We start from the raw sequence: 288358 nt of genomic DNA on the forward strand, positions 1-288358 counted from the left end.
GAAGGGTGGTAAAGACAAGCCAGGGAACTATAGATGAGTGAGCCTGACCTCAGCGGTGGGCAAGTTGTTGGAGGGAATCCTGAGGGATAGGACGTACATGTATTTGGAAAGGCGAGGACTAATTATGGATAGTCAACATGGATTTGTGCGTGGGAAATCATGTCTCACAAACTTGATTGAGATTTTTGAAGAAGTAACAAAGCGGATTGATGAGGGCAGAGCAGTAGATGTGATCTATATGGACTTTAGTAAGGCGTTCGACAAGGTTCGAGGAGAAAGTGAGGTCTGCAGATGCTGGAGATCAAAGTTGAAACTTTATTGCTGGAACAGCACAGCAGGTCAGGCAGCATCCAGGGAACAGGAGATTCGACGTTTCGGGCACAGGCCCTTCTTCAGGAATCATTCCTGAAGAAGGGCCTGTGCCCGAAACGTCAAATCTCCTGTTCCCTGGATGCTGCCTGACCTGCTGTGCTATTCCAGCAATAAAGTTTCAACGTTCGACAAGGTTCCCCATGGGAAACTGGTTAGCAAGGTTAGATCTCACGGAATACAGGGAGAACTAGCCATTTGGATACAGAACTGGCTCAAAGGTAGAAGACAGAGGGTGATGCTGGAGGGTTGTTTTTCAGACTGGAGGCCTGTGACCAATAGAGTGCCACAAGGATCGGTGCTGGGTCCTCTACTTTTCATCATTTACATAAAGATTTGGATGCGAGCATAAGAGGTACAGTTAGTAAGTTTGCAGATGACACCAAAATTGGAGGTGTAGTGGACAGTGAAGAGGGTTACCTCAGATTACAACAGGATCTTGACCAGATGGGCCAATGGGCTGAGAAGTGGCAGATGGAGTTTAATTCAGATAAATGCGAGGTGCTGCATTTTGGGAAAGTAAATCTTAGCAGGACTTATACACTTAACGGTAAGTTCCGAGGGAGTGTTGCTGAACAAAGAGACCTTGGAGTGCAGGTTCATATCTCCTTGAAAGTAGAGTCGCAGGTAGATAGGATAGTGAAGAAGGCATTTGGTATGCTTTCCTTTATTGGTCAGAGTATTGAGTACAAGAGTTGGGAGGTCATGTTGCGGCTGTACAGGACATTGGTAAGGCCACTGTTGGAATATTGCATGGAGTTCTGGTCTCCTTCCTATCGGAAAGCTGTTGTGAAACTTGAAAGTGTTCAGAAAAGATTTACAAGAATGTTGCCAGGGTTGGAAGATCTGAGTTATAGGGAGAGGCTGAACAGGCTGTGGCTGTTTTCCCTGGAGCATTGGAGGCTGAGGGGTGACCTTATAGAGGTTTACAAAATTATGAGGGGCATTGATAGGGTAAATAGGCAAAGTTTTTTCCTGGGGTTGGGAAGTCCAGAACTACAGGGCATAGATTTAAGGTGAGAGGGGAAAGATATAAAAAAGTCCTAAGGGGCAACTTTTTCACACAGAGGGTGGTACAGGTATGGATGAACTGCCAGAGGTAGTGGTGGAGGCTGGTATAATTGCAACATTTAAGAGGCATTTGGATGGGTATATGAATAGGAAGGATTTGGAGGGATATGGGCCAGATGCTGGCAGGTGGGACTAGATTGGGTTGGGATGTCTGTTCGGTATGGACGTGTTGAACCGAAGGGTCTGTTTCCATGTTGTACATCTCTACGACTCTATGTCTATGACCTCTACTCTCATTGCTGAGTGTAAATTCCAAACATCAAGCTTCGAAAAAGAAAGGAATCTGTGGCAACGTAGGCATCTCATTCCCCAACCATAGTCAGCACCATTTGTTACAGTTGAAACTTTATTGCTGGAACAGCACAGCAGGTCAGGCAGCATCCAGGGAACAGGAGATTCGACGTTTCGGGCACAGGCCCTTCTTCAGGAATGAGCAGAGAGTGTTCAGCAGGAGAAGATAAAAGGTAGGGAGGAGGGACTTGGAGGAGGGGCGTTGGAAATGTGATAGGTGGAAAGAGGTCAAGGTGAGGGTGATAGGTCGGAGTAGGATGGAGGCGGAGAGGTCAAGAAGAAGACTGCAGGTCAGGAAGGCGGTGCCGGGCTGGAGGGATCCGGCTGAGACAAGGTGGGGGGAGGGGGGATGAAGAAACTGGTGAAGTCCAAGTTCATCCCCTGCGGTTGGAGGGTTCCCAGTCGGAAGATAAGACGCTCCTCCTCCGACCGTCGGGTTGTTGTGGTTTGGCGGTGGATGAGTCCAATGACCTGCATATCCTCGGTGGAGTGGGAGGGGGAGTTGAAATGCTGTGCTACAGGTTGGTTGGGTTGGTTCGTCCAGGTGGCCCAGAGGTGCTCTCTGAATCGCTCCGCTAGTAGGCGGCCTGTCTCCCCAATATAGAGGAGGCCACACCGGCTGCAGCGGATGCAGTAGATGATGTGGGTGGAGGTGCAGGTGAATCTGTGGCGGATATGGAAGTTTCCTTTGGGGCCTTGGAGAGAAGTGAGGGGGGAGGTGTGGGCGCAAGTGTTGCACCTCCTGCGGTTGCAAGGGAAGGTGCCGGGAGTGGAGGTTGGGTCAGTGGGGGGTGTGGATCTGACAAGGGAGTCGCGGAGGGAGTGGTCTCTACGGAAAGCTGATAGGGGAGGGGAGGGAAATATATCCTTGGTGCTGGGGTCTGTTTGGAGGTGGCGGAAGTGACGGCGGATGATGCGCTGTACATGGAGATTGGTGGGGTGGTAGGTGAGGACCAGTGGGGTTCTGTCCTGGTGGCGGTTGGAGGGGCGGGGCTCAAGGGCGGAGGAGCGGGAAGTGGAGGAAATGCGGTGGAGGGCACCGTCGACCACGTCGGGGGGGAAATTGCGGTCCTTGAAGAAGGAGGCCATCTGTGTTGTACGTATTTTGAACTGGTCCTCCTGGGAGCAGATGCGGCGGAGACGAAGGAATTGGGAGAATGGGATGGCGTTTTTACAGGGGGCAGGATGGGAGGAGGTGTAGTCCAGGTAGCTGTGGGAGTCGGTTGGTTTGTAATAGATGTCCGTGTTGATTCAGTCGCCTGAGATAGAAACAGAAAGGTTTAGGAAGGGAAGGGAGGAGTCCGAGACTGTCCAGGTGAATTTGAGGTCGGGGTGGAAGGTGTTAGTGTAGTGGATGAACTGTTCAACCTCCTCGTGGGAGCACGAGGTAGCGCCGATACAGTCATCAATGTAGCGAAGGAAAAGATGGGGGGTGGGGCCAGTGTATTTGCGGAAGATGGATTGTTCCACATACCCTACGAAGAGGCAGGCATAGCTGGGGCCCATGCGGGTGCCCATGGCTACTCCTTTTGTTTGGAGAAAGTGGGAGGATTGGAAAGAAAAGTTGTTCAGGGTGAGGACCAGTTCGGTCAGTCGAAGGAGGGTGTCGGTGGAAGGGTACTGGGTGGTACGGCGGGAAAGGAAGAAGTGGAGTGCTTTGAGTCCTTCGTGATGGGGGACTTTGATCTCCAGCATCTGCAGACCTCACTTTCTCCTCGACCATTTGTTACAGAAACAGTGTCCTGAATCACACCAGAAATTGGCAAAGAATAACTTTGCATGAGTTTCCTGGAGGTTTTCTCTCCACAAGGCCCAGCAAGTTTTTTCACAGTATCTTTCCAAATTTTCCTTATTACATATGTGTGTGGCTAATGGCCATGAAACGTGCTCTGAGATGTTAGTGCCCTGTGTCCGACATGATAGTTTTTGGCAGCAAATGGCAAGCTCAAGACACCAGATGCTCACTCTGACTTCCATGTTGAGAATTCTCGACAACCAACCTGATTGGTATGTTTGGTCAAATAGGAAGTGACGTATTAATGAAGTGAGTTGTGGTGTGAACAAGGCATTTAGATTAGATTAGATTAGATTCCCTACAGTGTGGAAACAGGCCCTTCGGCCCAACCAGTCCACACCGACTCCTCAAAAAGCAACCGCCCTCCCCCACCCCTGACTAACGCACCTAACACTATGGGTAATTTACATGGCCAATTCACCTGACCTGCACATCTTTGGACTGTGAAAGGTAACCAGAGCGCTCAGAGGAAACTCACGCAGACACGGGGAGAATATACAAACTCCACAAGCTATATTCCTTCTTAACTGATAACTCATCACTGCCTTACGAGAAACTCACTTTGCTGCTTGCATAGTTGTTGCAAATATTGGGAACAGCATAGAAGACGCAATGATTTGCTCCCAATGCCAAGATAGCCCTCACTGGTTGTCTCATATGATTCTGCCACAAATCGTAGCATTGCCTACGTTGCTCAGGCACTTATAAGATTCCTACATATGTAACATTTTTGGTCCTCACTCTGCTGATTTCTCAATTCCACAACCTGATTGATTCAGAATGTGGCCTGATATTTTCCTTGTTCTCTTGTAATGAAGCTGCTCCTTTAACAAGGTTATGTTGTCCTTGTTTTTTTCAGGAGTTCACAAAAAATGCAGACACAGAAAAGTGTACATTGAAGGGTTTTATGTCCAGTTTGGTTATATCGAACAGATACAGTGTCATGAAAAAGACCCAAGAGTTTAATAACAAACACTTGTACAATGAAAGGGGAGTGGCCAGTTCTCCCAGCTCAGCTTTCCTCCAGTTTGGTTTGGTCTGGCTATTCACTAAAAGTAGTCAGGCATGTGAAGCTGCTGGACCCAACAGTCTTCACTTTTGCCAAAAGGAGAAGGTCCATGCAGACCCTATCTCTCTCTGACATCTCTCCTGTAAAAATATGTGCTTGATTTTATCTTTTTGCCAAGGGTTGTTTATGGGGATTGTTGCAAATATTGGGAACAGCATCATTAAGTTGATATAATTTTGTTGGATTTTTGGATAGGTTAAGTTATTCGATATTCTGTTCTCTTCAGTTTGTGTTTCATTCAGTAATCTTGTAAATAAATTATGTTTTGTTTAAAACTAAGTGATTTGACCAATTGCATCACACCTGAAATATCCATGTTACATCTGCTTAAAACAACCAGCAAAGTTATGGTCTGGGCTACTTCTTTGAAATGTTTTGAGAGGGTCTGGCCTGATCCATACCACTCTATTTTCCAAGATGTTGTGTTTCCCTCATTGCATTTTTACCAGCTTGGAGTTAAAACCTAAAATGTGCACAGGATGGTCAAATTAATGGGAATTGCCCTGCTAGAGAAAGCTATGCCTTTGGAAATGCAGTAGATCAGTCAAAGCAAATCTGAAGTTTCATAGTCATACATGTTTTAACAGAAGTCAGCATTTTTGTACCTGGTTTTGTTTTCTGCATAAAGTATGTACAAAATTCACAATTAATTCAATTTGCTCATTCACTCGTGCCTGATTGCATTAACCTTATAAATAATGTTCACTTTATATATTCAATGCTACTGCTGTTCCTGTCAATTTTCTAACCAAATGCGGCACACAGCATAAAGATTAAAGTTCAAAAATCCATATGAATCAGAAATTGTCTGATTAAAATACCGATGTGGCTTGTTTATTGTTGTAAAGAAAAGATAAGGTGTTGGAAATGCACACAGGACAGGCAGCATGAGTGTGTTGCTTTATTTGTGCTCCATAAAACAAAATAATAATAATATTTGATTTACGAATGAAAGAATTTTATTTTATATTTTAAATTTTTTTTATTAAATGCCTGCGTTATACCAGAATTCTTCTTGAACATTTATTATGTTTTGTTTTTCATTCTTGAATCCTGCATTTGGACTATTTCCATGGGATATGTGATGGCTTTTAAAGTGTCAACAACTGTTAGGTTTATGGATTTGGTTTTCATTGATTTCAAATCTTAATGTAAATTCTCTGACCATAGAGTGCATATGTTAAATGTTTAGATTTGATCAGGTTAACTTTCTTAATTGAATTAGACCCATTTTGAATAGAAATAAGTGGTTCTCTTTTGTAAAAGAATTCATAGATTTAATATAAATTCCTAGCTCATGAAAGGTTCATTAACTTATCAAAATTCATATTCCTGCATTGCAGAGATAAATTGCAATTTTTCAGAAAATGAGAAATTGCAATTTGATAAAAGTATAGTGGGCTAAAAAGAAAATTAACTGCATGTTGTCTCGACTGATAAAGATAATGAAGACTTGCTATTTTTACAGTGGTTTAATAAGATGAGAAATAAAAGATACAGAGAACACCACAGAGAGTATATATTGCCATCCAGCTGTGAAGCATGGCTTGCCCCTTTGTTATAATAATGGACAACAAAGACCGAAATTATCCATTATAATTTGTACTGAAATTAATCTCATATGTTCAGCTAACCTAAATCATTTTGTCTGCATAGTTATGCAGCAAACCCACAGCATAATGATTAGCCACTCAACATCCCAAGCTAGTTCATATATCACATAGAACTGTGGGACCAACTGTATAACAATGATTAATATTAATTTAAATTTAGAATCTGCAGATGTCACTTATCTTACTTTTTTTTATTTTGAGGGGTGTTGGTTAATTTTCAGGTTGTAAAAAAAGTAATTTGCCATCCATCTCTGTGTTAGCAGTAAATGATAGGGGAACAATTGATTTAGATCAGAAAGTAAACTATGACATCTGCCAATCATCTCAAAAAAATGGAAAGTGGGCTGTTACTTGAGGATTGTTTGACAGTTTTCCAGGTAATGGCATCCTTGAGAGAAAACAAAATTTGATGAGATGAAATTTCATAATCACCCAGCAATGCATCTTGTTATATATATGGCAATGCAGAAAAACAACTCATTAAAACTGATCTCCCTCACTTGTGAGTACCCGTTCAGGACATGTGTTTATCAAGTAGACATCAGATCCAAAAGGAATCATACACAATAGAACTCTAAAACTCGCATCATAGAATATTAGCAACTTAGAAAAATATGATTCTTTTGTCTATTCAACTGCTCTTTCAAAGCAAGATAACCTTCATTAAAGTCCAGTCTCCAACATCAGTGGGTCAGTAACGTGTTGGTGAAAAGAAAGTTCTCATGGGTTTCCTCATGGGAATCCCTCAGTGGAAGAGAAAAATGTTCATAAGATTAATCTGTGTCCAGTGGTAACAGTAACTAGACAGAGGTAAATGAAGAGTGCAAGTTAGATGCAGACACAATGGCAAAATCTAATTATGTTTGGACAGTTCTTCAGATAGAACACCTTACTGCCTGCTGTGCGCTCTGTGACACTACATGAACGAAAGCCTTCCAGAGAGATTAACCAAAAAGTTTGACTGGATTACTGTTGGCAAGTTGCCTACCATATCTGCAGGACCTTGTAAAAATACTTAGTAATGACTTAGCTAGTAACATTTTTAAGAGATCTAATTTTAATGTAGAGTCAGTTGTCATACAGTGCTAACTACAATATGGAAGTCACAGTTTTCATATAGAATCAGCCATCTTGCAGTCTGTGACAAACAACAATGATCTTCAACACACTGTCCATAGCAATTTCATGGATGTGTGGCATTTATTTCCATCATTCGAATGCCAATTTAATTTTGACACCATCTCTTTTGATATCCGGGACTGCGAAAGCATCAAACAGACTGAACAGTCAATCAGATGGCAGCATGCTCATCGAGAGCAAATCAGGATTTTATTTTGGAAAAAGTTATTATTCACTTCTTAATTATTTTACTTCAACAAATAAAATAAATCAGATGTAGGTCTGAGATGTATGTCTACAAAAGGCAGAATCCAAATTAGAAAACATGCTTTTTATATAACATCATATTTTAAAAATTAAATAGAACTTTCCTTATTGAGTGGATGAAACTTTAGACTTCTAAGATTGAATTTTCAGAGCTAGAAGGGCTTTTCAAAAGTAGTTCTGACTCAGTATACTGTTAAAAACTTGCACCTCATTCAAGAAAATGCATCATTTTCACTGGATTTTATAGAGAGAGTAATAGATCACTGAAGAATATAACAATTGCATTCCATGATATCAAGTTCTGGGCTTCCATTATTTTTTCAACTGCAGATGCATCAATATCAGAGTTTGCTGTTATGATTACACAGTAACAACAGCAAGTACTCACAGTAATGCTGTTGTTACAATCAGAAATTTTCAGCTATTAATTGATGACAATATCAGTTATTGTTTGAAATTTGGCTCCGTTTCCTCTTAAACATACTACAATCAGCATGGTGGCTCAGTGGTTAGTACTGCTGCCTTACAGCACCAGGGTCCCAAGTTCGATTCTAGCCTCAGGTGACCGTCTGTGTGGAGTTTGCACATTCTCCCTGTGTCTGTGTGGGTTTCCTCTAGGTGCACTGGTTTCCTCCCACAGTCCAAAGATGTGCAGGTCAGGTGAACTGGCCATGCTAAATTGCCCATTGTGTTAGGTGCATTAGTAAATGGGTCTGGGTGGGTTACTCTTTGGAGGGTCAGTGTGGTCTGGTTGGGCCAAAAGGCCTATTTCTACACTGTAGGTAATCTAATCTATGAATGTATTGCCTTGGAAAAACAGAAAGCAATCCTCTTTAAACTTTGACCTCTGGCAACCGTTACCATCATTTCTGGCCAGTACAGCTGACAAAATATTTTTCTGATCAATCTAGTCAGAGCTGGTATTTCAAACAATGACTGCGAGCAGTGGAGCTTGTAAACTCAATCACATTCTGGTTTAACATGTCATACAGGTGACTGACTCCCCTTTCTCCAGGTCCCAGTTAGAGGTACAATCCTCATGTATAAGATGGAATTTCTGGATAAGCTGTTTTTGATACTTGCACAAGGCCACAACTTTGGAGAGAGGCAGCTCTGTCAACAAGATTTTCTGCCATCAATTTAGAATGGGTTGCTGCTCAGGAATACTTGATTTACTTCCCAAATTCCAACTTCTTGCATTAATGCTCCCATCTCTCAAAAATATGTGAGTCCTTAATGTATGTAAACTGTAGGTAATAGTCAAGAATTTAAGATTTTCTTTTGGAGTCCTACACTTTTTCCATTTTAGTCCATCTTAGGACAATGGTAAGGAAGAATTATATTGAATTTTTGCCATACATTTGTCATGAAACTTTGCCTGCTGAATGAACAACGTGGAAAATTTGGGCAAATTTTTATGAGCTTGCAAATATTTGATAAAACTATACAAGGTGCTAGCCAGATCTCAGATGGAACAGTTTTGGGCCCCTTACCTAAGGAAAGATGTACTGGCACTTGTGACAGTCTAGAGAAGGTTGAACATCGACTCTCCTACTCCTTGGATGTTGCCTGACCTGCTGTGCTTTTCCAGCATCATACTTTTCGACTCTGGTTTCAGGTATGGAGGAACTATCTAATGAGGAGAGGTTGAGCAGGTGGAGCTGCCTTGGAATATACAAGACTGAGAGGCAACCTTATTGAAACATATAGGTTCTTTGGAGAACTTGACAGAGGAGATGGAGAGAGGTTGTTTCCCCTTGTTGGAGAGTCCAGGACTAGAGGACATAACCTCAGAATAAAGGATCACTCATTTAGTACATCTACATACTGGAAGAGGGTTTCCTATACCAAAACAAATAGCTTCCAGCGCTCATCCTGGATTGAAATTACATCTCAAATCTGTGGGATATTATAAATAATAAAGAATATAAATAGCAACAGTATAGTGGTATCGACACAAGAGCAATACTCTGGAAACTTAGGTTTGCACTGCAGACCGGGGTTCAAATCCCACCATGTCAGATGTGATAAAATAAAAGTTTGAAATTAAGAATCTAGTTACAACCATGTAACCTTGTCATTAGACATCACCAAATGTCCTTTAGAGATGGAAGTCTGGCCTACATGTACTACAGATCCAAAGCAAGCCATGCAGCTGTATCAATAACTAAACTGCATCAAAAAGAAATGAAACTGGACACACCACCTGGCATCGACTAAGATATTGTAAATGACAACAGCACATTCATCTTGTCAACCCAGACAATATCTGGGGACGAGTGCAAATAGAAGTTGCACCTGTCTCACAGACTAGTCAAGCCACAGCCAGGTGTGGTCACATGTATGGAGTTGTACTTTGAACACAATATTTCGGACAACACCATCGCAGTTATCGGATATGTTCTACAGAAAGGACAGCACATTGGTGGAAGGGAGGTATCCTGGGAGTTCTTAGCTTTGACTCTGTGTCACATGAACTCTCATGGTATCAGGCGAGGAAACCTCCTGCTGATTATTACATGCAACCGTCCAACCATTTTGGCTGATCAATCAGTACTCCTCCACGTTGAACGCCATTTGGAGAAAGAATGGAAGGCGGTGATAGTACAGAATGTAGACTGATGGCAGGGACTTTGATCTCCATCACCAATAATGGCTCAACAGTGCCATTGCTGACTGAGCTACTCGAGTCCTGAAGAACAAAGTCTGTGACACTGGTCAAGAAACCAAAGAGAGGAAAGATCATTATTTGATTAATCATTAATCTGTCTGCTGCAGATACCATGATAGTAAGATTACATGCATGTGACCACACTAGGCTGCGGCTAGTCTATGACCACACCAGGGTGTGGCTAGTCAGTGACCACACCAGGCTGTGGCTAATCTTTGACCATACCAGGCTGTGGCTAGTCTGTGACCACAACAGGCTGTGGCTAATCTGTGATCACACCAGGCTGTGGCTAATCTGTGACCATACCAGGTTGTGGCTAGTCTGTGACCACACCAGGCTGTGGCTAATCTGTGATCACACCAGGCTGTGGCTAGACTGTGACCACACCAGGTTGTGGCTAATCTGTGACCACACCAGGCTGTGGCTAATCTGTGACCATACCAGGTTGTGGCTAGTCTGTGACCACACCAGGCTGTGGCTAATCTGTGATCACACCAGGCTGTGGCTAGACTGTGACCACACCAGGCTGTGGCTAATCTGTGACCACACCAGGCTGTGGCTAGACTGTGACCACACCAGGTTGTGGCTAATCTGTGACCACACCAGGCTGTGGCTAATCTGTGACCATACCAGGTTGTGGCTAGTCTGTGACCACACCAGGCTGTGGCTAATCTGTGATCACACCAGGCTGTGGCTAGACTGTGACCACACCAGGCTGTGGCTAATCTGTGACCACACCAGGCTGTGGCTATTCTGTGACCACACCAGGCTGTGGCTAATCTGTGACCACACCAGGCTGTGGCTAGTCTGTGACCACAACAGGCTGTGGCTAATCTGTGACCATACCAGGCTGTGGCTAATCTGTGACCACACCAGGCTGTGGCTATTCTATAGAAAAAGTCCCACCTTCATTGAGGATACCCTCCACTGTGTTGTGTGTGTCTGCCACTGTGCTAAATAGGACAGATCTTGAATTGACCTAGCAACTCAAAACTAGACATCCATGAGGTGCTGTAGATCATCATCAGCTGTATCAGAATGATATTTAAACACAACCAACCACATCGTGACCCTGCATATCTTCCACTCTATTATTTGCATGAACTCATTTGGTTCAAATTTTGTTTTTCTGGAGAGCATGCCAGGAGCAGGCACACCTAAAAGGTGAGGTGCCATCCTGTTGAAACAACAGTATCAAACTACTCACAGAGTAAGCAGCAAGTAACAAACAGAGGTGGACAATCCCATAACAAACCGATTGGATCTAAAGTTTACAGGCTTGCCACATCCAGTTATGAACTATGGTAGACTTTTGTGATGGTGCAACCTAAGAAGACTAGGTGTATCTCTTTTTAAGTAACTCACTGAAAGGATGGTTCCAGAATTACGTCCACTGTCAATGGTGATTGGTGGGGACTGAAAGATTTGCAGTAACATTTCAGCCAGAGTGGATAGTTCATCCTGGTCTCCACCATAGGTGCCCAGAATCACAGTTGGTAATCTTTGGCCAATTTGATTCACTTACCATGATATTAAGATATGGCTGAACGCACTGGATACGGCCAAGTCTATGGGAACTGTCCATAGTACTGAAGACTTGTGCTCCAGAAGCTGCACAGCCAAAACCAGATAGTGTTTAAGAGTCAATCACTTTGCTGTAGCTCTAGAGTCACATAAGGATGGTAGTTTCCTTCACTAAAGAATGTTACAGAACCAAATGATTTTTCCCAACAATCAGGAACAGTTTCAGTGTCAGATTTTTAAAAATAGAATTCAACTTCCATCTAGGGTTTGAACCTGGGTCCCCAAACATTACCTTGGTCTCTAGATTAATAGCCTAGTGATAACACCACTAAGCCATTACCTTCCCATGTCTGCAGCTCCAGCAACACCCAAGAAGTGTAACATCCTCCAGAATAAAACAACCCATTTGATTTGCATCAGGTACTCAAATATTCCCTACATCCTTCTCCAATACACAGTAGCAGCAGTGTGCCAGACAAAAGAGATACACCTAGTCTTCTTAGGTTGCACCTTCCAAACTCACAAACACTACCATCTAAAAGAACAAAGGTCATTGATACAAGGGAACACCATTACCTCCTCCAAACCTCTCACCAGCCTGACTTTGGAAATAGATAATTATTCCTTCTGAGTCATTCGACTCAAATCCTGTAAATCCCTCTGCAATGGCATTGTGGGTCTACCTGCATCAAATGGTATGCAACAGTTAAAGAAGGCATTTCACCATACCTTCTCAAAGGCAACTAGGGATGGGCAATAAATGCTGGCCCAGCCAGTGATGCCACATTTCATGAGTGAATTTTTTAAAAAAGTTCATTTAATTGCCTACTGTTGCTCCTTGTTTATAGGTTTGTGACTGTATTAGCCTGCATTTTTTTATTGTAAAAAATATTTATGTTAAAACTTGTATGCACCAGTTCATTACAAAGTGAAGCGTGATGCTTTGATCCTCTGCAGTGTCTCAGACTGCAGTAAACTACTGTGCCTTTCAAGGCATTGATCTTATATCAAGGTTGAAAAAGCAACTGATACCAACAAAGGAGCTTTGAGATCAATGGAAACCATGACTGAGCTGAGATGAAAAGCATGTAATTAAACACTTCACTATCCTTTTGATTTCTTTCTTTTTGCTGCTGAGATGTTTACCATCAGGTGTGAAATGTACATTGATGTCAAAGAAAACCATTGCTAACTCAATACTAATGAAAGGGGATATAAATATTATTCCTTGACTGCTCGAGAATAAAGTATTAACAATATTTATGATGAAATTAGAAGAATTTTGGTTTTATTTTGTAGAATATAAAGTTTACTGTTTGTAAATATTTATATTCCCAGTTATTGCTGCCAATTTCATACGTGAAAGAGTGGAAATTTTGAGAAAATTAAATAAAAACATGAAGTGTATCATGTGAAAAAAATGTTAAAAATTCAGAGTGAAATTATTTTTATACCATTGAATAATTAAAATGTTTGATAATGCTCTTAGTTCTGAATCAGAAGTTTGTAGTTTCAAGTCCCATTCTGTGTTTTAGAAGGTGCTATCTTTTGGATGAGCTTAAAATTGCATCTGTTCTCTCATTTAGGTAAAGAGCTCAGGATGATATTTTGGAGAACAGGAGATAATTTTCAGTGCTGTGGCTGAGGTTCATCCCTCATTCCTGACTCACGTCCTGACTCCCCAAAGCCTGTCCACCATCTGCAATGCACAAGTATGAATGTGATGGAATACTCCCACTTACATAGTTGAGTGCAGCTCAACCATCCAGGACAAAGCAGCCCATGTGATTAACATGACATGACATCCAGAAACATCCATTCCTCCATCACAGATGGTCAGTAGCAGCAGTGTGTACTATCTACAAGAGGCACTGTAGAAATTCAGCAAAGATCCTTAGACAGCGCCTTCCAAACCCATGACTACTTCCATTTTGAAGGACAAAAAGGCAGTGGATATATGGGAACACCTTCAAGTTCCCTTCCAAGCCTCATCATCCTGAGTTGGAACAATGTCATAGTTTCTTCACTGTAGTTGGGTTGAAAATCCTGGAATTGCCTTCCTAATCACATTTTGGGTCTACAGCTGGCACATTGATTTCCATGGTTCAGGAAAGTAACTCACTATCACCTTTTTAAGGTCAACTAGAAATAGGTAATAAATGCAGGTCAGCCAGCGCTGCCCATGTTTGAGAGAATTTTAAAAAATCAACATCGCTAAAAAATTTAATTCTGGTTATTACTATATTTACTGTGGAAACTTACAGTCATTATAATTCAAAACCACATTCTCGGTTACAAAGCATTTTAGGTAAATCCTGATGCATGATATGACAGACTCTATATTAATGCAAGTCTTACTATTCCATAAATTAGCCTTCTGTTTCCATTTTCTTGAACGGTTGCAGACAGACAGGTGTGGCAGAAAAACTTGACTCCTGTTCCGACATCTCTTGGTTCTTTACAATAAGATGCATATTTTATTGAGAGTTTGCATTTAAACTGCTTTAACTTTTAATAATAGGCACTATTCAAGACTTTGTGATAAGATTAGATTAGATTACATACAGCGTGGAAACAGGCCCTTTGGCCCAACAAGTCCACACCCACCCTCTGAACAGCAACCCACCCAGAACCATTCCCCCACATTTACCCCTGACTAATGCACTTAACACTACAGGCAACCTGGCATGGCCAATTCACCGACCTGCACATCTTTGGACTGTGGGACAAAATTGGAGCACCTGGAGAAAACCCACGCAGACATGAGAGAATGTGCAAACTCCACACAGATGGTTGCCTGAGGCTGGAATTGAATCCGGGTCCCTGTGAGGCAGCAGTGCTAACCACTGAGCCACTGTGCCGCCCTAAGTTTATATAGAAGAAAACATACTGGTTTATTCTGATCACATTCAGAATGTAAATGCAATGTAAGTCTCAATTCTTCAAATATGCAGACATGTACACACAGCAAGCGATGAGTTTTACAGATAATGCCAACACCGAGATCATTACCAGAATGTCAAGAAGCAAATCATGTGCTTGAATTGTTGTATTATGGCACAGATACAAGACCAGGCAGACTTGTACTTTCAAGACAGTTACGTCATATCACACTGTTCTGTTGTAAAAGTATCCATCTGATTTCTGGTCATTCTTTCCATCTAATGGAGTCAGTTTGTAGTCCATCAACTATATGTGCATGTGATGTACAATAACATTGGTAAATACAGGAAGCAAATTGTGCATGTAAGTCTGTGATATAAAAGAAATTGTGATAATTAGTTTTGAATGTAAAACTTCAGATATTTTGACTTAAGAAGAACTCAACTATTAGTAGTATGTTAAATGAGATTAAACTATTAAAAACCTCAAAATGGCATAATGAGAGTAATGAGACAGACAGGTTGTGGCAGAAAAACTTGACTCCTGTTCCTACATCTCTTGGTTCTTTACAATAAGATGCATATTTTATCGAGAGTTTGCATTTAAACTGCTTTAACTTCTAATAATAGGCACTATTCAAGACTTTGTGATAAGATTAGATTAGATTAAATGAACTTTTAAAGTAGCAATTCAAAGAGTACAATGTCATAAATAAAAAAATGGACATTGAACAACTAACCATGCATTGACATTCTCTCAGACCCTCACTTATTCAAAAGAAGAATCAATTCTTTACATGTTCGTGGATTACTGACAACGATTTACACACAGTGAAACTTCTCACTTTGCATACTGATAGGTTAAGCAAATTCAGAATATTCCATCTACCTGAACAAATTGTGCCTGGTAATAGTGTGCAGTACACTAATGCAACCTTCTAAATATGTGTAGGAAATGGGATGTTCTCCCAATTACCCTCAGTCAAATGGTCTTGCAGAATGCTGTGAACATACCGTGAAATCTCTTTGCCATTTTGAATGGCAGTGACCACATCTGCAGCAAGTGTTGGTTGCTGGAAGAACTCCGGATCAGAGTTGATGATCTGGAATCTGAGCTTCAAACACTGCGGTGCATCCGGGAGGGGGAGAGTTACCTGGACACTTTGTTTTAGGAGGCAGTCACACCTAGGAGATTAAGTAATTCACATCCAGTTAGTGACCAGGGACATCAGAGTGTGACTGTAAGTGAGGCACGTAGGGGGAACCTGAGTTCAGGAGTGCAGGAGCCTCAGCCTTTGACCTTGTCCAACAGGTATGAAATTCTTGCTCCCTGTACGGATGAGGAAAAGGGCTCTAGACAGGATGAGCCAGCTGACCACGGCACCATGGTGCAGAAGGCCATTAAAGAGGGGGGAGCAAAAAGACAAGTAATTGTTATAGGGGATTCTATAATTATGGGGACAGATAGTATCCTTTGCAAGCCAGATTGGGAGTCTCGCATGGTGTGTTGCCTGCCCGGTGCCAGGGTTCGGGACATCTCTGACCGGCTTGAAAGGATATTGGAGCGGGAGGGGGAGGATCCAGTTGTTGTGGTCCACGTTGGGACTAACAACATAGGCAAAGCTTGGGTGGAGGACCTGTTTGGGGATTATCGAGCACTAGGAAAGAAATTGAAGTACAGGTCCTCAAGGGTCATAATCTCCGGATTACTGCCCGAGCCATGTGCCAATTGGCATAGGGATAAGAAAATTAGGGAAGTAAACACGTGGTTAAGGGATTAGTGTGGGAAAGAGGGATTCCACTTCATGGGGCATTGGCATCAGTTTTGGAACCGGGGGGATCTGTACCGTTGGGACGGTCTCCACCTGAACCGATCAGGTAAAAAATGTTCTAGAGAAGAGGATAAATAGGGTGGTCAGTAGGACTTTAAACTTCTGAGTTGGGGGGAAGGGAAAGTGAAAGCGACAGAGAGTATGGAGTTAAATGGAAAGATAAGTGGCAGGATAGCATATGTGCAGGCAGATTTAAACTTGAGACAGACTGGGAATGCAGCAAAAAGGAAGGATAACTTAGTACATCTTATGATTTCCAATATCTCTAATGATAATAAAGTTAGCATTAAGGCACTTTACCTGAATGCTCGTAGCATTCATAACAAAGCAGATGAACTAATGGCACAGATCATCGTGAATGATTATGATGTGGTAGGCATCACAGAGACGTGGTTACAGGGGGGTCAGGACTGGCAGTTAAACATCCAAGGGTTTTCAACTTATCGAAAAGACAGGGAGGTGGGCAGAGGGGGCGGGGTTGCCTTGTTAGTTAAGAACAAAATTAAATCTATGGTGCTGAATGACATAGCGTCGGATGATGTGGAGTCTGTGTGGGTGGAATTGAGGAACCACAAAGGCAAAAAAACCATAGTGGGAGTTATGTACAGACCTCCTAACAGTGGTCAGGACCAGGGGCGCAACATGTACCGGGAAATAGAGAAGGCATGTCAGAAAGGCAAGGTCACAGTGATCATGGGAGACTTCAATATGCAGGTGGACTGGGTAAATAATGTTGCCAGTGGATCCAAAGAAAGGGAATTCTTGGAATGCTCACAGGATGGCTTTTTGGAACAGCTTGTCATGGAGCCCACAAGGGTGCAGGCTATTCTGGATCTAGTGCTATGTAATGAACCAGACTTTATAAAAAATCTTAAAGTAAGGGAACACTTAGGAAGCAGTGATCATAATATGGTAGAGTTCAGTCTGCAGTTTGAAAGAGAGAAGGCAAAATCGGATGTAATGGTGTTACAGTTAAATAAAGGTAATTATGAGGGCATGAGAGAGGAACTGACGAAAATAGACTGGAAGCAGAGCCTAGCAGGGAAGACAGTAGAGCAAAAATGGCAGGAGTTTGTGGGTAAAATTGAGGACACTGTACAGAGGTTCATCCTCAAGAAGAGAAAGATTATCTGGGGAGCGATTAGACAGCCATGGCTGACAAAGGAAGTCAGGAAATCTATCAAAGAAAAAGAGAGAGCCTATAAAGTGGCCAAGAGCACTGGGAAATCAGAAGATTGGGAAGGCTACAAAAACACACAGAGGATAACAAAGAGAGAAATAAGGAAGGAGAGGATCAAATATGAAGGTAGGCTAGCCAGTAATATTAGAAATGATAGTAAAAGTTTCTTTCAATACATAAGAAACAAACGACAGGCAAGAGTAGACATTGGGCCACTTCAAACTGATGCCAGAAGCCTAGTGATGGGAGATAAGGAAATAGCAGGAGAACTTAATAAGTACTTTGCGTCAGTCTTCACAGTGGAAGACATGAGTAATATCCCAACAATTAAAGGGAGTCAGGGGTCTGAGTTGAGTATGGTTGCCATTACAAAAGAGAAAGTGCTAGAAAAGCTAAAAGGTCTTAAAATTGATAAATCTCCTGGCCCTGATGGGTTAAATCCTAGAGTTCTGAGGGAGGTAGCTGAGGAAATAGCGGAGGCGTTGGTTGAGATCTTTCAAAAGTATCTAGAGTCAGGGAAAGTCCCGGATGATTGGAAGATCGCTGTTGTAACCCCCTTGTTCAAGAAAGGATCAAGGCAAAAGATGGAAAATTATAGGCCAATTAGCCTAACCTCGGTTGTTGGTAAAATTCTAGAATCCATCATTAAGGATGAGGTTTCTAAATTCTTGGAAGAGCAGGGTCGGATTAGAACAAGTCAACATGGATTTTGTAAGGGGAGATCGTGCCTGACAAACCTGTTGGAGTTCTTTGAAGAGATGACAAGTAGGTTAGACCGGGGAAACCCAGTGGATGTGGTCTACCTAGACTTCCAAAACGCCTTTGATAAGGTGCTACACGGAAGGCTGCTGAGCAAGGTGAGGGCCCATAGTGTTCGAGGTGAGCTACTGGTATGGATTGAGGATTGGCTGTCTGACAGAAGGCAGAGAGTTGGGATAAAAGGTTCTTTTTCGGAATGGCAGCCGGTGACAAGCGGTGTCCCAAAGGGTTCAGTGTTGGGGCCGCAGCTGTTCACATTATATACTAATGATCTGGATGAAGGGACTGGGGGCATTCTCGCGAAGTTTGCCGATGATACGAAGTTAGGTGGACAGGCAGGTAGTACTGAGGAAGTGGGGAGGCTGCAAAAGGATCTAGACAGTTTGGAGGAGTTGTCCAGGAAATGGTTGATGGAATTCAATGTGAGCAAATGTGAGGTCTTGCACTTTGGAAAAAAGAATAGAAGCATGAACTACTTTCTAAACGGTGAAAAAAATCGTAAAACCAAAGTACAGAGGGATCTGGGAGTGCTAGTTCAGGATTCTCTAAAGGTAAACATGCAGGTTGAGTCCGTGATTAAGAAAGCGAATGCAATGTTGTCAATTATCTCAAGAGGGTTGGAATATAAAAGCACTGTTGTGCTACTGAGACTTTATAAAGCTCTGGTTAGGCCCCATTTGGAGTACTGTGTCCAGTTTTGGTCCCCACACCTCAGGAAGGACATACTGGCACTGGAGCGTGTCCAGCGGAGATTCACACGGATGATCCCTGGAATGGTAGGTCTAACATATGAGGAATGGCTGAGGATCCTGGGATTGTATTCATTGGAGTTTAGAAGATTAAGGGGAGATCTAATAGAAACTTACAAGATAATACATGGCTTGGAGAGGGTGGACGCTAGGAAATTGTTTCCGTTAGGCGAGGAGACTAGGACCCGTGGACACAGCCTTAGAATTAGAGGGGGTAAATTCAGAACAGAAATGCGGAGACATTTCTTCAGCCAGAGAGTGGTGGGCCTGTGGAATTCATTGCCACAGAGTGCAGTGGAGGCTGGGACGCTAAATGTCTTCAAGGCAGAAATTGATAAATTCTTGATGACACAAGGAATTAAGAGCTATGGGGAGAATGCGGGTAAGTGGAGTTGAAATGCCCATCAGCCATGATTGAATGGCGGAGTGGACTCGATGGGCCGAATGGCCTTACTTCCACTCCTATGTCTTATGGTCTTATGGAAATCCATGGTCTTTAAATGTAAAACAACTTGTTAAGATTTTATGTAGCTCTGTTATATTTACGTGCTACTTCTCCAGTCACTGGTTTATCCTTACTAGCAGTCTCATGTTTGGGAGACAGATCCACACACGTTTTTTTCCCCAATCGCACTCTCTACCACCCAACAACATGTGCATGATGCATTGTTGGAAATAAGGGAGGAAATGGTACAACAGCATGATCAACAAGCATGCAGACAGTTATCCCAACTTGAACTAGACAGAAGTATACAAGTTCAAGATTTTCATATGGACAAATGCATTGATGAAAAGGTACTACATTGTGGTGTCCAGCCTAGGTCATATTTCATGGTGAATTAGAATGGGCAAAGAAATAGACAACAGATCAGAACTGTTTATTACAATCACCCACTACTTTGGATGACAATTTGGATACCAAAGAGATCATGCCAGGCAGCAACCATACATCTATGAAAGGTGGTATGAGCCCATTCATAGTGGAACCAGGAGTAAACAGTGTGATGTCAATCACTATGCTTAGAACATTACAGCCACACTGCTTCAAGGGAATATTGATGGTGATATAACTCCAGGTGAAAATGATGTGAGACTTGGATGAGTAATTACAGATGGTCATGTCTCCATTTACAGCCTACCCTTGTTCTTTTATAAGGCATAGGTCATGGGTTTGTGTTATTATAGGCAATAGAACATATTTGAAGGTGAAAGTTAACCAGAACATTTCGTGCAAGTGGACCTAATATAAAACAATTGTAGCTATTAGATTTATACATCACATCCAACCATTCCATGTGAAACTCAATCCCAAACTAAACCATTCCCACTTGCCCGCTCCCAGCCCATATCCCTCCAAATCTCTCCTATTCATGTATCTATCCAAATGTTTTTTAAACCTTGTACCTTACTTTAAACCACATTCACTACTTTCTCAGCAAGTTCACCCCATACGCAAGCCCACCCTCTGTATTAAAAAATGCCTCTTATGTCTTTTTTTAAATCTCTCTCCTCTCAGCTTAAAATTAAGTGGCACAGTTACATTTAGAATACAATTTTCTTAACTCTTTCATGAAAAACAGGAAAATTAAATGAAGTAATACATAAATTCCAACTGAGCAAAGAAACTGGAAACAGCCAAAATGGATAATATAATTTCTTCATAACTGTGCATTTCATAGAAACTACCATATCTAATATTTACCTTAATTTGGTGATGTCATTTGAACCCAACACCATAAATTTTACATTTTAAATTCACATTTCTAATAATTCAGTCAATTTCTCATTGCCTAATATGTTTCTGAAATTCTTTAGGTTAAAATTCTGTTCAGGATTCCGCAAAGCTGAAACTGTGGAATTCTTCTGACTGGTGTTCTGGTTTGGTCACCAAAACAAAGAAATACTCAAGTCATGGAGGTAAATGAATAATATAATCATGCAGTTGACCACTGGAGTTCAATGAATTATATTAAAAGAAACTTTGGAGTTTCAAACTTTGAATATGAATTGATCAAATGGGGCCATGAGGCTGCATAGAAGGTATTAAGAAATATTGCAATTTTAAATCTAGAGACATGAAGCGTTTAACATTGCTATTGTCTGGTCTTCAATCTGACACATTAATATTATTTGTCTCCCAAAGAGTCGTCTGATCTGCTTAACATTCCCAATGCTATCACTTTCTATTTCCGTTTTGTTTTTGGAAAATAGATAAACTAAATAACTATAATGCTGCAACATCTTTAAAGAGCGAAGAAAAACTTACTGCAATATAAATGTGAAACTGAACATCTTTCTGTATAGTGCAATTCCACTTTAATATTTTAGTTTGCACTCATATCATATGGCTGATGTGCAGTTTCCTTTCTGGCCCCCGAGTAGTAAGCAAATTTAAAAATGATTAAAGTTTGAATTATGCCTATATCTGAACCTTGAAATAATATAAACATTTTATGGTATAATTGTAAGATGGAAGAGTGTATGGTTGTGAATATTTTGTTTGTTTTAACTGTCGCCTATACAATGCAGTATAATATCATGCTTTGTATATATTCATATTGGTAGCTTTGGCCTTGAAATTTAAACACAAATGAGGCTCATAGTCAAACTCTTGAAATTAGAAGGTAGATTGTATGCCTTAAAAATGCTCTTAGAAAATGCTGCTATTTTCAATAAAAAATAAAATTATTCTCCAAATATTTCACCTTGTCTTGCAAAATGAAGTCATAGTTCCTTAAGGGATGACAATGCCAGGGGTAAATAATAAATTTGGCTAGGGAAGCAGCACAAAATTTCAGAATAGAGTCATAGACCAGAAAAGACAGTAGAAGATTTGGGCATTGGGACTGGCTTTCAATTGCAAGGAAACACTGAGAATGCCTGCAGACAGGACTCAAATTGGATCACGTTATGGATTGCACCTATAGACTGAACTGTTGACAACAGTGTGTACTGGTAATGGCCAGAGGGAATAGTCAGGGAGTGGGTCAAACCACAGGTATTACTCACAAACTGAAGTGATAATGGGTGTCAGTAATAGATTGAACAGTTATGGGAGTCAGGAACGTAGAAAGGCCATAAGAAAGAAATATAAGCCTAGACTGGAACTAATCATTGTTGGAAGCTGGGCAGTTGAAGATAACTAAGATACACAACAGTAAGTACGACAGTGTCATGGGTAGTTCGACAATTGTTCTTTGAGCACTTAATGTGACTTTGATTATTAGCATTGTGTGTTAACGAACAGTGGTAGAAATAATAATAAACACTTCCAGATTTCAGCTACCAAACTAGGTGGCTCGAGTCAGAAAATTTCTCAACACTTCAAATCCATCTTGGTAAAAATGTGGCCAGCCCACACCAACTTTGCTTCAGGGACTGGGTGTGGAGTGGAGTTGGACCTGCTGACCTCTGAAGTAGAGCTTCAGTTGATATTGGTTGGGCAAGGCTGTGTGGAAGGCCAGCCTGGGTTCTTCAAGAGTCTGTCCCAGTTTCATTGGAAGAATTTAAGCATTTTATTCTTCATCTCTCACACATCCTCATCCTCTAATATGCCAACCCTTCTCCAAGGTTCCTTATAACATTCATTGCAACAATTGTGATATGTCTCATGATCAGTATGGCAATAAATACAAATACATAAGTTATGCTCATAATGTCATCACTATATTCTAAGTGCGATGTGAGAGTATAAAGATCTTATTTTCCATCTTCCTCTCCAGAAGCACAACTTGCCCTCCAGAGGCATATTCCTCTATTGAAAAGTAATAGCTTAATACTAGCCTTGATACATACGTGCCGAATCAAATCTATAGTTGCTACATAGGAGTTAATTGTAATAAATGTTGTTTGGATTATTCTATAACATAACATTCACATGTGATGGGAAACATGCTGTTGGAGACAAACTCACACCATAATAGCAGCTGTGGCTATCTGTAAATAATTTCGGTGTCTTGGTGACAGATTATGTGGAAGGCAAATTGAAGAGGAATTGGAAAACAGCTTTGGACAATAGAGAATTTAGACAAAGGGAAGCTCTTCTATGGTAAGATGATAGCTTAATACTAGTCCAGGTAAGTATCTGTCTGAGGAATGTAATGTTTGTGTATAGTACCTCGTTATGATAAATACCTTTTGGATTCTTCAATGCCACAATACATAGGCTCAGTTTCTTATATTTTAGAAGATAACATAAGTCTGATGATATTAGCTAAAACACCCTGCTGGGAGTAAACTTACACCAAAGTCTCAATGTCAACTCTCGCTCCCCAGCAAACTCGCATCATTCCTCAATCTGCTCATAACCCCTCATACTCATCTGTACCCATTCATCCAGTTTCTTAAAACAAGAATTGTTGCAGTGTAGATGGAGGACCATTTGGTCGATTGTGCCTGCACCAGCTTTCCAAATGAGCCATTTCCTTAGAGGCTTTCTCCCATAACCTTACAAAGCTCCTTTCCAGAAAACAGTTTAATTGCCTTGTGAATGGTTTGGTTGAGCTTGCCTGTACCATACTCTCAGGCAACACGTTCCAGGTCTTAATCACTGACTGCATGAAAAATATTTTCTCACATTGCTTTTGCTTCTTTACCCAATTAATTCCAATCTATGCCAATCTTATTTTATCTATCTTAATGATCTTACTTTTGGTTATTTCATGACAGGGAACCATCTCTCTATATCTACTCTGTGAGAATTACAATACCCCAATAAAATCAGCTCTCAGTTTTCTCTTCTACAAGGAAAATAGTCACAACTTCTGCAATTTATCTTCATAACTGATACCAAAATGAATCACTTTATATTTCTCAAATTTGAACTTAGCTGTCAGCTATGCAGAATGTACATAACCTTGAAACACACAATAAGAATGTCAAGTGTCAGTTGTCAAATGTGAAGTTTTTGATCATTTAAAATATTAATAACGGAGACTTCAAACACTTCGCACTTCTAACTTGACCATTGAGACATTTCATTAAACTTAATAATTGAGACATTTACAGATCACAAAAGAGGTCAGAGAAGGACAACTCATTATTGCCACTTAACAATTTTGATCTAACAAAGTCAACAATTAACTTCAGTTGGCAAATCAGTAAACCTTTCTAAGTTAATTCTTTTATTGGTTTGCACTCAGAGCGCAGAGTTTCCTTCTCGAATTTTAGACTTTATGAATAAAGAGATAAACAGCTGGTCTCATTGTTCACTGAGTTTCCAGATGTGTTGTTGTTCTTATATTTTCAGTATTCACAGGGGAAATCATTTGAACTGAAAGATAAGCAGAAGCACCAAAAAAAGGCAAGTTGTGAGAAACATCCCTTGTCTAGAAAGCTCTGGGTCAATAATTATTTTCTGATTACTTTACTAAAAGAGTGCTAGTCAATCTATTTAGTTACAGTATTCAATGTATTTAGATGCAAATAACCAATCTGAAATCTTTATAATGTAGTGGTCAAAACAACACTCACAGAAAATTAAATTTTCACTTTTGGTAACCACATTCATCCCTGTTGAAATTGCAGTGTTATTCAGCTTTAGGCAATTTGCCTCACAGGCATGTATTGTAACTAGATGTCATCTTACATTACACTCCAAAATATAAACCCACGTTATCAGATGTTACATGCATTGCATGTTTACATATGATTTAATAGTCCCATTTGTCAGAATTGTGCCAAGTATCAGTTCCACGTTTAGAACAAATGATACATATTTTTGAAATAGGAAGCTAAATTGAACTGGAAGTTCTCTGCTATTATTGAAGTTGAACAATACTGCGTATATTGCAAGGAGCATTTGAAATCTATCACCAGAATTTTAGATTGTTGAAACAAGTCATTTATACCACAAATAAAAATAGAAATTGCTGAGAAACTCAGAAGGTCTGGCAGCGACTGCAGGAGAGAAACATTTAATGTTTCAAAGAGTCATGTTGGATTCAAAATATTAACTCCCTATTTTTCATCCAATAGACATCACCAGAGTGGTTGGGTTTCTCGAGACTTTCTGTTTTTTTTTGATTTTCGATCTCCAGCATTCACATTATTTTGCTTTTGTCTTTAATCATATTATGATATTACCTAATACAAAATAGTTTTGGAAAAAATAAAAAGAGTTTAATACAACACAAACTGCAATGATAATTTAATGAGGACTGTATTTATGTGGAAATGGGTGAGCCTGCTATCTGTTTTGGATTCTTTTTCTGCTCTTTGTTTGATAGGTATCTGAGAACATTATTTTCTCAGTGCAGTCAAGAGCATCTACACTGTTTCATGTCTGGACACATTTTGACAGTATATACACTATAAACAGAGAACCTTCTAGATGATATACTGTGTTGCACCTGCCTCACAGTGTGTTTTAGCTCTTATATCTAGCAAAGAAACTGCATGTCGAATCTTCATAGGAATAAATAATAATATTTATTTATTTAACACAATTAATATTATAATAACAAAATATACTACAAGCTAACAATTTACAGTATAAATCTAATCAACTACCTTGTGCTTTAACTTAACTCTGGATGATCATATACCAACACACTACATCTTGGCCTTGATCCACATGGCAATGATCATCTGGTCTTCTTCTCCCTGTGGTCCCAGGGTGTCTTCTCTTCACGGAGGTTGGTCTTGAGTTACTGTCCCTGACGGTGGTGTTGTGGTGATTATTACACTTAGAAGTTTTTGTGCCCTTTTGGGAGGGTCTTTGATGTCCACCAACAGATTTATCAGGGATCAATCGATTGGAACCAACCAGGCATTGACATGTCAATGGCAGGGTGGCCCTTGGGCATCTGTTCCTGGAGGTGTCGGGAGCACGTAGGTCAGGTATCCCTTTCTAAATTAGGGTGAGAGGCTCCTCTTCATCTGGTAAATAGCTCAATGTTTCCAATTGTCCTGGCAATGGCATTCAGGTCAATTCCATTCAATTCAAATTCAAGTGTATATTGTATTGTCTGCAGCTGCTGAGTTGATTGTATACTGCCTGCCTGTGGCTGCAACCTGTCTGGATTCTACAGCATGTTTATTTCAGAGTCTTTGAGCACAGTTCCTTTTGGCCAACACTTGCCTCAATTTCCCAGCGTGCCTCATTTATTGATCCTTTCTCATAAGTCCATCATTTTGAGCAGACCATCCAGCCATGACGAGATCTATCTTTACCATTATAGAATGCGCATTGAGTAATATACGTTTACTTTGCTTAGTTGTTGGATTTTGCCATCCTTGATAATTAAGCCCAGAGCAATTAAGTCTATAAATAAATAATTGTAATTACTGATCTGCCTCCTGACCAAATTGCTTGCCTGCATCCAAATTGTTTAAATTAAACCAAAAATAGACACATTAATGTCAGATCAATGAAAGGTTTCCCATTTTTAAAAAAATGCAAACTTACCCTGTGCATCCTGGTAAGGGGGCAGGGTATTAACAATTTCCTGCTCTTTCAACAGTATGAGAGAGAAACAGGTAAGTGTAATAAATCATTTTATGAAAACAAAGTATCCTTTCACACTATATAACTTTAGGTTAGCTAATTAGATCTGCCTTGAGTTAGTTGGTCATTGAGTTACACAGTGTTACTTATTTCATCATGTGTTGATATTGAATGGGTGCATTACATGCACCGGCACTGAGTTACTTGCTATAGGATTCCTTGCCTCTGACCTCCTCTTGTTGTCCCTATGTTATATATGCCTAGTCTACAGCTCGCACAAGTCTCAAGTGTGATGGAATATTCTCTTGTTGCCTGGATTATTGCAGGTCCAACAGCATTCAACAAACTCAACAGCTTCTAGGACCTAAGGCCTCAACTAGTATCAGGGCAGGAAGGTCAACTATGGGCCTTCCCACTCAAGATTTTTTCTGATGAGAATGGAAAGATGGCAGGGTTTGGTATACCATTGTCGTCCCTATGTAAATACTGTTCCCACCTTCAAGTTTGCTACCTCTAGAAGCAGAAGATTCCATCCGCAACATGATATTATTTTCTTTTCCTGAAATTTCCATAACTACAATCAATTTCCACTCAAACCACATATAAAGTAGATTGTCCAGATTGATTAGCACAGCGTACTGTCAAATCTAAGAGCTGGACTCAAAACTCACAGTTGAGAGTGTGTGGTGCTGGAAAAGCACAGCAGGTCATGCAGCATCCAAGGAGCAGGAGAATCAATGTTTCAGGCAGGAGTCCTTCATCAAAAATGTTGAAATGTTGATTCTCCTGCTCCTCGGATGCTGCATGACCTGCTGTGTTTTTCCAGCACCACGCACTCTCGCCTCTGATTTCCAGCATCTGCAGCCCTCACTTTCTCCTAGTTGATTTCAAAACTCACAGCTGTCAGCTGGGATGGGAATTTTTTGTCTAGTAAAGGGCTCAGTATGACTCATCCATACCAACGTTCAGTCCGAGAGTTACGCATTTGGATTCAATGACAAAACTGTCCACAATTGAGAACAAATTGGTATAAATTGACAATCTCACTCAAAAAATCCATAGGGAGGTGTATATGGGAAATGGAAAATTTCACACTGGCTTGGCAAGATTGAGGTCAAACTCTGATTCATTGAACTTAACAATTGAACAGTCACATATAGAAAGCGATATCGCAGTCTGCAGATAATACTGAGTGGTTCTCACTTCAGAGCAGTCACGACCTTTGCCATCATGTCATACCTGATGAGGTTGCAAACAGATTTCAGACAGTGGCGAATAAGTCTAAGTAGCAGAAGAATCTTCTTCCTGACAATATGCAGCCAGTTACCAGACCTGAAGCTTTTCATTTACATATCGTGAAAATGATATATTTTTGCACTTTATTAATTTTTATGTATTTGTCATACTAAAAAAGAGCTTAAACCAGATGAATGTGCAAATAAACTGACCTCTGCTGGTCTATCTTTTCATAGAACTGGAGGAAAGTTTCAGGTTGAATACAAAAGTTGTCACACCATTTAATATAGGGATACTTAATATACTCTCCACAAGCTAAATTTTCAAACCCCTGATCTAGATTGGACCTCCCATATTCTTCTACCCATTCTCTGTCTTCTAAACTGCAATTCATTCAAAATTCCCCCACATTTATTTTATTTCACAAAAAGTTATATTTGCTTATCATACCATGTTCTCACTGAATCCACTCCCAACCCCATTTTTAACCGTGGTATTTTATGCATCACCCTTTCAACCAAAGGTACATTGCTAGAAATTTCCTCCCTAAATCTCTTCAGCTCTCTCCCTTCCTATTAAAGATACAGGTTTTTTAATATATGTTTTTGGTCAATTTGCCTGATTTTTCATTATTTTGCTCAGCACAGTTTATTTGAAAATTACGCTTGTGAAGTGCCTGAATTGGGACATTTTCTAATTTAAATGCATTTTTTAAATGCAAGCATTATTCAGTAGCCAGCACGGCAACCAATAAGTTGAATTTAAAATGTTCCACAGGGCTATTTAATTTTCAAATTCATCGCAAAAAAATATTTTGGGTGCATGATACAGGATAGATGTTTTCTTTTAAAAAACAAAAGAAGTCAATATTTTACTTCTTTGAATGAAAAAAGACATTTCATTTACAACTTGAGTTCAGATATCATTCATGTTAGATCAAATGATGTTGGATTAAATGATTTATTCTGAATCATAGCTGACTACATTGACTTCCTGAAGAGAAGTTTTGCTTTCTAAATTAACTAAACAGCAGTGGGAATGACAACGTTTTGATTTAAATGAAAAGGTCAAGTAGCATTTTCTAGAAATTACTGAGTAGTGCTACCACAATGATACTATGAGGCACATGACATTCCTTTCTAAGTAACTGAACCATATTGTTGAAGTGGATTAATACCACTTAAAAGAGCAGTGTTGAACTTAATCGGAATGCTTTGTGTGCTTAGACTGAAAGTGCTCATTAACCTCCAGGTTTCTGAACTTTTTAATTAAATACTTTAAAAATCTAAAATCCCAGATCAAAATAACATGATATGAGCTGAGACCATTATTCAATAATCAAGAACTACATCTAACAGTTGCTTGTGCTATTTGTTGTACCTTATCGTTCTATCTCAAAGGTCTCTGTAGAAAACGTAATCCCAGAAATATCAACAAATTATACTCGTGGCATAACTTAGAATCATCTAAGTCTTCTTAATGATGAGGATAATTTTACTGTGTTCTGTTTGTATAATGCTTTTCTTAAATTAAGAGAATAATTAGGCCCAATTTTTAAATTTATTAATGAGGGATCTAGATACAGTTATTCTACAGAGCTGGCATGATGCAGCTGAATGATGGAGTAGGATTGAAAGGGTGAGTGATCTGTGCCTGCTCCCATGTGAGATCATAGTTCTTCAGTCCTGTTTATATTCAATGATGGAAGTGGGCTATTGAACAAGGTGAAGTTTTCACAAATACATCCAACCTCAATGATCAGGGAGCTCAGCGTGTCTGTGTATAAGACAAAGCTAAAGCATTTACAACCATCTTCAGATAGAAATAACAAATGGATCATCCATCTTGGCCTCCCCCTCAGGTTCATGGCATCACATGTGCCAGTCTTCTGCCAATTCACAGTTGAAAGGGTCTGAAGGCTGCAAAAGCTTTAGTCACTGACAATATTTGTACAGAAGATTTATGTTCTGGTCAAAACTATCTGCCAGGTTGTCCCACTATAGATGCAACACTAGCATCTACCTGACAATGTCAAAATAAATCTCAGTTAGACACGGTCCACAAAAAGCAGGACAAAACCAATCCAGCCACTTATGACCCTATTAGTTTACTCTAATCACCAGCAAAATCATGGAAGGGGTCAACAATAGTTCTATCAGCCTGTGATAGCTGTGCTCTGCTCATTGATGCTCTGTTTGGATGAAGCCCACTTGGCTCATGGTCTTATTGCAACCTTGGCGTCTTCATGGTCAATAGAGCTGACCTCAGGAGGGGAGGTGTAAGTAACTTCATTTGACTAAGAGTGGCTACAAAGAGTCCAAGCAAAATTTTTGGTGAGAGTTAGGGGAAAGACTCTCCATTCCTTGGAGTCATACCTAGCAGAAAGGAAGATTGTTGTGCTTGCTTGAGAACAATCAGCTCAGTCCTAGAATATGTTCCGTCATGTCTTGAGCTCAAACATCTTCAGTTGCTTCATTAATGACCTTTACTCTATCAGAAGGTCAGAAGTGAGGATGTTCACTGATCAATGCATAAAGTTCATTCTGATTCACAATTCCTTGTTAAAGTAAAATCATCTGTGTCTATATGTAGCAAGAGCTGGGGAACATTTAGGTTTGGTCTCATGTGTGGAAAACAAAATTAATGCCACACAATGACCATCTCCAACAAAAGAGAATCAAATCATCTCCCTTTGACATTCAAAGGTAATAACATTGCTGAATCCTTCACTGTCAACATCCTGGTGGCAGAGGTAACATTGAACAGAAAATAACTTGGCTAGCCATATAAACATTGTAGCTACAGGAGCAGGACAAAGTCTAGGCATTTTACATCAAGTAATTTACTTCTTGACTTCCCAAAGTTTCTCTGTCATCTGCAAGCACAAGTAAAGGTTGTGATAAAATACTGTATTTGGTTGAATGGGTGTGGTTGCAACAACGTACTACTAGATTAATACCATCCAAGACAGAGCAAACCCATTTACTTGGCACCTAACTCATCAAAATAAATATTCACTCCCTCTACCACCTTCACACAATACCATCAATGTACAAGATGCACAGCAGAAATTCATCAAGGCTTCTTTGACACCACCTTCCAAACCCTACTGCTTATCAAAACAAGAGCAGTAAATACATTGGAACATTACCAAATAAGTTCCCTCTAAGCCTTATACCATCCTCAATCATCTCTCAGGATTCTCTGGACTCTAGAAGATCTCGTATGGATTGGAGGGTAACTAATGTAACCATGCTACTTAAAAAAGGAAGTAGAGAGAAAATAGGAAATTATAGACCAGTAGGTTGACATGAGTAGTGGAGAAAATGCTAGAGTCCATATAGGGGTTTTGGGTACAGTTACAATGTTTAAAAGACATTTGGATAAGTACATGAATAAGAAATGTTTGGAAGGATATGGGCCAAGCAAGTGAGATTAGTTTAGTTTGGCATTACAGTTGGGGGCAGGGAATAGTTGGACCAAAGAGACCGTGCTGTATGGCTCTTAAAGATTTAATAAAAGGACAGTCACAGGATCAGAGAGAGTCAGACACAAAAGTGGAAGTTGCTGGATAAGCTCAGCAGATCTGGCAGCATCTGTGAAAAGAAATCAAAGTTAGCATTTTGGGTTGGTGACTTTCCTCAGACAGAGTCAGCATGGATATACCAAAGGGAAATAATGCTTGACAAATTCACTGTGGCCTTTTTTATTGCCCAAGAATTTACTAGTAGAGTCAAGAAGGAGGACCCAGTGAATGTGGTTAACTTGGACTTAGAGAAGACTTTCAATACAGTCCAACATAAAAGATTAGCATGTATTAAATCACATTGGATTGGGGTTAGTTTACTAACATGATTAGAGAATTGGTTGGTAGACAGGAAACAAAGAAAAGGGTCTTCTTCTGCTTGGAAAGCAATGTCTAGTGAAGGATCACAGGGATCAGTCCTTCAACCCCAGCTATTCACAATATATATTAATGATTTAGATGAGGGAACTAAATGTAATACCTTGAAGTTTGTAGATGACACAAATCAGGGCAGTAAAGGATCAGATACAATAATACCTGGGTGTCCTTGTACACCAGTCACTGACAGTAAACATGCAGGTGGTCACAAAGGCACATAGTATGGTGGCCTTCAGAGCCAGAGGATTTGCATACCAGAACAGGGATGTCTTGCTGCAACTGTATAGGGCCTTGGTAGGATCACACAGGGTACTGTGTACAGTTTGGTCTCCTTACCTGAGCAAGGATGTTCTGGCTATGGAGGAAGTGCCATAAAAGTTTACCAGGCTGATTCTTGGGATGGCAGGACTAATGAAGAGAAACTGGGTTGATTAGGACTATATTAATTGTAGTTTAGAGAAATGAAGGGGGAATCTCAGGAACATTTTAATCATAACTGGACTAAACAGAGGACGAACGTTCCTGATGACGAGGGAGTCCAGAATCAGGGGCCATTGTTAAGAATCAGGATCAGCTGTTTAGGATTGAGATTAGGAGAAATTTCTTCACCCAGAGAATGGTGAACCTGTGTAAACAAAAATATCAAGTCCTGCATAAAACTTTAAAATCACATAAAATGGAACGTCATTTGAATCACCTTGCAATCGTTCTCAGGCCCCTGCTTTTTTCAATGAAAACTTGCAATTCTTCAAACTATTTCAAACAATTTTTTTTGCAAATTATTATTAAATCTGCTTCCACTTTTGCATTCAAACTCACAGCAACTTGCTACACAATAATCATTCTAATCTCTCCATTAATTCTTTTGCTAATTGCCTCATATCAATACCATCACCAATCTTGATCACCTCCACTAAGTTTTCCCTTAACTTTTACTGCTTTTAGAAAACAACATTAGGTGAGTCTCTCCACATATTCTGAGTCCCCCAGTCCTGTACCATTTAAGTAACTCTTCCCTGAACTCTCTCCAAAACCTTACCTTCCTTCCTAAAATATGGTGTCCATAACTTGACACAAAACTTAGCTTATCCAAGAAATTTTAAAGATTTAATGTACATTCCTTGTTTTTGGTCATTACAAAATCCTACGTGCTTTAAAAAGAAGATTCATATATCTGAACATATGACCAATCACTGAAATTTCTGTTTTAACAATTAATGGTGGCTTATAATTAAGGAATTAAGGACTACGGGGAGAATGCGGGTAAGTGGAGTTGAAATGCTCATCAGCCATGATTGAATAGTGGAGTGGACTCGATGGGCCGAATGGCCTTACTTCCGCTTCTATGTCTTATGGTCTTATAGACTGACATAAACCTAGTACAATTGTTTCAAAACAACAGACATTTAATGAATGACTTCAAAGCCCAACATAGTAACTTATTAAAATGTTATGGCATTTATGCTCTTTACTTAGACATTCTCAGAACACAGTCGTAACAAATAAGCAGACTGGTTGTTAATGCGAGGGTCATACCCAAACTGCTTAACTTTCTGATGTTAGAGCCCAAGAGGTTTCAGCAACAGTAACATTTTCATCTAAACTCACATCTTTTATGTAGTGTGCTTCTTCATTTTCTTCAAATGAAAACCAAGAAATTGTTAAACTGCCTAATTTTAGACCGAATGTACATTTTTAAACACAGGCTCACTATTTCAAATCAGTGTGACTTATCTTCATAGCAACACAAGTAACATTCAATACTTCCTAGCATCAGCAGAAGAACTTACTTGTCTTAAGCAAGTTAACTTTACCTATTCTCCAACCTTCTAAACTTGCAAGCCTGATGAAAGATTGCAGTTTTCTATTTTTAAACCTTGACCTACTTTATAGTCTTTGTTGGATCTGACTTTCCATGTCTTCTTCTCTATTTTTATCTACAACTATTTGCATCTAGAAAGAAAGACCTATCAGACCACCGCTGACTATTACCAAAGACTTCCAACATATCAGACATAAAGTTTATCAATTAGTGAGATGAGCTGTGAAATTGTTTACAGTCTGAGAAAATTAGAATCTTGAATACTTTTCGTATCCATTTTATGTTTTTCTCAAATAATGATTAACATTACAGTTCAAAATGATTTTTTTTTAAAAAAGGGCAAATTTCCAAATTTTTTCAGTCAATCAATGGTCAAAAATATAATCCTTACTGTAAGAGGTTATTAGCCATTGTGTAGCTCAGCATCTCATCTACAATTCTTGTTCGGTTCTCACACTTGCTGTAGTTAAATAGTGAAGAGCTAAAGGCATAGATTATATTCATGAGGAATATATAATATATAAATGCACACAGCCAACTTTCTCCCACATTGACATTACTGTTATCAGAATGATTCCAAATGGCTAATGCAAATGCCTCGTAACGTGAAACATTGCAATGTTTACGGTTTCTGGAAGAATAGAAGAACTTAGCAGAAATACATTTTAGAATATTTTTAAGGAAATAGATTTTCTAATTTTAGAAAAAGTCCGACTTTTGCCTTTCAGTATTGGCATTGTTCATGCTTTTCATATCTTTCCAAGTGATAAGAGTCGAGACTCTTGTGCAGAGATTTCTCTTTCAATTGAAAAGATTTTAAAAGAGTGGATTTGCATTTCTGAGGCCTTGAATTTACTGCCTGCCAGATGAGCATTTCCTCAGATGTGAGAGAACCAAGACTATACACAGAGTAACAGGTGTGACTTTACTGAAGTCCAATACCACTATAGCAGAATATTTACATTCTTACATGCCAGTGTTCTTACAAGAAAGGCCAATGTGACACTTGCTTTCCCGATTACTCCCTACATCTGCACGCTAACTTTCTATGTTTCATCTGTGAGCATACACAAGACTCCTGCCTATCAACATTTTAAATTTTCCATCTTATAAAAAATAGTTAGTTTTTATTTATCATTATGCTTTTTATTTCTGGTTAAAATAGTTTGTAGTATCCTTATTCTATATGACAATTTCTCCTGCCTCTGTTGCTTCAGGACCAATACTTACTTTAACGACTCTCCTCTGTTTAGTGCACATATTAAAGGGTTATAATTCAGTTTTATATTCTTAACTAGTTTATGCTCATATCCTTTTTGTCATCACTTTTTAAGTCTTTTATTCTTTTAAAATTTTCCTAATTATTTGGATTTACAATTTTTCCTTATAACATTATACACAGCTTGTTCCTATTCTTTACAGTTTTACAGGCCTCATTAAGCCAATATTCCATTAGTATTTGTAGAATTTGGCTGGATATAAAACTAACTGCCATGTTTCCCTGTAACACAACAATAACTACAACAGTACTTTAATAAAGTATTTATTGCGAAAGCATGAAAAATGCCTGATACATTGTATTACTTCATTCTATTAAATATAAAGAATGTAAAACTGAATCCTGAATGTAAACAGATATGTAGAAGTTAACACGGAGGTTTCCAAATATCCCAAATAATGAAAATAATTACAATGCTTCAGAACGCATGTTTCAGAAGTAATTTAAATTCATGAGAAGAAGTTGCTTGTATCATGGAAACAATAAAGTTGACTTTCTGTCTACTAACAATTTGGTAGCAATTTATCACAATTCAGAAAATAATTGCATCATCAACAAGAAGGTCACTTTCTTATTTTTGGTTATTTTAACTGGTAGAGGAATAAAACAAATACACTAACTATTGATTGTGCTAATCATCTATATGTTTCTTGTTGTTTTGGAAATTAATGTTCCACCAAAACAATGTGAATAAATATTCATTGGAAAGGTGGTTGGAAAAATGTTATTTGTTAAACCTTTACAGTGATTGTTAATGATGCAGCATTCTGTTTCTGACAATCAGACAATTGATGTTTTGATTCTTGGTCAAGCTTACAGTAATGTGTTAATAAGGAAGACTATTCTTAAGTATTTATCTATTAATGTTATTAGTTGAATTCATTAAGGATTTACTATTTGAGAGTTTGGTATAATGTTGAGGAAGATCGATGGTAACCACATCACAACTATACAGGATGATTAGAGTATGAGTGCACAAATGATTTAAAGACATATACTTGTAATAGGTACCACTCCAGGGAGAATATACACCACAAGAGTCAAATCAGTGTGCGTTCTGACAGATTAGATATAAGAGATTGTGAATCAGGGCTGAAATTTGATTGAAGAGGAAATGTAAAATCTCAGTGAGTTATTGAGTGGTACGACAGAGAATAGCCATTTTGATTTTATTTTGATTCCTGATTTTTTTTATTACTCAAAGAAAGAACTATGAACTGTTCAGCTAAGTTAAAATTATATAATTTAAATCCAATTGGGAAGAGGTTTTGTGGTGAAATGAGCAGCATCCCTTCTTCTTGAGTCTAAAGCTCCAGGTTTTAATCCTACCTCAAGACATCATGCCCAATGGAGATAGGCTCATTATGTGGCCGGGCAAGTTGAGCATCAATCTGTAAACCCTTCAATACAGGTCAATGTCAAGTCATATGTGTGGGAGAGATTGCTAGTTAGCCTTGTGATAGGAAGAAAATTCGAACATGTATCATCACTATCCACAATTACAGACTACAACGCATGTAAAAGAGTAAGTTGCTACAGCAACTCAGACTCCTCAAGTGAACTGTAGTACACCAGAACTGCAAACAAAGTGGGATAAATGGAAGTGGCAAACCAAATAGCTCCTGTGGACAAATCTAACATTAATTTTGTCAGATGTTTACATTGCTACTCAATTAATTTTATGTCAGTTTGGTTTGAGATTGTTTTATGAAGCAGAATTCTGTAACTTACAGCCAGTAAGCTAATACTTTTACCTGGAGACTGTTGAATAAACTCGTAGGAGAGTTAACCAGAAGAAAAGGAAAGCTCAGGTTCAAGTAATAAAGAGAGGTGACAAAATCCAGCTTTGTCTAATTGAATGAGGTAAACTGATTTTTTGGTTTTAAGTTTCACACTGGGTACTTTATCATCAGTAATTTCTTTTATTTAACAAGCCTGTATGAGATGAATGGATAAAAACATCAGAGAGGCCTTTCCAAATGAGAAATATTAATTTTGATTAATTTCTCAGATTGAAAAATGTAATGCTGGAAAAGTGCAGCAGGTCAGGCAGCATCCAAGGAGCAGGGGAATCGACGTTTCGGTCATAAGCCCTTCTTCAGGATTCTCCTGCTCCTTGGATGCTGCCTGACCTGCTGTGCTTTTCCGGCAACACATTTTTCAGCTCTGATCTCCGGCATCTGCAGTCCTCACTTTCTCCTTATTTCTCAGATTGTCAATGATTGTGAGATATTATTGATATCTATTTTGTAAATGTTAGGCACAACTACTTATGTAGCTTTATTCAGAGTTAAGGATGTGTGAAAATATTTAAGACCTGAGCATTGTAAGACCTGAGATGAAATGCAGCTACTTGCTTGCAGTTTCTCAAGAAAATAAGGGCAAAATCTTAACAATGTTTTTGGCTCAGTGTTAATTTCAGTGAGATTCTTGGAGTATTGCTCTCTGCAATACCCACTGAGATTTTTCTTCCTTCTAATAAGCTCACCTCACTTGCGACCTACCCTGTCCCCGTGGCTCCCCTTTTTTCCAATGCTAGTCCAATTCTACCAGCTGTAATATTCAGAATGGTTCAGCATTCACCAAATATCTTGGCATAAACAAACATCCTTGGCATCCACATCATATTTGAAAAGGCATTGTGCACCCAGACAAACACTGGCATCCTGAATCTGCCATGCTGTAGAAACCGCCAGATTCAGAAGAATGCCAAATAAGACTAAATTAGTACAGTAATTGTCAGTCAGGGACTTGGAGCTTTCACGAGATGGAGTCATACAGAGGAGGGTCATGCTCCTGGACAACTGACAGAGGAGACCACAACACCAGAACCTGCCAGTTGTGCCGAGGTCTGGAACTGCACTTTATTGATTTTCTTTCCTTTCCGTCCCACTACAATGTCAGTCGATGTTTCAATGTAAATTGCACATTAATTTAAACATGCTTACAATGCTACTAACTCTGTTTCTTCATGCATGTGTACAGCCACTATTGTAAATGTCACAATGTGAGGTCAGGCATCACTTTACATGCAAGATATTGCCTGGAGCAATGTCTGACTTGAGAAGCCGCTGAACTTGTTGTGGGTTGGTGAACATCACATTCAGAAAAGATTCTGGCAACTTGGCAAAATTGCTCCAGGTGTACAGACATTAGTATGACATCACTGCTTCCTCAGTGGCAAAGGTTTCAGTCTTGTATTAAATGGGTCTGGGAGGCAAGTAGCATATTTTGAAGCAATGCATTTGTGTCTGAAATTTGGAGTGTGCAACCCTCAGTCTCCCATAACTAGTTTCCTGAATCTCCTTCCCACTGCATAGACCCCAAACCCCTTGCCTTTATTGACACACTCATTGAATTGAACCTGATCCACCACTTTGAGCAACCTAACTGGACAGCCCTGTTATGAATTTTGCCCATATCACTGACTGTGTTACTGCTAGCCTCAGCACTGGGTGCTTTGGAGCACAGGGCTGACCGTTACCATCTGGCTCAAATGTGGAATTGACATAGCAATGTGCCATATGGAAATATGCATTCCCCTTGACTGAGCACTGCTGACCAGCAAGACATACTGTCTGCTCTCTACCTGCGCTGAGATGTAAGGCAAGGATGCATTGATCAAGAAGTACGAGAGAAGTTTGGAATGGTCACACACCATGACTGTTTTGCCCAAAATCAAGAAACTATCAAATTTTGTCACCATTATTTCACATAATTCTTATCTGTGGTTTAAAATGCTGCTTATTTCAATTAACATGTAGTTATCTTTGTAAAAGGTTAAAGTAAGTTACACCATTCAGTAACTCAATTTTGGAAGTAGGAATAAATCAATTCTATTAGATGTTTCAAATTTGATATATCTAGTCATTTGAATTTTTCGATTAGATTAGATTAGATTACTTACAGTGTGGAAACAGGCCCTTCGGCCCAACAAGTCCACACCGACCCGCCGAAGCGTAACCCATCCAGACCCATTCTCCTACATTTACCCCTTCACCTAACACTACGGGCAATTTAGCATGGCCAATTCACCTAACTTGCACATTTTTGGATTGTGGGAGGAAACCGGAGCACCCGGAGGAAACCCACGCAGACACGGGGAGAACGTGCAAACTCCACACAGTCAGTCGCCTGAGGCGGGAATTGAACCCGGGTCTCTGGCGCTGTGAGGCAGCAGTGCTAACCACTGTGCCACCGTGCCACCCACAAAGATTACATTACATTAGAGTGTAGAAACAGGCCCTTCGGCCCAATAAGTCCACACCGACCCGCCGAAGCGCAACCCACCCACGCCCCTACATTTACCCCTTACCTAACAAGAATGAAACATCTTAAACTGAACAAGAGCTGAATGTAAATTATAACAATATTAGTAATTAACATGAGCATGTTCACAGAATCACTGAATTGTTACAGTATGGAACGAGGCCATTGAGCCCATTGATTCTGCTGCATCTCTCGTTATGAATATTTCACATAGTGCCATTATTCCACCTTCTCCTCCTGACTCTGTATACTGTTTCTTCTGAGTAACAGTCTAATTCCTTTCTATCCATTTACTATTTTGCAAGTGAATATGAGCTATTCGATTTAAGACAGTTGAGGTACAGTATTTTGAAAGTGATGGCACAACCTTATTAGAATATTCGTTTCCATTCTCCATTAACAACCAGCAAGAAGGAGAGCCTCCTTAATGGGATAGTCCATGAGGAAAGTTACATCTATTGAGCAGAGAGGAAGGGTAGAGATGCTGAAGAGATCTGGCATTGCAGAGTGCAGACTATCGGTTAGGAAAGCCTCATATTGCAAGTGTGGAGTGTGTTAGAAAATTGCTGTGAAGGAAGCTTCTTCTGTCCGTGGTGCCAGGGAATATATTCCTATTCCTCTTGACCCAAAAGCAATTCTGGAAAGATATTTGACTGCTGGATCCAGTCCTTCTAGCCTCTCTGAAACTGTTAGGTTTCCTGATCCCTGGGAAATTTAGCTGACAGCTGTTAAATCTAAAATTTTAAAATCTGAGGCACAGCCTTATTAAAGCATATTTAAATAAGTAGCTTATTTCCCAAAACTAGTTTATTCCCCCCCCGTCCCTTAACCTGATTTCATTAAAATTGGAACTGGACATTTTTAAGTTGGGTTGGGTTAAAGTTTAAGATTTTTGAAATCCTAACCTATATCTCACCTCTCCTCCACTTAAACCCAGTAGACTAGATACGGAAGTTATCCCATTGTTTATTTCTCAAAATTTAAGATAATGCAGATTAATTCAATGAAGCCAAACTAACATTCAATTTGGAAGCAATCGTGAATTCCATCTTTAAAGTCAAAGTTAGTTCTGACTTAAAAGAATAGCAAGCTCGCTAATAGAAGTCTTATTGCAAATTTATAAAATCTATAATTTACATGATTGGGAGATGTCGTCTTGTAAAATTGAAATATATACATAATTTATGTTCTTATGAGCTAAAACTGAATAAATAATGAAAGCAATTTCTGAATCTGACCCAGTGTATATTATAGCCACATTTTGCAATTAACAGTTGGTTTATAATCCTAGCTCAGCTATAATTATGTTTGTCAAGGTGAATAGATAGAAATAATCTATGTTCTAGAATTGACATTTAGAATATTAACACATATTCTACCTTCTGTGATTTTCTCATTGAATTCTGTTTAATTTCTGTTTCCCCAATGTGCCCTATGAAGCCTGAACATTGTCCGTTTCTTTAAATTTACACTGCCAACGTTGGCCCAGCTCATTGAATACAGTTAAAACCAGTACTGAAGCGACTTTTATATCAATACATGCATTAAAGAAATTCTTAAACATACATCCTTCAATATAGGACGAACCTTTATCATTAATTGTCTCTTTGCGATACTGTTACCCACAACTTATATTTTTTAATGTTTAATTTGCATCACTTTTACTTGACCCGATTACTTCAGGAGTTCCATCTGCATAAGTCATGAATAATTACTTAGTTATTCATGGATTCTAAGGTTCAGGCAAAGTTTAGAGCATCTCTGCCAAACTACATAATTATAATTCATTGAAACTGCCTATGAGTAATATAATTGAACGTTGATAAGGCTGGGATGTTTTCTAGAATCCTTAGTGTCTGGAAACTGGGTATTTTGACCTAACAAGTCCACTTTGACACAATCGCATCCTCCTGTCCTGTTCCTGTATTTCCAATGGCTAACCTACACATCCATGGAACTATAAGTAATTTAATATGGCCAATCCACCAAACATGCACATATTTGGACTGTGGGAGGAAACTGGTGTACCCATTGGAAACCCACACAGACACAGGGAGAACATGCACACTCCACACAGACAGTCACCCAAGGTTGGAATTGAACCCAAGTCCCTGGAGCCGCGAGGCAGCAGTGCTCACCACTGAGCTACTGTGCCATGTTGTAAAATCTTTAGTATTGATTAAAGGTGAATATTACTGTCAAGGAAAATACTTTCAAAACAAAATACTGCATCACTTTATATTGAAAACAGTTTTGATTCCAGCATTGGTTCTGTAGTTGGGTGCATTCATTATTATAACTATACACTTGTCCAATGTTGAGTTAACTATAATATTTTACCACACACAAACAGAAAGGAAACAGTTTTCGATAGTTTTGATGGAGGCAAACGCTAAGTACCAGCTATAATAATTCTCTTAACAGAAAATTCTCATCGATGTACTTTACCCACTAATAACATATGCAGAAATGTAGTCATTTTTCTTTCACATTTTTTTCATAATATTTATCCTGTTGTAATCCAACTAATGTTCCAATTGAACATATTGGATCTTAGAATGAAATCTGGCTTGATCGATCTTGATCTTTTCTCTTAATTTAATGTGGCAGTATTTCACTGAAATGTGAATGCAGCAGACTGCAAATTCTAATAATACAACAGAAGCTTATTACTCAAAAGGATGAAAAATAAAACAAACCAATCTATCTACATATGACATTGTTTAGAAGATTTCAAAGTCTCAGCAAAACACAATCCCAACTACCACCTAACACTATCACTTCATATTACCCAAACTTTACAGCAGTTTCCTTTGCTTCAAATCTACAAGTTGACTTAAATGCTTCCTGTGATTCTGCAAAGTTTTTTCTCTCTTACTCTTACACAAGAGATCTTTGACTTTCTCAACTATGAATAACCAATGCAGACTTCTAAGCAAACACTCCTAATTTTGGAAAATTTCACAAACTGAAACTCTTCCACTGAAGTAATTTATTCCCTTAGCTGTTGTGAATGACACACACACACACACACAATCCGACCATAATACAGAGGTGCACATGAAAGCACAACAGGAGATCTAATTAGACTTTAGCTGTGTTCTAATTAAAAGAAAGAAAAAAAGGCAAGTACAGACCAGATCTGTACTTGAACAGAATAGGAGATGATAACTATTACATTAGTTGATTGCATTTATTTTACATACAATTAGTTTTTGTTCATATGACTGTTCATTGAAAATAACTGGCTTGGTAAAGTCACCATACACAGTCACCATAGTCCCATAGGACTGTTATCTTATCAGAGAGAGACCATTGGTGGTGGTTGAACCTGAGGGCAAGAGGTGAGTTTGAGAAGGACAGTCCTTTTTGATAACTTCAGCCAGTCCATTAGCCTATTTCCACCTCATGCCCAATGCTCATGTTGCCATCATTTAGGGTCATATAGTTGCTAGTGGCAGTACTAATACTGCCATGTTTTTTCTGACCATCAAAAATGAATACTCTACACAATATTCAAAACAGAATTGAGAAACCTGGTGGATAAATAAAGAAATGGAAGTGGGACCATAAATAAAATAAATGAAAAATAAGGGGGAAGTTGACAAATTAAAATTATTGAAGAATCTTTAAGATAATATCTGAAAGTAGAACTGAAAACTTGCAGTAAGAGAGTAAAAGAAAGACATAATTTTCTCATCAGTTTTAATTAAAAGTCTAAAACAGATAGTTAGTGCTAAATTAATAGACCGTGCATTGAGACAATTGACCTATGATCTCTGGTGATTGATGTTCTCAATGTTATGATTTATTATAATCTGAATTATAATTAATCTGAAAAGGCTTCTATCTGACTATAATATTTAATAATACTGAATGGGTTCTTAATTATCATAATTATCTCAATGTTTGCACAAGAGACAAGAAGGAAATATTGAGTTTTGAATAAAGAAGTTAAAATTCCTGACTACATTAAGTCTCTGATATATAAAATTTAGGCTATCATGTCAGAAATGAAATTATATTTTAACAGATTATTATTTACTTGATACAAATTCTAGGAATTAGTCCATATGGAAATGAGTGTCAATGCTCTTCATGCACCTTAATCTAAATTAAACATATAAGAATTAAAGAGAAAGTTGGCCTTTAGCAGGAATGTATTGAATGGAAATAAAATTGTTATTCCATTTGTCTTTGTTCACAGTTTATTACTATGCACGAGTCAACATTTGGTTCTTGATTTTTATCAGTTTTTACTGTGCACTGTCCTTTGTTTTGTTTGGCCTGAATAGAGACTTGCCATAACTTTTGATTATACCCAACATGATAATCTATCTCTTCAGTTTTCAATTAATGACCTCAAAATGGAGTTGCCATGGAGTTGATGCAAAACTAAACTTTTGCCACGAGCTGTAATACTGTTGTTACAGATTGACAGCACCGTAACTGGCTTTAATTTCCACTGATTTCATTGACATGGAGGAGAGGCAGAAATCATTTTGAGGCCTGGATTTTATTTACGTGTAATTGCAGATGCTTGTAGTCAGCTCTCTGTCTGGGAGAATGAAAATACAGTATCTCTGACTCATATTTAAAGCAATCTCTTAAAGAGAAAGTCCAATTTCAGTGGGGGCTATTCTATGAGAATGATGGTGCTCTATTTTCCTCTTAGTGCTGAAAAAGGAGTGAAAGCCAAAGCAGAATGAAAGACTTCTGTCACCTTGAGGGCAAACAAAGCACTTAGTATTCTGTAACTGGGGAAAATAAATTTCAAAGGGACATAGACTAAGTGAATGAGCCAAAGTTTGGCAGATAGAGTTAAAATGGTGAAAAGTGTCTTCAGATCTGAGGAAGTACAATCATAATATTTCCTTAATATTGAGAGAAATTAAGAATTTTAGATGTCCATCTTCACAAGTCACTAAAAGCCCGTGTACAGATACAAAAAGTAATCAAACCGATTCATAGAATATTGACTTTTTTCTCAATGAGTTTGGACTGCAAAAGTGAGGGGGTGAAGCAAAACTTATGCAGAGACTGCACCAGACCTTGGCTAGGTTACTGTATTTAGATTTAAATGGATACACTGACTTATGTTATGGCTCAGATTCATTAGAGTTTAATGGGCTGCATTGACAGTAGAGTTATATATTGACAGGTCAAAATGGTTTATCTGTAGTTAAAAACTATTTATTTCAAATAAATAGTCACTCTTGTTAAGTACATAAACCTGGACCATGCTTTCTGACAACCTGGGCTTGCTGCTTAATTTAAAAAAAAACTTTTGTGATGATTCCAAACAATAGCAGGACTTGATTTCCAGCATGTTACCCATAGAGTGTGCAACACTGCCCCTTCTGAGTGTAGTCACTCCATTGACTTGCCATTCTGCACTTTTGATTTCCACATGATGGAAAACATCAGTGAATGTTCCTCCTTCAGCAATCGAGCCTCAGCCTGACCATATTATTGAGACTCCAAATGTCTCCATCCGTTTCTTAGAAGTCCATTTTGTCAACTCTATCAGATTCACACTCCCACAAGTGTCTGCCCAACTCCTCTATGTTCACCTGTAATTATCCACTTTTCCAACTTAGACCTGGACATATCAGATGAATATCACTGGCATCAACTTAAGTCCCTCTTCCCTTGAAATCAGGTTGGTAGTGACCATGGATGACCTCCCCTAACCGCCATCCCACGTCATTACACCCTTCCCAGCCATGCTTTCTCATCCGACACCCAATGAAATCCTGATGCCTCCCTTCACAATTATACTGCACTCTACCCAGGGCCTGCAACCCCTAGTCGTGAAGTGCCATAGCTCAATGCCATGATGTGACTGTTATTTCGCAGTGCACAAGGTATGCTAGCTGCTGTCTTACAATACAAGTTGCTGGTGTGCTTCCAGATTGTGCTGCTAGTGAATAGAAATGCCAGGATTGACTGGCAAGTGCTGAGATGGACTGACAGATATCAGATGCTAGTGTCCACTGAGAAGCAGTGAGTATGACTGGTGCTAGTGAGTCTTGAGCTGTGTTTTCATCTTATGAAGATGGCTTGGTGTATATGGTGAACTGACTATGACAAGTACGTGTTCTGGTTTCCTTATCAAGCTTTCCTGATGTTGGGCTTGTTTGGTGAGATTGGTATCCTTGAATATGAATGCTAATGAAGTGATTTGTGGCATGAATAAAACAGTTAGCAATCAATAATGTGCACCAATTGGCATCTCACCACAGTTTATGTTGCCATACACCTAATGAAAAGTATAAATGTAGAGTGAGATGATCTTGGCATTGAGAAGGGCTTTGCGGCACTTGTCATTTAGTTCTGCCACACATTGCCCAGATCTCCATTTCCAATTCCTTCGTGATTATGTTTCCACATTGCTCCTGCCTCTTCATTTCATGATCCATCACTTTTCTCACAAGTGTAATGGATGGCCTTTTGGAAGTCCATGTACATCACATCTACAGCCTTACATCATCAACCCTCTGTGTTACCTCTTCAAAATCTCTGGCAAATTATTTAAACATGATTGTGCCTGAACAAATCCATGCTGAACTTTTCAAATCAATCCACATTTTTTCACTTTAGTATTACTTCTATCTGTATGATTGTTTCTGAAGGTTTCGAACTTAAACTGGTTGGTCTGTAAATCCTGGGCTGATATGTCCAAACGTTTTGAACAAGGCTGTAAAGTTTGCAATTCTCCAATTCTCCACCAGTACTCCTGAATCCAGGGAAGATCGAAAGATAACTTCCACTGCAATTTGTCCTCTCGATTCCATCAATATTATTAGATTCATCTTCTCTAGTTCCAGTGCTTTATCAAAGTTAAGTCTTGACATCTAAGCCAATACATCCTCTTTATTGATTTAAAACCCTCTAGTGATTACATTTTCTCCTGTGTGACCGTAGCCTGGGCAATATCAGCGTCACAAGTCAAGTCAAATGCAACATCTTAATCGAACACCTCAGACATGCTCCTTGTCTACAAGTGAGAATTGCATTTTTAGTCACTTATCGCCTATACTCCGCCTTTTACTACCTTTTTACTATTGACGTCCTTATAAAAGTCATTGGCATTTCTACCCATGTTAATGCCAGTCGTTTTTCATAACCCCTCTTTGCTTCTCGCTTTCTCACCTCCCTTCTGAACCTTTTGCATTCAGCTTGGTTCTCAACTGTATGTACTATCCGACACCTATTATACACAAATTTTCTTCCTTAACTTAAGTTCTGCCTCCTTTGTTTTTCAGGGATCTTGGATTTGTCTATCCTATCTTTCCCTTTTGAGGGAATAAACCTCGACTGTGCCACCATGTCTTCTTTGAAGGTAGACAATTATTTAGCTACCATTTCTCTAACTAACCTGTGGATCAGTCTATCCATGTGGATCAGTCTAACCTGTGGATCAGTCTTGCCCACTGAAATTCACTCTCTGTCAGTTAATTATTCTTACTCTGAATTAATCTATGGAATTGCCTATCATCATCTGATACCTATGCAATGATCACTGAACCCTAAATGTTCTCCCACCATCACTGAATCTGCTTGACCTATCATATATCTAAGAAACAGATAGAGCAGTGCTTCTTTCTTGATCAATTGGACACATGTTGTTGTAGGAAGTACTCCTATAAACAATCCATGAATTCTTAACCCTCACTTCCTCTTATATGATCACTTTCTTAGTCGATATGCAGATAATTAAAATATTCAATTATACCTACTCTACGGTGATTACAATGCTTTGTAATTGCCTTGAAGATTTGTTCCTTTATATCCTTCCCACTGTCAGATAGTCTATGTATTACACTGAGCTATGTATCTGCCCCTATCTCATTCCTCAGCTTGTGCCAAATCAATTCCGTTCCTGAACCCTCTGAAACATATTCTTTCTCCAGTACTATAATGTTCTTGCTATCCAAAGATGGCACCCTTCATCCTTTATTCCCTTTCCTATCTTTTTTGAACACCTTTTAACCAGAAATATTTAACACCCGAATCTGTCCTTCCTGAATCCAAATCTCTGTTATCAGCACCACATTGTAACTCCACAAGGCAATCTGTGCTGTAACTCCCCAAACTTATTACTTACACCTGATGCACTCAAATACATGCAGTGTAACCCTGATTAAGAGTTTAATATGTTCTTCCTTATTCCAACTTCACTTTGAACTTACTATTTATATTTTCATGCTAACTACCACACCCAGCATTTTGTGTACCATGGCATTACTTTCCAATTTTCTCTCCTGTTTCACATCTCTGTTGAGGTAGTGTAATCTGTCCCCAACAGCTTCCGCAAAACTCTACAAGGAACTCAGACCTGACTCTGTTCAAATGCAGGCTGTCTGCATCTCCCACCATCCCAGGAATCTAAAGTCTTCCCTACAGCACCATCCTTCCAGCCACTCTTTCATCTCTGTTATCCTTTTATTGAATTGTCACTTGAATGAGGGTCTGGGAGTCATCCTGAGATTGCAACTTTTGAAGTCCTGCTTGCTAATTTTCTACCAAGCTTCCTGTATTGAGACTTCAACATCACATCCCCCTTCCTGTCAATGCCACTGATGCCAATGTAAATCTAATCTCCGGCTGTTCACCTCCCTCTCCTGCTGAAACCACCCCGAGACATCCTCGACCCTGGCTTCAGGAGATAACATACTAAACTGGAGTCCCATGAATGGCCAGAGACAGGCCTGTTTCCCTAACTAATAAATCCTGCATCACTTCTGCTCTTCCACTCATCTTTTTTTCCTCTTGTACAGCTGCACCATGTTCAAAATAAATGGTTTATCTAATGCATGAGGTTGAATGGCCTCTTCATACCCCTATGAGTACCAAGGAAAATGATGAAGAGAAGCTACAGAGCATGCCAACACTGACAATATTACAGCCAGGATCTAGCAGCAGTGTAGTAAAATGTTCAATGATCTTATGTCAAGATACCAAAGTAGGGATTTTATTTTAATTTTTCCCTTAACAAGAGGCAATAGTCCAGTGGTACTATTACTGGATTGTTAATCCCAAAGACCCAGGTAATGTTCTGGGGACCTGGGTTCAAATCCCACCATGGCAGATTTGGAAATTTGAAAGTGTGAAATTTGAATTCAACAAAAATCTGGAATTAAGACTCTAATGATGGCCACAAAACCATTGCTGATTATCAAGAAAAGACCATGTAGTTCTCTAATGTACTTGAAGGAAGGAAATTGTCCAAATGTTACTCCAAACCCAGAGTAACGTGGTTGACTGTTAACTGCCCCCAGGTAATCAGTGATGAGCAATAAATGCTGGCCTATCTAGAGATGCCCTCATCCCATGAATGAATAAAAAAGTTACTTTGCTCATCTGGCTCTAACAGCACTCTTAATCACTGCCTACTTGTTCACACACATGCTTCTCCCTAACAAAGTGCAACATACACATTATTTTTTTGACCAATGAAGTCTATAGAATGTTTCAATGTCATTCGACTGGAAAATGTCTCATTATTCTGATAAATGCTTTCACGCTTCATATTGGATATACCTTCTTCATACAATAGTCCCTCTGCTTGATTGTTTTTCAATTTTCTAAACATCTGCCTAATAATCTAATAATAAATTCCATTACTTTCCCAATCACAGATCTTCGTCGAATTGCTCTATGGTTTCTTACATCTGGTTTTCCTCTTTCTTGAAGAGGGATAACCCATGTGCAATTATGTAACCCCTGGAATATTTTCAGAATTTACGAATTGTTCAAAGATTATCAATGCATCTAGCATCTTGTAGCCACTTCTTTTAAGATTGCTAGAATGTGGGCTATCAGGTAAAAGGAATTTGTTTTCACTATACATGTACCTTTTCCACAAGTGGTAGTGATTATATTAAGTTCCTCCCTTCCTTTTGTCTGTTTATTTTTTAATTCTATTGGGACACTCCTTGTCTTCTACAATGAAGACAGATATAACATATCTTACTTTAGCAGCCTCATACTCTAAGACTGACCTTTACTTTAACATGCTTCCTTTTTATGTACTTGTAGAAACTTATGATATTTGTTTTGTTTTACATTCCTGGTCACCTCATTCTCATATGATAACTTCTCCAACTTTACTTTCGCTTAGCACATCCCTTCTTGATTTCTATAATTTTCCTGGCACTAATTTTTGCACTATTGTATTCCTTTCCTTTTAATTTGATACCGTCCTTCACTTCCTTGGTTAGCAATAGATAGTTCATCCTTCTCATAGAGTTTTCTTTTTCAAGCGATTGTTTTAATAGGGAATTCTAAAATATCTATAAATGTCTGCCACTAAGATAATGTCGTCATAGTCCTACTGGACTACAGAGCTGTTCACTTACTAGAGGGAGGTGACTGGTGCTGGTTTAACCTGAGGGTCACCATGCCTTAGGCAAGGGAAGAGGTTGAGAAGGAAAGACCTTCATGGTAACATCAGTCAGTGCAGGAATTGAACCCACACTGTTGACATTATTTTGCGTTGCAAACCATCCTCTAAAGCAACTCAGGTAACCAACCCCCACATTGACTAATGTCACAAATTGGTGAAAGCTTTCTGTATGCATGTTAACATCCTTACCAAAATGGTATTAAGCCGAGCTCCTATCAGAGGTGTGTGTAAGTTCCATTGATGCCATTTTGGAAATAAACATTAATAATAGAAAAAACTGGGCACCAATGAGCCAATTTCATAGCCAACATGTGATAAACTGTGTCAAGTGTCTGGAAGAGATAAATCATTAAAGATTTCAAGGAGTGATTTAGCAAATGTGAACTTGTAAAAAATAACAAAAGCATTTTAGTATATGTTTGGATTTCAGATATGTATTTCAAAACATGCCCTTTTATGTTGTAAACTTTTAAATAACTTCACATTTCCACACCACACGTTTTTACTGTTCCATTTTCAATTAGGTCTGTGGCACTTGCAAATTTACAGAGGCTTCAAGTATAATTTGCCAGTAATAACATTTTTCGTTCTTTAACTTATAATGGCACATTGTATGGTCAGGTTTGCTTTTCATTGTAACTGGATTATTGAAGTTAAATGTTCCCAGAATTTACATTGCATTTGAGGAGATTTTTCCAATAATGAAGGTGAAATCTTAATATCAGGAATCTCTTTGATGATTTGGTAGAAGCAAATTATATGTAAGTATAAGTAAGCATTTCACGTTTGAAATGCTGCATTGGGGGTTTCTCCTATTGTTGCCAATTATGAAGGCAGAATGCTGCTTACTAATCCTCCCTAACCTCAAAATGCAGGGTCAGTTCATTCACCCATCTATTGACTTTGTCTATTCCCATTCAACACAGGAATACTGCTTTGGCTTAAAAATGGGAATTGGCAACTGCATCTTTCAAAGTGAGAACTGAAAGAACTGCAGATGTTAGAAATCAGAAACAAAAACAGAAATTGCTGGAAAAGCTCAGCAGGTCTGTCAGCATCTGTGCAGAGAAATCAGAGTTAACATTAACAAGCTTTTGTTGCATGTTCCAAAACACCTGCAATGGCTGAAGATTACAGCAGTAGGTTGGTTTGATAAACTGAATAATCCATTAAGGAATTCCATTGTTTTATTTACCTAAGATATTGTGACATTTTAGAGAATGTTTCAGAACTATGTAAACAGTGATCAGGAGTGAGAGAATTACACCAAGTAGTTTAGCTGAAAGGTTTAAAATGATTAATTGAGGAGTGATAATTCAGACACAAGATAATCTGATTAGACAACCCGTGATAGGCGAGTAGGTTTTCTAGTATTGAATTACATGGACTAAAAGGAAGTGGGGTCTTCTTTTGCAGTTGTAGTATCCCTATCCCTGAAGCGGGAGACTTTGGTTTAAGTCCCAACTGCTCCAAAGGCGTGCAATATCAACTCTGAACAGGTTGATTAAAAATACTTTACATAGACTAAAAGGAGCTCTTCTGACACAGTGGTAGAGTCCCTACCTCTGAGGCAGGATGCCTGTGTTCAAGCCCCATCTGCTTCAGAGGTATACAATAACATCTCTGAGTAGGTTGACTAGAAAACAAAATGCATGGACTAAAATGCCTGATCATTGCTGCCCAATGTAATGATATATTGCACATCATTACTTTGATCAAATATGGTTAGTCACCGTAACGAATGTCCTCCATTTATCTGCACTTTTCAGTTCTCAGCTGCTCATCTCAACACTGTATTTCTATGGGAGTAGCAGATGTCAATCATTCATTCAATCACATCTTCTCATGCAAGTGTCTAGTTATCAAGAGACAGATATCCAAGGTATATCTATCCTTTAACAGATTCCTCTTACCACTCCCCTAAGGTAATCATTTTGCTCCTCTCATGTACAAACATATTGTTCATTTAGTGGGCAAATGGCTTCATCTTATCTGGCCCAAGAAAATCTGTGCCCAACGGAGCTATGTGACCTAGATAATGTCCTTCTGGAGAACAATGGATAATCAGCTGTGCTGTGTCTTTGTTATCTCCCATCGGGGGCTGAAGAATTTCTTGAACTTTGGGGAATGAGAGAAATAGAAATGTATTGTTAAGAAACCGCAGCCTCAACATTTATTCTACACTATTATTTTTAGCAATTCTCTGATATTCTTGGAACTACTCTTTCTTATAGTTTTTGTGCTAGCATTTAAAAGAAATGGTAGAGGAATTGACAATGACTCGAATGAAAGGAGCAAGGCACCCATTAGATAAAGACACAAGAAGAAAAAAACAGATTTTAATTAGTTTAACCTCAATGCACTTCTGGGGGGAGCTGAATGAACAGGAAGAAATTCTGCATACAGAATTAAAGAATACATCAGAAATATGTTTCATATGCTAAAGAGAGGGAGGTGACAGAATCTTCTTTTCACCCACAAGCTTATAGGTCAGTGCCAAGAAAAGAAAATGATTTGATGAAGATTTGTTCCTTTCACTCCTTAGATATTGTGAACACTCTCACATATTCATATTCTGAAATTAACATTACCAAAGTTCACTCTTACACTGAACTGTGATTTAAAGGATTCTTTCCTTCTGTTTTCTTCAAGATTTATATCCATCTCCACAGGAAGTATTGATTGTTTAAGGTATAAAATACTTCTCCCACTTTCACATGGCAATACCAACTGACTAGCTCTACCAGTTGTCTTCTGCCTCTTGGGAATTTATTAATCTATCTTTCATCTCTGAAAGAACAAAAATTGTTCAATTTAACAATATAAAACACAAAAACAGACATTTATCCCAACTACTCTGTGCTGGCGTTTATGCTCTATGTAAAATTTATCTCATTCTACCTATCCAAACTTACTGATTCAGCATGTTTTAGAACGTTTCCCTCTTGCACTCATCTATTTTCCTTTTGAAAGCATTTAAGTTTCTTTTCTGAACAACTTCCTGTAGCATTACATTTCACATTTTCTGAATAACTACATTTCTCCTTACTTCTGTGTTGGATTTATTACTAACCTTTTTGTATTTGTAGCCCTTCGATCCTTCAACAAGTGATAACATCCTCTCCACATCTAGCCTTTCAAGCAGGCCACCTCTAAGCATGTGTTTTTAAGAAATTCAGTCTCATTATGGGACAAGCATGTATCCAGTATTCACGAATGACTGGACAGCAGAGAGTCTTTGCTCAACTTAAAAGATCTTATCCTTTCAGAATCAAGCTATACAGCTAGATGGAATTCTTATGATAAAGTGGCAGAAGGTGATACTGGTGGACAGTAGACACTGTAGGATAAATTGCAGGGTAACAGTAGTATCACAGTGCAGGACAAATTTCATTTTTCTTTGAACCCTCAGGTGATGATACTTAGTACTTACAATCTCAATCAACTCTGGCACAGCACTTGATGAGTTTAAACAGTGGAATTTCAATTCTTTAGATGGTAAGTTAGCATCATAGAGTCATAGGAATATACAGCACGGAAACAGACCCTCCGGTCCAACTTGTCCATGCTGACCAGATATCCCAACCCAATTTAGTCCCACCTGCCAGCACCTGCCCCATATCCCTCCAAACCCTTCCTATTCATATACCCATCCAAATGCTTTTTAAATGTTGCAATTGTACCAGCCTCCACCACTTTGTCTGGTAGCTCATTCCATACACGTACCACCCTCTGTATGAAAAGTTGATCCTTTAGGTCTCTTTTATATCTTTCCCCTCTCACCCTAAACCAATGCCCTCTAGTTCTGGACTCCCTGACCCCAGGGAAGATACTTTATCTATTTATCTTGTCCATGCTTCTCATGAATTTATAAACCTCTACAACCTGAAGTCACCCCTCAGCCTCCGACATTCCAGGGAAAACAGCCCCAGCCTATTCAATCTAGAGCTCAAAACCTCCAACCTTGGCAACATCTTTGTAAATCTTTTCTGAACCATTTCAAGTTTCACAACATCGTTCCAATAGGAAGGAGACTAGAACTACACGCAATATTCCAAAAGTGGCCGAACCAATGTACTGTACAGCCGTAACATGCCCTCCCATCTCCTGACCAATACTCTGTCCAATAAAGGAAAGCATACCAAATACCTTCTTCACTATCCTATCTACCTGCAACTCCATTTCCAAGGAACTATGAACCTGCACTTAAAGGTCTCTTTGTTCAGCAACATTCCCTAGGACCTTACCATTAAGTGTAGAAGTCCTGCTAAGATTTGATTTCCCAAAATGCAGCACCTCACATTTATCTGAATTAAACTCCATCTGCCACACCTCAGTCCATTGGCCCATCTGATCAAAATCCCTTTGTAATCTGAGGAAACCTTCTTCGCTGCCCACTCCAGCTCCAATTTTTTTTTAAAGATTAGGTTAGATAAGATTCTCTACAGTGTGGAAACAGGCCCTTCGGCCAAACAAGTCCATGCCGCCCCTCTGAAGAGAAACCCACCCAAACCCATTCCCCTATCCCATATTTACCCCTAACTAATGCACCTAACACTGTGGGCAATTTAGCATGGCCAATTCACCTCACCTGCACATCTTTGGATTGCGGGAGGAAATTGGAGCACCTGGAGAAAACCCACGTAGACACAGGGAGAATGTGCAAACTCCACACAGACAGGCGGAAATCGAACCCAGGACCCTGGTGCGGTGAGGCAGCAGTGGTAACTACTGTGCCACCCAAGAAAATTTAGCATGGCCAATTCACCATAACCTGTACATCTTTTTTGACAGTGGGAGGAAACCCATGCAGACGCAGGGAAGATGTGCAAACTCCACGCAGACAGTTGCCCAAGGCTTGAATCAAACCCAGGCAGTGTGAGGCAGTGGCACTAACCACTGAGCCACTGTGCCATGCATTTTGGTATCATCTGCAAACTTACTAACTATACCCTCTTATGCTCACATCAAAATCATTTATATAAATTATGAAAAGAAGTGGACCCAGCACCAATCCTTGTGGCACTCCACTGGTCACAGGCCTACAGTCAGAAAAACACCCCATCCACCACCAGCTTCTGTCTTCTACCTTTGAGCCAGTTCTGTATCCAAATGGCTTGTTCTCCCTGTATTCTGCGAGATCTAACCTTGCCAACCAATCTCCCATGGGAAACCTTGTTGAACGCCTTACTGAAGTCCATATAGATCACATCAAGTGCTCTGCCCTCATCAATCCTCTGTTATGTCTTCAAAAATCTCAATCAAGTTTGTGAGTCATGATTTCCCACGCACAAAGCCACATTGACTTCCTCATTCCTGATAAAGGGCTCCTGCCCGAAACATCAATTTTCCTGCTCCTTGGTTGCTGCCTGATCTGCTGTGCTTTTCCAGCACCACTCTAATCTTATCCCTAATCAGTCCTTGCCTTTCCAAATGCATGTACATCCTGGATGGTGACTTTTTAAAAAGTCAATTTTTCTCTTTGTTTAATCTTTTCCTTACTTTTCCTTTTTGTCTTCTGTGTTCTCTTTGTTTACTTTTTGCAAATTTTAATTCCCTCATTAAATTTTCTTTTCATGCCTGCTTTTATGCACCCATTCTAATTCACCTTTGTTCCTCTCTTTCTTTCCCAGTCCCTTACTCTCATTGCTTCAGCAAATGTGGTGGTGGTCCCATCATTCTGAGATCCTAGATGTTCTGTTGTCACACTGCCTTAAGACCATAAGATGTAGGAGTAGAAATTAGGCCGGTCAGTCTGCTCCATTATTCAATCATGGCTGATATGTTTCTCAACTCCATTCTCCTGCTTTTTCCCCAGAACCTTGATTCCCTTATGGTCAAGAACATGTCTATCTCAGTCTTAAATATACTCAATGACCTGGCCATCATAACCTTCTATGGCAATGAATTCCATAGATTCACCACTCCCTGGCTGAAGAGGTTTCTCCTTATCTCTGTTCTAAGGTACCTTCCCTTTACTCTAAGGCATTTGGTCCTAGTTTCTCCTACCAATGGGAACATCTTCCCAACATCCACTCTGTCCATGCCATTCAGTATTCTGTACGTTTCAATTAGATAACTCCTCATCCTTCTGAACTTCATCGGGTATAAACCCAGGGTCTCCAATCTGTGCACAATGCTCCAGTGCCCTATAGAGCCCCAGAAGTTTATTTCTGGTTTTACATTCATGTCCTCTTGAAATAAATGCCATCATTGCATTTGCCTTCCTCACTAATGACTCAACCTGCAAATTTACCTTGAGAGAATACTGGGCTAGAACTTCCAAGTCTCTTTACACTTCAGACTTCTGAATTTTCTTCCCATTTTGAAAACCTATTTATTAACTTACCAGCTTACACTTGTTGCAAGTTAAGAATAGTGCAAGTAGACATGTGTCCGACAGGCTGTGTCACGAGATGTCTCACTCCAGCAAATTCTGACTAAAATATCTTTACATTGGATAGGTGGAGGGCATGCCTATGACAAAACCTGCACAATTTCACTCCATCCATCTATATTTATGTCTCTGCTCGATATTTGAGATAGCACTAAGTTAATATTGATCTTCCTGAAAGAATTTTAGGAGATGTTCACAGTCTTGGCATCATGTTGGACCAAAACAGTACTTAATTCCCCACATTTTATTCACCAGCAAATTCACTTATTGCCCACTCTGCAATATGGCCTACTTTTCCCCTCTTTGGACTTCTGCCATTGAAATACATAGCTGTGTGTATCTCTGCTTCCAAACTTGAATATTTCAGTAATGTCCCTGCCTGTGTGAACATAGTGCAACTTCTACAAACTCCAACTTCTCCAAAATGTAATTACTTTACATCTTATCTCACTCATCCTCCTTGGCTTACATTGTTCCCTCTGGGACAAATTTAAAATCCATTCATGAATCACCACCTCACCCTTTAATTTTGCTATTCTGAACTCTTAGGTCTTCTACAGGCCATTTGATTTTCTACAAATCTTCCTAATGTATAACAATACACCACACTCGCCTCTTCTGATACAACTTACAGACACCTCCATTCTCTGCAACCCTCCACAAACTTATTGCTTTTCTGAAGCCTTTAAAAAATTTCATAAACCCTAATTTTTTTACTTAGCCAAAGGAAACTGCTCCAAAATTGCCTACTTTGCTGGCCATCTATCCCTTTTGCAATTTGTTTGTAAAACACCTTGGAATATCAAAAAATGAGAGTTTTCGATTATAAGTAATTCAAATGCCAAATTGAATCATAACTATAGCCAACAACAGAACACTTCACTGAGTCATAAAATTGAAAAACCCTTAAAAACTTCCAAGTTTTCCTATCCATTAGCCATTAAATAAAAGAAAGTAACAGTCAAGTAGAGCAAGTTAAATAATGGATTGAGTGTGGAAAGGGGGTCAAGCTTTAAAACAAGTTGAAAGGTTGAGAATGCAATTTGAAATTGAATGGATAACATTCAAGCAATATTTCTACATCTTTTAGAACTTTTTCTCAGCTGACGGTAAAGTTAACTGTATTGGAAAAAGGAAGTGGCAAAGTAGGGACCAAAAAGCTCTTAATAGTATTGAAGGAAAAGGAACACCAATTTAGTAGAAACCTTTCTTCTTTAGACTAGAGAAGGAAGACTAGGTAACAGAGGCAGAATATTTTGCAGTTAAGTTGGATGCAATGGAGAACAAAGCCCGAAGGAATAAAAATTCAATTGATGGGTCTATTAGAGGGTGTCAAAGGCTGGAATGCAATCTTATTTTTATAAAATCTAATTTCAAAACTTTTTAACCTCTTGAAAACACTTTATTAACGTAACTGTAACAGAAGCTATCACAATCTCTCACGCCTGACTCTCTCACAGAAAGTGCTATCCCATTTTCATTAACAAGTGCACAAAGAATGCTCAGGTCACAAGGAATACAGGGCATGGTTGAATGAAACAAAGTCAGACTATTCAGACACTAAAAAGCACATTTTTCAGCTTTTGGATTATTCTACACTTGATTTGGCAAGTAAGTACAGCAGCACATGCAAGAATATAAACCACAGGAGCAGGAGTAAGCTAGTCAGGACCTTGAGTCTGTTCGAGTGCCATTCAAAGAGATCAAGGTAGATCTTCAATTTTAACTAGATATCTAAACATGTTTTGGTAAATTTTACTGTGCGCACAACTTGTTTTAGATATAAAAAGAAGAGATCATTAGTTTATATATTAATTTCATAATTTATGGCATCCTGAAGCACTTAAGATATATAGGAGGAGAATTAGGCCAATTGACCCATTGAGTCTGCATCTCTATTCATAAAAACATATAAAATTGGAGCAGGAGGAGGCCATTCGGCCCATTGAGCCTGCTTCACCATTCATCACAATTGTGGCTGATTGTCCAACTCAATTACCTGATCCTTAGATAACACTAAGTTAATATTGACCTTCCTGAAAGAATTTTAGGAGATGTTCACAGTCTTGGCATCATGTTGGACCAAAACAGTACTTAATTCCCCACATTTTATTCACCAACAAATTTACTTATTACCCACTCTGCAATATTGCCTACTTTTCCCCTCTTTTGACTTCTTCTGCCATTGAAATACATAGCTGTCTCTGCTTCCAAACTTGAATATTTCAGTAATGTCCCTGCCTTCTCCTCATAATCTTTGGTCCCATTCACCCCAAGTGCTGTATCTATCCACCTCTTGAATACTTTCGAGATTTTGACATCAACTACTTCCTGTGGTAATGAATTCCACAGGCTCACCACTCTTTGGGTGAAGAAATGGCTCCTCATCTCCGTTCTAAATGGTCCACCCCCAATCCTCAGACTGTGACCCCTGGTTCTGGACACACCCATCATCGGGAACATCCTCCCTGCATCTACCATGTCTAGTCCTATTAGAATTTTATAAGTCTCTATGAGATACCCCCTCATTTGTGTGAACTCCAGCGAAATCCTAACCTAATCAATCCCTCCTCATATGTCAGTCCCGCCATCCCTGGAATCAGTCTGGTAAACCTTCATTGCACTCCCTCAAGAGCAAGAGCATTCCTCCTCAGAAAAGGAGACCAAAGCTGCGCACAATATTCTAGGTGTGGCCTCACCAGGACCCTGTACAAATGCAACAACACATCCCTGCTCCTATACTGAAAGTCTCTCGCAATGAAAGCCAACAGACCGTTTGCCTTCTTTACCACTTGCTGCACCTGCATGCTTACCTTCAACGACTGTTGCACAAGAACATTTAATCATGGCTGATATATTTCCCAACCCCACTCTCCTGCTTTTCCCCTATAACTCTTGATCTGCTGACCAATCAAGAACCTATTTATCTCTGCTTTAGATACAGGTCATTCTGCTACAATACGCATTTCCTCAACGCGAATTTATTCTAACGCGATTGTGAAGCATGAACTTCTAAAATATGCATTGGCTGAAACGTGATTACATTGTCAACACTTAAAGCGCTGTTTCTAAACAATGATTTTTCAGCAACACAAGGTTGCAAAGGGCACAACTATCGTCTTATGGAAGAACAGATTATACACTCAATATCTGGACCTCTATAGTCCTCTGTGACAACAGGTTTTACAGATTGATCACCTCTGGTGAAGAAATTACTCCTCATTTTTTTTTCCATGCTACATTAGCAGCTTATCAATCAATGGAAAGAAGGAGTGGGTGGCCTTTTGTGTCCCTCTGTGAGTGAGAGTTGCAGATTACATTATAATAATTTTATATAGCTGGGATTTAAATCACTTTAGATCATGGCAGTTAGGGTTTCCAAGTAGTGATTTCTGCAACTTTAAATCAATAACTACATTTTTTCCAAAGAGTCGCTTAACACATGCCAACATTTCCACTAGTTAATCAATGCAATAACCCTGATATTTGCTGGACAAGATCCTACATACAATAGCTGCAGTAAAAACACATCCACCTTATAATACATCAAACAATTGAAATTGAAGGTACACTTCTTTGTTTTACAAAGCCTGTCAAGTGAAGAGTTTCAATAGCAGGTGACTTTTTTTTCCACTTGTTCCCCATTTGGGACTGTGGCTCACCCATGGTTCTTGACCCTTCAAAGATATTGAGAGCCAAATACACTTAGAGAAGGCACTGGAGCCCACAAACATGATTGAGGGAGGATGGTGTTGGGCTGCAAAGTATCTGAAAAATGTGACAGAACAGCATTCAGGTGGGCTATCTGCACACTCATCCAATGTTTGCAAAACTAGACAAAAGTGAGAATTGGGACAGTAGTCTCAGAAACAATCATTTTTGGCATTTTGTAAAAGCTTCTGAGCCAGCCCCAGACAGCAAACATCCAGACCTATATTGTAAACTTAAAGTGAAAGCTTATTAGCTTTATTATGGAACCAATTCTGTTGACTTCTTCGAGAGGGGAGGGAGCAAGTTAAGTCAATAATGTTATTGGGTAATAATGCCAACATTACTGTGGAGCTTCTTACCTGACAAACGTGTGAAGGGAAGTGATTTTATGTGAAGTGAATCAGGAATTCTCTTTTGGCTTTGAAGTACTAGTTGCTGGTACAGATTGTACATGCAAACGTTGTTTTGAGAGATCAAATTATTTGATATGTAAGTTGCATACAAAAATTAAATATAAAACCCAGAGCTATCAGACTGCAATTGACTTTCCAAACTGAACAGGAATGCTGAATCTGTAACAAATTACCTGTCAAATGGCATTGAACACATTTTGTAACACATTATCAGCCCTAGAGATCCAGAAAAATAACATTGCAAGTGTCTTCCCTTGCTTCAATTCTTTATTTAGATATTGCAACCATCAGACAGAACTACATCAGGCAAAGTTAATTCCACATGCTGAATCTTATGGGATGCTACGATTAAAATGTCAACCCGGAGCCTATTCACAAGAAAAGAAAATCGCCATTCCATGCCACTTCATACTTGCAGACATGCTACTCCACTCAGGGTGAGACTACTGCCCCATCTAGGCATTCTGCTTGAATGATTTGCTGGCCGATCTGATTAACAGCCAATTATGGAAGCCAGATTGAAGATAAATTCACAGGGCTTGACTGCCAAGGACGCTCCTTTCTCCCAAAATGAAGTTTGCCCTTCTTTTTTTCTGAGCGACAGCTTACACAGGCAGCTTGCGTAGCCTGAGCTGTCCCCCTCCCACCTCACCCCCACCACCCACACACACGCGCACACACACACACACACACACACACGCGCACACACATACACGCACACACATACACAAACACACACAGCTATGGGGAAAATAGCAATGGAAGCAGGTTGCAGTGTACAAGTGTCCATTAGAGCTTAAGTATAAGTACCCTACCTAAAGTCCTACTTGGGGGCAAGGATAAACAGACTACCTGATATTTTCACAATGTCCTGAGAAATGGGAGGTAGGTTGGATAGGCAAGAGGGTGGCAGATGGCCACACTTCAAATTTTACTTGAACCTGCCCCCAAATAATTATACAAAAATTCAGCCCTGTAGGACAATTAATAGGGGCTTGGTTAATAATTCTGGAAAAGAAATCAAGATTTTGTCATACTGTAGGTTTTTTTCAGACAATTTGAAGTTAAGGCCTCCGGTTTGGGCATTTTACTGATTATTTTGTTCAATTAATGCGTTACTGAAGAAATTAAATTTTAATATTGGTTTTCGCCAACAAGTATGGCCTGGTAGCATTTGCGAAGGCATTCTGTCAGCACAGTAAACTATTAATGGCATGTAGAGGGGAACAATTTTATTTGGTATTAAAGGCTAAGTGCATTTAATGAAACTGTACTTTGCTGTATTGTCAAAAGGAGAGTTGTCAAAGTGACTTGTAACACCAAGCACCAAAACAATCTGACTGTTAAGCTATTTGCCAAATCAGAACACAAGATTGAGACAGTCACATGAAGCTATACATACTCTTGTCAGATAGCTTTTAGACACAAAGGAAGCAGTCAAACTCTGGAAACAGTTTGGAAGTAAGCTTTAAGGTTAAACATTTAACCTGGGACTGGGACTGTGTTAGCAGATTGGTTTAGTGAAACTCAGACTCTTTAAATGTGGAAGAGGAAGATAAGAAAGTACTTCATGAGTATGAATAAATGTGGTACTAAGGAAATTAATTTCCATAGGAGTGCTCATGTGATCTATCATAAAATTAGTGAAAAACTGAAAATCTAAGGAAGCATCATAAGTAAAGGTTTACATGGCTCTTCTGCTGAAGTCAGGATGGAATAATGCAGAGATTCTTGCATGACTTCTCCCCACTAGAAAGGAAAATGACAATCACAAGCATGATTTCAAGTTAAAGCTTGATGGCAAAACAAACAGATAGTGTTGGAAGCTAATGATAATTTCAGGATTGGTATCAGAAGTATTACTTCATATGAAACGCCATTAATATTTGTTGGAATCTACAACAGAATAATTTTGGCTATGTTAGAAAATGTATCGGGAAAAAATTAACGATTCCGGTCAAAGGAGATATTGGAGGGAAGAACAAATGTAGTAAAAGAGGCGACAAATGGTACATTCTATACAAAATTCAAAGAGTCAAGAATCTATTTATTATGAGGCTTCATATTTAATAATTTTTGGAGGACTTGAGTTTTACTTAGACTTATGCAGCGATACTTGTTATTTGATCAATAAAAACACATTTGGGGTTTTTTTTTAACAATGCATATCCAGGAGACCATGTGGTCTTCTTTGTTAGAATTTACTTCAAGGAAAATATCTGGCTATTTTTACATCTGGGGAGTCACTCCTGCTTGGAGATTATTCAAGGTTTCATCTGGAGAGAAGACTGCTGATAGGGAAAAGCTGCTCGGCTTGGCTCACTTGTTTCTGGAAAAGAACATCTGATAGGCTCAGTGTGATACATGCAGTTTTGTTCCATCTGTTACCACTTGAGAAGATTCTGAAGGAGCTTGTAGATATTCGCTGAATGATTGCATCAACAAAAGGTTCCCAGAAGTAACATATGTTTAACAACATTCATCTTTCTGTACCAGAATATCATATGAACAGCCATCTGAATATCTCAAACATAATCAATTTTGCTTACTGGCCAAAAGTGTGTTATTTTTTACAGTGCATCTCTGCAGAGATAAATTTACATATTTAATCATCTTTATGTAAATATGTGTGTATGTGCATTTTAGTATTTCTAGAAGGGAATATATTTATGATTTCATGCTACAAATAATGTGGTTGAATCATTGTTGAATATGGTTTGATTTTTAAAAAAAATCACTTTGTGTTTATTGATGAAGCCTTTTTAATAAGTATAGAGAAATTAAATGACTGGCCATAGCAGGAACCAGGTGAAATAATTCAGTTTATGTTGTGTCCCATGAAGTAGTGGACCTAGTGAAAGATAGTGCCCACCTCTCATCTTGGTCAAAGTATAACACTAGGGCTCTACCAAGGTTATGTAATACTAATAATGCTTAACTGGAAGTGGAGTGATAACAATTGGAAAAGTGTAAAAAGAACGATACCAGGTTTCTTATACTCTATAAAACCAAAATGCCTTTGACTGTTGCCAAAGATATTCTGGAGTTGAAAGATTTATCCCTGAGTGATTTACAAAAAAAAATTCAGGCTAGCTTGTTTGGTGACAAGATGAAGATAGAATTGAAGGCAAGGGCTGGGATTGCAAAGATAATTTGACTTCCTTCAAACTTTAGGAAGCAGTCAAACTCTTCTTTACCAGAGAGAAAGACATACTGTCTTCCCCGACAGCAATCCAAAAACTTTTGCCAGAATCACTCACACTCATTAGCTCTTCAGTTACCCAGCTGCCAATCAGATTGTTGTCAGGCTGTTGGCCTTTGGTATTCTTAATATAGGTCACAACTCCACAAACCAATTAATGACCTGTCACTGACTGAATCTCACTTTGTACTCACCCCCGATGCTAGCCCATTTACCGCCATTCCCACTGCTTGAACAAAGCAACAGTGTAAAAAGAGTTAGAATGGGTTTCAGTAACTTGTCTTTTAAAAATGCAACAACTCCTTCCACAATTCTTGGGATAAAAACAGTTTTAGTTCTCATTTCAGTGAATTATGACAAATACAGAAAAAAATACAGTCTTTACAGCTGAAACATCCAGCCCGTGAAGGAGAAGAAAAATCTCTCTCTCCTTGCCTCTGTTTTATGAGTGGAGAATTTTTTAAAAATCCAAGCAGATATCTGCTACCACAGTCTCAGCAATTCCTTTCCTGAAGGGTCAGAAGGGTAAAAAAACCCATCAGAAACATTGAAATGTCAAATTCTCTACTGGTGAACGAAAGCTCAAGCGTCATGTGTCCACAACCTCTTGTTGTTCTAAAATTGTCAAAAAAACCAGAAGGCAACTGAAGGAAAATGTTTTATTTTTCTTGTAATCTGGACTGAAGCCTGAACTGTGCTTCTGTTCCTTGCTCATCTGTAATATTTGTGTCTTGTCTTATGGTCTGCCTGTTTTTATGTACATGGGAATCTTTTGAAATGAGGCAGAGTTTAAGTTACAGAGACTACTATGTTAGTAAGTTATGTTTATTCTCTACCTGTGGTTAAAAACAATCTGTTTGCAATAATGGACTGTTTTCTGGTTAAGTATGCAAATTTGATTAGTGTTTTCTTTCAATTTGTTAGTCAGGTAAATTGAGAACACTGGATAGTTTGCTTAAATCCGTGCACATTTGTGAAGACTCTGGGAATGTTGGGACTTGATATATCCACTGCACTGCTCAGTGAGGCGTATCAACCTATTCTTCACATTTAACTCCTCCTTGGGCTCTGCAGAACACAGTTGTAGCATTATGCATTCAGTCGTGTAATATTTGTGGATAGAAAGATGCAGCCACCATTCTTCTTCCTTGACCGGATCTAAGGGCCTATCTGCTGTGCAGTAGTAGAGGAATAACCACAAGTGAGTGACACGAGGTTCTTGTTTGAACAAGATATAGTGTTTTGCGTGATAGCTAAGTACACCTTGTTACTGAGACTATAGGGAGACAGAGGCAACAGATCTCTCCCCTGCAACATTCAGAGTTATTTTCCCTATTTCCTCACCCATGGATGTTTGACATCAGACTGAGTGGACCTGAATGTAGTTTCCAATGTTGGCCATTTCAGCACCATACCTGATACAACAAATGACACAAAAATGCATGAGGCAAGTGACTGATGGCTTGCTTATCAAACTTTATCAATTATGTTAACTTTCACATCAATGATGCTAGTCAGAGTGTATGCGTTTTGGTGCTTGTGGCTGTGGCTATTTTCCAATGGTTGAAGACATCATGGGCTAGCCAGATCTCACAATTAAGGCACTGCCAAATCATTGATGAGTATTAAACAGTCATAAAGTCTTCCACTCCACCAATATGCAGTTGGTGTATAATCACAGAAGTATGTTTATATCGGTTTGTGCAAGTTTCCTAGGCAATTGCACTGATCCATCCTACCTGTGACAGCCCCTGATGTCTTTGCACATTCAAACAGGCTTGCCAGCTTGCTGCCCAGTGTTTTATCCTCCATGCTTGTCAATTCAAACATGAATGGAAGGTGAGTTCTTATTCTCTCTCCTTCTTCCTTATATTTGGTGTTTTCTTCAGCAAGAAGGGGAAAGAAAAAAAGAGGTGGAAGTAATGGCACATGTTGACCACATGGACAAAGAGTTTATGATGAATATGAGGAAGTGTAAAGGCACAGCATAAAGACAATGGTGAATGGGCACATGGGGATGTGAGGGCACCTGATGAGACAGAGATGTATGTACCTACAAAGTTAGTTGTTTGAAAGTGATGTGCAAAACAAGAGAAGCCTGAATGTAAGATGTGGTGCGAACGGACATTAATCAGATGCAAGTGACACTGTACCCTCTCCTGTCATTAAAAGACCTGCCTTTTGAATTCACATTCCTTCTAATTTCTTTCATTTATTCATGGACATCACTGCCCAAGCCAAAATTTATTCCTAATTGTCCATTCCTAATTGTCCCCAGGGCAGGTAATAACATTGTTGCAGGTTTGGAGTCACATCCAAACCAGACTAGATAAGAATATCAGATCTCTGTTCCTAAAAACATTTAGTGTAACAGTTGCGTTTTTACAACAAATGACGATGGTTATATGGCCATTGTTAAGGCCATTTTTTAAAATTCTAGATTTTTGTTGAATTCAATTTTCACTGTTAGCTTGGGGTTCTGGATTACTGGACCAGTGACGTTACAGTACCACCCTCCACCCATCTCCTTCGATAACTCCAGCCATAGCTTCTGACAGCCATTCTGATATCAAGAACAAATCTGATCCCTGATAACCTGCCTGACTCTCTGACTGTCCCTGACACCCTGAACATCCCACACAGCAGACTACCATCTTATGTAACTACTGAGCCAAATATCCATTCACCATCTCACTCACCTGTCAACATACACAACCACCACCTCACCCACTTACTATCTCCACTTCCCACCTTATCCTCCTGTCACTGGCATTGGCAGTCTTTACCTCCCATGGCCTCTAGAATCATATCAAGGAGACATCACTAAAATATAAATCAGCCTTGGAATGCATTCTTCTCTTACATCGTTGTGTTCTTTAATCTTCTCTAGAAATCAGCAAATATCACGATTGCTGTGTCTTTTTAAATAATGAAGTTGAAGTTGACTTATGTGGGTCTTTTTCATGTTTACTCAACACAATTAGTCTCATAACCTATAAATAGTAGTTCAAAATGTACAAGGAACAGCAATTATGACTGGATTATCATTCTACTTAAACTATCCACCAAATCAATACTGCTCTGCATTTCTTGAAGGGCCTTCCAGCTTTACCAGAAATATAGACCAGATCATCCAATAGAGAAATCCAAAGTACAGCAGAGCCATGTCCCCTTTTGGAAGCTCAGACTACTGTATGGTTAAGTTTGAATGTTCAACTTGAAAGCCAATGGATGTGCGAGTGGACAAATGAGAGTGAATGGGTGGGTGGTAGGGTCATTGACTGGCAAGTGAGGTGGCAGCTGGGGATGGGTGAGGTAGTAGTTGGGAAGGGTGACAGCTGGGTGAGATTGCAGGTAGATGAGGTGTCAGGAGGATAAGGTGGGAAGTGGAGATAGTAAGTGGGTGAGGTGGTGGTTGTGTATGTTGACAGGTGAGTGAGGTGGTGAATGGATATTTGGATTAGTAGTTACGTAAGGTGGCAGTCTACTCTGGGGATGTTCAGGGTGTCAGGGACAGTCAGAGAGTCAGGCTGGTTATCAGGGATCAGATTGGTTCTTGATGTCAGAATGGTAATCAGGAATCAATGTATAATCTGTGGGGGGTGGGGGGATGTGAAGGGAGAACTTACGGGATGAGGGGTTTTTTGGGGGGGTGTCAGTTTGAGTGATTTCTGGGTAACTATCGCATATTTCATGCTGGAATATCCAGAAATTGGAGGAACCAATATATTAATGTATTGACTGGGTTAAGAAGCCACTGACGGATAACTGCACTAAATTCCAAGTTTTTCACACACTACTGGCACCTCGCTCCCTATTCATTAGTAATTAATAATCCTAACCATCAGGTCACACAGTCTGGGTTTAGAATTAGTATGGTAATAATACAAATCAAAACATCAACTTCTCTCTGCATACAGCATGTTCAGGTAATTGTGTATTTGGCCTTATTATCCTTTTCTAGAAATGTTTAAAGTTTATCTTATACTCATCATTACCAATCTGGATTTCTTCCTGTTGAATTTGTACCTCAAAAATTTGTTAATCTCAACTAATGGAAACTAGTTGATCAGCTCTTTCCTGCACCAATACATATTTTTATATTTATCAGGCAGTTAGTGTACTGGTCTATTTCCAGTGCTTGGTCTGTAGTTCAAGCCAAGCAGTTCAGAATGTACAAACAATGTTTGTGGATAAGAGTAAAAATTCTTACTTTGAACTCTTACTTTGAATTTAGCAGCATGCAAGGAAGCAAATTCAGAAGTAGACAGGAATCCATCAAACAAATTCAGGCCCAGGAGCTAGTGAGGTTATGAAATGCTAAAATTAGTGCAAAATTATAGAATATTACTTCGAATATAGTCAAACAATTTTTTCATTCTCATTCATCTGTTCATGTATCATATCTTTTGATTATACCCTTTTTTTAAAAAAAGAAATGAGTTCCTTTTAAATATAATCAATGGATTTTGCTTTGACAATGGCTTATGGTAGAGAATAATTTTTTTATGTCTTCCTCTCAAAAGATTCTTAATCCTCTTAATTATTTTTGTGATGTCCTTAAGTTTACTCCTTTTCTTTAATGTTGTCTCTAAAAAGCCAGGAGAGTGTGGAGTAGAGAATACCACAGGTGATACATTGCCTAAATTCTAGAAGTGGGCATTGAGATTGCAGTATGGGATTGACCCTTGCCCATGTATTGTATTACAAACCATATGGTAAGTATATGCTGCCTGCTCTTTTAGATAAGTGCTGCATGCAGCCATATCCATGCTATTTCTTGTTTGCATGGTTTGGCAAGTGGCCTGCTATCAAGGTCAGGGAAGGAAGGAGATCCTGTGATATAATTTGTCAACATGAGCACGGCTTTAATTAACATCTGCACTTTTTGTCCCATCCACTGCTCAATTTAATAAGCCTGACTAACAATCTTTACGAATTAATACTCAACACTTCAATCCTTATGCTTTATCTCCCCCTCACACACTTAGCAATGTTGTAAATGTTGTACTTACATCACATAGCTTGTGCACATCTACCAGCCATTCAAACATGACAGCCATATAACTGTATTATAGAATGGTCACTGACCATTATATTATATATTATAATTATATTATAGAATGGTCACTGACATGCTTCACATTTTCTTACTGGAGATGGTGGTACAAAACAGAAGGTTAGCAGATCCAACCTGTGTGAACTTCTTCCCATCTTTTCTCATTATAATCTACCACTATAACCATTTATGTTCATTCCCTCATGCTTTTCCAGCTTTCCCTGAAATACTAATTGCTTTAATCATTCTTTGTGAAAACAAATACATATTATTATAAGCTCTGTGGGTGAAGAAGTTTCATCTGAATTCACTGTTGGTGCTTATCTTAAATAGATAGCCTCTAGTTATGCTCTTCTCCACAAGAGCAAGCTTTGTCTCAGTATTCAGCCTATCAAATAATTTCTAAGGACTGGAAATTGCTATATAAAAAAGTGCAGAGAATGTCTGTGTGTATATGTAATTGTCATGACTTAACAGAGAATAGTGCACCAATAACTATGCCCAACTTTTCCACAAGTCATCCCAAAATGTATAAAATCAGAATTAGATAACAAAATGATCAATTGTTTGACTGAATGGACAAAAGCAATTCACATTAGATTTTGTCAGCAACAGTAAAATAACTCAATTGAGTTTAACACATTTAACTTTAATAAAAGACAGAAAAAACAGAAGATTTTTAATGCATTACTATACAACTTAAACTGTTCAAATCCCTCCCTCATAAACACACATTCGATAATGATTAAAACAGAGAAAAGATATACAGTTCAATACATATAATGTGGGTGACAAAAAATCATAGAAAGGGTGAAAAAAATCCCAAAGATAGAAGGCCACAGACCACAAGGTTAAAGGTTATTATCTCCCAACCCTTTTGATTTTTAACAATGATGGCATAATGTTGTCTGTAGGGAGATAGGCATTCTTCACTTTGTCGGTTGATCAGATAGACATAGGTGTGTTTTTGTTTTAAAATTGTTTCTTTTATGTTTTCTTGGTTTTTCTCATGTGGGTAGAGGCAGAGAGAAATGTGAGTGCTTTTGGTTTGCAGGTTCTGAATATTTCTCCTTTGCTGCTGCACTGGCATTTCCCACTTTTAAATTCACGGCAACTCAAAAGATTCTTGGTGTTGCTTACTTTTGAAATCCTCCTTTCAGCACAAAACACAACTCAAAAAATTCAACAGATTTGATTTTTAAGTTGCAAAGTATTTCGCCTATAATAGTCCACCTTCAGCTATAACCACCTTCCATTACAGTTCATAGTCCTGATAAAGAAAATCATGTGTTCTCTCACTTAACAAATGACTTGCATCAATCATTTTTGCTGACTACAATGTCTGGGCTGTTGCTTCATTCATTCTTACTGAAAAGATTTCCATTGTTGTAGTTTATCATGTGATTTTCATGTTGAAGAGCATCCATTACTCAACTGATGCAAGTAGTAATGAAGACACTTAGTCCCTTTGAGCAATGATTGCTAATGAACATTGGCAAGTGTGCAGTGAATGGACACACCTGTCAAAGTGGGAGTTGATGCTCACTTGCTGTCAGGATTCAAACTGTTCTTACCTCTTTACCGATCAATGGAGTGATTAACATTCTTGGTTCCTCCAGTATCTGCAGTCCTCTCAACTCTGATCTCCAGCATCTGCAGTCCTCACTTTCCCATCCTCAATGGTGCCATACAAAGAATGAGATTTAAGCATGGTGAAGTCAGTTACGAATTGCAACTGTATTATTCATTCCTAGGAAGTGCTGTTGCTAGTGGGCAGCATGGTGGCACAGTGGTTAGCACTGCTGCCTCACAGCGCCTGAGACCTGGGTTCAATTCCTGCCTCAGGCGACTGACTGTGTGGAGTTTGCACGTTCTCCCCGTGTCTGCGTGGGTTTCCTCCGGGTGCTCCGGTTTCCTCCCACAGTCCAAAGATGTGCAGGGTCAGGTGAATTGGCCATACTAAATTGCCCGTAGTGTTAGGTAAGGGTTAAATGTAGGGGTATGGGTGGGTTTCGCTTCGGCGGGTCGGTGTGGACTTGTTGGGCCGAAGGGCCTGTTTCCATACTGTAATCTAATCTAATCTAATCTAATCTATTTATACCAACATTTACTGGTATCCCTAATTGCCCTTGCAAAGGTGGTGATGAGTTGCCATTTCAAACTGCTGCAGTCCATGTGGTGTATGTATACCAAATGTGCAGTTAGAGAAAGAATTCTAATATGTTAGCCCAGTGACTGTGCAAGAATAGTAGCATAGTTCCATATCAGGATGGGGTGTGGCTTAGACAGGAAGATGTTGTGGTGATCTTCACATATATCTACTGCCCTTGATCTTCTAGGCGGTAGAGGTCACATGTTTAGAAGTAATGGTCTCAGGAGCCTTGGTTATAGCATCTTGTGTATAGTATACACTGAATGTTAAAAATGTTAGATGGAGTGCCAATCGAGGGCTGATCTTTGTCCTGGATGGCTTTGAGTTCTTGACTGCTGTTGGAGTTGTAGTCACACAGACAAATGCAAAGCATTCCAACACACTTCTGACCTGTTCCTTCAGATAGTGCAAAGGCTTTGAAGAGTCAGGAGGTAAGTTGCTCATTGAAAAATCCTAGACTCTGACCATCTCTCAAAGCCACAGTACTTTTTACATGCCTAGTCCAGTTCAGTTTCTAGTCAATTGTAACTCTGAAGATATTGGTAGCGGATGATTCAGCAAGGATAATGTCATTGAATGTCAAAGGGGCTGAGTTGGATGGTGTCTTGTTGCAGATATTCGTTACCAGGCACTTGTATGGTTTGAATGATATTTGTCCAAGGTTGAATATTTTATAGCTCTTACTATCAATCTTGCCCAGTATGCACATGGACTGCTTCAATATCTGAGAGCTGTGAATGCTGCTTATCATTACAGAATCATTGAGCATCACCACCTCTGATTTGATAATGGGGAGATCATTGCTGAAACATTATTGAGGATGGGAATACTTATGTAACTTCCTCTTCCAATGAGTCATTTAATTGTTCACCACAGGTGTTGCCTGTGTGTGGCAGGACTGTGAAGCTTGGATTCAAAGAGCTGGTCTGTCTATCTCATGCTGCTTCTGCTGTTTACCATGCAGATAATGCTTGTTGTAGCTTCAACAGGCTGATAACTCTTTTTTTGCATATGTCTGGTACTGGTCTTAGCATGCTCTACTGCGCCCTTCGTCAAAGCGAGGTTGATCCCCTGCCTTAATAGTAATGAAAAAGTTGGTATTATGCCAAGTTACAGGCTGTAATGGAATACAATTCTGATGCTGCTGATGGTCCACAGAACCTCATGGATGTCAAGTCTAAAGTTACTCGATCTATTCAAAATCAATTCCATTTTGCACAACGGTAATATCTCACAACACAATGGAACTTCAACTTCACAAGTACTATGTCATGCTCACTCCTATAGATATTGACATGGGCAGAAGCAAGTAGATTGATGAGGATAAGGCCAACTACATTTTTTATCCCCTCATAAATGTTCATTCTTCTCTATTTACAAATAACTGTCTGAAAGCAGTTGGGGAGATTGGGAAAAGGCTGATCAGTTTTCCAGTACAAAGCCATTCAGCTTGTATGCTGAATCCCAGTACCCACATTCTGTACATTGCGCCTGACTTGCTGAGGGAATAAACATCCACTTTCTGATGAATGGATCTTATGCTACACAGTGAGATCCGTCCCATATGATGTCAGAAGAACCAACATTTACTTACACTACACTGCAACAACACCTCCTACTTTAACTCATTGAGTGTTGGTTAACATAATGGAATCTATTTTCAAAAAGCTGGCTTTTTTTGTTCTATTGGTGGTGAGTGCACACATTTTGAATCAATCTGTTTGGACATTACCACCATTGTTAGGACTTGGATTTAGACCTTCTCACCCAAAGGTAGAATCACCATACTACCAGTGTCCTTTTTTTGGTAGTGATTATATGCCACTGGGTTACAAAACAGTCATGCAACATTGTCAATAGTGGGATTTTATAATTGGTCCTACAGTAGTACAAATGTGACTGATATTTGGAAAATAGGGCTTTAGAGCTATTTGGTAAGAGATAAAAAAAAAGCAAATTTACCGAAAGAACTCCATAGTTTCATGCCATCTGTTTACATACAGCCAGATTTCTGTTGCAGTCATGTTTACAACTACGTAAAGCTAGAGGGTGTGAAGTTACCTGGTTTCACCAAAGGTAGCAGGTGTGAGCTTATAATTATCTATATACATATATAGAATCAGAAAAATCCTTGAGCTGAAGAGACAGTATTAAAGGTTATGGCCTGTAACAAGCTCCCTGGCCATTCTGTTTGAAGAAATATGAGAGACATTTTCGCATTGATCTGTCAGTCAATCTTGAGACACATACACCAGTGACATCTGTCTCCTGAGAGTTCTTCTCAATGCTCCAGGCAAAGTTATTCAGTATGGCTATTTTTTACATTGAATCGTGTGTTATTGTACAGGAAAATGCAAAACAGAACCAGGACTATTGTCTGTACAAAGAAGGAGAGCTCTGTTGAGGAGATTAACAACATTTTTACGTACATTGATTTACAATTTGGTGGCACAGCATCTTCTGATGTATAGCAGAAATGTACTTTTGAATTATTGGAATTCCAGGAACTACAGGGAATAAAGGGAAAACTGCAATTACCGATTGCTTGAATCTGCTAGGAAATTCTTCCCTATTTTTTCCTATCTTTAAACCACACATTTTCAAATCTGCAATGTTACTTCTGTGCTAGACAATTGCTAAAATGTGAGGACTCTAATGTTAATTTACAATATTACAACTATACATTGAAAAGTATGAATTATGTTTAAAGTATTAAATTGCAGTATATATCCAGTTGAGCCAGGGGCATTAGATTGGAGATATAGAGAAGAGTAGTTGACAACAATATGCAATACATACATGATGAAAAAGAACCAAGTTAGCTGGAATGTGTGTAGGAGAACTCAGCACAAGAGAAAATGTGGAAGTGAATTAGTTCAAGTGATGTTGTAGCCCTTCATTACTTCACATGAATTTTCTTGACCTTTGCTATTCCTGTGTGAAAAATATTACATCTGAACCCATGTTGTTTTGCCTAAAAAGAAATTGTTGTTTTCAAATAATATTTTTCAGAACCAGTATTACTATTATGATATATGTTTTGATATAATCTTGATATTTATTTATTTATTCATTTGTGGGATGTGGGTACTGCTGGCTGGCCAGCATTGATTGCCTGTCCCTAGTTACCCTTGAGAAGGGGGTGGTGAGCTACCTTCTTGAACTGCTGTTGTCCACCTGCTGTATGTTGACCAACAATGCTATTAGGGAGGGAATTCCAGGATTTTGACTCAATGACAGTGAAGGAACATTGATATATTTCCAAGTCAGGACGGTGAGTGCTTGGAGGGGAACTTATATTGGTGTTCCCACATATCTGCTGTCCTTGTCTTTTGTAGATGGAAGAGGTTGTGGATTTGGAAGATGCTGTCTGAGGATCTTTGGTTGCAAGTATCCGTGAACTAAAAATAAAATTCCTTTTTAATGGTTTTTCATAATTAAAAATGTTTTGACCATAATTGAAGTCAATTGACAATCACATTAAGAGAGCCTGGAAAGTGCAAAATGATAGAATGTATATCACTTTTTCCTGACTTAATACTATATATACTAATTCCATATATAACATATATACTCAGATATGTTAATAAAACAATTCACCCATATTCCACTCAACATCTCCCACGGACCAAAAATAAGCTTTGTCTCAAATGAAATTCAATAGAAACATCAAACAAATATTTTCAGACACACATCCACAAAATCGTTTTTCTCTATTTGTTATCACCTTAACAGGAGCATTTTTAACAGCTGACTATCAACATGAATCAGGAAATGCTTTAATTTTTAAATGGATCTAGCCTATCTGATCTAAATTCTAATTCCAGAGGTTCCTGTTTCCCACACGTGAAATGCAAATTTGCTGCCGTACTTTCTACATTGAAACAATAACTACATTCCAAAAGCATCTCATCATTTAAGCGCTTTGGGATATCTGCTGATTGCGCAAGGCATTATATACATACGAGTCTTTTTTCAATCTGCATTAATCCCATTGCTCTGAATTTGATTAGAAATGAGCAAGCTAATTCCTAAAGTCAGGAAAGTGCATTCCCACTTAAATGGCATATTTTGATGTTTCCCTGTGCCCTAACATTTATCAGGACAGAACCAACATAGGTGGGAAATGTTGACCCCGTGATTTGGGTCATCTTAATTCCTGATCTGTGCTCTCCCCAGCAGATTATTCTTACCCTGTCAAGCCTTCCAGCTATTGATGATTTCACCAACTGGAAGGCACCATTTGCCCATTACATTGGAAGACTGGGTGCTAAAAAGTGAAAGGAATGCTTTCCCTGTTTGGCCTTAAATATAATCCTACACTTTGTCTCCACAGGTATTGACTATCCTGCTGTAGGTTTTCCACTTTTTCTGTTTTTATTTCAGATCTCCACCCAATCAGAACAAGGATTGAAGCCCACGCTGTCCACAATGGTCCAGCCAAGCAAGCCACCACAGTGTCTGTGTTGCTATGACAAATTCCAGCCTGGAGCACTGGCAGTGCCTCCAATTTCTTTCCATTACCTGGATTTGAAATAATCTCCCATCATCAGTATGACTAGCAATCTCTCTTACTCTTAATGACTGCCATGTCAGGAGGACTTACATGTTGCAGCTCAACCTGTATGACGTATACTGAACATACCTTCCCTGGCCATCAACAACTGAATTGGGAATTGAACCTGGAGCTTCTCCTCAAGAGGCAGGATGCTACTCACTGTGCCACAAGACCTCCCATTTCTAAAGTATGGTCATCTAATTGGTTGCAGTCCAAGAAATCTATCTGCGCCCTTGCAATTGTATTCCAACGAGCGCCTTAATTTGCCCCCATTGGAAAGAACAGTTGGTTGCTATGCAAACAAAGAAAGTGGATGGGCAGAATTAATAATTAAATTTACACAGTTGGATGACAAGCCACGATCTTGGGAATTGAAGTTATTGAGATAGATTTTGCAAATTAGTACTCATTCTGAAGGTAGGACCTCAAATGACAGAAGCATTATCAGGGACCTGGGCAGAGATGGCAACAAACTGTATGTTTACCTCTGGATTAAAATAACTGAATATTTATTTGAGTGATGTATACTGAATTCCCAATTGTCCTCTTATGACACAATACTCTGTTCTAGAAATGCCTATGATTCTCTAGACTGAGAGGTGAAAAAGGACAGTTGAGATTAATGCATTCTGTTCATCCAGCACAAGGTTAGTTTAATTGCAATTTTCTCTCCTCATGCCAGTCCAGTTTCATCCTGTGAATGTAAAGACTCTGATCCCTGTGTGTCTTGTTGAACCAGCTGATCATAATTTTTTTTAAAAAATGGGAAACACTCAGCCGGCCAGGCAACATCTGTAGAGCGTGAAACAGAGCCGATGAGCTGGGTTTTAGCCTTTGTTACCAATGGATTTGTAGGCGAAGGAGGCACATAAAATCCAGCATGTGGCCTTCCTAAACCTAAGCCCACATATCACTGAACAATCCCAGGCCATTTCTGAAGCCCAACAGTGCGGATCAGTGTGGGTCCTGAATTATATTAGATTAGATTACATTAGATTACATTACAGTGTGGAAACAGGCCCTTCAGCCCAACAAGTCCACACCAACCCGCAGAAGCGCAACCCACCCATACCCACCCCTACATTTGCCCCTTACCTAACACTACGGGCAATTTAGCATGGCCAATTCACCTGACCTGCACATCTTTGGACAGTGGGAGGAAACCGGAGCACCCGGAGGAAACCCACACAGACACGAGGAGAACGTGCAAACTCCACACAGTCAGTCGCCTGAGGTGGGAACTGAACCCGGGTCTCAGGCGCTGTGAGGCAGCAGTGCTAACCACTGTGCCACCGCGCCGCCCACTGCATGGATTGGGCACACTCAATCCTCAAGGTCATGCACACCCCTATCCATTTATTACTACTCAGCAGTCTCTTGAAATCCAAATTCCCACCTTCTTTGCACCCTTAGTGAGACCCCCAACCTCAGATATATCTAGTTTTACCCGTGGTGCAACTGAAGTATGCAGTCCCAGCGATAGCTTTCATTCCCAGTTGGCTGGCCAACAGCTCTTGAAAGAGTGTCTTCTTTATACAATTAAAGCAAAAAGCTATTAAGAGAGCTCCTGGTGTTAAATTGCTTGGGGGAGACCTGAGGGTCCTCAGACCATGGAGGGAAGGGTGGGTTGGGATTTGAACTGCTGTGCTCCATTAAAAATCTAGCTCTATTCAATGACCATTCAGATGAAAGGTCATCAATGCTGAATCATTTATACAGTCTTTTCCCTGGGATGGGGGATCTCAAGACAAGGGGGCACATTTTTAAGGTGAGAGGAGAAAGATTTAAAAAAGACATGGGGTCAATTTTTTTACACAAAGGGTGCTTCACGTGTGGAATGATCCTCCTGAGGAGGATGTGGGTACAATTACAATGTTTAAAAAACACTTGGATAAACACATGAATAGGAAAGGTTTGGAGAGATATGAGCCAGGACCAGGCAGGTGGAACTAGTTTAGTTTGGGATTATGTTCAAAGGTGAAAGTGAGGACTGCAGATGCTGGAGTTTAGAGTCGAGAGTGTGGTGCTGGAAAAGCATAACAGATCAGGCAGCATCCAAGGAGCAGGAAAATTGACGTTTCAGGCAAAAGCCCTTCATCAGGAATAGGGCTGGGAGCCTCGGGGGTAGAGAGATAAATGGAAGGGAGGGTGGGTTTGTGGCTGGGGGAAGGTAGCTGACAGCATGATCGGTAGATGAAGGTAGGGGTGGAGGGAGGTACCTGTCCATCTCTTTTCCCACCTATCCGCTCCATCCTCCTCTCTGACCTATCGCCTTTACCCCTACCTCCATCCACCTATCGCAATCTCAGCTACCTTCCCCCAGCCCCGCCCCCTCCCATTTATCTCTCCACCCCCGACACTCCCAGCCTCATCCCTAATGAAGGGCTTTTGCCCAAAATGATGCTGCCTGTCTTGCTGTGCTTTTCCAGCACCACACTCTCGATTCTTATGTTCAAAGGGTCTGGTTGGACCAAGGAGTCTGTGTCCATGCTATATGACTCTGTGTAATATTTTTTTTCCTTCTCTTTCTATGTCTGTCTACATATGAATGTGAAGGAGTGTATAAGGGGAGTTTGGGGGGGGCGGTGGTGTGGTGGTTAAGAATCTTAATAAATAGAGTAATATGCTGACAGTTCATAATTGTTTGCCTGTAGCTATAGTCTTCTTATTTTTAATAAATATTAATTATTTTAACTACTGGTTAAACTTGGTCTGTGTTTTTTTGTCAACCCGAGTCTGAACGTCAGGTACATTGGGGAATTCTTCATACTTTTAAAAGGAATCTTTAACTTTTGTGATGACTCCAGAAATAATGGGACTTGATTTCCAATGCACTACCCCAGTGAGGTGTAATAGTATATACCTAGATGTGGCAGTTCTTGAAGCGGTTTGCAAGGAAAGGAACTCTCTATCTCTTTCTCTCTCTCTCGCTCTCTTGCTCTCTCTCTCTCTCACTCTGTCTCTCCATCAATAAAGTTTTTATAAATCCTGAAAGTTTCAAGTTTCAGCATTCTAATTGCTCCACAGCTGAACCTGAAATCTGATTTGGACTGAAGACCTTCCATTTCTCTGTGACTGACACCAATCAGATCCTATCAAAAGAAAATCAAAGGGACTGGTAGAAGTCAATTAATTCTATCTCTACTTTCAAAATCTTAACCAACAAGGTTGTTATTTCTTTTTAGTCTATTTGCTCCACAAATAATATTTCTGCAGATTTGTGTCATCTTGCTGTGTGTGTGTGTGTGTTTGTTTCATAAGGATATAATTTAATCTGCACAGTAGCTTTGTTGGTACCTTGTTCTGCCAGTTGTTGCAAGAATGCATTTTACCTCTAATAAACACATTGAGGAGTTTATTGAAGAAAAGATGGTGAAAGCCTGTTTTATTCTAGAAAGTAGATATGGAGAAACAATTTGACTATTGGCACTTTCTTTTTCTAATCAACCTTGTTCAGAGGTGTTATTACTTACCCCATGAATCTATGTCTCCCAGTTCGGAGGTTGGTACAGCTTATGGAGTTGTGGGGTGATTTCTCATGCATTCCAGAGTCAGAATTGTAATAATCCTTAGTTGGTCATTTAAGAACCTCAACTGTTAGTGGAATTGGAAGATTGATCATGCACCTTCTTGCACTTAATTCTGGCAGAAGCTGAAAGAGTTTGGTTATGCATCCTTCAAACTCACCATTTCTGGAAGCAGAATATTCCACCTTAAAGTAGGATAGCTCTAATAGCAGGTCTATAGCTGGGAATTTCATGGTGAATAACTCAAAGCCTTTTCACCATCCACATGGCACAAGTCAGAAGTATCATTAATACTTTACAGTTGCCTGTTTAACAGCAGTTCCAACAGTGCTCATGAAGCTCACTCCTCACCACAAATGCAAGGTAGGAGCGGTGCATACAATCTAGAAATTGCAAGCAACAACTCACTAAGACTTGTTCAAAGCACCTTCCAAACCCATGACTTCTTTCACAAATAAGCACAACGGCAACAAATGCATTTCGGCGTCACCACCTGCAAATTCCCTTCCAAGCCACACATCTTCGTGACTTGCATTTGTATTGTTATTCCTTCAATGTTACTGAGTCAAATTCTAGAACTCCCGGCCTAACAACATCCCATTCTATCTACAGCACATGAACTGCAATGGTTCAAGAAGGCAGCTCACCACTGTCCTCTCAAGGGCAAGTAGGGAAGGCAATAAATGCAAGCCCAGCCAATAGTATACATGCCATGAAAAAAATTAAAATAATGCAGCTGTAATTCCATGCAATAATATACTTGTGAACATCTTGTAAAATTATATTTTGTTATTTATGTATGGATTTTTGGAATAACAACATGTTAAAATTGTGTGGCTAAAATAATCAGTTTTAGATTGCAGATAGCTGCGATGACTTTTTTGGTACTTAAAGGTTCTGAGAAAAAATATTTTTTCCTCTAAACATTATATGTGCTTTTTTATTTATCAATAAAATATGATTTACTATAGAATAAGGGGTGTATAAAGTATAATCATGCAGCTGTGGCTGTGAATCAGAGAAGGATAGTGTTAATTTACTTTGATTTATGTAAATTTCCTGCTGGAAATTTAAATAACAATAAGATTAATTTTCAAAACTCAGTTAATAATATGAAGCTATGAAATCTAAAGTCAGGTGAAGCATTTGAACTGGGTCAATTCAATGTGAATCAATAATTGACTTCAATACTTATAAATTATGAAATTGTAAGAAACCAAGATTTACAGGATAGACACTGATCTTGCGTAAACTTCAAAATTCTTTGTACTCCGATGTGTTACATATTTTAAAGTGTGTTTGTTTGAGTCCTTTAATTTATATTGTAAGAAAATTAGTGCACACTTGTTTGTCAAGAAATGAGAGATTGTCTTTGAAGAATTGATTTTGTGTTGGTGTGTACAACAGAACATGTTTGCTGCCTTGACTTTTGAAATAGATAGTAATATTTGTAATTCTTCTGTAAATGCTGTTTATACTAAACGGTTTTCATTTACCAAGTCCATAAGAATGATATTTACCTAACTTCAATTTGAGAGAGTGGATATTCATCTGCCTGCCAAAGACTAGGATATCAGACAATGGCACATGGTATGTTTCAGCTGTTCACTGATTTTACTGCTCCTTGGATGCTGCCTGAACTGCTGTGCTTTTCCAGCACCACTCAAATCTAGACTCTGATTTCCAGCATCTGCAGTCATTGTTTTTACCCTGTTCAATTTTAGTGTTGGGTCACATTATTCAGATGCTGAACAGATAAAGATAGATTTTCATTTATAAAGGTGTGGTAGACATTAAACTGAAGAAGTATGTCAATCATAACTGACAAATAAATATATAGTAAAGGACTGTGACAAAAAGTATAATTAAAGAGGAGATTTCTGCTAAGGCCTTTTCAAGGTCAGAAATATGAGGGAGCATTGATATTGCTTGATCCATATCTGGCTCTAGATTAGCAAACACTCATGTACCATATACCACATAACAGTGTAGTTCAAAGATTCGAGGTTGCAAAGTTGTCATTAGATGAAGAAACAGCAGAGTCTTGAGACTGAAGGTGGATAAAAGATACAATGGATAAAGCTAATACTAATGAAAATGATAAATATAGGGAGTTGCTTAGAGCAAATAAGCAAACACATGGTCTTTATTGTGAAAGTCAAATAATATCAATGTGTTTATATTCACTATAGGTTAAGAAAAGAGAACTCAATTTCCAAAGAATGACCATATAAAATGCAAACTGATAATGATACCCTTGCTCTCAAGTTGGCAAATCCAGGAAGGCCTTATTTATCTTTGCAGCTTTCACAAAAAATAATTAGTCTCCACAATAAATGAGAGAGGTCACATATAAGAGCAGGAGGATATAAATTTATACCAACCTCCTGGCACAGCAGTTATCCCAGAGGAAAGCATGTGACAGAGACGCTGACTGCTTTAAGCTGTGGAGTGTGGTACCTGGCCATTTATCATACAATCTTAAGTAAGAAAGGACTGTGCAAGTATTTGCATCCAATATAAAGAACTTTTGAGGGAAAATTCACTTTTATGATGTCGATATCCCATGTGGATAATGAAAACAAATCTATCATATATGAGTTAGGAGACCTGTTAGGACAGCAAAATTAAAAGGAAAGGGGAAAATTGGAAAAGCAAATAGTTGCTCTGAAAGTTACAGAGAATTATGAAGAAATAACAACACAGAAACTGTCTGTTCTGTCAACAACTTCAAGCTAATACTTATTTTTCATAGAATCAGCAATCCTAATCCCATGCATTTAAATTGTATTGTATTGGAAACGTTAATAATAGCAGCACATAAGCAGAATTCCAGACAAACTAAAGCTAAAGCAGGAGAAAGTAAACTAAACTGGAGAAAACAGACCATTGGGAATATCAGCAGGTGAATGCTGGATCGATCTGTGATATCTTTTTCTGTCACTTTAGCAGTGGCATTCATTAATGTATTAAAGAAGCAAAATACTGGAATGAGGAATATAATGCAAATGGGTTAAAACTTTTCCCAGTAAGTGTGGTAGCAGTTACTTCTACCTTCACATAATTATTACAGAATCAATGTTAGTTGTGTTGCTATGTTGCAATATTGTTATGGTGTTGCAATAACATAAACTTCTGATATGAACAGCTAAAAGAAAGAAAAATAGAGAAAAATAAGAGAGATGCTTTGGAAGAGTGAAGTAAAATGTAGTCTCTGGACCTCATTAGACAAGAAGCAGAGAGGACAGTTGGATAGAGATCAGTTGCCTGCACCAGTTCTCTGACCCAACTTAACAGTGATTAAGACTATAGAAACCTAAGGATTGGTGAGCCCTTTTTTATCTTCTGTGAATGCACTGAGAATGACAACACATAAATTTCAGCATGCTCTATGAGAATGGGAATGCCTGAGTGAGATGAGCAGAAAGCAGACAGTTGAAAATGCTTGCTACATTGGTACTGAGAAACTGATATTAATGAAAATAAAGATGGTTGAGCAAACAGAGAAATTTGAGAAGGTTAAATTACTATTTCATAAATTCCTTGTTGTCTCACCATTTCAGATTTTGCTGATAACTGGGCCTTATTGTGAATATATTTTACTTTCATCATGTCATCATAAGACCATAAGACCATAAGTAATACAAGTAGAAATTAGGCCATTCAGCCCATCGAGTCTGCTGTGCCATTCAATCATGGCTGATAGGTTTGTCAACCTCAAACTCCCACTTTATCCCTGTAACTCTTGATCCCTTGATACTCAAGAACCTATCTATCTCAGTCTTAAGTATATTCAATGACCTGTCCTCCACAGCCTTCTGTAACAATGAATTTCATAGATTCACCACCCTCTGGCTGAAGAAGTTTCTCCTTAGCTCTATTCTAAAAGGTCTTCCCTTTACTCTAAGGGTGTGCTCTCGGGTCCTAGTCTCTCCTACTAATGAAAACATCTTCCCAGTATCTACTCTGCTCAGGCCATTCAGTATTCTATATGTTTCAATTAGATCCATCCTCACCCTTCTAAACTCCATTGAGTATAGACCCAGAATCCTCAAACATTCCTCATATATTAAGCTTGTCATTCCTGGGACCATTGACATGAACACTCTCCAGGGCCAGTACATCCTTCCTGAGATATGGGGCCCAAAATTGCACACAATACTCCAACTGTAGTCTGACAAGAGTCTTTTAGAGCCTCAGAAGGATATCTCTGCTTCTATATTCAAGTCCTCTTGAAATAAATGCCATGATTGCATTTGCCTTCCTAACTACTGATTCAACCTGTTGGTTTACCTTGAGAGAATCCTGGACTAGAACTTCCAAGTCTCTGCACTTCAGACTTAAATTTTTCCCCCATTTAGAAAATAGTCCATGCCTGTATTCTTTCTAGCAAAATGCATGACCTCATACATCCTCACATATTCCATCTGCCAATTCTTTGTCCACTCTCCTAATCTGTCCAAATCCTTCTGCAGCCTCCCCACCTCCTTAATGCAACTTGTCTTTCTACTTATTTTTGTATCATCTGCAGACTTTGCCAGGTTCTTCATCTAGAGCATTAATGTATAAAGTGAGTTGTGGTCCCAATACTGAGCCTTGTGGAACAACACATGTCACCAGCTGCCATCCTGAGAAAGACCCTTGTATCCTCATTCTCTGCTTTTTGCCAGACAGCCAATCTTCTATCTATACTAGCACCTTGCCTCTAACACTATGGGTCCTTATCTTACTTTGGTAGCCTCCTGCGGAGCACCTTGTCAAAGGCCTTGTACAGGGTAGACCATTTAGGACAGAGATGAGGAGAAACTTCTTCACCCAGAGAGTGGTGGCTGTGTGGAATGCTCTGCCCCAGAGGGCAGTGGAGGCCCAGTCTCTGGATTCATTTAAGAAAGAGTTGGATAGAGCTCTCAAGGATAGTGGAATCAAGGGTTATGGAGATAAGGCAGGAACAGGATACTGATTAAGGTTGATCAGCCATTACCATATTGAATGGTGGTGCAGGCTCGAAGGGCAGAATGGCCTACTCCTGCACCTATTGTCTATTGTCTATTGTCCAGGTAGACAACATTCATTGGATCTTTATGGTCCAACCTGCTCGTTACTTAATCAAAGAATTCAAGCAAATTTTGGTTGTAGGTTTGCTCGCTGAGTTCATTTTCAGACATTTTGTCACCATACTAGGTAACATTTTCTGTGAGCCTCTGGACGAAGCACTGGTAGTGTAGCCCACTTTCTATTTACAGAGGAACTTTGATTAACCGAATGAGATGGGTGGGCACTATTTTGTTCAGATAATTGATAATTTGGTTAATTGATTTCCTCTGGGGCTCGGAGTTTTCTGTTAAGTCTGCTCCCCCCGTTCAGGAGGTGAGACAGCAGCACTGTGCCTGAGCCCTCACTCCCCATCTGCCTCCCCCTGTCCAACATCACCCCCCTGCCCACGCCCCAACAACGTCCAACACTGCCCCCCACCTGCCACCCAATCCCATCCATCACTGTCCCAGGTCCACAATCCCACCTGCCCCCCCCCATCCACACACCCCACCCCACAACAGCAGCTAATGAACTTGAAAAAGCCCATACAGACATCAAACAAAACTAATGTCATTTTCAAAATACCATGCAAGAACTGTAACAAACACGACATTGGGCAACCCAGCAGAAAACTAGCCACCAGGATATATGAACCTCAACTAGCCACAAAAAGACATGACCCACTGTCACTAGTATCCTTATATACAGATGAAGAAGGACACCACTTTGACTTGGACAAGCTAAGCAGAGACACGCACGAGAATACCTAGAAGCATGGCATTCCAACTGGAACTCTATCAACAAACACATCGAGTTAGACCCTGTTTACCACCCTCTGAGATAAAGAACAGGAAATTACATCACCATATGAAATGATGTCACCAAAAGAAATGACATCACCAACCCAAGGAAACCCAAACATATAAATCCAAAGTGGGCTACACTATCAGTGCTTCATCCAGAGGCTCACTGATGATGTTACCTAGTTATGGTGATGAAATGTCTGAAAACGAACCTTCTAGCTCAGCAAGCAAACCTATATCCACCTACATGCAGAACCTCAACCAGAGCTACAAATCTTCTCAAAGCTCTCCAGCAGATTTGTCAGGCATGACCTCCCTTTGATGAAACTATGCTGAATCTGCCCTATTTTACCATACACTTCCAAGTGTTCAGAAATCTCATCCTTCCAATGAATTCCAGAATCTTAGCCACGACCAAGATTAGACTAATCAGTCTGTAATTTGCTATCTTTTGCCTCACTCCCTTTTTAAACAGGGGAGTCACTTTAATGATCTTCCAGTCCTCTGGGATCCTCCCTGACTCTAGTGATTCCAGAAAGATCACCACTAATGCCTCCATTATCTCTTTAGTTATCTCGCTTAGAACTCTGGGGTGTAGTCCATCTAATCCAGGTGATTTATCCATCTTCAGGCTATTCAATTTTTCTAGCACCTTCTTCTTGGTGATGGCCACCATACTCAGCTCCACCCCTTCACTCCCTTGAATTTTTGGGATATTACTTGTGTCTTCCACCATGAAGACTGACACGAAGTATCTCTCCTGTGTCATTTTCCAGTGGCCCAATGTCTATTTTTGCCTCTCCTTTGCCCTTTATATATCTAAGGATTCAACATTAAGGTCCCCATTTACCAAATGGCTGGAACCTTTTCTGAGAATGTAGCAGCTGCCCAACACATACCATTATTTCAGGGAATTTCAATGCCATTTGCAGTGGTGCTGGAAAGGACAGAATGGAAAGAGGGAATGGAAAGCAAGCAAAGGTAGAAAGAAGGCACGAGAAAAATAAAGGAAAAATACAACACCCTAAATTAATCTCCAATGACAATTGTGCAATGCAGACTGATATTGTAAGAAAGAGATTAGTTTTAGATAGTGCAGCCTTAGTGGGAAAATGGATTGAGTTTCTGTATATTTTTAAAAATTTACCCAAAACACTAGTGACATAAATCTGTTGGTGTTTCTAGGAGAGCAAGTAGAGCCTTACAACGTGAAACATGGTATAAGGCAACTAGAGCAGATGCATTTAGGGGAAAGTGAGATTAATATATTCAGAAAAAAGCAAGAGAAGGAATTGTTCATAGAACTAGATGAAGAAGGGTGAAGTAATGCTAAAACCATGAATAAACACCAGCAAGAACCAATTGGGTTGAATGACCTGTAACTGTGTTGCAAATCAACATAATACTATTTGAATAGTTGTCTCAGATGATTAGATATTCTTTACGATCATATTGGTAACATGATATTCTAGATGGTTGGTGCAGCAGATTCATATTATGACCTCTTCATTGTACATCACTGGCTTCATCCACACACAAAATTGTCAGGCCTGGAGCAATCTCAATGTCATAAATGTATGACTATCTCTTCAAGGAATTGTTCAAAACAGTCTCGCAATCTTACACAGTACCATAACTGATGTTCCAAAGTATTTCAATCATGTGAAATACCATCATAATAACACAACAGGTATGCTGTTAGCAATCTGTCTGTGCTTAACAGCTGGGATATTAAGCAGCCAGTAATTTCCACACAAGCATTTTAAGGTTACATTTAATCTCCCCAATTAGGGTGGTGTATGAAGCTGATGATTTTAAATACATGTCTGACACTTAACTGGCCAGCAGCAGGCTTGCCCCAGAATTTAGGACCCCAGCCAGAGAAACTATGCTTGCTGAGATTGGCTAGCCAATCAGAGATCAGCAACTGTCCAATATCAGCCATGCCAACACTGCCCTTTTAATAAAAAAGTAAACCGGAGATTCAGCACTGCCCTTTGATGAAAAAAAAAGAAAAAAAAGAAAAAAAGATCAGCCATGCCATTGCAAGCTTCAGGAAGCTGGTGAAACTCCAATGAGTTCAGGAGAAGCCCTGACACTCCAACAAATCCCGATGGGCTCAGGAGTAATGATCTTCAAATAGCTTATTAACAAGCCTAAGTAGCTGGTGGGTGGGTTCCCTGCATTGGTCCATTCCCACATTGACTTATCAGTTTTCCCACCAATGGGAATGAGATACATAACCCCTCCTACAACTGTAATCCACCTCGCATCTATCCTGAGGCCTCTTTTAAATCTCAGCTGGTTCCCTTCCAATTCCATTTTTAATTATCCCCCTTGCCTCTCCCTCGTCTTTGACAGCTTGTATTTCCCTTAATGAGCTTCAGACATAAATTATTCAATTGGAAACTGGTAATTTATTGGTGGTGGTTAGTGAAAGAAAACTTTACCATGGGTGGTTTCATGATGGGGAAAATAAAGTTCAGTTGTGTGTACAATCACTTCTTGGTTTAATTAAAAATAAGAAAAAGAAAGAAATAAAAGAATTCCCAGCTGGTCCCCTCCCTCTCTGTCCACCTTATTTTCCTAACTTTGCACGCAAATTTAATCAACTGGAAAATATAGGTGATGCAATGTTGGTAGTCAATAGATGAAAATTGCCACAGGTGGTTTAGTGGTGGAAAAAGCCATATGCAGTTATCAGTGATATATATAATAAAAGTCCCATCTGTAATTTCCATTGTTTCTGTGCTACCTACAAACTTGCTTCCAAGTACAGATATAAGCTGACACATAAACCAGCAATGTTACCTTAGAGGCCTTTACATACGTGTGTATAGAGAGAAAAATACTCAATGTTTTCCCATTGCAAGTCAGCAGCTCAAAATTCCAGGATTGCAATAACACAAAAATTATGTTGACTAACAGCAAAAAATTACAAATGTGCTGTGGCCATTATCCATTTATCTCACAGTTATAGTCATAAGACCTAAAAGTTTAGTAGCACTGTACAATCATCTAATGGGTTAAATGGATAGCTCCATTAATCTCCAATATGGTAAGCAGGAAACACATGCTTAATACAAAGCAACACTATTCCAGGCAAAAGACAAAACAAAAAAGTGTCAGCACTTGGACCTGAAACAGGTTTTAAGTCTTTTACATCAATAAATAAAAGGCCTAACACCTCTTTGAGATTTTCTCTGTAATTTTGTTTGCTCTGGAACAACCACCTCTGATGAAACTATATTCACGAAGACCAGATCAACAATGTGGCCTAACCGGCTCTCTTTAAAGTGACCACAGACATGTGAGGTTGTTCAAAATGCATACCTAAATGTGAAGTTGGATGGTGCCAATGCTAAAATGGCTGCTCTAAATTCTTAGAATTTCTTTGATTTCAGACTTTGAAAATTGCTGGCACTGGACAATGGTCTGTGAGGTGGGCAAATCTGTGTTGAAATGTTTCTGTTAAATAATCCCATTTCTGTTTGGGAGGGGAGTTTCCTAGTTGTGGGATCAGTTGTGGGCAGCCTAATTCAGACCCAGTTAAGATCAATTTTCCCAAGCTGCTGGAATCTTGCTGGTAATGGTTGGCCATTATGGAGACCACAGGGGTATGGAGGTGACCTTCATGGAAATAATATCATGAAGCGTCATGGCCAAAGGAAGGTGGTTAACAGAAACTAAAGCCATTCATGTGTCCTTGATGCTGTGGGATGAGGGGGTATCCACTCAAACAACTGCTTGATCAAAAAGTTGAATTATCCTCAGGCCTCTGAAGATACCTGCATTTGAGATGCTGTTCTCCTGGCTTCTTCAGAAGTAGACTCCTTGCAGGTTGGCAAGAGTTGCCAGAGCTGCTGCCTCACTGATTACGCCAATATGGTGGAAAGCCTGGCCATCATCTTTAATTATCCACCTTCCCTGTATGTCAACTCTCAGCAATATCATGGGTCAGTTCCTGCTTTGCAACTACACAAACCTCCAAACATGTTAAAAAATCTCCCTGACAGTATTTGCATTCGTACCCTCTACCTGGGTTCACCTATCCCTATCTCACCACCCTGTCCCTCTCCTACCCAAACCTTTCCCCACCACTGCCTCCCCCCCACTTTATTTGCAGTCCTCTTTCACCCACCCCTAGTTACAAGTGAAATGTTGACTTCTCCATCTCCTGATGCTGCCTGGCCTGCTGTGTTCTTCCAGCCTCCTGTTTGGTTTCCAGCATCTGCAGTTTTTTTTGTCTCTAATTTTTTGTAAGAAGCAAGTTTTTGGCCCCAGTTCATTTCCTAGCCTGATCTGTTTACTTAGACTAAAATAATACGACAACATTGTCTGCTTTCAGTTCAAATCTCCGTGAAATTTGCAAGGTCAAACTAATTGGTATATGAACAAACTTCATACAGGCTAGGGAAATAAGAGACTAAGATAAGTAACAGCGCTTTTTTAAAAAAAAAATCTAGTTGCAAATTGCCTGCTGAGACTGGTATTAATCCAGTGAACTGCTGTAAGGAAATTCTCATAGTGACACTTTCAGATTCCAATTGTTTTTTTCAGCATTTTTTAATTTGTTCATGTCTTGTGGGCATCACTAGCTACAACAGCATTTATTATCCATTCATAATTGCATTGGAAATGCTGGTCATGAGTTACCTCCTTAAACTGCTACATTCCTTGGGATGTAGGGAATTATCTTTAGGTGGCTGCAACTAATTTGTGTGTGCATTGTTCAATGTTTCACTTGTTCTGTGTTTGATTATGTGAATTGTTTACTAATCATACTCACTGTACTTCATTGGTTAAACCCAGATGCTGATTCAGAGAAAAGTGAACAAACTATAGAAATACAGTTCAGATATTTTATGATTGCATGTACTTTTGTTGAAAACACTTGTAAATCAATTGCCTAATCGTAACTAGGACTATGTCATCCATGAACTAATCTGAATTCTAAGATATATTGCAGTGCAAAAAGGCTTTTCACAAAATCAAACAACTGTCTCATTTGGTTATATATCAGACACTACCAGTCTATAATAAAACAATCTCCTCTAAAAGTTAAATAGTAGTAAAATAAACCAGATTGAAGGACTTAGGACAGAGTGTGATGGGAAAAGTTGATTTGGAATGAGACATTGAGGACCAGAAAAGGAAGGAATGTCATTATTTTACTTTTAAAAATTATTCATGGGATGTAGGCATCATTGACTGGGTCAGCATTTATGGCCATTCCTAACTGGCCTTGAGAAAATGTTACTAAGCAATCTTTTTGTACAAGTACAGTTCATGAGGTGTAGGTCACCCATTGTTTTGATAAGGAGTGAACTCCAAGATTTTAAAGTGTTACATGTAAGCTTTTGAAAGCAAAGATAATAACTGGAGCTTAAAAATAGGGAATATTGCTTGATAAATATTTTATCAAGTCAAAGACCATTGAGCGTTGGAGGGATTTTTGAGCGAGGTTTCAAAAAGGTCAATGTTAGGCTTATTGAGGACATATGTCTGATGAACAGGGGTTAGAGGGAGATTTAAAAAAAAACCCAATAACAGAGGACAATAAAACATGATGCAAAAGATAAATGAGAAACATTGAGAAGAGGTTTGAGTAAGGATGATATTAGGAATTTAGGAGCAATGAACGGGTTTGGTAGATAGTTATACATTAAAATTTAACAGCAGTAGAAGGACAACTCATTTTGAGATGAGAGCGTACCGTCAACATAATAGGTTAAATTGGAATTGTAGCCATTTGCAAAGAAGTCATGCTTAACGTGACAATGTACGCCTTCTGTCCAAAGCAAATAAATGTGAGCCAACTTGGGAGGTGATGTCAGAGTGGGGGGTAATGTTTCTTAACTAGTAACCCAGAACAAATTAATGTCTGGGTTGAGCCATACCATGGAAGATAATGAAATTGTGTTCAATATATATCAAAAGCTAGTTAAAAGGTGATCATGTGACCATTCTTGTTTTAAAAAAATCTCATGTCCTCCAGGGTAGAAATCTGCTGTCCAATCCCTGGTCTTCCTTAAATGTTACTCCAGACTCACAGCAATGTGGTCAACTCTCAAATGCCCTCAGAAATGGCCCTAGCAAGCCATTCAGTCCAGATGGCAATTATGGATGTGCAATTTATGAACATATATGGTCAATTAGAAACAAATTAACCTGTTCTGCATCTCAATTCTTTTTTCTAATAATGTCAACGACTTAATGAAAATTAATATTCTAGACAGTAGCATTCTGGAATAAATTTGTTTGCAAAAATGAGTGATATTCATTTTTCCATGATCACGTTCTCAGCGTTCCTGTGTTCTCTATGTGTATCTAAAAAGAGAAAGACAAATGGTTAAGAATGTGGTTCAGTGATTGGCGGAAAATGAAGAAATGAACACGTATCATCTGCAACCACTAAATCAGAAGAGGTTCAAAGTCTGGGTGAGGTGTGAGCATTAGAATGAAGTTTCTGACTTTGTAATACAATGAGAAATGGATATGTTAATGATGAGAACATGACTGACATTAGCAGAATAGAATAGAATGAAGAGACTTGTACTGGAGTTTTGGAGAGGAAAACTGCACTAGAGAGCTGTAAACAGTATGATGTATATCATAGTTTAAGTAAAGAGTTTACAACATTACTTTAAGTTTTGAAAAGCTAAGGATGCAAGTGACTGAAAGCAGGAGCAATCTGGCCAGACAGGACAGCCTCTAAGAGTACAACATAGACATTTAATTCCCTGGTGGCAGAAAAATCCTTAAAGGCAGCTTGAATCAATGGAATGAACAAAATTTATAGACATAGCTGCAATAGTCCATATCAGGATCAGCATAGAGTACTCGTAAAACAGCCATCTTCAATTGCTGTAGCCCAAATTGGCACCCCAAAAACAACCAGCACCATCTACTTTATAGGAGTTAGGATATGCAGATGTGACTGCCCCTACTGATTAACTCCTGCTGCTGCAAATTATGCTTCCACTTGTCCCACAGGCGAGAAAAATATCCCACCGACTACAATGCAATCTATTTGGTTAATGTAGCTATCTTATCTGAATAATTGGAATAAGATATAAATTGTGGGGTATGGGGATGATGTTTGCAAATGATGCCAAATGTGCGAAGATGAGGTGAACATTGACTCTTAACTGGCCTCTGAAATTGCCCCAGCAAGCTATTCCGTTCAAGAGGCAATTATAGATTGACAATAAGTGCTGGCCCAGCCATTGATGGCCAAAGCCAATAAACTGTTTAAAAAAATACAAATAGCTCAATGTACATATATAGTTAATTAAAAACTTAAATTAACTTCCTCTGCATCTCATTTTTTATTTCTAATGATGTGAACAACCCATCCATGAATTGATATTTTATGAGAGTAACGTTCTGAAATGAATTTGATTGTGAAATCAAGTGATGATAATTTTTCATTATTATTCTCTTCTTGGTATCCCTATACTACCTGGGTGGTTTGTATCTCTGGAGTATCTGAAAAGAGAAAGGCTGAATGTGTATGGTAGTTTTGAGCACTGATTTCTTAGGGATCATTGGTTAATAATTAATAGAGGTGCAGCAGCCAAAGCTAGTGGCACAGTGGACATGTGCAATTACTTTCATTGATCTTGGCCACTCTTGTGAGGTTATTGAATATTTCACAGCTCCTTAGGATTTGCCTACCAGTAATGAACTTCACACCTGTCTGCTTTCACTGCCTTTTGAATTGTGCCTGGCAGACCTTCTAGACTTCTGCGACTACATCATATCTCTCCCACTTTCCACCACCTCCAGCAAGGTTATCTTTGTAATATTAAAAACTTTAGAACCCACCCCTCTTCCCCACCCTCTACCCCTCCCACTGTCCATCATTTGTGTTATTTCCTGGATCAGATTCTCTTCAACTGCAATTGCCAACACCTAATACAGTCACAATGCACCTTTCATTTCAGAGATGAAAATTTGAGTTAATTGATGCTATCAATTTCTGATTTTGGTTCCTCAGTTGATGGATAAAGCCAAAGAAACGTTTTGGAGGCAGAGACTACAAGCAGGAGTCATTGAAATGCACAGCTATCAGGAGGTTGATGTGCCTCCTGTCTTTTATTGAACAAATTCAAGTTAGTTGTGCATTCCAATCCTCATGCCATTTTTTTTACAGGGTACACAATTTAGCCCCCATAATGTTTGAATATAATTCAGTTCTAGAATCCTCATCTTCATTTTTTTAATGTATCCAGAACATCTGAAGGACAGCTGGTAACTTTTTCTATCATCCTCCTCATTCAAGTAATTTTAACTAGATGTTACCTGTATACACTTTAAGTGATCTGTTCCTTATTATAAATACTATAAAGGTAACAATACTGTCTTGAGCAATTGGAATAAAATGTTGTTTAATTATAAGACTAGTATTAGTTTTTAGGTGATTTAGCAATTCTTACTTCACAAAAGAAATTTAAATGTGTAAATCAGACATAACATCATTCAAGCTAACATTTGTGTTATTTCCTGAATCAGATTCTCTTCAACCGTAAAGACATAATGGCAATTCCAGAGAACTGGAATATAATACATCTATTTTCACCTTATTTTAATAAAGTCAGTTCCCCCTGCACCCAGTCTCCATGCGTTTGCTATAATCTTGATAATTTCAGATTGTGACTGAGATAGTTACCTAAAAATAACTGTGGTCACTAAAGTCTCATAACTTTAATCATTATGGGCTATATTTTCTGCGGCTCTTTCTCAATCCCAATAAAATCATTGGTCTTTCTGGGTTCATCTTTGGTTTATCCATTGAAAGCCTTGAATTTTATGAAGTCCATGTCTTTTTATTTCCTTTAGTTTGAAACTAAAATGGAAGATACTGCTTTAAACCAAGGAAACTGTAAGGAGCTAGCTACAGTTTCAAAAATCATGTTATATTTTTTTTCTGGAATAGGGGGAGCAAAAGCAGACACCACGGAAGTGAAGGAGTCCGAAATAAAGGGAAAATTGTTTGACAATAATATTCTGATTGGTTCCTGACAAGGTGAACACCACCTGTCCCACAAAGAGAAATCATCAAAAAATCTTTGCCTCTCTCTCTCTCCCTCATTGTGGGAGTACTGGAGTACTGGCTATCTAGAGTATTGGCTAACTGTCCTCAACTCATTTGTCTCTGCAAAGTTTCCACTAAAGGAGCAATAAAATACTTATAAAGACTGTGCAAAAGTGAATTCACAACTAGTGAATGAAAGTGCACATTGATACAAAAACAACCTTCTGTCAACTGCCAAGAACTAACATGGAATTGAAAGGAGAAGAAAGAAAGCAATTCATCAAAACCGTTGGTCCAGACTGTTGCTATCAAATGGTGTTTTCCTGACTGTTAAAAAAACTATCACTGATTCTGATAACTATAGTAAAAGTGGTAAGAGGAGGAGTGAGGCTAAATAAACACCAAAAGGAGATTTTGACATAGGTTTGAGGGTACAGTTGGATATATTAAATGAGTGCTGTGCCAAAGACAAAAATGTCTTTGAAAGGGAAAGGAATGGAGTTGCTAGAAGGGGTTAGAATGAATAAGGAAGAGGTATTGGAGAAGATGTCTGCATTTAAAATTGACAAGGCATTGGGACTGGATAAAGAGGGAACTGAGAATGGAGATTGCACAGGCACTGACAATAATTTTCCAGTCCTCCTTAGACTTAGGGGTGATGTCCGTGGACAAGGAAATTATTAATATTCTTTTCAAAAAGGTATATTGTATAAGGTGAGCAACTGCTGGCCAATTAGTTTTACTTTGGTATTTGGGAAGCATTTAGAAACAATAATTTGGTACAACATTAACCACCACACCAGAAAATGGAGAATAAGTAAGAACAGCCTCCATGAATGTCTTATGAGAAAACCAGGTTAAACTAAAATATTGCTTTTCCTTTGATAAGTTAACAGAGAGGGTCAATTTAGACAATACTAGTGAAGTGATGGATTTAACTGGACTTCCAGAAGACATTTGATGCACTGTTACACTGCAGACTTGTGACGTCATCAAACATGACAGGATAGGTTAAGAGAGCAATTAAAAAGCTTACGGTGTCCCACACTTTACTAACAGGGATATAGAGTAGAAAAACACAGAGTTTATGTTGAACTTACTTATAACATTAATTTGGCCTGTGTTGAAATATAATTTTCGGTTCAAGACACCACATGTTTAGAAGGATGTGTCCGGCATTGGAGGCAATTCAGAAGAGGTTTATAAAAATGATTCCAGGCATGAGGAATTCCAGTTTTGAAGACAGCCTGAAGGAGCTCAGCCATTCTCCTTGGATAAAATCAGGCTGAGAGGAGATGTGATTGAGATTTTAAAAACATGCGCTGTATGAACAGAGTAATTAGTGAGAAATTCTCCATTGAGAAAAGGATCAAAAATGAGAAGGCACAGATTTAAAGTAATTAGTGAAAGAAGGAAAGGTAATATAATGGGAAAAAAAATACAGTGAGTACTGGTTAGAGTCTGGGATGCCCCACAGCCTGAGGTTGAGGTGGCCATACGTTCAATCAAGAGAATTAAAAGGGAATTATTTGAAAAGGAACAGTGTGCAAGGTTATGGCCAAAAGGCAGGAGAATGGTAATCATAAGCAACATTCTCACTAATCCTTTTTCCTCTTTTGTGCGAACCTCAGGAACTAGAAATTATTGCTGTGAATAGCCTCAACACAACAGTCACCATGCACCGATCCTGTGGTGCAGCCATGCAGTATAGAGGGAACAGTTCTCATTTGGAGAGCTGGCACACACACAACATCAGATTGGCCTCCTTCTGGCCTGTAACAATTCTATGAACCATAATTCCTCAATTTAAATTCTTGCACTTAGATTTATAAAATTTATCTTGTCTGGACAAGGTGAATGCAGACTTATAATAGGATCTGATATTAACTTAAATGAACAGGATACCGTGGGATCAATGCTGAAAGAGTGCAATGCTCTCTGTCCTATTTTGCTATTTGCCATGCAAAGAGGGAAATCTGACTTGATGATTAAACCTGTGTATGCTAATATCCTTAACAAAAAACATTAGGGAAAAACATAGAACTCAAATAAAATTGTACACCACACAAATAGATTCAATTATTACTTTGGAATAAAGTTTTCAAATTTTGATAGATATTCAATAGAATGCTTATCTAAAGAATATATAGCATTACATACATGAAAATAAAACAAAAATTTAAACTTCTGGTCTTCTTAAATGCTATAGTTATTGAAAAAAAGAATGTATAAGTAATTTGAAAGACAAAGAGGCTAATTTCTAACCTACATCTGCCACAGTCTTAGTTCAAGAGATAATTACAAGTATTTCCCAGCTTTGAGTTTTGTCTGTGTGCTATGTTAAACCACAATGATTGTAAGATGATTTTTTTTATTCAAATGAATTAGGACATAAAGGCTACATTTAGTTACACTGACTCATTTACATTTTACAGCAAGAATAAATGCCGTGGAATACCTTAGTGTGCTATTATACAGTACATTGAAACATTCTCTTGTATATATTAAATTACAAACTTCAGAAGGGCACTCTTGTTATGAGCTATTAATGGAAGAAAACAAATTTAAGTGGCCAAATCAATCTTTACTGTTGTGAATTAGTGTGGTTCAGTAGCAGCATTAGCAGTGATATATGACCAAGTTTGTCTTCCCTCAGGTAAAGAAACGCTGTGTACAGCAAAAATGTAAACTAAGGAGAAGAAGAATAAGCTTCCTAAATAAATGCAATTTAAATTGGCATAAGTACAATGCTTTTATATGCAGTACACAAGATTAAATCAAGAACAAACTGCTTGTAAGAAAGTTTTCTTTCAGTTCTTTGCAGTAAGTGAGACATCTAAGTAGTTTTACATAGTCAATTCTGTCTGCTGGTCTGCAAGTTGAACCTCAAATCCATGTGGCTTCATATTGTACCTGAACTCTGAACCGAATCCATTCTTCATGAAAAGCAATCTGTACATTCAGAAACATGGCTTAAAATTGGATATAGCCTCTGCAGAAGACTATTACAGCTGATGAAACCATGATGATGGTGTGTAATTGCATGATTACGGCAGGCACCCAAAACTGATTCATGTAAAGTTAGCACCAATTAAAACTAACCCATCGTCCTTAGAACAAGCCTGCATATCTTAAAGTGGAGGTCCATTCTAGTTGTAGCAGGTGCTGACAGAGTTCGTAAAAGTGTTCCTCAGTTGAAAGAAAGAATGGAGCAGCATATTCTCCATTGCACTCCTGGGGATATTAATGAGAGAAGCTGTATAAAGAGGAGGGAAGAGAGGAAATTACAAAATAAAAAGGAAGGTAGCTTTTATCTTTCATTAATTTATTTGAAGTTATTACAATTATTTTAGAGTTCTTTTTGACCCACAATACCTTTACTGTAACATGTACTAGAAATTATTCTTGCAAGTAAAATATGTAAAATTGTAGATATGCTATAGAGGTTATAGATAAGACACTGCTCACAATTTCCCTAAATGAAGCAAATTGACCTTTGCTCAAATTGTACCTCTTTAAGATATTTTTCTACTTCTAATACCAGATAATACATTTATGATGAGATCAAGTATAAAGTTCCCTATAGTTCCCTATTTCTCAGTTTTGATTTCTGATACAGGATCCATCCCAACAGACACAATGCAGCAAACCAAGCAAATGGTATTGGAATAATTATTATAACACCATCCCTTTTTTGTGGCAATAGCTGTTGTGTTATGGTAAGCAAACATAATTTAAAGGCCCCAAAACCAAATTATAGAGCACAGATAAGTGTGGAAGGTAACTTGATGAGAAAGTAAGTGTCAGGTGGGTAAAGAAGTAGGGCAGGACGTTTTGTGAGTGGGCAAGATGGCAAAAGTGCAGATGAGGGGGTGTGATGCTGGGTGGGTAAGAGGTCATGGTAGCAAGTGTGCGAATGACTAAGATGACAGGTGGGTAATGTAGCTGCTGGGTGAGGGGGTTTAGGGAGTAGTAAGTGAAGAAGTAGGATGGTAAGTATGTTTAGGGACATGTTGACAGATAACTGGGTGCGGGAGGGTAGGATCAAAAAGGGTGTGAGGCAGGCTGGGTGGTAGATGGAAGTAGGGTATGAGGTGGCTGAGGAGTTAGGTTAGCAAGTAAGCAAGGGAGAGGATAGGGTGAGTCATGAAATTGAAGGCATTAGCCAGGTTGTAAAATGGGCAAGGTTGTGTTGAGGGTGGAGTTCAGGTGTCCAGGGTGGGACAGCAGGGTGGACTGTGGTGGGAGGTTCAAGTTAGGGGGTATCCAATATCTGAGAGTGGGGAGGAAGGGGCTTTGGGGAGAGTCTATTTATGGAATTCAGTATAAATGATTAGGGAGTTGGTGTTAGTGATGGGGGGGAGGCGGGGGGGAGGTGTCAGTGTATCAGTACACAGGCATGACAACAGGTTTTAACCGCTTTAACCTAATCATCCTGCTAAAGGTTCAAAATGTTCTGAAATTGCTGATGCTAATGTAGGGTTAGAGATTTTGTTGGAAGGTTCTGGACATGAGATAATTGTCAATTGGAAGTTTAAAAAAATTTGGGAAGTTTCCCAGCTGTTAATTTGCTGGGATGTCTGAGGAATCGTGAAATGCATCTTTCAGGGTATTTCGGGTTTTTGACTGCCTGCAAACAAGAAGATCTGAACCATAGAATCGGCAAAGGACATTCCGGTTCTGAGGATCCTATGCCCTGCAAACCTAGTTGGCCCTTTGTGGATTTGATTATTTAAAATTTGGAATATCTGTAATCTTCTCATTTTTAAAAAAAAATTCTCTCTGTGTAAAATGTAAACAATGTTTTCGACAAATGATATTTCTGCAGTTCAAGCAACACTTTCTACTTTATGAATCTTTGGAACTCATTGCTGCAGAGGATGGAAGCTGTTCAGTGTTTGAGTACATTCAAGGTCAATTTTGAGAGATGTTTGAACTGGTTCTGGCAGAATTTATTTGTTTGAAATATAGTTTACAATGGATAACCTGATCAGCTGTTCCACTTGGATGTGTGCAGCTAGATCATCAAAACCACTGAAGGGATCATATAGGTTCAGTGGAATATTACATTAAACAATAAAATCCTCTCTGTCTTTTTAGGTTTCTTTGACATATACTGATTTGAAATGAATTGTCACTCCTTTGCGGATTTAGAAATATGCTTAGAGCATCATCACCACCTGGATTCCAATTTGTAAGTTTCACTAACTTTTCCACTTAACAATGGTCCCTTCCTTTCTCCCCAACAGAGAAGTTAGCTTCCTTCTGCACAGCTGTTTGTCTTAATCTTAAACTGAAAATTCTCAGAAGTATAGTAGTGAAGCATACATTTCACTGGTTTCTGGATGAACACTTTCCCCTGCGAAATAGAGCATACTATTTTAAACAAAGTTAGAACGCAGGATAGTTTATCAAATATTACTTGCGACTAAGTAAGTTACCTATGCAGCTTTATTCTTCCTTATGCTGTCATTCTTTTTTTGAGGAAAGTGAAAAAAAAATGCATTTCTGCTGAATAGCTTTAAAATGCAAGAGCATCCACAAAACTAATTGTCTCAGTGGCATTTCCACCTGATTGGTTCAGCCTGTTGACCTTGCATAAGGACATTGTTAATAATAATGCAATTTGCTGATGTACAATCTTTCCTGTGAAAACTCCCCTAGTGTAAAATTTAGTTTCTTGCTTAGAGAATCAAATCCATTGTGTTCAATTTTGTTTCAGCCAAGGATTACTAATACAATATTTCACTTGCATCAATGAAAGTTTGATGTTCCCGTGATGCCATCCTTTCAATTAATCTTGAAATACAGTGTTTTCATTATCCAGAAATAGAATGATTTAAAAGTGAGTGGCCTATTTTTTGCTGAATTTCAGCAATGACCATTTACCATGAGCTTCTTAGCTGTACTATGATTATCATTGCTACTGCATGTGTATGGAAAAAAAAATCAACTGACCTAAGGCACAAATAGCCTTGTTTCATTTTGACATAACTTGCTTGATTCTGGTGCCCACTTTTTAGCCTTTGATTTACTTTATGCAATTTTTGATATGGACAATACTTAGAAAAATGGACACCAATTATGTTTTACTTTTTCTGTCAATTTTTGTTAGAACTTAGTATGAACATTTTGGACTCAAGACTCACAGCAATTTCAGCATATCCAACTATTAATTTGGTATTATGCGACTAAGGTTAAAAAGGTCCAATTTATTCTCTTTAAAGATTGTTGGTGCTTCAACAAATTCTGCTCAACATTCTGTCAATCTGCAGAAGTTAAATAGATCCTCAATCTCACAGGACAATGAATGTAATGCCCACTATGACTCCCCAACAGGTACTTCCCAGGTTTTGAGAATAATTACCTATTCACACTGCTCCCCCAGCACATCTACAGCCTATGGCTCAGAACTTGCCAAAGGTCGGATAGGAAGTTGTGTGCAAAAATGAAAAAGATTGGATGGAAACTCTTGTAGATTTCATGAGCTACATGCAATAATTTCCAACATCCAATATTGTGGCAAAACTCATGTTGCGAGTACAGCTTATTTTTAGAAGAAAAGATCAAGAAATGTTGACAAAAAAACGACAAAGATTAATGTACCTGTACTAAAACTGAACAATACAGCAAGAGTAAGTTTGAAACAGCTTTAACACATTGATAGTTCCAACACTTGAGGAACTTTCTTTGGGTGCAAACCAAGTTAGTAAAGGGAAAGCCAAGCTTATTCCTGGCTTAAGTAGCTGCTGATGCTAAACTTGAATTAAATATGTTCTAATATTTAAATATGACAATGGAATACAGACCTTCAATGGATGTTGGTTTTCTTCCTGGTGGTGGAATATGAATAAAGGTTTTTGCACTCATTGTTCTTCACTGTGTCCTACACCTGTGTGCACATGACATGGGTGCTGGGGAAAAATAAGCACTGCTGCTATTTGGCTGCAGTGTTGGGGTTTGGAAAAAAAATATAGTCCTTCAATGGAGCTAATGACAAGATAGATTGCAGATCATCTTTGTATGGACTAGGTTTGATAGCTTGAATATTCTTTTCCTATATTCCATGACTTTTATATTCTAACATAATTTGATTCAAACTAAAATCACTAAGTGCCTGATCAAAAGCTTTCAATTATTAAAAACTGAGGACTAGATCCACTTGGAAAAGGTCATTGTGGTCCTTCTGGCTGAATTTAACTTCAGAAATCACTGCTTTATACTTTTACAGTTTCTATTATTGCACTGCCATTTTCAATGCTCCCAGATCCGATGCCAAATAAATGGATTTTCTATTCAACAGTGCGTCCAAATGATGCATTGCTCCATCACTGTACATGACATTACTGGATTGCAATTGCATCAGCTTTTGATGTAAAAGATGTCTTGTTCTGTAAAATTTGCGTGGTCTTCACAGGTACCAGCTGGACAGGCTGGAGCACACTTACTGTAAACTGCTTGTCCTTTTGGATGTTTCATGGTTTTTGCTGCATAACTAAGATCAGAAGCACTTCTTTATCAGATTGATGAGGAAAGCATTGGGTGAGAAATTCAACTCATAAGCTTCCTCTTGCCATTACAAATATCTACCTCTTCTGATCTGCTGCACCAGAGCTTTGTTTTTTTGTCAGCATTTGTTGCCTGTCTCTAGTTGCCCTTGAGAAAGTGGTGATGAGCTACCTTTTTGAACCATTGCAATCCACGTGCTGTAGGTTGATCCCTGAGGGAGGGAACTCCAGGATTTTTACCTAGCAACAATTAAGGAACAGTGATATAACTCCAAGTCAAGATGGCGAGTGACTTGGAGGGGAACTTGCACTTGATGGTTTTCCCATATATCTGCTTACTTTGTCCTTCCGGATGGAAATGGCTGTGGGTTTGAAAGGTACTGTCGAAGGATCTTTTGTGAATTTTAGTAGTGAATGTTGTAGTTTGTTCGCAATTTTCTTCTATGCATCATTGGTGGAGAGAGTGAAAGTTTGTGGACACATTGCCAGTCAAATGGGCTCCTTTATCCTCGATGGTGTCACATTTATTTGAGTGTTGCAGGAGTGGCGCCCATCCAGACAAGTGGGGAGTATTCTATCAAACTCCTGACTTGTGCCTTGTAGATTGTAGACAAGTTTTGGGGAGTCCGAGGTGAATTACTTACGGCCGTATTCCTAGCCTCTGACCTGCTACTATAGCCACTGTATTTACACGGCAAGTCCAATTGAGTTTCTGGTCAATGGTAACCCCCTAGGATGTTGATAATGAGGGATTCAGTGATGGTAACAGCATTGAATGTTAAGGGGCAGTGGTTAGAATGTCTCTTATTGAACATTACTTGCCACTTGTTAGCCCAAGCCAGGATATTGTCCGGATCTTGTGCAATCATCAGTGTACATCCTTATTTCTGACCTTATGATGAAGGGAAGGTCACTGATGATTCAGCTGAAAATGGTTAGGCCTTCCTCTACCCAGTACCCTGAGGAACCCCTGCAGACGTACCCTGTAGCTGAGATAACTGACTTTCAACAACAATAGCCTTCATCTTGTGTACCCAGTATGACTCCAACTAATGGAGATTCTGCCCCTGTTACCCATAGATTCCAGCTTTGCTCAAGTTTCTTGATGCTACACCCTGTCGAACGCAGCCTTGATGTCAAGGGCTGACATTGTCCCCTCCCCCCTGGAATTCAGTGCTTTTGTCCATGTTTGAACCAAGGCTGTAATGAGGTCAGGAGCTAAGTGGCCCTGATGGAACCCAAACTGGGCATCACTGAGCAGGTTAGTGCTAAGCAGGTGGTGCTCAAAAACACTGTTAATGATACCTTCCATCATTTCATTGATGATCGAGAGTAACTGATGGGGCGGTAATTGACTGTGTTGGATTTGTCCTGCTTTTTGTATGCAGGACATACCTGGGCAATTTTCCACGTTGCCGGGCAGTGTTGCAACTGCATTAGAACAGCAGCTAATTCTGGAGCAGAAGTTGTTAGTACTATTGCTAGAATGTTGTCAGGGCTCATAGTAAGTATCCAGTGCCTTCAACTGTTTCTTGATGTCACGTGGAATGAATTGAATTGGCTGGTGACTGATAACTGTAATAAGTTCATAAGACCATAAAACATAGGAGTGGAAGTAAGGCTATTTGGCCCATTCAGTCCACTCCACCATTTAATTATGGCTGATGGGCATTTCAATTCCATTTACCCGCACTCTCACCGTAGCCCTTAATTCCTTTCAAGATCAAGAATTTATCAATCTCTGCCTTGAAGGCATTTAACGTGCCGGCCTCCACTGCACTCTGTGGCAATGAATTCCCCAGGCCTACCAGTCTCTGGCTGAAGAAATGTCTCCTCATTTCCATTCTAAATTGACCCCCTCTAATTTTAAGGCTATGCCCACGGGCCCCAGTTTTCCCACCTAATGGAAACAATTTCCCAGCATCCACCCTTTCTAAGCCATGCATTATCTTGTAAGTTTCTGTTAGATCTCCCCTCAACCTTCTAAACTGTAATGGATACAATCCCAGGATCCTCAGCGGTTCATCATATGTTAGGCCTACCATTCCAGGGATCATCCGTGTGAATCTCCGCTGGTCACGCTCCAGTGCAAGGATGTCCTTCCTGTGGTGTGGGGCCCAAAATTGGACACAGTATTCTAAATAGGGCCTAACTAAACCTTTATAAAGTCTCAGAAGCATGTCGCTGCTTTTATATTCTAACCCTCTTGAGATAAATGACAACATTACATTTGCTTCACTGACTCAACCTGCAAATCAACTTTTAGAGAATCCTGGACTAACACTTCTAGATCCCTTTGTACTTTGGCTTTATGAATTTTCTCACCGTTTACAAAATAGTCTATGTCTGTATTCTTTTTTCCAAAGTGCAAGACCTCGCACTTGCTCACGTTGAATTTCATCAGCCATTTCCTAGACCACTCACCTTAACTGTCTAAATCTTTCTGCAGCCTCCCCACCTCCTCAGTACTACCTGCCTGTCCACTTAATGTCGTATCATTGGCAAGCTTCGCCAGAATGCCCCTAGTCCCTTTATCCAGATCATTAATATATAAAGTTGAACAGTTGCGGTCCCAACACTGAACCCTGCAGGACCCCACTTGTCACGAGCTGCCATTCCGAAAAAGAACCTTTTATCCCAACTCTCTGCCTTCTGTCAGACAGTCAATCCCCAATCCATGCCAGTAGCTCACCTCAAACACTATGGGCCCTCACCTTACTCAGCAGCCTCCCATGAGGCACCTTATCAAAGGTCTTTTGGAAGTCTAGATAGATAACATCCACTGGGTTTCTGTGGTCTAACCTACTTGTTCCTCTTCAAAGAATTCTAACAGGTATGTCAGGCACGACCTCCCCTTACTAAATCTATGCTGACTTGTTCTAATCCAACCCTGCACTTCCAAGAATTTAGAAATCTCATCCTTAAAGATGGATTCTACAATTTTACCTACAACCAGGTTTAAGCTAATTGGCCTATAATTTTCCATCTTTTATCTTGATCCTTTCTTGAAAAAGGGGGTTGCAACAGTGATTTTCCAATCATCTGGGACTTCCCCTGAGTGGTTTGCTCGGCTATTTCAGAGGGCAGAGTCAAGAGTGTGGTGCTGGAAAAGCACAGCATGTCAAGCGGTATCCAAGGAGCAGGAGAATTGATGTTTCAGGCATAAGCCCTTGTCAGGAAATGCCTGAAATGTCAATTCTCCTGCTCCTCGGATGCTGCCTGACCTGCTGTGCTTTTCCAGCATCACACTCTTGACTGTGATCACCAGCATCTGCAGTCCTCACTTTCTCCTATTTCAGAGGGCAACTGAAAGTCAACCACGTTGCAGTGGATCTAGAGTCACATGTAGGCCAGACCAAGTAAGGATGGATGATTTCCTTCCTTGAAGGATATTAATGAGTCAGATGGGGTTTTCTGACAAACAACTATGGTTTCATGGCCAGATGAATTCCAGATTTGTTTTATTGAAATCAAATTCCACCATTTGTTATGGCAAGATTCAAACTTGGGTCCCCATAACATTGGCTCAATTTCTGGACTAATAGTTTGGTGACAATACCACTTGGTTATCGCCTCCCCCGTAATGATGGCATTTTAGTGGCAACATGAACTTTTCCTGGGTACCTGCTTACAATTGCCTCTTGAGTTATTTAGAAAAATTTAATGTCAGTGTATGATCCAAGTGACTGAGATCTTTTAAAGATGCTCCTCATGGCAGCTCAGAAAATGTCCCAAGAATCTTTGTTGCCACTCTATAGAATCCATGCGAAGCACAAATGTCTGAACTAAAGAAGAGATATCAGGATAAATGAGCAAAGGATTTGACAAAGAAGTGGGTTTAAGGAGGATCTTAAAGTAGGAGAAGGTGGAGGAAAGGTGATGGGGTTTAGAAAGCGAAGTCCACAGTTTGACGATGGAAACTCTTAAAGGAGGCATCTGTTCAGTTGGTGGAGCAGAGAGATGGGAGGATTCCTAAACACTAGAGCTACAGTAACAGGGGACTGAGGAAGTGGAAGATTTTTCTGGGAGCTTGGGGAAAGAAAGTACACCAAATTCAGAAAGGAATATAACTACAGGGAAGAACATTTCATATTTTGAAGTACTGGGGAACAGGGGAGAGGCGAAGAATTTCTTTGGAGAATCAACCGGGATGCTGATATTGTGTCCACTCTGGTTGAACAAGAAACAGTGGGAAAGACAGAATCAATGCTAAAGATACTGAGTTTGTGACAAGACAAATGGTGATGGTTACTGTCTGCCCAATATTAACTGGAAACAGTTGCAGCTTATACTAGGCTGGAGGTTCCTGGTCAATTCTGGACAGGTGGCTCTTCCAAACTAATAGGTTATACTCACCTGATCGAATCACAACTCCATCCTTCTCTTCAATATCAATATTCTGCCTTCTGCAGGATGAGCCAATTACTCCAAATCAAGTGCAAACCTCATGTTTTATAAAGGCATTGGAACTCTATTGACATTCTAATTTAGACTCAGTAGGAAACCTCCAGAACAGGCTAGCGTCTCCTGGAAGGAGACCCTTCAGATAACTCGGAAATCCTGATACAAGGATTGGTCACAAGGTCCACCTCTTTGTTGCTTAACATGGCACTGGGGTCCTAATTACATCATGGATATTCACTTTGAAAACTTTTAAGGGTTCAATCTAAGTTGTGCGTCCTTGGCATGACCCTGTAAAAGTCACTGAACAAAATGGTGGCATCAACATTTGAATCAATAAGTAGGCACAGAACTATAACTTTAGCGCCCTCACTATCCCATATTCACATTGTAGAGAACTAAAGAAAGCAGTGATTATAATCCTTGAGACCTCAGACTCCAACTGAGTAATGCACTCTGAAAGATGCTTCTGATGATAGGTCACTGGACCCAAAATTATCACTTTGCTTTCTCTCCACAAATGCAGCCAGCCTTGATGAGTTTCTCCAGCATTTTGTTTTTGTTTCAGGTTTCCATCACTTGCAGTTCTTAGTTTTCTATCTGACTGTTTAATGTCAGTTTGAACAAGCTGAGTAATCAGTTTGAGAGATTCCAGGGAATGTGTGAGATTCCCGTGTGATCCTTCAATTTGTTTCCATTTTTGGTGAAGTTTCTGCATCCAGAGGTGCAACACATCTCCATCCCATGAGGCTCTCAGTGAATAATAGCAACTTGACCACTCCTATTCAGGTAAAATTATAGGTAGCACAAAATTAAGTGGAAAGAAATATACAATCTCACATTGGGTTACACTCTAGTAGGATCTAGATCAATGATCCATAACAAATCATTCAGTGTTATATAACTGTTATTAAGAAAGAGTGAGTAACTATTTGTTAAGCAGATGTACATCCTGGGTGAAGTATTTTACTGCTACAACACAGTCATAGACTGATACATTGTTACTCAACACATCAGTCCCCCAATCCATACAGATACCAGTAAAAAACACATTAGTTGAAAATTTTTAATCTGAAGTAATTATTTCCAACTATGGGAACAAGAAGACATGCCAGAGAATAAGCAGTTAAATCTTATTCTCACAAGAGTGCTGCCCTTTGGCTGAAGAGCTGAACTAAGCTGATAATTAATGTTGAAATGGCAGTAAGCCAGAGGAGGTGAAAGGTAGACTCGGTTATTTTTGGTTAGGTCCTCGTAGCCCTATACCCGGATGAAAAAAGTCACCATTTCGACTGGGACAACACATCTATCCTGGGACAGGCTAAGCAAAGGCATGCCAGAGAATTCCTAGAGTCCTGGCACTCCAACCACAACGCCATAAACAAACACATAGATCTAGATACCATCTATCAACCCCACAGAAAACAAACAGGAAATGACAACACCACAAACCCCAGGAACCCCATCCAGGAGAAAGATATAAATAGAAAGCAGGAGACAACAGCTTCGCTTCACTTGGAGGTCGCCACTGATGATGTTACCTAGCCAGGTAATGAAACATCTGGATATCAAACCTACAGCTCAGCGAGAAAAACTATACCCTAGATTTATTGTGAGACAGATTTTTAAGAGACATGCTCATGGTGTCATCGCATGACATTATTTTAATGCACGTATGTAGATATTAAAGATTTGTTGCATTCATCAGTACCATGTCTTTCCTTATGTTATGCAAGCTATCATGGGTATCACAGCATGATTATAACAGAGCATCAATATATCATGTTACATCACAACATAGTGACATATCATGTCACAGCTACGTTGTGGTAATTGCTTGTATATTATGTCAATAGCATGAAGGAAAAATTAATTTGTGTCATATATTTTGACACAAATAAACCTGTTTCTTTGCTATTTGATGAAAATAATTTTGCTATTTGCAAGAAACCATAATGATAGTCTTTGATGTATAAAAGAATTGAAGAAATCTGGCTAAAAAATGAAAATGATTTTTGTTTAACTGGGACAGGCCTTCAATTACTTGGGTCCTACATGAGAAACTTTCAAAATTAAAATCCAAAGAGAAAAGCTTTTTGTATTGTCATTCAATTTCTTTTGATATGTAAGTATATTAACCACTTATAAAAACGAATCCATTTTGGGAATTTGAGCAAGATTAGACAAGACAGCTGTCTGACTTATGTATTTTATTCATAAACGTTTTCAGTTTTGGTTGACAGTGCACAAGAATTAATGAATGTTTTATGTCAATGTGTCACTCCAATCAGATCATTTCTAGAAGTCAATAGAAACTTCAAAGCAGTGGGAGAAGTTTCCCTGTGAAGTCATGTTGAATACCATCAGCAGATTTCCCATGATGTTGGTTAGTCTGGCTATGCAGTAATATCATGCAGTCATTCATGCAGCAAAGTGGTCTAAACAGGTCCTGAAACCATATGGTGTTAACAAGTGTTAGTAAGGCAAGTTTGCCTCAATCGGTGCTTACAGATTTCTAGCTCAAGGTCAACTGCAACTTTGCTTCATTAACAGAATTTAACTTGCAAATGAGACTGTGGCAAGAATGCATTTTCTTTCACTAATACTCTTACATTGGATAACCAAAGGAAGCAGTGCACAAGTAATTAATGCACAGATACAAATAGATTTCTTATTGTACTCCAAATATTGTAGTAGTAGATGAAACATTGCGAAAACAAAATGCCAAGTGCGAATGCTGGAAATCTGAAACCTGAACAAAAACAGTTGAAATACTCAATGGGACTGACCTATTTCCAACATTTTGTGTTTACACTTGTGTAAAATTGTGGAAAATGACTATAAGTCTGCATTAGAAATCATGAATATACAAATAATTATGAGGTAATTGCTTCCTGGGTGTACTTAGAGGAATAAAATTCAGAAGTTTGATTACGTTGGCTTCATATGCCTAAAAGAAAGTAGACTTTAAAGGCTGATACAAATGCTACTTCAATCCCTAGAGGTTGTGGTGCACACAGAACAAGCCAGATCATATACTCTGCATCTAGTTAGCACCTAGGCAAATCAGAAGGCTATGGTTAATTGCACATAACAGCACATATCATTTGGCATTAAAATAATATCTTGCACTAAAATTGTGCACATAGTGCTGTTGCTGGTATCTACGAAAGCATCTTTTCTTTGGTGGTAGGAATATTATATTCCTGTGATGCTTGTGAGATGCAAGACACAGTAAGTAACAATATATTTATAGACTATGGAGACAGAGGTAATAGTGCAATTCCTTCTCATAGATATTGAAAGACATGCTTTTTACATTGTATTCTTAGATGGCTGTTCTGAATCCCCTTAGTTTGGTTTATTTATTGCACTTCTTTGGAAACCATATAGTTGTTTGGCATTTTCCCTCCACCTTACGCCAGTTCCTGAAACCAAAATCTTCAAGCTCGATTGTAAATTCTATACTTGCAAAAAAAAGCTAGATAAAATCTTTGTTGTTGTGATCTACTTTTCATACTCATATGGTTAATTCAACTATTAATTCTGCTCTGATTAATGCAAACTGTATCAATCTTGTGTATACATCATTTGTTCAGTGCATTGTACATTGTGCAGTGAACTTCTGTGTTACTATCACAATTCATCCCAGTTCCTTTATAATGAAATTGTTGCAACCAGTGTCTATAAAATATTTACTTACAGTTGGCTGGCTATCATTTATTATTCATGGTTAAATAGGCTCAGAGGAGCTAATGCACTGCTGTTGCAAAATTCTCCTAATTCAGCTGATATAATCTATAATAGCCTTAATGTTTCTACACTATACATTTTCAACCTTGTCGAATTAAGGTGGAGAATGTAAGGCCATTCAACAAGATCATGGCCTGTCCACCCCAGGCCTCAACTCCTCTGTCATGCCAATCGCAAACATTCAGTTGCCTCTCGGTTTTAAATTAGTGTCCCCTTATTCCTGAAGAAGGGCTCATGCCCGAAACGTCGATTCTCCTGCTCCTTGGATGCTGCCTGACCTGCTGCGCTTTTCCAGCAACACATTTTCAGCTCTGATCTCCAGCATCTGCAGTCCTCACTTTCCCCTTATTCTATGACTATGTCTCTTAGTTTGAGATTTCCCCACTAGTGGAAACATCTTCTCAACACCTACACTGTCAAGACCACTCAGAATCTCGTAGTATTTTTCAATAAAATCACCCCTCATTCTTCTAAACTCGAATGAATAAATATTCAATCTGTTTAACTGTTCATGATAAGTCAACTCCTTTGTCATATGAATCAGCCAAGTGATTCTTTGTTTAGCTATCTCTGATGCCAGTACATTCTTTTCTAAATATGGGTACCAAAATCCCCTGAACTCTAGGTGTGGCTTCACCCTATACAATTGTAACAAGATTTTCCGTTGTTAAATTTGAAAGAATTTGGAAAAGATTTACAAGGATGTTGCCACGATTGGAGAGTTCGGGTTATAGGGAGAGGGTGAAAAGGCTGGGGCATTTTCCCCCAGAACATCAGAGCCTGAGGGGTGACCTTATAGAGGTTTATAAAATCTTGAAGGGCTTGACCAGAGTGAATAGACAAGGTATTTTTCCCACCACAGTGGATTGCATAACTAGAGGGTATAGGTTTATGGTCAGAAGGCAGAGATTTAAAAGGGATCTGAGGGGCAACCTTTTCATGAAGAGGGTGGTGCATGTATGGAACAACTTACCAGAGGAGGTGGTGAAAGTGGGTGCTATTACAACACTTAGAAGGCATCTGGATGGATACATGAATAGGTAGCATTTAGAGGGATATGGGTCAAATGCTGGCAAATGGGATTAGATTGGTTTATAATACATGGTCGGTGCAGACAAGTTGGACTGAAGGGTCTGTTTCTGTGTTGTATAACTTTATGACTCAATGTTATTGTAGAAGTTGTTAACAGGACTTAATCTCAGGTCTGATTCCTTTTAGATTCTAAATTTTTTTTCCAACTGTCCTTGTGACATCATCACGTGGTCGCTACTATTGACACTCAATCTGTATTAAGCCTTTTAAGCCCATAAAAACAACTGATTTTTTTTTCTCTGCTTACAGTGCAAGCCCATCTATTAATTACTTTGGCTGTCTTTTCTCAGAGAACCAGGCACCACATCAGATTTAAACTTATAACTGAAACCCAGACAAATTGAAACTAGAGAGCCTACTTTCCTCAGCTCTAGCTATCCCCATGATGACAGCCTGCTCTGTGCTGACCTTTTGATTAATTATCCTACATTTACAAATTCTTTGACATTAATACATAAATAGGTCTTATAAGCTGACAGGATTCACTGTATGCTTTCAAAATAATTTACTTCTAACTCCAAAACCATCCCTTGGGACTACCTTCCTTGCAAGCCAGACATTACATCTCCTGCTTTTTAGCTAAGTAAACTCACCTGTTGTTTTCAGCTTCTTCTGATGCTTAAACAAATATGGGGACTTTTTCTGAATTGTCTTTTTTTATTAGGTATCTTTGCAATCACTAAAACCAGTGTGCTTCATCATCTGACCTTTATGTCGATGATCTTCCCAGAACTAAAATCTGACCTGTAAAATATTAACAGAACAATTCTGAAATCCATATTAAGGGTTGGATGTGATAGCCTTGGAGATGGTGCAAAGAGAACTTACCAGGTTACTGCTTGGGCAGGAGAAGTTCAATCCTGAAGAGAGGTTTGAAAGACTGGCTTTGTCTTCCTCAGGACATAGGATATTGAAAGGGAGAATGATTGAAATGTATAAAATGTTGAAGATCATGATAGAGTAGACTGGAAACAATGCTTCCCCCTGCTGGAGGGCTCAGTGACTGGGGAATAGATTTGGGGTACTGGGCAGAAGGTGTAGAAGGAATATGAAGAAAAGTCCTTTCACTCAAAGGGCTGTGGAAATCTGAAACTCACTGCCTGCAAGGATGTTTGAGGCAGATGCACTCATAGCAATTAAGTAGCATTTAGATTTGCAGTTGTGCTGCCAAGGCATACAAGCTATAGACAATGTGTGGAGAAATTAGGTTAGAATAGTTATTTGTTTTTTTTTACTGGAGTTGATACAATGCGATGAAGGGCTTTTTTCTGTGCTATAAATGTCAATGACTATGACTCCATAACCATGAGCTAGATGGTCACTACACAGAAAAATATTTCTTATCAGAACATATTGTTTGTCACTTCTGGGCAGACTGATTTTAAATCACTGAGAATGTTTTTTAAATGACAAAATCATTTACTATTTGCATTTCTGTACAATTGTCATTAGCTTAGTAAATTTAAAAATATAATGTTTAAAAGTGTTTATGCTGTGTCGATTAGTGTTTTTTATGTAAGGTGTTTAACTTTAGAGCTTTCCAAAAAACCTGGAAATGGATGCAATTAGCAGCATTTTGCAACAGTGATTAATTCAATCTGAGGGCTTGGCCAATTGGGCAGGCGAGGCCAGCAATTTACAGAATGTCAATTTGACCTGAAGGCATTTGATGCATGAAATTCTGTGATCTTTTGTGCCTTGCCTTAGTACATTTAAGCGAACTGTGCTGAAGAAAATAGTGCAACTTAGTGAAAAAACCTAGCCATTTTATTTTCATCCATTCAGTCTTTGAAATGTTTCTGCTGGCTGCCCTCTGATCCTGGCCAGGCTGAAGTTGGGAGTAGAGAGTGCAGGGTGAGTTTGTGGCTTTCAAGGTGAGATTTGTTCTGTCTGTGTTGAGTAACTAAGGAACTCTCCTCCTAACAAGGCAGTAGAGGTAAGACCATTAAATATCTTCAAGATATAGGTGTATTGATCATTATAAGGCAGGGGAATCAAAGGTTATCAGACGTCAATGGGAAGGTAGAATTCAACACTCAAATAGATAGGTCATGATTTTATTGAAAGGCAGAGTAGGTTTTGAGGGACTGAATGGCCTCCTTCAGCATTTTTTTTCATCCATGGGTTTGTTTGTATTTTGATGCAATGATCTGACAGATCAGGACACCTGCTTCCTGAAGGATGCTTGTGGTTTTACTGCAATCCATCCAGGTGGTCCATCAGCTCTTCTAAAAGTGACTGAAGGAGGACGATTGAAGATTGGCTTTGACCTCAATAACAAGAAAAAGTGTGCACAGGAGAATGCTCAAGATGGCGAGTGTGGTATAATAGACTGTGCAGATGATGATGTAACTGATGCTGTGACTCTGACATCACAGAGTAGAAACAAGCAAAGTAAAGAAAAGAAGGACGAGAGAGAAGCATACTGAAGAGAAGGGGTGGACACCACACAAGAGAACTGTATTCAATGTGCTGCAACTATGCAACTGTAAATAGAGAGTGTTCCAGTACTGAAGAGAGTGAGAGACTCTTACTCTAGGAAAAATGGTGAACTAGGGATGCTAGAGACCAGGGGACTTAGTAAAGTAGGAGCAGCCTCCAAGAGTTCACGTGCTGATACCTAACATTCAGAGGGGTAGATATCAATCCATGAGAGCAGCTAATAAGGCCATGGTGAAATGTAATAAAGCAGCAAGTTCCATATCACCAAAGTGAGACTGGCTTTGATGCAGAAAAATGCTGAAGAAGACTTTCTCCTTTCATTGGTTATGGACCAAGCAACCAATTAATTAAAGATTTTCTGCTGATGTGGAGTTAGATCTTGGGTTTTATCTGCCTTTAAAGTTGTTCTTCCATTATTATTTTTTTCACTTTTCCAGCTCCTTTACCTGGCACAAACGTCATCCCTATCTCTGATAACCACTCCTCCTTTCTCTCTCTCTTAAGTTCTCAACTCAAGGACTCAATGGCAACCATCCTCCTCATTTAGAGGGTTCACCTTCATTGTTAGATCCTCCCAAATTTAGCATAGTCTCACATACACACAATAATTTATTTGGTGAAAATTATGATCAGTCATGAGATTATCAGTGAGAAACTGGAAAATATGTTAAATGGTAATATTTGAGGTTAAAACCGGAAATTGATCTGGTATTTTTGTGAATGCACAAAATGTTATGGAGTATACCTTTAGGCTGCTTCCACAATGTTACCATTGTCTGAACCACACTGGAGGATCCAGGCTAGTTTGCAATTTACCCTGACCTGCTGTGTTCTGCACAAATATAGCGTTATGGGGCACAGTATCTGGTGAGCAACTGAGGAAAAGAAGGAATAAGATGATGGGATGGAAAAGGAGGTGCAGAGGCAAGTGACAGATCATGATGACAGTAGACTGAATCTATATGAACCTCTAGTTCTGCATTAGAGAACCTTGGAATTAGCTCTGTGCTATATTTTGCCATTCCTGGGCTTTTGTCAACTCCAAGTGATATACGTAATAAGTATTACAGCACCTCCTCCAGCGAGCTGTAGTTTCCCATTTAAAGGTACAAGTTGGCTGCATAAACCACAGATTAGTTTGAACTCGTGCTAACCTCATGATTTTGCTTGTGTACTCAGGCATGAAGCCATTGGTAGTGATATTTGTTTGCTATTTGCGTCAGATCCAAAGGTACAGGTTGTTTGCACATTGTGATTTGTCTGCCTTTTTGTTGCTTCCAATACTGTTGCAAGAATTATTTTTACACAAAGTTATGATAAACATGCAAGCAAAACAAAGTTGTTTTTTAAAGTTACAAACTGTAATTTTGAAATAAAATTATTTGATACAGAAAATGTAAGGTATTTTATTTATTGTCATGTCCAAAATGGGCATTCTGGTAAATTTTCCTTTCAACATTAACCTCTTAGACATGGAGGAATATTTTGTCACTAATTAAAGGCAAATATTCACAGTTACATGAACCAAAGGTTAATGATATTTAATTACTGATTACTAGCTTTGATCAGCAAAATGAAAATCCCCTGAGTTTAGCCAATTTTAACTTTACCTGCTGGTAGAAACTTAACATGGGCCTGATAATGGCACTAGATATTGCTAAAGGTTTACAAAGAAATTGTAAAGTTAATTCCAAAAGATAATGGGCACAACTTTAAGCTAGCATATAAATCCAAAACCTGACAGGAGTGTATAAAATACTGTTTTTAACCCTTTCAACATTTCTTTCCATAACTGTAAACAGATATTGATAGATTAAGTGAATGAGAAAAAGTTGGCAAACATATTTGCATGTGGGTAAAATCTAAGACCAGATTTCCAGCATCTAAAGTATCTTACTTTTATATGAGTGAGATTACCTTCAATTGGATCTAAAATGGATAAAACAGGAGGCATTCTAAAATGGTGAAAAGCTAGAAGGGTCTAATTCTAAAAAGATTTGAAGGATAAGGCATAACAATCATTAAAATGTCATGAACGGGTACGGAAAATAATTAGAAAGTTTAATAGAATGTTCATCTTTCTATTGAGAGGACTAGAATACAAAGGGTAGAAGTCATGCTTCAACAATCGTTTATCACAAGTCAAATGCTGTAAAGCATGCTGGACACCACATTTCAGAAAAGGTGTAAAAACAAAAAAATACCAGAAATACTCAGGGAGGAATCTTATAGGGGTCTGACCGTCATGGGCTATGGTGAGATGTGTGGCAGTCTGGTCACAAGTGCACCAAGACCTATCTCAAAGTTAAGATGATCTTACTCCATATTTTCTGTGTTTTACATAATGGTGTGGTAAGATTCTCACTAGGCAGCGTAGAGATGATGATCAAAATCAGAAGTCAAAAGACACCAGGTTATAGTCCAACAGGTTTATTGGAAATCACAAGCTTTCGTAGCGCTGCTCCTTCATCAGGTGAAATGTGGCTCCTCCATGAGATGATGATTGACAATCATTGATGCTTGTCAAATGGTGTGCTAATGCCTCAATTCACCTCATCAATATTCAGGATCCTATCTTATTAAACTCAAACAAGCTCAGTGTCAACAAAATGCAACAAGAAAACTAGAGTATGCACATGGAGGATTCAACTTGCCACTTGCTCTGAACAAATTTCATGTTGGAATCTTGGCACTAACAACTCACGGAACACTCCATGGGCCCTGCTATACACATTACACACTCATGGACATTGGCATCCATGTAATAGCCTCCAAAAATCGTCATGGTACATGTCCAATTCACTTACAGGTTGCTTCTGCACTTGATACATCAGCAACTATCATTGTAATGCTTATAACAACGACATGTTGTGAACAGCTGTACACATGCAGCTCATGCACTGTATATGCTTAAAATATCCATGCATTGCTTTTAGTGTTTTATCTCCAGGCTCAGCTTACTGGTGTCTTGCCTTGTTATTTAGTGCAGACACAAAGCCACAGGACAGCCAAGGTATTTTACATTCAAATCCATTTCTTCACAATGAATGAAGTGCAGCATCAATTAATTCCTCATATGTTCTGATACACTGATTGTACTGTGCCAACTGCTAGATCAGGGTCTCAGGATCTGACGAGCAGGATCATGCTCTCCATGAGGCTTTGAAGGTGATAGCTGCTTTCAACTCCTGTGGGACTGGATCAATTCAATAAGTGACAGATGACTTGTGTGGGATCTCTCAGCTGTGCACATACAAATGTATTAGGACAATACCTGACACCATCCGTGCAAGGTCACAGCATTTCATTTTGTTTTCCTGTTATCAGGAGGGTTCTGCAGCCTTGGAGGATTTTGCTACCTGAGTATGGAGCTATTGACTGCAAACATGTTGTACTAAGAGGGCTGTATCATAATGCTCTAGAGTTCATCAATAGGAAGGACTTCCATCTCACAGGAAGTGCAAGTGATTCTCAAAAACTGAGTCCACACCTTGGAGCATGTGCTCACTACTCTGGTAGGTTCCATGATTTCTATACCCCCCCCCCCACCCCCCCCACCCCATAGAACACTGCTACATGTACCTGCTGTATTTGAGGGTCCAGGTGCCTTACAAGGCTAGTTACTAAGGGACAAGGGCTTCCCACTGAGATTTCTGGCTAATGACAATTATATAGTTCCCGACTGGGATGCAGCACAAATACAATGCCACCCACACTGTGACCAGGGCCAAGATGGAGCGGAGTATCGGGCTGCTGAAGATGCAGTTCCACTGCTTGGACTAGTTGAGATGGAATATAGTCTGGACAGAGTGTGTTGTATCATCCTCGCCATGCTATGCTGTGCACAATTGGATCAGCTAATGAAGAAATGTGCTAAATGCTGAGAAATTGGGGGAATGGGAGCAGACTTCCAAGGAGAAAGGTTTGGATATTGTGCAAAGTTCTCCTTATGCATGACAGAGCTCAGTTGCATCAAATGCTACAAGCAAGTCAGAACCTGATTAACATCTAGTTCCGGTAGAAGAGAGTTGATGTAGAAGAGAACTGTGGAATGTAAAACAGTCATTGGTCATCATGCCTGCATTTTGCTTGCATTGTGGAGGCAAACTGCAGCCCCCATTAGTTTTGCTTGCATTTGCTTTTGGTGTCTGCCAATAAAAGCCAACCTTAAGAAACATCTGAATTCTTTCCTGTCTATAACAAGTCCCCACTGGACAATGGTTTGCAGTGAGCATTGGAGAAAAGGTAGCAGTGACTCAGAGAGGATGGCTGATCTGTTATGGTTAAGGGCAGGCAAGTTCTGTAACCTGAAGGACAGACAGCGACTGGGGAAATAAATTGGAGCTGCATATGCCAGGAAATGTCAATCATGTCAGTTGTGTGCCATGAGCAGCATTTCTTTGGGCCAGAGAATGGTAATTCTGCAATGCCAAGGCGAAGCAATGCATTCAACCATGGCACAGGCATCACGGATACCGGTCTATTCCAGTATATCCTGTCATTCACAAGTTTCTCAGACAGAAGAGTGAATAATTATAACTAATTACAGAGGAAAGTTGAAAAGTATCTCAATATGTAAATATCATTCAATGTCAGGGAAAGAAAACAAAATGAACAGCAAACTACCACTGATACATCAATCCTTGTGTAAACAGTGCAAGACCATATTATCCACAATCCAGCTTTCAGCAATCTTATGTAATTAAATTTTTCATATATGTTCATTGGATAATTTTCTTTCTAGTTTGGTAAAGTTAGTGGTGTTACATGGATAACTGAAGGAAGCAATTGTTGGTGTCTCCTTCACCATTGAAACTTTAAAATGTTAGTTTCCACTGTAATTGCATTGGAACTAATTCCTGCCACTACTGAAACATTTTAAGGGTATATGTTCCACCACATGGGTGCTGACCTGCAGGACTGCAGTCAGTGAGTGACTCAAATAATGTGCGATTGGAGAAATTGGATAGCATCTGTTCCAGTACCAAAATAACCAAAAGGCCTTGGAATGCAATCCTGTGGAGTGAAAAGGAATTGGGCCAACTTTAATAATTGGCAGTCCTTTGGTCTTTGGAAGAGGGAGATTGAATGAGAGAAGGGGCTGTGAGAAGAGAAATGGGGTGGTGGGGGTGGAAGGATAAATGGAGGAGCATGGCATTCCCCTGCAGCAAGCAGAATCTTTGTAGTTTCTGTTCATGATGTGCCAGAGAAATCGATGGAAAAATTGATCATATTTTTAAGGAGCACTGATTGGAACACAGAAGAAAAACTTTGAACAACTGAATGAAGTATGTGGAGACTATACACAGAGCAATGGTAAGGACTTGTATTGGTTTCTTAAGCTGAACTTTAATTTGTACAGTCAAAGGTATGAAAAGTCTGTTTGATGACTGCAGATATTGTAATATCAACCAATCCTCAAAGATGAAGTTACAGCCTATCCCAGCTTTATTAAAGTCTTTTTAGACAAACAGTTCTTGTGGTTCTGTTCGCCGAGCTGGAAGTTTTTGTTGCAAACGTTTTGTCCCCTGTCTAGGTGACATCCTCAGTGCTTGGGAGCCTCCTGTGAAGCGCTTCTGTGGTGTTTCCTCCGGCATTTATAGTGGCCTGTCCCTGCCGCTTCCGGTTGTCAGTTTCAGCTGTCCGCTGTAGTGGCCGGTATATTGGGTCCAGGTCGATGTGGTCGATATTAGGTCGGTCTGGACCCAATATACCGGTCACTACAGCGGACAGCTGAAACTGACAACCGGAAGCGGCAGGGACAGGCCACTATAAATGCCGGAAGAAACACCACAGAAGCACTTCACAGGAGGCTCCCAAGCACTGAGGATGTCACCTAGACAGGGGACGAAACATTTGCAACAAAAACTTCCAGCTCGGCGAACAGAACCACAGCAACGAGCACCTGAGCTACAAATCTTCTCACAAACTTTGAACAAACAGTTCATACATGGCAGTAACATTCTGTTGATAGGGTGTAGCAAGTCCTTGTAAGCATTTGTCAGAAGTAGATTGTTAATGGTGATTTGAAACTGGTTATATAGAGACTTTAAGACTGTTTACTGAAGAGCCATAGAGTGATGGAGATATACGGCACGAAAACAGACCCTTCGGTCCAACATGACCATGCCGACCAGATATCCGAAATTAAACTAGCCCCACTTGCCACCACTTGGCCCATATCGATCTAAACCTTCCTATTCTTATACCCATCCAGATGCCTTTTAAATGTTGTAATTGTACCAGACTCCACCACTTCCTCTGGCAGCTCAGTCCATGCATGTACCACCCTCTGCATGAAAAAGTTGCCCTTCGGTCCCTTTTAAATCTTTCCCCCTCACTTTAATCTTATGTCTTCAAGTTTTGGATTCCTCAAACCCCAGGGAAAAAACATTGTCTATCTATCCTATCCTTGCCCCTTATGATTTTATAAACCTCTATAAGGTCACCCCTCAGCCTTTGACGCTCCAGGAAAAACAGCCCGAGCTTATCCAGCCTCTCCCCATAGCTGAAACCCTCCAACCCTGGTAACATGCTTGTAAATCTTTTCTGAACCATTTCAAGTTTCATGACATCTTTCCAGTAGGAGGGAGACCAGAATTGCATGCAGTATTCCAAAAGTGGCCTAACCAATGTCCTGTACAGCCACAACATGACCTCCCAACTCACATATTGAATGTTCTGACCAGAAAAGGAAAACATATTAAACACCTTCTTCACTATCCTATCTATCTGCAAGTCTTCTTTCAAGGAACTATGAACCTGCACTCCAAGGTCTCTTTGTTTAGCAATACTCCCCAGGACCTTACCATTTAGTGTAAAAGTCCTGCTCAGAATTGCTTTCCAACATGCAGCACCTACATTTATCTGAATTAAACTCCATCTGTCACTTCACGGCCCATTAGCCTATCTGATCAAGATCCCATTGTACTCTAAGGTAACCTTCTTTGCTGTCCACTACTCCTCCAATTTTGGTGTCATCTGCAAAATTACTAACCAGACCTCCTATGTTCACATCCAGATCATTTATATAAATGACAAAAAACAGTGGAGCCAGCATCGGCCCTTGTGGCACACCATTGGTCACAGGCCTCAGTCTGAAAAGCAACCTTCCACCAGCACCCTCTGTCTTCTACTTGCGAGCCAGTTCTGTATCCAAATGGTGAGTTATTCCTGTGTTCCATCTGATCTAACCTTGCTAACCAGTCTATCATAAAGAACCTTGTTGAATGCCTTACTGAAGTCCATACAATCATGTTCAATGCTATGCCCTCATCAATCCTCTTTGTTATTTCTTCAAAAAACTCAATCAAGTTAATGAGATATGATTTCCCATGCACAAAGCCCATAATGCCTATCCCAAATCAGTCCTTGCCTTGCCAAATACAATGTAAATTCTGTCCCTCAGGATTCGCTTCAATAGCTTGCCCAGCACCAATGTCAGGCTCACCAGTCTATAGTTCCCTGGCTTATCCTTATCACCTTTCATAAATAGTGGCACCATATTAGCAAACGTACAGTCTTCTGGCACCTCACCTGTTGACTATCGATGATCCAAATATCTCAGCAAGGGACACAGCAATCACTAGGGTACACCTGATCAGGTCCTGGGGATTTATCCACCTTTATGAGTTTTACCATCCAGCACCTCCTCCTCTATAATATGGTCATTTTTCAAGATGTCACTATCTATTTCCCCACATTCTGTATCTTCCTTGTCCTTCTCCCCTGTAAATACTGATGCAAAATACTCGTTTAGTATCTCCCCCATCTCCTGCGGTTCCACATGTATCTTGCTGATCTTAAAAGCGTTTAAAAGAGTTTAAAAGGGTTACTGCAAACAGTCATGGTTAGTCAGGGTTTATTTATCCACCTTTTTATAACACATGAGCCAGTCACAAAACCAAGGAAGAGAGGTTTATAATTCCAAACAGAGATTTGTCATTTTGTTTTAAATATGTGTTAAAATGCTCACTTCGACCAGTCAAAGATCAGTCAGGAGGCTATATGTGAAATTGCAGGAGATGAGGGAGATACTTTACGAGTATTTTGCATCAGTGTTTACTGTGAAGAAACAAGGAAGATAAAGAATGTGGGGAAATAGATAGTGACCTCTTGAAAAATGACCATATTACAGAGGAGGTGGTACTGGATGGCAAAACTCATGAAGATGGATAAATCCCCAGGACCTAATCAGGTGTACCCTAGTGATTGCTATATCTCTCGCTGAAATATTTGGATCATCAATAGTCATAGGTGACGTGCCAGAAGATTAGAGGTTGGCTAACATTGTGCCACTACAGAATGCTGTATCTGTAGGTAACCCAACTGAAAGTAATTCATGTTTCATTCTTTTCAAAATATAAATTTATTGCTTCTTGATATATTGTTTTCTTTTGAAGTCCATTACCTTTTCTTTTATGGTATAATTTAGCAAGAGGTGAGTGTTGATTAGATTGCCTACAGTGGGGAAACAGACCCTTCTGCCCAACAAGTCCACACTGACCCTCAGAAGAGAAACCCACCCCTCTATGTTTATCCCTGACTATTCCACCTAACACAATGGGCAATTTAGCATGGCCATTTCACTTAACCAGCTCATCTTTGGATTGTGGGAGGAAACTGGAGCACCCGGAGGAAACCCACGCAGACACAGGGAGAATGTGCAAACTCCATACAGACAGTTGCCCGAGGCGGGAATTGAACCCGGGTCCCTGGCAGTGTGAGGCAGCAGTGCTAACCACTGAGCCACCGTGCTGCCCCATGGTTTCTTGGAGATGCTAACAACTTCTTATTTAAGGTAAAGAAGATCTGTGTGGGTGAAGTCTATTATTTGTCTAAAATTGTAAATTCTGAGTCATGTGCACATAAAAAGATGACAATGCAGTGGGCAAAACATTTGTTGTGTTTGTGATAGAGCGTGAGAACATAGGAGCAGGAGTAAGGTGTTCAACCTCTTGACCTGCTTCACCAGTCAATTCACTCATGACTTCAATGCCTATTTCCCATTACAGAATCCCTGTAATGCAGAAAGAACCCAGTTCATCCATGAAGTCTGCACTGATCCTCCCAAGAGCATCCCCCAGACCTATACTCCTACCCCATCCTCGTAACCCCACATAGGACTTTTATCATGGCTAACCGACCTAACCTGCACATCCCAGAGTACTACGTGGTACTTTTTAGCATGGCTAACCCACCTAACCCGTATATCTTTCAACTGTGGGAGGAAACCTGCAGACATGGAGAAAATGTGTAAATTCCACACAGAAATTCACCAAAGATTGGAATTGAACACAGGTACCTGGCGCTGTGGGACAGCAATGCTAACCACTATTAACTATTAACCATTGTATCAATTACATCATTGATAGAAAGCTGTTAATCTCTACCTTAAAATGATTCAATTACTGAGCTTCCACAACCATGTGGAGTAGTGAATTCCAAAGATTCACAACCATCTGAATAAAGACATTTCATCTCCTCTAAGCCCCAAGTGGCTTCCCTTTTAGTTTGAAATTTTGTCTTGTGATTCTGGACTCCTCAACTAGAGGAAACATTTTACCGACATCTATCCTATTTATCCTTTTAAATATTTTTAAGTTTTAATAAGATCACCTCTCGTTCTTCAAAAGCCTAGGAACACAGGCCCAATTTCCAGAATCTCTCTTCATTTGACATTCCTCCATGCCAGGAATAAGTCTGGTAAATCTTTGTTGTGGTACCCTGAAGACAATAAAATTCTTTCTAAGGAAAGGGGACCTAAACGCAATCCTTCACAGGGATAACCAATGTTCTCGATAACTGAAGTAAGATTGCACCATTTCTGCACTCAAGCCCTCTTGTAGTAAAAGCTAACATACCTTCAGTCTTTTTAATTGCCAGCTGCACTTGCATTTTATCCTTCAATGGCTTATTGACTCAATGACGAGGACATCCAGGTCCCATTTTACATTTACACTTTCTAACCTCTTACCATTTAAGAAACATCTGTTTCTCATAGCAAAGTGGATAACCTTATTTTGTTCACATTGTATTCCATCTGCCATGTTCTTGACCATTCACCAAGTTTGTCCAAATTCTCTTCAAGCTATTTTGCAGCTTTCTAGTCATAGAGGTCTCCAGCACAGATAAATGCCCTTTGGCTCAATGAGCCTACACCGGTCAGAAATAACCTTTTGAATCCCATTTTCCAGCAATTCCCCAAAGCCTGTTATGCCTTGGCAATGTAAGTGCGCTGCTCAATTCTGCTTAACTGTTTGTGGATTTCTCTCTCTACCATCCTTACAGGCAGATTTTCAAGAGTTTCAGGCTCCTGCCAGCCTATGGGTGAAAAAAAACTTTCCTCACATTGTCTCTAAACCTCTTGTTCCTTACCTTAAACCTACACCCACAGTCATTGATTCAGTCTGCACTCTTTCCAGTGCTATCATATCCCTCCTATAATGTAGATTCAGGAGCAGCACATAATTCTCTTGCTGTGGCCTAACCCACATTTATATAGTTCCAGCAAAACATCCCTACTCTAAAACTCTGTAATTCAATTAATAAAGATAAGTATCCCACATACTTTTTTAACAACTTTAGCCAACTGTCCTGTTCCCTGAAGGAATGAGTAAACATGCAAACCAAGGACCCTGTGATCCTTGCTGCTTTTCAGGGACCTACCTTTCATCTTGTATTCCTTTGCCATGCTTTTTCTGTCCAAGTTCATCATCTCACACTTATCTGTATTGAATTCCATTTACCACTGATCAGCTTATCTGATAAATCAGTTTATATCTTCCTATAAACTCACAGTTTACCACCCCACTCAATTTTTTTTAGCATTTTCAAACTGACTGATTAGCCCTTTTACATTCAGTCTAAAATCGCTTGTATATACCCCAACTAGCAAGGGCCCCAACACTTGACCCTTGCAGAACTCACAGGACAAAGTCTTCCTGTCACAGACATTCCTCAATTATCACCTTCTGCTTCTTGCCACACGTCCATACAGCATGCACTTCACCTGTGGGTAAAGCACTAAATATCTGCACCAGGGCCTGAGCAATCTCCTCCTCTGCCTCCCATTGCATTCTGGCTTACATCTCATCAGACCTGAAGAATTTCTGTACTTTAATGTATAGTAAAACTTCTATTTGCTCCTTTTAATCTTAACATGCTTAATCTTGCCCTCCCAACTGAAATCTCCAGCTACAGCATCCTTCTCCTTTGTGAATAAAGATGAGTAATATTCAATATCTCACACATGCCCTCTGTTTCCATGCACAGATTGGCCCTATGGTCTCTAATAGGCGCTATTCATTTCCTGGTAATCCTCTTGTTCTTAATATACATTTAACATATTGTGTGGTTTTCCTTAATCCTATCTACTAGGATATTTTGTGCTCCCTCTCCCCTCCTAATTTCATTTTTAAGCAACAACCACCCCCCCCCCCCCCCCCCCCCCCCCCCCCCAACTCTCTTAAGCACTTTCTATACAGAAGGGATCTTAGCAGGACTTATACACTTAGTGGTAAGGTTCTAAAGAGTGTTGCTGAACAAAGAGACCTTGGAGTGCAGGCTCATAGCTCCTTGAAAGTGAAGTCTCAGGTAGATAGGATAGTGAAGAAGGTGTTTCGTATGCTTTCCTTTATTGGTCAGAGTATTGAGTACAGGAGTTGGGAGGTCATGTTATAGCTGTACAGGGCATTGGTTAGGCCACCGTTGGAATATTGCATGCAATTCTGGTCTCCTTCCTATCGGAAAGATGTTGTGAAACTTGAAAGTGTTCAGAAAAGATTTACAAGAATGTTGCCAGGGTTGGAGAATTTGAGCTATAGGGATAGGTTGAATAGGCTAGGGCTGTTTTCCCTGGAGCTTTAGTGGCTGAGGGGTGATCTTATGGAGGTTTATAAAATCATGAGGGGCATGGATAGGATAAATAGACAAAGTCTTTTCCCTGGGGTGGGGGAGTCCAGAACTAGAGGGCATTGGTTTAGGGTGAGAGGGGAAAGATATAAAAGAGACCTAAGAGGTAACCTTTTTCACTTAGAGGGTAGCACATGTATGGAATGAGCTGCCAGAGGAAGTGGTGGAGGCTAGTACAATTGCAACATTTAAAAGGCATCTGGATAGGTATATGAATAGGAAGGGTTTGGAGGGATATGGGCCAGGTGCTGGCAGGTGGGACTAGATTGGGTTGGGATATCTGATCGGCATGGACAAGTTGGACCGACGGGTCTGTTTCTGTGACTCTATGACTCCCTTGTTTTTAATGTTCTGTACTTAACATATGCGTTTTGCTTTTTCGTTATCGATCTCTTGATATTCTTTGACATCCAGGGTTCACTGGACTTGCTGCCCTTGCCCTTCACTCTTAGAGGGGCACGCTGACCCTGAACTCTCACTACATTACTTTAAAAGACTTTAGAAAGTGGCCTTACCCTACTTTACACACTTATGTTAAGACACTTAACTTCTGCACTCTCCTCATCCCTTTCCATGATGACTTTGAAACCTAGAGTTGTGGTCACTATCCCCAAAATGCTAACCACTGATTCTTAAACCACATGATTGGCTTTGCTCCTTATGATTAGGTCTAGCACTATCCTATCTTTAGTAGGACTATCTATATACTGACACAAAAAAACTCTCCTGCATGTTATTTAAAAATTGCATTCCATCTAATCCTGTTAAATTAAAGTGATCCCAGCTAATGCTGGCAAAGTTGAAATCTTTTACTATGATAATCCTATTCCTCCTATACCTCTGATATGCCTACATTTCTACTCCTCTATCTCCTTCTGACTGTCAGGAGGCCTATAATATAATCGCAGCAAGGCCATTACCCCTTTATTTCTAAGCTCTATCTAGGTGGTCTCAGTTGAAGAGCCTAAGACACCTCTCTTCATTATAGCAATAATAGTCTTCTTTATCAATAATGTAATGTCCACCTCTCTTACATTCTGCCTATCATACCTGAAACTTCTATACACTGGAATTTGAGTTTTCAGTCCTGTCCTTTCTTCAACCATGTCTCTGTGATTGCATCAATATCAAATTCATCCTTTTCTAAAAGCATTTCCTACAGTTTCTCAGTAACATCCTTGACCTTGGTACCAGGGAGGAAACATACCCTCTTGTCCTAATAATATCCAAAATATGAAACTAATTAGTAAGCAAGGTCAATTCAAGAGACTCCTGCACTGCTTGCCTTGCTCTCTGAGATTGCTTGGCAGTTATCCATTTCCTCTATTTATGTAAGTATGTTCTTAAGTTGTGGTTTAACCATCTCCTTAAACATGTTGTTCATGTATCTGTCATCCTTGCAGATGCACAACAATGACTTGAGTCATCATTCACACTCCGAAATCTCAAGCTTAGGCTTCTGCAGCAAGAAACACTTGCAGAAAATGTGTCCGTCTACAATACATAGTGCATTCAGAACATTGTACATGTTTTGCAATATATATTCCACTTGGCCAAACTCACCTGTCACACTATAACTTCAAAATAAAAACAAGTAGAACAAGTATAATAACTCACCAACATATTCATCAATCAGTTCCTTACATTTGTTTCCCTGTACCCCAGTAAAAGCCAATTACTGCATTGACTTTGAAGATGGTAGATAAAGAAAGGAACACTTCCTCCCTCTGTTCACTGAACTCGGACTCACTTACTAAACTCTAACTCTATATTATGTACAACCAAAGCAGCATTCCACACATCCAATGCACACTGAAGGAGGTTCTTTGCTTCCTCTTAAAATAACCAAAGTGAAGTTTCTCAAAAAACAATTTTAACCAACCATTTCATTAATTAACTATAGCCATTTCAGAGAACTTACACTCTGCTATTTTAAGGCTGAAATTAAACTTAAATTATCTTAATATAAATAATATTTTTTAACTATTTGCTAAATTAGAGACTGGACTTCAGGTAGGTACTTAGCTTTTTACTTTTATAGAGGAGTGAATAAACACAAGGCACAGTTTTACGGTAAGGAGCAAAAGGTTTAAAACAAAGAACCAAGAACAAAGAAAATTTACAGCCCAGGAACAGGCCCTTTGGCCCTCCAAGCCTGAGCCGATCCAAATCTACTATCTAAACCTGTCGCCCAATTCCTAAGCATCTGTATCCCTCTGCTCCCCATCTACTTATGCATCTGTCCAGACGCATCTTAAATGAATCTAACGTGCCTGCCTCTACTACCTCTGCTGGCAACATATTCCAGACTCCTACCACCCTCTGTGTAAAGTACTTGCCACATGTATCCCCCTTAAACTTTTCACCTCTTACCTTGAAAGTAAGACCTCTTGTTATTGAATCCTTCACCCTGGGAAAAAGCTTAATCTCTATCTACCCTGTCTATACCCTTCATGATTTTGTAGACCTCAATCAGGTCCCCCCCAATCTTCTTTTTTCTAATGAAAACAAAGCTAACCCACTCAACCTCTTTTCATAGCTAACACTTTCCATGCCAGACAATATCCTTTTAAACCTACTCTGCACCCTTTCCAAAGCATTGATATCCTTTTGGTAATGTGGCGACCAGAACTGTACACAGTATTCTAAATGCAGCCAAACCAACGTCATGTACAATTTTAACATGACTTGCCAGCTGTTATACTCAAAACCCCATCCAATGAAGGTAAGCATACCATATGCCTTCTTGACCACTCTATTCAGCTATGCAGCCACCTTCAAGGTACAATGGATCTGCACTCCCAGATCTCTCTGCTCATCAACTTTTCCCAAGGATCTTCCGTTCACTGTGTAACTTGTTCTAGAATTAGACTTCCCAAAATACATCACCTCTTATTTGCCTGTATTGAACTCCATCTAGCACTTCACCACTCAACTCTCCAGTATATCTATATTCTCCTGTATTCTTTGACAGTCCCCTATGCTTTCTGCTACTCCACCAATTTTTGTGTCTCTGCAAACTTGCTGATCATACCAACAGTGCCCTCTTCCAGATCATTTATGTATATTACAAACAACCATGGCTCCGGCACTGATCCCTGTGGAACACCACTGTTCACCTTTCTCCTCTTCAAGAAACTCCCTTCAACTACTACTCTCTGTCTCCTGTTGCTCAACCAGTTCTTTATCCACCTAGCTAGAACACCCTGTACACCATGTGACTTCACTTTCTCTATTAGTTTACCATGGGGAACCTTATCAAGTGCCTTACTAAAGTCCATGTATATGACATCTACAGCCCTGCCTTCATCTATCAACTTGGTCACTTCTTCAAAGAACTCTATTAAGTTGTTAAGGCACAATCTCCCTCGCACTAAACCATGTTGCCCATCACTGATAAGCCCATTCTTCTCTAAATATAAATAGATCCTATCCTTCAGTACCTTCTCCAGCAACTTTCCCATCACTGACATCAGGCTCACTGATCTGTAGTTACCCAGAATATCCCTACTATCCTTTTTGTACAGGGAATGGGGTTTAGAAGGGACTTGAGGAAATGTTTTTCACCTGAGAGTTGTGTGTATTTGGAACTTACTCTCTAAAATTTACTACCTAGAGAGGGAAACCCTCAATTAATTTAAGAACCAGTCAGATGAATATTTGAGATCCATAATATGCAAGGATCTGGGTCAAATGCTAGGAAATAGAATTAGTATAAATTGATGTTTAATGACTGGTAGTGACATGATGGACTAAATGACTTCTTTCTGCGCACTAAAAACTCTATGACTCTGTGACTGTAAAACTCTTTCTCTTAGCAACTCTAACTTCAACTAAGAACAGCAGTAAAGGAGGTTTCTGTTTATAATCCATGTGAAAAATGTGGAGACTTAAACCATTGGTTAATTGCATCCATGACTTCTTAATGGTATAAGTTTGGAGAATTACTCTGGACATTTCAGAAAATGGCAGTCCTCATGCAAGCTTGCTTTCAGGGCTGTTGAAAGAAGGCCCTCCATGTTAACCTTGCACTACACTTTTCTCTCATCCCCAGTCACTCATCTGGTGCAATGTCTTTTTGGAATGGGCAAGAAGTGAATTGCAAATTGAGTAGGTATGTAGACTGTATTCTGCTTATTTTACACAATGTGTATTTCTCATTTACCTGGGTTTGATCCATTTAAATTTTGAAATAAATTGTAACTTTTAAACAAGTTTGCATTTAAAATGGCACCTTTGATATCCTCTGAGTGTGTCAAAGTAGTTTATAAGCAATATATTATCTTTCAAGTGCAGTGCTGCTGTTAAGTAAACGACTGAAGCAATGAATTTACACAGAAGAACCCATGAATTAGAATGTGAAAAGAATGAGAAAAAGAGGAACTGGAGGAGGAAGAGCTGAGGAATTGCAATGAATAATCAAGTAATCTTGATGAAGAAGTTCTTCGGTTCATTTTTACAGCCTTGCAGACTACGGAATGGGGAGTGAAGAAAGAATGATCATGACCATTTTCTAAAGCAATGGTAGTTAATAGATAACCTATATGAAACTGAGTGGAAAGAGGCAAAAAGAAATGTCAGGAAAGCTAGAGGAAGAGATAAATAAATGAATCCTGTTTCATGAAAGTGGAAGGCTACACTCTTTCTAAGAATTGGGAATCATGGTCGCTGTCAAGACAAAACAAAATTGCTTGACTTGTGAAGATTGTCTTGGGAGACAATGTTATTTTGTATTATTACGACAAGACTCATGCTTCACCAGATGATGTGTGAATTGTTTTGATAAGTATAATGTGACACAGACCAGCATGTACACACTTTGTAATCTTCTCTGACATCTCATAAAATATAAATAAACCTAGAAATACGTGGTAAGCATGAAATGTTTATTTACTAACAATTTTGAATTGCAAGCTTAATATGAGAAGACTTTCATTGAGTGCTTTCTCGTACTTGGTGAAAAAATTATTTTGAAATATGGATTTTTATCTATGATATTTCAGCATGATAGATTTCTTATTTGTGTAATACAGGGAACTAATAAATGTCTTCTCTCATACAGCCAGAGGCACCTTCCATTTAAATTAAACCTTGTAGACTTATATCAAGCAAGAACTCTCTTTACTAAAATAACCCTTCGTGATTCTTTTACTTCTGCCAAAGACTCTTAAGGTCAAACTATGAACTATGTTCTGATAATTTCAATTTTAAATGCTAAAATCATTTTAATGCATTCTTTGTAAATGCAATGTAAATGTACACCATAAGAAATGTACACAAATAATTTAAGAGTCATGGAAATGACAGCACAGGAAGGGGTTTTCAGTCCATTGTGTCCGTGTAGTGCTGCCCATTCAGTTGATACTCTCTGTTCTATTTTTTTGTCTGTGCACTTTGCCCTTAAATGAAGTAAACATATTCTTTGAAATCATTAAATCATTTCTTCTGACTCTTGTGCTTTATTGATGGCGTATATACATATAGAAACCATAATCCCTGTAGACATTCATGTAAGCAGTTCCTCCTCAAATATTTGGATATGTGGATACTCACCAACATTTCAATCACTGGCTGCAACTCCAATCATTGATTTGGTCCAAATTCTACAGTGAGCTGGTGTACTACATTTAGCAAGGCTGCCCATTTCTGACATACACTGTTGAATATAGAGTGATAGAGTTATAGAGATGTACAACACAGAAACAGACCCTTCAGTCCAACTCGTCCATGCCGACCAGGTATCCCAACCCAATCTAGTCCCACCTGCCAGCAGCTGGCCCATATCCCTCCAAACCCTTCCTATTCATGTACCCATCCAGATGCCTTTTAAATGTTACAATTGTACCAGCCTTCACCACTTCCTCTGGCAGCTCATTTCATACACGTACCACAAGATCTTCCAATTTCTTATAAGTATAATTGAGAGTACATAACTTTATAGCCCCAACAGTATAACAATAAATTTTTAGAGCCCTGGAGGAATTTTAATTAGATTAGATTTCTTACAGGAAACTGACCCTTCTGCTCAACAAGTCCACACCGACCCAGATCCCTACCCTACATTTACCCCTAACACTATGGGCATAGCCAATTCACCTGACCTGTACATCTTTGGACTGTGGGAGGAAACTAGAGTACCCAGAGGAAACCCATGCAGACAATGTGCAAACTCCACACAGACAGTCACCCGAGACTGGAATCGAACCCGGGTTCCTGGTGCTGTGAGAAAGCAGTGCTAGCCAACATACTGCCCTATGTCTGTGCTAGCTCTCAGCAATGACAACTTTGCTAGTGTTATCCTCCCTCCCCTTTCCCAATTTCCTGGAAATATTTTTCTTTCCAGATGATTATCAGATTCACTCTTAGAGTCATAGTGTTATAGAGATATACAGCATGGAAATAGACCCTTCGGTCAACCTGACCATGCTGACCAGATATCCCAACCCAATCTAGTCCCACCTGCCAGCACCTGGCCCATATCCCTCCAAACTCTTTCTATTCATATACCCATCCAAATGCCTCTTAAATGTTGCAATTGTACCAGCCTCCACCACTTCCTCTGGCAGCTCATTCCATACACATACCATCCTCTGCATGAAAACGTTGCCCCTTAGGTCTCTTTTATATCTTTCCCCTCTCACCCTAAACCTATGCCCTCTAGTTCTGGACTCCCCCACCCCAGTGAAAAGACTTTGTCTATTTGTCCTATCCATGCCCCTCATGATTTTGTAAACCTCTATAAGGTCACCCTTCAGCCTCCGTCACTTCAGGGAAAACAGCCCCAGTCTGTTCAGCCTCACCCTGTAGCTCAAATCCTCCAACCATGGCAACATCCTTGTAAATATTTTCTGAACCATTTCAAGTTTCACAACATCTTTCCGATAGGAAGGAGACCAGAATTGCACACAATATTCCAACGGTGGCCTAACCACTGTCCTGTACAGCCGCAACATGACCTCCCAACTCCTGTAGTCAATACTCTGACAAATAAAAGAAAGCATACCAAACTCCTTCTTCACTATCCTATCTACCTGCGACTCCACTTTCAAGGAGCTATGAACCTGCACTCCAAGGTCTCTTTGTTCAGCAACACTCCCTAGGACTTTACCATTAAGTGTATAAGTCCTGCTAAGATTTGCTTTCCCAAAATGCATCACCTCACATTTATCTGAATTAAACTCCATCTGCCACTTCTCAGCTCATTGGCCCATCTGGTCTAGATCCTGTTGTAATCTGAGGTAACCCTCTTCGCTGTCCACTACACCTCCAATTTTGATGTCATCTTCAAACTTACTAACTGTACCTCTTATGCTCGCATCCAAATCATTTATGTAAATGACAAAAAGTAGAGGGCCCAGCACCGATCCTTGTGGCACTCCACTGGTCACAGGCCTCCAGTCTGAAAAACAACCCTCCACCCCTAGCCTCTGTATCCTACCTTTGAGCCAGTTCTGTATCCAAATGGCTAGATCTCCCTGTATTCCATGAGATCTAACCTTGCTAATCAGTCTCCCATGAGGAACCTTATCGAACGCCGTACTGAAGTCCATATAGATGACATCTACTGCTCTGCCCTCATCAATCTTCTTTGTTACTTCTTCAAAAAACTCAATCAAGTTTGTGAGACATGTGTTCCCATGCACAAAGCCATGTTGACTATCCCCAATCAGTCCTTTCCAAATACTTGTACATCCTGTCCCTCAGGATTCCCTCCAAACAACTTGCCTACCACTGAGGTCAGGCTCACCAGTCTATAGTTCCCTGGCTTGTCTTTACCACCCTTCTTAAACTGTGCCACCACGTTTGCCAACCTCCAGTCTTCCGGCACCTTACCTGTGACTATCAATGATACAAATATCTAAGCAAGAGGCCCAGCAATCACTTTTCTAGCTTCCCACAGAGTTCTGGGGTACACCTGATCAGGTCCTGTGGATTTATCCATCTTTAACTGTTTCAAGACATCCAGCACTTCCTCCACTGTAATCTGGACATTTTGCAAGATGTCACCATCTATTTCTCTACAGTCTATATCTTCCATATCCTTTTCCACAGTAAATACTGATGCAAATATTCATTTTTAGTATCTCCCCTATTTTCTGTGGCTTCACACAAAGGCCGCCTTGCTGAACTTTGAGGGGCCCTATTCTCTCCCTAGTTGACCTTAATACATTTGTAAAAACCCTTTGGATTCTCCTTAATTCTATTTGCCAAAGCTATCTCATGTACCCATTTTGCCCTCCTGATTTCCCTCTTAAGTATACTCCTACTGCCTTTATACTCTTCTAAGGATTCACTCGATCTATCCTGTCTATATCTGACATATGCTTTCTTCTTTTTCTTAACCAAACCCTCAATTTCTTTAGTCATCCAGCATTCCCTATACCTACCAGCCTTCCCTTTCACCCTGACAGGAATATACTTTCTTTGGATTCTTGTTATCTCATTTCTGAAGGCTTCCCATTTTCCAGCTGTCCCTTTACCTGCGAACATCTGCCTCTAATCAGCTTTCGAAAGTTCTTGCCTAATACCGTCAAAATTGGCATTTCTCCAATTTAGAACTTCAACTTTTAGATCTGGTCTATCTTTTTCCATCACTACCTTAAAACGAATAAAATTTTGGTCGCTGGCCCCAAAGTGCTCCCCCACTGACACATCAGTCACCTGCCCTGCCTTATTTCCCAAGAGTAGGTCAAGTTTTGCACCTTCTCTAGTAGGTACATCCACATACTGAATCAGAAAATTGTCTTGTACACACTTAAGAAATTCCTCTCCATCTAAACCTTTAACACTATTGCAGTCCCAGTCAATGTTTTGAAAGTTAAAATCCCCTATCATAACTACCCTATTATTCTTACAGGTAGCTGAGATCTCCTTACAAGTTTGTTTCTCAATTTCCCTCTGGCTATTGGGGGGTCTATAATACAATCCCAATAAGTTGAGCACTGGGGGTAATCCAACTATTACTACCCTTGAGGACCTCCTTTTTAAATTTCTGCCTAACTCTCTGTAATCTCCCTTCTGAATCTCAACCTTTTCCCTTCCTATGTTGTTGGTTCCAAAGTGGACAATGACTTCCTGCTGGCCCGTCTCCCCCATGGGAACATTCTGCACCCCCTCTGAGACAACCTTGATCCTGGCACCAGGGAAACAACACACCATTCTGCTTTTTCTCTGCTGGCCACAGAACCGTCTATCTGTACCTCTGACTGCCGAAAAATCCCGAACACAATTGATCTCTTGGAAGCCGACGTACCCCTCGTTGCATTAGAGCCAGTCTCAATACCAGAAACATGGCTGTTCGTGCTACATACCCCTGAGAATCCATCACCCCCTATATTTTCCAAAACAGCATACCTGTTTGAAATAGGTATATCCACAAAAGACTTCTGCCCTAGGTGCCTACCTCTATTACCCTTCCTGGAGTTAACCCATCTATGTGACTGTATCTGAGACCTTCCCCCCTTCGTATAACTGCCGTCCATCACACACTGTTGCTGTTGCAAATTCCTCATCGCTTCTATCTGTCTCTCCAACCGATCCACTCGATCTCATTAGATTGGCATCCAACAGCATTTATGGCAGACATAATACACAGTAACCCTTAAACTCTCTTTAAACTCCCACACCTGACAAGAAGTACATATCACTGCAAAGGTCATTTTTCCCCCTTCACAATCTACTGACCCAGAAAATAACACCGTCTTATTCCTCTACAAATACTGTCCCAGGTTAAATTAATATTTAAGGCTTATATTTTAAGTTTAATCAAGAGACTTATCTCCAAAAACATATAATCAAGAAAGAACCCACTGTACTCACTAATACAGCTTTTCTCTTGGACAGATTTAAAACAACAATTAACTTATCTGATTCTGTGCTGTGAACTTCGCCCAACAGTTCCTCCAAGATTAGTTGTGAATTTCACTGTTTGTTAATTTTCCCAGATGCATTCCTCTTGAAAGGCATAATTGAATTTGCCTTCACCACACCTCTCATAGCTAGTGCATTCCAGACCAAACTATTTGGTCCTTAAAAGCATTGTTTTTCTATTCTTCTTAAGTCTGTCAGAGTGAAGGTTTAACAAGGTGGCTCAGTGGTTAGCACTGCTGCCTCATAATACCAGCAACTTGGGTCTAATTCCATGTTTGGGTGACAGTCCATGTGGAGTTTGTACATTCTCCCCGTGTCTGTATGGGTTTTCTCCAGGTACTCTGATTTCTGCAAAGGCTCTTCATCTATTGAAGGAGCAGTGCTGCAAATGCTTGTGATTTCAAATCTGTTGGACGCTCACCTGGTGTCATGTGACTTCTGACCTTGTGTTAAAATAATCAATTCATATGGAGAAGCAGATATATTTTTGAAGTTCACAAAATTACTTTGAGAACTTTATAATAAAGCAATATTATTTCAGTGACACATTGGGGAAGTGAAGAGGGCTAGAAAATTGAAACTGTTTTGAAAGTATTAAAAGAAAAGGGTTTCTTTCTGGAAGCGGCAATGTAGATTAAAGGAAGTGGTTTACAATATTAACTTTTGAACTATCATGTCAAACACAGGCATGTCATAACATGAACTTTAAATGTGTTATTTAAACATGAACAGAAATGAGCTGTTAAAATAAATGTTGCAAACCAGATGACTTTTGGAATTTGGATGACAGACAGTATAGAGTATCACATCAATTCCCTATTAAATATGAGCATAGGTGAGGATACCTTACAGTCATCTGTGGAATGCACAAATGTCATTGATTATGGATACACTAACACTTAAAGGCTATGAAGTATGCAGACGACTGGCGAAATTTCCTGCTGTCACAGGTGGCAAGCTAGGTGGCATTAACTTAGGAAGGATAGTGGCATATCTGAACCCTGCTAGCCACCGAATTATGGTGTGGGTGGGAAGGTGATATTCCTGCCTCACTGCCAACTGAGATCCTTACATTGCTGATTAATGTCTACCACTGTCGGGATTAACCCAGTGGTAAATGGGTCTGTTGTAAAGTGACATGCACAGCAACAATATCTGTGGGGCTAGATTGTCTTTCCTGAGGCCTCGTGTTCACTTGTATAGAGGAACTGATAGAGGGTCTGGACATTGTAAATGGAGGTGTGTGGATTCATTAACAGCCACACTCGCACCTTTGCTACTGACCATTGCACTCCCTCCCTCTCCTTGTGACCCCATCTTGGCAAATTCTCATCCTACATTATTCACATGTGACTTTGATCCATGATCCTTGGCTCCAGTGGGTGTTTGTTCTGCTGCAGTTATAGTTCCACCAATGGAGTTGCTAAACATGAAAACATTCTGCTTCTGGGTAGCAAGAGAGCACGTACGTTCTGCCAATAAGAGAATTATCTAAGAAATATTATATATGTAATTATGTAATCGAAGAACAAAGTCAATCATTAAATTGTACATGAAAGACAGCAAACATTTTTCTATTACTTCCAAATTTATCAGTAGGCTGATGACATGCTGCCCTTATCCCTTAGATTGAAAAGTTTTGCAATCATCTTATGTGATTGTAAAAGAAATTTCATCAGTGGCTTTTGGCTTTCTATAACACTGTTTTTGTTGTGCTCTATTACGTCGGAGTTTCACTTCAGCACCATTTTTCAGAAAATAAATTCTCTTGTGACATTCCTTCACAGTCAGTGCCCTCCTAAATATTGAATGCATTTGTTGGTAGAGGCAGTCCATGCCCCTATTGGCCCTCTGTGTCATCAGTAAGTTCTTTCTTGCAAAAGTTCTTTCTTGCCTTGTCATCAATAAATAATGTTCTCTCTGTCACATCCTGGTTGCTATTTTATAGTTTTCTTTGTCTTCACAAATCATGAAATAAACTTGAATAATTTTAATTAATGTAAAATTGTTTATTGAAATTGCAATTGGGAGGAAGAAAACGACTAAAATTTGGTACAATCAGGTTAGCAGTAACTATAAAAGGTTACTCATTCAAGCTTTCCTATACTGTACAGCAATCTAATAAAAGGATCCTGAGATTTTAATTATCTATCTTTACTGGAATATCTATTACTGGAAAGGTAGTAACCATCTGAAAAAAGACTGAAAGGAAATGGGTTAACCAACAATGAGGAGAAAGTGAGGACTGCAGATGATGGAGATCATATGTACATGGCTCTACTGTTTACTGCTGAACACTGCACACAAACCTCATTTAAATTGAAATAAAGTTGTATGCTGTCTACATTTCTACAACCCATGGGTGAGGTGACCTCTGTGTCTGATTGTTGATTTCGAGTCCAGAGTGTGGGGCTTGAAAAGTACAGCAGGCATATGTTTCAGGCATAAGCCAGTCCTAATGAAGGGCTTTTGCCTGAAACGTTGATTCTCCTACTCCTCAGATGCTGCCTGACCTGCTGTGCTTTTCCAGCACCACACTCTTGACTCTAAATCAACAATCAGACACAGAGGTCACCTCACCCATGGGTTGTAGAAATGTAGACAGCATACAACTTTATTTCAGTTTAAATGAGGTTTGTGTGCAGTGTTCAGCAGTAATCAGTACAGCCAAGTACATATGAGGCTCATCACACTTAAAGCTCGCTTACAATATTAAAACCAAGATGTGTTGTTTGTATTCTCACTGAAAAAGGTGAACATTGTTTTGATGAGTCTATGAACAGAAGGAGAAAGCTGTAGTAGTAACGTCCCTTCAACTAGGTCAGCAGATTCAAATTCAAGTCCAACCTTTGGCAGAGATGTGTAATAACATCTAAAAGCAGGAGAAGTGGAAATATTACAACAGGTCAGAGATCATGCAACAAGTTTCTCCAACATGTCATTAGAAGCATTGATATAGAAGATGGACGACAGAAGAGATATCTTTCCTCACCGGGCAGGAGGGCCGCCAGTGAGATAATTGTGCTCCGTTACAAGAACAAATAACTGCCAATAATCATCTGATGTTGCAGAAACCTGAATGACTCACACCATTCAAAAACCAAAGGTGTACCAATTACTGGACAACGTTTACAGTTTTATTATTGTCTCAATTGGAAGTCAGCAATTGTTTTGGTCTGTGTCCCATCTGATTTTGTCTTCTTTCTTATCGATGTCTATTTACCCATCCATGAGAAATGAACCTCATGTACCAATACCTTGTTACTATCATCTGCAATAGAAAACAAATTTGATATGTCAATTTGTCTTCTTTATGACATTGCAGTAATTTCCAGTGGACTGATCTTTCGTTTTTATACTTTATCCCATTATCACCCCATTTTAGTTTTGTGATCTTATTTCTTTTGTCAGTTAATTATTGCTATCATAATTTTCTCACTTTATTTCTTTCTCTGGCTCTATATTTGCTTCAGGATGTTTGTCTCAAACATCTTCCAGTTCAACTGAAATGCTGACTGTTTCTCTGTCCACAGATACCAACTCACGTGACGAGCCTTTCTCACATTGCTGACTTTATTTCAGACTTCTAGTATCTGCAGTATTTTACAAAACTGGTTTCACTATTAGCTCAGCTTCCTCCTCAACCACTTTAATTTATAAAATATTTCATGAGATGAGGGCCCATCATTGGCAAAACCAGAATTCCTTGCCCATCTGTAAATTGCTTTTCAGAAGGTGGAGGAAAACAATACAGACTGTATCGATGCACAGACTGCATCAGCCTCTGTGGAGCTATAAAAGGTGCTGAACATTGTGTGATCATTAGTGAACATCCCGCTTCTGATTTTCTGATGGTAGAAAGGCCATTGATGATGAAGCTGAAGATACTTGAGTCTGGAACACCACACTGTGATATCCTGAGACAGATGATTGAATCACAAACAACTACAACCATCTAAATTGGCGCTAGTTAATGAAGCCAACCTGCAGAGAGGTTTCTGGTGATTTTCTCTGACCTAAATTAGGGTAGGACCTGAAAGACTACACTTGCACATTGACTGCATTGATTTCAAGAACAATCAGTCTCATCGCACCTCTGGCTGTCAGCTCATTTGTTTACATTCCACCCAAGACTGTAATAAGGTTCTGCCAGGACCATTTGGCATCTGGCGTAAGTTGAGCATCAACAAACAGATGGAGCTGTAGTATTCACACTACCTTCTCCTGAATACACTGGACCGGTGAATTATATTACTTGTGTTGTAGAGAAGGCTTCACACTATGTTGTTGGGGATGGTTGGATAGTTTTAGATTAGATTAGATTCTTGACAGTGTGGAAACAGGCCCTTCGGCCCAACCAGTCCACCGAAGAGTAACCCACCCAGACCTATTTCCCTCTGACTAATGCACCTAACACTATGGGCAATTTAGTATGGGCAATTTAGCATGGCCAATTCACCTGACCTGCACATCTTTGGACTGTGGGAGGAAACCAGAGCACCCAGAGAAAATCCACATAGACACAGGGAGAATGTGCAAACTCCACACAGACAGTCACCCAAGGTTGGAATCGAACCAGGGACCCTGGTGCTATGAGGCAGCAGTGCTAACCACTGAGCCACTGTGCCACCCTAGTTCATGTGAAGAGGAGATGTGGAAACTTGAAAAGGAATGTCAAAGAAATAATGCAGGATAAGTAGAGTGTGAGACAAGGGAACATAATGCACAAACATAAAGATGCACCAAAAAATGAGGTCAGAGTAAAGCAAAGTGATAATAAGGCTGTATTAAAAGGGAAGTGGGATTGACGGGAGTTAGAGACAAGGACAGTGGGATGGCTTTCAGCAGCAAACTCATCACCCAATTTGTGCATTTAATTGCCTGGTGATTGTTGCAAGTAGATGCCTGTCCACAGACTGACATCCAGGTTGTTCCTTTCTGGGAAAGCAGACACATTCTCCACCTGCTTGGAAGGCAGCTACTTATGACCGATGGTGTTTTCACACCCTTCTGTCATCAATAGCTGACCAATGGAGGGCATTAATTGATAGCAAGTCGGCAAGATCAACCATGAACCTTACTAACATCTATATCCTTCTCATATAATCTTTCTTTCTCATTGGAATGTTGAAAATGGGGGTGCAAGGGCAGAACGACTTTGGTGTGTAAGTGTACAGATCATTGAAGGTGACGGGGAGCAGTTAATAAAGCATAGAGTGTTCTTGACTTTGGTATAGGGGCACAGAGTACAAGAGTAGGAAGGTGATGTTGAACTTGTATAAAGACAATTGTTAGACATCAGCTAGAGTATTGTGCAGAGTATCGAGCATTCAGGTGGGCGTTGGATGATTATTTATTATAATCCATCTACCATTAGGTAGAAATGGTGTACAGTTGTAGGTGCTACATTATAGTAAAGATGAAAATGCAATCAAAGGAGTTTAAAAGCAATGTATAATATTATGGACTAGGCCAGACCACTCAAAACATTCTTAAGCAGACAAATCAGACCATAACTTTGCAATTTGTTTCAGAAAGAGTACAATGAAAATTACCCGGAATAATCTAGCTAGGTTGACTACTAGGTTTTAAAACACATAGAACTTTATTCACAAAATTACACATTGAAACACAAAGAACAGAATAAGGAACCCCTACAGAACTCAATCTATCCAAAATAGTCTTAATTATGCTGTTCCAAATATACACATCAATCCCAATAAGCAAACCCCTTTAAGACACAGTTAAAAAAATGTAACATATGCTTATAGGTTGAAGTTAGAAGGGTATTATATATTTATATATAGTGAGAGAGAGAGAGAGAGAGGGAGAGTTCCCACACAGCTCACTGTTGAACTCCCAACCCGGCCTGGATTGAACCTCTCAGCTAAAGAGCTGACCACCCCTCTTACATTCTAAAACATGACCACTTTGGCTTGAAGGCTCATCTGTGTACAAAAGGCCTCTCAAAATCCTTTTCATCTCTGTACCAAACCAGTCTAATCAGAGCCCAGCCTGTTTATGACCCCTGCGAAAAAAAAGTCAAGGACACAGTATCCTTGAGAAAAGGAACAGCTTTTAGAAACAAAAGTGACCAGCTTTGTGACAACAAGATGGATCCAGGGATGAAAATCTTCAGTTGTGATGACAGATTGAAGAAGTTGAGATTATTCTCTGTGGAGAGAGAGATGCTGAGTTGAGATTTGATGGAACGGGCTGTGCAAAGCAGATAGGGAGCAGCTGTTCCCAATTGTAAAAGAGAAAATTGAAGGGGAGCTTTAAAAATGAGATTTAAAGTGGTGTACAAATAAAAGAAGTTTGATGTGAGGAAAAAAATCCTTTTCACACAGCTAGTAGAATGCACTACGTGGAGATATGTTGGAGGCACGTTCAATTGAAGCATTCAGGAGGATATTGGATGATTACTTACTATAATCTATCTACCATTAGATAGAAATGATATGTAGTGATAATGGGAAAAGGCAGCAGAGAGCACTAGGTAAGGGAACCAGTACAGGCATGATGGGACAAATGCCCTCCATCTTAAATATGTCACTGCTTCCCTACCATCTCACCTTGCTTTTCCCAGTCCACTCTAGCCAACTGTCCACATACCTTTATAATTGTCTTCATTTACATTTGAAGCTTTAGTCAAGTCTGCAAATTTCTCGTCTGTAACATGTGGGATTTGTGCCAAAATTGGAGGAGCTATTCCATAGGCTAGTCAAGCAACATCCTGATATGATCACAGTCACAGAATTATGTCTTACTGTTGTGGTTCTGTTCGCCGAGCTGGAAGTTTTTGTTGCAAACGTTTCGTCCCCTGGCTAGGCGACATCATCAGTGCTTGGGAGCCTCCTGCGAAGCGCTTCTTTGATGTTTCCTCTGGTGTTTATAGTGGTCTGTCCCTGCCGCTTCCGGTTGTCAGTTTCAGCTGTCCGCTGTAGTGGTTGGTATATTGGGTCCAGGTCAATGTGTTTGTTGATGGAGTTTGTGGATGAATGCCATGCCTCTCGGAATTCCCTGGCTGTTCTCTGTCTGGCTTGCCCTATGATAGTAGTGTTGTCCCAGTCGAATTCATGTTGCTTGTTGTCTGCATGTGTGGCTACTAAGGATAGCTGGTCGTGTCGTTTCGTGGCTAATTGATGTTCATGTATGCGGATTGTTAGCTGTCTTCCTGTTTGTCCTATATAGTGTTTAGTGCAGTCCTTGCATGATATTTTGTACTCTACATTCGTCTTGCTCATGTTGGGTATCGGGTCCTTCGTTGTGGTGAGTTGTTGTCTGAGCATGGCTGTTGGTTTGTGTGCTATTATGAGTCCTAGGGGTCGCAGTAGTCTGGCTGTCAGTTCTGAGATGCTCCTGATGTATGGTAGTGTGGCTAGTCCTTTTGGTTGTGGTATGTCCTCGTTCCGTGGTCTTTCTCTTAGGCATCTGTTGATGAAGTTGCGCGGGTATCCGTTTTTGGCGAATACCTTGTATAGGTGTTCCTCTTCTTCTTTTTGCAGTTCTGGTGTACTGCAGTGTGTTGTGGCCCTTTTGAATAGTGTCCTGATGCAGCTTCGTTTGTGTGTGTTGGGGTGGTTACTTTCATAGTTTAGGACTTGGTCTGTGTGTGTGGCTTTCCTGTATACTCTTGTAGTGAATTCTCCGTCTGGTGTTCTCTGTACCATCACGTCTAGGAATGGGAGTTGGCTATCCTTTTCTTCTTCTCTCGTGAATCGGATTCCTGTGAGTGTGGCATTGATGATCCGGTGTGTTTTTTCTATTTCCGTGTTTTTAATGATTACAAACGTGTCATCGACATATCTGACCCAGAGTTTGGGTTGAATTTGTGGTAGGACTGTTTGTTCTAACCTTTGCATAACTGCCTCTGCTATGAGTCCCGAGATTGGTGATCCCATGGGTGTTCCGTTGATTTGTTAGTACGAACAAATCAACGGAACACCCATGGGATCACCAATCTCGGGATTACTGAGGCCTCAGAGGAACCATCAGCAAAGCTGTCTCCTGCACACCTTCCTCCCCTACCCCTCCCTCCCCCCCATTAGCTCAGATACTGACACCTTAGTGGTTTATGTCACACTTACAAAAGTATGGGAGCAGAAGCTGGTGAGCACTGTACTGAGACAGCTCCACAGTCAGCTGAGGAGGAAATGCTCCAGGCCGCTGACACTCAGAGGACTGACAGAGATCGGGTACCTGCTCAGCCTCAGGCAGGAGAGGTGTCAGCAATCATGGACTTTGTCCACAGGCACAGGGACAGACAGGAGAAACAATGGACCTGATAACCCAGAGGCTGCAGGAGGGCAGCTAAACTATGGGGACCTTGCTACCTCTGATCATCTGATCATCATGTCACTCTATGAACAAGTTAGTGGCTGCTATGGAGAGTCTGGTTCAGCACCCTTAGGGTCCATAGGAGAATAGCACAGACTTACACACACATCACAACTGTTTCTCAGGTCCAAAGGCATGGCACCAAGAGACCTTCTTACTAGACGACCGTTTGGTGCCAGGAAGCATTCAGCTAGTGGAGAAACCGTACACTAGAGGTGGCTGACCCTCTACCCTTTGACCTGTGGAAGGTCAAACTGAGGAAGTTCTAGACATTAACACCCCCAGAGTCACATAACCAGTCCTTCAAGGCCAATGGTCATCACTGCTGAGAAGGCTGCCTCCACCTTAGCAGTGAAAACAGCCTATAGTGGTGAGGAGAGAATGGAATGAAAGACCTTTGATGGCTCAGGTGATAGCACACTGTGTGTGAGGTATCATGTTTGGATAAATCCCCTTGGATAAATCCTTCATGTGTTTGTTTCAGTCTATCAACTCTGACATAGGATCTAGACCCACAATTTGAAACCACCTTATGTTTTTAGATATGTTTCAGATTCATTTCATATGCAGTTAAACAATATTTGTCATCGAGAACAAAAGTTAACTAACGTATATTTGAAATGACTCCACAGAGGTCATTTTGCCATCACAAGGTCATCCTTTATTTAGACATGGAATGTTCTTGACACTGATCCAGCTCCCTCAGAGCCAGCTCTCAGAGTGAGCAGAACCTCAGGACACTCCTGTTTTTTTTAACGGAATATCTGACATTTTAGGTTTTTTTATATCTTTTTTTCCCTTTTTTTATTGCCTCCATACTACTGCCTAACTGCAGTAGTGCTTATATTTTACACTCCTGTGTATATCTGTCAGCCAGGGTTCCCTGATTGGACCAGATTAGTAGCCCCAATCAGGGAACCCATATTTTATGAGGTCCACCTGGCTGATCTTGGTACAATCATTACAATATTTGTTTTAGATTCCTGTAAAATAGCTTTTGTTAACCCTTATGTTTATATGTACCAGAGTTCCTAAAATGTGCCCCTAGCTCAGGGGGGTTTTTGGGCTGAGTGGGTATCAGTATTTGGATTTGTTGCTTATATAAAAAAAAATGCCTGAACACTGAATTAGGTTTCCCCTTTCACTGTGTGATGGGACTGAGTATGCTATAGTCAAGCCTATATTTTAAGCCCTGCAAATTTTCCCTCCATTCTCCCCAAACAAAGTGCTTTAACCCAATCTTAGAATTGCACCTCTGACAACACCAGCCTGACATCTTCTATTCCCACACCATCTGTCCTTATGGCCTCGCTGAGTGAGATTGTCTAATTAGAGCCAATTAGTAGTGAATTTTGCGCAGTTTTGTTCTGCAGTCTAATATCCACTGAGATCTGAGTAGAGACTGAAAATTAATTTCACTGAAGACCTGTAATTGCTATCAGAGGGAAAAGACTTCCAACCCATCTGTCTTGCCTGAATTTGAACCCAAGTTAAGAAGTTAAAGGATAATGTCCTAAAGAACTGTGCCTATTAATATTTTTAAAGTGTCATCTCAAATTACCAGTCATAAAACTTACTTTTTAGGAAAATACCGATGAACTTTGTAAAAGGAAGTCACATTAGTGCAATGAAAAAAGCCAGAGCACAAAATCCACAAAAATAAGGAACATGCTCTTGCAACAAACTATATAACATTTGACCAAAATTGCATGTTAAAGTATGGGACAAGAGGAGAAACTTGTAGAAATAGGAGGGGAGCTTCTAACTTGCAGCTTTCCTGGCAGATATAGGACAAGTGGATTAGGAAATACTGCACCTCTGGCTCACAATTTGCATTCAATCATTTTAATCTTGAAAGTGCTAAAGCTGTGTATCTGTATCCTTTGCTGAAACTAGCAGCAGGAGAATAGGAAATATCCTTGAAATTTAAATGGCTCCATAATTGTCAGTAGCAGGAATTCATAACTAGTGGATAATGTAGGGTCCCCTTTTTTAAAGTTGTCATTGTAAGTAAGGACAGCTTTTACTGCTCATTCCTAATACCCTTTAGAACATGTTGGTGAGTTGCTTCAAACTACAGCGGTCCATCTGGTTTGATTTCTCAGCAGTAGTTTGATACAACCATCAGTTTGTCAGACTATTTCTGAAAGATATCCTGTCCACTGAGAGCTGTCAGCCAATTAGAGGCTTGTCATGCCATCAGTGCCAGGTAAGAGCGTGGTTACTGGCAGCACTGCACCCATCAGAGGGTCAGGATTATGATACTGCCAGCCACAATTGATTGAGGGATGGATGGGTGTCATGGGCTGGGGGTTGCGGGAGAGGATGGTAGCCAAGGGGATCGGAGGCTTGGGAGAGGGGCTGGTTTTCAACAGTCATTCCCTGCTCAGTGCTGGGTGTTTTTGATGGAGCACAGAACACTTGACAATGAGGGACACTCTAGAGGCCACGAAGAAATCCATCAGTGTTTGCTTGGTGGTCTATTGAGACACACCATTTAAAGTCTGAACCCACCCCTAAATTGACAGGTATCAAGTGGATCATTAATGAGCCCAATTAACATCCTGCTGCTGGCAACTTGAAGTCCCATACCAGAGGATGTGGGAGATTGAGACAGGTCCTCTTCCTTGACTAAGTGAGTCTGCCATGATATTTCCTGCTGTGACGGGCTGGATTAAATCCAGCGATAAAATTCTTAGAGGGCTTGACAAGACAGATGCTGAGAGGTCGTGTTCCTTTTCTGGAGATACTAGAACCAGAAGCCATTGTCTCAGGATAATATGTCAGCTGGTTAAGACTGAGAAAAAAAAGAACTTTCTTAATTCAGAAGGTTGTGAATCTTTAGAACCCTCTGGATCAAGGAGGTTTTGGATGCTCATTCGATATGCATGTTTAGGACTGCAATGAGTTGACTTTCGGACACTAAAGAAATCAAGGGATATGGTGATAACTATTTTATTCTACATTGATGCCATAATCTTGTTGAAGAGTGGAGCAGACTTGAGAAGTCATGAGTCCTACTCCTATTTCTTACGTCTTCACATGCAAACAATTCAGCTTTCAGGAAATGTAGGATATGGGACTGGTGGAGTGGAGGCAGGGTTGGAATGGTACAGAGAAGCCCATTATAGTAGCTCAGGAAAACATATTAGCTCATTCCGTGCCCACAACAACAATGTTGTAATTCACTTTTCAACTTTTATAGGTTTGACTGGATTAATCTCTTTATTTCTTCCTTTCTGACTCATATTTGTCTTTCTCTCAATGAAAATTTTCCTTTCTCTGTATTTTGTTTTGTACCAGATTTGACTCCTTCTCTGGTGCTCCTCTTTTTGTTTCTCAGATATTAAAGTTTATTGGTCCCAACATTTACTCAGATCCTGCATATTCCCAATGCAAAAATAAAATATTGGAGATTGGAAATAATAAAACCTAAAATGCTAAAATATTCAGCAGTACAGACAGTTTCCATTGAGAGAGAAGCATTTCAACCTTTTCTATTTTTACCCTAGATTCCTTGTTGTCCTCACCACTTCATCATTAACTTTCAAGTTAAGGACGTTTAAGAATCGTTGAACTGTAGAGTGCAGGAACAATCTAACTAATCTTGCTTTAGCAAGATCCAGCCCAGTGCAATGTTTGAGACTCTCCTGCATTCCTCTAACTCTTATAAACATTATGTGAAAATTTCTCCTGCAGTAAAAATGAGTGAATTTGGTAAAGTTTAGTAATAAGACTGACACAGCAGTTGACATGGGACAGCTGTTGTAAGAAATATGTTGCAAGCTATTGTTCTGTTAAAGGGGAAGGAGAGATTTTATAATTGTGCAGTGAGTTCATTACTTTAGTGACAATTGGGACTCACGCTGTTTAATGTCAAGCGAAATGATTTTACTTTTCCAAGAGCCAAATTTAAAAGATTAGTTGTGCAGTCATTAATTTTCATTGGAGAAGAACTCACTTGTACCCAGAATACACAAGTAAAAACAAAGGAATGGCAGTATGTTACCTTAACTTCCCTGAACGTCTTGCAGCAATGGTCTTCAGTTTCAGAGATAAGAGGCATTAAGCCATTCCCCATACTTTTTTTGCAGCTTCATCTCTCCTCGATACACTCTCCTCTAGAATGGCTGAAGGTCCATTGCATTAGAAGTGTGAGATTTCCTTCCCTTTCTCCTTACATTATTTTTAATTCTTTTCTTGTTGATTTGTATCTGGTCTTCCAATGAAATAAAACATCAGTCCCCTGATATACATATTCTTCAAGGAGGTGTGAGGTCTGCATTTTTACTTCAGAAATTATTACTCAATTGGATAGACTGTATACTATTGCAAGTCGGAGGTCACAGATTTATATAGTGAGTACAGATTTATACAGACAAATTTGCATTGAATGTACAGTCTAAAGAAGCTGTAAGGGTTTAATCTTGAGTGTTTTATCTGGAGGACTTAAATACATTTCAATTCCAAGTTAATAGGCTGCAGATCTCAGAACCCTCACACACTTTTGACGTCTTTTTGTTAGCTCATTAAGTGACATTCATATTACTCAATATTTCCATTTTGTCAGTTATAAAGTGTTTCTTGTCTTATCATTAATCGATTATCTTAAACTGATTAACTGCTTGTATTGATCGATTCACTGTTGCTGTTCTTCAGAATGGACCTTCTTAATGTAAATTTCTCTGTTTCATATCAATCCCCTGCTTTTCATATGGATGCAGAATTTGTTATCTAAAATTCTCTACAGTGTGTACTGGATTCATTGACTAAACTGACCATTGCTTTAGCATTACTAACTCAGTATTCAACAACTCAGTAGACTAGTATTTCCTCATTTAAAAGGACAAAATCCAATATTGCTATTACTGGCATATTAAAAATAAATTAATAATAGTGACAGAAGCAGACTTGGAAGTAACCATATCAACCCTGTCAATAATGGCTCAGTTGGTAGTGTCCCTTCTTCTGAATTAAGGTTATGGGTTCATTTTCAGGAACTGAGGTAAACCACATTGCTGTCTATTTCTACACTGGAGGAGGTTTTGTATTTTGACATCAAACAAAGGCCATGTCTCCTTTATAGATGACGAAGATCTAATGGCACTATTTCAAACAACAGCAATGGAATTAACCCCAGTATCCTGGTCATTATTACTTCCAGAATTTACTTTACAAAAATAGGTTGTTATTTGATCCTCATCACATTCCTGCTCATGGAAGCTTTCGACATTGCAACAGCATCTATCTTTCAAAAGAACTTAATAGCCTATAACATGCTTTGGAATAGCCTGTGCTCATTAGAAATGCTAAGTCTTTCTTTACACTACCTGACAGTGAACGTAATGAGCCAAGAGTTGTCCTTTCAACTGATTGCTCTTTATGACTGGAAAAATTATATTGTGGTAGATGTTTCAAAGTTTGTGTGATCTAATTCCCTTGGAGACCAAATACGCTCTTATGTTTCACGTGGGATTTGGACTGGAGATTCCTGTAGGGATATGTAAATTGCCATCAAATTCTGGCAAACTTACTGCAATTTCATTCTTTGGTCCAGTTCAGGTATAATGCACCATGTGAAATTTCGGAGAAAAGTGTATAAATTTATTTTAAATATTAAAGTTGAAACAGGTTTTAACACATGGTATATATAGACACAATTACTCTTAAATTCCCACAGAGATTGGTGTAACCCGAATGTCAGCTGCAATAATGGCCCATGATCTTATTGAGCTGCTTAAAGCAATTCCTCAGGGACTTTCACCAGTTTCCCCATGAAAGGACAGTGGGAAACTGGTAGAACCCTATGGAATTTCAAGCTCAATAAGTCACTACTGAGTCTTTTGGGTTAAAAATGACCTAGTGGCATTTGTCATCTGCAAAAAATTTGCTCGTGAATGCAGTGAAGTCTGCAATCTGTGAAGGTTGCAATCCTGGAACATTTCGCTATTGTGATATTTTGCGACTTCTGCAAATGGCCAACAGTGCAGGTGGATTACACGCTGCATGAACAGTGCATATGTTTATTCCTGGAAAAATACACTGAACAAACATGGAGGTCACACTGGCTGAAAAAGGATGCAGTTAGCAGTTTTTTTATTGATTTGTGGGACTTGGGCATCGTTGGTTGACCAGCATCGATAGCCCATCCCCATTTGCCCTTGAGAAGGTGGTGGTGAGCTGCTTCTTGAATCACTGCAGCCACCTGCTGTGGGTTGACCCACAATGCCGGCAGGGAAGGAATTCCAGGATTTTGACCCAACGACTGAGAAGGACTTGCAATACATTTCAAAGTCAGGGTCGTGAGTGATTTGGAGGGGAACTTGCAGGTGGTGGTGTTCCCAAGTACCTGCTGCCGTTGTCCTTCAAGATGGAAGTGGTCATGGGTTTGGAAGGTGCTGTCTAAGGATTTTTTGTAAATTTCTGTAGTGCATCTTGTAGATGATGCACACTGCAGCTACTGAGCGCCGGTGATGATGGGATTGAATGTTTGTAGATGTCTTTCCAATCAAGCAGGTTGCTTTTTCCTTGATGGTGTCAAGCTTTTTGAGTGTTGTTGGAGCTGCACCCATCCAGGTAAGTGGGAAGTATTCCATCACACTCTGGAGTTGTGCCTTGTAGATGGTGGATAGACTTTGGGGTGTTAGGAGGTGAGTTACTCGTCGCAGTATCCTAGTCTTTGACCTGCTCTTGTAGCCACTGTGTTTATGTGCTGATTCCAGTTAAGTTTCTGGTCAATGGTAACCCCAAGGATGTTGACAGTGGGAGATTCAATGACGGTATTATTATTGAATATGAAGGGGCGGTGATTAGCGTGTCTCTTATTGGTGATGGTCATTGTTTGGCATTTGTGTGGCACGAATGTTACTTGCCACTTGTCGGCCCAAGCCTGGATATTGTCCAGATCTTGTTGCATTTGAACTCAGACTGCTTCAGTATCTGTGGAGTCCCAAATGGTGCCTAACACTGTGCAATCTTATGAGAGACGGAAGGTCATTGATGAAGCAGCTAAAGGTTGTTGGACCTAGGAGACTACTTGAGGAACTCCTGCAGAGATATCCTGGAGCTGAGATGACTGGCCCTCCACAACCACAACCTTCTTCCTTTGTGTCAGGTATGACACTAACCAGTGGAGTGTTTGCCCCTGATACCCACTGATTCCAGTCTGAGCAGGTGCTGCTTGATAGCACTGTTGCTGACCCTTCCATCACTTTACTGATGATGGTGAGTAGACTGATTGGGCGGTAATTGGCTGGGTTGAATTTGTCCTGCTTTTTATGTACAGGACATGCCTGGGCAATTCCTACGTTGTCTGGTAGGTGCTAGTGTTGTAACTGCACTGGAAGAGCTTGGCTATGGGAGTGGCAAGTTCTGGATTACACGTCTTCAGTACTATTGCTGGAATGTTATCAGGGCCCATTGCCGTTGCAGTATCCTGTGCCTCCAACCATTTCTTGATATTACATGGAGTATATCGAATCGCTGGAGACTGGTATCTGTGATGCTGGGGACCACTGGAGGAGCCTGAGATCCACTCAGCACTTCTGACTGAAGATTGTTGCGAATAGATCGGCCTTCTCTTTTGCACTGATGTGCTGGGCTCCTCTATCATTGAGGATGGGGATATTTGCGGAGCCTCTGCCTCCAGTGAGTTGTTTAATTGTCCCCCACCATTCACAACTGGATGTTGAAGGACTGCAGAACTTAGATCTGATCTGTTGGTTGTGGGATGTTAGCTCTGTGTATCGCTTACTATTTTTGCTGTTTGGCATGTAAGCAGTCCTGTTTGGTAGGTTCACCAGGTTATCACCTCATTTTTAGGTATGCCTGATTCTGTTCCTGGCATTTTGCACTTTCCATTGAACAAGGGTTGATCTCCTGGCTTGATGTAATGGTTGAGTGGAGGATATGGGTCAAGAGTGCGGTGCTGGAAGAGCACAGCAGGTCAGGCAGCATCTGAGGAGCAGGAAAATCGACATTTCAGACAAAAGCCCTTCATCAAGAATGAGGCCCAGCATCTGCAGTCCTCATCTCCAGCATCTGCAGTCTTCACATTCGCCTGAGTGGAGGATATGCCAGGCCATGAAGTTACACATTGTGCTGAAGTACAGTTCTGCTGCTGTTGATGGCCCATAGTGCCTCATGGATGCCCAGTCTTGAGCTGCTAGATTGGTTCAAAGTCTGTCCCATTTAGCACGATGATAGTGCTAAATAACACAAAGGTTATTCTCAATGTGAAGACAAGACTCTGTCTCTACAAGGACAGTGCGGTGGTCACTTTCACCTATACTGTCATGGACAGATGCTCTGTAGCTGACAGATTAATAAGGATGAAGTCAAGCATGATTTTTCCTCTTATTGGTTTATTCACCTCCTTCCGCAGACCCACTCTAACAGTTATATCCTTTAGGACTTGACCAGCTCAATCAGTAATGCTGCTGCCAAGCCACTCTTAATGGTCAACATTGAAAATCCCCAGTCAGAGTATATTTTGCACCCTGGCTACCCGCAGTGCTTCCTCCAAGTGTTGTTCAACATGGAGGAGTACTGATTTGTCAGCCGAAGGAGGACGGTATGTGGTTACCAGTAAGAAGTTTTCTTGCTTATGTCTAACCTGAAGCTGTGAGATTTTATGGGGTCCTGAGTCGATGTCAAGGACTCCCAGGGCAACTCCCCCCCGCCTGTATACTACGGTGCCACTACCTTACTGGTCTGTCCTGCCGGTGGGACAGGACATATCTCAGGATGGCAATGGTAGTGCCTGGGCTATTATCTATAAGGTATGATTCTGTAAGAATGACTAAATCAGACTTTTCCTTAGCTAGTTTGTGAGACAGCTCTCCCAATTTCGGCACTAGCCCCCAGATGTTGGTAAGGTGGACTTTGCAAACAGGGCTGTTTGCGATTTTGCTGTTGCCTTTGCTGGTTCCAAGGTCGAAGCCAGGTGGTCCGTCCAGTTTCATTTCTTTGGTGTGACTTTCTGGGGATTGATACAACTGAGTGGCTTGCGAGGCCATTTCAGAGGGCAGTTGAGACTCAACCACAATGCTGTGGCTCTGGATTCACAGGTAGGTCAGACCAGGAGGGGATGGCAGATTTCTTTCCCTAAGGACATTGGTGAATCAGATAGGGTTTTTCCAACAATTATCAATGGTTTGATGGTCATCAGTTGACCCTGAATTTCAGACTTTTTTTTCATTAACTTCCACCAGCTGATGTGGTAGTATTCAAACCCAGGTCCCCAGAACATTACTGGATTTCTGGATTAATAGTCAAACGATAATATCACCTCCCCTTCATTGCGTTGCAGAGATCAGTAAATTCACAAAGGATGGAAAAGTGACTGGTGGATTTTATTGTGTAACAATCAAACAGCATTATCAATCTCACAAAAATATTAGTTAATTATAACTACATTAATTCCATAAGACTAATTTTTTTTTCAGAATATGGATGTGCACTCGTTCTCATATCATGATATTTTGTAAAGGTTGCACTTGTGAAAATATCTTGGGGCTCATGGTGAGAAAACAGTAGCAGGAAACTAAGGTTAATTATACATCTACGAATCTTGAGAAAGATTGATTGATCTGCAGCCCTTTCCACAGACTCTTGCCCTTTTGTACCAGATCACCACTGATTTCCAGCTTGTTCATAGTTTTGGATTATGTTTATCAATGGCAGTACCAAAGGCAAGATACTAAACTGTGAGGTTTACTGTATTTAATTTATTTGCCATTAATTAATCCCAATAAACAACTTCCATCAATAACTACCAAGGGCTTAATGTGCTGCACATTATACAAAATCCTAACCAAATAGATATGGAATTAGCATGTGGCCATTTGTTACTTACTGTAATTTAAAGTTATGGTTAATCTTGAGAAATTATTCAAAAAATAATTTAATTCTAAGCATAATCCTGATGTTAGTTAATTTCAAAATAATAGCTGTAGTCAGTTAACAGGCCAAAATTCTAATAAAATTTAGAGAAATATCTTTACTATTTAACTTTGCGACAGCAAATAGCTCAGTAAAAGGCACATTTCAATGATTATAAAGTTTCTTCTTTATCATGGTTACAAATATTGAACAAGATGCTTTAAAGTCAAACTTTAGGTGGAGTTTTTCAGCCAAGTGCAAGTAGGTCTTACTAATCTCCATTGACGAGACTGTAAACTGAGGGCTGGGTACAGGGCAGTCTCACAATGTCTCCTTTCACTCAGTCACTCTTAGCTCACTCTACTGTTATCATATACAGTGCAATCACTGGATTTGTTTGGTGTGTCCTCCTAAGGAGGAGAAAGTGAGAACTGCAGATGCTGGAGATCAGAGCTGAAAATGTGTTGCTGGAAAAGCGCAGCAGGTCAGGCAGCATCCAAGGAACAGGAGAATCAATGTTTCGGGCATAAGCCCTTCATGCCCGAAACGTCGATTCTCCTGTTCCTTGGATGCTGCCTGACCTGCTGCGCTTTTCCAGCAACACATTTTCAGCTCGGGTCCTCCTAAGGCCCCTGTAAGTGGAGATTTGTCTTTACTTCATTAGATGTGTTACCTAACTACCCCTCTCCCACCCTATTGCTTGATTGGTTTGGAAAATGACATAACCATCATGTTGCTCTCGGCAAGATTAATATCAATATGCACAAGGACTCTTGACCTGAGTATGGCCTTATTGTTCGAGCAGGACTTAAACTCATAACATTCTTTTGTTAGGTTCTGGGCTCTTCAGATATTCTAACCCCAACTTAATATAGTTTCTATTTATTTCTAGACATTTACTTCTGTTCATATTTCCTGATGAAGGGCTTATGCCCGAAACGTCAATTCTCCTGCTCCTTTGATGCTGTCTGACCTGCTGTGCTTTTCTAGCACCACACTCTCAATTCTATTCATTTTTGTTAGCTTGTGAAATTATACCGAATTAAACAGAAATAAAAATCAAAAAAGCAAGATGAAAATCTTTGACAGTATATCTCTTTTTTCCTTAATACTGAATGGATACTGTGAAATAACTCCACAGAAGCCAGTATCCCGCCACCAAGTCATCATGTAGAGAGTCCTTGACAATGATCCAGTTCTATCAGAACTGGCTCTCAGATTGAGCAGACCTCCTGACACTCCTGTTCTTATCTTTCAGCTAGGGCTCCCTGTTTGGACCAGATTGACATCCCCAATTAGGGAACACATATTGTATGAGGTCCACCTGGCTGACTTCATTAAAACCACTACATATTATCTATTTTATATTAGTGCCCAAAGTCATAGCACCTTCTGGATCAATGACTCTCGCAATGCTTTTTTTTAAACTGCATTTCAAAAGATTTAACTTCCTCACTGTTTAGTGATGAAGCTTGTTCTGTTTGCAGAAAGCTTCAGCCTGGCTGATGAGGGAATTTGGAATCATTGTTATTTCAAAGCCACTTCAGTGGCCTTAGGCAAATCTAAGGATATTGTGCAATACAAAATTTCAGGATGACAGAACTATTTCCTTAGAAGTTATTAAATAACCATCAGAATTCATGGAGCAGGAATGGACAAAAGTTCAAGAATTCATATTTATATTTTAGAAGTAAAAAGCAGCCTGGCTAAATTACAAAGTCTTGTGACTGTGAAGTCTTTGTAGATAACCAATTTAAATGTTAATGGGAAAAGTGCAAAGAGCATCTGAGTGCAATTTTTTTTTCTTTCAATATACACAAAACACAACACATTCCTTAGTTATCAACCAACGAGATTGCTTTTGGTAAATCTGGAGTGTACATAGGTGAAAGAAATACATTTTAAAGTTGTACATTATAGCAGGAGATTGGTCGAAGATTGATTAGCATTATTCAGTTGGCTCATTTTTAAAATTAGTATACATCAGCCATGTAAAAATAAAGAGCCATTTGTTTTCATTTTACCTTGATAAAGGGGGGTGGGGGGTGGGTGCTGTAATCCAAGATAACAGACTCTAATATTTCAAGAACAAATGGTAAGAATGGTCTAAGTATAGAGATGTAAAAGAGCAGTTAGATTGCAGAAGAGCTAGACTTAAATTGTGGTGTGCTTTCACTCTCTAAAGATTCTGATTGAGATTCTGAGTCCTTGCAATGTTTACTTCTCTTCCTCTCCCAACATGTAGTGAAGTGTCTTTTACATTGAACTTTCTGTTTGAAGATTTTCATTATGAAAGATAGCGAGATTTCTCACCTTTTTTTATTAAATCAAACCCACGTTGTTAACCTCACACATCTCCAAGGCACAATTCTAGCTCAGTCTTACCACAATTCTGGAACAACTCATCACTGTCAGGGTATCTGGGAGTTGACTAACATCCTCAGCTCCATCTTTACAATGTTGTTGTGTAAGCACTGTGAGTCCAGACTGCCCTGCGCTGTTCCTGATGTTTGCACGGACACTGCAGGCAGGAGGAAACTGAAGCCCCACTTTGCTGGCAAGGAACTGAGAGGTCTCGGGTACACCTGATCAGGTCCTGGGGATTTATCCACCTTTATGCATTTCAAGACATCCAGCACTTCCTCCTCTGTAATATGGACATTTTGCAAGATGTCACCATCTATTTCCCTACAGTCTATATCTTCCATATCCTTTTCCAAAGTAAATAATGATGCAAAATACTCGTTTAGTATCTCCCCCATTTTCCACGGCTTCACACAAAGGCCATCTTGCTGATCTTTGAGGGGCCCTATTTTCTCCCTAGTTATCCTTTTGTCCTTAATGTATTTGTAAAAACCCTTTGGATTCTCCTTAATTCCATTTGCCAAAGCTATCTCATGTCCCTTTTTTGCCCTCCTGATTTCCCCCTTAAGTATACTCCTACTACCTTTATATTCTTCTAAGGATTCACTCAATCTATCCTGTCTGTACCTGACATATGCTTCCTTCTTTTTCTTAACCAAATCTTCAATTTCTTTAGTCATCCAGCATTCCCGACACCTACCAGCCTTTCCTTTCACCCTAACAGGAATATACTTTTTCTAGATTCTCTTTATCTCATTTCTGAAGGTTTCCCATTTTGCAGCTGTCCCTTCAACTGTGAACATCTGCCCCCAATCAGCTTTTGAAAGTTCTTGCCTAATACCAACAAAATTGGCCTTCTCCAATTAATCAACATGGCTTTGTGCATGGGAAATCATGTCTCACAAACTTGATTGAGTTTTTTGAAGATGTAACAGAGAGGATTAATGAGGGCAGAGCGGAAGATGTGATCTATATGGACTTCTGTAAGATGTTCGACAAGGTTCCACATGGGAGACTGGTTAGCTAATATAGATCTCATGGAATACAGGGACAACTAGCCATTTGGATACAGAACTGGCTCAAAAGGTAGAAGGCAGAGGCTGGTGGTGGAGTGTTGTTTTTCAGACTGGAGGCCTGTGACTAGTGGAGTGCCATAAGGATCGGTGCTGGGTCCTCTACTTTTTGTCATTTATATAAATGATTTGTATGCGAGCATTAGAGGTACAGTTAGTAAGTTTGCAGATGACACCAAAATTGGAGGTGTAGTGGACTGCGAAGAAGGTTACCTCAGATGACAACAGGATCTTGACCAGATGGGCCAATGAGCTAAGAAGTGCTGGATGGAGTTTAATTTAGATAAATGCGAGGTGATGCATTTTGGGAAAGCAAATCTTAGCAGGACTTATACACTTAATGGTAAGGTCCTAGACAGTGTTGCTGAACAAAGAGACCTTGGAGTGCAGGTTCATAGCTCCTTGAAAGTCGAGTTGCAGGTAGATAAGATAGTGAAGAAGGTGTTTGGTATGCTTTACTTTATTGGTCAGAGTATTGAGTACAGGAGTTGGGAGGTCATGTTGCGGCTGTACAGGATATTAGTTAGGCTATTGTTGGAATATTGTGTGCAGCTCTGGTCTCCTTCCTATCGGAAAGATGTTGTGAAACTTGAAAGGGTTCAGAAAAGATTTACAAGGATGTTGCCAGGATTGGAGGATTTTGAGCTACAGCGAGAGGCTGAACAGGCTGGGGCTGAGGGGTGACCTTATAGAGGTTTACAAAATTATGAGGGGCATGGATAGGATAAATAGATAAAGTATTTTCCCTGTGGTCGAGGAGTCCAGAACTAGAGGGCATAGGTTTAGGGTGAGAGGGAAAAGATATAAAAGAGACCTAAGGGGCAAATTTTGCACACAGAGGGTGGTATGTGTGGAGGCTGGTAGAATTGCAACATTTAAAAGGCATTTGGATGGGTATATGAATAGGAAGGGTTTGGAGGGATATGGGCCGGGTGCTGGCATGTAGGACTAGATTGGGTTGGGATATCTGGTCGGCATGGACAGGTTGACCGAAGGGTCTGTTTCCGTGCTGTACATCTCTTTGACTCTATAACTGAGAGTGCAACTGGGTTGGGATAGTGCAGAGGTGGACATCCTCCTTCCCCAGGACCAGCGGAGGAGGCCACAGCACAGACCATGCCAACCTGGTCAAGGTTGCCACCTAGGTTAATGCAGTTTCAGAGTTGGGAAAGAATGCAAAACCCCATGCAGGAAAAAGGTGAATGAGCTTCCCTGCTCTGCCAGTGGAAGTGCAACCATCTTCTCTCTGACACCTCACACTCACTCTATGTCTGCTACAATACCTTCCAAGATTCATGCTGTACACTCTCACTAATGCCTCCAATACTTTCCCTCACTCTCTGTCATAGACATCACTAATCCTGTATGCCTCCTGTGTTGCTGGATCACTTTCTCAGGACGCCTCCCCACTTGCACCAAAAGTACTGGCTGGGCCAGCCCCTTTTATCTCCTTTAATACTTGCCTTTCTCTCATTCCAGGAAGGACTAGCCCACAACAGTGCAGAAAGAGCCTACTTGAGTGATGGGCTACAAATCATTGTTTGCCTTACGCCTGATATGGAGAGGATCCCGATGCTAACTGCTCCAAGCAGCAAACTGACAGAGTTGAAACTTCTGGACTGGTATTGGAGGCTATTTCTGATTTACTGCACTGGGACGCTCTGATCAAAGGCTATATCCCTTGAAGTGACTAGGACAGGTGCCAAACACATAAAGCTTCCTGGCTTTGTGTCCATACTAAATGGCATGGCAATACATCAGCAGAGTGAGTCTGTTATCTCTGGTAAAGTGCAAAAAGGCTAGGAAAACCGATGCGAGGCAATGAGTGACAGCAAGTAACAGGCTGGACTGCAGCCTGGCCGAGTCAATATGCTCAATGGGTGTCTCTGAACACAAAGTGGCCTTGCAGCAGCATTACAGTAACAGTTGCCTGTGGAACATTAAAATACTGAACTATCCTGAAAGTGGATTGGAAGTGTAGCATGAAGGTTTGTAGGGGCTTTATATAGCAAATGCTAATATCTGTGGGCGTGGAGTACAGTTGGCTGATGACATGGAGCATAAGTTGAACTTTGGTGCCTGGTGTCCAACATGGATATCCTGAGTAGCTGAGAGAATTTGTGGTATTTAGTGCACATTTGGTCAGATTGGTAGCTGAATATTAATAACTCAAGATGTGCTTTTAGTAAATTTGTTAATGAGCAATTTCTCCTCTTAATAGGACTTGGCACTGCCAAGCGAGAAACTCAATGGCTGGCAGAAATATAGAAAATGCAACAATTTGCTCCTAGCATTGAGATAGGACTCACCGCACCTCCCACATGATTCTGCTACAAAACATGTTGGAGCTCATGTCAGTCAGACCCCTATAACATTCCTGTCTTTAAGATAAGACCTTGAATCTTGCCTGCCTACTTAAATGGATGCAAAAACCACATTGCATGATTTGAAGAGCAACAAATTCTCCAGAACAGAATCTCACACTCAAACAACACAAGCAGAAACTGATTAAACAACTACTTCTTAATTGCGATCTGCAGGTCCTTGCTATGTGCACATTGCCTGCAGTATCTTTCCCATAGCAACAATACTTTAATTCTCTGGCTCTGAAGCACTTTGGGACATTTCTCAGATGGGAAGGAGACCAAATCAATGCAAGCTGCATTTAAACATGACTGAAAGGTAAAGATTTCTGACAATGCTTAGCACCTGCTCTATCATTTAAACTGTTCATGGGTAGTCTCTGAACTTTCAATGTGACATCTGGATTTTGGCTCTGTTGAGCAATAATGCTGAACTACAGGGGACCAAACCTCTACTGGAAAATTATTGATTAAATTGTTGACGTCTATCTGCAGATCAGCCATGTGCAATGGCTCTCTTGTGATTGATTACCTATTCTAGTGCTCCGATGAGGTGGTGATAACTTAGTTACTAGAAGACTGCTGGGCTCTTGCTGAGAGCACCTGAGATGGCTGTGTTGAGCAATACACCAGGCGAGAGCTGAATCAATAACTATCCAGCTCAAAATGAAGCTAAGCCAGTTAACTATTTAATTAGGTCTAGCTGTTCCTAAATTGGCCAACACATGTAGTTAGTTCCATGATTGTCATACGTGCTTGGACAATGTTGTATCTTCAGCCAATATCTGTATTAAATAAGAGAGCTGGAAAATTACAACTCCAAACAAACAGAGTAAAAAAGTAAATAGGAAACAAGGACTGAAAGCTGTAATCAAAAATCTGGGAAGACGTAACAGGTAAGAATGAGGAAAGGGGTAAATATTTCACCTCAAAGATGATGCAATCTTTGCCTGTTTAACTTCCTCCTCTGCAGTAGACAAGGTCTCAGGCATAATCTCCAGATGAATCAGCAATTTCCCAGCACACTTCATTCAATCTAGTCTACTGTATTTGTTCCTTATAATGTGGTCTGCTTTCTCTCTTTCTTTCTCCATCTCCATCTATTCTATTTACTTGCTTCCCCCACGCCCCACCATCAGCATAAATATCACCCTTTCCCACTATCATCAATTCTGATGAAGGATCACTGACCTCAAAAAATTAACTCTGCTTTCAGTCTACAGATGCTGTCAAACCCATTGTGTTTCTCCAGCATTCTCTGTTTCTGTATCAACGGCAATTGATCTGTGAAGCACCCAAGGAGGACTGTAATAGAAAGATGCATATATACTAATGGAATGGCCAGGTGGGTGGAAGATATAACTGAATGTGATGTGATACATTTTAGTGCAGAAAAAATCAGAAATATAAAAGAAGGTAAGTAGATATGGAAAAGCAGAAGCCTCGAGAATCATGATTATAAAGCTTCTTTCTACTTAATGAATAAGAGTGCAGAGAAAAAAGAAATGCTAAGTTTGTGTTGAGCAATTTTTTGTTTGCTTTTATGATACTGCAGTTGTTGATAGCAACAATATTAAACCATTTTAAACATGCAGTGTAGATTTACCAGGTAACTCTAATTAGAATGATAAAGTTGAAAATCTGGAATTATTTCCATTGAAGTGGAATAGACTAAAAGAAGATTTCCCGAATATGAATCTTGGCTTAGTGACTGTCACTGTCAGCTTTGATTCAGAAGATTGTTATAGTCCAGCAGTTGAGCAAATAATCGAATCTGGTATTTCAGTGCATTCTCAGAAATAATGTTTGTGATGACTGTTGACCAAAACCAGAATAGTAAAGAAAGTCTGCAGTTTCTTTAATTGCTTTTAATAATGTTTGAAAGGGAAATTTTTTAAAGAAATCAATTAGACTTTTCTTGGTTAATAAAAAATACTGGTTCATGTGACATGGAAACAATATTAACAGAAAATAAATTAACATAAAAAAGCCATATGACTGATAGAGGCAAAGGAGAGCTGACCGCAGAAGGTGATCTGCATGCAAGTGCAGGAGCTCTTAGAGGTAATAAGCGTGTGGATTAAAAAAGGTCTAAAACCTTGGCAAGTGTACACAGATGTTAAACAGCTGCCTCTTTTACAAGATGTGGCCAAATAATGAACCAAGTTATTAATAGTTGATGAGTTGGTTATGGAAATCTGGAGAACCACACCTTCAGGCTGTCCTGATTCCAAGGGATAAATGAACTGTAGAGATGTGCATTGCTGATAATAATCATATGTGAGATGGAAGAGTGAAGGCTGTTGTCAGATTGAACTCCAGACTGACCCTGCATAAATAAAGACCAACATATTGTGAAACATTAAAATAAAAAATTCTGGAATGTGGGCATTACTGGCTGGGCCAGCATTTATTGCCCATCCCTAGTTGCACTTGAGGTGGTGGTGGTAAGTTGCCTTCTTGAACTGCTGCAGTGCATTCAGTGGAGGTAGACCAACAATACCACAGGGGAAAGAGTTACTGCAGAATTTTGATCCAGCAACATATTGCTGTTGCTTCATTATTTCTAAGTCAGGATGCTGAGTGGCTTAGTGGGGAACTTGCAGGTGGTGGCATTCCCAGTTTTCTGCTGCCCTTGTCTTTCTGGATAGAAATGGTCATTGGGTTAGAAATGCTGTCTAAGGAGCCTAAACATTTCTGCAATGCATCTTGTTGATTGTACATTCTACTGCTATAAGTCTTGGTGTTTGTGGTGCCAGTCAAGTGGACTACTTTGTCCTGAATGGTGGCAGGTTTCTTGAGTGTTATTGGAGTTGTATTCATCCAGGCAAGTAGGTACTATTCCATCACGCTCCCTGGCATTGGCACACACTGCAGGTTTTCCAATCTGATAGCTAGACGAAAGTGAGGACTGCAGATGCTAGAGATTAGAGTCGAGAGTGTGATGCTGGAAAAACACAACAGGTCAGATAGCATCTAAGGAGCAGGAAAATCAATGTTTCGGGCAAAAGCCCTTCATTCTGGCTTTTGCCTGAAACGTTGATTTTCCTGCTCATCGGATGCTGCCTGACCCACTGTGCTTTTCCAGCACCATAATCTGATAGCTAGCCAACCAGGAAATGCAGAGAATAAAATTGAATGAAGTTAAACTTGACCAGGATGAGAGATATGTTTTTCAGCTGAATCCACCCTATCTGCCTCTCTTCTCTACACCTCCATAAATGCCAAACCAAAATAGTTAACAAGCCTAATTTTGTGTTATAAAACTCTGGATTTCAGGTTGAGTAATATTGAAGAAGGATCAAAGAAACATATTTGACTAGACGCCCAGTTCCAGCACCAGTATATTGGTTTGAATGACTTCCTTCTATGATGGAATTTCTATGTATAATATCATACAGAGCATTTAAATAAAGTACAGAAAATAAATTATTGATCAAATAAAATTCTAATTTTGTTAACAACTCAATTTGAAATGCTCATCAATTTTGTTTCTCTCCATAGACATAACCAGATCTATTACGTGCTTCCAGCGTTTTCTATTAAATTATGAACTAAAGGAGGTCTTCAATTTTTTGATCTTTAGAAGTTTATCATAAAGCTTAAAAGATGTGAGAAGCAAGGCAGTTAAAGCACAAAGGTAAGTCGGATCTGTGGTGCCTGTGCCTCAGGAACAAATCATGAGTATTTATATACATTGCTAGAGAAAACAGTTCCTCAGAGTTAACAGATGTACCCCACCTGCCTCTGAGATTGGGGATGTTTTCAGTGTAAGAAGTGCCATGTACTTGTTCAAAATAGCATCAGTTCTAACCAAGCCAGCAGCACCAGCAGTCGCTTGTCAGTTGTAAAGCCATAAGCTTTCTAATGTTAAGCTGGTTGGAGATGTTAGAATGGTGCTTTAAATCCTATTAAATGTGAATGAGCTACATCAATTTAATACAGTACACTGATTAGAATTAAGGCTGGAATGCACTGGGATGAACAGTTATTTCAAAGTCTTCATCCATTAATTGACTGTTGTCACTTGATTGCCTTCATTTCAGGAATACTCTGTGGTATAACACCAACAAGTCAGTTTGAGTGGTAGCAAAACAACAAGGCTACTGATTTATTGACTGAATTGATAAATTCTAATTTGTTATGTTATTCCACATTTTTCTGGGTGTTTTGAGATTACTTTTAATGATTCCATTCATCTGGAATCAGAGCCTTCATTTATTATGTTTGAACCAGCAAAATTTTATTTTTATTGCCTGATATTCCAAGTCTTTTACCCATGCTTGGGGATATAATCATAATTCAACCTATTTTTTTCCCTGAAACCATAAATCATTGGTGTTGAAAATAAATCTCTCACAAAATTACAGCACATGTCAAATCAAAAAGGTAATAAATTGAGTCTAGATTCCTTGCTCTCATTAGTAAGTTTCTTCCATTATTAAAAAAAATACAGTTATTAGTAATCAACTAAACAACTGATAAAAACAAAAAGTTAATTTATTAAAATGGATCAAACATATTTTTGGTAACAGTCCATGGAATTATGATATATTGCGTGTGAAATAGTCTAATATGTTTTTAAGGGATTTGAACTTTGTTTGACATTTCTTAAAAGAAAAACATTTTGAGATGTTGAGTAAAATATTTTTCTGGATAGCAAGATAAATTTTCCGAGTATCTGTTGGTAGCAGACAGCCACGCTCATTCTCCGTGAATGCATGCACTATGGTGATTTTCAGATTATCAATGTACTTTCATTGCAGGAATCATAAATGTTTTTTATTACATTTAAAACAAACTTGTTTGTAGAAATTTCTCCATTGAACTCTTTACTTTCATCACGAACAAAGAATTACAGAAATTGCAAGCAACTATGAAATGGAAAAGAAGCAGATAGTTTTTCATCACTACATGACATCAAGTCCACACCAACCCTCTGAAGAGCATCCCACCCACACCCCCACCCTCACATCCTATCCCTGTAACCCTGCATTTCCATAGCTAATCCACCTAGCCTGTACATCCCTCAACACTATGGGCAGTTTAGCATGGCCAATGAACAGCTTTGGACTTTGGGAGGAAACCAGATACGCAGAGAAAACCCACGCACAGACGGGGAACACATGCAAATTCCACACTGACAGACAGTCTCCTGAGGGTGGAATTGAAGCTGAGTTCCCGGCATTGTGAGGCAGCCGTGCTAACCAATTGGTACCAATGTAAACCAGAACCTCTAGCTATCTACTCTTTCCCCCAAAATAATGCCCGAAAACTGCTTTGTTATATCCTTGACCTGGCTTTAGGGAGATAACATACCAACCTGAAATCACATCTACAGTCACAGCCTATTCTCCTAACTAATAAATCAGTGTCAGGATTGCTCCTCCTTTCTTCTTCCTCTGTTCTTATACAGTTGAGTCATTGGTGGTACCACAAATTCTGTTCTGGCTGCACTCCTTTGAAAAACAATTCCTATAACTGAACCTCAAAAATGGCAAACTGATTTGTGCCCTTGACCCCAAGGAACTTTTGCATTGCTTGGTTATTGGATTCTCTGGCAGTTATCAATTCTATTTCTGCCTTCAAGTCCTTAAGTCACAGTGGGACCATCTCTCTGAAGATGTTAGCTATGTAACTCTCAACCTCTTGGATTTGCTACAAAGACTCCAGCCACCAGTCAAGCTCTGAAACCCAGAACTCAAGTTTCTGTATCTGACAGCATTTCCTGTATATGTTTCCAACTTGGGTGCAACCTCTCATATAATACAGACCACACGTTTCACTTGACCATGCTGAGGTGCTATATCTTTAAAGTTATTTCCTTTCTATTAAGTTTGCTGTCCTTTGATTACTTGTGTTATTTTATTGTATTAACTAGCTTTCTCTTTTCTTCCTGACATTTCTCATTTAAATTTAAATATCGATGCTATTTTTAGAATAATACCAAAGGAGGGTATGGAACCTGAAATCCAAAAGACAATAGACAAGTTGGAGTGGAGTGAGTGGATAGGTAGCTGATGAAGTTCATGGGAAGAAGTGTGAAGTGATACATTTTAGTAGAAAGAACATGCAGAGAAAGTATAAATTAAGGATGTGCAAATCATGAGTATGGATGTTGGTTTGCTCACTGAGCTGGAAGGTTCATTATCAGACATTTCGTCAGCATACTAGGTAACATCTTCAGCAAGCCTCCGGATGAAGCACTGCTAGTTTTTCCTGCTTTCTATTTGTATGTTTGGTTTCTTTGGGTTGGTGATGTCATTTCCTGCAGTGACACCATTTCCTATGGTGATGTCATTTCCTGTACTTTTTCTCCTGAGTGTATATGTGCAGAAATTGTTCAAGGTGGCAGGGTAGATAGAGAGAGCAGTTAATAAAATGTAAAGTATCATGGTCTTTATTAGTAGGATATAGAAACAAGACCTTTATGCTGAACCTATCTAATATATCAGTTAGACCTCAGCTGGATTATTGTGTTCAGTCTCAGCACTGCACTTCAGAAAAGATATGAATATGTTGAGAATGGTTCCAGGGATTAGAGACCACAATTTTGAATGGTGTTTTAAGAACTTTGGACTATTTTTTTCTTGGAAAGGAAAAGCCTAAGCAGAGATTTGACACAAGGATTGGATAGAGTAGGTTGAGAGAACTGTTTTTATCTCATAAGAGGATTGAGAATGGTGGAATAGACATAAAGTAATTCATAAAAGAAGTCAAGATGATGAGAGAAAAATCTCTTTCATGCAGTGAGTATTTAGGATCAGGAAAACGCCACTTGGAAGTTTGGTGGAGTCAGGTTCAATTGAGGCATTGCAGTGGGTATTAGATGATTATTTAAATAGAAATAATATTCAGGATTATGTAGAAAAGGTAGGAGAATAGCACAGGTGATAATATTCAGGCAGAAAGCCAGTGCTGAATGGTTGCTTCAGCACCGCAATAATTCTGTGATTCATTTATTTATCTAATTACCTTTGATATAAAGAAATGACTTTTTGGTTTCTTTAATTATGTCATGGAGTTTACCTGGTGATGCTAGTAAATTAATAAAATAGGTATATCTCCCTAGTACCAGATTAAACTAAATGCCTGTTCTAGTTTAGCAAAGCTCAGGTCTTAACGGTCTTTGCCTTTTTCTGTTGTACCACTCCTTTTGTGTAGATGATCAGACAGCAGCAACTCTCTATTACATCAAATTCCATCACTTACCAAATTCTCAAACAGTCTGCTTGCTTGCATAAAAACTAAACTGCACCTTACTTCTACTTCAAGAGATATTTATTTTCACATCAAATAAACAATGGCGAGAATAGGAATCCATGATAGGTAGCTGAGGTCAGGACTCTGGACTCATTTCAGAAATGGTGGAGTGTTGTAACAGGGTGACAATATTCTTAAAGGATGAGATTTAATGTGTGAAAAAACTCACATCATCCAAAGATTGAAAAATCTTTTTGTGGCATAGTACTATGTCAATGTACTGCCTAATTGTAATAGCTTTCAAAACTGACATCAAGCTAACAGATCTATTAAGTGCCTATATTTTGCATATCACATGGAAACAATATCAGTTAGAAATCAAAATGTTTGCAGCTTATCTTTCTGTGTAAGCAATTTTGTAACATTGCAAAAATTCGCTATACAACACATAATATTAATAGTGTCTAATTTATTTCATACTATGTATAAATCTCAAATGTAAGTAGTGATCCTATTTACATGAGATACAGAATGAGTTTTATTTGTTGCCTTTTTCAGAAGAGTTGAACAATTGTTTTTGACATGAATCTGTATCATTAACCCATTGACAAAATATATTGAAATTTCATTTTTAAAGTTCTAATTTCTCATTAATATGCAATGGAATTTCAGATGTTTTAAATTTTAGTTTGGTTTCATTATAATATGTTAGCACAGTTTGCATTATAGATAAAACAAAGGCACCAGTGCTCTTTCTCCACTGCTCAAGAAGGTAACACACTCTATTATCTGAGTACTTCAAAGGCAATCATAACAACTTTTTTGTAATTTGTGTTCAGGTCATCTTGAATGGTAGTGTATTATTACAGACACTTGCAAGCATTAATTCTTGGGTTCTGTTTCATTTTGGACTGGCACCACTTAACACTGTCAGCTCCAGGTGCCATTAGCTGAATAAAGGTCAAACAATCAGACATCTGAAAAGACAGCTCATTTATCATCCTTTGATAAATGTGTCACCAGCTAATCTTCGGCAGTGGAAGATAGTGCCACACATTGAAAAGGTTAATGGATTCAAAGCAATGGATTTATCTCAACAAGCATGTAATGATGCTTCACAGCAGCAAATTCAATTTTTATTCAATTGTGTAGAATGATATTTGTGGTTTCAAGTTCTAATTACTAGACTTTACATTCCAGCACTGAAAGAAGTGTGCAGTAGAGGTTGACATTAGTTCTGGCAAGAAATTACGATTAACTGTACAATATGTTACATTTTAACATAACATTGAGGCTAGTATAAGAGTGCAGCCTTTCTAATGTTTTCCTGAACCATTTAAATTTGCTAATCTATTGAATTTTTCTTCATAATGCTCACAACAGGCATATCTCCTTACTCTTAAATTGTTCTAATAAACTGTGTTTTTTTCTGTGATAAGTTTTACGTTCCTGTAAATTGATTTCTCTGACATACTGAGACAAAACCTGATGATCTCCTGGCTTTAAGTACTGCTTCAATTGTTCAAATAATATTCAAGATGAATTGACCATCATTCAGTTCAAGAAGACAATACTGTTGAGTAGGAGAAAGTGAGGACTGCAGATGCTGGAGATCAGAACTGATAATGTGTTGCTGGAAAAGCGCAGCAGGTCAGGCAGCATCCAAGGAGCAGGGGAATCGACATTTCAGGCATGAGCCCTTCTTCAGGAATGAGGAAAGTGTGCCAAGCAGGCTAAGATAAGGTAGGGAGGTGGGACTTGGGGGAGGGGCGTTGGAAATGCGATAGGTGGAAGGAGGTTAAGGTGAGGATGATAGGCCGGAATGGGGGTGGGGGCGGGGGCGGAGAGGTCAAGAAGAAGATTGCAGGTTAGGAAGGTGGTGCTGAGTTCGAGGGTTGGGACTGAGACAAGGTGGGGGGAGGGGAAATGAGGAAACTGGAGAAATCTGAGTTCATCGCTTGTGGTTGGAGGGTTCCTAGGCAGAAGATAAGGCGCTCTTCCTCCAGCCGGCATGTTGCTATGGTCTGGCGATGGAGGAGTCCAAGGACCTGCATGTCCTTGGTGGAGTGGGAGGGGGAGTTGAAGTGTTGAGCCACGGGGTGGTTGGGTTGGTTGGTCCGGGTGTCCCAGAGATGTTATCTGAAACGTTCCGCAAGTAGGCGGCCTGCACCTCCACACACATCATTTACTGCATCCGCTGCACCCGATGTGGCCTCCTTTATATTGGGGCTCAACACTTCAACTCCCCCTCCCACTTTACCAAGGACATGCAGGTCCTTGGACTCCTCCATCGCCAGACCATAGCAACACGACGGCTGGAGGAAGAGCGCCTCATCTTCTGCCTAGGAACCCTCCAACACAAGGGATGAACACAGATTTCTCCAGTTTCCTCATTTTCCCCTTTCCCCACCTTGTCTCAGTCCCAACTCTCAAACTCAGCACCACCTTCCTAACCTGCAATCTTCTTCCTGACCTCTCCGCCCCCACCCCCACTCCGGCCTATCAACCTCACCATAATCTCCTTCCACCTATCGCATTTCCAATGACCCTCCAAGTCTCTCCTCCCTACCTTTTATCTTAGCCTGCTAGGCACACTTTCCTCATTCTTAAAGAAGGGCTCATGTCCGAAACATCGATTCTCCTGCTCCTTGGATGCTGCACCTTTCCAGCAACACATTTTCAATACTGTGGAGTAGGCAATTACTATTGAAACAATTAAAATTATGGTGAAGAACTGGCAATTTTGATTGTAAAAGAAACAAACAGTTCAAATCAGACAACTTGTTCTTTAAAATATTAATTTTCTATTCTTTTCAGGCTTAATAGCATGTGTACAGTAATGTTGACAGCTTTATATGTCATTAATATGTATAACACAATTTCTTGATATCATAGGCTTTGTGGGACCACATGAATAAGCTATCCTTTGCACCTCATCAAAAAAAATCATTTTTTTTTATTTGTTCATTGGATGCGATCATCACAGGCAAGGACAGCCTTAATGTCCCATCTCTATAATTGCCCTTGCTGCAGTCCTTGTAGTGTAAATAATCCCATTGTGGTGATAAGAGGAATTTCAAGATTTGAACCAACAACAATAAAAGAATGGCAGTATAAATTCTGAGTCAGGTGGACTCTTGCAACCCATGCACCTGCTGCTCTCGATTCTAAATGGTAGAGATCACAGCTTTGAACAGAGATCAATTTTAATAATTTTACATACTTAAACATCACAAAGCACTTCACAGGAATGTTATTAAGCAAAATGAATTAAGTCACATCAGATATTCAGCAACGTTTTGCAGCTACCCTCCAGAATCTTGATGGCAGGGGCATGAGAAAAAGAACTGGTGATTATCCTATCATCTTTCTGCGCATTCAGATCCTGTCATCCATACTAGAAGGTGGAAGACCAAGACCTTTAGCCTTACTGAGTCACTTGTGGGCAATTATTTGCATATAAGTGATTCAAAGTGATCATAGACTGGGCAAGTATAAGTATTATAACTCTATGTAAAGGAACTTTGGGCTCTTCAATATGTCTTTTAGTTGTCCATTGTGTTCATTACATTGAATTTTGATATGTTGGAGTCAGTTAATCTGATGACCCAGTATCTAGGATGTTCAAATCATTTCTGATGAAATTCAACGTCAGAAAATTATGTTTTGGTCAGACCTTAATTGGAGTGATACATTCAGTTTCTAACATTTAGGAAGAATGCATTAGTCTAAGAGAGATACAGGCCCACTAGAATTGTACTGAAAGAGTCATAGAATCATAAAGATGTACAGCACAGAAACAGACCCTTCGGTCCAACTCGTCATTGCCGACCAGATATCCCAACCCAATCTAGTCTCACCTGTCAGCACCTGGCCCGTATCCCTCCAAGCCCTTCTTATTCATGTACCCATCCAGATGCCTTTTAAATGTTGCAATTGTGCCAGCCTCCACCACTTCCGCTGGCAGCTCATTCCATGCACGTAAAACGCTCTGCGTGAAAACGTTGCCCCTCAGGTCTCTTTTATACCTTTCCCCTCTTACCCTAAACCTATGCCCGCTAATGCTGGACTCCCTCATCTCAGGGAAAAGACTTTGTCTATTTATCCTATCCATGCTCCTCATGATTTTATAAACCTCCATAAGGTCACCCCTCAGCCTCCAACGCTCCAAGAAAAACAGCCCCAGCCTCTTCAACCTCTCCCTGTAGCTCAAATCCTCCAACCCTGGCAACATCTTTGTAAATCTATTCTGAACCATTTCAAGTTTCACAACATCCTTCCAGTAGGAAGGAGACCAGAGTTGCATGCAATATTCCAACAGTGGCCTAACCAATGTCCTGTACAGCCGCAACATGACCTCCCAACTCCTGTACTCAATACTCTAATCAATAAAGGAAAGCATACCAAACGCCTTCTTCACTATCCTACCTACCTGCAACTCCACTTTCAAAGGAGCTGTGATGTTTGGACAATTCAATTATGAAGACAAATCTCACTTATTTGGTTTGTACTTTATTGAGTACAGAAGTTTGAAAAATGACCTGACGGACATTTTTTAAAATATATTCATTAAAATATTTTTCAAATCTTTTATAAAATATATATTACAAAAAGATAGAGGTAGCACAACAGTGTCATACCACAATACTATTAATAATAAATTACCTACTATTCTACCAGAACAAACATATGTACTTAACTTAAACTAAAATATTATCAAATTAAATAAAAGTTAAATTAAGTTGAATTCAAATTAAATTACATCACATTACATCACATTACTTTATTATATTTCACTCACCGCACCCCCACTGAAGTTCCCAACCCTGAAAGCACCATTTATTGTACCCGTATTTTTCCAACTTTCCCCTCCCAAGGCCCCACAGGCTGCCCAATCTGACTCCCACTGCTATACCACGGCCATGGTTAATATTGCCATCAAGTCTGCATCTATATAGCTTAGAAAGGACCACCACATCTTATGAAACTGTTTTGTGGTGCACCATATTTGCACGGTATTCTTGGGGGAGATGCTTCATCTCCAGACTGCGCCATCCCAGGGGTTTTTCCGACATCTAATTAATTAGAATGTTCTTCGCACAGTAATAAGAATGTTACACAATCTCTTCCCGTGTTCCCCAGAGCGAGTAAGTTTGGCAACCCCAGGAGAAGAAATACCGGATCCAATTTGACTTCAATTCCCAGGATTTCCTTCAGCTCCCTTACTCTAGTATCTCCAGATCTTGTAACATAACCAGAAGCAGTGTGTAGACAGACATATTTAACATGTCAAAAGCGTTGATAGAGTAGATGCAGAGAAACTATTTCCTAGTGTGGGTAAATCAAGAGAAAAGTTACTATATGGTGGAATTTTATGCCTCCAACCTGGAGCATGGTAATAGGTGGCCTTGTTGGTGACACCTTCCCTGCCACCTAACTGCCTCCATTGTGTTTTACCAGAGCAGGAAAGGCATCAGGGGGACTACCTATCCTTGAGCTGACTGTGGTCATTAACTAGCTAATTGATGACCACTTAAGGTCCCCCTCCTGCTGTCACTGGCAGATTCTTATGGGTGCACGGATCCCTCCTTTTTGCGGCCCGATGCCCAATGGAAGCCACTCTCAAGGTACCACAACCTATATAGTGTGACCCTTCCCTCTTGCCCTCTCAAAACCAGTTGATTACCCCTCTCCTAGGACTCTGCCAGACTGACCTCAGAAAATGCCCCACTTACCTTCTGGTCTGGCTGCATGCCTCTTTGGTACAATGGACAGCATGTAGTCTTACACAATGGGACAGCTCAGATTAGAAAACAGCCAGCTCTCTGGAGCAGGGTATCTTCTTAAATATGAAGGAATGATTCCTCAAGTCAATAAACAACCCAAAGACCACAAAATCAGCTCAGGCAACACAGTCAAACATGGCATGTTTTTGACCGATCTTAAAGCCGGTCATGATCACTGCCTCTCCGTTCAGTCCATAATTATAAAATTAAAGCAAGGGCATTCAGGCTTGAAATGAGGAAGCACATTTTCATTCAAATTATAGTAGAACTCTGGAATATACCACAGAGGGACCTCGACTATCCGAATAACATGGGCAGGGAGCATTTTGTTCGGATAATCGAATGCCAGATAACACAGTTTAGCCAAGCATTTAGGACCTTGCAATCTTGTCCAGATAATCCGAAATTTGGATAATCAAATGATGGATAATTGAGGTTCATCTTGTACTTAGAATGATGAATATTGATAAACCTCTGCTAGTCAAGGAGAAAGGGCATTGAGAAAAAAGTGAGCAAACTGTTGAGATGTCATGATCTACTTGAACAAAGAAACAGGTTGCTGATCCTAAATAACATACTTCTGTTCCTCAGCGTGGGAAATGAATGTGGTTGCAAAGTTTTTGTGATTGTCAATGCTTTCTGTGAGCTATTTAGGTTGCTTAAACAGTACCCTCTCTCCCAAAAGTTAACATGACTCATTGTTATGCAGCACTCGTGCTTATTTTTAGAACAATGCCTTCTCAGTATTTGTTTATTCCTTTGAGTACAGAACTGGGATTTCAGTGCCAAAATGAGAATAATTAATTGTAACTTGATTATAATTTTCTTTTATTCCAAAAAATTAAGCAAACCCCCAATGGCTCACTGTATTTCTCTAATGGTGCTTCATAGTATTTAGGAGAAGCAATTTACAGTGTATTGTTACTGCAGATGTTCGACAATATAACCTCATATCTGCATCTGTTTCTGACCAGCTGTCCGAAGGGACAGTAAAGACAGAGTAACTGCATCAAAGCTGTTACAATTAGTCACATTCATTAAGTGGTAATTTTCTGGTAAACTGAGCTGCTCCTTTTTTAATATAAAAAAATCTTGACACCTTCATTAACAAAAGCACAGACTTATTAAAAAGCTTTTATTTTTTAAGCTGGTAATCATTCCAGAGGATGGAAAACAAAACTCACATCTGTAATACACTAAATACGGTCAGTGTACTTCAAGGTTTCCATTACCAGATAATTTCTATCACATTCGGGGAACTGCTAAACGTGCAGCTAGAAAGTGGACCAAAGGAACAAAATGACAAATTCTTATAATGCAAAGACAGCTTACTATGAGAGCTCAAGATCTCTGTTTCCATGTTGGCCCCAAACATATCTGCTAGTTATAGGTATTTTAAAACAACCTCTTCAGGTATGTTGTAGAACACATCTGGAGCAGGTGGGACATGAACTTGGGTCTTCTGGCTTATAGATAGAGACTGTACTACAAGAGTCATAAGGAGTAATATTTTGATTATAACACTTTTTGTTAATGGTTACATTGACTCTTAGGCCTGGCTCTTATCTAACCAGGTGTGAAACTTGAATTCTCCTGGACACTGGAAGTTTAAGTAACATGACACATGCATGGCAACACCAGGAACCAGGCCAAATGACAATTGCAGCTTCCATTTTAAACACATTGGTGAAGGCAATTGCACAGGGCCAACTGTAGGTGAGTGTTGGGATTGGTGAGGCAGTGTGGAGGGGAAGATGTTAAATTGGGTTGGGGGGGTGAAGTAGATCTGTATAGAGGCATTTTGTGTTATGATCTATTATCCTAGAATAGCCTCTGGTCCCAAAGTCTTAGGGCAGGAGGTCAGAGGGAGACTAATTTGAAGAGAATGGTATTCAGAGGAAGCTTGTTTGGGGGAGTGTGAGAGCAGAGATGGGACAGGATACAGGGAGAAGCATGGGTCAAAAGCCTAGATGGAGAGGTTAGAAATTGCGGGTGATGGCAAATATGAGAACTTGAGGGCTCCTTGATGACTTTGGAGGCCAGGATGGTGGTCTGGTGATTAGAGGCTAGGCAGGAAATTGTATCTATGTTTATCTTTTAACTATTGTTGTGAGGGTGATGATTTGCATCTTTTTATTATGCCACATGGTCCATGCGCTGTAGGTATAGCATATTTGGTGTGAAAATCTAGCATTGGACACAGATTTCCATTGTACATGTTGTGAGAGGAAAATAAATTAGCTGAAAGAAACAATTATAAGCACAAACTGATCATGTTTCAAATTCTATTTATTTTTGGGGATTTTCTTCTGATGATGTTCATTCATTTCCTCTTCTATCCTGTAGATGTTGATTCTCTGCTGACTGGCAGTTTCAACGGTTAAACTTCGACATGTTGCAACATTCAAACAGGATTTTTCAATATGCCTAATGTGACAGTGCTGACAGGCTATTTTAGATGAAAGCATGTTTACAGTGATATTTTGTGCTTGGCAAATATGACAGACATTAGCAAATCAGCACTCTATTGGAAAACTGTGCTGATTGAACTGAAAGGTAACACATGGTTTTTACACAGATCCCCAGTAGCCTTGCAGCTGAAAATGAATAACAGCACTGACCAGCACCATCCATATTTTAGTCATGAGGATAAAGCCACAAGAAAAGGACAGTAAACTGCTAATGCTGAATTATATGTGGTCACAGACCTCATTGTTCTGTCTCTAATAGCTGGTACTGCGACATTATATTAAAGATAGTCACACTCAGCAGAGGAAGATGGCTCAGGTAACATGGGACAATGCAACACCAAGATTTACAATATCTCTTGTATGGGAATGATTATTTAAGTATGGCCCTTCTTTAATCATGTGAAGTAAACAGGTTATAACCACATGAGGAATATCCCTCATGAATGTTCACATTGTTACCTTAAATTTCACATGCAATGATGGCTGGCTGCTTCCATCCAAATTAGAAAAAGGTTAACTATTAGCAATGATGGACAAGGATTTCTGTGCCTTAATGGATGCCCACATTTCTGTGGCCAGACAGATCAATGGGCCTGTCATTTTAACTTCTCACCCACTAGGGCCCCAAACGGGGGAAACATTGCGATATCTATAATATCAAAGCAATGTCTTTGTACGTGCCATGTTCTCCTCTTCGTGTTGCATTTTCCTCTACATTGGAGAAACCAAATCCAGATTGCCTGAATGATTTTGGAACATGTCCTTTTAGTCCATAAGTGACCATAAGCCAGGGCACATGCCATTTTAACTACCTGCTCACTTCCACTCTGACCTCTCAGTCCTCAGCCTCACGCTCAATGCTAATGCATTTCAGAAGAAGCTGACTGAACTGCACCTCATCCTTTGAACAAGCGCTTTATAGCCAGTTATGACATGAATTTCAACAATTTCAGATCATTACCATCATTCTTGTTTTATTCAGACATCTGTCCATCTGTTGCACTGACCTCATCATGGAGAAAATTATTTCATGACAGTGATTTTCATCATATTGCATTTGTGATCTCCCTGGTACATTTGTGAGTTGAGTTTGAGAGAAGCCACACAAATTTCAAATGGGTCTGGGCCAACACTGACTTTCCATCCCGAGATTCCCTTGAATGGGTGATGCTGAGTTGCTTTCTTGAGCCACTGCAATCCATTTGCTATAGGTAGATGCACAATGCTGTTAGGAGAACATTCCAGAATTTTGACGCAGGTACACTGAAGGAACTGTGATCTATTTCCAAGCCAGGATGTGTATGACCTGGAGGAGAAATTGAAGGAGGTAGTATTCCCATGTTACTGCTGTCCTTCTCAATCGTAGTGGTCGTGGGTTTGGAAGGTGTTGTCGAAGTTGCCTTGGTGAATTTCTGCATTGTATCTTGTACACTAGTACCACAAGTGTTGGTGGTGGAGGGAGTTAATGTTTAGGAATGAACACAGAGAAAAACAGACAATAGGAGCAGGAGTAGGTTGTTTGGCACTCCAAGCCTGCTCCGTTGTTCAATATGTTCATGACTGACCATCAGTTCAGTACCCTGTTTCCAGCTTTTCCCCATATTCTTTGATTTGTTAAACATCAAGAAATATGTCTAACTCTTTCCTGAAAGCATTCAATGTTTTGAACTTGATCACTTCTGTGATAGAAAATTCCTCACGTTCAATAGTTTCTGGATGAAGAAATTTCTCCTTATCTCAGTCCTAAGCGGTTTACCTTGTATTCTTAGACTGAGAGTTTCACAACAATGAACGGGAGAATCAGGGCATAGAAATCAGGTGAGATTAGCTAATACTAAGATCCATATGCATGGCAATAAGGTAATGACTGTTTATCAATGGGATTATGATCTCAACGTTAAACTGCTACGGGGAAGTTTGGAAATCTTTTTGTTGTCATTGAGAATACAACATTTTAATTCTCTCCCCATTGTCCCACATTTCATGCTCGTGCCCATGTTGCTCAGAGCATGGGATAACTCTGTCTCTAAACTCTGTTTCTCCTTCCACATATGCTACCTCCTTTGAGATTTTGCTGTTTTTATTTAAGTGGATATAATGCATAAAAAACACAATAAGTGAAGCCCAGGAACATTTGATTTTAGTGGCAATAATTTGATTGAAACTAACTTTGCACAAATTATTTTCATCCAGGATTGAAATAAGCTCATAGAAAGATATATTTAGCATTAAGCTAGGACTATCAAGACTAGTTGCAGATAGAGATAGCTAATTTCTCCAAAAAGAACCCACCACCAGGGATATATTTCCCTCCCCACCCCTTTCCGCCTTCCGCAAAGACTGTTCCCTCCGTGACTACCTGGTCAGGTCCACGACCCCTACAACCCATCCTCCCATCCTGGCACCTTCCCCTGCCACCGCAGGAACTGTAAAACCTGCACCCACACCTCCTCCTTCACCTCTATCCAAGGCCCTAAAGGAGCCTTCCACATCCATCAAAGTTTTACCTGCACATCCACTAATATCATTTATTGTATCCGTTGCTCTCGAAACGGTCTCCTCTACATTGGGGAGACTGGGCACCTCCTAGCAGAGTGCTTTAGGGAACATCTCCGGGACACCCACACCAATGAACCACACCGCCCCGTGGCCCAACATTTCAACTCCCCCTCCCACTCTGCCGAGGACATGGAGGTCCTGGGCCAACTTCACCGCCGGTCCCTCACCACCAGACGCCTGGAGGAAGAACGCCTCATCTTCCGCCTCGGAACACTTCAACCCCAGGGCATCAATGTGGACTTCAACAGTTTCCTCATTTCCCCTTCCCCCACCTCACCCTAGTTCCAAACTTCCAACTTTACAGTTCCTGCGGTGGCAGGGGAAGGTGCCAGGATGGGAGGATGGGTTGTAGGGGTCGTGGACCTGACCAGGTAGTCACGGAGGAAATGCTCTTTACAGAAGGCGGAAAGGGGTGGGGAGGGAAATATATCCCTGGTGGTGGGGTCTTTTTGGAGATGGCGGAAATGTTGGTGGATGATTTGGTTTATGCAAAGGTTGGTAGGGTGGAAGGTGAGCACCAGGGGCGTTCTGTCCTTGTTACGGTTAGAGGCGTGTGGTCTGAGGGCAGAGGTGCGGGATGTGGACGAGATGCGTTGGAGGGTATCTTTAACCACGTGGGAAGGGAAATTGCGGTCTCTGTGGTGGAACTGGTCTTCCTGGGAGCAGATACGGCAAAGACGGAGGAATTGGGAATACGGGATGGCACTTTTGCAAGAGGTGGGGTGGGAAGAGGTGTCATTCAGGTAGCTGTGGGAGTCGGTGGGTTTGTAAAAAATGTCAGTTTCAAGTCGGTCATCATTAATGGAGATGGAGAGGTCCAGGAAGGGGAGGGAGGCGTCAGAGATGGTCCAGGTAAATTTAAGGTTAGGGTGGAATGTTTTGGTGAAGTTGATGAATTGCTGAAAATGTGTTGCTGGAAAAGCGCAGCAGGTCAGGCAGCATCCAAGGAACAGGAGAATTGATGTTTCGGGCATAAGCCCTTCTTCAGGAATTCCTGAAGAAGGGCTTATGCCCGAAACGTCGATTCTCCTGTTCCTTGGATGCTGCCTGACCTGCTGCGCTTTTCCAGCAACACATTTTCAGCTCTGATCTCCAGCATCTGCAGCCCTCACTTTCTCCAAGTTGATGAATTGCTCAACCTCCTCGCGGGAGCACGAGGTGGCACCAATGCAGTCATCAATGTAACGGAGAAAGAGGTGGGGAGTGGTGCCGGTGTAATTACGGAAGATCAACTGTTCTACGTCGCCAACAAAGAGACAGGCATAGCTGGGGCCCATACGTATGCCCATGGCTACCCCTTTGGTCTGGTGGAAGTGGGAGGATTCAAAGGAGAAATTGTTAAGGGTGAGGACCAGTTCGGCCAAACGAATGAGAGTGTTGGTGGAAGGGTACTGTTGGGGATGTCTGGAGAGGAAAAAAATGGAGGGCTTGGAGGCCCTGGTCATGGCAGATGGAGGTGTAGAGGGATTGGATATCCATGGTGAAGATGAGGCATTGGGGGCCGGGGAAACGGAAGTCTTGGAGGAGGTGGAGGGCCTGGGTGGTGTCTCGAACATATGTGGGGAGTTCCTGGACTAGGGGGGATAGGACAGTGTTGAGGTAGGTAGAGATGAGTTCAGTGGGGCAGGAGCATGCTGAGACAGTGTGTCAGCCAGGGTGGTCAGGCTTGTGGATCTTGGGAAGGAGGTAGAACCGGGCAGTGCGGGGTTTGCGGACTATGAGGTTGGAAGCTGTGGGTAGGAGATCTCCTGAGGTGATGAGGTTCTGTATGGTCTGGGAGATGATGGTTTGGTGATGGGGGGTGGGGTCATGGTCGAGGGGGCAGTAGGAAGAGGTATCCTCAAGTTGGCGTTTGGCTTCAGCGGTGTAGAGGTCAGTGCGCCAGACTACCACTGCGCCTCCTTTATCCGCTGGCTTGATGGTGAGGTTGGGATTGGAGCAGAGGGATTGGAGGGCTGCGTGTTGTGAGGGTGAGAGGTTGGTGTGAGACCAGTTCTGCCTTCAACATCATAATTCCAAACAAACTCACCTTTGAACTCAGAGACTTAGATCTCAGCTTCCCCCTCTATAAATGGATCCTTGACTTCCTGACCCATAGACTACAGTGAGAGTAGATGACAATATCTCCTTCATGGTAATCCTAAACACTGGTGCCCCATAAGGATGTGCACTCAGCCCCTTACTATACTCCTTGTACATTCACAACTGTCTGACCAAATTCTGCCCCAACTCCAATTACAAGTTTGCTGACGACATCTGCATTGTAGGTCAGATCTCAAACAACAATGAAAGAGAATACAGTAAAGAGATAAAGTGTTTAACAGCATAGTATGAAGACAACATTCTCTGCATCAACATCAGCAAAATGAAGAAGCTAGTCATTGACTTCAGGAAGTGGAGTGGAGGGCACACCCCTGTCTGCATCAATGGTGATGGTCAAGAGCATCAGGTTCTTAGAAGTGATGATCACCAACAATATGTCCTGGTCCACCCACATTGACACAATGGTCAAGAAGGCCCAATAGTGCCTCTACTTCCTGAGGATGCCAAGGAAGTTTAACATGTCCACAAAGATTATTACCATTTTTTTACAGATGTACCACAGAAACCTATCTGGATACATCACCTCATGGTATGGCAACTGCTCTCCAAGACCGGAAGAAACTATAAGAGTTATGAACACAGCTCAGAACATCACACAATCCAACTTTTCATTCATTGACATCTACATTCTTGCTGCCTCAGGAAAGAAATCAAAGATCCCTCCCATCCAGTTACACTCTCTTCCACCTTCTTCCATTGGGCAGAAGCTACAAAAGTTTGAATGCGCGTATGCACAGTTTCAAGAACAGCTTCTTCCCCACTAGTATAAGCCTTTTTTGAAGGGAGTTCTCAAATGTTAATGTTGCTGTCTCTCGGTTCACCTTCTCTGCAGCTGTAACATTGTATTTTGCACTCTGTTCTGCTACCTTGATGCACTCTCTGTGGTAAGATCGGCCAGTATAACATGCAAAACAACACGTTTCACTGCATCTCAGTACATGTGACAACAATAAATCAAATTCGAAACTCACACATTGTTGTTCTAGTTATGGATGGGGGAGGGGAGACTTAAAGTTCTGGGAAGCTGGTTCCAGCCTGCAGACTTCACATTTAACCACAATATGTCCCTCAGGAGCAGCAAATCATCAATTTGAATAAACTAACCATCTAATTTCAGCAATATTATTAACATGGGCTGTGGAGTTAACTTTCATTCCATGGGTCTCTCAAGCTTTGTATCATTCATCAATGAAAATAAGATGAGAAGTCAGTGATAATTGAGGGGTTGAAGCCATGGCAGAACATATACTGTACTGATGAGTACTAAGTACTCACATTTCTCCATCTAAAGCATCTCATTTTCAATGCATCCCCTATTATTGCTCTGTGACATTCAAATTGAGAGTAAAGCAGTGACCTGCACTGCAACTGCTCATACTTTCTAGCCTGCTGATTGCCCCTAGAGTTATTTATGGATCAGTTGATGCATCTAATCTTAGGCTCTTCAGTGAGCTTTAGCTTTATTCCAGCTTCAGTAGCTGACTTGCAGTACATTTACAGCATGGGCTAATAGGTACTACAAACAAGAAATCTTCAATATTTCAAAGTATTTCCAATGTTTCCTTCTCCTCTGCACTGTTTCCATCCATTTTACTCTTATTCCATTGTACTGAGAATGGATATTTTTCTATTTATTTATCTTATGAGGTATGAGCTGGAGTGAAATATCCAATTTGTAATCATGACAAAATACTGTACAACCTCCTCAGTAGCCACACTGATGAGCAAGAATTAATTAACTTACTCTTTTTTTTGTTATTGTTCATTGTTCAAGATGTTTGTTACTGATAGCTAATTAACACATTGACCTTCTTTCCACAATTCTTCAGTTACAATTAACAATAATTAACAACAATTAAAACAGGAATAAAATAAGAATTTGGGTTCCGAAGTTTAGTATTGGCTATAGTCTCAGGTGTACTTTTTATAAAGTCATCCCAGTACAGATCAAGATAGCAGGGATAATGTGTACTTTTGTAACAATATTAGATATTGTAGAGTTGAAAATCACAAAATAATAACGATGGCAAGTTCAAATGGTGCATTGGACTTGATGGGCTGAATGGTCTAATTCTACTCTTGTATCTTATGCTTTTATACACAGTAATGTATGAATTTAGACTAATTGTTTTACTCGATCATATGTGCATTTATGAAAGTCGACCTTTGTTCCTGCAGGTGATGTCTGAATATCTTACATAAACTCTTGAGGATAAATGTCATATCCACTTAGCTTATTGATAGGAAGGAGAATTATATTCCTTAAGATAAATTCTGAAATAGTTTCATGCCACAAGTTTTAAATCCATTTATACTTAATTGATTCTTTCACAAATAGTTTTGCTACGTATTACTGAATTAATCACAGCAGATTAAGTGAAGCTTTGTGAAGGGTGAAGTTCAATCCTTTTATCGATGTATATGGGGTATAGCAGGAAAATATTTTTGCCCCAAGGATATTCTTTATTCATAGAATTTGTAAGAGTACATTACAACATAATTAGAATTGAAAGTTACAGAGTGTGCAATAAAATTCAACTTGTCTACATGCAACATTTCTTCAAAGAACTCCAATAATTTAGTCAACCATGAATTCCCTTTATCAAAGCTATGCTGGGTCTGCTTGATTACCTTGAACTTATGCATGTGCTCTATAATATCACATCCTTAATAACTTGTAACATTTTCTTGATATTAAGCTAACTGACTTTTAGATTCCTGCTTTCTGTTCTCCTTACATTTGAAGGAAGGAGTTGCATTAACTATCTGCCAAAGTAAAGAAACATTCCCCAAACCTAATGAGTTTTGGAGATTTGAAATCAATGCATCAACTATTGCCCGAGTTATTGTTTGAACACCCTAGGAGGAAATTCATCAAGACTCAGGTACTTGTCAACTTGCAGTTCCAACAATTTACTCAGTGCTACTTCCCTGATGATTGTAATTTTCTTGAGTTACTCTCTCTCTATTTCTGAATTGCAGCTATTTCTGGGATGTTACTTGTGACTTCACCAGTGAAGACCGTTGCAAAATATTTATTCAATTTATCTGCTGTCTATTGTCCATTAATAATTCCTAGACTCATTTCTACAAGACCACCTCTTTACTTTATTTACTGCTCATTTTTTAAAACATCCAAAGAAACATTTGCAAGTTGTTCTTATATTGATAGCTAACTTTCTCTCATACATTAAATTTTCCATCCTTAATTAACCTTTAAGTTATTTTTTGCTGCATTTTGCATTAATTTAAACCATATAACTGTCTAATCTTTGAACAATTATATTTTGTTTTCCTCTGATATTGAGCTTTTTTTAAGTTGACCACAGATGGAAAGTCCATCCCTTACAATTTCCTTATTTGAAGGAATGTACCTATTCTGCAATTTGTGTATTATTTCTTTAACTTCTTTTAAATTTTTTGACTCTGTATGTACTTATCAATCTCTTAACCTAAATTACTGATTCACTTCCTCTGGTTCTACTTTCATGCCTTCATAATTGGCTTCATTTAAATTTAAAATGGTAATCTTGGATATACACTTCCCTCTGCTAAACTACATGTAAACTTCAATCATATTATGATCGCTGCTACCCTGGTGCTTTCACTATGAGGCTAGTAATTAACCCTGTCTTGTTTGTAAAAGCTGGTGTAGTCTGCTCTCTGATCGGTAACATGCTGATGTAGGAAATTGTCACAAAGAACATTGAACACTTTTTCTCATCTGATCTTTCAAGTCAATATGCAAGTTAAACCCTCCGCCCCCTCCACCAACACCCCCCCTCCCCCCACTCCCGCCCGATGATAACTGCTATATCCTTTTCATTTGTTATTCTTTAGTACCCTTGGGGGCCTATCCATAATTCTCACAAGTGACCTCTTGCCTTGATCATTCTTCATGGTAAAAACAAGGACTGCAGATGCTAGAGACCACAGTCTAGATTAGAGTGGTGCTGGAAAAGCACAGCAGGTCAGGCAGCATCTGAGAAGCAGGAAAATCGACGTTTTGGGCAAAAGCCCTTCCTCTATTCCTGATAAAGGGCTTTTGCCTGAAACATCGATTTCCCTGCTCCTCGGATGCTGCCTGACCTGCTGATCATTCTTCATCTCTATCTCTGCTACCTGTATATGGAGGTTTCCTGAATTTAGGTCATCCCTCTCTGTAGTGTTTATATCATCTTTATTTAATAGAGCTACTCCTCCACCTTTTCCTAGCTTTCTGTCCTTCCTAAGTGTCACAACATTCAGGTCCGCCAATTTAGGTCACCCTGCAGTCATGTCTCAGTAGTGGCCACTTGACCGTCCTTATTTTTCACAATATGAACTACTAGTTTAGCTGTTTTGTTTTGAATGTCACATGCATTCAAATATGGTGCCTTAAGTTTTGTCCACTTATTAGTTTTGTAACCTCCAGTCTTATCTGCTGATCTTAGATCTGCATTTCCTGTCATTGTTGATCATTTCACATTAACTTTTCCCTGTTGTCTTTTCCCCATTCTTTGACTCACCACAACTTCCAAAAATTTGGGCCCTTGCCCCCCAGTAGTCAGTTTAATTTGCTCACAGTAGTCAGTTTCTTAGTGCAGGTATCCCCAGCTTTTCAAACATCTGCTTTACGCTACTTAGTTTTTACAAAAGACTTACATTAGTACCTTTTCGCGAATCCGAAGAGGACTTTCACTTTTACGAAATACAGTGTAATTTTTCTCGTATAAATCATGCATCTTCCCTTTTCGCCATTTTTGGTTTATGAAAGGTTTCCTGGGAATGCTCTACTTTTGGTTATGGGGGGACACCTGTACCTTAAAGCGAATTGAATATCTCTCAAAACATGGATATTAGTAAATTTGCATCCAAGAGTTAACATAACTTTTGTAGTCTTCTCAAAGCTCTGAACATGGGTGTACATTGTGTGTTGCCTAGATTTCAGGAGAATAGCACTGAAAAGTACAACACAATCAGGAGGAAACACCAAACCTAATGTTTATTCCATTTGTTTTCTGAAGAAATAATAACAATGACATAATCCATTTCCTTCATTTTAATGGGTTAATGTAAAGACTATTACAATTGCTAATGCGACTGATAGTCCATATCCAATTTGGGGTCTTGGACATTACTGTTTTTGAACAGACCATTCATCATTTTCATTATCCCTTTCAACCAAGTCTGTCAAACAATGACCGTATTCTGCAGCACTTAGAGTTTTAATGAGCTTCTGTATGAGTTCCATAAACACGCTCTGAATCAATTGCAAGGAAAATATATTCATCCATTTTGTTTAAAAGAACTGTTTTTGTTCACAATTAGTTTCACTTGATAGTAAGGTTCAATGCCTGCTGCTGTATGAGATTCTCAGCAAGCAGGTTTCACATTTGCCAGTTCAATCACCATTCCTTCTCATTTAGGAACCATAAAATGTAAATGATATTCAGTTCATGCATAGTTTTTTTTATGAACTGCTCAATTTTATTTTCTGCTGTTATGTTAAATGAACTATTTAAGGAGCTGTTTTGTTATTATTCCTTTTAATTGCACTCCGGAAAACTTTCATGGTCCATTGCCGATGTGGAAAAATAAAACATTAAGGTTAATTAAGCACGCTGTTCTAGGGAAAACAAGAGCCTGGGCTTAAAATAATTCAACGTGTGATTTATTTGGTGCTCCTTTGCATTCAACTTTTAGTGTCATATTTAAATTTGATTTAACAACTAAAGTGAGCTGAACAGGTGACTGGAATATAAAGAAATTGGTTTCAGAAACAAAACAAAGCTTTAGTTGTTATTATTCAAAGTTTCTGTGATTTGAGAGAGACGTCTGATTATTTGAAAGCAGCAAACTTCTTGTTAGTGTTTTGCAAATACAGAGCCGGTAACGATAAACAGGCCAAGTCATAACATTTGGACAAGAATTGTCAATGGGATTTTAAGTTGGAGTGTATTTGGAAAACATGTCTTTACAAAATAAAAACAGTTGTCATGAATTTAGTAAAAGGAGCTCTTTATTAAGTGTGTTGAAAATTTACATTGAACGTAAAGTGTCATTGGTTAAAATGCTAGCTTGAATAGAGTAGAAACTGCTTAAACAGGAAAGAAGTAGTATTTGTAAAGGGCAAGTTTTCACACTGAAAATGCATAACACTGATTGCTGACCACTGTCATTATACTATATTGTAAATAGTTTTCAGGGTAGTATAAAAATAAGTAAGCCAAAGCTTCTGATTTTTATACAATAATCTTACAACAACCAAAAGATAATAGCAGTTGCTCCATTGATGTGGCACATAATTGCCATAATGTAAATACATGTATTATTACTTATCACTTTGCACAACTGAGTTAAAATTCAAGTATTTGAGTCTTTTATTTCATTTTTCCGGGGAGCACCTAAAGTTTATACCACATCAAAACCTCTTAGTCTCAGTGGTTGCATCCTATTGTTGTATTCCTTGGGGTTATCATATGCTTGGTAGGCATAACAGCTAACGACAAATATACCCAGGGTTTTGGAACCACCAACAGAAGGTAAACATAGCAGCAGTCACTTGGTTTATATTATAAGAAACTACAGACAGGATTACTTGGTAAGTGTTCACTTTAGTGGTTCACTTCTATTGCACAGAATTAGAATCCAGTTTTGACTTTTTTGCTTCAGAAAGGGTCATTGCTGAAATAGTAAATCAGTTTGCACCACTCCAATCTTGTTTCATAGTAAAGCAAAAATTAAAATGACGGAACTCTTCTGGTATGATGGCTATGCACCTGGACAAGCGCTGGCATTTCAAAAGCTGCCTTCCTCGATCAAGCATGTAAGCACAAAGTTGGAGAGAAGGGGAAGATGGCACTGCTTTTCTCAAACATGGAACTGGGGGACCTGGTAGATGTGGAATGAAGAGGAGTCCTCTTCCTGGAGAGGACTGGCAGAGGGGCCTGCACCACCAGAAGCCTCCAGCTTGGTCTGACGTCACTGTCTTAGTCACTGCTATCTCCAGGGAGCAGAGAGCAGCCTGCAATTTAGAAAGAAGCTCAGTGACATTCCCTGTACTGCTGGGATAAGAGATGTATTCTTCTCTTTGCCACCTCATACTCCATCTATCAATGCCACTGGACATACCTCTGAAGACTCATGCTCCATCCTCTCATTATTGCCTACATCATCTTCCTTCAGTCTGTCATACTATGTAACCCTGCAGGGCCTCTGTATTGCACCCTTTGTATTTCAGTACATCTCACCACCTTTCTCCCACTAGTTCTAAGACGAACAGTTGTACACAGTCACCTCACGCCTTCTGCCATAGACAGAGTGTGAGTATACAATCTTCCCTGAGTGTGTGATGGCCCTGTGGTTTCAATGAGCAGGCACTTCATCCACATCATAGGGAAGAGCAGCAGCAAAAGGCATTCATATGGGAAGCAATTACCCTCACTAGAGCCCAGAAACTAGAGCAGTGCAGTGAGTCGTGCAACCATCTGTCTGCCTTGGTGGACAGGTTGAGAGCTGGATGAAGAGCTAGGTCCAATACCCTCAGGTGGGAGTACGCTGCTAGAGGTAGAATTCCTTTCTGGCCCCTCAGCAGTTTGCACTCAGGAAAAGGAGCTGCACCCTCCACTTTGTCTGCTGCCATCCAACCCATAGAAGTTCAAGCTGAGGAGTGTCCACATGTCTCATCCTTGGCATACCTGGCCTATTCAGAGTCAGAACTTTGTGTCACCCCATCAAACCTCCAGAGCAATGGACTTCAGAGTAAAGCAGGCTCCCTCCACCCCAGCCTCAAAACCAGGGACCGCACTGAGATGCCAGGGAAGGAGAGAAAGAAGAAAATCTATTGAGGGCACTGTGTTGACATGGGCTTAGAAGGTGTTTTTCAATAGATATCAATTTTGCCATAAACGTTCATGATATTGACTTTCATCTGTTTGTGAGTCTCTCTGAACATGTGTTTTCACACCATCCAGCAGCAGTTCATGGTAGTAAATGACACTCAGTGAGAGGATGTCTATGCTGAATGCCTACTGTACCATCTGTGAGCAGGGGAACAAGGTCTACACATGGCCTTAGGTCAAGGTGACTCCTTTGTCCGTCATCATTATCATCCCCTGATATTTGACACTTTCTGAGTGTAAAGGTGTCAATGTCCGAGAGATGTCCATGTGGTGCCTGTGCCAGGGAGATGCCACACAAGGAGTTGGAGTTGTATTATACAGAGTGGCTCAATGGTGCAGGGAGGCCATGGTGTAGGCAGCCTGCTTGTCTGTGTGCCCCACCTTTCATCAGCCTGTGGTCAATGTTGTTCCCTTTAACATCCCTTGGGACAGACTCGGCAAGATGGCGGTGATTCTGTAGAACTGCTGTGGACAGCTCTGCCTAACAGCCAAGGCATACTCGTGTTTTTTGCCATCCCTGGCCGACTTATGTGGTGGAATTATTAGCTTAAAACCTGACAGAACACATGTTTGTTAATATTTGGGAGTGGGAAGGATGCCAAAGGGAAAAGGAGCGAGCAAACAGCAACAGGGAGGACACTCCCCTGCAGCACCAAGCATACCAGAGACTGCAGCAGCAGCAGCCTCTCCTGAACCCCCCAGGAACCTGACAGACTCACAGGAATTGGCAGCGGTGATGGAGAGACTTACCTTGAAAGTTGGGGCTGCGATTGAGGAAATCAGTGGGGGGATTCGTGCCCAGGTTCAACCTATTGCATCCATGCTGCAGAAGTATAAGCAGGAGATCCAGGGCCTCAGGGAGCGACTGGAGGAGGTGGAGGGTCAAACTAAGGTTTCGGAAGCTGCTTTGGAGTCCTCATCCAGTCGGATCCAGGTGCTGGAGTGAGAGGTGCGGGCCTTGCCAAACCATATCGACAACCTCGAAAATCGAGGTCGGAGGATAAATCTCCAAATTGTTGGGCTCCCTGAAAGTGAGGAAGATGAGCAGCCAGTCAGCTTCTTTGAAAGCTGGCTGCCAAAGTTTTGGGGCCTTCGCGTCGAGTTCAGCAGGCTATATATTGATAGGGTTTATCGGGTTACAGTGCACAGGTCAGGCCCAGTGCAGCGCCCCCGCTCGGTCATAGTGCACTTCCATTCATATAAGGATAAGCAAAAAGTCATAGATGCTTCCAGATCCCTGGGAAAAGATCCGCAGACACTGCTGTACAAGGGGTCAAAAACCATGTTTTTCCAGGACTTCTCTGCAGCTGAAATTCGAAAGAGGAAGTCCTTCGATGAAGTTAAAAAGAGGCTGAGGAACCTGGGCATCCAGTACTCCATGAGATACCCCGCAGTGCTCCACTTCAGCCACGAGGACTCAGTTTATAAATTTGACTCAGCGCATAAAGCTAAAAACTTTGTGGACACTTTAAAATAGATGGATTGGCCTGAAGTATACGGTTAATTTATTAATTTGTTTGTTCTCTTTTCTATCTTTCCCCATGTTTTCCTTTCCTTTTTTTTATTCCTTTCTTTCTCCCGAATAATTTCCTTTTTGGAAAGGGGGGAAACAACTTTGGAATAAGTTGTTCCTTTTTTTAATAACTAGATTTTCTGATGGGAATTTTTGTGGATGTTCTTTGTTCTCTCTCCCCCCTTTTATTTGGTTGTTCCGCTTCTCTTTCAGTCACAAGTAGGGGTGACATGAAGCCAGGGATGGGTGGACTGCTCATCCTGACTTTGTCTTTTTTTCTGTTGATTTAAGGATCATCTCCTTGTTTTTTTTTTCTGGTCTAAGGCTGGGGCACAGTCCAGGTTTGAAGGAGCTGTGAAGGAAGGGATGAGCTGGGTGAGTTCGCCCTATGGGCAGGGGGAAGAGTCTTCCATTCAAGGTTTTATATCTGATTTTCTTTGTAGTTTTTTGGTAGTAATAGTTTTTTATAGTTATAATAGAGTAGTTTTTGTATATATAGTTTTTCGATTCTATAAGTCTTTATTTACTTATGCTCGGCGCTTTGTAAGCAGGGTTCTCCCTCCAAGGGGTTCAAGGGTGTCTGAAAGGGGATATGGCTAAGTGTCTTATTAAATGGAACATTAAGGGAAGTCATTCGCCTGTTAAAAGAAACAAGTGCTTTCTAGCCTTAAGAGGGAAAGGGTTGATATCGCTTTCTTGCAGGAAACCCATCTTGATGATAGGGAACACCTGAAATTACAACAGGGGGGTTATGACTGGGTGTTCTTATCATCCTTTACTACTAAAAGTAGGGGAATGACAGGACTTATCCAGAAAGATCTTCCATTCACATTATCAGAACAGATGAAAGAGGAGCAGGGACAGTTTGTGATACTTAAAGCCTTGATACATAGGGAGATTAGATTAGATTACATTACAGTGTGGAAACAGGCCCTTCGGCCCAACAGGTCCACACCGACCCGCCGAAGCGCAACCCACCCATACCCCTACATTTAACCGTTACCTAACACTACGGGCAATTTAGCATGGCCAACTCACCTGACCTGCACATCTTTGGACTGTGGGAGGAAACCGGAGCACCCGGAGGAAACCCACGCAGACACAGGGAGAATGTGCAAACTCCACACAGTCGCCTGAGGTGGGAATTGAACCCGGGTCTCTGGCGCTGTGAGGCAGCAGTGCTAACCACTGTGCCACCGTGCCGCCCATAGGGAGGAATATGGCATTTTAAACATCTACTGTTCTCTGGCACGTCCCCTCAAATTTTTGATTGGTGCTTTCTCTAAGTTCAGTGCTTTTGGAACACGGCACATTATTATAGTGGGGGGGGGTTTAATTGTCTTTTGGATCTGACAGTGGATAGGATGCTTTGTGGGCCCCCAACTATTTCTGCGCTGGCCAAGCAGGTGTTGACTTATGCGAGGAGTTGTGCCTGGTGGATATTTGGAGATATCTTCACCCTACCAGCAGGGACTTCACCTTTTTTCAAACCCACATAAATATCACATGAGGATTGACTTCTTTCTGGCTCCCTTGGCCCTTCTGAATTCGATTATGGGTTGTAAAATTGGGGATATAGCTGTCTCTGATCACGCGGCAGTATATTTGGAGGTTAAGGCCAAGAGTGAAGGGCTAGGTTTGCGGCACTGGCGTTTGGACCCTTTTCTTCATGAGGATTCCAAATTTGTGGAATACGTTTTGAAGGAATTTCAGGAATTCTTGACTATCAAGTCAGGCACAGCTAGTAGTCTGTCCACGCTATGGGAGACTGCTAAGGGGATTAACTATTTCTTATTTGGTTAGCCAGAAACAACAGGAGGAGGAAAAGCAGCGTCTACTTGAGACGCGGTTGAAAGCCACGGAGGCAGCACATTTTGCGCGGCCTTCGGTGACTAAGCTACAGCGGATCACAGCCCTTCGGGCTGCCTTGAATTCAATACTGACACAAATCGCAAAGAAAGAACTTGCTTTTGCTAGACAAAAGCTGTTCAAATATGGGGGTAGGCCAGGGAAGTATTTAGCATACCTGACTAGGATAAAGCATGCTCCCCAATCCATTACTGCAATCAGAGACAGTGCCAGGGTCCTTACATACGATGCTAAAAAGATTCATGAGGCTTTTTGGAGCTTTTACTCTGAATTGTATCGGTCTGACAGTTATGAAGACAGGAGGGCTAAAATTGAGACCTTTTATAAGAACCTGGACCTTCCAGGGGTAACCTTGGAACAGACCTCTCTCCTTAATGCCCCCTTGACAGTTCAGGAAATACAAGGGGCAGCTAGGCAACTTCAGAGTGGGAAAGCGCCTGGCCCTGATGGTCTCCTGACTGAGTTTTATAAGGAGTTTATAGGGATTCTGTCAGGACCGATGTTGGAGATGAACAGTCACTCCTATATGCATGAATGCCTACCACCATCTTTGAGAGAAGCCAATATTTCCTTAATTCTTAAGAAGGGGAAGGCTCCTGAGGATTGTGCCTCATACAGGCCCATCTCTCTATTAAATTCAGATTTCAAGATTCTGTCCAAGATCCTGGTGCTGAGATTGGAAAAGGTGTTGCGCCATATTGTTAAAGAGGACCAGACAGGCTTTATAAGGGGCCGTAGGTCCTCTAATAATATTAGAAGGTTGCTGAATGTGGTCCACGTTTGTCAGCAACGATCGATTCAGGGGTTGGTGATTTCCTTAGATGCAGAGAAAGCATTTGACCGGGTGGAATGGCCATATCTTTTTTATGTCTTAGAACAGTTTGGGTTGGGTGGAGTCTTTGCTCGGTTGGTGGAGGTTTTATATCGCCACCCTCTGGTCGCGGTCATCACCAAAGGGGTGAAGTCTGGGAATCTTATGATTGGTCGGGGTAGTCGGCAAGGCAGCCCCCTCTTACCGTTGTTGTTTACTTTGGTGATAGAGCTGCTGGCGGAGGCCATTCGTCAGAACATTCACATAACTGCTCCGGAAGTGGGATCTAGGGCACACAAGATTACACTGTATGCGGATGATGTCCTTCTGTTTTTATCAAACCCGATGACATTTGATATAATGTATCAATTCGTTTGGGGCTATTTCACGATATAAGATCAACTTTGCAAAATCGGAGGCTTTGCCTTTGGGGAACCTTAAGGATGTACCAAAAGTTGAAGGTATCCCTAAGTTCTCTTTTAAATGGTTAGGGGCAGGGTTCTGGTACTTAGGCATTTTTATTACCCCCAAGTTTGATCTGTTATTTCAGACTAACTTTGCTCATTTGCTTGACAATATTAGGCGAGATCTCCAGAGATGGGAGGCTCTTCCAATTTCATGGCTGGGCCGAATATCTCTCATTAAGATGAATGTTCTTCCTCGTTTGCTTTACCGATGTGTATGCTCCCTATAATGTTTCCCAGGTCAATGCTGCGGAAGCTTATGGGATGGTTTGGTTCCTTTGTCTGGCATCGTGGGTGGCCCCTCATCAAACTTAATAAATTGCAGTTGCCTCAAGGAGGGGGAGGAGTTGATTTCCCAGACATCAGGAGGTATCAATTGAGTTCCCTGCTATCCTTTGTTTGTGATTGGGTAGGTAACGATCCAAACTCAATATGGTTGGATATTGAGGCCTCCCAAGTAAAGTGCCCTCTTATTAACCTGTTGTTCATGGATAAGATGGGGACAGTTATGGACCACTGCCAAAACCCCATTGTCATTAGTACAGTCAGTGCTTGGAGGCCGATGTGTCAAAGTGAGAGTTGTTTATCCAAGACTTTGCCACTTACACCTATAGTTGGCATGCCAGGGTTCCAACCAGGGACGATAGACTCAGGGTTCAAACTATGGGCAGTGAGAGGAGTTTCTAGTTTGGGAGACTTGTTTGAGGGGGAGGTTATAATGTCTTTTGACCAACTGAACTGCAAATATGGGTTATCCAGCAGAGATCTTTTCCATTTTTTTCAGGTTAGGGATTTCATCCAGAAGAAGACTACACTTCTCTATAAGCCCTGTAAGCCCGATACAGAGAGGTTGTTGTTACGTTCCACAAGCACCCTTTCGGTTAGTGCCCTCTATCGCCTGCTGGGTGGCAGGGCTGGTAGGATATTAACTGGTTATGTGAGGTCTGGGAGCAAGAGCTAGGAGTGGAGGTCTCTTCTGAAACATGGGAGAACATATGGGAGAATACTCGAAAGATCTCAATCTGTAATAGGACATGCGCTACACAGTGAAAAGTTCTGCACAGGGTTCATCTGGCACCAGACCGTCTGGCAAAGTTTATAAAAGGGGCATCTTCAGTGTGCCCCAAAGGTAAAATAAGTGTAGGTACTCTTACCCATTGGTTCTGGACATGCCACAGGCTCCTTGTTTATTGGAGCGCTGTGGCGGGAGAGATAGGGAGGATATTGAGGACTGAAGTCAAAGTAGACCCGATATCTCTCCTCTTGCATACTGTGCACGGAAGAGTATTATGATGAATTGGGTGCCTGAGAACTCTCTGGGCTTACTGGGATGGCAGAAATTAATTATGGAGCACATTCCCTTGGACTTTTTCACAAACATAGTGCACCACACAACAGACCATTTTTATAAGACATGGCAGCCCTACTTGAGTTATTTGGAAACAGATTTGTCTGTTGTCTTAACTAGGGCATTTGTTTAATCAGGATGGTTAGATTTGTCAAGCCCTGGGCCTTGGCGGGGGTCTCCTGAGTTAATATGGGTATATATACAATGCTCCCGTTCCTCTATTTGGGAGCTTTGCACTGAGCATAGCTGTTCTGTATTTTGTGTTTTTTTTTTTTTTTTTTTGCATTTCTTTCTTGTTTTTTGGTGTTGCTTTGCACAGTGTTAGGGTTTGTTTTGTATTAGAGGGTAGGTTAATAGTTAGGAGTCAGTAGTTGTATCGTAATTTGTGTTTTTTTCTTATTATTATACTGATATTTGTTATTGATTGTATTTTTCAATAATTTGATATGTTTGTAAAGTTTAAAAAAATTTGCTAATAAATATATTTACACAAAAAAAACCCTTGGGACAGTGTGTGCTGCTGCCTGCACCTGACAGGTTGAGTGCTTACCCTGCACGCTCTGTGTGTGCTCAAAGCCATTGCCTTCCCATTGTTCACTTTCCATTTTCAACACAATGGAAGGTGACAGTGAACGGTCCTCTTCCAGCTAACTGTCTCGGTGAGTTCCCAAATATCCACTTCCCCTTCACAATGGCCTGTCCTGTCAACTCCAGTGGCTTCACACTTCCACAAGTTCCCATCCATCGGCATGTGCCTACACCTGCCTATGCTTCTCATCCAGACCCTAGCATGGGAGGTGACTGTGTCCGGCATGGTTCTACTCTGCCCTCTGTCTTGAAACTAGGGTTCTACTGACTGTGCGTGATCCCTCCTCCTGCATCCCATCTTTTCTATTAATGCTTCAAAGTATCTCCAACTTGCAAATCTTTGACGGTCTGCAACTTCTGAATCATGGCTGCGTACTTGCTTCATGTGCAGTGTGTTTTCTGCGAAAGCTGCTGGCACACAGAGTAGATGTAAGATTGATATAACACACTGTTGTACAGCAAGATGGATGCTCCCTACACTAAGGGCTGCTGAGCAGCAATAAATGCTGCATGGTTTTGTCATTGTGCTAATTGGAAAAAGAAGGCAAGGTCAGAATACTGTGAGAATGCAGATAGATGGTAGGTGAGCGAGTCCTATGAGTGCAAGTGAGCATCCCTGAGGTGCAGTCTGGTCCAGTCTGTAAGCTGGGTGCATGTTCCTGTAAGTAGAGTTTCCCCACTGCAGTCTTTTAATACAAATTACTGGTCCACTCTGCAATGGAAGCCCGTGCATTCAGAGTACTCCTTCCGTACATCATAGAAGTCCCAGTACAGTTTTTTTTTCTTATTCATTTATGGGACAAGGGCATCACTGGCTAGGCCAGCATTTATTGCCCATCCCAGTGGGTCTGGAGTCACATGTAGGCCAGACCAGCTAAGGATGGCAGTTTCCTTCCCTTAACAACATCAGTGAACCAGACGGGTTTCTCTGACAATTGACAATGGATTCATGGTCATCATTAGACTCTTAATTCCAGATAGTTATTGAATTCAAATTCCACCATCTGCTGTGGCAGGATTTGAATTTGGGTACCCAGAACATTATTTGAGTCTCTGGATTAACAGTCCAGTGAAAATACAACTAGGCCATCATCTCCTCCATAGACATGATGAGTTGGCTGGTTTCAGATGCCAATGTCCAAGGAGGAAGAATGCATTCAGCTGGTGCCCATGGATTGTGACTGGAGATGTTGTTACTTGAGTTCAACATGGAGTACATTCAGAACAAATGAAGACAGTGCAGACTCTGGTTTCCTTGTCAAGTTTGACTTGGTGTTAACAAGGCACTTAACAATCAATAACGAGCATCAAGTGATATCTTGTTCATGAGTAGTGAAAATCTTGCCACACGCTTGTGAAAAGCAGAAACGTTGGAGCAATGTGACTCTAAGTCTGAGATGTGGCTTGCCACACTTTTTGTCTGATTTTACGGGAAGGGTAAGAGAGGTAGGCAGCTAGTGCAGGAGCCTTTTGTGGATATACCCGTTTCAAACAGGTATGCTATTTTGGAAAATGTAGGGGGTGATGGATTCTCAGGGGAACGTAGCACAAACAGCCAAGTTTCTGGTATTGAGACTGGCTCTAATGCAACGAGGGGTACATCAGCTTCCAAGAGATCAATTGTGTTAGGGAATTCTGTAGTCAGAGGTACAGATAGACGTTTCTGTGGCCAGCAGAGAAAAAGCAGAATGGTGTGTTGTTTCCCTGGTGCCAGAATCAAGGATGTCTCAGAGAGGGTGCAGAATGTTCTCACAGGGAAGAGGGCCCAGCAGGAGGTCATTGTCCACATTGGAACCAACGACATAGGAAGGGAAGAGGTTGAGATTCTGAAGGGAGATTACACAGAGTTAGGCAGAAATTTAAAAAGGAGGTCCTCATGGGTAGTAATATCTGGATTACTCCCAGTGCTACGAGCTAGTGAAGGCAGGAATAGGAGGATAGAGCAGATGAATGCATGGCTGAGGAGCTGGTGTATGGGAGAAAGATTCACATTTTTGGATCATTGGAATCTCTTTTGGAATAGATGTGACCTGTACAAGAAGGACGGATAGCACCTAAATTGGAAGGGGATTAATATACTGGCAGGGAAATTTGCTAGAACTGCTTGGGAGGATTTAAACTGGTAAGGTGGGGGTGTGGGACTCAGGGAGATAATGAGGAAAGAGATTGATCTGAGATGGGTACAGCTGAGAACAGAAGTGAGTTAAACAGTCAGGGCAGGCAGGGACAAGGTAGGACTAATAAATTAAAATGCATTTATTTCAATGCAAGGGGCCTAACAGGGAAGGCAGATGAACTCAGGGCATGGCTAGGAACATGGGACTGGGATATCATAGCAATTACGGAAACATGGCTCAGGGATGGGCAGCTTAATGTTCCAGGATACAAATGCTACAGGAAGGATAGAAAAGGGAGGCAAAGAGAGCAGGAGGAGTAGCATTTTTGATAAGGGATAGCATTACAGCTGTGCTGAGGGAGGATATTCCCAGAAATACATCCAGGGGAGTTATTTGGGTGGAATTGAGAAATAAGAAAGGGATGATCACATTATTGGAATTATAGACCCCCCAATAGTCAGAGGGAAATTGAGAAACAAACTTGTAAGGAGATCTCAGCTATCTGTAAGAATAATAGGGTAGTTATGGTAGGGGATTTTAACTTTCCAAACATCGACTGGGACTGCCAATGTGTTAAAGGTTTAGATGGCGAGAAATTTCTTAAGTGTGTACAAGACAATTTTCTGATTCAGTATGTGGATGTACCTACTAGAGAATGTGCAAAACTTGACCTACTCTTGGGAAATAAGGCAAGGCAAGTGACTGAGATGTCAGTGGGGGCCAGCGACTAAAATTCTATTTGTTTTAAAATAGTGATGGAAAAGGATAGACCAGATCTAAAAGTTGAAGTTCTAAATTGGAGAAATGCCAATTTTGACGATATTAGGCAAGAACTTTCAAAAGCTGATTGGAGGCAGATGTTCACAGGTAAAGGGACGGCTAGAAAATGGGAAGCCTTCAGAAATGAGATAACAAGAGTCCAGAGAAAGTATATTCTTGTCAGGGTGAAAGGGAAGGCTGGTAGGTATAGGGAATGCTGGATGACTAAAGAAATTGAGGGTTTGGTTAAGAAAAAGAAGAAAGCATATGTCAGGTATAGACAGGATAGATCGAGTGAATTCTTCGAAGGGTATAAAGAAAGTAGGAGTATACTTAAGAGGGAAATCAGGAGGGCAAAACGGGGACATGAGATAGCTTTGGCAAATAGAATTAAGGAGAATCCAATGGGTTTGTATAAATATGTTAAGGACAAAGGGGAAACTAGGGAGAGAATAGGGCCCCTCAAAGATCAGCAAGGTGGTCTTTGTGTGGAGCCACAGAAAATGGGGGAGATACTAAAAATGAATATTTTGCATCAGTATTTACTGTGGAAAAGGATATGGAAGATATAGACTGTAGGGAAATAGATGGTGACATCTTGCAAAATGTCCACTTGACAGAAGAGGAAGTGCTGGATGTCTTGAAACGGTTAAAGGTGGATAAATCCCCAGGACCTGATCAGGTGTACCCGAGAACTCTGTGGGAAGCTAGAGAAGTGATTGCTGGGCCTCTTGCTGAGATATTTGTATCATTGATAGTCACAGGTGAGGTGCCGGAAGACTGGAGGTTGGCAAACGTGGTGGCACTGTTTAAGAAGGGCAGTAAAGACAAGCCAGGGAACTATAGACCAGTGAGCCTGACCACGGTGGTGAGCAAGTTGTTGGAGGGAATGCTAGGGACAGGATATACATGTATTTTGAAAGGCAAGGACTGATTCGGGATAGTTAACATGGCTTTGTGCATGGGAAATCATGTCTCACAAACTTCATTGAGTTTTTTGAAGAAGAACAAAGAAGATTGATGATGGCAGAGCAGTAGATCTGATCTATATGGACCTCAGTAAGGCGTTCGATAAGGTTCCCCATGGGAGACTGAATAACAAGGCTAGATCTCATGGAATACAGGGAGATCTAGCCATTTGGATACAGAACTGGCTCAAAGGTTGAAGACAGAGGGTGGTGGTCGAGGGTTGTTTTCCAGACTGGAGGCCTGTGACTAGTGGATCGGTGCTGGGCCCTCTACTTTTTGTCATTTACATAAATGATTTGGATGCGAGCAGAAGGGATACAGTTAGTAAGTTTGCAGATGACACCAAAATTGGAGGTGTAGTGGACAGCGAAGAGGGTTACCTCAGATTACAACAGGATCTGGACCAGATGGGCCAATGGGCTGAGAAGTGGCAGATGGAGTTTAATTCAGATAAATGCGAAGTGCTGCATTTTGGGAAAGCAAATCTTAGCAGGACTTATACACTTAATGGTAAGGTCCTAGGGAGTGTCGCCAAACAGAGACCTTGGAGTGCAGATTCATATGTCCTTGAAAGTGGAGTCGCAGGTCGATAGGATAGTGAAGAAGGAGTTTGGTATGCTTTCCTTTATTGATCAGAGTATTGAGTACAGGAGTTGGAAGGTCATGTTTTGGCTGTACAGGACATTGGTTAGGCCACTGTTGGAATATTGCGTGCAATTCTGGTCTTCTTCCTATTGGAAAGATGTTGTGAAACTTGTAAGTGTTCAGAAAAGATTTACAAGGATGTTGACAGGAGGATTTGAGCTATAGGGAGAGACCGAACAGGCTGGGACTGTTTTCCCTGGAGCGTCGGAGGCTCAGGGGTGACCTTGTAGAGGTTTACAAAGTCATGAGGGACATGGATTAGGATAAATAGGCAAAGTCTTTTCCCTGGGGTCGGGAGTCCAGAATTAGAGGGCTATGGTTTAGGGTGAGAGGGGAAAGATATAAACGAGACCTAAGGGGCAATTTTGTCACGCTGAGGGTGGTACATGTATGGAATGATCTGCCAAAGGATGTGGTGGAGGCTGGTACAATTGCAACATTTAAGAGGCATTTGGATGGGTATATGAATAGGAAGGGTTTGTAGGGATTTGGGCTGGATGCTGGCAGGTGGTACTAGATTGTGTTGGGATATCTGGCCGGCATGGACAGGTTGGACCGAAGGGTCTGTTTCCGTGCTGTACATCTCTATGACTCTATGACTCTATCTTGGCATTGCCCATGTCACTGAGACTTCTTGAAGGTTCTGCCCAGTGTTTTTATGTTATTTGCTACTCAATAGCATAGGCATCCATATGCCTTGTTTGTGGTTATTAAGTTAATGAATAAATTTCATGCTTTTCAAGTTTGCCAGGTGACAATGACTTAGCTACCCATTGCACACCCCTCACAATCTTCAAATCGGGCAGAGTATACCCTGTCAGCCTTCTACTCTAGTTTTACACCTACTCCAAAAATAAGCAGCACACCCTGCGAGTTCAGTAATTGAAATCCAGTCCATATGCTTTCAACCCTGAATAGCTCAAAAAACATGGCTAGGAATTACAACTTTTGCAAGGATTCACCCACTGCACACATCCAGTTTGGTTCTGAACATGCAGCAATTTTTAAAGAAAATTAATTGTTAAAATAGGTAAAATAAACCAAATGCAGCAAAACATCTTGTTCATTTTGCACAACACTCCAGTCCGGTGATAAACAGCTCGGCAAAATACCAGCAGTCTCTGTTGAATTGACAATTAGAAAAATCCTCTCATCCAAGGAACAGAAAGATCAACAATTGTGAAGGATAAATGATCTCTGCCAATAATTACCTTTTCTTCTGTGACAATCATCAAACTTTGGCATGGGGTATGGGAGGGGAAGCAATGCACTGATGAGCATTTTATTCCTCTCTAGGGAGATCAGTTAATAAGATGAGTGTCTAGTAAATAATCATAGCAGCCAGCTGAGGCTTTGTGTTTTCTTTTTCCTTTCAGCAGAGAGTTATTCAGTTCCATTACCAAAATAATTAATAGAATAATTAGAGCTTTAGACCGTGTGGACACATTCTCTGTTTCGTAAAATTTCATCGAGTAGAACTCCCTTGTAAGGAAAATCTAATTAAACTTGAAGCAAATGTGTAAATCCCTGTCATTGGTGAAGTCTATAAACTAAATAGCTGCATTGTCTCTTTACAAATTCAGAAACAATACATTAGCTACATACTGATTTCAATGAAAATTAATCACTTGTTAGCAACAAAACTGATTTTTGTTTACTAACAATAGGAAATTGAAGTCAGAGCAGATAGAGCATCGCATAAATCCCAAATGGTTTTTCATTCCGCATCTAAAAACCACAATGCTGAATAATATACTTTGTAATGGATCATTTGAAAACTAATCAGATTTAGATGTTGCGATGAGGTCGTGTTTTTGTTCACTATTTGAAATTCATTATGTTTTGAGGTTGTATACAGCTTTTGTTAATTTCATTGCAGCACAATAACTATTGTGTTGTATAAAGTATTTGAAACTCTGCTCATAGCTACCTTTTAGTAAGACAATCCTTTTCATACAAAGACATTCATACATTGCTTTAGAATCATACTAAGCTATCCAAATTTGGGAAATTTGTGTAACTTAAATGACTGAAATTAAACAACGGCTCTTCATAGTTCAGTTTTATAAAATAAAAAGGCAAATGACTTGATGCGTAAGGAACTTGGAATTCAAGACAGAAATACATTATCCACAATAGACAAGTAACCAGAGAAAAGGCGGCCATCAGGCATCAAATAGACCATTTATAAGCAAATTAGAGGTTTAAATATTAAATTTGGTAAAGATAAAATCACCACGGTCCTAAAAGACCAAATGGCTTGTCCATCATTAGAGAGAGACAATTTATAGTCATAGCAATGTACGCATGGAAACAGACCCTTCGGTCCAACCCATCTATGTCGACCAGCTATCCCAACCCAATCTAGTCCCACCTGCCAGCATGCGGCCCATGTTCCTCTTAAACCCTTCCTACTCATATACCCATCCAGATGCCTTTTAAATGTTGCAATTGTACTAGCCTCCACCACTTCCTCTGGCAGTCCATTCCACACACGCACCACCCTCTACATGAAAAAGGTGCCCCTTAGGTCTCTTTGATATCTTTCCCCTCTCAGCCTAAACTTATGCCCTCTAGTTCTGGAGACCCCACCCCAGGGAAAAGACGTTGTCTGTTTAATCTATCCATGCTCCTCATGATTTTATAAACCTCTATAAGGTCACCCTTCAGCCTCCAATATTCCAGGGAAAACAGCCCCAATCTATTCAGCCTCTCCTTATAGCTTAAATCCTCCAAGCCTTTGTAAATCTTTGTAAATCTTTTCTGAACTCTTTCAAGTTTCAAAACATCCTTCCAATAGGATCCTTCCAATACTGCACGCAATATTCTAGTAGTGGCCTAACCAATGTCCTGTATAGCCACAACATGACCTCCCAACTCCTGCAGGAGAAAGTGAGGACTGCAGATCCTGAAGATCAGAGCTGAAAATGTGTTGCTGGAAAAGCGCAGCAGGTCAGGCAGCATCCAAGGAGCAGGAGAATCGACGTTTCGAGCATGAGCCCTTCTTTCCTGAAGAAGGGCTTATGCCCGAAACGTCGATTCTCCTGCTCCTTGGATGCTGCCTGACCTGCTATGCTTTTCCAGCAACACATTTTCAGCTCCCAACTCCTGTACTCAATACTCTGACAAATAAGGAAAGCATACCAAAGACCTTCTTCATTATCCTATCTACCTGCGACTCCACTTTCAAGGAGCTATGAACCTGCACTCCAAGGTCTCTTTGTTCATCAACATGCCCTAGAACCTTACCAGTAAGTGTATAAGTCCTGCTAAGATTTACTTTCCCAAAATGCAGTACCTCACATTTATCTAAATTATAGTCCATCTGCCACCCCTCAGCCCATTGGCCCATCTGGTCAAGGTTCTGTTGTAATCTGAGGTAACCTTCTTCGCTGTCCACTACACCTCCAAATTTGGTGTCATCTGCAATCATTTATATAAACGATGAAAAGTAATTGACCCAGCACCGATCCTTGTGGCACTACTTTTAGATCAGATTACTTTGTTGACTATTTTAAGGTATCCCAGCTCTTCATTAACTGTTTTCTTTCAAACCTAAGTCCAAGACCTTTAAGTTAGTTCATAAGATTTAAAGAATAATAGTTTATGTTTTATATCATTCTGACAAATGTCAATGAGTGCTAAGGCTTTGGAATCTATAAATTGGGAAAAGCAAACAGGCACGTTCATACATTTGAATAAATTAAGAACAGTGAACATAGGCAAATCGTACCTGACCAACCTCATTAATTTTTTTTTAATGAAATAACAAAGGAGGCTGATGAAGGTGTTATGACCCATTTGAGAAAAAGCACTAGCACTCTCAAGCTCCATCAGCTGAAGGTTGCTACAAAGGTTAATAATTTAATCAAACTATGGGAAGTTCTCAATTTATGTGTCTGTTGGAGTCAATTAATAGCAGACACAGAAACAGCTGGAGAAACACAAAGTCTGGCGGCATCTCTGACTAGTTTCCTGTACTCAGCAAAAGTGAGTGCATATTTTGACTAAGTACATTCTAACCACAGGCAATAACTGTGAACTAGAAATATATATTTCTACAATGTTGAATTAAAAATGCTAATCCCTTTTAAAATCTATACATAAACTTACAGATAGACACAGACAAGCAAAAAGGGGGGAAAAAAGTTCATGGATGGAGGACAAAACAAAAGTAGTAGAACACAGCTTAATAGCCGACAGACTCATGCTTCAAAGAGTTGTATTAGATTAGATTACTTACAGTGGGGAAACAGGCCCTTTGGCCCAACATGTCCACACTGACCCTCCGAACAGCAACCCACCCAGACCCATTCCCCTACATTTACCCCTTCACCTAACACTACAGGCAATTTAGCATGGCCAATTCACCTAACCAACATATCTTTGGACTGTGGGAGGAAACCCACACAGACATGGGGAGAATATGCAAACTCCACACAGACAGTTGCCCAAGGCGGGAATTAAACCCAGGTCTCTAGAGCTGTGAGGCAGATGTGCTAACCACTGTGCCACCGTGCCGCCAGATGTTCAGCTTTCTTTGTAAGACCTTCTGTTCTTCAATCCCTTTTCTTCAGATTCTTTCCTTTCTTTGCCAGAGGCACAGGTTGATTGGTACACTAATGACAAAAACTCTTTGTTGCTGGTTAAAGGTAACATTTTACAGAAACTGACAGGAGAAAATAACTGGCACCCCCAAGCTGTTCCCCTGTTCAGAAACCAATTAAAGAGTTCTCATCAGCCTGATAACCATTGCATTCATAACTGGTATACACACACACACACACACACACACACACACACACACACACACACACACACACACACACACACACACACACACACACACACACACACACACACACACACACACACACACACACACACACACACACACACACACACACACACACACACACCTACCTGCCATCCAGTCTTAATTCACTTCACTTCACCCACGGTTACAAAGCGATAAAGTAAACACAACTCACAATGAGTCCAGTAACATGTTTTCAAAAGTGCAGCATTTTATTTTCCTAGTCCTTAGTTTCAAAAATAGTCCTTTTCCCATTTTAGTCCACAATCAAAAATACAAATACTGTGTATAACTGACTTGGGAAACGTGGAATATAATTTCAATGTTTGCCCATTTAAAGTTGTAGAAAGCAATGATAATAATACAAATCAATTTCAATAGGGCATAAATAGCAAAAAAATCCCAGAGATTCTCCTTGTAATGGATGCTCTAATATTGGGAATGCCCTTGCCTCTAATACAGGGTGACTCTGAGAAAATGCATGATAGAAATCAAGCCCCTGCCCTATTTCACCATTTTTATGCAGTGAGAAAAGAAATAACAGGCGAAAGTGGGTACTGCCGATGCTGGAGATTAGAGTCAAGAGTAGAGAGATGTTGGAAAAGCACAGCAGGTCAGGCAGCATCCAAAGAGCAGGAATATCAAAGTTTCGGGCAAAAGCCCATCGTCAGGAATATTGCCGCTTGGTCTCATATAAAACAAATAACCTTACTGGGGCTAAACAGTACTGAGCCAGGAATTAATGACAAAGCAGATAATAAGAAAGGGTTAAGAAAGGGTTCCTTATATTGTACACATTTGGTACTTACATACGAATATTAAAATTACCAGTGTAACAAAGTTCATTTAGCTTCTTAAGACACTTTTACTACACACTAAAAAACGTTAAAAAAAATATAAACAATTCCAGCCATATTCACATAACTCAACAAGATGTGTTTGAAAATTATATTTTGGAAGCATATCAAAAGGGTATTAACTTAACTTCAAAATTGGCATGCGTTCCTCAATGGGCATATTATTCCTGATGGCATAAAGTGATAAGGTTCTCATGAGAGTAACCTGGTATTCTTCACATTGTTGTAACACATCCAAGAAATAATGCTGCTCACAAATCGGTCACAATAGACAACATTATCAAGCCTGATAGACAAATTACAGCTGATCTCGTGAGTTAAAAATAGCTTTACCCAGCAAAGAAAAAAATTAGTCTGCTCTACACCGGGCAGATGAAATAAAGGTTGGACGACCACTTTACAGATGCTTACATTCTGTTTGCAAAAATGATCCTGAGCTTCCTGTTGCCTGCCACTTTTACCTTGTCTCCTGACCAACATCTCTGACTTGGGCTACCTGCAGTGCTCCAGCGAAGCTCAGCACAAACTGGAAGGGTAGCATCTCATTTTCCACTTGGGGACCCTGCAGTCTCCAGGACTCAATATCGAGTTCAATCATTTTACGGCCTCAGTATCTTCTCCCATGTCCTTATGCCAATCCTCACACACCAGGCCTTGTGTTCACGTCGACTACTACAACAAATAACCATTGTCAGCTTCTAATGATACCAATTAGCAGCTACTGATTCCCCAGGCTAACATTACTCTTTACCTTTTATTCCCAACTATCTCTCTCTTTCTCTGTCTCTCTGTAGGCTTCATCTCTCTCTCTCTCTTTCTCTGTCTCTCTGTAGGCTTCATCTCCACCTATCACTTCCTCCTTTCCCCCTCCACACACCACAGCTTCAGCATTCATACTGACATTTTCCTTGCTATAATCAGTTCTGAAGATGCCTCACTAGACCCTCTGTTTTCTCTCCACAGATGCTGCCAGGCCTGCTGAATTTTTCTAGCAATTTTTGTTTGTGTTAAAGGAAAAAAATAATCAATTTTTATTTCATGTACTGTGGCTGATAAGTTGGCAAGTGGCGAGGAGGCAGAACATTCTGCTATCACTACAGCGAGCTTTAGGTGTTATGAAGATACTTGGAGGTCTTAGTTTGAAGAATTATCAAGAAAGAAGTTCATTTAAAGTTTTGCATTCACACATGGAATGGTTTATTTAAAGTAGATTATTTTATTTTTTCTGTGAAATTAAAGATTTTCTTTGAAACAAGACTTCTTAGAAATAACATGTCTGGTCATAACTGTTTTGTTTTAGACAGTGTTCTGAACAGAGACTGATATACTGATGGTTTTTATTGTTTTTTCAATTGATTTGAAAGAAAGTTTGCTAAAATTTAGTTGAATTGGAGGGTAACTCACTATAAAACAAACTGAGTTGGAGCAGTCTGCTATGAACAAGCTGCCCAACTGATCTTCCTTATTTCAGAAAATAAAGTACCCTACATCAGTTCAGGGTAAAACCTTTTAGTCCTTTTGAAGAACCGACTGAAAGACTACCACAAGATTGTATTTCTTGTATTTCTATCGCTTCAAGACTTTAGAGGCAGCCGTTCAGGATTAGTGACTTGGCTACATATGCCAGAACAATCAGAGCAGCAGACTCCAAAACGTTCTACACTTCTTCCTTTTGTCTTCATGAATAACTCATAACCCATTGGCCAAAGTGGATTTAATTTCAAAAAGCCAACCTCTGCAGATGAGTCTGTTTTTTTTCCCCTTCCCACTTCCTGAAAAGTAGTTTCCGGGACATTGTTACGATCCTGATGAGAAGAGTACACTAATTCTCATGCCACACTATACATAAGGCATCATGAATATGATATTCAATTTAATTCATATTTAAGTACCAGACTACGATCATTATCTAAGATAAAATAAATTCACACCATATTTTGTCAAACTAAACCAGAGCAAAAAAACTATTGCCGCAAACAGTATCCTCCATCACATGACACAATGAATAATTAATTACTAACATGGAAAATTAAATGTAAGCAAAAATAAAGAAAACATGTGGATCAAGAGTACAAAACACAAGGTGACTTTCTTATAGTTTATTTTGTTTTTGGCAATACAACATTGTTATTAACTGCAGTGATTCTCAATTTGATAACTGATCAGTTGGATCTAGGTTTTGGTTCAAATTATAAGTTTCTCTTTGCAAAGTCTTTTTGTTCTTGTCTTCGACTCACAGGGGAGTGTTCTGGCTAGCTTGTAGTCTTTTGGAAATCTGGGTTCCAATTGCTTTCTTCTCTTAGTGCTGTGACAAAACTGTTACTTAAACAAATCCAAAAGCATTTCTAACCAAAAGTATCTGGTTCCAGACTGTCTCTCAATGTAACAAATCCAACTTTTCCCTGAAGTTACATGCTCTTATTTGACCAATGATTGAACACAACGCAGTTCCATTTATGTTTCAAGATACTTAAAAAAAGGTAGCTTTATCTGTAACACAACAATCCAAGCCTCTATTTTCAAGTTTATATTTCAAATTAAATTTATGTAACTCTACAATATTTATAAGTACATGTGAGGGTTCCACACAAAAATGCATAGTCGATCAGCAAAAACAAGTGTCTGCTGAGATGATAAGGTTTTTAAGGAAAAAAAGTTGCAAACAATTCCTGTGTGTTAAAGGTCTAGAAACAAAGCATAAAAAGTTGGAAACATTTCCTGTGTGTTAAAGGTCTGGAAACGAAGCATAAAATGTAATGACTTCTCATGTCCACTGAATTTCCTGTCTATGAAACTAAATTGCAGATGGTTATAGATCACTGATACATGCTTATTTCTGATTCCAATCAGCTTGGATTTGTATTGTTGAAAATTAATCATTGCCCAATACTAACAATTTTTCTTGACAAACAGAAATACTGTTATTTAACAGGGATTTCTTCTAAGAAGGAAGCTTTCAAGAGAAAGATTGCAGCTTCTGGGGTCCCTTGACTCTCTGACTGATGGATCTCTACAACAGAATTTAAAAATCAGAATGTTGCTAGGCAGTAATTAACAAACATCCATAGTCTTCTCAGTGTTAGGTTTGTTTTTCGGTAATTGCAACAAAATATTCTCTCTGTGTAATCTTTCTAAAGTCAGTTCACATGACTGTGACAGTTATCTAAGACAGAAGAAACTCACACCATTTTTTACCAAAGAAAAGAAAACAAAAAAAAATCCTCTAGTCTGTGATACAATGGACTATATATTATTAGCATGGAAAATTAAATACCAGAAAAACAAAACAATGTCTGTCAATTGAGAGTCCAAACCACAGGGTAATTAGATGACTTTCTTGCAGTTCTTTTGCTTTTGACAATTATATCACATTGTTATTAACCTCAATGATTCTCAATTCAGTACTGCACATATGAGAGACTACGAAACCACTGATACAGCTTACAGTTTTTATGCCAGGGTCAACAATAATGCCGGACCATCAACACTTGATGAAACCAAGCAACTTCAGCTGTTTCCAAAATCCATATTATTCACTGATTACATTTAGGAAATTCTGCTTTCAAGTGCAGAAAATTGGAAAGATCAGTCTAGTTTTTCATTCAATTTTCAATAAATATCGAACAACATTATGCCACAATTAAGAAGGAAGCATTAGCAACCAAATTTGCAAATATCTTCAGATTATGAAAGGGAGATCACAACTCAGTTTGAAACTACCATAAGCCATTGGTGACTCTTCTGAACTAGAAGAAATCACCAAGACATCATTCAGAATTAAACGCTTCAAAGTAAGTCTTATAACGTATGAAATTATACCAAAGAATTACAAAACACCAACAAATACACTCTCACGGGTACCATCAGGTTGATCAAAACAAAAAGGATTTAAGTGTCATTGAGGAAGTTGAATCCTTTGCATCAAAAGTTACTAAATATTTCCCAACTACTAGAAAGAAGCTACAAGATACACAAGAAGCCCAAGAAAGAAACAATGAATGTATGAAAATCTGAAAAAGCTGTTTGAATAACCATGCAAACACCTCACTGTCATTGATGACTTTCTCATTGTCAATGAGAGATCAGCTTGAGGCTCTTCAAAGGACATTTGGGAATTACCAGGTATCTGGTGAAGGTGCAACAATCAGCCTAGTGGCCAGCTATCAATCACCCAAATGTGAAATTATTGCTAACTGTGTGCTGTAAACAGCTAAGAGAAAAATTAACCGCTATTATTTTCTTCTTTACTAAGAAGACCATGAGACACTTCAATATGGATTTATTCAAATTTAAAAGAATGGTCTTTATGATCATCATCAACTATTACTCAAGGTATGTTCAGGACAACTGTGCAAAGAGTCACAACAGATGTCGCAATAAAATCACTCCAGAGAATCTACCCAATTTATGGGATTACGAATACCATAGTATCAGTCAATTTGTCCACTGTTTGCAAATAAGCAGTTTAAGAGAGTAACACATGAATACAATGCCATTTAAGTTATCAGTTTACCTCATATCGTCAAATGAATGGAAAATGTGAGTGGGGAATGTGGACAATAAAAGCATTAATGTGAAAAAATAAAGACTTAAATCTTGCATCATTTATTTATGGTCCTCACCATTATAGAATGCACTGTCAGAGTTACTGATTGGCAGGAGATTGACAGCACAACTTCCATTTGTGTCTCAGATGTTAAAATCTCACATTAGTGACAATCACCACAGCAAAGTGAAACAGTGTGAAAGAGGCAAAGGAACAACTCTACTCGAAACTTCAACAAATGATCCAGAAAGCAAGAGTTAAAAAGATGCAGCCAGAGAGTATTATGGGTAAGTGATCATGAGAGAAAAGAAACAATCATAACGAAAAACACCATGACTTACAACAAATCATTGAAACAGATCACAGCATTATCAGGAGAAATTGAAATGCACTAATATCATTGAAGAAAAAAATTAATAGAACCTTGGAAATATTTCTCAGAAGAAAAACGTAAAAAGTAAAGCTCTACAAACATCCACTCACACCGATAAAAGAGTAAAGGCAGAATACTCTCAACCTCAGAATGAGTTCAGAAACAAATGAGGGAGATTGGTCAAAATAGCACAGAGACTAACTCTATGAGGTATGAGACTTCTGGAGAAAATGTTCAGAATCTATATTTAATATGAAGAAAGAATTGTGGGGTTGGGGGCAGATGTAGAGTAATGAGATTAGTGAGTTTTGAGAAGATTTTTAGCTCAGGTTGAGGTTCTAGATGTAGGCTTGTTCGCTGAGCTGGAGTGGTGTCCTTCTTATCTGTATGTAAGGATACTAGTGAGAGAGGGTCACTTCAACTGGGACAACACACCCTTCCTAGGACAAGCCAAACAGAGACACACACACGAGAATTCTTAGAAGCATGGCATTCCAACCGGAACTCTATCAACAAAACCATCGAGTTAGACCCTATCTCCCACCCCCGAGAAAAAGAACAGGAAATGACATCAGCATAAGAAATGACATCACCAACCCAAAGAAACCCAAACATATAAATAGAAAGCAGGAATTATCAGCAGTGCTTCGCCCGGAGGCCCACTGAAGATTTTACGTAGTTATGGGGACGAAATGTCTGGAAATGAACCTTCCAGCTCAGCAACCAAACTTACATCTAGTAATGAGATTAATTAGGTTCTTTATTTCTGTGTTTATAGAAAATGCCATTAAAAATAAAGTTTTTCAGTACCTTGACACCTTAAAAGCCATTATAAAAACCATGGAGTGAATATAAGTAATAAGGCAAGCATGCACAATGCTGGTGATGGTGTCGGACTCATATGATTAAGTAGAGAGAAGTGGGATGAGTTAGAAAAGCTCACTAAGTCTTAAGACAATGTGTGTACAAAACAAACTGTGAATAGAGGTCTTGCAGGTGAGGTTCATGAATTCCAGCAGCATTCCTTTGGGACACAGTACAAAGGTAGATCCGAAATGCACAATGCAATGAATACTATTTAAATACATGAAACTAATAGAAATTCAGATAAATCTAAACCATTAGGTTCAATATTCTGAAAAAAGAAAATCTTGGGCCATTGCAAGCCAACGTAAGAAAAAGCCATGCTGTGCATTGAATGTACATGGATTTCACATTCTAAACTTATTATGAAGTTCACTTGCTGTGTAGAACAATATTAACAAAACCTTGGTCTTTCAAACACAGCAGATCTTGTATTGATAGTGTTAGAGAGGGAATGCGAAGATTCTGAACCAGTTATGAGTAAGGATGCTTTATTGAAATGACTAGGACTTGAATAGGTTTTTAAAAGGCCCCAAAGCCTATTTGGACCAAATGTGAATCACTACTTACTTCAATGGAGTTGAAAATATGGAATTTCCTACAATGAGTGGTCGATATTTGCAGTCACATAAAATGTCTCCAACTAACAGAATTTGCCATGTTGAGATGAAGAGATGGGAACAAGTCTTACGAAGGGAATTCAGTGTCAAATCTTCATAGAAATGTTTAACATAACCCAAATGACTATATATGATATACATGAAGGCAAATACTGACATTGGCTAGTATCTTCCTCTCACAAATAACGTAACTCTTCTCATAGAATGTACTCAGATTTGTGATTCCTTCCAGTCCAAAGAAATGCTCAACAAATTTTCATGCTCTTTCAACAGTATATTTTGAAAATAAAACTGTTGGAATTGATAATCACTTAGGTGCTGCAATTCAATGTAACTCTCTATATCCATTCTTTTGACATGCAGTTCATCTCTGGAAAGCTATCCTGGTGTGATTATACCTCTAGCATTGACTGGTTCAAGCTTTCTCATGTCTTCATTGAAACTTTTATTTTAAATGTTTGAAAATTGCTGGATTATCATTCACATTCCATATCCCACTGTTGGATTGTCTTAAACTTGTTCTTTTTTTTCTGCATTTCCTCACAGGACAAATGAACAACCAAACAAAAACAGAATGGATAGCTATAAGTTCCAGATATGAAATGTTTCTATCATCTCGACATGAAAACCCCACAGATATTTATAAACGAAAAGTGAATCAATCAAATACTTCATAAAAAATGATACTTTTGGCAGGTATTCTTTGCTTCCCAAACTTTTGATTGTGGTAGTGATTCATTGGTAATGAACATGCTAGTATCTGAATGCAAGTATTCACCTGAGAAAACAGGCTGTAGATGAGAGGTTTGATATATTGTATCATCTTTCCTTGTGACTTGTTGATTGTCATCGCAAATACAGGACAGGCAGAAAATTGATGATGCTTCAAGAAAAAGGATATCTGAGAGTTGGATTAAATCCAAGATACACAGGATGAATACACACTGCCACGATACATACCTGTAGCAATCTCAGCATCAAATACAGGCAGATCAAAACCTCAGTTTTAAAGTTCTGCCAAATTCAACATATTCTGGTGAAGTGAACCCTACAATATCTTTGTTAGAATACCAGATATTGATTCAGTAAAGAGCTACAGTTTACCAGATACAGTATGGCCTAAGTATAATTACGAACTCAGTTGACAAAACATTCAAATTCTTCAATTAGAATGTTTTCCTTGATGCTTTATATATTAATTGTAGTCAGAAAGTCTCTTCCCACCACATTTTTAGTACACTGCAGTTGCCTGCAATAATTGTTTAAATTAGGTCAACAGGATTTACCTTTCTGCTTCATGTGTTCTCAGCAAGAAAAACTATGCAGTTGCCTTTAAAATGGTGTGCATGGGGCACAGTGTAGCCATATATGTTCAATTATAAGAGATACAACGGGCTTTATGTCATTTCCATAGTTTAGAAATAAAATAATTCATTTGTGCAAAGGTTATTTTTGCGAAAGACTCTACAACAATTCAGAATAAACTTTTCAGAGTTGTTAGCAATTTAAACATTTTTCTAAATTGAGTAGTTGAGGCAAAAAACACCATTGATGTCTTCAAGAGATAGCTAGGTAATTATAGAAGGAAGAATTAAATTAAATTTAGATTACAGAAACAGGCCTTTGGCCCAGATTTTTGATACTGGCGCTTGTTTTCCATCTATACCTCTTTCCACCCTTCATTGCCAACTATTCCAAAGAAATGGAAACCCATAGTGATAGGGTTAGAAAATAGAATGGGAGGTGGCTGATATAGAGGGAAAAAACACCAGCAGAGATAATTTTTTCCAAAAGGTTGTAAATTCTATGTAGTTTAGTTTTATCCGTTGAATCTCAAGAGCAGTAAGGACAACCTCGTGGAAGTCAAAACTTTGCCACTGAACTGAATGTGGTTAATTAACCATATTTCTTGAGAAGTAAATTTAATTGGATTGAGAAGTAAATTTAATTGGAAGAATCCCATGTTCAATGTAATTTGCTTGATTATGTTGTAATTATAAATTACATATAGAAATCTCACCAAGATTCAGTGAAATCTGTATAGGTGAACAAATGGTTCATTCATCAGTTGAAAGTACATCGACAATTCCCAATGACATCACAGCAAATGCTTTGGGGAGTGAAAAATGTCAGCTTTACTTACTCTGGCCTAGACCCACAGCAATATCATTTATGTTTAAGTGCCTCTGAATTTGTCAAGCAAACCACTCAGGTCAGGGGCAGTTAGTGAGACACAACAAATGCTAGTCTTGTCAATGATGCCTACATTCCATGGAACATTTCTTTTAAAAATCTACTGAGATGAATAAACACCTTCCTTGTCACTTTGTTGATTCATAACATTTGCTACTGTTATGTACTACTGTTCATTATAGTGCAAGTATTAATGGATGCAGGAAGTTTTTGCCTTCCAGGGCTGTTTGTGAAGAAAACAAGAATCACACCTTTGATGTACCTGGAAATAGCAAATGTTATGAATCAACAAAGTGACAAGGAAGGTGTTTATTCATCTCAGTAAATTTTTAAAAGAAATGTTCCATGGAATGTAGGCATCATTGACAAGACTAGCATTTGTTGTGCCTCACTAACTGCCCCTGACCTGAGTGGTTTGCTTGACAAATTCAGAGGCACTTAAACATAAATGATATTGCTGTGGGTCTAGGCCAGAGTAGGTAAAGCTGACATTTTTCACTCCCCAAAGCATAATCGTGAATCAAATGAGTTCTTCTGACAAAAAAAAAATGATGGTTTCATGGTCACCATTAAGGAGAGTAGCTTTCAATTACCGATTTATTAATTAATTAAGTGTAAATTGCTCCATCCTGTACAATATAATGGCTTTAAAGAGTTTGTATTGCACTAAATACACCTGTTCTGATGATATCACACACTGTTTTGAGTGGAAATGAGGAGTTCTTCATTAGCCTTTATAGGGAACGGATGTATTATGTACAGTTCGTGAAATTCCGATATGACTAGTATTGTAAAACTGAAGTCAATAGGAACAGGGAAAATCTTCCCTCTCATTGGATTCATACCCAGCAGGAAGGAAAATGGTTATGATTCTTGGAGATTATTCTCAGAAAACTGCTGCAGGAATTCTTCAAAGTAGCATCCTCAGCCGAACCATCATCAATTGTTTCATCAATTACGTTCCTTCCATCATTCTTTCAGAAATGGGAATGCTTGTTGATAACTTTACAATATTCAGAACTATTTCTGAATTCTCAAATAATGAAGCAGTCTATGTCAAAATGCAGCAAGACCAAGAGACCAGTTAGGCTCCAACTGATAAGTGGCAAATAATATTTATTATGCACAATTGTCAGTTAATGACTATCTCGAAGAGACAATCAAAACATTTCCCATTGATATGCAATTGAATTACAACACTGACTTTCTCACTATCAACATTTTGGAGGTTACAATTGAAAAGAAACTAACTGGAGCAGCCATATGAATATTTTGGCTTCAGGACCAGGTCAGATTCTATTTGTCTAACTCACTTCCTGACTCACCCAGTGTCTGTTCACCATCTACAAGGTTCCAGGTAGGGATGTGGTAGACTATTTTTAGATTAGATTACATTACAGGGTGGAAACAGGCCCTTCGGCCCAACAAGTCCACACCGACCCGCCGAAGCGCAACCCACCCATACCCCTACATTTACCCCTTACCTAACACTATGGGCAATTTAGCATGGCCAATTCACCTGACCTGCACATCTTTGGACTGTGGGAGGAAACCGGAGCACCCGAAGGAAACCCACGCAGACACGGGGAGAACGTGCATGCTCCACACAGTCAGTCGCCTGAGGCGGGAATTGAACCCGGGTCTCTGGCGCTGTGAGGCAGCAATGCTAACCACTGTGCCACTGTGCCGCCCACCAATATTCTTCACTCTGATGGATGATTGCAGCTTCAACAACACAGAGAAAAGCTCAGCACCTGAAGGAACAAAGCAACGATTGATTGTCACCCCATTCACCATCACAAACCTGCACTCACTCCACCACTGGCATACAATTGCAATATAGAGTCTCATTTACAAGATAAATTGCTTTAACTCTGCAAGGCTCCTTCATTATCGTCTTCCAAACCTGTAGGCTCCATCATCTGGAAGGACAAGGAAATCAGATGCATCAGAACACCATGATTTACAAGTTCCCATCCAAATCTGGGGAGGCAGTGGTAGTGTCACGAGACTATTAATCTTGAGTTACAGACTAATGTTAAGGTCCATGGATTAAAATATCACCATGGAGGAAGGTGAGAGTTCAATTCAATTTTTACAAATCCAGAATTAAAGCTAGTCTATTGGTTCCAGTGTAACCACTGTCAATTATTGTAAATATCCATCTCATTCACTATTGTCCTTTAGGGAAGCCAATCTACCATTCCTACCAGTTCTGGTCTACATGTGACTGTATACCTACAACAATGTAATTGACTCTTAACTGCTGACTGAAATGGCCTAGCAAGCCAGTCAATTCAAGAACAGGAGGCAATGGGCAATTAATGCTAGTCTACAGAGTAACATCCACACACACTCATAAAGATGCACAACATCTGACCCTATGGTCCAACTCGTCCATGCTGACCAAATATCCTAAGTTAACCTAGTCCCATTTGCCAACACTTGGCCCATAGCTCTCTAAACTCTTCTTATTCATATGTCCATCCAGATGCCTTTTAAATGTTGTAGTTGTACCAGTCGCCATCACTTCTTTTTGCAGCTCATTCCATACACACACCACCCACTATGTGAAAAAGTTGCCCCTCAGGTCCCATTTAAATATTTCCCCTCTCAACTTAAACCTGTAGCCTCTAGTTTTGGACTCCCCTACCTGGGAAAAAGACCTTGACTATTTACACGGTCCTTGCCCCTCATGATTTTATAAACCTCTATACGATCACCCCTCAGCCTCTGATGCTCCAGGGAAAACAGCCCAGCCTGTTCAACCTCTCCCTTTCACTCAAACCTTCCAAACTTTGCAACATCTTTATAAATCTTTTCTGAACTCTTTCAAGTTTCACAACATCCTTCCTACAGCAAGGAGACAGGAATTAAAAGCAGTACTATAAAAGTGGTCTAAACAAAGTCCTATACAACCGCAATGTAACCTCCCAACTCTTATACTCAATGCACTGTCCAATAAAGGCAAATGTACTAAATACCTTCTTCATTACACTGTCTACTTACGATTCCAATTTCAAGGAACTATGAACCTGCACTCCAAGGTCTTTTTGTTCGGCAACATTCCCCATAACTTTACCATTAAATGTATAAGTCTGCCCCGATTTGTCTTTCCAAAATGCAGCAGGTGACATTTATCTAAATTAAACTCCATCTGCTGCTCCTGGGCCCATCGCCCCAATGGCCCATCTGATGAAGATCCCATTGTATTCTGAGGTAACCTTCTCCGCTGTCCACTACACTACCAACTTCAGTGTCAGCTGCCAACTCACTAACTATACCTCTTATATTCACATCCAAATCACTTGTATACAGAGTACCCTCGATTATCCGAACGAGATGGGCGGCAGCATTTCGTTTGGACAACTGATTGTTCGGGTAACTAGTTCAATGCCACTCCTCTGGGGCTCGGTGTTTTCTGAAGTTTACTTTTCCCTCGCTCTGCCTGCCTTGCTCCCTCTCTCTGTCTCAGGATTTGTTTCTGAGCAGACACACACTTGTGTGTAAGGGACCTGCAGCATTGCTGAAGCCTCTTCCCACTGCTGCTTCACTTCAATGGAATTGACAGAGTGAACACTTGCTATGTCTGCTCCCCGTTCAGGAGACTAGGCAGCAGCACACCACACAACGCGCCCCCCCCTCGCCACACAGTACGCCCGCACCCCACCCTCCCGCACAACCCTCCCACGTGCCCTAGAACTGAGATGGCAGCCGGACTAGACACCAACAACAAGACTTTTTGACAAGCTCCCACTCTGCCCTGTACAGGACAATGTTGGAAAGATTATCTGGGGAAGGGAGTTTAGGGTACATCCCTGTGTAGAACTGCAGGGAAAGGGCGGAAGGTCAGTCAGTTGGAGACGTGCCTGGACTCCCATTAATGTCCAGGACTGTTCTCGGCAGCATTTCGTAAGCTGAATTCACTTTTAATCATTGTAACCAAAAGACATGATCAATGTTGGTAACACCTCTTTGATGTACAGTAATGTTTCTATCGGGATCTTGAGATTTTCTTTGGATAATTAAAGTTCCTCTGTAATGACAAAAAGCAGTGGACCCAGCATTGAACCTTGCAGCACACTACTGGTCACAGTCCTCCAGTCTGAAAAGCAATCCTCCACCACCACCCTCTGTTTCCTAGTTTTGGGCCAATTATGTATCCAAATGGATAGTTCTCCTTGCATTCTGTGTGACCTCATCACATGAACAAAGGAAGCATATGGTTTAGGGTGTAGGTTTGCTACAGAAATGACAGCCAGACTACTAAGACCCCTTGGAATCCTAGTAGCACACAAACCCACCAACACTCTCAAACAAAAATGAACAAACTTAAAAGACCCAGTACAACCCATGGACAAAACCAACGTCATCTACAAAATTCCATGCAAGGACTGCCACAAACATTGCGTAGGACAAACAGGAAGAAAGTTAGCCACCAGGATACACGAACACCAGCTAGCCACAAAAAGACACAACCCTCTCTCCCTCGTAGCCCTACACACAGATGAAAAACAAACAGCATTTCGACTGGGACAACATATCTATCCTGGGACAGGCTAAGCAAAGACATGCCAGAGAATTCCTAGAGGCCTGGCACTCCAACCACAACGCCATAAACAAACGCATAGATCTAGATGCCATCTATCAACCCCTCAGAAAACGAACAGGAAATGACATCACCACAAACCCCAGGAACCCCATTCAGGAGAAAGATATAAATAGAAAGCAGGAGACAACAGCTTCGCTTCACTTGGAAGTCGCCACTGATAATGTTACCTAGCCAGGTAATGAAACGTCTGGATATCGAACCTACAGCTCAGCGAGCAAACCTAGACCCTAAACTTCAACCTGAGCTACAAACCTTCACAAACCTTGCCGAAGCATATAATCACAAATCATCCTCATTGGAAGTTTATCATCATTCCTTCATTGTTGCTGAGTCAAAATCCTGGAATTCCCTTCTTAACAGCATTCTGGATGTGTTCACACCAAGTAGTCTCCAGCATTTGAAAAAGACGGGTTAGTACAACCTTCTCAAGGATAATTAGGGACAGGTAATTAATGTTAGCCTAGCCAGTGACACCCACATCTCATTAAAGAATACATTTTTTAAATATCCATGTGAGCTAAAAGTGACATTTCTTCAAAGCGTTGTAGAAACTGGTAATGTTACATCTGTGGTTCACAACATTAGCGTGAAATAATGGGAACTTGTTGAATGGTTTTGTAGTCAACATCAAAAACTACTGTAGGAGATTAAAGTGATCTAGCACACATCGATACCATGATTGAATTGAAGAGATTAGTAATAATGTCAGGATCACCCATTAATACAGCGATCACAAACCACCCAGGGTGTGACCTGGAAATAACTTCGATGAGATGGCTTGAGGATATTATGGGTTAAGAAATATTCTGAACAATGGGCCAGTCATACAAACAATAATGGTTTTCTTTGATGCTGTACATGACTACATTCTGAAATGTAGGTGCTTCATAGCCACACATTTTCTTTTACTTGAATGTGCTGTTGTCAATTAAGTTGTAGCAATCTTCCTAAATTTGGCATGCCCCAGTACATTCTGAACTTTCTGTCAATGCTTTTAAAATTGGACACACAATGTTAAAATAGTCACTGCAAATTATCTGTTCTTTAGCATTTTGAGCTCCAGACAATTCTGTGTCTCAAGTGAATGTCTAATTAAATGTGGACATTCACAGCCATCCAGGGAATTCATTCATTCCTTTGTTTGAGGATGAATTAACACAAAATAACTAAAGAATTCCAGCCAGCCTTTCATTCTATTTCACCATGGACAAAGGAAACATTGAAATTACAAAGAGTGCAAGGCAGATATGAATGGATGCTATCAATCCTCTATTGTATTATGATGGTTACCTTCATCAGAACTAGATTGGCAGTATTAAACTCTCAGGGATTTAACCAATGATATGGTGGGAATTAATATGTACACTTCCCTTTGTTTGCGAAAAATTAGCCATGAATTTGTGCATGTCTCATGATGAAGAAGCAATTCTATTATCTGCTTTAAACAGCTAGGAACTGCTCTGCAAGCAGAATTCCACCAAAAGGCATTGAACTGAAGTCATCCAAGCAGCCAAAGTAGCAAACAGTAATTCCATAAAGGTGGGAAATCATAAGAGAGAAGGAATCCCTCAAACTTGTTCTGACTTTGAGTTCCCATAACAATCAAACTCCTAGAAGTTTGACTATAAGAATCTTCATAACATTATCGAGAATGTTTCTGCCTAATAACATCAACTGCCTCCAAGAAAACATAGACCTTCCATGATAGAGACTGAGATAATTATAAAATGTGATGATATTTTAATGTAATCATCACCTTATCTTTGTTTATGTGTGAGATGAATGGATAAACATTCAGGGACCAACTTTTCTTTGAAAAAAGAGCTCTTTGTGAAATTTCTTGACAGCTACCTTTGATTTTAGGGGCTATCTTTCATTTTTGAGGGCTATATTTTCATTCTCACGAACTCCTTAATTAGTTGGGATGTAATCACAATCACATCACCTCTGGGTACTTGTGTTAAATGATGCGGTACTTGGATTCACAGGAGCAGAATTACAAAAAATAATCAATATCCTCAATAATTATCACCCTCCATTTAATGTAGAGACACAATATGTTAGAAGATCATAGACCTCTGGACAACACCATATTTAAATTAGCTTAAAACAAAAACCATAAGTTCTTTTTCCAATAACTTGACAAACATTTCATTCTCTGTGTTCTCTGTCTATGCCATGATGCTTAGATTGATTCTAATCTAAAAAGTGAGGTAACAGAGTTTTACATAAATTCATGCAGTTCATACGATAGACGCTGCAAGACGTGTCAGAGTGTGGACATAGACACCACCATTACGCGTGGGGACACCTCCTATCTTGTACATGGCAGGTACTCATGTGACTCAGCCAACATTGTCTATCTTATACATTGCAGGCAAGGATGCCCAGAGGCATGGTACATTGGGGAAACCGAGCAAAGGCTGCAACAACGGATGAATGGGCACCGCACAACAATCAACAGACAGGAGGGTTCCCTCCCAGTTGGGAAACACTTCAGTAGTCCAGGACATTCAGCCTCGGACATTTGGGTGACCATCCTCCAAGGTGGACTTCGGGACAGGCAGCAGAGAAAAGTTGCCCAGCAGAGGCTGATAGCTAAGTTCGGTACCCATAGGGAGGGCCTCAACCGGGACCTTGGGTTCATGTCACATTACAGGTGACCACCATTGCACTATACACATACACAGATACTCCTACACACACACACTCTCACATACACATGGACACACGCACACACAGATGCGCACACAGACACCCACACACACCCTCACAGACACACACACTCCCACACTCTCACATGCACCCCCTCACAGACTTAAGACACTCTGCACTCACTACACACACTTTCTCACACTCACAACCCCCAACCCAGACAGACACACACACACACACACACAGACAAAGACCCACAGGCACACATATATTTTGTGGGGTGAATTTGTACTTGCAGGGTTACATTGTACTTTGCTCAAAAACTGCATGCATTCATGTAGAACTCTGAGCTCAAAAACTGCATGAATTTATGTAAAACTCTGTTACCTCACTTTTTAGATTAGAATCAATCTAAGCATCATGGCATAGACAGAGAACACAGGGGATGATGAAGGGCTTTTGCCCGAAACATCGATTTTACTGCTCCTCGGATGCTGCCTGAACTGCTGTGCTCTTCCAGCATCTGCAGTCATTGTTTTTACCTAGAGAACACAGGGGGCCAACACCTTCAACCCATATTGTCTAACTATCACCATTGTTCACAGCTAACCTGAGAATGCAAAAAATGTTTTTGTGATTTACACATGAAAGAAGTGAAACTATCACTGTATTCTAACAGATGAAAGGCTTAACAGACAATCAATTTTTCAATGTACGATTTCAGTTACATCACACTGTAAATTTTTGCTATAAATTCTGTGTTACGATTGATCCCTCCACTATCACCTGATGAAGGAGCTTTAATCCGAAAGCTAGTGTGCTTCCAATTAAACCTGTTGGACTATAACCTGGTGTTGTGTGATTTTTAGCATCAAAATGAACAAACCTATTTTCTGATAAAATCTGTTTATGGATTATGATGCCACGTTTGACAACACTTCAACATCTACAAACATGTAAACCTTAATCATATCTTCATCCTTACCATTGTCAGTTCGTCATGTGAAGAGTCTATCAAACCAGCACGTTATCCACCCCCTATTTCAGGATTTCGGAAAGTAACTAACAATCAATTCAATCAATTAGACTGATGTATGCTGATATCAGAAAATCTCATGAGTTGTCTATTGCAGTGTTTTGTCATCCACTGCTCTTTGCACCTCTTCGTGCCAACAACTTTTGTTACTTAATGCTGATGTTGTTGCTTTGATATATGCAGTTACAGACGTCATCCTTATTCCAACAGGAGGAAAGCTAACCCATTTCAATACACTTATGTGTATGGTTGTATCGTAACCTACATCAAAATCAAAGTAATTTAGTTCAGGCGTGGAAATAAATTTCCAACAAATTACTGAAGCTTTTCTTTGACCTCAACATTTGAATGAGATAATTCCCTAGAATTCAAAGATTGCAATGCAGTGCAGATTATGGTAGTGTATATAGGGATTGTGTGGTATGTTATTACTATGCAGAATCCCCAATGTAAGCAACTCCATGGGAATTGTCCAGAAAATTGGAACTGCTGATTAGCAATTCCCCTGCATCTTGAAACCTCCAAAAACAAAACCTCTTGAAGTCAGAAACTTTGAAGAGTTCTGACTTCATTAAGTTTAATCGTTATACAGGAAATGTTAGAGATTAAAAACCTATTCTACTGGTGGCTAATAATGAAGTTGACTCTCCAACTCACCACTGACATTCCCACCCCGAACTAAATATTCCCTCAATCTTAACAACCATTTACCAACTATATCCCTGTTGAGAGTGTGGTGCTAGAAAAGCACAGCAGGTCGGCAGCATCCAAGGAGCAGGAGAATCGACATTTTGGGCATAAGCCCTTCATCAGGAATGAGACTTGTGGTTTGGGGTTGAGAGATAAATGTGAGGGGGTGGTCGTGTTGGGGTACGTAGCTAAGAATGCAATAGGTAGATGAAGGTGGAGGAGAAGGTGATAAATCAGAGAGGAGGGTGGAGTGGATAGATTGGAAAGGTGATGGAAAGGTCAAGAGGGCGGTGCTGTGTTGGAGGCTTGGGATTGGGATAATGTTGGGGGAGAAGAAACGAGGAAACTGGTGAAATCCACATTGATTTTATGTGGTTGCAGGGTCCCAAGGCAGAATATGAGGCGTTCTTCCTCCAGGCGTCGTGTGGTTAGGATTTGGTGGTGGAGGAGGCCCAGGACCTACATGTCCTTGATGGAGTGGGAGGGGGGAGTTGAAGTGTTCAGCCATGGGATGGTGGGATCGGTTGGTGCAGGTGTCAAAGAGATGTTCTCTGAAACAATCCGTAAATTGGCATCCTGCCTCCCCGATGTAGAGGAGACCACATCAGGTGCAACTGATACAGTAGATGACATTGGTGGAGGTGCAGGTAAATTTCTGTTGGATGTGGAAGGATCCTTTGGGGCCTTGGATGGAGGTGGCAGGGGAAGGTGCCAGGAGTGAGTGTGGGCTGGTGGCGGCGTGGATCTGACGAGGGAGTCACGGAGGGAATGGTCTCTCTGGAACGCTGATAGGGGTAGGGAGGGAAATATATTTCTGGTGGTGCAGTCCATTTGTAGGTTGTGGAAGTGGCGGAGGATGATGTGATGTATACAGAGGTTGGTGGGGTGGAAGATAAGGACCAAGGGGTTCTGTCCTTATTGCATTGAGAAGAGTGGATTTCAAGGGCAGAGGTGCAGCAAGTGGAGGAGTTCAGTCATGGGGTGCTGGGGTTGGTTGGTGTGGGTGTCCCAGAGATGTTCTCTGAAATGATCTGCATCTCCTCCACTTCCTGCATCTCTTCCCTTGAACACCACCCCTCCCAACGGAACAAGGACAGAACCCACAGTCCTCCCCTTCCACCCCATAAACATCCATATACATCGCATAATCCTTGCCTCATATTCTGCTTTGGAACCCTGCAAACACTCAGAATCAATGTGGATTTCACTAGTTTTCTCATTTCTTCTCCCCCCACATTATCTCAGTCTCAAGCCTCCAACTCAGCACTGCCCTCTTGACCTGTCCATCACCTTCCCCGTTTATCCACTCCACCCTCTATTTTGACCTATCACCTTCTCCCCTACCTTCATCTACCTATCACACTCTCAGCTACTTTTCCCCCAACCCCAGCCCCCTCCCATTTACCTCTCGCCTCCCCCCCCATCACCCAGCCCACAAGCCTCATTTCTGATGAAGGGCTTATGCCTCAAACATTGATTCTCCTGCACCTCGGATGCTGCCTGACCTGCTGTGTTTTTCCAGCACCACACTCTTGACTCTGATCTCCAGCTTCTGCAGTCCTCACTTACCCCAACTAGATCCCTCCCAAGTGGCTTGATTTTGCCTGATCCTGATTCAAGCACCTTGGAATTGACTTGACCCTCTTCCCACTCGGCCTGATCACATCCCATTTCCCAACAACTTCTCCCACCTCTTGGAGTTGATTCCCCTCAGCCCCAATCAGATCCTGTTCTAATCCTACATTCTTCTTTCTACCACATCAGACCTGACAAAGCCTGTCCCAAGCCAGCACTCCATCACACCCTGGACACTGTCTCCCCAGACACAACAACAATCTTTGCTACCTGTGGACCTGATACCCTCACCCCATCTGGACCCAACATTTCTTGCCCAACCTGCTGGATGTAACAGTGCTCAGATGTGACGTGATCCCGCACTGTTACCACTCACTTCCCCTGTCTTCCATTGATCTGGAACTCCCTTATCCTATTCAGCTTGCAGCATTCCCACTTCACCCACATAACATTTTACCCACTGGGCACCCTAACTATTTCATCCAACTGGCACCCTACCCATGTTACCTACCAGGCTTCTTACCTACCTGGCACACTGCCCACTTGACGTAGTACCATCTTATCTATCTGATATACTATCTACTCATCCACCTGGGACATCACCCAGTTAGCACAATGCTTCATTCACCCAGTCGACACTCTAATCTCACACCTACTTGACATATGTTTCTTTGCACAGAAGCTGACAATGTGTCTGGCTGCGCTGCTGAACATTTAAAGCGCACTGGCTTACTGACTGCCACAAAAGAGATCACGGTCTCTGCTAAGATTCTGATCAAAGATGCTAGATTCTTGGACAGGCTCACAACAGGAGACCCGTCTCCAGGAATCTTAATGTAGAAGTCTTTGAAAGGTAAGTGGCTATTTTCTAAACTGATCAGAGTCAGAAATAGAGGGCTGAATCATGCATGTTTATGGCTAAGTGCTAACCATCTCACCATGGCCAAGCCACTTAGACCTCTACATGATTCCACTCAGTGTTTCTGAGCCATTTTGAAAGAGTTAATGCTGGGGATGACACTGTCGATTCTGTCGATTCTGACGATGACATGGAGATTTAGTTGGGGAAAAGAATTCTGGATCTCAAGGAAGATAGAACTACTATCTAGGTCTCCTCATGGTCCTTGTAACAATTCTTTCCTATTAATGTAACTTGTAACTGATGACTAACATGCAATAAACTACAACTTCTTTAAGACCACAGCCTCTTCTTAACAGACTACTAATTTCTATCAGATGGGGAAGGATCCTTTGGAGCCTTGGATGGAGATGAGGGGGAGGTGTGGGTGCAAGCTTTGCACTTCCTGTGGTAGCAGGGGAAGGTTCAGCCATGAGGCGGTGGGGTTGGTTGGTGCGGGTGTCCCAGAGATGTTCTCTGAAACGATCCACAAGTTGACGTCTTGTTTGTCCTCCACTTCCTGCACCTCCGCCCTTGAACCCCACCCCTCCCAACCCAACAAGGACAGAACCCTCCTGGTCCTCACCTTAAACCCCATCAATCGCATGATCCTGATTTAAGCACCTTGGAATTGATTTGACCCTCTTCCCACTTGGCCTGATCAACCCCCTTTCCTAGCCCTAACAACCTCTCCCACCTCTTCGAGCATTCTGTTATGACCCAGTCAGAAAAGCGGATGATGTCAGCCAACCAACAACACATGACAGTGATTATCTCATACAACATCAACATCAATCTGGGGCAGATTGTTAGGTGTGTGTGTGAATTGGGTAGGTTGGTGAGGGAAGGGATGTGGAATTGGTAAGTGACAAATTCTCGTACTAACATCAGTGACGATTTATTCCCTGACCTTACTTCCATATACAGGAGCATATACCTGCCGGATTCTCCAGGAATCACAGAGAAGTTAGGAATTCTGGCAGTGTAAAACCATTCCTGGAAAAGAGTGGGAATGTTATCCAGTAGTCAGTTACATCTCAGGAAGTGTAATTCAAATTAGGGGAACTGGAGAATGGTGAAGCTTCAGACAAGGTGACTGAAACATTTCTTGTGAAACTTCGAGAAGAATTTATGCTTTTCCCATTGGATAAAGAAACAGAAAATGTACAATAAAATCATACTGTACCATATCTTTCCTGCCTTTTCCATCAAATTTGGTGTTATTAGGAAACTATACCAATGTCATGCTCAGGGTTCAGTTTCAATTCCTAAGGTAGGCCTGATGATATTATTAGGAGCACAATTTGCACGCAAGAATTCCTGCTATCGTCCAGTCATATGATGTATAAGATTCATGGCTCAAATTTAATTTGTCCCTGTCTCCTGGTTTCTGTCTTCCCTAGAGATCGGGTGTGATCCATTGATTGAGATTGTGCTATCTAGCAAAACAAGATGACACAGTTTTCACTGATGGAAATAAGTGTATGTTAATTTTCAACTCTGTTATCTAAAATGAAAATTTGATCTCTTCTACACAGAACAAATAAACTGTTCATGGAATTGTTAGATAACAAAGTTTGAAAATGTCACCTCAATCTTTGCATGTGTTTATGAAATTACTTCAATATACATTTCTATAATATTTTGTATAGAAATTCGAATTAGAAATTTTTTTTCTCTATGACAATATTGTCTGAACAGTAACAGACATTGGTCGGCAACTGTTTAGCTACATTATATGTAAAGATCTTATGGGATTTATAACAATTATGTCATAGAAGAGAAACAACTTCAGTTACTAGTACAGACTGGCTACAGCTACTTTTATCTGTACCATTCTTTTACTCAGTTTATGCTTTTAAGACTCCACTTATGAACCGAGTGCAGTCTGAATACACAAATAAGGATCAATAAAAAAATTAAGAGGTTCTTTGCCTGGCCCAGTACACTTGTAGGTTGACTCAGTGAGTTGAGGTACATAATTTCTCCTTCGTTGTTCTCAAAGCACTCCTGCCCAGCAAAGTCAGTCTTGTCGTAAATTATAGGACATGCTAGTGAAATAGCCCCAAAACCGAAACAAAATCATATGATATAATAGCAACATATTTCGAAGCTGCTGGATTTATGTGGTAGAAATGAGTTCTTTGGACTCTTAAATCCTTGTTTATGGTCCGCCATTTACTCAACATGCACAGGCTGTTAATTATCTCATAAATTGCACAACTGAGATGTGGATTGCTTTCAAGACCACCTCGGCCAGCTGAGAGAAGAAAATGCTGGAAGCAGAAACACAATGATAAAAGGGAAAATTCTGAAATCATGCGCTTTATATTCAAGATATCCCTACTCTTTTGCTATGAGAGTTATTTGAAAATTTCTATCACTTCTAATTAATGAAGAGATCATTGATATAACTCAAAGGTTATGATAAAGGTCATGATTTTTGTGAGATTGGGTAAATGGGGTGATAGTGAATCTACAACCCATTATAGATTGGCCTCAATTCTAAGTTAATGAAAAAAAAAGGTGAGAGATTGATAATAGGCTGCTGATTCATTGTCACATAATTGTACAAAGTGAATATATATCCCCATCATCGAATTCAGTGATTTCATGTAAGGTTACATTTGTTCAAATAATTGTGGATATGGTATAGTACTTGCCTTCATAATTTATTTTTTTACATATTCAGGTTCAGTCTTTTAATCTGACAAAGATTGGATTGGTGCTTCAGTATTTTTAATTCACAATCAAAGCAATATTAATAATTATGTCAAATTTATGATATTTCACATTATCATTTAGAATACTAAAATTAATGCAAATTTGCGTACAGAAAGGCTGCCTCACAGGCCATATGGAATGAAATCCATGATTATTCCTGTAAGAAACATTGCTTAACTGAGCAGTAGGAGAATTTATAATGCAGAAATGAGGCTCATTTTTAAGAGCAAGGAGAAAAAGTAGTATGGGAGATCCTTAAGCAAGGTTGCACACTTCCTCCAGACCTGGCACAGATCTGAAAGCCGATGAAATAATATATTTTTTGAATCTCTTTCTATTCCACTATTTCATTATTTCAAATAATACAAAGCAATTATTTTAATTGTGAAATTCCTTGCTCCATTCCATGGTCAGGTTCCCCTAAGTGTGTATTTTGCATAGTCAAAGCAGCAGCTTGATTCAAGCAGGATGCCTGCCGTAATTCACATTGGCTGACAAAAAAAAGCCAACACAAAAATGAGAGCTGATGGTGGGTAGTGATCACCTTCCTATTCTATTTTCAACATAATATACAAATTGCGTGTCAAGAAAAGCAACATAAGTTAATACATAACTCAATAGTAAATTAAAAACACATTAATTACAGATCTCAATAGACAATAGACAATAGACAATAGGTGCAGGAGTAGGCCATTCAGCCCTTCGAGCCTGCACCGCCATTCAATATAATCATGGCTGATCATTCCTAATCAGTATCCTGTTCCTGCCTTATCTCCATAACCCTTGATTCCACTATCTTTGAGAGCTCTATCCAACTCCTTCTTAAATGAATCCAGAGAGTGGGCCTCCACTGCCCTCTGGGGCAGAGCATTCCACACAGCCACCACTCTCTGGGTGAAGAAGTTTCTCCTGAGCTCTGTCCTAAATGGTCTACCCCGTATTTTTAAGCTGTGTCCTCTGGTTCGGCACTCACCCATTAGTGGAAATATGTTTCCTCCTGCCAGAGTGTCCAATCCTTTCATAATCTTATATGTCTCAATCAGATCCCCTCTCAATCTTCGAAACTCAAGGGTATACAAGCCCAGTTGCTTCAGTCTTTCAGTGTAAGGTAATCCTGCCATTCCAGGAATTGACCTCGTGAACCTACGCTGCACTCCCTTAATAGCCAGAATGTCTTTTCTCAAATTTGGAGACCAGAACTGCACACAGTACTCTAGGTGTGGTCTCACCAGGGCCCTGTACAGCTGCGGAAGCACCTCTTTGCTTCTATACTCAATTCCTCTTGTTATGAAGGCCAGCATGCTATTAGCTTTCTTCACTACCTGCTGTACCTGCATGCTTACCTTCATTGACTGGTGTACAAGAATACCCAGATCTCTCTGTACTGCCCCTTTACATAAATTGATTCCATTAAGGTAGTAGTCTGCCTTCCTGTTCTTGCTACCAAAGTGGATAACCATACATTTATTCACATTAAACTGCATCTGCCATGCATCTGCCCACTCACCTAACTTGTCCAGGTCACCCTGTAATCTCCTAACACCTCATCACTTTTCACCCTGCCACCCAGCTTTGTATCATCAGCAAATTTGCTAATGTTATTGCTGATACCATCTTCTATATCATTAACATATATTGTAAAAAGCTGTGGTCCCAGCACGGATCCCTGTGGTACCCCACTGGTCACTGACTGCCATTCCGAAATGGAGCCGTTTATCACTACCCTTTGTTTCCTATTAGCCAACCAATTTTCAATCCAATCTAGTACTTTTCCCCCAATACCATGCACCCTAATTTTACTCACTAACCTCCTGTGTGGGACTTTATCAAAAGCTTTCTGAAAGTCCAGGTACACGACATCTACTGGATTTCCCTCGTCCAACTTCATAGTTACATCCTCAAAAAATTCAAGAAGATTAGTCAAGCATGATTTCCCCTTCATAAATCCATGCTGACTCTGTCCTATCCAGATGTGCAGCAATTTCATCCTTTATAATAGACTCCAGCATCTTTCCCACCACTGAGGTCAGACTAACTGGTCTATAATTACCTGCTTTCTCTCGCCCACCTTTCTTAAAAAGTGGTATAACATTAGCCACCCTCCAATCCTCAGGAGCCGACCCCGAATCTATCGAACTCTGGAAAATAATCACCAACGCATCCACGATTTCCCGAGCCACCTCCTTCAGTACCCTGGGATGCAGACCATCAGGCCCCGGAGACTTATCAACCTTCAGACCTAACAGCCTCTCCAACACCAAATCCTGGCAAATATAAATTCCCTTAAGTTCAGGTCCTTCAGCCACTGTTACCTCAGGGAGATTGCTTGTGTCTTCCCAAGTGAACACAGATCTGAAGTACCCATTTAGTTCCTCTGCCATTTCTTTGTTCCTAGTAATATATTCCCCTGTTTCTGTCTACAAGGGCCCAATTTTTGTCCTAACCATTTTTTTGCCTTGCACATACCTAAAAAAGCTTTTACTATCCTCCTTAATATTCTTGGCCAGTTTACCTTCGTACCTCATTTTTCCTCTGCATATTTCCTTCTTAGTAATCCTCTGTTGCTCTTTAAAAGCTTCCCAGTCCTCAGTTTTCCCACTTATTTTTGCTATGTTATACTTTTTCTCTTTTAACTTTATATGTTTCTTTACTTCCCTCGTCAGCCACGGCCGCCCCTGCCTCCTCCTGGGATCTTTCTTCCTTTTAGGAATGAACTGATCCTGCAACTTCTGCATTATACACAGAAATATCCGCCATTGTTCCTCCACGGTCATCCCTGCTAAGGTATTGCACCATTGAACTTTGGCCAGCTCCTCCCTCATAGCTCCATAGTTCCCTTTATCCAACAGAAGTACTGTCACTTCCGACTGTACCCTCTCCCTCTCAAATTGCAGATTGAAGCTTATTGTATTCTGGTCACTACTTCCCAATGGCTCCTTCACTTCGAGGTCTCTGACCAATTCTGGTTCGTTACACAATACCAGATCCAGAATTGCCTTCTCCCTGGTCGGCTCGAGCACCAGCTGCTCTAAGAATCCATCTCTGAGGCACTCCACAAAGTCTCTTTCTTGTGGCCCAATACCATCCTGATTCTCCCAGTCTACCTGCATGTTAAAATCCCCCATAACAACTGTAGTGACATCTTTGCGACAGGCCAATTTCAGCTCCTGATTTAACTTACATCCGACATCCAGACTACTGTTTGGGGGCCTGTAGATGACTCCCAAGAGGGTCTTTTTACCCTTAGTATTTCGAAGCTCTATCCACACTGAAGCTCTATCTCATAGCGATAACCCCAGGTTATCATTGTATTCTGCATACCAACTAAGGGAGAGATGAGTGGGACAAGACTACTTCCTTCTCCACATTAAACGTTTAAATTTCAGCAGTATAGTTAAAAGGTTAAGAAGGATCTGACTAAATTGACTGGGGACAGCTATCTGTCAATTACCTGAATCCTGAATAGGGCCTAAATATGTGACAATCACTATTAAGCTTAAGTAATGTGAGGATCTGGTGAAAATACCTGAAATAAGGTAAAGTTAGCCAGTAATATAAAAGGAGATTGCAAGAGTGTTTATTTTTAGATATCTGAAATAGTGAGTTAAGAGTGGATATTGGGCAGCTGGAAAATGAGGCTGGAGAAATAGTAATGGGGCACAAAGAAGTGATAGAGGAACTGAATAGGTACTTTCTATCAGTTTTCACTGTGGAAGACACAGCATTATATCAGAAATTCAGAAGAGTCAAAGGGTAGAGGTGCGTCATCACTAAGGAGAAGGTGCTGGGGAAACCTGAAAAGTCTGAAGTTGGATGAATCACCCGAACCAAATGCACTATACCATGGAGTTCTGACGGAGATAGCTGGGATATTGTGGAGGCATTGGTGCTGATCTTTCAGGAATCACTGGTTTCAGAGAGGGTTCCAGAGAGGGTTCCAGCGGACTGGAAAATAGCTAATGTAACACTCCTCTTTAAGAAAGGAGAAGACAAGAAGTTACAGGCTGGTTGGTCTGACCTGGGACATAGGTAAGACTTTAGAGTCCACTATTAAGGATGAGATTGCTGAGTACTTAGAAGTGCATGGAAAAAAAAGGGCGAAGTCAGCATGATTTAGTCAAGGGGAGGTGATAATTGACAAATTTGTTGGAATTATTTTGAGATAACGGGCAAAACAGAAAAAGATGAGGCAGTGGACATGATCTGTTTGGATTTCCAGAAGGTTTTTGACAAGAGCCTGCTAAAAAATGAGCTCATGGTGTTAGGGGTAAGGTAATGGCATGGATAGGTGACTGTCTGACTGGCAGAAGGCAGAAAGTGGCAATAAAGGGGATTTTTAAAGATGGCAACCAAGGAGAAGAATAGAATTCCACAGGGGTCAGGAATAAAAGCACAAATATTCATGTTAAACATTAATGATCCAGATGAAGGAACAGGGCTTTGTTGTTGAGTTTGCAGATGACACAAAGATAGGTAGTTTTGAGGAAGTGGGGAGGCTGCAAAAAGACTTGGACAGGCTAGGAGAGTGTAATCCATCTACCACTTCTTTGTCCAATGTGGGAAAGTATGTAGTTATGCATTTTACTAGGAAGAATAGAAGTGTAAACTAATTTCATAAAGGGGAATGACTTTGGAAGTCTGAGGGACTTGAGAGTCCTACTTCAAGATTCTCTTAAGGTCAATGTACATTTTCAGTTAGCAGTTAGGAAGGTACTCCGAAGTTTTTCACACGCAGATCAGTGTATTGTTGTGACTATCACATTGACTTCCAGTTCCAGAGGTCGCTGCCTTGCACAGTCCCCGCTGGTCTGTGTGGAAGAAACAAAATTAGGGGGAACACTGTCAGAGCCATCATCCATGTTTAATAAAGAAAATTCAGGATGGTGTCAAAATCAAAGAAAAAAAATCATGATTGTGAACGGGAAGTTGGCATATCCAGAAGATTGGACAGAATATTTAAAATAAGGAAAACATTTGTAAAAGGTTAATAAGGAGAGAATAACTAGAGCATGAGAGAAACATATAAAAACAGATAGGAAACATTTCTTCATATATTTTTAAAAAAAATGAATACAGGAAGTGCTGGGTCTATCGAAAGTAAGTCTTGGGAATTAATAATGGAGGATAAAAAAAAGCAGAAAATTGAACAACTGTTTTGTGTCAGTTCTCATTGTGTACAGGATACAATTAACATCCTGGAAATAAGTGTAAATCAGGAGTTGGGAGGGAGGAAATCAAGAAAATTTAAATTATCAGGCAAATAATACTGAAGGCTCAACTCTTTACGATTTATATGAATGATGTGGGTGAAGGGTCTGAAGGTATTAGAGCTAAATTTGCTGATGACACAAAGATAAGTTGGAAAGTGAGTTGTAAAGAAAATATAATTAGCCTACAAAGGATAATTGGTGGGCATAGGTGGGCAAAGAACTAGGAAAATGGACTTTAATGTGGGAAAATGTGAAATTGTACATTTTGGTAGAAAGAATAAAAAATAAAGCCATTATATCGAAACAGTGAGTGGTTGCAGAATTCTAAGATGTAGAGAGATCTTTTGTGTCCTAGTGCATGAGTCACAAGACTTGTACACACGTAATCAGGAAAACTACTCAAATGTTATGTTTTACTGTGAAAGGAATTGAATACAAAAGTAGGGAGGTTACACTCCAGTTATACAGGCCATTGACAAGACTGTATCTGGTATACTGTGTCCAGTATTGGTTATTGTATTTAAAGAAGGATACTAATGCAGTAGTAGTAGCAGTAATTCAGAGAAGACTTTGTAGATTAATACTTGGAATTAGTAGACTGTCTGTGAGAAAAGGCTCGACAGGCCAGGCCTACATCCTCCGGGATTTAAAGAAGACAAATGTGACTTAATTGAACAATATAAGATCCTGAGGAGAATTGACTGGGTGGATATTAAAAGAACATTTCTTCTTGTGGGAAAATCTAGAAGTAGGGGTCATAGTTTAAAAATAAAGGATTGCTCATATAAGGCAGATTTTTTTTCTCTTAGAGGATTGAGTATCTTTGTAATTTACTTTCTCAAAGGCAGTGGATGCAGAATTTTTAAACATGTTTTAAGGGCAGAGGTAGATAGATTTGTGATTAAAGATTATTATGGATATGCAGAAATGTAGTGCTGAGGTCAAATCAGATCAAATCCACAAACCTGACTGCCCCGGACGACCCATCGTCTCAGCCTGCTCCTGCCCAACCGAACTCATCTCGGCATACCTCGACACGGTCCTGTCCCCATTAGTCCAAGAACTCCCCACCTACGTTCGTGACACCACCCACGCCCTCCACCTCCTCCAGGATTTCCGCTTCCCCGGTCCCCAACGCCTCATCTTCACCATGGACATCCAGTCCCTGTACACCTCCATCCCCCATCACGAAGGACTCAAAGCACTCCGCTTCTTCCTTTCCCGCCGTACCACCCAGTACCCTTCCACCGACACCCTCCTTCGACTGACCGAACTGGTCCTCACCCTGAACAACTTTTCTTTCCAATCCTCCCACTTTCTCCAAACAAAAGGAGTAGCCATGGGCACCCGCATGGGCCCCAGCTATGCCTGCCTCTTCGTAGGGTATGTGGAACAATCCATCTTCCGCAACTACACTGGCCCCACCCCCCCATCTTTTTCTTCGCTACATTGATGACTGTATCGGCGCTACCTCGTGCTCCCACGAGGAGGTTGAACAGTTCATCCACTACACTAACACCTTCCACCCCGACCTCAAATTCACCTGGACAGTCTCGGACTCCTCCCTCCCCTTCCTAGACCTTTCTGTTTCTATCTCAGGCGACCGAATCAACACGGACATCTACTACAAACCAACCGACTCCCACAGCTACCTGGACTACACCTCCTCCCATCCTGCCCCCTGTAAAAACGCCATCCCATTCTCCCAATTCCTTCGTCTCCGCCGCATCTGCTCCCAGGAGGACCAGTTCAAAATACGTACAACACAGATGGCCTCCTTCTTCAAGGACCGCAATTTCCCCCCCCGACGTGGTCGACGGTGCCCTCCACCGCATCTCCTCCACTTCCCGCTCCTCCGCCCTTGAGCCCCGCCCCTCCAACCGCCACCAGGACAGAACCCCACTGGTCCTCACCTACCACCCCACCAATCTCCATGTACAGCGCATCATCCGCCGTCACTTCCGCCACCTCCAAACAGACCCCAGCACCAAGGATATATTTCCCTCCCCTCCCCTATCAGCTTTCCGTAGAGACCACTCCCTCCGCGACTCCCTTGTCAGATCCACACCCCCCACTGACCCAACCTCCACTCCCGGCACCTTCCCTTGCAACCGCAGGAGGTGCAACACTTGCGCCCACACCTCCCCCCTCACTTCTCTCCAAGGCCCCAAGGGAAACTTCCATATCCGCCACAGATTCACCTGCACCTCCACCCACATCATCTACTGCATCCGCTGCAGCCGGTGTGGCCTCCTCTATATTGGGGAGACAGGCCGCCTACTTGCGGAGCGATTCAGAGAGCACCTCTGGGCCACCCGGACGAACCAACCCAACCAACCTGTGGCACAGCATTTCAACTCCCCCTCCCACTCCACCGAGGATATGCAGGTCATTGGACTCATCCACCGCCAAACCACAACAACCCGACGGTCGGAGGAGGAGCGTCTTATCTTCCGACTGGGAACCCTCCAACCGCAGGGGATGAACTTGGACTTCACCAGTTTCTTCATCCCCCCTCCCCCCACCTTGTCTCAGCCGGATCCCTCCAGCCCGGCACCGCCTTCCTGACCTGCAGTCTTCTTCTTGACCTCTCCGCCTCCATCCTACTCCGACCTATCACCCTCACCTTGACCTCTTTCCACCTATCACATTTCCAACTCCCCTCCTCCAAGTCCCTCCTCCCTACTTTTATCTTCTCCTGCTGAACACTCTCTGCTCATTCCTGAAGAAGGGCCTGTGCCCGAAACGTCGAATCTCCTGTACCCTGGATGCTGCCTGACCTGCTGTGCTGTTCCAGCAATAAAGTTTCAACTCAAATCAGATCAGCCTTGTTCTTACTGAAGAGTGGGCTGAGTGACCAACTCTTGTTCTTATTGAATAGTGGGCTGAGTGACCAACTCTTGTTCTTATTGAATAGTGGGCTGAGTGACCAACTCTTGTTCTTATTGAATAGTGGGCTGAGTGACCAACTCTTGTTCTTATTGAATAGTGGGCTGAGTGACCAACTCTTGTTCTTTAGTTTGTATGAGGTCTGTCACACCACAACCTCATGACTAGTTTAAAGTACAGAAGTAATTATTCATCTGAACTCTAATGTACAGTTCTTTTTTAACTGTATAATTACTTCAAAGGATAGGGTGGAAATAAATATTCTAAACATAGTAAGTAAAATAAAATGTTGAACTCGAGTAAATAAATAAAAGTAATCTCATAAATGAGAATATCTCTTAACCAAAACATGCCATAAATACAGATGGCAGAATCAGAGTCTCAGCTGATGCATACAATGCAACCTCTTCAGTCTCAAGTATCATGAAAGGTGAACGTATTTGTTTGAAGCTTATGAGTTTTGCACTTCTTGTACAGCAAATCGTACAGCTTGAGAGAGGACATCATTCCACAATCTTTAGAAGTAAGTGAGTTTTCTGGTGTAGATGTTCTTGAAGGTGGTCACCTCACAAAGTACTGAGAAACTATTAAAGAAAATTGATTGACTATTATTAAAGGGAGCAGCAAAGAATCAGAAACCAAAAGAGACAAAAGCAGCTTTGACAAAGGGTCAGTTAGACTCGAAATGTCAGCTCTTTTCTCTCCTTACAGATGCTGCCAGACCTGCTGAGATTTTCCAGCATTTTCTCTTTTGGTTTCAGATTCCAGCATCTCCAGTAATTTGCTTTTATATAGCAAAGAATCAGGCTCGCAAAGAGATCACCTGCAGAGCTGCGGCACTGAATGGATATATCTGTTTAAATGTCAATGACAGAAAGGAAAAACAGGTAATCACAAATGACTTTAAGGCATTGAGGAGCATGGGAGAAAGAGTGCACATAAGAGTTTAAAGAAAACAATGAATGTAGTTTGTTATATAGTAAAGGGGATATATTGTCCCTTCTATAGAGAAGATCTAAAATCATGAATAGCATGTTTGTTCCGAGGTACTAGTTAAATGTTGGGCATCACAGAGCCAAAACATTTTGTCATTGTGAAAAAGGTAAGAATGACAGGAGAGAATGATGCAAAGTAGAGATGTAAAATCAGAAAGTACACATAGTGAGGTTGTCTTTAACATAGGATAGGATCAGGATGAAGGAGACAGGAAATGAATCTCACATGTCAATGTCGGGAAATGCATGAGACCCAGCAGATTACTTTTTAATAATAGAAACCAGGCTTTCACCTGGAAGACGCAGGCTACAATTTAGAGTCATCGTCATACTCATACAACATGCAAACAGAACCTTTGGTTCAAGTTGTCCATGCTGACTGGGTTTCCTGAACTGAACTAGTCTCATTTGCCTGTGTTTGGCCCATATACCTCCAAAGCTTTCCTATCCATGTACCTATCAAATGTCTTTTACATGTTGTAATTGTACTCACCTCTACCACTTCCCCTGGAAGCTAATTCCATATCCGCTCCACCCTCTGTGTGGAAAAGCTGCCCCTAAAGTCCTTTTTAAAACTTTCCCCTCTCCCCTTAACCTCTAGTTTTAGATTCACTTACCCCGTGGAAAAGACATGGCTATTCAACTTATCTCTGCACCTCATGGTTTTGTTAACCTCAAAGGTCACCTCTCAGCCTCCTAAGTTGCAGGGAAAAAAGTCCCAACTTATCCAACTTTCTCTTTATATCTCAAACACTCCAGACTCAATAATGTTCTTGTAAATCTTTTTTGTACCCTTTCCAGTTTAATAACATCCTTCTTTTCGCAGGGCAACCAGAATTGTATGCAGTACTCCAAATGTGGCCTTGCCAATGTCTTGATTAGCCGGCCATAATTAGATGCCCCAACTCCTGTACTCAATGGTCTGACAGATGAAGACAATCAAATGCTCTCTTCACCACTCTATCACTTTCAACGAACTGTGTACCTACATTCCTACATCTCTGTTCGATAACACTCTCTAAGGCCCTACCATTAACTGTGTAAGTCCTGCTCTGGTTTGCTTTCCTAAAATGTAACACCTCACATTTATCTGAATTAAACTCCACCTGCCATAACTTGATAAACTAGAAAAGCATAACACACTATTCAAAGGAAGGATTTTATTTAAGATTCATCACGTAGTGGAAATGCTATTGGTAGAATTTCTAAGGGATGTCTATTGATCACTTGAAGCTATAAAGGAAAAGGATGAAGGTGATATGGAGGCGGGCTGGAATAGAGAAAAATAGTGAGTCATCAGATTTGCAATTTGGGTTGGTGGAAATGGTGGTGGAGATTCAGTCTGTCCTGGCCATAGATTATAATGCTGGATCTCCTGGACACATAGAAGTTTAACTGCAACATGTCTTTTTTTAAAAAGACATGCAGCCAAAGGTTGATAGCAAATGTAAAATCAGTGTCTGCCTTGTGAGAGAGGCTCTGGAATGTCACACCTACTGAGTTGTCAAAGAAGCTTCAAAGAGGGAATATGTAGTCTAAACTGAACTTGTCATCTCGTCAGTACCTCAGAATGTGAACATGTTGGTAAAAGGAAAAGCAGCAGCCTGGGCAAGAGACATGTTTGTGTTTTCTCCCTTTGTATACACAGGAACTGGAGGCAATAATGACCTTCAACCCTAATTTTTGTGTGTTAGTGGCCTGATATCTTAATGTACTGTGAGAGTCACAGCTTTGAGAAAACAGTCTAAAGATCACTGCACAGTAGGTAAAAAAGAAAGGTAAAATATTATAAGTGCTGCCAGTCGGCTACATCCTAAAAGGATCAGGACAGAACAGTGTCAATCAACCTGTAACAACAAGAATCTCAACATCAACTGTTCAACATCAACTCTGAGAACACCCACTTGTGCTTGTCACAAATGATCCATTTTTTTTAAAAAATAAACTCTTTTTATGTTTTTGGACTCTCCAAACATGAATGAAACTTGTGCCAGGTTTGTCTGCATCATGGAAAATTGTCCCCTGCTGCCTTGTGAACCACTACTTTGCAATTGCAAAGGGGCTAACTCCTATTTTGGGTATGAGTCCTAGACTCCTTTTGCCTATATCAATTGGATAAATGTTGGAATTCCAGCTTTTAATTAATGTGCTTCCTGAATCCCACCTCTCTTACTTGAAAATTACTTAGTCGTTTAGCATCTAAAGAAGTGAGACTGAGATTCTGAGCTTTGTTCTGGTAATGCAAAACTGGTGCTGAAGAATAAGATTATTGCATAATGAATTCCAGTAGGCGCAGGTTCAGCAGTAATCTATTCATTTTCATTATTCTCTCCCTTAACTTTTTCTTATGTGATATTGAAAATCTGGATAAAGAGTTTAACTCTGTCACTTTTCCACCACAAGCAATATTGTCATAAAAATTATACATGATAGCCGAAAAGACCACAGAGATTGAAATTACATGGCAGTTTTATCAATATCTAAAGGCATGTAAATATAAGTGGTATTTTAGTGAAAATAAGTCATGGTAAGCAAATTTTCAGACTGCTACCCTATTCTCAAAAATGACGTCAGGTATTACCTTCATTATGATTTTTTCGAGGACAAATGAACATTTAAAATAATCTGTTAACAAAAAAGCAAGAAACTGTTAATAAATCCATCAATAGTTTTGGAACATTTTGTTAACTTGATCATAAAATGCAAAATCAAGTTATATGAAGTATCAACTGTAGATTAGTCAATTGTGAAATGAAATGAATTGAAGTAATTTAGTTTGGTGGTATATCCTGTGGCAGCCAGAGCTGCTTTTTGCTTCAGCATCAGTTTAGAGTATTTGCTAATCCACTGTCTTTGATGTCAACATGTTGACAATGGAAAAGAAAACAACCAGAAATATTGGTGTTTAATGGGCTGTTCATTTCCACTTGTGGAAAAAAAAGTAGATAGTTTTATTTAAATAAGCCCTAAAGCACTGTTCTGTTTGCAAAACAGTTCCTTTCTGGTGCTCAGTGGAATTAATTGATGGATTTGCAAAGACTCTCAAAGTTTGTATGAATACATATTTAAAAGGGGGCAATAATTCATTCCAGCTGTCATTGTTGCAAAATCTGAATTAATTTTGAATGTGGCTATTGCATGACTAAGATGATTTAAGGAGATAATACAATTTTCAACTTGTCATCTAAAGGACTTAATCTGTGACTCTTCCATTTGTTATTTGAAAACACATGTACAGTGCACTCTTACAAATTAATCTTAAATACTTAGCTCAGAACTTGGAGTGCTAAACCCATCAGAGACAGGAACTCCTCCAGAATGGTTCTTGATAACCTTGCAAGTCAACATTCGAATGGCTGACTAGCAGTAGTAGAATGAAGTACATGGTATATTTTTGTCAATCCAGATAACTGCTTAAATTTGAATGGAATAGCACACATTAATCAGCTAAATCTCCTTCTTTGGGCATCATTTAATCCTTTCTAAAGGCTTAAAATTCAACTGGGTTAAAGTTCTACATTTTCCCATCACCCATTGGAGGAGAGATATTCAAGTCTTCAACAAATTTAGAGTTCTAGGCATGAGAAACCTTCCACATCCAACCTGTCTGCAATCCTTAGCCCTGTGGGAGTTCAAGCTGAGGAGGGTGCACCTAAGACACATGCAGCATGTCTGGCCCTTTAGCTACAGATGTCTTTGAGATTGCCTGACCAAACCTCCAAGGCCAACAGGCTCCATTGTTGGACAGGCTCCTCACCCAGCTGCGAAACATGCAACTGATTGAGACATAATGGCAGGGACAGCAAGAAAATGACCTTCTGAGGAGCAATAGGTGAAGCCTCATGGTAAAATACGTTCCCTCCATTTTTAAATATATGTTCACTTTCCTCATCAGCTATGTGAGCAAAAGTCATTTTAGCTGTAACTGCATGAAGATACAGAGCTAATGTCCATAGCAGTTCATGGTGTTTGATGATCCAAGTTGTGAAGTGTGCAAGCTAAGTGGGCTTAAATGATGATTGCTACTTGAGCAAGAAGGGTCAACCTTTCCAGGGTACAATACATTCCTTGTGCATCTCAGCCTTCAGTGGCATTAATTCACAATGTTGCATTGTGATCAAGAGATCCTGGGACCAGGATTTGTGCTCCACACTGTGGGCCAATGCATTCAGTTCGCACATACTATTTAGTACTCACAGGTGTCTTTCATCTATACTGTGTGGGTGGCTGTTTAAAATTATTGCCCTTTAAACAGCCTCATCGCACAAAAGTGGAGGCCCCTCCCACACAGAATGAAACACACTCACTCTACCCAGTCTGGCTGTGGATTCAGCCATTTTATCTCCATTGTGTAACTGCCCTTTGGTTTTTCTTCCATCCTCATCCAATCATGCTTCATGGATTGATCCATAGACGCGGTCTCTCAGTTTTGGTGATCTTCATATTCCTTCCTGGTTTCCCTGCCTTTCCACCCTCTTGGCTTCGATATTCCCCACGTTCCCATCATCCCATTTTTAAAACTATTAAGTTTCTCACTTTATCCCCTGTGCCCCAGGCATACTCTATCATCATGCCAAATATAGAATTGCATGAACTACCTCTGTGAAAGCTCAGGTGGTGCTGTCAATGATCCTTCCATTCCTGGGATATTCCTTCTCCTCCTATGCTCTATCATCTCCCCACCTTGTGGTACTCACTTTCACAATGGTCATTCCCTCTGTAATCCTGAATGTTGCCTCTAATCACCATAGTTGTGCCTCCTCATAACAGATCCTTGACTTTAGCAGGTCAGACCCTTAGAACTGACTGTGGACATCCCCTTGACCAATTTGGAATGACAGCCCCAACAGATGACTGTCCAGATCCTGACTGACCTCTGTGTAACTCCCCAGCTGACTTATTGCAATGCCCCAGACTGGTTGATCTGGATCTATAGGATGACCGTGGCCCACTCCTTGGAGCATTATAATATGAAACCCCTGACTCTGCCCAATACAAGCAGCTGACTGATCGTGTAGAAATGCCCTGAATGTGAGTGAATACTGACCTTGACTCACAGTGCTGGGACTCCCTGACTGCTGGCTAGCTTCTTTGACTTGACTAAGGACCACTCACCCGAGACTTTGAGATATGGCGTTCATTTGAAACATATTCAGTGTAAATGTCAGGTTTACAGCAAGCACATGGAACAAGTGTGAGTATAGCATAGCAAATAACATGTCCACTCTCTTGACTGATCACTGCTGGCAACCATGACAAACCACTTGGGTCTGTGACTGCGTTAAACAGCGAGGCAAGACAGAAGTACTGTGAGCCTTTAAGTTCTAACTCTGACAGCAAAAGGCAAAATACAAGGCCAGAAAGGGATGCTGTAAGGATCTAACAATGCACAATGAAGTGAGCATTAAGAACCAACTAAGGAGCCCTGAGATGCACTTCCATTGAGTCCAAGAGATGGGTGTTTCTTCCTGCATAGTCTCCTGGTGCTGGTGTGGTCCAAAGAGCTGAAGTGCCAAACTGTTTTGTAATTGGATTAGAGGTGTGCCATGAGGGTGCAGTGAGGTGGCTATGTGTCCAATACCAACATCTGTAGATAGGAATGTGCAGGAGCGATATAATCCTAGAGCACGTCTCGAGATGTTGGTGGCTGTCATTTAAGATGGACACCCGGAAGAGCATACATTGACATGAAGTCACCAGGTAACTGCGCTGTCTTCATGACGGGAAGTGTTGTCAGCTAGGTTCTATCCAAACCACAGGAGAATGGGGACAAAATGATGAGATTAGGTAGTTTCAGAAGTTAATGCATGCAAATAGGCCTCTCACTGCTCACTAACAATTGTCAACACATATTCAAATCTTGGTTGTAAAATCCGACTTGTTCCACTTGATATCGACAATCCTATTTGTGCTGATCTCACTGTTTTCCCAACTGAATCTCATGTCTAAGTCATGCAGGAGCTGGGGAGATTCCACCTTATTCCTGTTCTGTAAACATGTAGTTTGTTTTTGCACTGTCCAATTCTAATAACACTCTAATGATCCAGTGTTTAAAATGGCCTGTGATCTTCTCATGTTTTAGATGGTCATCCATAACTGGTATTCCTATGATTTGAGCTTGATCCTTATTTGCTCACCTTGAGTGAGAAATTGAAACATTAAAAATGGAAATAGGAGGCACATTTCGGATCTCCCGCAGGATTCATTTGCTGTCTGCCTTCAGGGAAATGAAGCCAACAACAGTGCCAATGAAATATTAATGTCATTACTTATTCAGAAAGTTCCTTATCATATATCTATATCAGTCTATATACACATAGCAATCAACCTACAAAAATAACTCCTTATTAATTATTTCAATCCTGCTTCTTTTCCCATTGCTCCTTCCTTCATTTTTGTCTAGTTTATTTACAATTACTGTTATAAATTACTCTATTAATGGAATGTAAAAAAAATTTTACATTCCTGCATGTCCTTGGCAGAGTGGGAAGGGGAGTTGAATTGTTCGGCCACGGAGCGGGTGGGGTTGGTGCAGGTGTCCTGGAGATGTTCTCTGAAGCGCCCTGTGAGTAGAGATTCTATCTCCCCAATGTAAAGGAGACCGCATCGGGAGCAATAGATGCAGTAAATGACGTGTGCAAGTGGAGGTGAAACTTTGATGGATGTGGAAGGCTCCTTTGGGGCCTTGGATGGTGGTGAGGGGGGATGTGTGGGTGCAGATTTTGCAATTCCTGCGGTGGCAGGGGAAGGAGATGGTAGGGGAGGATGGGTTGGTGGGTGGCATGAATCTGACGAGGTAGTCACAGAGAGAACAGTATTTACGGAAAGCAGACAGAGGTGGGGAGGGAATACATCTCTGGTGGTGGGGTCCATTTGTAGGTGGGCAGAAATGGTGGGGGATGATGTGATGTATACGGAGGTTGGTAGGTGGAAGGTGAGGACCAGGGGCGTTCTGTTCTTTTTTGCAGTTGGATGGGTGGGGTTTGAGGGGGGAGGTGTGGAAAGTGGATGAGATGCACTGGAGGGCGTCATCAACCACGTGGGAGGGGAAATTGCGGTCTTCAAAGAAGGAGGCCATCTGGTGTGTTCTGTGGTGGAACTGGTCCTCCTGGGAGCAGATGCAGTGGAGGTGGAGGAATTGGGAGACTTGGGAGAAGCTAGTGTTCAAATTAAAATGTAAAATTTGAAGCGCAATAATCTAAGGAGAGACAGCTGAGTCACGCATTTATTAGTTTAGGGTTAAACAGATTACAGTAGTTCAAAGAAAATATGGGTAAAAAGGATTTTGATTAATTTGATATTAGCACTGTGAAAAGAGGGAACTGTTTCAATGACACAGCTTAGTTTAAATTGGGCTGGGATTGGTGTCCTGGTGAATTATGTAAAAGCACAGTGGATAGGATTTAAAATTCTTATTGGTGCTGGTTAACAATTTAAATAAACAAAATCGTGGTAATTTGGTGGTGGGAAAATCACTCAGTTTTGCATGATAATACTTCTCAGGATCAGAAAAGAAAGATTTTAAAACTTAAAGAGAGAAATCAATTCAAAGAAAGTTTGAGCCAAGAGAGCTATAATAATAATTTGGGCAAAGCAAACAGAACTAGACAAGATATAATGTGCAGAGTGCATCAGTGAATAATCTCCATACAGTGGATAGTAATAAATGAAAGGCTCTTTATCTGAATTTTCAAAGCATTCATAATAAGATAGAACAGCACCAACAGCGATAAGTGATTCAGACCTGATTGCCTCTATAAAGAGAGGCAAGGTGGATTTTTCAGCCTGTTCAAGTAGGCAAGCATGAGAGCATCCAAATTTATCATTGTAAGATGGATATAATTGCTGGTAATTACCTGCCTATTTACTGCTCAGCTGAAACTTTAACAGCAGTGGGGCAAATGATAGGTGACCTGTCCATCCATGAGCCAATTGGAATCCTCAAATGGCCAATTTATGGAGTCTGTGATGCCACGTTTCTTGTCTCCAGCTTGGAAAGGTGTACTGGGTGGGCCATGGTCAGTCAAGGGGAGAGAGTTTCTTCCTCTCAGACCTCTGGACCCAGCAGAGTCCCCTGAAGTCCTTCCCAACCGTCCTTTCCACTCTCCCTCCTCCCTGTTCACTCTTGTCTCAGTCCTTTCAGGGGCTGCCTGTGTAGCCTCAGTGAGAGCCTAAACCAGACTTTAAAATCCAGGATCCCTAGCAACAACTTTTCCTCTGGGACTTGTGCAGTTCCAGCAGTGGCCACCATTCGCACTTGCGCTACTGGAACAAGACAGCTGCCAGCATGTGATTTGTGAACAGATTTTGAGATAGGCCTCCTTCCCAGATGAGGGTGAAAATTGCACTGCAAGCCAATTAACAGCTTGCTAGTTTTTATTTGATTGGAGCATCAGTCAGCAGGGGTGGATTCACCCTTGACACATTTACTTCAGGGAACAGTGATTAACACCCTCACCCCTCCTCAAAACTAGGTAAAACCCAGCCCATATTACAAACTGACGAAGATTAGGAAATAACCTGGTCAGACTGAGTCCAAAGTGTCGGGAAGGAAGATCCCCCAGCATATTATAAGGTTTTAAAATCCATAATTGCAGTATAAAGAATGCACTGGTAAATTTTTTCCAAAATTTCTTTGATTCTTAACAGTCCAATCAGATCAGAAGTTAGTAAATATATTATCTGTACTCACTTTATATCACACTTCCTCACCTACCTTCCCAACCAAATTTGTAATAACAGCAAACCTTATACACTTCACTCAGTCCCCTCATTTAAGTCCCTAATATATATTGTAAATAACTGAGGCCCAACTAATTTATGGTAACCAACCAGTTACAACCTACCACCTCAAACTGTCTCATTTACTCCTACTTTCTACTTTCTATCCACAAACCATTCTCAGTCCTGGCTAATAAATTGTCCCTGAAGCAATGAGTCCAAATTTTGGGTAATTAAGTTGTATGTGACAGCATCTCAAATACTTTTTGACACAATACATCTACTGGTCCCCTTTTACGAGTCCATTTTGCTTATTTACTTTTCTTGTCATGTTCTTGAAAAACTGATTGCTTAAATTGTGATGAATCTGCTTTCTTCTCTTCTCCCCTCCCATGTTTGCTACCTCCAAGTCCTTAGAAAATGCTTTAGAATCAAAACTGTTCTGGAAGATCAAAATCAACACATTTATCATCTCTGCTACTATCCCTTTCAAAATTAGGGGATGCAATTGTTGGGTCCAGGAAATTGGTTGCCACTTAGTCCGATTCATTTGCTATTGCCATTTGTTTATCTGTACTGCTTTCATTTAGGGTCTCATTCTTGCTAAGTCCTTCATTTCCCTTCATTTTCAGAATGTTTCCATGTCATTTACAATGAGATTAAAGTTTAAGAATTCTTATTCTCTGTTATATATTTACCGGCTTCTGTCTTTAATGGATCCATATTTGCTTTCACTAATTTCCTCCTACTTGTATAGCCGTAGACACATTTACACATTGTCTTGATGCCTTTTTCCAGCGAATCCTTATTCCCTTTTACTCTTTCCTCTCAAGTCTTTTGGCCCACCCTTGTTCAATTCCAAAATTCTTCCAATCTTCAAAATTGCTACTCTTTTTGACAAAGTTATGAAGCTTCTTACATTGATCTATATTATTTTTCCTAACCAGGGTAGGATTTCTTTTTCCTGTGGGGTATTTAATTTTGCTTTAAATAAGTATGTGTTATTTGCAAACTGTGTATGAATTATTTAAATACTAGCCACTGCCATTTCATCTTTTGCTGTAGTTTTCCAATAAACTTCACCAACTCATCCCTCATGCCTATTTACAGTAACTGGTACTATATTTTCTTTCTCTTGTGATATTTTGGATAGCAAATTCCACAACACAGTCATTATCATAATTTACAGATTTGTCATGGGATGTTAACTTAAACCAGGTCACTTACATGTCTCTCTGCATCTTAGTTATTTGTGAACATTTTATACATAAGCAATTACAGTTAAAAAAATCAGCTTGGCAAAGGATTATGAAAACAAAGATGATAAATGGTATACAATCTGTCTCAGGAGCACGATATAATGTTCCACAAGAATCTGCATTGGAGCTTCTGTTAGCATGATTTATACAAATTATGAATGAGGTGATGTGACCTTGTAACTTGCAGATGGGATTAAGTGATATTGTCATGAAGAAGGCATCAAAAGTGAGGAATATCAAGAGATGGATCTTCAAACAAGAATTAGGAAACCTCAGTTAATCAATGTGAATTTCAGGTTGAAATAAAATCAAACTTAGTTGTGATGATCTTCATGATAAGTCGTCAGTTGGTTGCCTGGGCTTTTGGATAAGGTCCATACGAACACATAGATTCAGAACTGGAGTAGACTATTCAGTTCCCCAAGCCAAATCTGCCATATTGAGCTGATTGTGGTGTCAACTTGACTTTCCTATTGACCTTCAATACTCTTTGACTGGAAGAATGCTGGTATTACTGGATTGTGCAATTGTACTGAAACCTTTTCATATTCAGATACATGTGTCACTAGTTAGTCCATTTTGTTTTGTCCATCCTGAACTGTCTTGGAGGAAACAAAATTGAGGAAATTTAGGAGATGAATTGACAAAAATGGGAAAAACAAGTTAAGCATAGAGGTGAATTCCTGCGCTAGGTATCTAATGTGTGGCAGTTATCGAATAGTGTGACAGTTGGTCGAGATATCTAATGTGGAAGTTATATATCCAACAGAGCCCCTACATTATGGAAAGAGGCCATTCAGTCCATTGAGTCTGAATGGACCTTCTGAAGAGCATCCCACCTAGACCCATTCCACCCCCCTCACTATCTCCGTAGCCCCACGTTTACCACGACCAACCCACCTAACCTGCACATCGTTCGACCATAGCAGCACCCGACAGAAACCTATGCAGATACAGGGAGAAGGTGCACATGCCACAATGACAGTCATTCAAGGCTGGATTTGGACTGGACCCTTGGTGCTCAGAGGTAATGCCCCTTTTTCAGAGGAGAAGGTTTCAGATGGACTGGAATGAGATGAGACTCAACTGAACACCATCAGCAATTACTCAGTGTACATGGAAGCCAAGAGACATAAGAGGTGATTGAGCATTAAAGCTCTAGCCCTGAAGTTATCCAACGGTTTCCTTCTATTGAGAAGCTGAATAAGTATATGAAAGTTTGAAGACACCATCCCCTCTTTCCCATACATCCCAACCTGTTTTATGCTGAATGTGATTCCATGTAAAGTGCTCAGACAACTGAATATATCTTTCTCTTTATTTCCATGCCCATAATGTGATAATGCACACATTCTAACAGAGAAATCTTGGTCCCACAGGGTTTACTACTAACCTAGTTGCATAGTGCATGTTCATTTACTTTTACACCTCTTACTTGTTTACATTTTAGCACTTGGGAATTATTGAACTTGCTCTTCAGAGACACAACATCTTAACTTTGCAAATATGTTTGCAGGGCAAGTAATTGCCAGACAGAAGAGGAGTGCACAGTTGTCCTTGAGTGTTTTTGATGAGAAAGTTGTTGATAAAGAAAACATATCGATTGGTGAAACCCGATCCCTTTCCCTAAAACTTAGGAACAATTTCACATTTTTCCTGATTTTTCTTTTGCTCATAGTCACACATATATTTACTCATACAAGCATATTCTTAAGCACAATTGGTACGTACAGGATTTGAAATGATACATTGCAAGCAAGACTCAAATAAACTTGCAACTTTTATTTCTATAGGCTTCCCAAAATGCAAATGCAGTTCCCAGGCATATGGAAGTAACCAAATATTTACAGCAGCCCACACATGCAATCCACCATTCCCAAGCAATTCTTTGAAGAATGGAAAGTTTAAAAAAGGGAGGACCAGTTTAATCATAAAATAAGAGGGACAAGGGAGGAATAAGAATCTGCTGATTAAAGGGACAGCTCACAAAAGTTGTCAGATGAAAAACGCACACATTCAGAAACAAATCTGCCGGGTTACAGCTTTCAATTCGTATCATCACACCTAACATGCAAAATATATTCACATTTGAAAAGTCATCGAACAGAGCAATATGATAAATATAACGTGCAAAGAGGTGATGAAGTTCAAGCAAATAGCTTGAATAATGAAATAAAACAAAAATTACAATTATATTATCACAGAACATATGCTTTCTTTTTTTGATAATTTCACTGCCTTTAGGTTCAGCATCAGCTGTAACACTCTCATTTATGGCTTTACTTTCTTTTATATTTTGTTTACAAATGTATAATGACCTTTAAATGGCAGTACACAACCATTAGGTTACACAACCAACCAAAAATTTGCACAAATCCACCATTTTAAATATTCATCTGTTCCATCACCGATGCAGTGACAGAAAAGTATATTACACAAGGTGCACTGGAGCAAACTCTTCAAGGCTCCTTCAACAGAACATCCAAACCTGTGATCTCTACCACCTAGAAGGACAAGAACAGCCAATGCCTGGGAGCACAACCATCAGCCAATTCCCCACAGTGTTACACAAGTTGACTTTGAACTTTATTGCCATCTCTTTATTGTTGCTAGGTCAAAGTCCTGAAACTCCTTGCATTGCAGCACTGTGGGTGTATTTACACAACAAAGACTGCAGCAGGTCAAGAAGGTTCCTTACCTCCACTTTCAAGGGAATTAGGGGTAGGCAGTGTATCTGATCTAATCAGTGATGCCCTCATGCCATGAGTGCTATCATGTGAAATTGCAAAGGCCAATCTTCAGTGACCAAGGCGTGGTTTCTGTCAAATATTCATCAGTGAAGCAGTAAACGGAACTTGCTTATGAAATGAATGGAAACATAAAGTTGATATGGGCGGATTACTTTCTTCATTGTGGATTTTTCTATGAGTTCCCACTTTCTTTTGTAATATTTTCTTCATTTAGTAATTTACTTATTTTCTTCTTAATGTTTCCTGTGTCATAAATATTATTAGGCCAATTTTTTTTCAATTTTGAAATTACAGTATGGTGTCAAGCATGTTGGATGACATCAGCCTGAATTATTTCATCTGATCATGAGCTTTTCATTCACTCTACAAGCGAGATATCTTGATGATTAATTGCAGTGGTTCAAGGAGGTGCTTGGCTTTTATGAGTTAGGGGGAGAAGAATTTAGTTTTGATTGGTATCACTCAGAGGCAGGCAGATTCTTCTAAAGGGGATACAGTATTCCCGTTGTGTTTTAGGAAGTAGAGAAATGTTAATATTGAAGACGATCACTGGAATAGATCCAAGTATGGCCCCTAATTTCTTTGATATCACAGTAAGTGTTCTGCTGTAGGTAGTGCGTAGGAAGAACCTGTTCTTCTCAGGAGATCCAAGCAACACCTCAGCCACCAGTATTCTGAGTGACCTATAGATGGATGCAACAGGATGAACAAATAAAAGCTTTAGTAGCTGTGGTAAAGAACTGCAAACAAATTATATGGTGTAATTGCTGAAAGAAAACCGTGATCATTTAGCTGGTGTAGATTATTCAAAGAGTTTCTTACTCACTGTGGACATCTAACACCTGAGTCTCCTGGGCAGCCACTTCCTGCAATAGACCTGACATTCTGCATTTGCTGCCCTTGATCATCTGCCTTTACTTCTTCTTCATAACATAGCACGAGCTGGCTCCATCATGGAATCACCACTGTACATCATAGCTGTAGGTCTAAACAAAACTTCACAGTATTGGAAACAGTGCAAATGTTAACAGCTAAATAAAGTGGGAAACAAACAAATCTACAGGTTCTTGCACTTTAAAGAGAAAAGCAGTGCAGGTGGGGGAATCAGTCGAGCTTGTGCCCTTAAGACTGTTAGATGGCTTTATCACGTCATGTTCCAGTTTAACATTACTTACATCACCTACTGTCACACTTTCTGTGTAATGGAGTCAGTAAAGTTGGTTGATTGCATGTAACGTACAGTAACATCAGAAAACACAAAGTTAGACCATGTGTTTAAGTCTGTGATATCATAGCCTTTTTTAAGCAGTTCAAAGTTTGAGAGAAGATCTTTAAACAGTGTTTTAAATGTACTTCTACACATCTGTCTCACAAGATCCTAACACTTGGTGGTATATGTTACAAGAGATAACATATAGTAATAAATGGTATTAACATCTATCTGCCAACCTTTCAAGTGTAAAAGGTAGGATTCGTCCTCTCTGCCTCTTCGTCCCAGGCCTTCTGCACCAGGCATTCGAAGGACAGGAAGGATATGGTATCGGTTTGATCAATTTGGTACAAAGGTAATTGCAGGGGCTTACCTTGAGACTTGTATACCGCTTGTTGCTGTAAACTCCTGTACTGATCTCCCCCACGCTATTTCAGGAGTCTAAATGGATGCTTAGCACAACCAGGGATATCCAACAACAATTATCCACCCTACCATTCAACTGCCCATTGTAAAGAAGTTAAAGTACACATTTGTTTACCTAAGTTAATTAAACGCTTTCTGTACACAGCTTTCTCCTGTAATGTTCATTTAACCTGATTAGTGTATCAATATCTAGCCTGATCCTGCTCACTATTTAGGCCATTACCCATTCACAGCTCAATGCTGAAATCAAGTGTAGTGAACAAACCCAAACCAAGGTAAGTTGGGAGGCAATTTTCATATTTCATCCCTTTTGTAGAAATACAAAAAGAAATAGGTGGTGGTCAGAACTAGTGGCTTTACCATGTTTTTTTTAAATAAATAATCCATATTTAAATCAGCATCAGGGTCTGTGAATCTCATGCCACAGGTGTCTTGTGATCACTGAGTGCTTTCAGGGGAATGTAAAGTTCCAACACTTTAAAATGACAAACAATGCTTTTGAAAACTTACAATTAATTCTCATCTCAAAGAGGTTAACACATGAAAAAAAGTAGACTTAATTTGTATTTACTGTTCTGAGTGAGCTGGTAAGATCAGATATTTTGTTGGGAACTAATGTGGTGCTAAGAACAATACGGCAGTGGATTAACCCATATTTGGAGTTTGCATCTGATTCCAGTTTTATCAATGGAATACCTTTTTAGTATGAACAGGGTAGCTATAATTAGGATTATTGCTGAGACTAGACTACAGTTCATCCAATAGATCACATTGAAGGATGAGTTTTAAGTCACACTAGGTATAATTCTGATAAGCTGTAAGATGGGTGGATTGACCACCCATTAAGCATCCTTTCCACTTTTTGTATTAATGAAAGTGAATGGAAACTAGAATAGACAGGTGATTGAGCAACAGTCACATTTAATACAAAATTAGATCAACATCACTTCTCCAGAAGCTGACCATTAGAATAATTGTTTTCAGTTTAATAGAGGTACAGGTTGGCAGAGCTTCCAAGTAATAGTACATGGAAGTGTACTGATGGCAACCTGCTGTACATTCCTCAGAACCCTACGTGGTTCTTCAAATCTGTAAAATGGCAATGTTGATCTGAATACAATTGACATTCACCAGCATAGTACAAACTGGAAAATTGGTTAATGTTTTGAATTGGAGCCACAGCATCATTAAAGTACAGTGTAGTATCTTCTAAAGTCAGTGACAGTTTACTCAAAACACAGCCTGGTCACGCTCTCTGTGTTTCCTAGGGGACCTGATAAAAGCGAAGCATTTTAAATTATTAGTCCATGTTCTATTTGGAATTTGGTACTGAAATGCTTATTTTCTTTTTAAGCACTGCATAATGTTTCTCTCTCATCTGGTTATCCTTCTCTGTAAAGCCGTCCGACCTGTAGGAATTTCTGGCTGCAATTGATTGATTTAATTTTCTATTGCTTGCCATGTTCCTTGATATGGGCTTCTTCATGTCCCCTTTTCCGATTTTTTGGGTACTTTTCCTGTCTGTAATTCAGTGCCTACTTGGGCCTTGAAGTCTGTTATTTGATATTGCTGATCGTCTCTTCTGGTATTGACACCTAGTCTTCATAGGATCACTGGGCTGGCCTCATTCTTTGCCTGTAGTACTGTCTGTCTCTGGGCCTCACTTTCAGGTACTGTTGGTCACTTACCTTTGGATTTATGGGTCTGGAAACTGCCACCATAAAAATAAGATCAGGTCCACACTCATCTGAATGAAATTAGCAGGCTTTATTAAACATAACCATTTCAAGACTTGGTAAGAAAGGACATCTTATGGAACCCTGCAGATTCAGATTCTGATTTTATGTGATCTGAAGTCACTATGACATAACCTCTTACAGACATACTCAGTAACTATTCCTGGAGGTATAATTAAGCCCTTAATCCACAGGGATCAGCATTTGATGGTTGCAATCAGGCAAAGACCATCTAAATTGCAAACTGAGATTTCTGGCATTAATAGGACACTGATTACCATTTTTGTGCTGGTATTGGTTGTACACCATGCAAATTCTCATCAGACTCCGTTGGCAGCAGAGGTTTGAGAAAGGAGCAACATTCCAGAAAAGATTCTGGGAAGATGGCAGCAGAGTGGGATGCTCCACTGTTCGTTTTGTTTGTTTTCTTTTGTTCCTCTCTTTTTAGCAGTCCTGGAGCAGTGTGAGAGGAAGTGAGTCCCAGAGGAGTGAGTTCCAGAGCAGTGTGAGAGGAAGTGAGTCCCAAAGCAGTGTGAGAGGAAGTGAGTCCCAAAGCAGTGTGAGAGGAAGCCAGTCCCAGAGCAGTGTGAGAGGAAGTGAGTCAATTATAATAGGTTAACATTTTCCCATTGCACAGTTTAAGCTAACGGGTTTATAGTTGCCTATTTTATTGTCTCCTTTTGTTCTTGGGTAAGATTGCTGCATTGGCAAAAATTTTTCATTTGTGTAGGACTTTTCCAGAACCTAAGATCTCTTGGAAGAATTGATCCCAGTGTATCCACTATCTCTGCAGCTACGTCCTTTATTTGTCCACAAAAATTAAACAAATTTCAAAATTTTCATATACAGTGTGTAATCTTATTCATGTAAAGATTTTATGAAGAAATAATTCTGTTTAAAAAAGAAAAGCCTTGGAATTGTATGAAAAATCAAACAGAACATTTGGATTGTATCCAGTACAAGAAATTTAAAAAATCTTTTTTTATTTCAATAGCATTAGCTACACTGATTGAAAATTCTGAAATCCATTCATAAAGCTGCAAAGAATTTGTAAAAGGACATAACCACTGGTTTCAAATGTACTGCAGCCACACACCTGGGGATGACTAAAAATGTATCTGTATCCAGGATAATGTTTCCGAAGAAGGAATCTTTAACTGGGGAATTCTGACTTCCAGCTCACATTTACATGTCACAAGATGCAATGAACAAAAGTCGTCTCAGGGAAGAACTTAAAATTTACTCCAACGTTTAAATGTAGAAAGTCACAGACTGCAATGTGCTAACTGAACAGGGTGAATGAACGAATTAGCTTGAGCTGAAAAGCTTTAATGATCTTAGAATCCCTGCAGTGTGTAAACAGACCAGTCAGCTCATCAAATTCACTCTGACCCTCCAAAGAGCAGCCCACCTAGATCCACACTGGATCCATTACCGTGGCTAATCCACAACCCTGCACACTATGGGTACTCAAGCACAGCCACTCCATCTAACCTGCACATCTTTGGACAGTGGGAGGAAACCCACTCAGACACAAGGAAAATTTGCAAACTCCACACAGACAGTCACCCGAGAGTGGAATCGAACCCAGATCCTTGGCGCTGCGAGGCAGCAGTACTAACAACTGAGGCAATGTGCCATTCAATCTTCAGCCATCTAACTCTCAGATCACTGCATTGTCAATCAAAAATTATATCACTTTAATGCAATGATTGCAAGTGTCCCTAAAGAAAACTGTTTTTAAGCTTTGAGGCAATTTTGACACAAATTGGATTAGGGAAGTATTTCCAAGTGACGGAAAGCTCCTTTAACAGAAGAGGAACTCTTGGAAGGAAATTCCAGAGTCATCAGTCCAAAGACCTAAAGCAGAAATAGAGAGCTGAAGGTAGTTACAGATTTAACCTGGTTCAAGAGTGAGGTGAACAAGACTTTAGAACTTAGTGACTTGGGATGTGGGAAAGCCAAGAGAGTCAATGAAGATGGATGAGTAGATGTGGATGGCCTAGTTAGATGTGGTATGTTGAAAAGAGCACAATGATTTTCTTTCAATGGATATTGCTACCCATTGTGCTTTGTCCAAGTGCTTCTCAAAACAATTTGGTACTCCGATTCTATCATCAGTCAAGTACATTTCCAATAAAAATAAAATTGAAATTGTACTGTTGTAAGTCTGAAAGAAATTCAATTCACTGTTTTCTTCATGTCAACTAAACATTAAAGTTACGTGTTGGTCTTTGGTTAGCAACTTTGCCTGTTCATGGTAAGCCACTCAACTTATTTTTTCTTGGTGATTGATTACTTTATAATCTCTAAATGTTTTGGAGTGCTTATTTCTCCATTAATGTTGCCACATTAATTCAACAATTAGTTTTGTTGCTATTTGTGTTTCTATACACTCTGTGTGTATGTTATCTTATCACCAGGAACCCCCTCCACCTCCCTAAACCATGCTGGTTGTAATCTGTCACACTGAACTTCCCAGCAGGGTTATTGAGTTTTTGGTCAGTGGACATCTCCTGCTGGCTACCCAAATACTGTTTGGTGGGAAGGGACACTAAATGTCTGCAAGACCTGAGCTTGAGTGAAGGAACATAGAAATGAAATAAAGTGGCAGATAGTAAAAAGTGAGTCAGTACCGCACTGGCAAACAAGGAGATGACTTGACAAAGTGGTCATTCAAACATCCTTTTGGACTGGTCAAAGTAGAGGAAATGTTGTCAGAAGCAGTAGATACAACATACCAGAACAAAGGTAGTTGGCAACAGCTATCCAATATGGGTGGAGGACTGCTCATCTCCACTGCAGCAATTATTAAAGGATCGCCCCTTTCCTGGCCTCTTAACCATGACTTTCACTTTTACTTATCTACTTCCAAGCATTTTGCTTACTTAAAAACAAGTCATATCCATGCTGATTTTTGTACAAGGTCCATTCAATCACTCTTCTTTCCTGCTTTCCTCTTCTGCAGAGTTCACTATTCCTGATCCACACCCCACATTGTTTGTTTTGTCCTTTTAAGTGATCAAATTTCCACTTATCCTGAAGGATCTATTGCAGAAATATAAACCAATCTTTTCACTTTGCTTCTTCAGTCTCATTTTCCAATGCCAAACATCTAATCTTACCTTTCTCTTACCTTTCAGATATCTTAAAAAAAGTGATTTCAATATTCTTTTCTAGTACTTGCTAAATTACTCTCATATTTCACTTTTTTTTTCCCGTTATTGTTTTTTTAGTTGTACTCTGCTGGTTTCTAAAAGCATTGCAATCATTTCGCTTCCTACTAATCTTCATCACTTTTTCTTTTGCTTTTATGCTGCCTCCGACTTCCCTTGTCAGCTATGGTTGCCTTATCCTTCCCTTAATATGAGTCTTCTTCCTTGAGATGAATTTCTGCTGTGCCTCCCAAATCATCCCAGAGACTCCTGCCGTTGATGCACCTCCTGCTTCCTGCTAAGTTCCCCTTCCAATCAACTCTGGCCTGCTCCTCCCTTATGTCATTGTAGTTACCTTTACTCATTTGTAATATTGTTACATCTGACTTCAACTTCTTTCTCTCAAACTGCAGGGTGAATTCTATCAAGTTATGCTTACTGACCCCTTGAAGTTCCTTCTCTTTCAGCTCCCTAATCAAGTGTGCCTCATTACATACCACCAAATCCAGAATTGCCTGTTTCCTGGTGGGCTGTACTACGAGTTGCTCCAAAGCAAAACTTGTAGACATTTCACAAATTCCTTTTCTTAGTATCTGCTACCAACCTGATTTTCCCAGTCCACCAGCATATAGATGTTTCCCCTTGATTATTGTAATAGTGCCTTTCTTACATCGCTTTTCTATCACTTGAAATATTTTCTGCTGCAAATTCTAACAACTCCAAAGATGTGCAGGTTAGATGAATTGGCCAAGCTCAGTTGCCCATAATGTTCAAGGATGTGTAGGTTAGGTGCAGTAGCCAGGGGAAATGTAGGGTAATGGGTCTGGATGGGATACTCTCCAGAGGAATGGTATGGACTTGTTGGACCGAAGGGCCTGTTTCTACACTGTAGGAATTCTAATTCTAAATGCTAGAAGGACTGTCCATAACTTCCATGGGGGTCTGTTTTTCCTTTGTGGTTCCTCAACTCTAGCCTCTCAAATTCTACGCTTTCCAACCTCATTTCACTTCTTGTTAATGATTTAATTTCATTTCTTTCTAACAAGGCAACTTCACCCTCTTTGTCCATCTGCCTGTCCTTTTGATAGGATGTGCATTCTTAAATATTTAGATCCCAGCCCTGATGCCCTTGCAGCCACATGTCTGTGATACTCACAACATCATATCTACCAATTTCAATCTGCGCTACAGGCTCATTTTACCTTGTTTTGTATACTGCATTTATTTAAGTACAACACGCTCAAACCTGCAGTTGACTGAACCCTTTCTGCTGTGCCTAAAGTTAGATTCCTGACCCTTTCCATACTTTCTTATTATTTATTCTGAAAACCTTAATAACTTTTGCTTTAATCCCCACCTTTAACTTTTTCCACAGCTTTCCATTACAACTGAACCCTTACCTCACCTCCTCAGTTTAAAGCTCTATCCACAGTCCTAGTTATGCAATTCACAAGGACTCAGGTCCCAGCATGATTCAGGTAGAGCCTATCCCATCGGAAATGCTCCTTCCTTCCCTAGTACTGGTGTCAATGTCCCATGAACTTAACCCGTTTTTCCCACATCAAACTTTGGGCCACGCGTTTACTTCTTTATCCTTGTTGATCCTGTCCTAATTTGCTCATTGCATAGGTAGTAATCTCGAGATTATTACTTTTTTGATTCTGCTTTTTAATTTAGACCCTAGCTGTTCATTTTTCCTCAGCAGAACCTCTTTCTATCTTTATCGCTGGTACTTACATTGACCAAGGTAATTAGATCTTTCTTCTCCCATTCTAAGTTCTTCTGCAGTCCAGATGAGATATCCTGAACTACGGCACCAGGCAGGCATCACAACCTTTGGAACTCTTAACCTTGGCCACAGAGAACAGCGTCTATGCCCCTGACTATTCTATCCCTGATGACACCTCCATTTTTCTGTTCTTCCTGTCTTGAATGGCTAACTTTACTATGCTGCTGTGGTCAGTTTGCCAATCTTCCCAATAGACAAGCTCAAGCTTCAGGGTTATCTAATTGATCTCTCTACCTGCCTCGCTCGTAGTCATACCCTCCTGTCCCTGATCACTGACAAATTCAAGGTGGTTAATCTATGAGTTGTGACTGCCTCCTGAAATACTGCAACCAGGTACCTCTCCCTTACCCTATGTGTTGCAGTGTTGGAAGGCCAGAATCCAGTTCACAAGCTCTGAGCAAGTGTTGCTCAAGCAACCAACACTTGCTGCAGTTGTGGTCACTATGAACCACACTGGGGTTCACCAGCCCCCACATCATGCAGTTACAACACATCGTCTGGCCCGACATCTCTTTAATTACTTTGTTCTTAATTTGTTTTCTTTTAATTTCGTACTTGTCTTTAAGTTTGTAGCCTGTAAATACTTTCCCTATTTACCTTTTATCTGAAAGTAACCTGAAACAGATAGATTAGCATATTATTAGCTATCACAAACCAATGAACTTACGGTTTACCTGTGATGTCACTTTTTTGTGGTGGGGCCCTGATCCTGGGCTTCAATTTACCTTGTTCAGAAACAAGCCTGATAAACTATGAGCCAACAAAGAAGCAAGCAAAAAGTCCCTCTTCCTCTCTGCACCAAATTCCTATCTTGCGTCCAAATCCCCCGAACTGTCTGTTTACTCGGGCTGTGTCTCACTCTGGATGGGATCTCTCCTTACTGATTTTGTTGGAGAGTTGCATGTTCTATTTTTGTTTTTTGTTTTAATCTCCTGTGAGTCTTTGTGACCTCAGAAGTTGGGCAGATTGTAATTTTTTTCTGCTGTGATATTCTTTTGATTTGATTATGGCATATTTTGTTTCCCTCTCCTAATATATTTTATATATCTTCGTACATGACTGTTAATTTTTAACATTACAGATCAGCAGTGGCTCAGTGGCAGTACAATTGCCTCTGACCCAGAAAGTTGGAGACTTATGTCCCTCTTCAGAACCTAAACACAATTGAGGCTTACACATCAGTGCTGTACTGAAAGAGTGCAGTAGTGTCTGAGGTGCTGTTCTTCAGGTCAGATGTTAAATTGAGAACTCTTGCTCTTAAATGGCTGTGTTAGATCTTACGGTGTTAAATTGAGGAATGGAGCAGTTGTCTCTAGTGCCCTGGTCAATACTTGGCAACAGCAGAAAATTAGGTTATCTGACCATTATCACAATGGTGTTGTGAAGCTCTGCTACACTGTCACATTTCCTTTCTTAAAATCGTGACTATAGTTTAAAAATAAAAGTACTCCATTGGCTATAAAGGGCTTTGGAATATTTGTTAGAAAGTGCTATATAGATATAAGTCTTTTTTTAATCCTTCAGGATTCCTAAAATAATTCAATAGATATGTATTTTGTAATGGTTAGTACTGAATCATCAATGATCATGACTCAATGTTCAGTCCTTGCATTGTTATCATTATTTTTTATTTCAACATGTTTCTAAATCTGGCCTCATTAGACTCGATGCAATATTGTTTGGTGCCATTTAATGAACTCTTCAGAGCTTTTGCCAATGATGTAAGATGAGCATCATTAGATTGATTTCTGACATGAAAGGAAGTGAAAATAGGGCAAGATATAAATTGGGAGGTCGACTGCTTTGCATATTTTTCACTAACAGTAAAAGAAAAATGTTACCCTACAAGTGAATATTGTTTATTACCTCTGGTTCTGAAAGTGGGCAGAATCAATTTTTTTTAAAAATCATATTATTTACAGTGTGGAAACAGGCCCTTCGGCCCAACAAGTCCACACTGACCTGCCAAAGAGCGATCCACCCTGACCCATTCCCCCACACCTAACACTACAGACAATTTACCATGGCCAATTCACCTAACCTGCACATCTTCGGACTGTGGGAGAAAACCGGAGCACCCAGAGGAAACCTACGCAGACACGGGGAGAATGTGCAAACTCCACACAGACAGTTGCCTAAGGTGGGAATTGAACCCAGGTCTCTAGCACTGTGAGGCAGCAGTGCTAACCACTGTGCCACTGTGCCGCCCACCGTTTGTTAGTTTGTCTGTCTTTAAACAAGGTGTATCAAAAACCAATGGATAGATTTCAACGAAACTTGGTAAACAGAGGATACAGCCCAAGCAAAAGCTGGTTGCTTACGAATCCTAGAAATTTTTTAAAAGGATCTGTTGACAAGGCCGTAACAATTTACTTTGTTCGAAATTTTTGTGTTGTTTTACATAAAATATTGATTATTTTAGAAAGTTGTGAATTATTTATGGATATTCAACCTGTCTGTCAGACATTGGCTGGGCTGGTTATTGTTCAACACACGTCAACATCTGACCTGCAGCAAGTACCATCGGTTTACTTGGCCAACATGTTGCTTCTGCTTCATATACCGGTGAAGTGTGAAAGTCATGGGGAAATCAGTCCTTAGTGGGGTGAAAGGGGATTATAGTCAGTAACGGGTTACCGCCACAGTCAGTCAAGAGCTCATGTGATAAACTATAGTCAGTCTGTCATTTGATCATGCCCGAATCTGAGTAAGCGTGTCCTTGAATTCTAGGGATTCGACCATGGTCTATTCTGCATGTCATGTGCAAGCAGACTGAGGATTACAGGTAGGTCAATTACGATTTCAGTCCAGGGGTAGACCATAGTCAATCCTGGGAGTCTGGTCAATAATGGTTGGTGGACTAACTGGGGCCAATCCATTGAGTTGTGGCTATTCGCATCTGGGAATGGTCTTCATTCTCCAAGGACTCTGAGGGATTGATCATTGTGATAGAGGCAAACAATAGCAGAATGGGATATCACAGTGAATGGGGTAGGTGACTTGGAGCACTTGAAAGGGTGGAGTGTACACATAGATTATAGTTCCTCTGTACTCTACAGGAAAATGATCTAGGGCCAATAAGGGCACAGAAATGTCCAGCTACGGGCATTGGGGGTAAAGTGGGTACATTAGCAACCAAAATGAGGTTTTGCTGAAGGGTCGTCAGGGCCACAGCAACAGAATCACAAAGATTAACATGAAGGATAGGAAGAAATCAATGTGTTACAGGTGGAATGAAGTTAGAACCTTGCCATGTCAGATCAAAAGTTAATTGAGCAATATGTTCACAAAATGGCTGCAGCTACATGTAATGTAGGCACTGTAAGTATTATTTCTTTCTTTAGGGCAACATAAAACCAGGGATTATGAGGTCCTACTAAAGGCATTTGCAGTAATCATGTCTCCACTGATTCAGTAATGCCCCCTTCTGGCTTCAATTTGCAATTCATCTACAGGTTATTCATTGTCCAAGAATGAAAACTAAATATTACAGCCTCAAGCAATCATGAGCATTATATTGTGCATAATAATTCCCTTCTTATTCTATCAGCTCAACAGATGTCATGAGAACAAAGAACTTAAAAGTAGACTCTGAAGTTCCTATTTAACCAATACATTCCACAGCAAGAAGACAACACTTTGCAGCTGCCAGATTCTCACACTGAAGTGTAAGGGCACAAGTAAATGCGCTGTGAAATGGGAGGGTCTTTTCCTTTGGAGTGGGGGGCAAACACTTTAATGGTCACTTAATGGCAGACTTTTATACCCAAAGTAGCATGAAACTTTAGATGTGTGATGTACAATTGGATAAGTTGCTAGTTAAGGAGACATGACAATGACCTTGAGAAACCTCCATGCCATACTGTGTGTAACGATAACATCATGCCTTATTGATATGGATGTGACAGCACAGAAGTACCTTCAATAAAATTGTACTGTCATTCTGACATTCTCCACAAGCTCATGGAGGTCACATGGACACCATTGGGGCTGGACCCCTTTGTAGCCTCAATGCAAGGTCAAGGTCACCGCTGTCCTGAATCTTTATGCTAGTGACTCATTTCCAGGAACAACTGGGGAGCTGTGTGGCATCTCCCAACTTTCACTTCATACATGCATTCAGGATGTCATGGAAGCCATTTTCTCCAACTCACAGCTCTTCATGACAATGCAAATCGTGAGCAACTTACAAATCAAGAGTTCAGGCAATGGGATTCTCCACCATCACTGGCTTACCCAAGAAACAGATCACTATCCACTCCATTTGTGTTGGTTTGAGAGCACCTCAGACACATAGAGATGGTTAACATTAAAGGCCTCCATTCTTCAACCTATTGTGCCCATTGATGCCAAATTCTGCAGGTGTTTGTCAGATACGTTTTTACATACTGGAGACCTCATAGATTCCTGTCCCATTTCAAGACCCTTAAGCCGTATATGGATGGCTGGTGAGAGTCAAGAGGTATCCCTTCAAGACATGGTCATGTCACCTTTATAAAAACCTAAGACTGATGCAGTATGAAGATACAATGCTGCTCACACTTCAACCAATTGTTTGATATCTGGCCTACAATGATCGTGTTGTCAGCAAACTTATAGATGGTGTTCATGTGAAATTCGGCCACACAGTCATGGGTGTGCAGGGAGTACAGTAGGGTGCTGAGTACGCATCATTGTGGGCCACCAGTATTGAGGATTGTCATGGAGGAGGCCAAGTTGTCCATAGTCACTCATTGTGGTCTGTGGGTCAGGTTGCTGCAGAATGTGGCAGGTGAGAGACATGACACATGTCTCCGCCGGCTACATCTGCGGGAAGTGCACCCAACTCCAGCTCCTTGAAAACCATGGCGGAGGGGGCAATTGAGAGAAGTTATAGGCAGTTGGTCACTCCTGAGGCTCAGGATAAGGCTAGATGGGTTACAGTCAGGGGGAGGAAAGGGGACAGACAGACAGTGCAGAGATCCCCTGTGGACATTCCCCTCAGCAATAAGTATATTGTTTTGCATACTGCTGGGGGGGATGACCTATCAGAGGAAAGCCAAAGTGGTCAGTTCTCTGGCACTGAGCCTGACACTGTGGCCCAAAAGGGAAGGGGGCAGAATAGAAAAGCACTAGTGGTAGGAGACTCGATTGTAAGGAGAATTGACAGGAGATTTTGTGGTCAGGATCAGGATTCCCGGAAGGTATGTTGCCTCCCTGGTGCCAGGATCTGGGACGTCTCCGATCGGGTGTATAAGGTTCCAAAAGGGGAGGGTGAACAGCCAGAAATCGTGTTACATATTGGCACCAATGATATAGCCAGGAAAAGGATTGAGGATATAAAAAGTGATTTCAGAGAGTTAGGATGGAAGCTGCAGAGCAGGACGAACAGAGTAGTGTTCTTGGGTTTACTACCGGTGCCACGAGATAGCGAGGTGAGGAACAGGGAGCGGGCGCAGCTTAACATGTAGCTGTGCAGCTGGTGTAGGAGGGAGGGCTTCAGATATGTAGATAATTGGGATGCCTTCTGGGGAAGGTGGGACCTGTACAAGAAAGACGGGTTGCATCTGAACTGGAAGGGGACCAATGTCCTGGGTGGAAGGTTTGCTCGAGTGGTTCAGGAGGGTTTAAACTAGTATGGCAGGGGAGTGGGAACCTGAGCTATATAACGGTGGTGAGAGTTGATAGAGATGAGGCAATAGCAAGAGGTAGTGCAGCCAGTTGGAAGGAATTTACTGGGAAAGAACCAAGGTATCAGTTAAAGTGTATTTGCTTTAATGCAAGGAGTATCAGGACTAAAAGTGATGAGCTTAGAGCATGGATCAGTACCTGGTGCTATGATGTTGTGGCCATAACAGAGACGTGGGTTTCTCAGGGACAGGAATGGTTGCTGGATGTTCCGGGGTTTAGAACATTTAAAAAGAATAGGGAGAGGGGAAAAAGAGGATGGGTGTAGCACTACTAATCAGAGAGGGTATCACAGCTACAGAAGTTACCATTGTTGAGGAGGGTCTGCCAACCGAGTCAGTATGGGTGGAAATTAGGAACAGTAAGGGAGCAGTCACCTCATTAAAGGTTTACTACAGGCCCCCCAATGGCAGCAGGAAGATTGAAGAAAGCATAGGTCGGCAGATTTTGGAAAAGTGTGAATGTAGTAGGGTTGTTGTAATGGGTGACTTTAATTTTCCCAATATTGATTGGAATCTCCTTCGAGCAGATGGTTTGGAAGGAGCTGTTTTTGTAAGGTGTGATCAGAAGGGTTTCCTAACTCAGTACGTTGACAGGCCAACGAGGGGAGAGGCCATTTTGGATTTGGTGCTCGGCAATGAGCCGGGCAGGTGTCAGATCTTGTGGTGGGAGGGCATTTTGGTGATAGTGACCACAACTGCCTCCCATTCTACATAGCTATGGAGAAGGAGAGAAGCAGGCACAATGGGAGGATATTTAATTGGGGAAAAGGAAACTATGGTGCTATCAGACATGAGTTGGGAAGGATGGACTGGGAGCAATTGTTCCATGGAAAAGGCACTATAGACATGTGGAGACTGTTAAGGAATAGTTATTGCGAGTGATGCATAAATGTGTTCCTCTGAGACAGGCAAGAAGGGGTAAGATAAAGGAACCTTGGATGACGAGAGCGGAGGAGCTTCTCGTCAAAATAAAGAAGGCAGCTTACGTAAGGTGGAGGAAGCAAGGGTCTTGCTCAGCTCTAGAGGATTACAGGCAGGCAAGGAAGGAGCTCAAAAATGGTCTGAGGAGAGCCAGGGCACGAAAGAGGCTTGGCAGGAAGGATTAGGGAGAATCCAAAGGCATTTTGCATGTATGTGAGGAATAAGAGAATGATCAAAGAAAGATCAGGGATAGCATAGGGAACTTGTGTATAGAGTCTGAGGAGGTGAATGAGTTTTTTGCTTCTGTCTTTACTAAAGAAAGGACTTTGTCGTGAATGAAACCATTGAGGAGCAGGTAAGCATGCTGGAATGGATAGAGATTGAGGAAGCTGATGTGCTGAAAATTTTGACAAACATTAAGATTGACAAGTCACCAGGGCCAGACCAGATTTGTCCTCGGCTGCTTTGGGAAGCGATAAGTGTGATTGCTTCACCTCTTGCGAAGATCTTTGCATCTTCGCTCTCTACTGGAGTCGTACCTGAGGACTGGAGGGAGGCAAATGTAATTCCTCTCTTCAAGAAAGGAAATAGAGAAATCCCCGGCAATTACAGACCTGTCAGTCTCACGTCTGTTGTCTGCAAGGTGTTAGAAAGGATTCTGAGGGATAGGATTTATGACCATCTGGAAGAGCATGGCTTGATTAAATGCAGTCAGCATGGCTTTGTGAGGGGCAAGTCATGCCTCACAAATCTTATTGAGTTCTTTGAGGATGTTACTAGACAAGTTGATGAGGGTCGAGCAGTGGATGTGGTGTATATGGACTTCAGCAAGGCATTTAATAGGGTTTACCATTGTAGGCACGTTCAGAAGGTCAGGACGAATGAGATACAGGGAAATTTAGCTGTCTGGATACAGAATTGGCTGGTCGACAGAAGACAGTGAGTGGTAGTGGAAGGAAAGTATTCTGCCTGGAAGTCAGTGGTGGGTGGTGTTCCACAGGGCTCTGTTCTTGGGCCTCTACTCTTTGTAATTTTTATTAATGACTTGGATGAGAAGATTGAAGGATGCGTTAGCAAGTTTGCAGACGACACAAAGGTTGGAGGTGTCATTGACAATATAGAGGGCTGTTGCAGGCTGCAGCATGACATTGACAGGATGCAGAGATGGGTTGAGAGGTAGCAGATGGAGTTCAACCTGATAAATGCGAAGTGATGCATTTTGGAAGTTGAGTACAGGTTTACAGACAGGATTCTTGGCAGTGTGGAGGAATAGCGGGATCTTGGTGTGCAGGTACATAGATCCCTTAAAATTGTCACCCAAGTGGACAGAGTTGTTCAGAAAGCATATGGTATTTTGGTTTTCATTAACAGGGGGATTGAGTTTAAGAGACGTGAGATCTCGTTGCAGCTCTATAAAACTTTGGTTAGCCCGCACTTGGAATACTGTGTCCAGTTCTGGTCGCCCTATTATAGGAAAGACGTAGATGCTTTGGAGAGGGTTCAGAGGAGGTTTACCAGGATGCTGCCTGGAATGGAGGGCTTATCTTATGAAGAGAGATTGACTGAGCTCGGACTTCTTTCATTGGAAAAAATAAGGAAGATAGGGGACCTAATTGAGGTGTACAAGATAATGAGAGGCATAGATAGAGTTAATAGCCAGAGACTTTTTTCCCAGGGCAGAAATTGTTAACACGAGGGGTCATAGTTTTAAGCTGTTTGGCGGAAAGTATAGAGGGGATCTCAGAGGCGGGTTCTTTATGCAGAGAGTTGTGAGAGCATGGAACGCGTTGCCAGCAGCAGTTGTGGAAGCGAGATCATTGGGGGTATTTAAGAGACTGCTGGCCATGCATATGGTCACAGAAATTTGAGGGTTCATACATTATGTTTACCTTACATGAGGATCAATGGTCGGCACAACATCGTGGGCTGAAGGGCCTGTTCTGTGCTGTACTGTTCTACGTTCTATGTTCTATTTAGTTGCTGAAAGCAAAGCTGAGACCTAGGTCTCAGAGTTTTAAGATTATTTTGTTTCGGATTCTGGCGTTCAAGGTGGAGCTCTAGTCAATTAGTAGGAGCTTTACATATGTATCCTTCTTATCCAGATATTCCAGGGATGAGTGTAAGGCTAGGGAAATGGTGTCCGCTGAAGACCTGTTTCGCATAAGGCAAATAGCAGGGGCTTGAGGCAAGTTGGAAGGCAAACATTGATGTGGGCCATTACAAACTGCTCAAAGTACTTCATGAATATGGAGGTCAGAGCATCTTGGCATCTCTAACAGCCTTGTGGAAGTCGTATCTGGATTTCCTCTAAAGGTCTGTGTTATTTGTCTTGAATGCTGCACGTCTGGTCTACGTTAGGCAGTGGATTTCCTGGTTCATCCATGATTTCCGGTTGGGCAACATATGGATTGACTTCTTTGGCACGCAGTCCTTTACACACTTGCTAATGAAGTCCATGACAGTGGTGATGTAGTTGTCAAGGTTGACCACTGAATTCTTGAATATGGTCTAGCTTATCAATCTCAAGTAGTCCAGAGAAGCTCTTCCATTGCCTCAGACCAGCACAGTACTACTTTTTGTAATGGATCCTCTCCTTTCAACTTCTGCATGTGAACTGGGAGGAGGAACACAGCGTTGTGACCTGATCTTCCAAAGTGTGGTGGGGGTATGGAACAGTAGGCATCTTTGATGCCTACTGTAGCAGTGGTCAAGGATGTTCAGTGTATTTTGGTCGCATCCTTGAGGTTGGCCTGGATGATGCCCTTGATCGAGAAATTATGGCATTCTTTTGAGGATGAAGATGAGGTTGAGAATGAAGACTGGACTGGGAGAGCATTTTAGGTAATCTGAAAGAGTGCAATGCATAGTGGAGCCCAACCGGTCAGAGAGAAGCTAATTGCAACCCACCTCAAGGATATTTGAACTGTTTTGGACTTAGTTGTTCCAGATTTTGCTAATCTGCCAAGCATCCCGTGTTTAGTGTAAAGCTGATGGCTTATAGCATAGGCCTCTTTATGGAGATGCACTGGTTGCCACTGATGCTTTTGACAGAGAAGAGAGGGAATTAGTTGTAGAAAAGGCATAAAATTTTGTGCCAATTGAGAATAAGTTAACATTAATAGTGACAAAGCAGGGTACACTACACAACAAAACTGAGTTACATGCCCATTAAGATCTTTCCATCCCCACAAGAGCAGTCCTACTCTTCTCCAGCCAGATCTTATTTTGTCTCATTAGAAATGAAGAGCTTCCTATCTGCCATCCTCCCCCACACCAGTCTTGGGCCTCTTTGCCTTGGATTATGAACTAAATTTTAATGCAACGCGACAAAGGGAGATATTGAGCATGAGAGAGATGGATGCAAGAGCAGTAAGAAATCATTAATAAGCAGAACAGGTGGTAGTGTCCCCAGTGAATGTGTAGTATCAAGAGCATAAAGGAGACCGAGGTGGGTGTGAGGTCTTGAAGGATATGCTGCATTGCAACAGTGAGAATTGTAGTCTTAGTGAGATGTGTGTGCAGTGACAAAGTTAGAGTGAGTGCTGGCGCTGTCTGTGTAAGCGAACAGAAAGAAGATTATTGCATTTGCCCTTTGCAGAGTGCAGAAGGTCGTTTACCTTCTGTCAGAGACACCACACTGACTTCTGCTCTACTGCAGTCTATCTCACTGGGTTTGTTAGCAGGATCTCCCTCAGATGGTTAACAGGAAAAAGAATTTTCCTCATCTCCTGCAACCCATCATCCAATACCTGCATGTGTTCCTATTCTGAAAATGGGGTATGAATAGAAAAGAGGGACCCTGGTGACATTCCTGGCTCAGATACCCCACAGCCATTGAACCAAACACTTAGTCCCTGTCATTTAGCCATGACATTCTTCCCTCCACCTCTCTGCCAATCCAGGACCCTGGAGAAGCCTTGCCTTTCCTCTGCAGGACTGTCATGGCTGAGCCCTGCAGTCGAGGGGCAGTCTGTGACCTGCAGCATCTGAAATGATGTGCAGCTGGTCTTTTACTATGGTGCCAGAGTAAGCCAGAAGAGCTTGTCAGCAGTTTCACCTCTCCTGCCGCATTATTCCTTAAGGATTCCACCCGGCAGCTCAGACACATAAGGAATGCTGAAGATTGCATGAGAAAATTCATCCTGGGCCAGGGAAAACCAAACAAAATGCAACTCACTCAGTACTTTATCTGCAAATGCAAAAGTATAGGCAGTGGATATAGAAGCATACACTTCCTCTACTACTGACTTGCAGTAAAAACAGTGTGCACCATTTACAAGATACACTGCAGCAACTCATTATTGCTCCTTCCCTCACATCTTTCACTGCCACAACCTCTATGTCCATCTTGTCAATGTCAGTAGATGCATGGTAATATTACCACATGTAATTTCCCCTCAGAATTGCCACCATTCTGAAATATATCACCGTTACCTCACTGTCGCTGGGTTAAAGTCCCAGATCTCCTTTCCTAACAGCAGTCTCAAAGTACCTACACCACATGGACTGTACTGGTTCAAGAATATAACTCAGTATCACCTTATCAACATCAATTAGGAATGGGCAATAAATTTTGCCTTTGTGAGCACACTCACACACATGAACAAATGAATAAAAAAGCAAGTAAATATATCCAATCTATAAGTGACATTAATAGGAAATGCAAAAATACATAAGTGTTCATTGGGTTTATAGGTGCTACAGAACTTATTGGCACATAGGCCTGGATTTTTAATTCTAATTTTCCAGCCAGTGTGTGACAAGAACATGCTTTAAAAGTCAAAAACCGAAAATATCATATGTTTATGGGTTGTGCTTGATCAAAGGGATCACACACCATGTCCAAATAAGTATTAAAAAAATGCAGTTACACTAAATTAACCTCTTGTCAGAAGATTATGTAGGCTGCAGGGGAAATTACATGTTGTAATATAAAGGGCATGAGGCAATAGACCAACCATTGTGATAAATGATCAGCCTCTCAGCTATTGATTGTAACAAATCACCAAAGCAGCCATGCTGGTTGTTAGCTAGAAACCAAAGTCAATTCATGCAACAATTAGTCAGCTGAAGAATGCAACTAGTCAGCAGTTATCAAGCAGCTAGTCAGCAGAAGAAGTGATCAACCAATACATCACCAGGAGACAGTTAATCAATTAACATGAATGTCAGCAGTTGGCCATCAGTGGCATTGGTTAATCAGGGTATAAACAATAATCTACAACTAGTAACATCCAGTAGGAATACCAAACCATGATTTTCACGATGTACATAAAAATACAGAAATGGCTACTCAGCTGTTTCCCAAGTGTGCTTTTCCATGCGGTTAGAGAATGCCTGATCTGTATCTCAACTCTGCAAATCCAATTTAAAGATTATACCTCCTTGTCATTGATTCCTCCACCAGAGGAAACATTTTCTCTGCATCTACCTGATCAAATACCTTTATAATTTTAAATACCTTGATTAGAATATCATCTAACCTTCTAAATTGATAGGAATCTGTGCCATATTTGTTCAACATGAACATATAATGTAATCTTAAAAATCTTGTTGCAGTTTTGGTGAAACTGTGCCATCTACAAGCCCAATATATCCTTCCTAAGATTCAGCAATCAAAACTAAGTAATGGTACCTAATGAGGTTCTGCACAACAGAAGTATAACATTCCTCACTTTAAAATTCCAACTCCTTTTTTTAATAAACACTAATATTTCCAAAATAACTCTACAAAGACTGGTATCCCATCACCAAGCTATCCTTTGTTTACATGTAGAGAGGTCTTGACACTGATCCAGTTCTCTAAGAGCCTGCTCTCAGACTGAACAGGATGTTTGATACTCCTTTTTTTTCCTGTTTATTTATTTTCTTCTCCCACACTACTACCTAACAACAGTAGTGCTTATTTTTGCCCAGCACCCATGTTGTGTGTGTGCAGGTGTATGGCACAGTGAAGAACAACACGTGCGTAAATCTTTATTTATATTCCAACACCAGGAAGAAAAGCGACACCAGAGTGGCCAGTGACAATCAGTGCCCTTTTCAACAAAGCGCAATTCTGTGTGATCAAAACAAAGTGAATGTGAGGGCAAGGATTAAATCAAAATAGAGTTGGAGACACTCCTGGTTTTTTTTGGCATCAAAGGGCAATGCTAACTTCTCTGTTAATTTTTTAAAATCTTTTTTTTCTTTTTATAACCCCCACACTACTGCCTAATTGCGGTAGTGCTTATTTTTTTCCCCAGTACCCATGGTATGTGAGTGCAGGTGTGAGACACAGTGAGACACACAAAGTGCAGGAATCTTTATTCAAGTTTATTCGATTTCCACCACCAGGAAGATAGGAAAACACCCGGGTCGCCAGTGACAAGCAGTGCCCTTCACATCAAAGGGCAATACTGTGTGATCAAACAGTGAAGGAAGGGCAGGGACTAAATCAAAATAGAGTTGGACACTCCTGTTTATGTTTTTAGTGAGGGGAGCCATCCCTGTTTATTTATTTTTTTCTAATTAATCCCCACACTACTGCCTAACTGTGGTAGTGTTTATTTTACCCCAGCACCCATGGTGTGTGTGTATAGGTGTGAGACACATTAAAATTCACAAAGTGCAGGAATCTTTATTCAAGTTCCACCACCAGGAAGACAGGAAAAGACCCGGGTGGCCAGTGACAAGCAGTGCCCTTCACATCAAAGGGCAATGCTGTGTGATCAAACAGTGAAGGGAAGGGCAGGGACTAAATCAAATAGAGTTGGACACTCCTGTTTATATCTGTCAGACAGGGTTCTCTGATTGGACCAGATTAACAGCCCCAGTCAGGGAACTCATATTCTATGAGTTCCACCTGGATGACCTCATTATAATCACTACAATTACATTAGTCTTTCAGTTATGTTTGAACTTAAGCATTAGCCTTTTATGATTTGTCGATATGAACAAAGTTTATATGGATTCTTTAAAGACTGAACAGTTGGCTCTACTGGATAATTGCCCAGGCATAACAATGTAAATCTACCCCAATAAGTCATAAAATGCTCCAGTCTTTGTGAAAGTTCTGGTTTGGAGTCTTAGTCAATAAAAGTGCTGGAAAGAATGCAATGGTGAAAAATATAGAATTATAATACACCAAAACCACCTCAGTTAAAATGTAATGTTACAATTGTCAACTGCGTAATGTTAGTATTATCTCTAATTCCTGAACATTTTTTTCTAAATGCTTATTAATGTGTTTGTCACACATGCTTTCTTTTTTTTTAAATGAGATGCAAAATAGGTTTGCAATTTATTAATGTATTAAACAGATACATAATGTGAAATCTTTGACAGGATTTAAGTTGGGAATAGTTGTCATGATATTTGAACATTTGACAATAACTTATGGATATAGGTAGTCAATGAAAACTGATGAGAAATTCATCAGTTTTGAAAACATTATATCATATGATGTAGGAGCAGAATTAGGTTGTTCAGCCCATTGAGTTTGGTCCATTATTCAATCATGATTGATACGTTTCTCAACCCCAGATATTTAGGAACTTCTGAATTAAATTGCATCCTCAGAAATGACATGTATTAAAGATATTTATTTTCAAAGATGCATTCCCTGATGATCATTTAGTACAAAAAAAGAAGCAGTTAGGGAATTTTCATGAGAAAGGAATTTCACCTGACCATCATAAGGAATCTGAGGAGATTTGAGCATGATATTGAGGAAACATGTATTTGACTCTCACAAAGAAAACTTACAAACATATGATCATACAAACAAGGATTAAGAATAGACCATTTGGTCCTTTGACCTTGCTCAATTAATCAGCAAGTTCAGAACTGATCAGTTTTTAATTTCAATTCTACATCCCTGCATACCCCTGATACCCCTTGGTAACCAAGAATCTATCTACATCTGCCTTAAAAAGAAATTTAAAGATTCCACATTCACAGACTTTTGAGGAAGAGGCTTGCAAATACTCACAACCATCTTAGTTAAGGGCAAATAAGGCAAACACTTAAGGGGATTTTCCAAAAAGTACAGAATGGATACCAAAAGAATGTTATAAAGGATGGAGATACCATTCATGGTTAAATAAAACAGTCAAATATAATACTTAACTCAAAGAAAAGACATATATTTGTGCCAAGATGGGTTCTAGATCTGCAGTTTGGACAGAATATTATATTTAAAAAAACAAGAGTTACTAAAAGATTAGTAGGGACAGACAAATAATAGAGTCTGAGAGAAAGTTAGCCAAAAATATAAAAACAGTTAAGAAAAGTTTCTTCATATCTTTAAGAAAGAAAAGAGTTAAGAAAGAAAATGTTTGGCCTCTAGAAAATGAATGTGGGGAACTCATAATGGAGAATAAACAAATAGCAGACAAATTAAACAAAAAACTTTATTTGAAAGCAACATTTCTGAAAGGTATTTGAATCAGTAGTTTTTTAAAATTGTTTGTATTCATTTCAGCCAAAGACACTTTTATCCCTCAAGGAATAACATTGGGAGAATTGGAAACATCAGCAGACAATGAATATACAATGAATTCTTATTCTATATCATCTGCCTGAGGTCTAAGTTTCATTTGTTTAACAAGGTCAATAAATTATTTGGTTAGTGCATGCAATGTAGAACATAGCTTTCATATTTGATTTTAATTTAATGTAAAAATAGCCTGAAAGTTTCTCAAATTTACTAGATGATGAGGCTAACGGTATTTACAGTTGCTAATTTGTAAATCAGCAGAAATTTTGAGCACCCAAGCTCATACTATTGAATACAGAAATCAAGGTGATGTTGTTCAAACCTCCCTGCATTTCAACAAACTTGCTAATTGATCAATGCTACAGCAAAATAACACATTGTTATACATTCCTGGAGCAGGTCAGATTTGAACTCGGGTCTCCTACTCCAAAGATAAAGATTCTGCCATTGCACCACAACCATCTTCAGCTGTTCCATTTATGTTCTTCCTGCTATCATAAGGTCAGAAGTTCACTGGTGATTGCACAATGGTCAGCACCATTTGCAACGTCAGGCCTGGGGCTGCTGATAAGTGGCAAGTGACATCAACAGCACACAGGTACCAAATAAGAACTATCTCTCTTTGACATTCTAATGGCATAACCATCATTTCATCCACCACCATCAATACCCTGGGGTTACCATTGGCTAGAACATTAACTAGCTATGAGAACTATTCAGAGGTTATGAATTCTGCAGCGGGAAACTCACCTCCTGAGTACCCGAAGCCTGTTCATGATCTACAAGATATAATTCAGGAGGGTGATGAAATCATCTTCATCTGTCTCGGTGAATATAGTTCCAACAGCATTCAAAAAGCTCAACACCATCCACAAACTTAAAGTCACTCCTTCTGACATAGGCATACAATGGCTCTGGTGTGTATTATCTACAAAATAGTAGTCATCTTTGATAACACCTTCCAAAACCTATGACCGCTACCCCTTTGAAGAACAAGGACATCCTAATCTACAGGTGCCCATCCAAGTCACTCACTATCCTGAATAAACTGCTGTTCCTTAAATGTTCCTGAATAAAATCCTTGAGTTCCTTTCTGAACAGTATTATGACATATCTTTGTGAAATAAACAGAAAAGATTCAAGAAGCCATTTTGACCTCTCAAGTGCAATAAGCATTGATGATAAAGGCTAATGGTAAGATTCTTGGTAGTGTAGATGAACAGAGAGATTTCAGTGTCCAGATACATCAATCTCTGAAAGTTGCTACCCAGGTTGATAGGGTTGTTAAGAAGGTATATGGTGTGTTAGCTTTTATTGGTAGAGGAATTGAGTTTTGGAACAATGAGATCATGCTGCAGCTGTACAAAATTCTGATGCGGCCACATTTGGAGTATTATGTACAGTTCTAGTCACCGCATTACAGGAAGGATGTGGAAGCTTCAGAAAAGGTTCAGAGGATATTTACTAGGATGTTGCCTGGTATGGAAGGAAGGTCTTTTCAGGAAAGGCTGAGGCATTTGAGGCTGTTTTCATTAGAGAGAAGGTTGAGAGGTGACTTAATTGAGACGTATAAGATAGTCAGAGGGTTAGATAGATTGGACAGTGAGAGCCTTTTGCCCCAGATGGCAATGTCTAGCACAAGGGGATATATCTTTAAAATGAAGGGTGATAGATATAGGACAAATGTCAGAGGTAGTTTCTTTACTCAGAGAGTAGTAAAGAGAACACACTGCCTACAACAGTAGTAGACTCACCAACTTTAAGGGCATTTAAATGGTCATTAGTTAGCCATACACATGAGAATGGAATAAGGTTAAAAATCACACAACACCAGGTTATAGTCCAACAGATTTATTTGGAAGCATTAGCTTTCGGAGCACTGCTCCTTCATCAGGTGATTGTGGAGAATAAGAATGTGAGACACAGAATTTATAGCAAAAGTTTACAGTGTGATGTAACTGAAATTATATATTGAAAAAGACCTGGATTGTTTGTTAAGTCTCTCATCTTTTAGAATGACCATGGTGGTTTCAGTTCTTTCATATGTAAATCGCAAACCCTTTTTTAAAAGTTACATTCTCAAGTGCACTTTAACAATTGGTGTCATGTCAGCCCAGATAAGATATTGAAGGTGTTAACTCTCTGTAAGGCTGTCTGTGCCACAATAGTCAGACTGATTCTAAACCAAAAAACAGATTTACAGAATCTTACATGGATTCATGCAGCTTTTGAGCAATGTAAAATGTAATTCTGCAAGTACAAATTCACCCCACAAACTTATATGTGTATGTGTGCATGTGTGTGTGTGTGTGTGTGTGTAGGGGGGGGGGGGGGGGGTTGGAGGGTAGGATTATGAATGTCTGTGAGTGTGTGTACAGTGCAGTGGGGTCACCTGTAGTGTCACATGAAACCAAGTTCCTCGTTGAGGCCATCCTCATGGGTACTGAACTTGGCTATCGAGTACCTCTGCTCGGTACCCATGGGGATGGCCTCAACTGCAACCTTGAGTTCATGTCACATTACAGGTGATTCCTTTGCACTATACACACACTCACAGATGGACATGGAAAGACAGACAGACAGACACATACACACAGACATACACACACGCGCATACACACAATCAGACCCTCTCTCATATACTCACACATACACTCCCACACACACACCCTCTCACAGACTTAAATCCCTTTAAACTCACACTCACACACATACACACACAGACACTCATAACCCCTCCTCCAACCCCCACCCCACATACACACCCACCCACATGCACACATACACATATAAGTTTGTGGGGTGAATTTGTACTTGCAGAATTACATTTTACATTGCTCAAAAACTGCATGAATCCATGTAAGATTCTGTAAATCTGTTTTTTAGATTAGAATCAGTCTGACCATTGTGGCACAGACAGCCTAACAGAGAGTTAACACCTTCAATATCTTATCTGGGCCGACATGACACCAATTGTTAAAGTGCACTTGAGAATGTAACTTTTAAAAAAGGGTTTGCGATTTACATATGAAAGAACTGAAACCAATATGGTCATTCTAAAAGATGAGAGACTTAACAAACCATCCAGGTCTTTTTCAATATATAATTTCACACTGTACATCACACTGTAAACCTTTGCTATAAATTCTGTGTCTTACAATCTTATTCTCCACAATCACCTGATGAAGGAGCAGCACTGTGAAAGCTAGTGCTTCCAAATAAACCTGTTGGACTATAACCGGGTGTTGTGTAATTTTTAACTTTGTACACCCCAATCCAAGACTGGTGCCTCCAAATCGAGAATGGAATAATGTAGGTTAGATTAGATTACTTACAGTGTGGAAACAAGCTCTTCGGCCCAACAAGTCCACACCGACCCTCCGAAGAGCAACCCACCCAGACCCATTCCCATACGTTTACCCCTTCACCTAACACTACGGGTAATTTAACATGGCCAATTCACCTAGCCTGCACATTTTTGGACGGTGGGAGGAAACCGGAGCCCCCGAAGGAAACCACGCAGACACGGGGAGAATGTGCAAACTCCACACAGACAGTTGCCTGAGGCGGGAATTGAACCCAGATCTCTGGCACTGTGAGGCAGCAGTGCTAACCACTGTGCCGCCCACAAAGTTAGATGGGCTTCAAATTGGTTCCGCAGGTCGGCACAACATCGAGGACTGAAGGGCCTGTACTGCGCTGTAATATTCGATGTACTATGTTCTATAAGTACGAGCTTTGCATTCCATGACCACATAACAGAAAGCTACCAAATAATTTCTGTGGTACGAACAACTTATTTTTATCAGTGTAGAGATTTTTTTTAGATTTTAATTATTCTTGGAGTTTTTTTTTAAAAAATGCATTCCATACTTTGCCTCTCTCCATGAGATGTGGCCATTATAGGCCATGCCAGTGTTATTTGCTCATCCCTAATTGCCCAGAGGACAGTTAACTATCAACATATTGCTTTGGATCTGGAGTTACAGAGATACTGGGGTTGATAAGTTGGCATACTGCCCAAAGAAGATTTGGGAAAATTAGCAATGATTACATGGTTAGTCACTATTAGGAAGCTTTTAACATTAGTTTCAATTGAATTCAACCCCTACTCCTAAACATTAGCCAAGAGCTTTGGATTACTAATCTGTTAATATTGCCACTAGACCCTTTCTGATGCTTGCCTTATTTTCCCACCTGCTATTTTACTTTCTGTACATGGTACTAAATTAAATTCAATTAAATAATCTAAGTTAGACTTAGTGAGAACTTATATAACAGTTTCTGAAAACATGTGTTGCAATTGCCCATGTCCATTCATTAAAATATAGATAGCATGCCAAAATTGTGCTGTCCGTTAGCTGCACTGGTCATTGATTGCATGCATCATCAGTTTTCACAATACAGCTACTGGCAACTTTCTAACAATACTTGAAGCTAGTCTGTACTACTTAAAATTGAGCTGTGCCTATTAACGAGAAGACACATTGTGGCTGACAGAGGTGCAGAGAGCTTTGGAAATAATGTGCTATGCAGTAATCAACAGTGGCTGACCAAAGCTCAAAGGTTCGGGAATGCTGCTGCCCTGCTGGTCTTGGTGGAAGTGATGGAAAAGAAGAGGGAGATGGTCTGAGGTCTCATGGAGTTGGGATGTGGCAAAGTGTCAGATGGAGTCTGAGCCCTCCTGAAATATCCTGAGTGGCAAACAATGCAATGCCAGTAGATCTGTCTGGAATACATGGATAAAGTGCCTCCACACTTTATGATCTCACATGCGTAGGCAAAGACCGTGAATTCCCTTCCCATCAAATCACCCCAGTCACCATTTTAAGACCTCAGCTGCCATCTATATCATGCTAGCAACTTCCATCAATCAGAACATACCTAACATCCATAAGTTTAATCTTGCCTTCAAAGTTTGTGAGAAGATTTGTCGCCATTATACCATTGCCCTACCATTATAGGGCAAGCCAAACAAAGAACAGCCAGGGAATTCCTAGAAGCATGGCACTCATCCACAAACTCCATCAACAAACACATCGACCTGGATCCAATATACTGGCCACTACAGCGGACAGCTGAAACTGACAACCGGAAGCGGCAGGACAGGCCACTATAAATGCCAGAGGAAACACCACAGAAGCGCTTCACAGGAGGCTCCCAAGCACTGAGGATCTCACCTAGATAGGGGATGAAACGTTTAATCTTGCCTATACACATATAAACACAGTTGCAAGTTTTAAAAATGTATCGCACAACCAACATATACTTCCAGTCAACCACTGACAGCCACATCACCCAACAAATCTTACAAAACACGCAGTGACATAGTTCCTTCTAGTGCATGATAAAGTGTCACACAGCAGAGGCAGCATAATTGATGGGGGCAAGCACACCACTATGTTCTACCTTCGTGTGAAGAAGGTGCTGGTCATTATGGGAAGAGCCAGAAATGAGGTTGTGATCATTGAGAAGATGGAAAGAGTTGAAGATATCTAATTCTCTTGTCTCAGACCTTTTCCCTCATCTCACAGTCTCTTCTGTTAGAGTTCTTGTCAAACGTGTGACATGTGCATTTCTTTCTTGTTCTTTTCCAATCATCATCCTTTCATGTCAAAAGTCTGCAAGCAAAAATAAACGCTGTTCAGTTCATGCTGAAAGAATCTACTGAAAGAAGTATGAGGTGCTCATGTATTTTGAATTAAAGTTAAGTAATGCGTATTTGATATTTTAAAAATAGACACAGAAATATTTGTGCATATTTCCTTTCGAAAACATCAGCTCGATTCTGAATGGATGACTGTCATTGGATCAGTTAAACTCACTGAAAACTTAGATATCAGGATAAAGATTTGGGATGATAATTGCATCATTTCGTTTAATTTAAAACTTTTCTCTATATTCCAACCAGTTGGCTTCAGGAAATCTATTTGGCACAGTGAAAAACAGGATAACATCAAAATAATAAGTAATTGCAGGATATTAATACATGTTGAGGAATATGCTCACTTTTAATATTTCGCAACAAGCTATAATTGAAGCTGATTAATGAAAATGACTTGAGATATTATTCACTCCTCACCAGCTGTGCTGTCACTTGCAACCATTAAACAAATGGTTATCGGTATTGCTGCTGGTAGATAATTTGTTCATACTTGGAAATTGTATCATTTCTTATCAGAAAATGGAGAGATGCCTCATATTACATTTTGAATGGATCATAATTTTAAATGCACCTAATTACAGGTAGAATTTGGAGGGACTTTCTCAACAAAGCTTTCAGAAGAAGTCTATTTATCTCTATGCATATTCACATTGTTGCAGCTAAATGTTCTGACCACAGTGTGGCACACGTTCTCCATGTCGAAGATGAGAGAAAATTTATATTTGTATTTAACAATGAATCACTCCATGCCATGGAGTTTTAGACTGAGATTTGTACCTGATGTTTCCCAGATGGCAAGTTCCCAATCTTAATAGGAGATGTATGTGGAGGCACCAAGAACTGATTTCTGCAAGGAAGGGAAAGGATTCTAAATAACTTTTTGGGAAAGTTATGCATGCAGATCCAAATCTACAACATTGTTAATCAGACTTTGCATATTATTTTGCTCAAAGGAAATGTCCAATAAAAATTAGGATTAGGTTGAACTTCTCAACAGAATTTGTGCATAAAGACTACAGTCATGTTTTTATGGTCCTTTCAAGACCAGTTCCATGTTCATCTTCCATGGTAATTGAGGGAATAAATATTCTATAAACGATGCTGATCTGGAATTACTCATGAGCACTCGAAATATAACAATAAATGATGATAAAATCAACAGCAAACACGTCTTTCTAAACAGAATCCATATATTCTTAGTGGCAGAAACATGAATCCGTACATCACAACAAAAGTTGCAGAACCTTTGCTAGCAATGTAGGATGTGTAGCTTGTACTGTACTGGCATCTAGCACAGGGACCAATTCCTGACAAAATTTCCCCTTGTAACATTATACATTGTGGAATCTTCCTCTGTGTGCTAAATGTAGCAACACATCTTTCATAAATTGATATGTTAGAGGCAGTGATAGATAGCCCTGAACTGGGGGAATATTCCATCTGTCCATATCATGTCCAGAGGAAAAATTGGCTCCTTCAAGACTATATCTTTCAGCTTCCTGAAGTATATTAAGATTGCAGGGAAGGAATTATTTCCAAGCAGCATTTGATTTGATGAACAGTAAATTAAATTTTAACATTTTCTACTGATGCTCCTCCAGCAATGTGTAACCCAACAAAGATATCAGTTTTTCATCAGACATTAATCTTTAGGTTCAGTCACAAGATTACTAGGATTGATACATGAATGACATAAGACAGTAACAATGAAACATTCCCCATTTTCCAATGTGATTTTTAAAAAAATAGTCAAAGTAAAAATAAAATTCTCTTTAGTTCTTATGACATTTAAATAAGTGGTTAAAAATTAAGATTTCTTAAATATGTTCTGTTACTCAAGTGCAAAATGGCTACATTGGTACTCTGACAGTAATCAGCTATCTAACAAGGGCATGAATAAACAAACAGAATGAAAATAAAAAGAGTCATTTTCATTGAAAATAATCTTGCCAATACACACAGTACATGGAAAGCATTTTTAATGCTGTTATGACTAAAAATTAAACAGAAAACTTTTATTTTTCAACTCCATTCCTGAAAAAAATAGCACTAGACAGTTGAACTTAAAGATAAAAATCACACAACACCAGGTTATAGTCCAACAGGTTTAATTGGAAGCACACTAGCTTTTGGAGCGACGATCCTTCATCAGGTGGTAGTGGAGGGCTGAATTGAGTCCTCCACTACCACCTGATGAAGGAGCGTTGCTCCGAAAGCTAATGTGCTTCCAATTAAACCTGTTGGACTATAATCTGGTGTTGCGTGATTTTTAACTTTGTACACCCCAGTCCAACACCGGCATCTCCAAATCAGAACTTAAAGATGGTTTTGGAAACTGGTTCATAGTTATCTTTCAATTTAAGTAGCACTTCAGTCACAGTGGCATCTGAGCTACCTCTACTTTATATTGCCAAGCTTGCCATACACTCAGAAGGTACCTGACTAGCAAAGCTCTGACCTGCTTGGAAGATTGCAACCTGGGGTTGACAAGTATATTAATAGACTGCTGAATGAGCTAAGGTGGACAGACAAGTCTCTTTGATTGTACATTTATATGTTTTTCTCAAAGTCAGCTGTGTATTCCCAGCTCCTTATAAATGCAGCAAGCCCTGAGGCAGTGGTATAATATAACAACCCTTAATCTAATTTGTTAATGTGCTTTAAGCAGGAAGCACAGGTTTGTTCCCCCTATTTTTATGTTTTGGTTTTCTCATGTCCAAAATTAATTTTCTTTCATGGTTTAAGTCAAACTTAGAAAACAGCACATTGGTTAAAATGAGCAAAAAATGAGCAAAAAGGAAGCATCAGAAAACAATTCACTCCATCAAGTTCGCTTCTTCTAATGTACTACAGATAAAATGTATTCAGGAAAATTCAGGGTAATGTCACTGGATTAGCAGCTTGAAGGCCCATTGCTCTGGGATCATAAGTCTAAATCCCAGCATGACAGTTGGAGCAAGTTAAAAGTTATTCTATACAATAAATGCAGAGTATAAAGCTAGTCTCAGTATTAGTGTCAGGAAATTGCCATTGATTGTCATTGAAAAGTCCATCAGGTTCACTAATATCCTTTAGGGAAGGAAATTTGCCATCCTTATTTGGTCTGGACTACATGTGATTCCAGATCTGCAGTAATATGGTTGACTTATAACTGCCCTCTGAGATAGATTAGCAAACCACACATTTTAAAGACCATTAGAGATGTTCATCAAATGTTGCATTTCCTGGCGATGTCCGCATCCCATAAAATAGTTAAAACAAATGATCCTGGGTCGTACTCATTCTATGTAATAATCTACGCAGTTCAGCAGCTTGGAATACTTTGTTCTGATCATATTGTAACAACATTGTTCCATTGTGCCTGCCTCTTCAACAATGCCCACAATGTGAACCACACGTGGATTGCCGCGGATTTTGATCTGATATCACCACAAAGGATGGGACCTCAATTGCTGTTAAATTGTCTCTTGTTTCTTATGGGCAGTGACAATTTTTTTAAAAAACATATACTTCTAAATCCAGGAAAACCTCCCTTTCTTGTGGAGGGAAATAAGTGGGAAAATCTTTGTTGTTACTGATATCCCTGCAAGTGGTGCAATGTTACACCCCAATGGTTCTTACATAATTGTGTTTATTGAGAAACAACTGCTAATGTTTTATCAGACATCTTTCTGATGGGGTGGACAAAATTAAAAATCACACATCACCAAGTTATAGTTCAACAGGTTTATTTGGAAGCATTAGTTTTCAGAGCGCTCCTCCTTCATCAGATAACCAGTGGGTAGGATCATAAAACACAGAATATATCATTTTAAATGCATTAGGTTTGTTCAATATATCATTTTAATTGCATGACACTACTTTTGCAATAAATTCTGTGTCTTATGATCCTGCCCCACTAGTTACCTGATGAAGGAGCAGTGCTCTGATAGCTAGTACGTTCAAATAAACTTTTAGACATCTTCCTGATTATGTTACCTGGAAAAAAGATTTTGAAAGAACACAATACATATAGATACGTTTCACAGTGTTTTATGTTATATCTTTCAGTTCAACCTTATATATATCTGATGTGGGATCTCACTGCAGCATTAGAATCTTTTAATATGGCATGTGTATCTTTTGTGCTAAAAATAATCTTTAATTTTCCAAGTTAGTTGAGACAGGACACCTCCTTGAGAAAACCCCCAAATTGGCAAATTCACCACAAATGCATCATTGAATTCTTGGAGGGAAGAATACTCTTTAGGCCTTTAACTCTCCCTAAAATGCTTAAATCTTCACATATTTCCCAAATCAGTCATTCAGGAATATTTATGAAATTGCTGCAGTCCTCTAGATGGAGCTATGTGACAATCTTTACCAATTCGCTGAAGAAAATTGCAAAAATGCCAGGGGAAAACACATTTAAAAACCATCAACAAATGAGTGCATGCACTACACAAACCTACTGCCTGCAGCCTAAAGATTTTAAACAATCACATGACATAACAGACTCTTAGATTTAAGAATATAAAGGTAAAAGCATAACAAAACTCAGAGCACAGTTGTAAATTAAAATTCTTTGGTGAAATTGTTTCAGAAACATTAGTCTCTGGTGCATGCACTATCACCATTAATACAGTAGCGTAATATATGATAATTAATTAGCAAATATTTAAATTGAAGACTTGCTGAAGCAGCAATTATTTCAGCAAATGTTATGTTTGTTCAAAGTAATTATTTTAACATTAATAGCAGGAATAATGTTTTCTACTTTTGCCTCACAAATCATGATTATTTATTCGTACTCATTTTACAGCTATCTTTACAAGTCTTGTCCTGTCATTTTCTAAATTCAACCTTCTTTTCAATAATATAAACTTCAATTTGGTACATTGCTAATGGGAAAGCAGCTGAATCATAGCACATCCACTGTGCACAAATAAGGTTAATGAGATCAGTCACAGATTCGTAAAATCAGAGCTTTTACAATTTGGAATAAGGCCCTTTGGTTAATGATATCCACATTATTCAACAAACTCCTATTTATTCTTGTTCTGTTTTCCAACACTTGCCCCGTAACCTTATGTGTTATGCCATTCCAAGTATTCATCAAAATACTTCTTAAATGTTGTGACAGTTCCCATCTCTACCACCCTTTCAGGCACAGGTTCCAGATGCTCATCACCCTCTGGGTGAACTGATTCTTCCTTAAATCCCTTCTAAATCACCTGCTCCTTGTGCTCAATTCATGTCCTCGGTTATTGCCCCTCTTCTAAGAGGACTCGTTTCTTCCTATCTATCTTTCTATTTACTGAACAGTTATTTGTTATTTTATTTAATTTGTCTATTCTGAAATGGATAGGATTTGGCAAAGAGGGTTAAGGAGAATCAAAAGGGATTCTACAAATACATTATGGTAACTTAGGAGAGAATAGAGCCCCTTAGAGATCAACAAGGTCACCTACATGTGGAACTGCAGGAGATGGGGGAGATACGAAAAGAGTATTTTGCATCAGTGTTCACAATGGAGAAGGATATGGAAGCCAAAGAACATGGAGCAATAAATAGTGACATCTCAAAAAATGTCCACATTTCAGAGAAGGAGGTGCTGGATATCTTAAAATGCATGAAGGTGGATAAATCTCCAGGACCTGATCAAGTGTACCCTCGTACCCTGTGGGAAGCTAGGGAAGTGATTGATGGCTCCCTTGCTGAGATTTTTGTATCATCAATGACCAGAGGTGAGGTGCCGAAAGACTGGAGGTTGGCGAACTTGGTGCCACTGTTTAAGGAAGGTGGCAAGGAAAACCCAGGGATCAATAGACCGGTGAGCCTGATGTCAGTGGTGGGCGACTTGTTGGAGGGAATCCTGAGGGACAGGACTAACCTGTATTTGTAAAGGCAAAGACGGATTAGGGATAGTCAACATAGCTTTGTGTGTGGGAAATTGTGTCTCATTAACTTGATTGAGTTTTTTGAAGAAGCAATGGAGAGGATTGATGAGGGCAGAGCAGTAGCTGTGAATTTTATGGACTTCAGTAAGGCATTCAGCAAGGTTCCCCATGGTTAGCAAGGTTGGATCTCATGGAATACAGGGAGAACTTTGGATACAGAACTGGCTCAAAGATAGGAGACAGAGGGTGGTGGTGGAGGGTTGTTTTTCAGACTGGAGGCCTGTGACTAATGGTGTGCCACAAGGATCGGTGCTGGGTCCACTGCTTTTTGTCATTAATATAAATGAGTTGGAAGTGAACATAGGGGTTATGGTTAGTAAGTTTGCAGATAACACCAAAATTGGAGGCGTAATGGACAGTGAAGAAGGTTACCTCAGAGTAAACAGGATTTGATCAGATAAGTCAATTGGCCAAGGAATGGCAGATGGAGTTTAATTTAGATAAATGTGAGGTGCTGCACTTTGGAAAGGTAAATCAAGGTAGGACTTATACACTTAATGGTAAGGTCCTAGGGAGTGTTGCTGAACAAAGAGACCTTGGAGTGCAGGTTCATAGCTCCTTGAAAGTGGAGTCACAGGTAGGCTTTCGTTTGATATGCTTTCGTTCATTGGTCAGAGTATTGAGTACAGGAATTGGGAGGTCATGTTGCGGCTGTACAGGACATTGGTTAGGCCACTGTTAGAATATTGCATTAAATTCTGGTCTCCTTCCTATTGGAAAGATTTGTGAAACTTGAAAGGGTTCAGAAAAGATTTACAAGGATGTTGCCAGAGTTGGAGGATTTGAGCTATAGGGAGAGGCTGAACAGGCTGGGGCTGTTTTCCCTGGAGCGTCAGAGGCTGAGGGGTAACCTAATAGAGGTTTACAAAGTTATGAGGGGCATGGATAGGGTAAATAGGCAAAGTCTTTTCCCTGGGGTGGGGGAGTCCAGATCTAGAGGGCATAGGTTTAGAGTGAGAGGAGAAAGATATAAAAGAGACCTAAGTGGCAACTTTTTCATGCAGAAGGTGGTATGTGAATGGAATGATCTGCCAGAGGAAGTGGTGGAGGTTGGTACAATTGCAACATTTAAAAGGCATCTGGATGGGTATATGAATAGGAAGGATTTGGAGGGATATGGGCCGGGTGCTGGCAGGTGGGACTAGATTGGGTCGGGATATCTGGTTGGCATGGACGGGTTAGACTGAAGGATCTGTTTCCATGCTGTACATCTCTATGACTCTATGATTCTATGAATGTTGTTGAATGAAGAGACTTTGGAGTGTAGGTTCATAGTTCCCTGAAAGTAGACTCACAGATAGACAGAATAGTGAAGAAGGTACTGGTATGCTTGCCTTTATTGATCAGTGCATTGAATATAGGAGTTGGGACATCATGGTGTAGCTGTACAGAACATTGGTTAGGCAACTTTTGAAATACTGCATTCAATTCTCGTATCACTGCTATAGAAAGGATGTTGTGAAACTTGAAAGGGTTCAGAAAAGATTTACAAGGATGTTGGCAGGGTTGGAGAATTTGAGCTATAGGCTGAGGTTAATTAGGCTGGAGCATCAGTAGCGGAGGTTATAGAGGTTTATAAAATCATGAGGGTCATGGATAAGATAAATAGACGCAGTCTTTTCCCCAGGGTGGGGGAATCGAAAACTGGAGGGCATAGGTTTATGTTGAGAGGGGAAAGATTTAAAAGGGTCCTAAGGGGTAATTTTTTTCAAGCAGAAGTGGAGTGTGTATGGAAAGAGCTACCAGATGAATTGGTGGAGGCTTGTACAACTGCAACATTTAAAAGGCATCTAGATGGGTATATGAATGGGAAGGGTTTAGAGGGATATGGGCCAAATTCTGACAAATGGGACTACATTAATTTAGGATATCTGGTTAGCATGAACGAGTTTGATCAAAGGGTCTGTTTCCACGCTCTATGACTCAATGATTCTAATAAACCATATTCTATGGCATTTTCAAGAGTAAGTGTTGCATTAGGCAATTAGAACTGGAAAGTGTTAACTGACACCCTGAGATAAGCTCCACCCATCAGAATATAAAAGGTTATCCCTGGAAGGAACTAACTAATGTTCCAGTTCTCATTACCAGTTTCAGGTCTCTAAATGATTGTTCCAACCGCATGATCTCATGTAGCTAAACAGTAATGTGCACTTGTTCTTATGTCTAGCCTGGGGTCTGTCAAGAGACTGTTATATAACTCTAATGTGGTGTAATGTAACCAGCTATTAAGTTCTATGTAATAAACCTATTCTGTTCAACAAGACTGAGCCTCTCTTCTGTTGAAAACTTCATGGTGACATGCTTCCCCAGTTGGAATGACTCATTTAGACTCATGCCAATAAGAGAGATTGGCAGTGAATCTATCCAACTTATCGCAGATGGTTCTGGTGGACATCAGTACAACATACACCAGTTGGAAACATTGTTCCTCATACTTAGTCATACATGAAATTTCACTTTAGTAAGAAAGTTTGTTTAATTCTTATTGAATAATTTTCCAAAAAAAAACGTTTGGAAATTTTAAATTGTTTTGCACATGATTTACTCCATTTGAAATTTCTATTATACCTGTATATTAAATACTATTCCACTATTAGCTAAAGTGTCAATGTATCTCATTTTGAAGATTGGAAGGTGATAGTTTCAAGGCCCATTCTAGGAGTTAAACATGTAATCGTGACTAACTACTGCAATACATGAAGTATATTATTTTGTTAGAGTTGCAGCACCTTTCAGTTAAATGCTTAAACCATACCTTTATAAAAAAATCCATTTTGCACTATTTAATTATATCTCCTCCCTATTCCCATCAGCATTCAGTTCTTCACTAAAACACATCATCTGGCCATTTTCCTTAATAGTGGCTTAGGAATATTGTTGTGCACAAATTGTCACATTTACTTGGATAACAACTTATAATTCATGTAACAGCTTTCATCTAGTAAAACATCCCAAAGCACTTCACAGAAGTGTAAGGAAAATGAAAAACAGACAAATTGGATAGAGGATAAAGCTCGAAGTTTTAAGAGGGTCCTGTAGGAGGAGAATGAATTGGAGAGACAAAAAGATTCAGTGAGAAAAATCTAATGATGTAGAACAAGCACAAGGAAGGTACATAATAACAGCTGTAGTTACATTTGCTGGCTATGAAGCATTGTGGGATATTCTGAGTGTATGAAAGGTACTGTATGAACATAAATTCTTTCTCTACTCATGAACAAAAACAAATTAATCTAAGCAAACAAATATATTTTCACAAAAATAACATTGCCTTGGTGTCATCCACTCACTAGCATTGTCAGCCTCAGTGTCTAGCTGTCTTTATGTAGTTGTGTATTGATCTATTTAAGTATGGTAGGTTGATTTAAGACGGTACAATTTTTTTCATATTTTGCCAAATGAGAAAATATTCACTTTCTTGGTTCTAGTTGCAAGGGTAGCGATAACCACAGTAATATGAGTATTAAAAACACTACATATTTTTTGGATGACCGCCAAGATCTTGAGACATAAGATGTAGAAGTAGAAGTAGGCCAGTGGCCCATTGATTTGATTCCACCATTCAATAAGATCATGGTTGATCTGGTTATGGTCACAACATCATATTCTGCACCTGCCTTCTGCAGACTCTTCACCCCCACCTCTTCATAACCCTTGATTCTCTTGTCTACAAGAAACGAATCTAGCTTAACTGTGAATAGAGTCATAAAATTATATAGCACAGAAACAGACCCTTTGGGGTCCAACTCATCAGTGCCAACCAGAGATCTCAATCTGACTTTGTCCCATTTTCCAGCATTTGGCCCATATCCCTCTAAAACCTTCCTATTCATAAACCCATCCAGATGATTTTTAAATGTTGTAATTGTATCCATTCCACCATATCCTCTGGCAGCTCATTCCACACGTGCACCACCCTCTGCATGAAGAAGTTGTCCTTTATGACCCTTTCAAATCTTCCCCCTTCAACTTAAACCTATGTCATCTAGTTTTTGATTCCCCCACCTTAGGAAAAAGACCTTGGCTATTTACGCCCTTCATGATTTTATAAACCCCTATTAGGTCATGCCTTAGCCTCTGATGCTTCAGGGATAAAAAGCATCAGTCTATTCAGCCTCTCCCTCTAACTCAAACCTTCCAGTCCTGGCAACAACCTTGTAATCCTTTCTGCACCCTCTGAAGTTTGATGACATCTTTCCTGTAGAAGGGCGACTAGAATTCAATGACCCAGCTGGCATCACTTTCTGGGTGAAGAATTCCACAGTCTAATAATCTTCTGAAATAAAGAAATTCTCCTCATCTCCATCTTAATAACAAGACTTCTCATTTTAAGCCATATCCTCTGCTTCTAGTCTCTTCCCACAAGGAAATAAAGTATTTCAGAATGCACCATGTCAATTCCCCTCGGAATGTTCACTGTTTTAATCAGATCAGTTCCTCAGGCAAAAGAGAGTTTGAAATACAATGAGTGAATATTAGGCATTGAAGGTACAATCACAACTAGCTTGTTTGAAAGTCTGGATTTAGTATTCAATTTAGTATTTAATTGTTTATTTGAAATTCCTGGAAATGCTAAAAAGAAGCCACAGATTCTTCATGCAGTATCACTTTTGCTGAAAATGTGGTATGCTCTTATATAGGCAGTACTTTGTTGGAAGGTATATGTAGAGCTTACAATATTTGATGAAGGTGACATTGGAAACCCTGCAAAGGAGGTCCACATAAGGCAGTCTTTCCTCTTCTACAAGGCTTTGCACAAGTCATCTGGAGGGGAAATTTCTTTTAGCAAGTACAAATACAAAGTATGTATAGTGTTCACTTATGAGGTTTATAAAATTGCTATGTTTTGGGACTGTCTTAATTTAAGGTAAAATGAGGGGGATCCTGTGACCTGTCCTGAAATCTGCCTGACAGCAAATGATTTGATAATTAGAGTGTGAAGGAAAAGGGTACAAGGCAGTAACCTTTGTAGATAATGGTAGCAACATTTCATTCCAAGATGAAAGAGAATTGAATTCTTGTGGTTAGTATCTGGTTACAAAGCCCATGTGATTCAGGTTACCAGGGAAATGAGCATTGAGAAAGGAAGATTTCAAAGGTATGTCTGTGAGTGGATAATAAAGCTGCCCAGTGCCAGCAAGTAGACAACCCACAGTGTCAAAGGTGCACTGCACAAGAATGCTGGTGGGATGTTATTCTCAGATTAGAATGACCAAATTAGAGTTGGAGAGTTAGCAAGATGCTGGAAGATTTGCCTACATTTAATGAGAAATAGTGTCCAGGAAAACGCACACCATGAAAGACCATTCTAAAGTGAAAACTTGCAGTCTGAGATAGGTAAAATCTTGAATAACCCCTGAGGAGACAGTAAAGTTTGAATTAAATCAGAGTTGAAAGTCTACTTAAATGACAACATGACATACAACTGATAATGCTATTTTTTCCAGTTGTTTCAAAAATTCCATTTTCAGCTTTAAAATTTAAGTTGCCTTCAAACATGGCGTATAGTCAACAGTGTTTTAGACTGGTGATTTTTGAG

General features: G+C 40.1%; 1 pseudogene; it reads left to right on the forward strand.

The window, feature by feature from the left end:
- Window positions 1-260930: 260930 nt before the first annotated feature.
- Window positions 260931-261758, forward strand: LOC148145873 (uncharacterized; annotated as a pseudogene).
- The last annotated feature ends 26600 nt before the right edge of the window (window positions 261759-288358 follow it).

This window comes from Chiloscyllium plagiosum, unplaced genomic scaffold (genome assembly GCF_037043375.1).
Source record: "Chiloscyllium plagiosum isolate Xiang-an unplaced genomic scaffold, Cpla_swu_hap1 HiC_scaffold_23, whole genome shotgun sequence".
Lineage (NCBI taxonomy): Eukaryota > Metazoa > Chordata > Chondrichthyes > Orectolobiformes > Hemiscylliidae > Chiloscyllium > Chiloscyllium plagiosum.